Source organism: Bufo bufo, chromosome 3 (genome assembly GCF_905171765.1).
Source record: "Bufo bufo chromosome 3, aBufBuf1.1, whole genome shotgun sequence".
NCBI classification, from domain to species: Eukaryota; Metazoa; Chordata; class Amphibia; order Anura; family Bufonidae; genus Bufo; species Bufo bufo.
The window spans coordinates 561,799,758-562,088,115 of NC_053391.1; the positions used below are offsets into that span (position 1 = coordinate 561,799,758).

The window sequence follows — 288,358 nt, forward strand, 5'->3', positions numbered from 1 at the left end:
GTAAAAGCAGACTTTTTGTTCTGGGTTGAAAAAGCATTCCCAAATTTGCCATTCTGAAAATAACTAGTTTGTGGTATTTGAGGCCTACTTGAAATCTATCCCAAAAAGAAAATCTTACATTGAAGGTATTGATAGTGTGATTCAGAAAAACCTAAGACACACGCTAGCGTGCTGATAGAAGTGTCATTCTGTGATTAAACCTATAACTGTCACACAGCGCAAAAAAAAACCAGGTCTCACATCTCTATTCAACCAAATCTGCACAGTTTTAGCTGGTCAAGTTATTTGTAGTGACCGTAAAAGCAGACTTTTTGTTCTGGGTTGAAAAAGCATTCCCAAATTTGCCATTCTCAAAATTGTTGTGAACGGGAACAATGAGGAAAACATCTAATAAGGGACGCGGACGTGGACATGGTCGTGGTGGTGTTAGTGTACCCTCTGGTGCTGGGAGAGGACGTGGCCGTTCTGCCACAGCCACACGTCCTAGTGAACCACCTACCTCAGATCCCAGTAGCCAGCAGAATTTACAGCGATATTTGGTGGGGCCCAATGCCGTTCTAAGGATGGTAAGGCCTGAGCAGGTGCAGGCATTAGTCAATTGGGTGGCCGACAGTGGATCCAGCACGTTCACATTATCTCCCACCCAGTCTTCTGCAGAAAGCGCACAGATGGCGCATGAAAACCAAGCCCATCAGTCTGTCACATCACCCCCATGCATATCAGGGAAACTGTCTGAGCCTCAAGTTATGCAGCAGTCTCTTATGCTGTTTGAAGACTCTGCTGCCAGGGTTTCCCAAGGGCATCCACCTAGCCCTTCCCCAGGGGTGGAAGAGATAGAATGCACTAACGCACAACCACTTATTTTTCCTGGTGCCAGGTGCCAACTGCTGCATTTTTCCAGGTGCCAACTGCTGCGTCTTTCTGCAGTGTGCAGACTGAACAGGAGGTCAGGGGTCAAGACTGGGTGGAAGACGATGCAGGGGACGATGAGGTCCTAGACCCCACATGGAATGAAGGTCGTGCCACTGACTTTCACAGTTCGGAGGAAGAGGCAGTGGTGAGACCGAGCCAACAGCGTAGCAAAAGAGGGAGCAATGGGCAAAATCAGAACACCCGCCGCCAAGAGACTTCGCCTGCTACTGACCGCCGCCATCTGGGACCGAGCACCCCAAAGGCAGCTTCAAGGAGTTCCCTGGCATGGCACTTCTTCAAACAATGTGCTGACGACAAGACCCGAGTGGTTTGCACGCTGTGCCATCAGAGCCTGAAGCGAGGCATTAACGTTCTGAACCTTAGCACAACCTGCATGACCAGGCACCTGCATGCAAAGCATGAACTGCAGTGGAGTAAACACCTTAAAAACAAGGAAGTCACTCAGGCTCCCCCTGCTGCCTCTTCTGCTGCTGCCGCCTCGGCCTCTTCTGCTGCTGCCTCGGCCTCTTCTGCTGCTGCTGCTGCTGCCTCGGCCTCTTCCTCTGCCTCTGGAGGAACGTTGGCACCTGCCGCCCAGCAAACATGGGATGTACCACCAACACCACCACCTGCGTCACCAAGCATCTCAACCATGTCACACGGCAGCGTTCAGCTCTCCATCTCACAAACATTTGAGAGAAAGCGTAAATTCCCACCTAGCCACCCTCGATCCCTGGCCCTGAATGCCAGCATTTCTAAACTACTGGCCTATGAAATGCTGTCATTTAGGCTGGTGGACACACACAGCTTCAAACAGCTCATGTCACTTGCTGTCCCACAGTATGTTGTTCCCAGCCGCCACTACTTCTCCAAGAGAGCCGTGCCTTCCCTGCACAACCAAGTGTCCGATAAAATCAAGTGTGCACTGCGCAACGCCATCTGTGGCAAGGTCCACCTAACCACAGATACGTGGACCAGTAAGCACGGCCAGGGACACCCAGTGGTGGGTGACATGAAGCCTGATTCTCTGCTATGACATGAAGACAGATTCTGTGCTGACATCAAGCCAGATTCTCTGTTACGGGACCTCTCTCCTCTGACTGGGTGCCTGGGCCTAAATGTGTGACAGTGGCCTGTTCCAGTGGTGGGTGACGTGAAGCTTGATTCTCTGCTATGACATGAATACAGATTCTGCGCTGACATAAGGCCAGATTCTCTGTTACGGGACCTCTCTCCTCTGCCTGGGTGCCTGGGCCTAAATATGTGACAGTGGCCTGTTCCAGTGGTGGGTGACGTGAAGCCTGATTCTCTGCTATGACATGAATACAGATTCTGCGCTGACATAAGGCCAGATTCTCTGTTACGGGACCTCTCTCCTCTGCCTGGGTGCCTGGGCCTAAATATGTGACAGTGGCCTGTTCCAGTGGTGGGTGACGTGAAGCCTGATTCTCTGCTATGACATGAAGACTGATTCTGCGCTGACATAAGGCCAGATTCTCTGTTACGGGACCTCTCTCCTCTGCCTGGGTGCCTGGGCCTAAATGTGTGACAGTGGCCTGTTCCAGTGGTGGGTGACATGAAGCCTGATTCTCTGCTATGACATGAAGACAGATTCTGTGCTGACATCAAGCCAGATTCTCTGTTACGGGACCTCTCTCCTCTGACTGGGTGCCTGGGCCTAAATGTGTGACAGTGGCCTGTTCCAGTGGTGGGTGACGTGAAGCTTGATTCTCTGCTATGACATGAAGACAGATTCTGCACTGACATAAGGCCAGATTCTCTGTTACGGGACCGCTCTCCTCTGTCTGGGTGCCGGGGCCTAAATGTGTGACAGTGGCCTGTTCCAGTGGTGGGTGACGTGAAGCCTGATTCTCTGCTATGACATGAAGACAGATTCTGTGCTGACATGAAGCCAGATTCTCTGCTATGGCATGAAGAGACTGATTCTGTGCTGACATGAAGCCAGATTCTTTGCTATGGCATGAAGAGACTGATTCTCTGCTGACGTGAAACCAGATTCTCTGCTATGGGACCTCTGTCCAATTGATATTGGGTCATTTTTTTTTTTTTTAATTCATTTCCCTATCCACATTTGTTTGCAGGGGATTTACCTACATGTTGCTGCCTTTTGCAGCCCTCTAGCTCTTTCCTGGGCTGTTTTACAGCCTTTTTAGTGCCGAAAAGTTCAGGTCCCCATTGACTTCAATGGGGTTCGGGTTCGGGACGAAGTTCGGATCGTGTTCGGATCCCGAACCCGAACATTTCCGGGAAGTTCGGCCGAACTTCTTGAACCCGAACATCCAGGTGTTCGCTCAACTCTAGTCAAGATCACTCTGGACAACCGGTTTGCCAACACCTTTGCCAGGAGCTTAACATCCGCCATTAAAAGCGAAATTGGTCTAAAAGAATCTGGTAATTTTGGATCTTTTCCAGGTTTAGGAATAACTACAATTATAGCCTCCTGCATAGAATGTGGTAGCGAACCCGCCTCCAGTGAGTGTTCAAGTAACTTGAGCAATTCGGGGAGGAGCACTTTCAGGGTGCTGTTACAACTGGCCACAGCGACCATAATATCTTTCAGAGTGGGCTCCTCAGTAGCCTCGGGCCTAGGGCCTACTGTATCTTTAGCAGGGCATGCAGGAGTCATTAACGGCTGATCTGCTGCATCCAGGCAATCGCCATCTAGGGATCCGTCCTCCTGGTCAGAGGAGGTAAGTATATCGGCCCCCTTCTCGGCAGCCCAATCGCCCACTCTGCAATCTGTACGGGCATACTTGCTCAGTTTAGCTGCCGCACTCTGGCTCACCGCCTCCTGCAGCGCCGTCGCCTCCCCGCCATCGGCGCCATTTTGGCCCACCTCCGGTCTATGACTTCGGAACTTTACTCGATTTCCCCGGCATATTCAGGCTCACAAATTCACCACGGCACCCACCAGACACTTTTCTTCCACCAGGTAAGGTTTTTTCAAAGAATCAAGAAGTGCTACCGCTCGTTTAGAAAGGATTCTATCAGGAGCAGTGAGCGGTGCGTCTTACTCCATGCGCTCTCAGGCCTTGCCCCCGCTGGCATCTCTTTTTAACTTCAGATCATCAGACTCTTACTAATTACAGCACACACCCCTGTAGTGTCCATCATCAGACAGGGGAGGGAAGAAAAGAAACCCCAGAACTAGAGTGTCAGTGTGCCCCCCAAGTTGGGGGGCACACTCTAATTCTGGGGTTTCTTCCCTCCCCTGTCTGATGGTGGACACTAGAGGGTGTGTGCTGTAAATTTGTAATTAGTGAGAGTCTGATGATCTGAATTCTGAAGTTAAAAAGAGCTGCCTGCAGACCTGCAATAAGGAGGGCGCCCCTTGCTTCTCTTGGGGGCCCCACTCTGCAGGCAGCTCTTTTTAACTTCAGAATTTAGATTAAGTATCTCAGAAATCATAAGTTCTCACTTTCTCACTTTCTTAAATTCACTTTGACTTCTTACTTTTATTTAGAGTCACAGCAGGCACAGACTGGAGTGGCAGGACTGGAGACAGGAGCACCGAGCAGAGGACCGGTCCAGTACAGCGCAGGCAGGCACATGCTGGCAGCAGTAGCAGTGCGAGACTGAGGTTCCTCTCTCTCACTCAATCTCAGTCAGAGAGCGCGAATCTGACTGGCGCCAGTGCGGCCGACGGGACCACTCCCTCCCTAGTCCCTCCAGGCCTCCGGCTCCACAACAGGTACACCCCCGGCCCGGCCCCCTCCACCGTCTGAGTCCGCCTCCTCCCTCTAGTTACTAGGAGGAAATCTTTCCTTCCTGCGCTGGTGCCTGGCTCCGCCTCTGGGTGACATCACCACAGGTCCTCCACTCACTCACTCTTTAGTATCCCCTCCACACTAAACTCCGCCCCTATTGTAATTGATCACATGACTGTGACATCCTCGCAGGTCCTTCACACTACAACAGACCTCACAGAGTGGCCAACCCACAGGTACGCCCCCGTTCCGGCCCCCTCCACCGCCTACCTCATCTTCTGCTCGTGCGGCAGTGCGCCCCGGGCCCGCCTGCTCCAGTCCTGACCTGACTACTCCTTGGCTTCCCCCCAGCCAGGCCCGAGCCGCGGACCGCCCGCGCCCCGCACACTACACTGGGCGGGAGGTCCTGGCTGCCTGTGTGTGTTAATAAAAAAATAAATAAAAATGAATGCGGTCCGGACGGGCCCCCAGTGGCGTAGGGCCCCATAGCCACTGCTATGGTTGCTATGGCGATCCCTATGCCACTGTGCCCCAGACACCCCTGAGGTGTCACTATGTGTTGCTGCTCTCTGGTGGTGATGGTAAGGCATGGTGCACTCCAATGAGAAATATGTCCAGAGAGTCAGGGTCTGCAGTAAACCGTGCAGTGTGCTTGTTTACTGGAAGAACTCAAGTGCAAAACAATACAGGCAATGCACTGAGCTGGCTTCTCTACTCTCCTCCCTGGCAGATTATGGATCCATGCTGAGGAAAGGCCTGAGCTAGCTGTTCCTCTCTCAAAAGGCTGATATCCTGGCCAAAGGGCTGGTGGCCCAGAGTCATTGGGCAGGGTATCCCTGTCTCAGTGTCTTCTTCTGGTCACTTGTGCAGTCTGGCAGATTCTCAGCTACTAAACAATGTTCCCTATCTGCAGACCTCTAGGGGCTCTGAATTCTTTACTTTTAAAGTTTTTGACTGATGTAGAACCTTGTAGTGGGAGTGGGGTGGAGTGGAGAAACACAGCCTTACAGAAACAAAGTTGCAGTTCACGATTGCCGAAGACTTATATTGTGCCTCAATACAAGTCAATGAAAATTACTAAGCCATTTCCAGACGTAAAAAAACCATGTGACAGAGCTAAACCAGATGGTCAAAAGTTCACTGTGTCTGTTTTTTCCCTTCAAAACTCAGCTCTGCATGGTCCCTTATGGTAACTGTGGAAAATTACTAAAGTCTCAGTGAACAGGCTGGAAATTCCCAAAGTCTCTCAGTATTAGCTGGCTGTGCATTAACCCTTTCCATGGTGCAGTACAAATACAGTGCAAATAAACAGGATATATTACAATAAACATATAAAATGCAGTCCAACAATATAAAGCAGTATAAGTGTAAACGACAGCATAAATGATAGTGTAACTTAACCCTTCATAGTACAGTAAAATAGGGAGTTGATGGCTAAACAAAGCAGCAATAGGGCACTACACTGTCAGTCAAACAACCGTTCAGCTGATGGCTCTTGAAGGTGCTTTTAGAGTATACAATGTGAATACGCACCAGATTAATCATAATGGCTCATACGGGATGATAAATGTAGTGCATATTTTGAATCTCTATCTAGTTTACACCCTTTATTAGTTGGTCTACTTTGCACCACAATTTTGGTGCGTTTTCATTAGTAAATCTGCCTTGTTGCTTCAACTTTCTGGTTACTAAGAATCCGAAACTGTGCCAACGTTAATACATTCTGCAAATTGATCCTGGATCTAGTATTATTTTCCCATGTGCATTTATGTCAGGTCACAAGATAATTGAAGCTAAATGTATTTTTTTATATTTAAAGCCTTGGACGTTTTATCGAAAATATTCTTCCATAGACAGCTGTTTTGAGGTGTTTGCCCCTCATCTGTATGAAGTAGGATTTTAGCTGGCTGGGTGTGATGTCTTGGATGCAGTTTAGGCAGGCTCTCCTTAAAGAGACTTACTGGAAGTGCTCCATAGTATGGAAACTCATTGCCATTTCTCTATGGGAAAACAAAATGCAAAGAGGTATCTCCCAAGGATAGTGAACCATATCACTAGTGCCACCTTATTGAAGTAGTTCCCTATGAGTCCAAGTCCAACTTTTTAACAAGCTTTGGGATATGACAAGGGAAAATATCCAAGCCAAATATCCATCTGTAGACAGCTGTTTCGGGGGGCTTGCCCCTCTTTAATATGGAGTAGGATTCTGGCCAGCTGGGTGCAAAGCCTTTGATGCAGCTTAGGCTGGGCCCTCTGATTGGGAGAGGTTAGAGGAGAAAGAAAACCAGCCCAGGAGTCACCGATGATGCTGCTGCAATGGAATGCAGACACTTGTACATCAGTGAAGATGTGACAGGTCCTCTTTAAAGGGAACCTGTCATTAACTTTGTGCTGCCCATACTAACGGCAGTATATAGTCTACAGGTGAGTTGATTTCAGCCGTCTGTCATTTATAAGTTAAAAGTAAGTGGTTGCCAAGAACCAACATCACAATCATTGCAGACTGGGCCTGGAGAAGAGTCCTGGCCACCTGAGAAGAGTCCTGGTTATTCATGAAGTCCTGCTCTCCTGCCCACCTGCTGATGACTTGACAGTCTTCTACCTAGTTTTCTCTCTTTCTATCTAGGAGAGAACTGCCAATCATCCGCAGATGGGTGAGAGAGCAGGAGATTATGAATAACCATGACTCTTCTCAGGTAGATTGGACTCTTCTCAAGGCCTGGGCTGCAGGCCAGGATGATTATGATGTTGGTTTTCAGCAACCTCTTACTTTTAGCTCATGAGTGACACACCGCTGAAATCAGCATTTCTGTCACTATTTTATGCTGCCCTCAGTGAGGTCAGCATAAAGTTGATGACAGGTTCCTTTTAAGAGGAGCTAAATGTTTGCACTCTGCAGATATCACAGGGTAAACTAATTTATGTGTATCCACTATTAATCTGAATCTTCCCCCTGTCAGCTTCTCTGTGTGCCTCTATCTTCCAGTTTACACTTTGCAATAAAATCTACAAGGTAAATTAGAAGAAATTCCCTTAACAGCGTAGTACACTGAAAAATGACTTTGTTTGCATCATTAACCTGCCTCATTTAGAAAAGTGTTAAGCGCACACGGTTTGGGATGAGTAAAAATCCCTAATCATCATGGGAATTATAACGAAAAAGCGCAATAAATCAAGCTATCAGAAAATCATCTCTGCTCGGGCTCTTACATACCTCACAGAAACACTGGGCAGATAGCCATAAATCTTTGGGGAATATCTGTATATGCAGAAATGGTGAAATAAACTATGCACAAATCCTCTAACCAGGGCCGTCTTTAATATTGATCGGACCCTGGGCAAGAGGGAGAACACAAGTGCCGCTGCCGCATTCATGGGTCCATACTTTATCAACTAAGTAGCAGGACATGTAGGGTATACATGGGGGATGTCCCTGCACTTATTATTATTTCTGGGCGCCACTCCATTGCGCAGATGTGGCCCCCATTACATTCTCCCGCGTTGTATGCTAAGTAACAGCATTGGAACACCAGGGAGGAGACATCAGCTTCTCTGCTGGGCGTTCCTTCTGGCTGTAGCGCTGTCCAATCGCAGCGCAGAACGTCACAGCCAGGGAGAAGGTGAGTTTTTTTTATCCCTGGCTGTGATGTTCTGCGCTGCACAGGGAGAAGGAACGCCCACAGAGAAAAGCTCATGTCTCCTCCCTGGTGTTCCGATGCTGTTACTTAGCATACATCGCGGGAGAATGTAACGGTGGCCACAGCGGCGCAGCAGAGCGGAAATAATAGTAAGTGCAGGGACATCCCCCATGTATGCCCTACATGTCCTGCTACTTAATTAATAAAGTATGGACCGATGAAAGGTCCTCCAGTGGCCAGCGGGGCTCAAGAGGCAGTTGCCTTGGGCCCCCAGGAGCAACCGGGCCCGGGGCAGCTGCCCCTTTTGCCCTGCGTTAAAGACGGCCCTGCCTCTAATACACAAACAAGATAATCTGTGTTAAATGTACATGCCACAAATAATTACAAACGTAATAGTTGCATAGAAGATTGATAAGAGTCATATACGAAGACGCAGGAAGATACTAGTGAAATGTTCTATTATTACAATTCAATACAATTAGCTACCTGTCTCCAAGACTAGATGCTAATTCACTGAAATTGAGTTCAGTACAAGGAGTATTGTAAAATAGCCAAAAAGTCTATAACTGCACAATAACATTGCTGGGTTATTTATTAGTGTATAATCTCCTAGGAGAATGTCTCAATAGCCGGAGGTGTTAGGTAGATTGATTATGGCCATGTAGCATTCAAGGGCATTTTCTCTCCCCCTGAATCTCCATAATACAGCTCTATGGTGTGAGCAGTCAGAGGGTTTCAGACATTTCTGCATTTATTACTATCCATGAATCAGTTTCTAAAGCGTCATTACTAATGCTGGGTTTAAATGGAGGGCATTTATGGTGCAGTTTTAACTGTTGAGTGACAGATCCAGTTCCTACGAACGAACTTAAAGGGGTTATCCCACTTAGCAGTTTCATACTTACCTGCTGCCACCGCGCGTTCACTTCCTGGATTCTGGCTGGGGGCGGGCTTCATCTTGATTGAAGTCTTCTCCCGGCCGGGCCGCGCGCTGGACTGAACGCGCACGCTGCCGCGCATGCGCAATGTGACTTATTTCTGGCCAGTATAGTACAGAGCCGGCGTGCGCGTTCGCAGCTCTGTACTATTCTGGCCGGGAAGAAGTCACCGTCGCGCATGCGCGGCAGCGTGCGCGTTGAGGACAGCGAGTGGCCCGGCCGGGAGAAAAGAAGAAGTCTTCTGGGCAAGCGCGACCATCGGGATTTTGCGGAAGAGCGGTGGTCGTAACCAGGGGAGACCGAGTCACAACAATAAGGTAAGTGGGGATGAATTTTCTCCTAATCGGTGGGAATTTGTTAATAAAGTATATTTACAAAAATGATCACTGTCAAATCATTAACAGATTTAACAGTGATCATTATGATGGGATAACCCCTTTAAAGGGGTTGTGCAGCCAGTACAGCCAGGATAGGTCATCAATATCTGATCGGTGGGCGTCTGGCTCTTACTGTTTGAAGAGGAGGAGGCGCACATTTGAGCTCTGCTTCCTCTTCTAGATTATACTGCATGTTGTGTCACTTGCAGCGGTGGCACTGTGTAATTACAACTGCGCGTCCCATTAAAGTGAATGGATCAAGAACTTGTGTGTATATACTTGCACTATATATGTGTATGTTAAAAACAACACAGTGGTTATGCTGCCACCTAATGGCCAATTGTGTTATTGCTGTTGGATATTATGCTGTTGGGTGCACCATTTTTGGTCATATGATCAAATTATGTAGTTCAAGCCAAAGTGAGTAGCCATAGCTGAGAGATGAAGGAAAGATACCAAATACAGAAATGGCAGAGTAAATTAGAAGATACTGCCATTCTAGTGAGTAGCTAGCTGCAAATAGAGGTATGTAGCACTATGTATAAAAAAATTGATGAGCAGCACACAAATCCAAAAGCGGTGCAATTCCTTGAAGCAGACCAAGGACCTGATCCTATTAGATATATGTAAAAAAAAAAGGCCAAGGCAGCACTCAAATATCCGTGAAAAAAGGGTATTTTATTCATCCATGTGAAGACAGCAACGTTTCAGCTCACTCCATGGAGCCTTTGTCAAGCCATAATACATAGTGCAAAGTCAGGTGCTTATATAGCATACATAATTAACAAAAGTGATTACATAACTATACATCAATTTTTACAAAAACATTAATGAAAACAATAAATTTTGAATGTACATGATTACAATACAGTAAAAACAGATCATATAACATAAAGTGCTATGTGCCAAAAATACTAACCATAAATTCATCTGGTTACAGTGCATAACATCATTAATCAATATTACAATTCAGGTGTTCATAATCGTGCTAATTAAAAACAAATAATTCATCTATTATAGAATTCTCACATGTAGCTGGAGACGGCAGGATTCAGTCGGCGTCCAGAATTGAGTAATGCGCAGGCGTGGGAAACTCCTCATCCCGCGAGACTATCTATCACATAAGACACATAGCCGCCCACATCCAAGATGGCGACTCAGCACCAAACAGAGACTGGGCATGCTCGTTCCCAAGACAAGGCGGAAGCAGTCTGACACACACAAATCATGTGACTAAGTCACATGACCGCCATTCATAACAATGGACCAATTATGCTGCACCATTTCCTTAATAATAGCTCAAAAAAAGGGAGTCCAGCAGTGTAGAACGGGCAAATGACATACCGCCACTATCACCCATATTCACCTATTCCCCATATTCATACAATCATGGTTTTATCTCTAATGGTCCATAAATCATGGGCAGTCACAATTTGTCTCAAATGGTGTAGCGTCTCCGCCGGGAGTCACCCGAGCAGAGGCAGCGCACCTAGAGGGGAGCCACAGACATCACCGTAAAGCGACTCTGTGCCCCGGTCCCCATCATAAGAGAACCATCCATTCACATACAGACTGTATCATATCCTAGGCGACCGATGCACACAAATATGTGACCTGAAAAACCGGTCTACTATACTGTGCCAAAGGTCCCGTAGTCCAGGAAACATGTATGATACTGAGTCACATCCTGTCTGTGTCACCATGCGTCCAATACATATATAAAAAAATGTTAAAATTTTGCCACATATTAATAAGCGCCAGTGTGGTCCTGCTGTCTTCTAGCTTCCAAGGAGATGGTTCATTATAGAACAGATTGGTGGGGACCGGGGCACAGAGTCGCTTTACGGTGATGTCTGTGGCTCCCCTCTAGGTGCGATGTCTCTGCTCGGGTGACTCCCGGCGGAGACGCTACACCATTTGAGACAAATTGTGACTTGTGGACCATTAGAGATAAAACCATGATTATATGAATATGGGGAATAGGTGAATAAGGGTGATAGTGGCGGTATGCCATTTGCCCGTTCTACACTGCTGGACTCCCTTTTTTGAGCTATTATTAAAGGGATTCTGTCACCAGTTTTCAACCCTGTCAGCTAAACATATGCTGATGTTCAGGGCCTCATAACGATTCCTAATGTGGGCTTATAAATGTCATCTGTGGGCTTATTTAGCTAAAAAACAGCTTTTACTAACCTGTCAGTCAAACAAATAAGGTGCGGCGCATTGCCTATAGCACAGACCTGTCACTTACCAGTAGGAGGAGCGCCCGGCCGGTCACAGACATCGCAGCTCGCAGGTAAGTATAATGCTTCTATTTATTGCTAAGTAACCATGGCAGCCAAGACTGCAGTAGCGTCTTGGCTGCCATGGTAACCGATCGGAGCCCCAGCGATTAAACTGGGACTCCGATCGGAACTCTCCGCTGCCACCAATGATGGGGGGGGGGGGGTGAGTTTAATTAGGGGGGGGGGAGAGGGGAGGCCGCACTGGTCACATTTAATACTGGGAATCCGCACTGGCCACCAATGAATATAGAGGGAGGGGGGCCGCACTGGTCACATTTAATACTGGGAATCCGCACTGGCCACCAATGAATATAGAGGGAGGGGGGCCGCACTGGTCACATTTAATACTGTGGAGGGAGGGAGGGGGGCCGCACTGGCCACCAATGAATATAGAGGGAGGGGGGCCGCACTGGTCACATTTAATACTGGGGAGGGAGGGAGGGGGGGCCGCACTGGCCACCAATAAATATAGAGGGAGGGGGGCCGCACTGGTCACATTTAATACTGGGGAGGGAGGGAGGGGGGCCGCACTGGCCACCAATAAATATAGAGGGAGGGGGGCCGCACTGGTCACATTTAATACTGGGGAGGGAGGGAGGGGGGGCCGCACTGGCCACCAAGTTAAATACAGGGGGGGGGGAGGGGGGGTCTGCCCCCTGCTGCCTGGCAGCACCTGCCAGGCAGCAGGGGGCAGTCATGTACACAGTTCTCAGTATATTCTAACTTGAAGCGTCCCCATCACCATGGGAACGCCTCTGTGTTAGAATATACTGTCGGATCTGAGTTTCACGATCTAACTCAAATCCGATGGTATATTCTAACATAGAGGCATTTCCATGGTGATGGGGACGCTTTAAGTTAAAATATACCATCGGATTGGAGAAAACTCGGTTCTGATGGTATATTAATAGGGGACTCCTGACTTTACATTGAAAGTCAATAGGGGACGGATCCGTTTGAAATTGCACCATATTGTGTCAACGTCAAACGGATCCGTCCCCATTGACTTGCATTGTAAGTCTGGACGGATCCGTTTGGCTCCGCACGGCCAGGCGGACACAAAAATGCTGCAAGCTGCGTTCGGGTGTCCGCCTGCTGAGCGGAGCGGAGGCCAAACGGTGCCAAACTGATGCATTCTGAGCGGATCCGCATCCACTCAGAATGCATTGGGGCTGTACGGATCCATTCGGGGCCGCTTGTGAGAGCCTTCAAACGGAGCTCACAAGCGGAACCCCGAACGCAAGTGTGAAAGTAGCATTAGTCACATGATTTGTGTGTGTCAGACTGCTTCCGCCTTGTCTTGGGAACGAGCATGCCCAGTCTCTGTTTGGTGCTGAGTCGCCATCTTGGATGTGGGCGGCTATGTTTCTTATGTGATAGATAGTCTCGCGGGATGAGGAGTTTCCCACGCCTGCGCATTACTCAATTCCGGACGCCGACTGAGTCCTGCCGTCTCCAGCTACATGTGAGAATTCTATAATAGATGAATTATTTGTTTTTAATTAGCACGATTATGAACACCTGAATTGTAATATTGATTAATGATGTTATGCACTGTAACCAGATGAATTTATGGTTAGTATTTTTGGCACATAGCACTTTATGTTATATGATCTGTTTTTACTGTATTGTAATCATGTACACTCAAAATTTATTGTTTTTGTAAAAATTGATGTATAATTATGTAATCACTTTTGTTAATTATGTATGCTATATAAGCACCTGACTTTGCACTATGTATTATGGCTTGACAAAGGCTCCATGGAGTGAGCTGAAACGTTGCTGTCTTCACATGGATGAATAAAATACCCTTTATTCACAGATATTTGAGTGCTGCCTTGGCCTTTTTTTTACAGGTATGTAGCACTAGCTATAAGGGTGCCTCACCTCAGGGCCCAGAGCAAGCAAGTTGCAGCTGAGCACCACTGGGGAGTTAAAGCATGAGCATAGGGGCTGCATGGAGATGGCTAGCTCTCGCATCCTGTAAGCAGCCTCGGCCTGTAGAGAACTCCATTCCTGTAGAAAAGACCAGAGAGCCCCTGTGCATACAGTATGCAATTTCTGTGCATACTGTGCGCTTTACTGAGTGTGCTGCAAGGAAGAGTAATGTTATGGCCTGTTAGAGACTATGCAGATTGCAAGGTAAAGCGCCACATGGACAGATTTCTAGTTTAATTTTACCAAGGCTGTTATATAGATTATGGTTTCCATTCTGCGTGTTGTTGTATCGTCACTCACTGTCCCGCATATGATGTCTTCTTTTTGGGGGTAATGAAATTGTTCACCCTACTTCCAGTACTCACACATTAATAATGAGTATTGTGTGTGTACCCAGGCAAGGTCCAGGCTGTAATGGCTGTCTGTCACCCATTATGGCCCAGCGGTGCTCTCTCCAGCAGGCGCGATGCAGTGACATTGAGTGCTGGACTGAGTAGAAGAGCACATCCGCCCTCCTGTTCTCATCTGCTCATCCCAGCAAGAGCGAGTACGTCACTGCATAGTGCCTGCTTTGGAGAGCAGGACGTGCTCCGTTCATAGGTAGAATGGGGCTACGTGAGTTTTACTGTTTTTTATTGTATTTAACCCAACGGGGGCCTGCACTTATATAAAGGGGAGCACCACTGTGTGTGGGCATTGAGGGGGAGCACTATTGTAAGGGTTGACTAAGGGTGCATTACTACTTTGAGGGGGCTAAACTAATGTGGGGGAAATAACAGGGCTTTCTAATGTGTGGTGGCACTATAGGGCATAACTAATGTGTGGGGGCAGTAAGGGGGTATAACTGCTGTCTGAGGGCAGGAAGGGGGCATAACTGTGTGGTGCACTAATGCCATAACTACTGTGTGGGGACACTAAAGGGGCATTTTTACTGTGTGGAGGCACTAAGTGGGCATAACTACTGTGTGGTGGCACTAAGGGGTCATAACTACTGTGTGGAGGCAGTAAGTGGGCATAACTACTGTGTGGTGGCACTAAGGGGGTATAACTACTGTGTGGGGGCACTAAAGGGACATGACTACTGTGTGTGTGGGGGGGTTCAATGGCAAGTGTGGGTGGTCTTGACTAGCTGTGGAATGTGTGTTGTGGAGAATTTGCTCATGGGAAGGAAGCTTTAAGAAATGTGCCATGGGACCCAGCCTTTTCTAGTTATGCCCCTGGCATGGGGTATCATAAATAGGTGCTGTATACTCACAATGATGTTTATACATTATTTTCTGCAATGTGCTTGGCAGACAATATCAATGTAAGGGAATATGTCCTGCGGCAAATATATGGTTGAGACTTTGGAGAAAGAGGATGTTACTATTGTTTTCTCAGGTACAGTGTAAAGGCCCATGTACGCAGCTCCATGTTGCTGTAATATGGTACTGTACGGGATTGAGGTGGTCCCACAGATGCTCAATTGGGTTCAAGTCTGGGGTATTAGTGGGCAAGAGTATAATTGGAAGCCTTGGTCATGTTCTTCCAACCAATGTTGGACATATCTAACCGTGTGACATGTTGCATTGTCTTACAAGAAGATACCATCCGCCCCAGTGAAGACAATCAGCATGTATAGGTGTACGTAATCTGCAAGGGTGGATTCATATCCAAATCGGTAGAGAGTGCCTTCTTCATGGATGAGTGTGCCCAAATATGCTACAAAGACATTCCCCAGACCATAATGCTGCCGCCACCAGCTTGTTCTTCCAGCAATGGTTCCAGGGTATTTGTTTTCTGATGTTTCTCACCCAACACACCAACATACATTTGTTCGATGAAGAAGAAAACATGACTCATTGGAGATGGCAACCTTTTGCCAATCAGCAAAGGTCCAATTCTGATACTGCTGTATAAATTAAAGCCTTTTCTGACAATGCAACTTCATTAGCAGAGGTGCAGTAACCATCCCTCTGCTCCGGAGCTCCATATGCAGTAGGGTTTGCTGGACTGTTGTTTTAGACACACATCTGGGAGCTCCCTGGTCACTTATTCGCAATGGTGACATTTGTCCACTCACTATAGACTTTCACCACAGCAGGACGCGAACAGTTTACTAACTGTGCACTTTCAGAAATACTAACACTCTTTGCTTGAAAGCCAATAATCAGCCCTTTTTGCAATTCTGATAAATCACCCCTTTTACCCAATACAGCAGTGAGGGATATGTGTGCTGACAGCCTGTCCCATATGTGGACATAATTGTCAGTATCCTTCTGTTAAAGAAAGAAAAACCAACAATGGTCATTGAAACGGTTAAAAGTAATAATACATAAAAATTTTACTGAAAATCAGCTAATGAAAATAAGATTTTTGCTTTTAAATTGTGGTTCAACAAAATAATTTATAAAACAAAATAATGAAACTGCACTGGACAAAATGATGGTACCCTTAACTTAATATTTGCTGCACTACCTTTTGAAGCAATCACTGCAATCAAGCAATTTTTGTAACACTCAAAGGAACTTGAGGTCCACAGGTATTTTGGTCCACTCCTCGTGAGCAAACTGCTCCTGCTGTTTGAAGGGTGCCTTCTCCAGACTGCGTGTTTCAGTTCCTTCCATAGATGTTCAATAGGATTTAGATCAGGGCTCATAGAAGGCCACTTCAGAATGGTCTAATGATTTGCTCTTAGTAATTCTTGGATGTTTTTAGCTGTGTGTTTTGGGTCATTATCCTGTTGGAGGACCCATGACCTACAACTGGACATTGGACAGCACAGCACATTTCGCTCAAGAATGCTTTGAGATTTCATTGTATCCTGCACAGATTTAAGAAAACCTGTGCCAGATGTAGCAAAGCAGCCCCAAAACATTACCAAACCTCATAGGTACAAGTAGGTACAATATTATTTTACTTGTATGCTTCATTTTTGTGTCTGTGAACATGTGACTTACCAAAAAGCCCCAGTTTTGTCTCATTATTCCAAACAAAATTCTCCCAGATGCTTTGTGGCTTGTCAATATGCATTTTGTTAACTTCAAGTCTCCTTTTTTAATGATTTGCTTTTAACAGTGGTTTCCTCCTTGGACATCTTCCATTAAGTCCACTTTGGCTAAGACAGCGATGGATTGTGCGACCTGACACTGATGTACTTTGACCTTGGAGTTCACCTCTGATCTCTTTGGAAGTTGTTCTGGGCTCTTTGGTTACCATTCGTATTATCCGTCTCTCCAATGTGTCATCAATTTTCCTCTTGCGACCATGTCCAGGGAGGTTTAAACTTCTGAATAATAGGTGTAACTGTAGTAACAGGAACATCAAGCTTTTTGGAGATGGACTTATAGAATTTACTTTTAACATATGTGTCTATAATTTTCTTTCTAATCTCCTGAGACCAATTGCTTTGGCTTTCTTTGGTCCATGTTCAGGTGGCACACAACATGATACCAAACAGCACAGTGACTACTTTTCACCCTTTCCAGACTGACTGATTACAAGTTTGAAGACACAGTGTTGAGGAAGGGTTGAGACACATGCATATATATACATATATGCATGCAAACACGTGCATGCATGTATGATATATATGCATGCATTAATGGTCACTTATAGGGTGATGTGCGCGGATGTGCCAAGCATCTCCGCACATCTGCCCTTAGTGGCCCACAGGGGCTCATGGTGGCCCCTGTGGGAGAGCTGTGCCCCCTTATAATGTAGGGGCTGTGCCCCCTTATAATGTAGGGGCTGTGCCCCCTTATAATGTAGGGGCTGTGGCCCCTTATGATAGTGTAGGGGCTCTGCCCCCTTATAGTGTAAGGGCTGTGCCCCCTTATAGTGTAAGGGCTGTGCCCCCTTATACTGTGTCCCCTTACATCCCCCTTCATAACATATATGCCCCCTGATGTATGATCAATGTATACATGTGTATGGATGTGCCCCAAGCATCCATACACATGTATATTATAAATATATATATATATCCACCCCCACCCCATCTCCATGGGCTGAAACCAGGTGCATCGGTGTGAATGGGCCCCAAGCATTCACACCGTTGCAATCTGGCTAATTGCATCAGAATGACCGGACAAGGGTCCGGTCATCCTGATGGATACAAAGAGCTCAGATTTAACAGAATCTGAGGCCTTTGTTCTAATTATCTCCAGCGCCGCTGGAGATAATTATGCATGATAGAAGGGAGGGAGAAACCTCCCCTCCTTCCATTATGCACATTCCGAAAGCGCGATCAAAGGCTTCTCCCGCCTGTCTGCTAGAGGCGTGGCCCCGCTGTGCGCGTGCAAGGACGCGCGGGCTGGCGCGGTGATGTCATATCACCGCGCCGGCCCACGTGTCCTGACTGGTGGCGCGCGCGCACAGCGCATGCGCCGTGGCCCGGGAGTATAAAGCCCAGCAGCCCTGCACACAGGAGGAGACGGACCGGACCTCCAACCCCCCCTGAAGGAGAGCGCAACCGGCGCTCAGGAGAGCGGAGCGCCCGCCGGCTGGAGTAGAGCTGTCGAGCCGCCCCACCTGAGGAGGACCCCCCCCTGGACAACGAGCAAAGCGCTGAGTATCACTATCCCACCAACGATTCCTATTAACCCCTATTTGCCCATATCCCCTATGCCACCAACGATCCACATCCCCTATCCCTGTACCTCCTCCCATATCCCCTACATCACTTGCAGGGTATTAACCCTTGCATGGACCTCACCCCTACCTACCCACAAACCCCTACACGCCTGCTAACCCTTACACCCCTGGTAACCCCTTCACTGCCTGATATTAACCCTTACATGGTGGTGACCCTGATACTGTGCCCCCTGATTTCCCTTCCATTGATATCCCTGATTAACCCTGTGTTCCTTGGCCTGCAGGTATTAACCCCTGCAGTGCCACAATTGTGTGATTACCCTCGTCGTACTCCATAGGGATAGTAAATAGAATCAGGTGGGTGGGTTGTAATATGTGTGTGTGTGTGTATGTATTGTATAGTTAGTTTGTGGGTGGAATTCAGGAACTGTGTAGTGTAGTTTAGTGCTGTATTTATAGTACTGTATTGTTAGTGTATTGTTGGTAATAATAAATACTGTGTTTTATATATAACTATCTGTGTAATGTGTGGTTATTAGCGATAGTTAGTTTAGTAAGGCGCATGCAGCTAGCTTAGTGATTAGCGTAAAGTATAGTGAAAATATTGTATTATAAAGGTATAAATGGGCGGAGTCATCAATAGACGGCTCCTCCCATTTATGAATATTAATTATTGACATTTGCATAAATATTAGTGATTAATATTCCCCCTTTACACACAGTGATGCTAATTACAGGACATACCTTAGTTTGTACCTATGGTCAAATTATTCAGTTCAATTTAATCAATATTTCATCAATCTTTTCTAGGGATACCATCATTTTTGTCCAGCCCAGTTTGATTAGTTTTTTTAAAATGATTCTGTTGAACCACAATTCAAAAGCAATGTCTGACTTTTATTAGCTGACTTTCAGTAATTTTTTTAATTATTATTATTTTTGTCAGTTTCAAGTTATTTCAGTAACCATTGTGGCAGTGGCGTAGCTAAAGGCTCATGGGCCCTGATGCAAGAGTTCAGCTTGGGCCCCCTTCCCTCAATGATTTGTGGCCAGGGGCAGGGAAGAATATAGCTTTAGCGGTATCTGCGGCAAAAATTGAAACGGCAACACCTACTCCCCATGCCAAATTTTTGACCTAACCCTTTCTCTTCAGCCAGAGGAGTGACTTGACCAGCATGTACTTTGTATAATACCGGTGTCTTCTTAAGCGGCCCAAGGATCTTTAGACTCCCTCAGGCTCCTGGGCCCGGTAGCGACTGCTACCTCTGCACCTCCTATAGCTATACCCCTGGCCGAAGGTTGCTGAGCGCTATTGTAAGCCATCAATACTGATCATGGGGGTCTGAACTTTCCCACCAATCAGCACAGTGATGCTAAGGATGCTATGCAGTTCTGCAAGTCATGCACCCTGATTTTTGGTCACACAGACACAATAGAGGACATTTAGGCACCACGCCATCTAGGGGGTTACCAGGGCAGCAGAGTCGATGATATAATCACAATCCTAGTATAATTCACACCTCATAATCTTATCCTATACATTCAGCACAGTACTAAGATTTCACTGTCACAGCGCCATCTATTGGAATAATATAGTTGATCCTGTGTTAGCTGTTGGAATTGTGGACAAGCACAACGCCCTCTAGTGGCATGCTGCACCACGCCCACTGCTGCTCATTTAAATGAATCTGAATGTTAGTACAACGTTAAAATGAAAATTCAAATGGCCTTTCTTTTTCATTTGACTTTTAGCAGGGAAAATGCCTGCAAGAGATGAAATTGAAATCTCAATCTACCATTTTCAGCTTCTACTTGGTGTTTTCATTTGATTTATGATTTTGACATGAAAAACCCACTATAGGAAGAGGAGAATTAATTGACAAAGTGTAAATTTAAAATGAAAATGGCTATCTACTTTTACATTTATTTTTGACACTTATTACCCACACTGGACTTAGAAAAGAAAAATTCAAATAGAGGAATTGAATTTTCTTTTTCATTTTGGCATGCATTTTGCAGACACTAGATCATTGTATCTTAACCTGGGTTTGATCGAACCCCAGGGGTTCGGTGAGTCAGTCTCGCGGGTTCGGCCGCCGGCCCTGAGGGGCCGCTTTCATAGGTGGCTGTCACAAGACAGGAAAATATTTATTTCCTGTTACTTAGACTCCTTTTGCTCTTTGATCAGAAGAGCCGAGCGAGCGCAATGATTTTGCTTCCGCCAGCCGCCGGATGTGAGCGGCATATGAAGACATGACGTCATATCCGGCGGCTGCGCGGCGGCGGATCTAGTGACTGCACAGCATGGTGGCGGCGGCGGCATCCTGTCCCTCCTGCACACAGACACTGGCATCACTGAGCTAAGCTGACCTGTTGTACTACAGGTAAGAGTAAAGGGGCTTGGAGGACCTATTGTGTATTGTATTTAAGGGGTCAGCATTGTATTGGAGGGGCCAGCAGTGTATTGGGAGGTCTGGGAGGGTGGGGGTCAGCAGTGTATTGGGGTGGCTAGGAGGGGGGTCAGCAGTGTATTGGGGTGGCTAGGAGGGGGGTCAGCAGTGAATTAGGGAGGCTGGGAAGGGGGTCATCATTGTATTAGGGGGGCTGGGATTGTTTTGGGAGGGGGTCAGCAGTGTATTGAGGGACTGGGGGGTCAGCAGTGTATTGGGGTGGCTGGGAGGCTGGGGGTCAGTAGTATATTAGGAGGTTGGGAGGGGGGTCAGCAGTTTATTAGGGGGTGGGAGGGGATAAGCAGTGTATTAGGGGGGTGGGAGGGTGTTCAGCAGTGTATTGGGGGTGGTGGGGAGGGGGCAGCACTGTATTAGATAGTGGAGAGGGGGGGGCAGTAGTATATTAGGCGCAGTGACTTATGGGGCTGACATAGATTTTTTTTCCAGGGCTGCTTTGTATCCCCAGTCCGGCCCTGGAGGTCAAGACACACACCCAACTCGCCCCCGCTTGTCCATCATTGGCTGCAGGTGATCACGCAACATCGCTTGGCCTATCCCTTCATACTAACTATGTCGAGCAAAAAAAGAAAGTGGTCGGACGAATATGTACAATATGGATTCACATGTATAACGGAACGTGATGGGAGTCAGCGTCCTAACTGTATGATTTGCAATGCCAAGTTGAGCAATTTTAGTCTAGCTCAGGCAAAACTAAGAGAACACTTCCTTAAGCTGCATGCAGATGGAAAATACAAGAACACAAAGCTCGCTGAATTCAAGGTGAGGAGAGCCAGATTCGATGAAAAGGCTAGTCTGCCTGTTCTCGGCTTTGTACCCATCAACAAACCGATCCTCATAGCATCGTACGAAGTTGCTTACCTGATCGCAAAGCAGGGCAAACCCCACACCATTGGTGAAACACTCATAAAACCTATATGAAATGAAAATGTTAAAATGTTATTTTAATTATAATTTTAGGTTTTTCAATTCATTTCAGTTTTGGCAGGTTTTACCTCCCATATAGAGGATGCAGAGGACTAAAGTGCACAGAGGGACTGAAAGGGTGACAGTTTTGCATAGATGGACAACTACCAGTCTGAATGCTAGTGCTGCAATTTTTCTGTCATTTACAATTATCATTTACAATTTCTGAAGCTGCAGAGAAATGCTTCCTCAGCATCCTCTTCTTTACAGTCTTGTTCAAGTGTGAACAAGCCTTGGTGCTGTATGCCTGCTCTTTGCACATCTACCAGTTTATTGTCTTCTACGCCATGGAGTTGAGCACTTGCCTCCACTTACATGTATACATCGACCGTCCAAAAAGGGCGCAGATAGCTTAGTTTAGTTTCATCAGATTTGTCCATGATTTTTATGGAATCCTCCTAAAAGATGAAAATGAATCATACTAATAAGACGTCATTAGTATTCGTGCCTTTTTGTGATGCTGCTGATTGCCTTTACAATGATACAATGTGACATGAATGCACTAACAATTATTCTTTTCTATTAATGGACTATCTTTGCATCTTCATTGTGGATATCTATAGGCAGGAACTCTTGATATTGAGATATTCTGGTGCACATGTTGGTTCAGAAGACCTTTTTAGCTTACACTTGCTCTCTCAACTATTCTGTAGGTTGTATGAAGTCACTCCTTTGAAGCTCGTCTTCCCTTCCTCCTTCCAATACCAGCTCGGCTCCCCACATCCTCCTTTTCCCTCGCAGCGGGTTATTTCGCTGAGAGTCAGTTTTTTTTTTTTATGCTGTCTTTCTGATTAATTCCCTTGGTCAATAGAAGATTGGCTGCGTGAAACACACGGAGTTGTGCTGAGGCATCCCCATTCACTGCACTGCCGAGGGAGCGAAGACATACTCCACTTTAACTCCATAACAAAGAGGTGACCGCTTCCTGGCCACAATGATTGTCAGCGCTCAGCAGAACGTTGGGATGGAGCTGGTCAGTATATCTGAGGATTCCATTACTTACCTACATGTGGGATGACTAAAGACTTAAATGAATAGTGATTGTCTAGCTGCAGAATGGGGATAGATGTGTGGCTGATATTGCCAACTGCCTGTCTGGTGCCTTCACTTCTACACGGGGTGCACCTTTAGATGTACTAGTAACTTCAGTGTCTTCTAAATGACCATCAGGATCCTCAGCGTAATATATCTACTTGAGATTTATGAATCCCTTGCCTTGTGTTATTGATTATGCAGTCTACAAGTATAGCGTATACCCACCAGAACTAGAATAAGGGAACTCCACATCACATTGGCTTAGACTCACCCTCCTTTACCGGGGCAAACACCTCCTATTTTACTGCAGCCTTTCCCAGAACACCATACATACCAGTGCAAACCCATATATTGCATGTGCTATATACATTTACTTCCATGCATAACCAACAGGCTCTTAGTTCCTCTTTTTCTTTTATAGACAACCTGTAAGTTATCAGTATCCTGTTGCGGCATACTACTGTATAGGCAACTGTCAGACACAATCATGTCTATTATGTACGGCTTCTTGCAGCCAGATGGCAGGATGTCACGAAGATGCCTGAAATCTACTGGTGTCTGTTTCTATTCTGAAGATTAGTCATGGCAGGGCTACCCATCACGCTTTGTGCACGTTCCTTTTTATAGCGTCTGGATTTATGACTGTTCTTTTCTGCGATTGCAGTCGTAGCCAGACATTTGCAGCGCTGTGGAGAGATTATTCTGCATGGAGCTCGGTTTGCATGGTGTGAGATTCGGTTCATAGTCTGGAGCTCAGGGAATGCTCTGCCGTAGCTCACTACTCTGTTGTAAGGACATGCATGAGTATCCTTCAGTGAGATGATTTCTGTCCAGAGTGAAGTGACGACCATCATCGGTAGAGACAACCGCCGCTCTGGCTCCACTAATCAATCATGCAGAGATAAGATGAAAATTCTAATTCAAATCCACTGTTCCTGGAAACCGCTGGCAATTGGAAGTTCACCGACAGAATCATGATTATTATGAAATCAGTTAAATTACATTATTTTAGATCTGGAACATGTAACGAAATCCTCCTTATTATTCAGTCATTGACTATAAGGGCACTTGCACACGGCTGTAGTTACGGTCTGCATCCGATCCGCGTTTTTTGCAGATCGGACACAGACCGATTCATCTCAATGGGGCCGCAAATGGTGCGGACAGCACACCCGTGAACCTGCAAAAAAATGGAACTTGTCCTATTTTTGGCCATTTTGCAGACAAGAGTAGGACTTTTCTCAAGACGAGGAAAAAAAAAGGCGGCATGCTCACAGACAGGATCCGTGTTATGCAGATCAACGATTTGCGGACTGCAAAACACTTACGGCTGTGTGTATGAGCCCTTACATTGTTATTCAGCATGTTCACTATTTGAGAGTCCTAGGATACATCCTGTACCGCTACTTCCACACTTGAATAGTGACATTGCCATAAAGAAGTGTTTTTCTTTTGCATGCTATATACCTCTATATTAAAGTAGGAACCTAACTACATAAGATGTATGCTATGTAACCCTGCAGTTTACATAAAAACACAGCTTCCATTGCAATTATTTATTAGGAGGTCCTAAAGACCTCCTAAAAAGGTTCTGGTGGCAGAGGTAACCACTTTGGATCTTCATGCTTTTGTGGAGAACAATATGGTCACTTTCTATTAAAGGGAGTACCTTTGTTTGGCTTTTGCGAGTCTTTAAAGAAGACCTTTCACCTTGAAAAACATTGTGAACTAAGTATGCTGCCATGGAGAGCGGCGCCCAGGAATCTCCCTGCACTTACTATTACCCCTGGGCGCCGCTCCGTTCTCCCGTTATGCCCTCCGGTATCTTCACTCACTAAGTTATAGTAGGCGGTGTCTGCCCTTGTTCTGTGGGCGTCTCCTTCTCCTAGGCTGCAGTGGCCTAGCGCTGCAGCCTAAGAAAAGGAGACGCCCACAGAACAAGGGCAGACACCGCCTACTATAACTTAGTGAGTGAACATACCGGAGGACATAGCAGGAGAACGGAGCGGCGCCCAGGGGTAATAATAAGTGCAGTGAGATCCCTGGGCGCCGCAGCATACTTAGTTCACAATGTTTTTCAAGGTGAAAGGTCCTCTTTAAAGCATCAAAAACTAAGTTTAAAGTATATGGAAATGAAGAATTGCAAGTGCCCATGGGCGGTGTCTCTTACATAGTGTATCTTATATTCCTGTGTTATTTATTTTCAAAAGCATTTGGTGATATGAAAAAAACAAAAACTATTAGTGTGTTCTTTTTTTCACTTATTTTCAAATCTTTTCTATATATTAGTGGTACTAATAGTTGGGTATGGATATATAACAATGGTGGTTGTGTTAACTCACACACACCACCGTTACAATAGTGTCAAATGACAATGGCTGCTGTATACTGAGAGTAAATCGCTTATCATTAGCAACATTCTTTGTTGCCAATATAACTTGTTTCAATGTTCCATTTACTTTGTCTCAACTAGCTCTCCCAGGATCAGCTACCATTCGAAAATGGAACATTGAAACAAGTTATTATATTGGCAACAAAAAATGTTGCTAATGATAAGCGATTTACTCTGAGTATACAGCAGCCATTGTCATTTGACACTATTGTAGCGGTGGTGTGAGCAAGTTAACACAACCACCATTGTTATATATCCATACCCAACTATCAGTACTATCCATACCCAACTATCAGTACCACTATAGAAAAGATTTGAAAATAAGTAGGGGAAAAAAACACACTAATAGTTTTTTGTTTTTTTAATATCACCAAAGGCTTTTGAAAATACATAACACAGGAATATAAGATATGCTATATAAGAGACACCAATCCACTCTGTGTTTATTATAAATTAATATAATAAAGGTTAAGTTTTATAAAAGAAAGAGAATAAATAGGTCTAAAACAGAATTGGTATAGCTACTGGCTATAGATCGTGGCGTCTAATCAGGATCTGCTGCCGGCAAACAATCATTCAGCAAAGGGAAGAGTGATAGTATAATGATCGCTCCTCCCTATACTGAGGAGGAGATCGCTGCATGTAATTTACATAAAGATGTTTAAAGGGCATCTGTCAGCAGATTTGTACCTATGAAACTGGCTGATCTGTTACATGTGCACTTGGCAGCTGAAGACCTCTGTGTTGGTCCCATGTTCATATGTGCCCGCATTGCTGAGAAAAATGACACTTTAATGTATGCAAATGAGCCTCTAGGAGCAATGGGGGTGTTGCCGTTACTCCTAGAGGCTCTTTTACGTCCGACGCGCAATCTTCACTTTGATAGACAAGGCCTGCCAGTAAAAAAAAGTCACCTCTGATGGCTCTCCTGGCTGGCGCTACCTCCAGCTGCTGGGGGGAACCAGATCAGCTGTGCGGCCCACTCGGAGATCGGAGCCCTGGGCCAAGTATGAGGTGCATTGGGGCTCCAGAGTGTCAGGATGCTCAGCTGGCAGTTCTGCCCAGCATGCAGGGACGCCAGCGTGAGCTGTTCCCGGCACACTATATAAGGCCGGTGCCTGCATGTGCAGATGCCAGTGAATTTCTTGTCCTCTGGCTCCTACTGCTGTTCCAGTATTGTTATTGAATACTCCTCTGGCTTGTGGATTTCTGGACTGGTATTGTGACTACGATTTAGGCTTCTGGCAATTTGGTATTGTATTGATCTCCTGGTTCTTGACTTTTTGGCGTGTTGGGTTTCTCGTTTGCTCCTGGCGTTTTTTTTTGTACTTTGTTGTCCGACTAGCATTTGACCCTTTACCGTATACGACTACTCTCTGATTGTTTGTCTGTTTGTTTTTTCCTGTTTGTGTCTTGTCTTCACATATATTTCAGCATAGGAACTGTCACGATCAGTGTGGGGGGGGGGGGGGGGGGGGGGGGAGACGACTCCACACTGAACACAGGAGGGAAGGGGAACAGTAACTGGGCCTGGAAACTAGGGAAGAAACAGGTCACCTCCTAGAGAACCCTAATCCGGGTCCTAATGATCTATCAATATGAATAGACCTTGAAGGTAGGAATTTTTCATATGCAGGATACCTAGGCCTTTATATCCCTATAAGGCCCTGGAAAAGGTTAGGACCAGAGACAACCCATTTCTTCCCAGATGGACGAATGGAAGTCTCTGTCTCAGGCCCAGATACAAACAACAGCGAATATAACAAAACAAACGCGACACTTAACTTCTGTAGAGACGGACGAGCAGGAACACCAGAGACAAACTCACACCAGCTTAGCCAAACCCAAATGAAGCTGTTTACCGCATAGTCAGAAGGGTGGGGTCCGACTATAAAGGGTAGAAGTGATGACCACTGAGCAACAGCTGAGAAAAGGGAAGTGGTCATTAACCCTATCAACACTGAATCAAGAGAAATCAAGGGACCTTGACAGAAACTGCCGCCCAGTTGTGGGGTCACTGCCTAGGGTGACCATACAAGTAGGTAGGGATAGTGGGTCTGGGAAGCTTTAGGGCTCTACTATCCCTGCTTGTGTGTGATGGTAGTCGCTTTATCTTGACATCATCACACCTGGCCCTGTCAATGAAAGTGCAAAGGGCTCAGCAGTTGCAGAGAGAGCTGAGCCTTTAGAAGTAATAGCTATGCCCCCCCCCCCCTGCTCCTAGAGGCTCATTTGCATATATTAAAACATAATTTTTATCAGCAATGCGGGCACATGCAACAGGTCAGCGGGTTTTGTGGGTACAAATGTTCTGACAGATACCCTTTAACATCTATTTGCAAAACAGTTATGTGGGCACTGTTGTTTTAACAAATTTTGTAATACATACAGTACAGACCAAAAGTTTGGACACACCTTCTCATTCAAAGAGTTTTCTTTATTTTCATGACTGTGAAAATTGTAGATTCACACTGAAGGCATCAAAACTATGAATTAACACATGTGGAATTATATACATAACAAACAAGTGTGAAGCAACTGAAAATATGTCATATTCTAGGTTCTTCAAAGTAGCCACCTTTTGCTTTGATTAATGCTTTGCACACTCTTGGCATTCTCTTGATGAGCTTCAAGAGGTAGTCCCCTGAAATGGTTTTCACTTCACAGGTGTGCCCTGTCAGGTTTAATAAGTGGGATTTCTTGCCTTATAAATGGAATTGGGACCATCAGTTGCGTTGAGGAGAAGTCAGGTGGATACACAGCTGATAGTCCTACTGAATAGACTGTTAGCTGCTTTTTTCTTGCCATAATACAAATTCTAACAGTCTATTCAGTAGGACTATCAGCTGTGTATCCACCTGACTTCTCCTCAACGCAACTGATGGTCCCAATCCCATTTATAAGGCAAGAAATCCTACTTATTAAACCTGACAGGGCACACCTGTGAAGTGAAAACCATTTCAGGGGACTACCTCTTGAAGCTCATCAAGAGAATGCCAAGAGTGTGCAAAGCAGTAATCAAAGCAAAAGGTGGCTACTTTGAAGAACCTAGAATATGACATATTTTCAGTTGTTTCACACTTGTTTGTTATGTATATAATTCCACATGTGTTAATTCATAGTTTTGATGCCTTCATAGTCATGAAAATAAAGAAAACTCTTTGAATGAGAAGGTGTGTCCAAACTTTTGGTCTGTACTGTATATCTTGGAGAAAACTGCCTCTTTTTCCACTAATTTTTCTCCTCCTGCTCTGGTCATTCAATCTCAATTCACTGGCAAAATCTTCATTTTACTAGAGGCTGCTTGTGAAGGTGTGCTACAGATAGAGGGGCAGGATCTTCTCTCTGTGTGCTGTGTATGGGAGACATGATAGCAGCTAGTGTCTATCCAACAGCTAGCAATTAGAGATAGGGCCTGTAGAAGAGAAAACAAAATGAAAGATACAAGGTATATAATGACCAGATATAGTGTAACTTCTCATGTACACACAGAACACCTTATTCTAATAAGTGACCTGAAATGATAGCTACACTTTAAAGGGGTTATCCAATACCTATAATGACCCCCAGAATGCCCGGTCCCCTCCGATACTTACCCGGTCCCCGACACCCGCATCCCTGCACAGCCGACGCTGCATCTCCCTGTCGCACAGTTCAAAACATCTGGCAACGGGGGGAGCAGCCAATAGCAGGCCATGACGGTGATCAGCCTCCCTAGTGTCACCCGCGATGCTGGTGTCGGGAAGCAGGTAAGTAAGTTCTAGAGGAGGGGCCTGGGCATTCTGGGGGTCATTATAGGGATTGGATAACCCCTTTAATGAAGCTGACCATTGCAAATCCTGTTTGAAACCATACGAGAACTTGACAATTAAGGCTACTTTCACACTAGCGTTCGGGGCTCCGCTTGTGAACTCCGTTTGAAGGGGCTCACAAGCGGCCCCGAACGCATCCGTACTGCCCTAATGCATTCTGAGTGGATGCGGATCCGCTCAGAATGCATCAGTCTGGCAGCGTTCAGCCTCCGCTCTGCTCAGCAAGCGGACACCCGAACGCTGCTTGCAGCGTTCGGGTGTCCGCCTGGCCGTGCGGAGGCAAACGGATCCGTCCAGACTTACAATGTAAGTCAATGGGGACGGATTTGTTTGAATTTGACACTATATGGCTCAATTTTCAAACGGATCCGTCCCCCATTGACTTTCAATGTAAAGTCTGGACGGATCCGTCTGAAGCTAGTTTTTTCTACAATATAATGCAGACGGATCCGTTGTGAACGGATCCCAAGTCTGCATTATTTGAGCGGATCCGTCTGGGCAGACCCCAGACGGATCCGCTCTGAACACTAGTGTGAAAGTAGCCTAATAACACTGTGTGCACTTTATCAACTAGGGGGAAAGCTAAACATCTTTTTTAAATGCACTGAAGATGTGCTTTGCCTGATAAAGGAAGAGCTGAGTAAGGTATGGAACACAGACAGGATTTAGTAGTGATCAGTAACTCCAACAGTCCATGACAGGTTGTCAATACACAGCACATTTCTCTTAGCAGCAGCAGTAGTCACCTCCCAGGAGTCATCAGATGAAAGTATTCAATTACTGGCACACTGCTAATCTACCCATTTAATATGGGAGCGTGCATTATAATTTATCTGTCTATTTACTGTTTGTCTAACTATCTATCTATCTAAAATAACAAAAACTCTGCGGCACTTCCGTAAATGTGCATTTATTTACCCGGTATCATGCGACTTTTCAGTCCTCTCAGTGGGACTATTCTCAAGCAGTGGTAACCACTGCTTGAGAATAGTCCCACTGAGAGGACTGAAACGTCGCATTATACCGGGTAAATAGACGCACATTCACGGAAGTGCCACGGAGTTTCTTTATTTTTGTATTTTTGGGCTTGAGTGCTCGCCTTTCAGCCGCTGGCACTCCAGCATTTGCTTTTTTTCTGCAGCGGTGCTCCCTGATTTATTTATTTTTGTATCTACCTATCTATCTAATCTTAGGTGCCTTATCTTTTCCATGATCGTTATTTTTATTAAAGGGAGTCTGTCACCTATTCTGAGTGTTTTAGACCGCTCAAATCACATTATAAAACATTTGCCCCCCCATTAAAAGAGCACCTCTCTTGTCCCATGTAGAGATCCTTAAAAAAGTACTTTAGAAAGTTATGCAAATTAGCTGCCGCAAGCGCCCAGGGGCGGAGTTACGGCCGCAAGTGCCCAGGTTCCTCAGCTATGTGCCCAGATAACCGCTCCCCTTGCAGTCCTCTGGCCTACTCACCTCTCCTACTTCGTCCCTCTCCTCTCGCTTGGAGATCCTGCCTGAGCGCCGGCCACTGCCAGGCCTACGCATGTTCACTGCTTTGCCCACTGGGGGCAGAGGCACTCATCTTAATAGTGTGCTTGCGCAGGCCCGGTGGTGCTCCCGCAAGGCCAGAAGACTGCAAGGGGAGCGGTTATCTTGGCACATAGCTGAGGGGCCTGGGCACTTGAGGACATAGCTCTGCCCCTGGGCACTTAAGGACATAACTCTGCCCCTGGGCACTTGCAACAGCTAATTTGCATAACTTTATAAAGTACTTTTTTTTTAGCATCCCTACGTGGGACAGACACAAGAGAGGTACTATTTTAATGGGGGCAAACATTCTATAACACGATCTGAGAGGTCTAAAACACTCTGCTACATCTGATGCCACCAAACGTAAGGTAGCTATAGGACTGGCCAGGCATACCAAAATACAGAACTATAACCAGGCAAAGTATATTACTAGTTTACAAACAAGGTGATGTCTCACCCTATGGGGAAAAAAAGATCAGTGATTAAGATGACTTGAAATGAGGAGGCATCCTGAGACTGAAGCAAAAGTCAGAAGATTCCAGCTCCCATGTTACACTTGAAGTTATGCTTATTTATTTTAGATGGAGACAGAGAGGAGGCATCTGGAAAATGGCCTCAGTGGGATGGCTGTATCAAAAGAGGTGAAGTAGGAAAATGGAGTAAAGGGGCAAGAAAGAAGGGATAAAAAAGGCCAGGGCAGGACATAGGCCAAACAGTTAAAGGGTGTACATGACAATCTCATTCTAACAAAGCTAGAACCAGCCCTGTACCTCACCTGGATCAAGAGACTGAGCATCTAGGACCCGCCCTCTATGAGAGCTAATTTGCATATGCAAAGATCATTTTCTAACATTGCAGGATCGGTTCTGGCAGATGAAGGTATGGGTATAATATAAAGAGGCAGCTCTACCTGTCATTGTGCACAGTTTAAGGGCTCATTCACATGACCGTATGAATGAGTCCACATCCATTTTGCAATTTTGCATTCATTTCAATGGGGCCGCAAAAGATGCGGACAGCACACTGTCTGCATTCGTTGTTCAATTCCGCGTCAAAAAATCGGTTGTTCCATTCTTGCAAAAAATATAGAGCAGGTCCTATTATTGTCTGCAATTGCGGACAAGAATAGGCATTTCTACAAAGGGCCGCCCGTTCCACAAATTGCGAGGCGGCATCAGTGTTTTGCAGATGTGCAATTTGTGGACCGCAAAACACAGCGTGGTCGTGTGAATGCGCACTAAGGCCTCATGCACACGAACATATTTTGTTTCCGTGTCCGTTCGGTTTTGTTTTTGCGGATAGGATGTGGACCCATTCATTCCGCATCGGTCCGTCCGTTCTGTAGCCCCGCAAAGCAGATAGAACATGTCCTATTGTTGTCCGTTTTGCAGACAAGGATAGGCATTGTTACAATGGATCCACACAAAAAACGGATGCAACACGGATGCCAAACGGACGTCATCCGTATTTTTTTGCGGATCCGTGTTTTGCGGACTGCAAAACCCATACGGTCGTGTGAATGTAGCCATGAATTTGGTGCTGACGGACTCCCTTTAATGCGGACAACTTAAACTGTTGAGGTAGATGCTAAATTTATCTAAAACACAATAAATGGGTCAGTGCAAATAAGTTCCCTTTTTTTGCTATAATTTACAACAGAATTTTGTCTAATAAATCCCCCTATTGTATCTCTCTAAATATTGTGACTTAAGATCAGATCTTTTGAGGGTTCGGTGCTGTTTTCTTCAACCTGTGAAGGAAAAGCAAAGTAAAGCAAGAGAGAAGAAAAGAACGGAACATTAATTCTCTCCGCCAGCACCAGTGAACATTAGGGGACTGCATTCTACACATGTAGCTCCCTGGGAACTGCTCCAATACTTTTTATCATGGAAAGTGTGCAGCTTGCAGTCCATTTACTTTGTCATTTTACGAGTCTCTCGGGAAAGCAGTATGCAGCATGTATGCCAAAACAGTTTCTAGATTCCTGCTTTCCATGTAACCCCAGGAGCCCCATTGCTTTGCTTAGGACGTGGAAGTATCTTCTGATGTCTCATTAGTGTAGTCCGACCATGATCACTGCACATGGACAGAGTGCTTAATATTTGTAACGGTCATAGACAAGAACAAGTAGGGGGAGAGAACCTTACACAAAGGCCTCTTAACATATATTAAATCTATAAGATGTAGGGGCAGGCAGACTGTATGTGCCACTGCATAGGGACACAGCATCCTGCCATATTAAAGGCTGCTGGTAACTGAACGTAAGAGACTGAGCTAATGAGTTTCATAGTTCGTAATTACTGGTAAATTGCTGTAAATAAAGAAGGGAATACTCTTTAATAAGTGGGCTCCTCTATGAGTGGAGAGCAAGAGGGCCATATGCTCATGTAATATTCTTGTTGGGGGACCCTCTGCTGGCTATACCCACTCCTGATAAGATGCCAATATAAACCTGAGCAATGGGTTAAATTTTTGGTTATATTGCAGGTTAAAGACATACAGTAGAGGGAAATGTATTATTTGCAATGGTTTTGGTGTCTGTTTTAAAGGTAGTCTGTCACCAAAATATGAGGTTATACACCACTTACATGGCTCTCTAGCACACCTATCCATGATTCAAATGGTACCTTTGTAATTTTCTTCTGACTTTCACCAGCAGGAAAACTGGTTTAATCCATATGCAAATGAGGGCTTGCAAGTGCTCGGGGGCGGCGTTCAGTGTGTAGGAGCCGAGGCTGCTCTGCCTTCTTTTTACATTACTTCTCCCCAGCCTCCTCCTTGGCCCGCCCTGCAAGTCCCTTGCTTCATCCACAGGACCGGCCGATATCCAGCACGTGCGCAGTGCACCACTGGCCCGGGCATGCGCACTGTGATGCCCATTGTGGGCACGGAATCGCTACAAGTAGTGCGCATGCACCGGCCTCCAGTCCTCCTGTTTGCTTCTGGACCGCCCCCTAGTCACTGGTTTCACGGGGGTTTGCTGGCGCCCAGCATGTTTTATGCGCCTAAGTTATGTAGAGGAACTGGCCTCTACATAAATTAGACACATCCACCGCCTGCCTAAATCTACCCAGCTCCCTTCCCTAAAACAGGTGTAGAAAATGATAAATAAGATGGGTTTGCCCGTCCCCTTCCCCTCCCACACCATGCCCCCTTATTTTTAGAACTGGAGTACATGGTGTGGAAGGAGAAGTCGCAAAAAGATATACGGCAAAAAATGGTGAATATCTATTCATAAATGACACCCCAAATGTCTCATGTAGGCATCACTTGTGCCGTGGCGTAGCAGACTTGATATACTTAGTGTTGTATAATCCATCGTATATACCTGATATGTTAGTAACTAATGTAATATCTTAAAAACCCTCACAATCCTATAAAACTCTAAGAGTCTTATGTACAGTCGTGGCCAAAAGTTTTGAGAATTACATAAATATTGGAAATTGGAAAAGTTGCTGCTTAAGTTTTTATAATAGCAATTTGCATATACTCCAGAATGTTATGAAGAGTGATCAGATGAATTGCATAGTCCTTCTTTGCCATGAAAATTAACTTAATCCCAAAAAAACTTTCCACTGCATTTCATTGCTGTCATTAAAGGACCTGATGAGATAATTTCAGTAATTGTTTCAGTAATTGTTAACTCAGGTGAGAATGGTAAGAATGTTGACGAGCACAAGGCTGCAGATCATTATGTCAGGCTGATTGGGTTAAAATGGCAGACTTGACATGTTAAAAGGAAGGTGATGCTTGAAATCATTGTTTTTCCATTGTTAACCATGATGACCTTCAAAGAAACGCGTGCAGCCATCATTGTGTTGCATAAAAATGGCTTCACAGGCAAGGATATTGTGGCTACTAAGATTGGACCTCAATCAACAATTTATACGATCATCAAGAACTTCAAGGAAAGAGGTTCAATTCTTGTTAAGAAGGCTTCAGGGCGTCCAAGAAAGTCCATTAAGCGCCAGGATCGTCTCCTAAAGAGGATTCAGCTGCGGGATCGGAGTGCCACCAGTGCAGAGCTTGCTCAGGAATGGCAGCAGGCAGGTGTGAGCGCATCTGCACGCATAGTGAGGCGAAGACTTTTGGAAGATGGCCTGGTGTCAAGAAGGGCAGCAAAGAAGCAACTTCTCTCCAAAAAAAACATCAGGGACAGATTGATCTTCTGCAGAAAGTATGGTGAATGGACTGCTGAGGACTGGGGCAAAGTCATATTCTCCGATGAAGCCTCTTTCCGATTGTTTGGGGCATCTGGAAAAAGGCTTGTCCAAAGAAGAAAAGGTGAGCGCTACCATCAGTCCTGTGTCATGCCAACAGTAAAGCATCCTGAGACCATTTATGTGTGGGGTTGCTTCTCATCCAAGGGAGTGGGGTCACTCACAATTTTGCCAAAAAACACAGCCATGAATAAAGAATGGTACCAAAACACCCTCCAACAGCAACTTCTTCCAACAATCCAACAACAGTTTGGTGAAGAACAATGCATTTTCCAGCACGATGGAGCACCGTGCCATAAGGCAAAAGTGATAACTAAGTGGCTCGGGGACCAAAACGTTGACATTTTGGGTCCATGGCCTGGAAACTCCCCAGATCTTAATCCCATTGAGAACTTGTGGCCAATCCTCGAGAGGCGGGTGGACAAACAAAAACCCACTAATTCTGACAAACTCCAAGAAGTGATTATGAAAGAATGGGTTGCTATTAGTCAGGAATTGGCCCAGAAGTTGATTGAGAGCATTCCCAGTCAAATTGCAGAGGTCCTGAAAAAGAAGGGCCAACTCTGCAAATACTGACTCTGCATAAATGTCATGTAATTGTCGATAAAAGCCTTTGAAACGTATGAAGTGCGTGTAATTATATTTCACTACATCACAGAAACAACTGAAACAAAGATCTAAAAGCAGTTTAGCAGCAAACTTTGTGAAAACTAATATTTGTGTCATTCTCAAAACTTTTGGCCACGACTGTACTATAAAATGGTGAGGTTTTTATTTAAATTCATTCAGCACTCCTTTAACCACCTCCGGACCGCCTAACGCAGGATCGCGTTCCGGAGGTGGCAGCCCTGCGCAGAGTCACGCATATATGCGTCATCTCGCGATGGGCGAGATTTCCTGTGAACGCGCGCACACAGGCGCGCGCGCTCACAGGAACGGACGGTAAGAGAGTTGATCTCCAGCCTGCCAGCGGCGATCGTTCGCTGGCAGGCTGGAGATGTGTTTTTTTTAACCCCTAACAGGTATATTAGACGCTGTTTTGATAACAGCGTCTAATATACCTGCTACCTGGTCCTCTGGTGGTCCCATTTGTTTGGATCGACCACCAGAGGACACAGGTAGCTCAGTAAAGTCCCACCAAGCACCACTACACTACACTACACCCCCCCCCCCCGTCACTTATTAACCCCTTATTAGCCCCTGATCACCCCTGATCACCCCATATAGACTCCCTGATCACCCCCCTGTCATTGATCACCCCCCTGTCATTGATTACCCCCCTGTAAAGCTCCATTCAGATGTCCGCATGATTTTTACGGATCCACTGATAGATGGATCAGATCCGCAAAACGCATCCGGACGTCTGAATGAAGCCTTACAGGGGCGTGATCAATGACTGTGGTTATCACCCCATATAGACTCCCTGATCACCCCCCCTGTCATTGATTACACCCCTGTCATTGATCAACCCCCTGTAAAGCTCCATTCAGACGTCCGCATGATTTTTACGGATGCACTGATAGATGGATCCGATCCTCAAAACGCATCCGGACGTCTGAATGAAGCCTTACAGGGGCATGATCAATGACTGTGGTGATCACCCCATATAGACTCCCTGATCACCCCCCTGTAAAGCTCCATTCAGATGTCCGCATGATTTTTACGGATGCACTGATAGATGGATCCGATCCGCAAAACGCATCCGGACGTCTGAATGAAGCCTTACAGGGGCATGATCAATGACTGTGGTGATCACCCCATATAGACTCCCTGATCACCCCCCTGTAAAGCTCCATTCAGATGTCCGCATGATTTTTACGGATGCACTGATAGATGGATCCGATCCTCAAAACGCATCCGGACGTCTGAATGAAGCCTTACAGGGGCATGATCAATGACTGTGGTGATCACCCCATATAGACTCCCTGATCACCCCCCTGTAAAGCTCCATTCAGATGTCCGCATGATTTTTACGGATGCACTGATAGATGGATCCGATCCGCAAAACGCATCCGGACGTCTGAATGAAGCCTTACAGGGGCATGATCAATGACTGTGGTGATCACCCCATATAGACTCCCTGATCACCCCCCTGTCATTGATCACCCCCCCTGTAAAGCTCCATTCAGATGTCCGCATGATTTTTACGGATGCACTGATAGATGGATCCGATCCGCAAAACGCATCCGGACGTCTGAATGAAGCCTTACAGGGGCATGATCAATGACTGTGGTGATCACCCCATATAGACTCCCTGATCACCCCCCTGTCATTGATCACCCCCCTGTAAAGCTCCATTCAGATGTCCGCATGATTTTTACGGATGCACTGATAGATGGATCCGATCCGCAAAACGCATCCGGACGTCTGAATGAAGCCTTACAGGGGCATGATCAATGACTGTGGTGATCACCCCATATAGACTCCCTGATCACCCCCCTGTCATTGATTACCCCCCTGTAAAGCTCCATTCAGATGTCCGCATGATTTTTACGGATGCACTGATAGATGGATCGGATCCGCAAAACGCATCCGGACGTCTGAATGAAGCCTTACAGGGGCGTGATCAATGACTGTGGTGATCACCCCATATAGACTCCCTGATCACCCCCCTGTCATTGATCAACCCCCCTGTCATTGATCAACCCCCCTGTCATTGATCACCCCCCCTGTCATTGATCACCCCCCCTGTCATTGATCACCCCCTCTGTAAGGCTCCATTCAGATATTTTTTTGGCCCAAGTTAGCAGAATTTTTTTTTTTTTTTTTATTACAAAGTCTCATATTCCACTAACTTGTGTCAAAAAATAAAATCTCACATGAACTCACCATACCCCTCACGGAATCCAAATGCGTAAAATTTTTTAGACATTTATATTCCAGACTTCTTCTCACGCTTTAGGGCCCCTAGAATGCCAGGGCAGTATAAATACCCCACATGTGACCCCATTTCGGAAAGAAGACACCCCCAGGTATTCCGTGAGGGGCATATTGAGTCCATGAAAGATTGAATTTTTTGTCCCAAGTTAGCGGAACGGGAGACTTTGTGAGAAAAAAATTAAAAATATCAATTTCCGCTAACTTGTGCCAAAAAAAAAAAATTTCTATGAACTCGCCATGCCCCTCATTGAATACCTTGGGGTGTCTTCTTTCCAAAATGGGGTCACATGTGGGGTATTTATACTGCTCTGGCATTCTAGGGGCCCCAAAGCGTGAGAAGAAGTCTGGTATCCAAATGTCTAAAAATGCCCTCCTAAAAGGAATTTGGGCACCTTTGCGCATCTAGGCTGCAAAAAAGTGTCACACATCTGGTATCGCCGTACTCAGGAGAAGTTGGGGAATGTGTTTTGGGGTGTCATTTTACATATACCCATGCTGGGTGAGAGAAATATCTTGGTCAAATGCCAACTTTGTATAAAAAAATGGGAAAAGTTGTCTTTTGCCAAGATATTTCTCTCACCCAGCATGGGTATATGTAAAATGACACCCCAAAACACATTCCCCAACTTCTCCTGAATACGGCGATACCACATGTGTGACACTTTTTTGCAGCCTAGGTGGGCAAAGGGGCCCATATTCCAAAGAGCACCTTTAGGATTTCACAGGTCATTTACCTACTTACCACACATTAGGGCCCCTGGAAAATGCCAGGGCAGTATAACTACCCCACAAGTGACCCCATTTTGGAAAGAAGACACCCCAAGGTATTCCGTGAGGGGCATGGCGAGTTCCTAGAATTTTTTATTTTTTGTCACAAGTTAGTGGAAAATGCTTATTTTTTTTTTTTTTTTTTTTTTCATACAAAGTCTCATATTCCACTAACTTGTGACAAAAAATAAAAAGTTCCATGAACTCACTATGCCCATCAGCGAATACCTTGGGGTCTCTTCTTTCCAAAATGGGGTCACTTGTGGGGTAGTTATACTGCCCTGGCATTCTAGGGGCCCAAATGTGTGGTAAGGAGTTTGAAATCAAATTCTGTAAAAAATGACCTGTGAAATCCGAAAGGTGCTCTTTTGAATATGGGCCCCTTTGCCCACCTAGGCTGCAAAAAAGTGTCACACATCTGGTATCTCCGTAATCGGGAGAAGTTGGGGAATGTGTTTTGGGGTGTCATTTTACATATACCCATGCTGGGTGAGAGAAATATCTTGGCAAAAGACAACTTTTCCCATTTTTTTATACAAAGTTGGCATTTGACCAAGATATTTATCTCACCCAGCATGGGTATATGTAAAAAGACACCCCAAAACACATTCCTCAACTTCTCCTGAATACAGAGATACCAGATGTGTGACACTTTTTTGCAGCCTAGGTGGGAAAAGGGGCCCACATTCCAAAGAGCACCTTTCGGATTTCACAGGTCATTTACCTACTTACCACACATTTGGGCCCCTAGAATGCCAGGGCAGTATAACTACCCCACAAGTGACCCCATTTTGGAAAGAAGAGACCCCAAGGTATTCGCTGATGGGCATAGTGAGTTCATGGAAGTTTTTATTTTTTGTCACAAGTTTGTGGAATATGAGACTTTGTATGAAAAAAAAAATTAAAAAAAAAATCATCATTTTCCACTAACTTGTGACAAAAAATAAAAAATTCTAGGAACTCGCCATGCCCCTCACGGAATACCTTGGGGTGTCTTCTTTCCAAAATGGGGTCACTTGTGGGGTAGTTATACTGCCCTGGTATTCTAGGGGCCCAAATGTGTGGTAAGGAGTTTGAAATCAAATTCAGGAAAAAATGAGGAGTGAAATCCGAAAGGTGCTCTTTGGAATATGGGCCCCTTTGCCCACCTAGGCTGCAAAAAAGTGTCACACATCTGGTATCCCCGTACTCAGGAGAAGTTGAGGAATGTGTTTTGGGGTGTCTTTTTACATATACCCATGCTGGGTGAGATAAATATCTTGGTCAAATGACAACTTTGTATAAAAAAATGGGAAAAGTTGTCTTTTGCCAAGATATTTCTCTCACCCAGCATGGGTATATATAAAATGACACCCCAAAACACATTCCCCACCTTCTCCTGAGTACGGAGATACCAGATGTGTGACACTTTTTTGCAGCCTAGGTGGGCAAAGGGGCCCATATTCCAAAGAGCACCTTTCGGATTTCACAGGTCATTTTTTACAGAATTTGATTTCAAACTCCTTACCACACATTTGGGCCCCTAGAATGCCAGGGCAGTATAACTACCCCACAAGTGACCCCATTTTGGAAAGAAGAGACCCCAAGGTATTCGCTGATGGGCATAGTGAGTTCATAAAACTTTTTATTTTTTGTCACAAGTTAGTGGAATATGAGACTTTGTAAGAAAAAAAAAAAAAAAAAAAAATCATAATTTTCCGCTAACTTGTGACAAAAAATAAAAAGTTCTATGAACTCACTATGCCCATCAGCGAATACCTTAGGGTGTGTACTTTCAGAAATGGGGTCATTTGTGGGGTGTTTGTACTGTCTGGGCATTGTAGAACCTCAGGAAACATGACAGGTGCTCAGAAAGTCAGAGCTGCTTCAAAAAGCGGAAATTCACATTTTTGTACCATAGTTTGTAAACGCTATAACTTTTACCCAAACCATTTTTTTTTTACCCAAACATTTTTTTTTTATCAAAGACATGTAGAACTATAAATTTAGAGCAAAATTTCTATATGGATGTCGTTTTTTTTGCAAAATTTTACTACTGAAAGTGAAAAATGTCATTTTTTTGCAAAAAAATCGTTAAATTTCGATTAATAACAAAAAAAGTAAAAATGTCAGCAGCAATGAAATACCACCAAATGAAAGCTCTATTAGTGAGAAGAAAAGGAGGTAAAATTCATTTGGGTGGTAAGTTGCATGACCGAGCAATAAACGGTGAAAGTAGTGTAGGTCAGAAGTGTAAAAAGTGGCCTGGTCTTTCAGGGTGTTTAAGCACTGGGGGCTGAGGTGGTTAAATTAATGCAAATCCCAGACCCCAAAATGCATTCAGAACCTGAAATTAAAGAGGTTATCCAGGAAATGATAATGAATACCTATCCTCAGGATAGGTCATCATTATTACATCAGCGGGTGGTCCAGGTCCCGGCATCTCCGCCCATCAGCTGTTTCAGGGAGCCACTGCACTCACCTATGGTTGATGCAGGCTCCTGGCAGCTTTCCAAGGACAGCACCGTACATCGTATCGTGGCAGTGCTTGATATAGACTTGAATGGGGCTGAGCTGCAATTAGGCCATGTGACCGATGTACTGTGATGTCACTGGCCTAGGTAGAGGCTGCGGTGCTCAAGGCCTCTTCTAACAGCTGATCGGCGCAGCTCCCAGGTTTCACACCCCTGCAGATCTGATCCTGATGACCTATCCTGAGGATAAATATGTTTTCCTGGATAACCCTTTTAATTCACACCCTAGACCGCAAAAAAACTTAAATATTCAGGCCCCAAAGAGAATTCAGCCCCCAGGAGACAGCACTACCCTGAACATGCTCTGGAGGTCTGATGAAAGAACATACGTAGATCCTGCAGGATGGAGAAGAAAAGATGTAGCAGTTGGCAAGAAGACATCAAGGAATAATGGAAAATGGATGCGGTTGGGCATACTTGTTTCATAATCACCAACTGCAGTGATCTGGGTCTTGTAGGAAGGCGCAGGGGTCTGTCATTGACGGAAGGTACGTGTCACCGAGGTTCCTGGCCTCGGTGAGATAAGAACCAGTAATTTTGTGTGTCAGCGGCAGCTAGTGCTCGCTGACACTGTTGTACTTAGTATGGCTGTAAAGCCAATCCGGGCCGGTTCTTATTGGGAGCAGTCAAAGACCAGGGTGGGTTGCTGTTCCCCACGTCAAGGCCAGGTTTTGGGCTAGGGTTTAAAAACCCAGCCAGCAGCTCAGCTGTTAAAATCTCTGTGTTTTGGGAGCTGAGGAGACCCGCCACGCTGCCAGGCTGAGAGCCGCATGAGAGCAGCCTGCTGTGGACTGCCAGGTGATTTGTGGAATCTTGCTGTGTGAATTAACACCAAGACCCTGTAAAGTGTTGTTTTTCCTTTTCTGCTTGTTTTGGTGTGAATAAACACTGAACTTTTGTTTTTCAACCGTGGTCTTGCCTCTGTGTTGCGTCCGCTTACCCTGCCTACCAGAGCAAATCCCTACAGTCTAAAGAAATCTGCCTTTGCTAATTTTGGTGGAGGCCTTTGAGCCCCCATTGGGTGGTGGCCAGGCCCAGGCCATGCCCCAGATGCCCATCCCTATAATCCAGCCTTGGGTGAAGTGTGAGTCCTTCTTCATTCAAATAAATAGTTGTTACAGAAAATACTGTGTGACAACACCAGGGGTGAATTGTATCATTAGTGTACACCAGTTTGGGGCGGACTAGGAACTTAAAGTGGCCCTGGAAAAAATACAAAAAGTGGCCCCGTTTTGTAGTTAGGTCCAAATTGATGGAAGGCAGGGGCAGCAATGCCATATTGTAGCACATTATATCACTCCAATGCCAGCAGCACAAAATACATCCCCCAAAAACTTCCACTGGCCGGCCGTGAGGAGGGCCCAGGCGGCCCCCTGGGCATCGGCCCACCGGGAAATTTCCCTGTAAAGTCTATGGCCAATCCGCCCCTGTTTGGTGGCATACATACGTCAGAAATCTGTCACGGCGGACATGCACAGTATAAAAGATAACACACCAACCAGGCTCTGGATGAGAGACAGGGGAAGGGTCACCTCCTAGTTTATCCCTGACCTGTTTCCCTGCACTGCTCAGCCCACAGGCAGACCTTGAAGGTAGGTGTGCTGTGTCCTCCAGCCTGGACTGACAAAACCCTGAACTCCCTGAGATGGTGAAGTGGGGAGATCGGAGCAGCCTGCTCGCACAGAACCTGGATGGGATAGATGACACCAACAACCAAACAAGAAATGACACTTATCTTCTGAGAGCAGGAACTGACAGCCAACCTTCCCTCCAAACTTCCCAGACCAAAATGATCAGTATAATCTGCTCAGAGCACTTAGCTGGAGACCATTTAAACTAATGACTCCACCCAGTGCACCTGATGAGAGGCGGATCCAGCACGGCACCAAAACAAATACTAAACTCGTGCTGCTATCCTGGCCGACCTCCGCACATCGTCAGAGTGGGGCATGACAAAATCTAGTTGCAAATGCCGTTGTGTAGCAGACTTTTTCCCCCTTCTTTGCAACCCTCAACACTTTTACATATTGCGGACCAGTTGTTTAGGTGGAAGGGGGTGAGCTACAGGCAGGTTATCTATGGCCCAGCACATCTACTAATATGTGTGCAGTGACCCGGTGGTTCACTGCTAAATGGGGTTATGTGACTTTACTATGTATATTATGTCTAGTGTTGAGTGAAGCGAGCTTCGGATGCTTCATCCAAAGTCGCTTTGTTCAAAACTTCGGAATAATACTGTGCGGAGATTTGTCTTCGTACACTATTAGAATATATGGGCTCCGATAAGCCGAAGTTAGCTATTTAGTAGTTGATTTTTAAAGTGGAAAACCACTTTAAAACTTAAAACTGAACTCCGCTTCGGTTCCGAGGTAGTAATTAGAGCCGAAGCCGAGTTCGGTTTTAAGTTTTAAAGTGGTTACCAAAGTTATTCAACAAAGTCACGTGCGACTTCGTGAATAAATAACTTCGGCTTATCGGAGCCTGTGAGGAATATGGATTAATATTTACTGTCAGCCATGTCCTCACACCCACCACAAGCTCCACAGGGGGGCCCTGCTTCAAAGCTGCAGCCAGATAGCAGAAAACTCCTAGCAGGCCGCATTTGGTTACATTTCACACCTCCAGTCAGACAGCACGGCCCTGCAGGAAAACCCCCAGCAGTAGGTATCAGCCCTTGCCAGGATCAATGATACCTCCCAGACATGTTGGCACCTACATTTCATAAGGAATTATGAATCGCCCGGCCATCGCAGGCGCAAACCGGATACATATTTGTGTCCCAGTGGCCACGATGAACATGCCCATGGTCTTTGTTTGAGGGTGGGATGCCAGGGAAAGGAGATATCCATATCTCCCCTCAGAAACCAAAAAGCGGCACCATGTTTGGACTCTAGTTGTAGCCGGAACCCAGGCGGATCCGTTGGTCTGAGAACCATCTCCCTGTGACCTTCTGGACTGGAGCTATAAACCCTAAAGGGTTTTGTGGGTCATTTGCAGCCAGTCCAGCAGAGGGGGGGTGGACCCCTCCCAAAGGACGGGAGGGGAGGGGCCGCTACAGGTTAAAAGGCTTGTGCCAGCAAGCGGGCGGGACTTTCTCTGAAAGGGGGTCACATTGTGCAATGTGTTTGGAGGGACCTGCAACCAGCTGACATCACTGCCTCTGACGTGAATACAGCTAAGAACTCATCACTACCCAAAGGACTCATATCTGGTAAACTGACTTATTGTTCTGCTTAACCCTGTTGTACCTATATCACCTATATCTGTAACCTCAGACCACTGTATATATTCTCTGGGTATATTGTATCATCTAGTTTGCCCTTAAGGTGATTAAATATATAATTTAATCTTGTGCTATCTTGTATCTCGATCACGAATCCCCACGTCCGTGTTTCGGCCTAGTTATAAGCTACCGCGGGTTGGTTTCTCACCCTATATAATCCCATTATCGGACCGGGCTTATATGAAAACGAGAAGCTGGTGGCAGATACCCAGGCTGAGACAGTGCTGTTTTAACTGCGGCAGTGAAAAGGCTCTCAGCCTGTTGCTTCTCTGTACCCACGTGGACAGGAGGTGTCTGTGTAAACTGTACCAAGCTAACCTTACCTGCTCCTCTGGGGGGCGTAGCGTCACGCTGTGGTAACCTGTGACCATCGGACCAGGGGCTATTCATAGTATTCAGTATATTGGGCAGACTAGATGGGCAAAATGGTTCTTATCTGCCAACACATTCGATACCGCGTCTCGTGAGCTCAACGTAGGTGACGTCAAGCGGGCACGAGGTGTGGTATTCGTCACAGAGCCCATATATTCTAATACTGTACGTAGACGAATCTCTATACAGTATTATTGTGAAGTTTTGAATGAAGCATTTTCGGATAAAGCATCCAAAGATCGCTTTGCTCGAGTCAACACTAATTATGTCCCACAGGCTGTGTATGGGAGAAATTGTTCTTTTTTTTTGCCCAAGACTCAGTTGCTAGGGTGGGCTAGCCCCATCCCTCTAAGCTGGGGGCTGTATGATAGTGGGGAGTTGTTAGGGCAAAGACCCCAATGCCGGATGAGTAGTTCAAAATTAGAAAAATGTGTGTGCACTCACATAGAATAACTGATACACACGCTCAGTGCTATGTACCAGGTTTCTCTAAACTTTATTGAAAGAAAGCAGAGTTATAAAGCAAATTTCTGGATCATTTCCAACTGAAGATGTAGTTAAACATTTACATCATTAACTCATTAAAACCACAATGAGCATCTCTTGGCTATACATCCGGAGCGTCTCCCTAATACTAAGTGTGGGTGTTAATCATGTACCAGTCTTTCTATCAATTATAGAAATTCCTTTAGACCAGGTGCTGGGGGCTAGGAGTGACCTTGAGGTTATAGTAATCTTAGCAAAGAAGTTCAAAGTCTATAACATAAAATGGCAATATGAAGTGCAACATGGAGGCTCAGGACACATAATGAAGTCTCAACCCTTACAAAGTGTACAGCTAGCAGCTGATGTGTGAGCAGCAAGTGGCTAGCTGGTATGTGGGAGAGAAGCAACAGACAGGTTTATACCAACCCTGCAAGCTGAGAGTGACCAGAAAAGTGACTGTCAATCTGCGAGAAAGAAGCATTGAACTTCGAATTTGAGGGACAAAGGGACAGAGCATGGGCAAAACATCAGTTGCAAAGAAAACATTTTCATGTTCACAGAGTTGTCTTCTCTTTATCAGGAAATGGGTTCTTTCGGGGCCCCACCCCGTAATTGGCGTGGAATAGGCCTGGCAGTTCTGGTGATTTTTGTGGTGATGTCAGTTGTCCTGTTAGCAATATTCCTGCTTTCTCCAGGTAAGAAGCTGTTCTATTATATTTTAAACCAAATAGTTAAAGGGGTTGTGCAGGGGTTTTATATTGAAGACCGATAGGTCATCAATATCAACTCTGCTGGGGTCCAACACGTTGCCTCCTCTTCAAACAGCTGATCGGCGGGGGTGCCAGGTGTTTGACCCCCGACGATCTGATATTGTTGACTAGAGATGAGCGACTCGAATCCCACGAACTGGAATTCGATCTGAATTCCAGGAATTATTCGATTAGCCTAGAAGCCGAATTTCCTCGCTTCCTTTGCGTCAGCGAATCGATTAATCCTGAAATTCAAACATACCGCCTCCATTTGCGCGCGAAGGGCCGCCAGCCTCCATCTTGCTTGACGATCTCGGCCAAAATCCTGTGTGGTGCGAGATTACATCACCACGCCCGATGGCCGGACGCAATAAGTTTGATGTAATGTTTTTTTAATGTTAGTTTTACACTGTTTGTACACTCAGATGCCGCGATCATGTATGAACGCGGCACCTGAGGGATACAATGACGGGGGCTATCGCAGCTCCCTGTCATTGCACCCGCTACTTACAAAAAAAAATTATTCATCATGAAGCGAATTCTTTTGTGAAATTCGGTGAATCAGCCGAATCAAATTTTCAAGAAATTTGCTCATCTCTATTGATGACCTATCCTTAGGATAGATCATCAATAGAAAACCCCTGCATAACCCCTTTAATTTTTACTTGCATCGTCAAACAATTAAAACTAAAGGACGATATGCATAATCTAAAATCACGTAAGTAGAGAAAAAGCAGCATGTCTCATGCTCATAGGCTAAGCTCACAGTTGGAATCTCTAGGAAATATTTTTCGCAAATATTTACAAGTAAATTCCCTTTTTAAGGGCTCATGCACACGACTGTATGTATTTTGCTGTCCGCAGAAAACGGATCCGCAAAAAATACGGATGACGTCTGTGTGCATTCCGTATTTTGCAGAACGGAATAGCTGGCCCTTCATTGAACAGTACTATCTTTGTCTGTAATGCAGACAATAATAGGACATGTTCTATTTTTTGCGGAACGGAAATACAGACATACGGAAACGGAATGCACACCGAGTAATTCCGTTTTTTTTGCGGATCCATTGAAGTGAATGGTTGCGCATACGGTCCGCAAAAAAAATGGACCGGACACGGAAAGAAAATACGTTCGTGTGCATGAGTTCTAACCAGGAGCCTTGTAGGGCTAGCTCAGCTAAATGTAATGATACCTTTCACTTAGTGATTTGTTGCTATATTCTGGAGAAACATTACTTTAAAGGCCCCATTCACAACCTTACCAACATATCTTTGGTCTGCATCAGATCCGCATTCCGCATTTTGGCTGATCTGATGCGGATCCATTTATTTTAATGGGGCCACAAAAGATGCAGACAGCACATTTGGATGTCTGCTGGGCGGACAAGAATAGGCATCTCTAACATAGGGTAGAATTTACAGGACGCACACAGCTCGTATCTGTTGTGAGAAGGGCATAGTTTGGGAGAACCGATATCTGCCTTTGAAATGGTTAAACTGTGTGTGGTAAGCCTTGGGTGTGTCTCTGGGAACTGAGGGGTTAACCCAGACACAGGATAAGCAGGGTTGATAGTATGTTTTGTCTATGTTGGCCATGGCTAACATAGACAGATTAGTAAAATACGTACTGGGATCTGCTTATACTGGAGTGAGGTAGGCAGTGGGATGCTCACTCCACCCGGGCTTCGGTCCTGGGCTTCCATATCCCACAGCTGCGGGTCACATGGGTCATTAGGGCCTAATTTAAAGCTCAGTCTAGCCATACCTGGAGAAGATGAACTACAGAAGGTATTGCATGTGCCACCCAATACTTGCCATTTGTACCCGTGGGCCGGGTAGCCGGTCCCAAGTATAGTCAGGGATTGTCTTTTTTATTAGGTATTTGCTCAGCCGAGCAGGGTTTGTTTGTTTAAGCCTCTTTGTTAAGACTTTGCTGTTGTTTAAATATATGTGTGAGATAAAAACACTGAAATCAGACTTTATCCTGTGTCCCTGCTTCCTGCACAGCTAGCAAGTGTCTACCAGAGACACCCCCCCACACACACACACACTGTGTTTTGCGGATAAACAATTTGCAGACCGCAAAACGGATACGGTCGAGTGAATAGGGCCTTATGCATATGCACACGAGCAGTTAAAGCGTCACTGATCTTTATGCAAAATCTGCATTAATCAGTAGTACAGTGTGTGTACATGAGGACTAACACTATTCTGGCTACAGATTATTACTAGCTACAGATTAGAAGAAATGACCAGAGAACATCTTTAACACTATACCTTTACTTATCAGATATCCCAAGACAGCCTGAAAAGTTATGCCTGACATTATCTGACCTTGAGAATCCAGACTACCAGGTCCATGTACCCCAAATTTTCTGGGCAAGTGGTAAGTACAAGAAACAGGCCTTTTAAAGGTTACCTATACTGCTGAATAATATTTTCTAAATTTCCAAAATCAAAGTTTACATAAAATGTTGAGTATTTTAGTATCACTTTTTAATGACGTGATATGTCAAAGGTTTAAAAGTAATATCAGGAAGTATTACTTTACTGAGAGAGTAGTGGATGCATGGAATAGCCTTCCTGCAGAAGTGGCAGCTGCAAATACAGTGGAGGAGTTTAAGCATGCATGGGATAGGCATAAGGCCATCCTTCATACAGTCAGGTCCATAAATATTGGGACATCGACACAATTCTAACATTTTTGGCTCTAAATACCACCACAATGGATTTGAAATGAAACGAACAAGATGTGCTTTAACTGCAGACTGTCAGCTTTAATTTGAGGCATCCAAATCAGGTGAATGGTGTAGGAATTACAACAGTTTGCATGTGTCTCCCACTTGTTAAGGGACCAAAAGTAATGGGACAGAATAATAATCATAAATCAAACTTTCACTTTTTAATACTTGGTTGCAAATCCTTTGCAGTCAATTACAGCCCGAAGTCTGGAACGCATAGACATCACCAGACGCTGGGTTTCATCCCTGGTGATGCTCTGCCAGGCCTCTACTGCAACTGTCTTCAGTTCCTGCTTGTTCTTGGGGCATTTTCCCTTCCGTTTTGTCTTCAGCAAGTGAAATGCATGCTCAATCGGATTCAGGTCAGGTGATTGACTTGGCCATTGCATAACATTCCACTTCTTTCCCTTAAAAAACTCTTTGGTTGCTTTTGCAGTACGCTTTGGGTCATTGTCCATCTGCACTGTGAAGCGCCATCCAATGAGTTCTGAAGCATTTGGCTGAATATGAGCAGATAACATTGCCCGAAACACTTCAGAATTCATCCTGCTGCTTTTGTCACCAGTCACAACATCAATAAATACAAGAGAACCAGTTCCATTGGCAGCCATACATACCCACGCCATGACACTACCACCACCATGCTTCACTGATGAGGTGGTATGCTTAGGATCATGAGCAATTCCTTTCCTTCTCCATACTCTTCTCTTCCCATCACTCTGATACAAGTTGATCTTGGTCTCATCTGTCCATAGGATGTTGTTCCAGAACTGCGAAGGTTTTTTTAGATGTCGTTTGGCAAACTCTAATCTGGCCTTTCTGTTTTTGAGTCTCACCAATGGTTTACATCTTGTGGTGAACCCTCTGTATTCACGCTGGTGAAGTCTTCTCTTAATTGTTGACTTTGACACACATACACCTACCTCCTGGAGAGTGTTCTTGATCTGGACAACTGTTGTGAAGGGTATTTTCTTCACCAGGGAAAGAATTCTTCGGTCATCCACCACAGTTGTTTTCTGTGGTCTTTCAGGTCTTTTAGTATTGCTGAGCTCACTGGTGCGTTCCTTCTTTTTAAGAATGTTCCAAACAGTTGTTTTGGCCACGCCTAATGTTTTTTCTATCTCTTTGATGGGTTTGTTTTATTTTTTCAGCCTAATGATGGCTTGCTTTACTGATAGTGACAGCTCTTTGGATCTCATCTTGGGAGTTGACAGCAACAGATTCCAAATGCAAATAGCACACTGCTCATTGTAATTGTCATATCTGCTCATTGTAATTGGGATAATGAGGGAATAACACACACCTGGCCATGGAACAGCTGAGAAGCCAATTGTCCCATTACTTTTGGTTCCTTAACAAGTGGGAGGCACATATGCAAACTGTTGTAATTCCTACACCGTTCACCTCATTTGGATGTAAATACCCTCAAATTAAAGCTGACAGTCTGCAGTTAAAGCACATCTTGTTCGTTTCATTTCAAATCCATTGTGGTGGTGTATAGAGCCAAAAATGTTAGAATTGTGTCTATGTCCCAATATTTATGGACCTGACTGTATAAGATAGGGCCAGGGGCTATCAATAGTATTTAGTATATTGGGCAGACTAGATGGGCCAAATGGTTCTTATCTGCTATCTGCCGACACATTCTATGTTTCTATGTTACTAGTTATTTACACAGAAAAAGAGCTCAGGTGACAGATGTACACCTAATTTGTCGATGCACATAAATTTCATAAATTTGACCCCCCCCCCCCCCTCCCCATTTGTCTGATTCAGCCAACCATCTAATGTGTATGGAGTAGGGATGAGAAAATTGATTCTAACTAATCGATTGATCTCATTAGCAAGAGTTCTTCACCTGTGAAGTGTTGTCCCTACAGGTGAAGAAGCAGCCACCTGCCTGTTGATTGACAGGGCCAGACATCTTGCCCGGCCCTGACAATCTAGCGACTGCGCCGCTGTCCCAAGTGGCGGCACAAATGCAGATGTTCTGCTTCCACTAAGGGAGCAGCGATTGTACCCGGAAGTGTAGCAGAGCATGCACAGTCGCTGCTCCAGAAGCTAATGAGATGAATCGATTTGCTCATCCCTAGTATGGAGCCTCCCAACTCTACCCTGACAGCTGATATCAGGAGAAATAAGGATTGGATACATTGCATTTTGGACTGAGTCTTTTGTTCTCAAAAGATAAGCTGCTTCCAGAGGTATCTGGCATTGACTCTGTCCCCACTGCTCATTTACTATATATGCATGCTCAGCAAAGTGGTGTTATATTTTATACCAGAGCAATGATCAGAATTCTGATAAAGAACTTATATAAGATGCTCAAAATATTCAAAAGGTGGTCTTTGGGGTGCCATCCAAAAGTTATTACTCTATTATAATGTAGTTATCACATACTGCTGCACAACCAGGATCAGATAATCTGGCACCAGTGTTATACCCCAACTAAAGGAGTAGAACCCTATCACTATCATGTAGCAAAAGACAAGCATTTACATCAATGTCACAACAAAACAAAAAATATCACAATGCTATTCTCTTTTTTTTTCTTCTTTTTTTTACTTAGATTCGGAAATCATCCAAGAAACCAGAGATGGTAATTTAATTAGACAAAATTTAGAAACCAAAAAGACCACCATTCTACTGAGTAATATCACTGATGTAAGTATATTAATAATCCACCTACGAGGGGTGTTCAATAAGTTATTTACCTGAATATGAAAACAACATTTTATGAGAAAATTTTACTTACTATTTTTCAATGTAATCCCCTTTGACTTCAACACACTTATTCCACTTCACCTCCAGTGATCTGATGCCCTCAGAATAGGAGACTTCTTGCTGTTGCAGGAACCATCTTTGACTGCATTGTCATCAGGAAATCATTGCCCACGTGGAAATTTCTTCAGGTTCCGAAAGTAATCACTGGGAGCCAGGTCTGGACTGTAGGGTGTATGGTTAAGCTCCATGAAGCCGCATTCCCTGATAGCAGCTTGTGATTTGCGAGACTTGTGAGCTGGCACATTGTCATGAAGCAGCAACACACCTACTGGTAACTTCCAACTGCGTTTCTCTTTGCCTACGTAATGCCCTCATTGTTGAAGCATAGGTGTCTCCAGTAATTTTTGACTTGTGTGACATGAATTCTAGTAAGAAAACGCCTTCTTTATCCCCAAAAACTATTGCCATGATCTTTCCAGCTGACTGCTGCACACAAAATTTCTTTAGTGACCCCTTGTGCTTCCATTGCATGGATTCTTGGTGGGTCTCAGGATCATGATGGTGGACCCATGTTTCATCACCCATAATAATTTGAGAATAGAAGTCTCCTGGATTTTCTCTAAGCATGTCTAAATTCTCTTGGCTAAATTGCTGGTGACAAGTTGTTTGATCAGACGTTTTTTTTTTTTTTTCTGTCGTCACACATCCGTTTTAAGAACAATTGCAGTCTAGGGGGTTATTCACAGTGCAGTTTTTTTTTCACAGACAGTGAATAACGGATGACAAAAAATAGAACATGTTCTATTTTGTCCATTTTCACTGACCAACAGTCCCTATAAAATTTAATGGGACCATTTTAATGTCCGTTTCTTAGAAAGCCATCAGTAGAGAAAAAAAAACACATCTATTAAAAACAGAGAGTTTTGCTGTTTTTAACTGACATTATTGTTCACTATTGTGTGACTGTAGCCTTAGAAAACAATCTTATAGGCCCCTTTCCTGATCAGAGTTCCAGACTGTTTATTACACTGTGTCACAATTATTTGGCAAGTCAATATTTTGACTATCATCATTTTTATGCATATTTCCTAACTCCAAGCTGTATAAACTTATTGGATTGAAGCATATCAGTTGATGTGGCCTAAGGAGTTCAAGACCCTATATCAATCTGTGCATACTTATTAGGCAGCTTGTTTTCCTCTGGCAATGGACCAAAGAGATTTAACTGACTCTAAAAAATCTAAAATTGTTACAAGTCATTCAGAAGTATGCAGCACTCTTGAAATTACTAAGATATTGGGGTGTGATCACACAACTATAAAACATTCTCATCCAGTGCTGTCATATTCTACAACTGCAACCTCCCTATAGTGCCCAGAAGTACAAGGTGCTCAGTGCTCAGAGACATGGCCAAGGTAAGGAAGCCTGAAACCCAACCACCACTGAACAAGACCATAAGTTGAAATGTCAAAATTGGGCCAAGAAATATCTGAAGACAGATTTTTCAAAAGTTTTATGGACTAATGAGATGAGAGTGACCCTTAACAGACCAGATGGATGGGTCTGTGGCTGAATCAGTAAAGGGCACAGAGCTCCACTTCAACTCAGAAGCCAGCAAGGTGGAGGTGGGGTACTGCTATGGGCAGTTATTATTAAAGATGAGCTACTTGGACCTTTGTGTTGAAGATTACTCAAAATCAACTCCGAAACCTACTGCCAGTTTTAAGAAGACACTTTTTTCAAGCAGTGGTACAGAAACAAGTCTGCATCTTCCAAGAAAACCATGATTTTTATGCAGGACAATTCTCCATCTCATCAAAGTACTCCACTGCATGACTAGCCAGTAATGACTTGGCCCCCTTCCTCACCTGACCTAAACCCTACTGAGAACTTGTGGGCCCTTCTTAAAATGGGAGATTTTTGGTGAAAAAAGCCAACCTCTCTGAACAGTGTCTGGGAGGTTGTGGTCAACAGATTAAAAAACTGGCAGACTTCATGGATGGAAGGCTTATGAGTGTTACTGAAGGAAGAGGGGCTTTATTGGTCACTGATTTATTTTGGAAATATTAGAAATCTTTTTGTAAATTTTGAGTTGTTTATTATTCTCACTTTAACAGATGAATATAAACAAGTGAGATGGGAACATTTTCCTTTTTCATTTAGTAACATAATTTGCACACTAATAGTTGCCTAATAATTCTGCACACATAAATATTCTCCTAATAAAGCCAAAAACCTCACTTTTACTTTCTTAAATATTCAGGTTTGAATTTTATTAACATTTTGGATTGACCGACAGTACTGTAGTTGTTTAATAATAAATGTAATCCTCAGAAATACAACTCGCCCAATAATTGTGCACACAAGAGAGATTCATAAGAATAAATGGTCCAGAATGCAAGTAGTTACTAATGTTAGGAGAGGGTACAGGTCCTCTTTAAAACCATTCCTGTGTACTGTTATCAGTGAATGCCATCTATCTCTGTATACACAATTACTCAGAGAATGCTGTCACTGATAATACCTCCCCTGTGTATAACTGAAGTCAGAAATACACTGCACTTTGTGGTGACAGTTCTTCTTCAAGAGTCCTCAGTGAGAGCCCACATTGCAAGCCAGTGCAACAGTATTCTTTGGTATGGAGCATTTACTATCAATAATACAACATGTGTGAGCCACATTTGTTTCCTAATAAATTCTCACGGAAAAATTTAATTAGCATTCCCACAATTTTTTTTTTCTGACCTGTTAGAAAGGTGCATGATGTAATCTGTAGTGAAGGTCCTTTTCTCACCAGTGAATGTATTGATTATTTCTTCCATTCTGATCCTCAGCTGTGTCATGTGACCAACACTCTGGTCTCCAACTGACACAGAAAAGGAAGTCAGTTACTTCTCTATTCATTCCTATGAGACTGACATTGAGCCTCCCATAGGAATACATAGAGAAACTGACTTCCTGTTCACACATAAGATGCTGTGTTATTTGGAAAGTCTGATTGCTGGTCACATGACACAGGCGAGAAGCAGGGAGGGGAAAACTCACAAATACAGTCACTGGTAAGATTACCTGCACTACAGGTTACATCATGCAACTCTAAGGGCTCTTTCACACGAGTGGATGCCGTGCGGGTAACCCGCTGCGTGAAAGAGAGCCAAGCCGCGCTCTGGACAGCAGAGACACGGAGCATTAACAGGATTGATAATGCTCTGTGCCTCTCTGTGATCTTTTTACTACAAAATCACGGTGACAACTTTATCTCAATGTGATTTTGTAGTAAAAAGGTCACAGAGAGGCACAGAGCATTATCAATCATGTTACTGCTCCGTGTCTCTGCTGTCCAGAGCGCAGGTTGGCACTCTTTCACGAAGCGGATTACCCACAGTGCATCCGCTCGTGTGAAAGAGCCCTAACAGGTTAAAGAATAAACATTTTTGTGGGAGTGCTTCTTTAAAACATTAGGGGAACAGCAGCCAAAAGAAAAGAAAATCCATCCTAATGATATAGAAAGTCCTTGTAAGAAATACCTCCTTATAAATGAAATGGAGGCCCCATAAGCATAATTACCAATTTTGCAGTTAAGAAATTTGGGACAAATAGTCCCTGCTCCAGGAACACCCCTAAACCAGGAGGAACTGCTCATATATGGGCAGCGTTTACATAAGTCTGGCCCATTTTTGGCCTGGGACAGCCTGAATTTGCAGAGACTGCCTCTGAAAATCAGCGACAGTCCATGCAAATCCAGAACTGTTGGTAACTATGCATAAGACAGGAGATATAAAGATGATTTTCCTTTGATACACAATATACCCAGTATGTGAAACTACTTAAACCCAACAATTTACTGTGGTGGGCCCAAGAACCCCAGTCCAACACTGCCTTTAGATTTATTGCGGCACTTGGGAGTGGTGCAACCTAACAATTTAACCCTCTGACCAAAAAAGGCTGTGGACCCCTGCATTAAAGGGGTTTTCCTGGAGTTCTTTTTTACTGATTACCTATCCTCTGGATAGGTAATCAGTATCTGATCAGTGTGGGTCAGACACCCAGGACCCCCGTCGATCATTTGTTTGAGAAGGCAGCGGTGCTCACAGTAGCACTGTGGCCTTTTTGCAACTTTCCCTAGGCCATGTGATGTCACGCTCCATTAACGTGAATCGGCTGGGCTGTGATACCAAGCACAGCTGCTATACAATATACGGCACTGTGCTTGGTGAGCTGAGAGAAGGCTGTGGTGCTACTGCTAGCACTGGTGCCTTCTCAAACAGCTGATCAGCGAGGGTCCCGGGTGTCGGACCCCCACCGGTCAGATACTAGTGACATATCCAGAGGAATAGAAAACTCCTTTAATGCAGGGGGCCACAACCTTTTTTGGTCAGAGGGTTGAATTGTTAGGTTGTACCACTCCCAAGTGCCGCAAGAAATCCAAAGGCAGCATCAGACTCGGGTTCTTTAGGCCCACCAGAAGAAATTATTGTTGGGGCCCAAACCTTGTATTATCAATAAAGTCTAATAGGTCTTTAAGCAACTAAATAGACCTTAGTGACAGGTGATTGGCTTCAAAAACAGCCTAATGGATTTTTGTGTCCCGGACTTTCGGGGCCCAATATAGTATTAGAGCCTTGGCCCACCGGAGAATCCTCTGATACTTTGGTTGGCCAGTCCGACCCTGCCTAAAGGGGTTTTCCCATCTGACACATAATGACAGTTTACAACATAACTATATCATAAATTGGGTTCCAGTTCTGGAACTTCCATTTAACAAGAGAATGGGTTCCCCTGTTTTCCCATTTGGCACTCCAGGGAAAAAAGTTACCAGTTGCTGAGGTAGCAATGCATAAATTATGCTATCTCCATTTGTGTTTGTGAGAGTTGTGAAAACAGCCTAGCATTTGACATTTCTGTATTTCCCATGAAACATATGTATCACCTATGTGTAGTGATAAATGTATGGCCACTAAAGGCCCCACTTGTGTAACCAACATGACCAGGAAAACAAGGCTCCCAATCTCCTTTCGTGAGAACAAGCATGGTTCTTGTTCTGATGTCCTTGTGGGAAAACCCCTTTAAAGGCTCAGTCTATAAAACACAGTCAAGGTGGAATTTCAGAGATTAACTCATTTCTAGTCATTAATATAATATCCTAATATCTAGTATATTTTTTATTTTGGTAGATATCTCTGCAGATGACCAGTGCAAAGTTATCCCCAGATCTACAGAACTTACTTCTGATATCAAAAAGCCAAAAGGTAGGAACATCTTCTAGATGAGTTACGTTGTATGTGCAACTGTATGTACGGAAGCCCTGGTATAGTGGTGGTCATAAACTGATATCCAATGTATTCTTATTGGATTGTAAAAGTTTCAACTGACAAATGAACAAATATAAAATATTAAAAGGGTTGTCTCAAGACGACACACGCAATCCTTATGCAGCAAATATTTTATGTTGATATTTTTTTTCATAGGACGAATCACTCCTATCATAACATAATGCGGTACGATTCACCATAATTGTTGTCATTGATTGAAATGTGCAATAATCAATAGCAGATTTTTAGAAAACTAAAGTTGGCGAGACACATTGGATAAAATTTGCCAATTCTTTTGGGATAAGCCAATGATGTAACGTGTATTGGGGCCTTACCACCATCAAACATTGTGCGGTAGAGAAGGAAGAGATTTCAACATCCCTAAGCCTTTGATTCTGTCGGAGATGTTACCGGGGAAGGGGTTGGCTGTCTTAGTCCCCATTGATGTAAACATTCACACTCCAAACATGAGTACCAGTATATATGAAACGACTGTCAGCTGTCAAATATCCCGCCGACACTTATTGCAAGTGTCCAATTTAAGATTAGCAGCTCATTTTACCTACTTACACTAATTATTCTTACGGCCAGTCATTTTCGGATGCATCGTAATCAAATTTGTCTTAGTCTGGCTTTTTTGAAGTTCTTGAATAATGCAAAAGAACAGTAGCAAGACAAATGTTTCTCATCGACTGCTTTACCTCGTCTGCCAGACTCCGATTAAATGCATTACTGGATGGCGCTGAAACTTTTATGATTTATGAACTTGTGCTGAATCTGCAAGAAAGCTAATACTAGAGAAGCTGAAGTGTGATATATGAGCTCCCTGGACCATGTGTGGCAAAGACAGCCCAGAGGAGCTGGTAATATTCTTGTTTTAGCTGCTAATCAATTCCAATAACAAGTTCTTCTGTAGAAATGATTATGTGAAATGTATCATTGCTAAGTATGGAACAATTAAAGTGTATCTCAAATAATAAAACTTAATTAAACTCAAGAATTTTTGCTTTCTTCTAAGCCTAATTCCAGACAGTAGTAAAAAGGCTGCAGACTTTAGTTGATTAGTCACCCACGCTCCTTTATTTTAACGTATAATGCCCCTATATTCACATTCTTCTGCCTTCCCTCTCTAAATGGATTAGTATACAAGGAGAAAGCAATCCTAATGTAGATTTAGACAAACCAATAATCGTCCAGGTTATCGGTAATGTCTTGTGAAAGCTCGTTCCCGATAATTTGGCCATCTAAATGTGCCGCCGATGAACTAGCAAAACGCTTGTTCATCAGGTGATCCTGTCATTCATGCAGGCACACCAATTATCATTCCTGGGCAGCATATTGTGTGGTCTAAATAGAGATCTGCTGCCCAGAAACAATTATTCTGTATGGGGACGAGGGATCTGTGTATGTAAATGTAGCAGTCTCCTTCACTGAGCGAAAAGCTGGCATCATCAGCCCGTCTAAACCCACCTTTACAAGTCAGTGACATGACAGCCCACATGTACTGCAGGAGCTGGCAAAACAAATTAAAGAAGCACTCCAGCAAACTTATTTTGCCTATGTAGTGCAGCAAATGCTATTCTTAAAGTCTATGTACACCTTTTGGGGACAATTTTTATTTTATTTTATCTAAAAATCATTTTTTCAATTGGTCCTTATTAACAATATGGAATACTTTTTTGTGTACACAGCTGAGATTCTGTAGTAGCTACCTGTGGATTTTCTGTCTTTTCTGTCAGTTGGGGAGCTGACGGGCTCCTTATCTCTGCTCTCTGACATTATAAACTCTCATTATAGCTCAGTTCTTATCTTACTGATAGGAATGTGGCTTGAATAAGTGAAAATCGCAGCATGTTCTATATTGTGCGTTTTTCAGGCAACGCAGGCCCATAGAAGTGAATGGAGCTGCGTGAAAATCGCAAGCATCTGCAAGCAAGTGCGGATGCGGTGCGATTTTCACGCACGGTTGCTAGGAGAGGATCGGGATGGGGACCCGATCTCTATTATTTTCCCTTATAACAGGGTTATAAGGGAAAATAATAGCATTCTGAATACAGAATGCATAGTACAATAAGGCTGGAGGGGTTAAAAAAAAACCAACAATTATTTAACTCACCTTAATCCACTTGTTCGCGCAGCCGGCATCTCTTCTGTCTTCTTCTTTGAGGAATAGGACCTTTGATGATGTCACTACGCTATCACATGGTCCGTCACATGATCCATTACCATGGTAAAAGATCATGTGATGGACCATGTGATGAGCGCAGTGACTTCATCAAAGGTCCTATTCCTCAAAGATGAAGACAGAAGAGATGCCGGCTGCGCGAACAAGTGGATTAAGGTGAGTTAAATTTTTATTTTTATTTTTTTAACTGATTAGGCATATCCCCATGCATTCTGAATGTAGAGTAATCCGTTCAGGATGCATCAGGATTTTTGTTTTTTTTAACCCCTCCAGCCCTATTGTACAATGCATTCTGTATTCAGAATGCTATTATTTTCCCTTATAACCATGTTATAAGGGGAAATAATACAATCTACACAACCTTGAACCCAAAACTGATGCAATTGGGTACCTACTTGTGCGGGTTTGCCGCAACGCATCCGGACCTTATCTGGACACGCTCGTGTGAAACAGGCCTTATTCTTTTCCTGCACTGAGTTCCGTCCTATGGGCTCTATACCGGAAAAGAACTGATTAGGCATATCCCCATGCATTCTGAATGTAGAGTAATCCGTTCAGGATGCATGAGGATGTCTTCAGTTCAGTCGTTTTGACTGATCAGGCAAAAGATAAAACCGTAGCATGCTACGGTTTTATCTCCGGCGAAAAAAACTGAAGACATGCCTGAATGCCAGATCCAGCATTTTTTCCCATAGGAATGTATTAGTGCCGGATCCGGCATTTAAAATACCGGAATGCCGGATCGGTCCTTCTGGCCTGCGTATGCGCAGACCGGTAAAAATTTGAAAAAAGATACAAGACGGATCCGTCTGTCCGCATGACAAGCAGAGAGACAGATCCGTCCTTGCAATGCATTTGTGAGACTGATCCGCATCCGGATCAGTCTCACAAATGCTTTCAGTCAGCGGCAGATCGGCCGATCTGGCGGCCAGTTCCGACGACGGAACTGCCTGCCGGATCACACTGCCGCAAGTGTGAAAGTAGCCTTTAATGACCGGCACAAAGTGAAAGTGAAAGTACCAGTCGCACAGTTAGAAAAACAGTTAACCCTTTGTGACAGAATGGCTCAATGTTTTTTATTGCCAAGGCCAATTTTTTAATAGGATTTTTATCCTAAAATTAGTAAAATACAATCATAAAGAAAAATTGCCTCCGAAGGTATACATAGCTTTTAAAGAAAAATGTACAGGCCATTTATTGTGTACACCTGTTATTGGTTGATTTACCATTTGTGGGTTATCTGCCATCTTGATTCCTTCTTCCCCCCAAATTTGATTACCCTAATCAGCCTACATTTCCCATTATACCACTGGCTTTGCAGAGACGGAGAGGATGGAGCGTAGCAGGTGGTAAATCAATGACATGGAACTGTGTCCTCTAAGGGCCAGTTCACACTAAGTGTTTTGGTGCTGATTTTGGCATGTTTCTGCCTCAAAATCAGCTCTAAATACGTCCATGCATTTTTTGTGCATTTTCTTATTTTGGTGCAGATCTGCTTTAAAAACCTTAAGCAGAAAATTCAGCTTTGTTATGAAGTAAACACCCATCGGTAAAGAAATAAAATGCATTTAAAAAATATAGCAAAAACGCACAAGAAAGTTTTTAAGTCGTGTGAACTGGCCTTTACTCACACTGCAGAGTCTCAGTGTATCCTATGTGATGCATCTTCAACCTGTCTCCCCTGACTCCTGCTTGTGATAGGTTTCTCTGTCAGCTATTCCAAGCAGGAGGCAAGGGACAGAAATGTGAAGCTGCATCTGTTACAAATACACTGGTGATTCTGCAGAAAGCAAACACAGACAATATAGACAGACAATATTAATCAGGGATGTTTTCTAACTCATCAGCAAATCACTATATGGACTCATATATAATATCACTGTCCTCTTGGTCCCTTACATAAGACAGAAATGATAACCTATAGCAGAATTCTTTGTATGGAGAGACATAAGGTTGAACGCAGAAGGTCGAGCTCAGTGGGGAGAGGAGGGGTCTGAGAGCCACCAGAAGGAATACGATAGGGGGTGATGCACTCCTGTAGTTTACAAGAAGTCAGCCACACAGAAGAGACTGATACACAGGCTACCATGCTCTGGACTGGTGGTCAGACTAAGGCCTCATGCACACGGCCGTTGTTTTGGTCCGCATCCGAGCCGCCATTTTGGCGGCTCGGATTCGGACCCATTCACTTCAATGGGGCCGCAAAAGATGCGGAGAGCACTCTGTGTGCTGTCCGCATCCATTACTCTGTTCCATGGCCCCGCAAAAAAATATATAACATGTCCTATTCTTGTCCGCGCTTTGCGGACAAGAATAGGCAGTTATATGTAAAGGCTGTAGATGCATTTAACACTTAAGGGTGCTGCCAATCCCCAGCGGCCCCTTTAATTTACTATGTGCTGCGCTGCTCTCTCTGCATCCTCCTAAACTTGGTCAGATGATTCGAGCAAGTGTAGGAGGTGCTTCCTGCAGCATCCCTTCCCCCTGTTATTAACTTGCCACCGAAGCCCAGGCATCACATATTGTCACTCCGTTAGTCTCAGACCTGACATCAGTGACATTGCTCCTCCTCCTCCTCTACAGTCAGTCCTGAGGGCTGACCACTGGACTGCATCTGGATGTCTGTGTGGGCGGAGCTAAACATAGCTCCATCCCTTGTTCTTACCTTCTCTATTCCAAGATTTATTAGAATTAGTCAGGAAATGGAATCCAGAGGAAAAAAGAACAGCAGTTTGGTTTGAACTTGTCTGGGAGCAGCAACTCTATAAGCAGACTAAAAACGCGACTTTGCGAGCATTCGCGTGTTTAATTTCAAGTGTGTGTTTGTGTTGAGTTTGTGATTTAAGAGTAAGTGACTTTAGATTCAGGGACTTTTAGTAAGAAGCTTCATGGTGCCACACTTGCCACTACGCACACTTAAACCAACTCTCACCTTAAGCTTATAGCCTTACCAGTAACCTTTAATAGAAAATAATGATATAACCACTTTGCTTGGATAGAATAGGTTGCGGGTCTTTATTAAGGAGTCTTTATTAGGAGAAACATAGAAACATAGAATGTGTCGGCAGATAAGAACCATTTGGCCCATCTAGTCTGCCCAATATACTGAATACTATGGATAGCCCCTGGCCCTATCTTATATGAAGGATAGCCTTATGCCTATCCCATGCATGCTTAAACTCCTTCACTGTATTTGCAGCTACCACTTCTGCAGGAAGGCTATTCCATGCATCCACTACTCTCTCAGTAAAGTAATACTTCCTGATATTAATTTTAACCCCTTAAGGACCCATGACGTATCGGTACAGCATGGGTCCCGAGTCCTTAAGGACCCATGACGTACCAGTACGTCATGAGTTTAAAATAGGATTGCGGCGCCCCAGGGGTTAATCCGAATGGGATGCCGGCCTGCGGTTTGCTGCGCTTTTAGCCGATTCGGATCAAACTTTAAAATGCCCGAAATAAAGTTTTTTTTAACCCCCCCTGTACCCCTGAATGATATTATGTGGGCGGGTGGTGCAGGGGGGGTGTCGCAGGCGGTGCGGGAGGTGCGGGAGGCGGGCGGTGCGGCAGGCGGGATCGCGATCCCCCGCCCGCCTCCCCTTGAATAATCGTTGGTGGACAGTGGTTATACCAGGGTGTCAGCACATTGCTGACACCCTGGTATAAACGGCTGACATCGGTGATGCGATGTCAGCCGTTTAACCCTTTCCATACAGCAGTCCGTACGGACCGCTGTATGGAAAAGGTTAACAGCTCAGGGAGCACCCTCCCTCTCCCATCAGGGGGCTGCTGTGCCTTTGCAGCCCCCCGATGGGAGAGAGCCCCCAGACAGCCCCCCGAAAGCCCCGTCCTTACCCTTCCCCGTCTGCGCAGTTGTGGCTACAACTGAGCAGACTGGGAAGGTTCCCATGGCAACAGGACACCTTCTCAGGCATCCTGCTGTCCATGGTGCTGAACAGATCTATGCTAAAGGCATAGATCTGTTCAAAGTGTAAGTAAAATACAGTACAGTACCCTATATAGTGTACTGTACTGTATTATACAGACATCAAACTCACTGGATCTTCAAGAACCAAGTGGGTCTGGGTCAAAAAAAATGTAAAAAAAAGTTAAGATAAAAAAATAAATAAATTATCACTGAATAAAAAAAGAAAAAAAAAATACACTACACATATTAGGTATCGCCTCGTCCGTAACGACCTGATCTATAAAACGGTCATGTTACTTTCCCCGCACGGTGAACGCCATAAAAATAAAAAAATAAAAACTATGAGAAAATTGAAATTTTGCCCACCTTACTTCCCAAAAAAGGTAATAAAAGTGATTAAAAAAGTCGCATGTACCCGCAAAAATCATACCCTACCCAAGATAATCGCCCAAAAACTGAAAAAACTATGGCTCTTAGACTATGGAAACACTAAAACATGATTTTTTTTGTTTCAAAAATGAAATCATTGTGTAAAACTTAAATAAATAAAAAAAAGTATACATATTAGGTATTGACGCGTCCGTATCGACCGGCTCTATAAAAATATCACATGACCTAACCCCTCAGGTGACCACCGTAAAAAAAAAAAAAAAAAATGGTGTAAAAAAGCCATTTTTTGTCATCTTACATGACAAAAAGTGTAATAGCAAGCTATCAAAAAGTCATATGCACCCCAAAATAGTGACAATCAAACCGTCATCTCATCCCGCAAAAAATGAGACCCTACTTAAGATAATCGCCCAAAAACGGAAAAAACTATGGCTCTTAGACTATGGAGACATTAAAACATTTTTTTTGTTTTAAAAATGAAATCATTGTGTAAAACTTACATAAATAAAAAAAATTGTATGCATATTAGGTATCACCACATCCGTGACAACCTGTTCTATAAAATTACCACATGATCTAACCTGTCAGATGAATGTTGTAAATAACAAAAAATAAAAACGTGCCAAAAAATCTATTTCTTGTTACCTTGCCGCACAAAAAAGTGTAATAGAGCGCAACCAAAAATCATATGTACCCTAAACTAGTACCAACAAAACTGCCACCCTATCCCGTAGTTTCTAAAATGGGGTCACTTTTTTGGAGTTTCTACTCTAGGGGTGCATCAGGGGGGCTTCAAATGGGACATGGTGTCAAAAAAACCAGTCCAGCAAAATCTGCCTTCCAAAAACCGTATGGCATTCCTTTCCTTCTGCGCCCTGCCGTGTGCCCGTACAGCGGTTTACGACCACATATGGGGTGTTTCTGTAAACTACAGAATCAGGGCCATAAATAATGAGTTTTGTTTGGCTGTTAACCCTTGCTTTTTGTAAAAAAAAATATTAAAATGGAAAATCTGCCAAAAAAGTGAAATTTTGAAATTGTATCTCTATTTTGCATTAAATCTTGTGCAACACCTAAAGGGTTAACAAAGTTAGTAAAATCAGTTTTGAATACCTTGAGGGGTGTAGTTTCTTAGATGGGGTCATTTTTGGGCGGTTTCTATTATGTAAGCCTCGCAAAGTGACTTCAGACCTGTAGTGGTCCCTAAAAAGTGGGTTTTTGTAAATTTCTGAAGAATTTCAAGATTTGCTTCTAAACTTCTAAGCCTTGTAATATCCCCGAAAAATAAAATATCATTCCCAAAATGCTACAAACATGAAGTAGACATATGGGGAATGTAAAGTCATCCAAATTTTTGAGGGTATTACTAAGTATTACAGAAGTAGAGAAACTGAAACTTTGAAATTTGCAAATTTTTAAAAATTTTGGGTAAATATGGTATTTTTTTATGCAAAAAAATTTACTTTTTTGACCCAATTTTAGCAGTGTCATGAAGTACAATATGTGACGAAAAAACATTCTCAGAACGGCCTGGATAAGTCAAAGCGTTTTAAAGTTATCAGATTTGCAAAAAATGGCCAAGTCCTTAAGGTGAAATAGGGTTGAGTCCTTAAGGGGTTAAACCTTTGCCCCTCAAATTTAAAACTATGTCCTCTTGTAGCAGTTTTTCTTCTTTTAAATATTCTCTCCTCTTTTACCTTGTTGATTACCTTTATGTATTTAAAAGTTTCTATCATATCCCCTCTGTCTCGTCTTTCTTCCAAGCTATACATGTTAAGGTCCTTTAATCTTTCCTGGTAAGTTTTATCCTGCAATCCATGTACTAGTTTAGTAGCTCTTCTCTGAACTCTTTCCAAAGTATCAATATCTTTCTGGAGATATGGTCTCCAGTACTGCGCACAATACTCCAATTTCCAAACTCCAAAATGCGTAAAACCCCAAAGAATGCCAAAACTACAACTCAAAGCTGGATGTCTGAAATCCAGAGCACAACTGGACATCCTAAGACCTTTCAAAACCTGTTTTATAAATAAAATAAAAATATATAAATATATATTAAAGAAAAACGACACACACGCTAAACATTTGTGAACTGAAGAAAATCCCAAAAGTAAACACATCAACATTTCTAGCAGAACAAAAGAAACTGGAGGGATCTCCAGAGAACTCGGGAGTCCACAATTCTGCTGATCTGAAGTTCTAAATTGCCGTCCACCATGACAGGAGTGGGAGGTAAGGAGGACGGCTCAACAGGTTTGACACATTTCTTTAACAATGATTTATGAGATACGTTATGGATTTTCAATGCCTGAGGAAGTTCAAGACGGAAGGCTACAGAGTTAACAATAGTAGTGATCTTATATGGACCAATAAATCTTGGGCCCAACTTCCAAGAAGGTACCTTAAGTTTAATGTTTCTTGTAAACAACCACACAGAATCACCCAATCTCAGGTCCGGACCACTCATACGTCTCCTGTCAGCCGCACGCTTATACCTGCCCATCTTTTTCAGGTTATTTGGGATTTTACGCCAAATAGAAGACAAAGAGGAAAATTGTTCCTTCGCAGGAATGCAGGAATTTTGAGCACCAGAAAATGTACCAAACTGTGGATGGAACCCATATGCCCCAAAAAACGCGACTTATCAGTGCATTCCTGTCTACGGTTATTTATAGCAAACTCAGCTAACGACAAAAATGAAGAAAACTCTTCCTGATTTTCTGGGAAAAAAAATATCTCAAGTAAGTCTCCATAATCTGATTAGTGTGCTCCGTCTGTCCGTTTGCCTGAGGATGAAAAGCCGAAGAGAAGGACAATTGTACACCCAGACGAGTACAGAACGCTTTCCAGAATCTGGAAACAAACTGAGCCCCTCTATCAGACACCACATCAGAAGGAATGCCATGTAGTTTCACAATGTTGTCGACAAACACCTGTGCAAGAGTTTTAGCATTGGGTAGACTAGTTAATGCAATAAAGTGTGCCATTTTACTAAAACGATCGACAACCACCAGAATCACGTTTTTTCCCGAAGAATTCGGTAAATCCGTGATAAAATCCATGGACAAATGGGTCCAAGGTTTGGACGGGATGGGCAATGGAAGCAGAGATCCGGAAGGCCGAGTATGTGTCACCTTAGCACGTGCACAGGTACCACATGCTGACACATAGTCCTCAACACACTTACGCAACCCCGGCCACCAGAATCTGCTCCCAGGGTGTCCAGCAAGCACCGTACAGTGATGTTCCTCGAACACCTTGTGACGTAATTTGGAGGGAACAAACAATTTCCCCGGAGGACAAGAGTCCAGAGCATCCTCCTGTGCCTCCAACACCCTGGCCTCGAGATCAGGATAAACAACGGATATGACTACCCCTTCAGATAAAATGGGACTAGGGTCATTAGACTCCCCCCCTCCCCCCCCCCCAGGAAAGCTACGCTACAAAACATCCGCCTTGACTTTCTTAACCCCAGGGCGGTAAGTGACGATGAAGTTAAATCTGTTGAAAAACAATGACCTTCTGGCCTGCCTTGGGTTCAGTCGCTTAGCCGACTCCAGATAGGCCAGATTCTTGTGATCCGTAATTATCGTAATAGGATGAATTGCTCCTTCCAACCAATGCCGCCATTCCTCGAATGCCAACTTAATGGTCAGCAATTCCCTATTCCCCACATCATAATTCCTTTCAGCAGTTGAGAGGTTTTTTTAGAAAAATGCACATGGGCACCATTTACTGGGTGAAGGAACCTGCGACAAGATTGCTCCTAACCCCTACCTCGGACATGTCAACCTCAACAATACATGGCTGAGACACGTCCGGTTGCACCAGAATAGGTGCCAAAGCAAAACATTCTTTCACAGCAGAAAAGGCCTGTAATGCTGCACCAGACTAGATGGAAATATCAGCACCCTTCCTAGTCATGTCTGTTAAAGGTTTAACCACTGATGAATAGTTCAAGATAAATTTACGGTAGTAGTTGGTAAACCCCAAAAACCGCATAAGTGCTTTCAGATTTTCGGGTCGAACCCAGTCCATCATGGCACGGACCTTCTCAGGATCCATACAAAAACCTGAGGATGAGAGAAGATAACCCAGAAATTGCACTTCCTGTACAGCAAATACACACTTTTCCATCTTAGCATACAACTTATTCTGTCTTAGGATCTGTAACACCTGTCTCACATTATCCTGATGAGTCTCCATATTAGGCGAATAAATTTGTATGTCATCAAGGTATACAATGATAAACCTTCAAACCAGATGATGAAAGATGTCATTGACAAAGTGTTGAAAAACCGCAGGAGCATTGGTTAACCCAAAGGCCAGGTTTTCAAAATGACCCTCAGGGGTATTAAATGCGGTCTTCCACTCATCCTCCTCCTTGATCCTTACCAGATTATATGCCCCGCTCAGATACAATTTAGAGAACACCATGGCATCGAAAATCTGACTAACCAAATCCGGACTCAAAGGAAGGGGGTAAGGATAACGGACGGTAATACGATTGAGCTCACGGAAGTCCAGGAATGGTCTCAGGGTACCATAATTTTTCTTTACAAAGAAAAATCCAGCAGCCACTGGGGACTTGGATGGTCTAATATGTCCCTTTGCCAAACTCTCGGTAATATACTCTCGCATGGCCTTTCTTTTAGGTTCCGAAAGATTATACAACCGAGATTTGGACAATTTAGCTCCGGCAATAAGATTGACAGGACAGTCATACTCCCGGTGCGGAGGCAACTCCTGATTACCACTCTCAGAGAACACTTCAGAAATGAACGAGGGTACAGTTTTAGTGGAAACCATAGAGAACGATTCATTAAGACAGTTGTCCATGCAAAAATCGCTCCAATCGAGAATCTGTCTTGCTTGCCAGTCGATGTTAGGGTTATGTTTGCTTAACCATGGTAAGCCCAACACCAACGGAGCAGGCAGACCCTCCAACACATAACAGGAGATAGATTCCTGATGCAAATCACCCACTCTTAAATGAATGTCATTTACTACCTGCGACAGGCATTTTTGGGTGAGAGGTGCTGAGTCAATTGCAAAGACAGAAATACTTTTCTCTAATGCATTAGTAGTCAACCCGTGAATGTGTACAAACTGTCCATCAATCAAGTTACCTGCTGCCCCACTGTCGGTAAATGCTTCGATTTTTACAGTTTTGGACTCAAGCGCCACCTCAGCAGACAGGAGAAAACGGGTACTACCAGTAAAAGACAAAAGTAGGTTTTCTTGCTCCCCACTCAAACCACCAATAGTAATTTGGGGATTAAACGTTTTTTCCTTTTTGTTTACACCTTGATGCTGCAAGTATGGACAAATATTCACAAAATGTCCCTTCTTGCCACAACAAAAACAGACTCCTTTCACATTACCCACACTTTTGCCAGTAGTTACAGGAGTAGCTCCTACTAACTGCATAGGCTCCTCGCAAGGCGCAACCACCAGTATCTTTCCACCATAAGTTTCAAAGGAAGCAGTACACTTATTGGACAGTATGTCCTGAAGGTGAGGACCCGTAGATCTCTCCCTCAGGTGTCTATCAAGACGTACAGCAAGGGTCATAGCTGCTTCCAATGACTCAGGATTTTCATGAAAAGCCAATGCGTCCTGCAGTCTCTCAGAGAGACCCTGACAGAATTGGCTACGGAGAGCAGGATCGTTCCACTCTGTATCAGTAGCCCATTTCCTAAATTCAGAGCAATAGGTCCCGTAACTTGGTCTCGGCCTGAGAGATCCAATCAGGGTCATCATAGATAAGACCCAAGGCTCTAAAGAATTCATCTAACGACCGGAGGGACTGTGATCCGGTCGGCAGAGAAAAAGCCCAAGATTGGGCATCCTCTTTAAGCAATGAAAAAATCATACCTACACGTTGACACTCATACCCAGAAGAGTATGGATGCAGCCTAAAGTATAATTTACATGAATCCCTGAACCGTATGAAATTGTCACTACCCCGGAAAACCTGTCCGGGAGAGCCACCTTTGGTTCAGGGCAGGCCTAGAACTCACCACTATAACCAGCAGCCTGTGGACTCTGAATCTGCAAGACCATCGCACGGAGGTCTGCTACCTCTAAAGTCTGATTCTGCAACCAGTGCAGACATAGTATCCATAGCTGCACAGATCAAAACAAAAATGGCGGTATTGGCTCTGTATAATGTCACGGATGTAGTAGGGGAGAACACCAAAAGACAACAAGAAGGAAGGGGAAAGACACTAGGCCTCACCGCTAGGGAAGGAAAAGGGTCACCACCTATAAAACCCTGCTCCTGGCCCTAACTCCTATCCATATGGTCAACTCTCAATGGTAGAGATGCCCATACACAGGAACCTAGAAAATCCTGGTGACCATCGGATGCCCTAAAGGTAATGACAGGGCAGAAACAACCTGTTCCTTCCCTGGTGAAGGAACCAGCGTCTCGCTAAGGCCTAGTAAACAACCGGGGGGGGGGGGAATACAAAACACAACAAGTGGAACACTTAACCTCTGAGTATGATGGATGAACAGGACTTCAACAGCTCTTCCAAACCAAATGAAGCTATCCAGAGCAAGGAGTGATGGGTAAAGTAAAAAAAATAGGTATAGGTAAAGTTCACATGATCCACACCTAAACAGGAGGTGTGGACATACCAGCAACACACAAAGTGAAACCAAAAGAGGCTGTCAAATCACTAATGTGCAGATAATGTTTCAGACCTTCTAAAACCTGTGTGACAGCCTTTTAAAATGAGAACTTTAATGTGTTCTTCATTGTGTCCTGGGCTACAGAAATGCTTAGCCACATGAAAGTGTAGCTTCTTCTCTTTAATTGTGTGGCAGTGGGACCTCATCCTTGCAATGAGTTTCTGTCCTGTTTATCCAATGTAGAGGCCTCCAACAGGACATTTAGTGCAGAGAATCAGATAAACAACATTAGATGTAGAACATGTGAATGTCCCAGGGATCCTATAGTCCTGCTGTGTGTTGGGGATCCGGATCTTATCTGTTGTCATTATATGGGAACAGGTTTTGAATCTTATTATATTACATGGATGGGTTCCTTTTTCTATGGTACATGGCCTTGAACTTCATCTGATCAGAATATTTCTAAGATTTGGAGGTTGTCAGTAAGCTAGTAAGGGGGGATATGGGAAGATTGTTTTTAGTCGATCATCCTTACGTAGGACATGATGTAATTGTTTGGCAGTTTTCCTCAGTACCTCTAGTTGTGGGTTGTAGGTCACAACCAGAGGTACGCGCTTGTTCTATTTATTTTTATTGTATTCTTTTCCTTTTCAGAAGAAGGGACCCAAGCCTTCTTGAAGCAACAGAACATTGGATGAGAACCAGGGCAAATAGAATATTTTTGTTTACACCGGCAATTTGTTAACTATTTGCATACTGATTAATTAAATGCAAAACATAATCCTTTTTATAGTAGTCTGAGCCATGGGAACCTATGGTTTACAGACAAAACCTGATTTATCCTTACATCCTTTGTACCCCATTTAACTGAAGGATGGACCACAAGCTTCTGTCTGAATGTTTCATCGCAATGAAACCAGGCTAACCAACCAAAATTTTTATAAGGAGGGTTTTGCCTTTATTTAAAGTCCTGTCTAAAGCCCTCAGTATGGGAAGATAGAAGGAGGGAAATGAACATGTGGAGTCACTGTGGGTAGAAATACATGGAGCAAAAACAATAAAAAAATCTACTACGAAGGCAAATCGATGAGGCAGGAAATCATAACGAGGTTGTTATTATGGGGGACATCAACTACCCAGCTATAGACTGAGAAACTGAAACCTGTATATCTCGTAAAGGAAACAGGTTCTTGGCAATAACCAAAGACAATTACCTTCCCCAACTTGTTCAGGACCCGACCAGAGGGACGGCCATACTGGACTTAGTACTAACCAATAGACCTTACAGAGCAACAGATGTGCAGGTTGGGGGACACCTGGGAAATAGTGACTGTAAAATAATATCCTTCCAATTGTCATTTAAAAGAGTGTTTGTTCAGGGAGGCACAAAAACACCAAACTTCCAAAAAGCAAAATAGTTCAAGAGGGGCCTGGATGTATTTCTGGAGTGATATGATATTATAGGTTACAGTTATATAGTTATAGTTAGTATATTTCTGGAGAGGTCGTTGATCCAGCTGCTGCGGTTTTTGTCCGGCCGCCTCTCTGCATGTTTGCGATGCTGCAGCCGCATCTCCCGCCCGTCCCCATAATAGTGTGCAAGCGTTAGTACAGATCCGGCAAAGCTGCTCCCCTGTAGGAACAGCCAGCCAAACAAGCCTAACGCTATTGTGAAAGAAGCCTTAAGCCTCATTCACACGTCAGTGTTTTACGGACGTTTGCTGTACGTGTTCTCCACGGACACCACATGTCCCCATTCATTTTAATGTGTGTATTCAGACATCAGTGTTTTAGCACGATCTGTGGGTCCGTGTTTTCAGCATGGATGCATGCTCTATTATGTCAGTTTTTACGGATCCATCACGTCCATTATATGAAAACCATGAATGCAACACAGATGCCATCCATGTCGTATCCGTGTTTCACGGATCATTAAGAAGAGATGCTTTGAAAATTATTTTTCAGCTGTTCACTGTCAGTGAAACACGGATGCAACACGGACAGCAAAAAACGGACACACAGACCCAACATGGATCCTTCATGAACAGCTTCACGGATGCATCACTGACCACTTACTCACGGTATTGATCACGGACATGTGAATGAGGCTTAACTCGTAGTAAAATTGGTTCTGTGACCATTTCGATGCAGTAAGCTTGATTTGGCCACTATAGTAAACCCTTCAGAGGGCACAGTAAAAGGTTTTGAAGTGAGCGTTTGCCTGTCTTTGACCATGTGAAGGTGTGGTTTACATATTTAAGGGACCAGTAAGTGATCAACTAATGCAAAATTTGCATGCAGCGTGCATCACACATTGCTATTTTCTATATTTCATGTGGGCTGGTGAAGTTTGTGTGCCAGGGCTGCTTTTAACTCCGTCTGGCCCTGGTCAGACTGGTATCACATGATCGAGCTGCCCATAATGAAAGGGTTCAAAATGGATGAATGCAGCTGAGCTTAGCAGAAGCTAATTACACTTCTAGAATATTACTGCTGAGTTAGCATTATGTGCCCTAAAAAAATCTGCTGCAGTGCTTCTTTAACCTCTTCCGGACATCCGCCGCATATGTACGGTGGATGTGATGTTGGATTTTTAAAGATGGCGCAGGCTCAGGAGTGGAGCGAGCGTTATAGCTGCAGGGTGCCTGCTGATTCATACAGCAGGCACCAGTGGATAATGTTCACGATCGGGGGTAATGCCAATTGCGGACATTTAACCCCTCAGATGCCGGGGTCAAATGTTTCCACATTGTCTGAGAGGGCTAAAACCCGCAAGCTCACTTCTGGGTAAGGAATGCCTCCCCGGGGCGGAGATTGGGGAAGGTGTTCATACACAGTAATGAGCCTGAGTTTGTACTAGGCTTCCAGGCTCATTACTTGTATATTACAGTTCAGGCCAGCAGGTGGCAGCACTGAACTGTAATATACAGATTTTTGTATAGTAACATAGTAGTAACATAGTACATAAGGCCGAAAAAAGACATTTGTCCATCCAGTTCGGCCTGTTATCCTGCAAGTTGATCCAGAGGAAGGCAAAAAACCCTGTGAGGTAGAAGCCAATTTTCTCCACTTTAGGGGAATAAAAAATTCCTTCCCGACTCCAATCAGGCAATCAGAATAACTCCCTGGATCAACGACCCCTCTCTAGTAGCTATAGCCTGTAATATTATTAAGCTCCAGAAATACATCCAGGCCCCTCTTGAATTCCTTTATTGTACTCACCATCACCACCTCCTCAGGCAGAGAGTTCCATAGTCTCACTGCTCTTACCGTAAAGAATCCTCTTCTATGTTTGTGTACAAACCTTCTTTCCTCCAGACGCAGAGGATGTCCCCTCGTCACAGTCACAGTCCTGGGGATAAATAGCTGATGGGATAGATCTCTGTACTGACCCCTGATATATTTATACATATTAATTAGATCTCCCCTCAGTCGTCTTTTTTCTAAAGTGAATAACCCTAATTTTGATAATCTTTCAGGGTACTGTAGTTGCCCCATTCCAGTTATTACTTTAGTTGCCCTCCTCTGAACCATCCCTCTCCAGCTCTGCTATGTCTGCCTTGTTTACAGGAGCCCAGAACTGTACCCAGTACTCCATGTGTGGTCTGACTAGCGATTTGTAAAGTGGTAGGACTATGTTCATATCACGGGAATCTATGCCCCTTCTGATGCAACCCATTATCTTGTTAGCCTTGGCAGCAGCTGCCTGACACTGGTTTTTGCTGCTTAGTTTGCTGTTTATTAAAATTCCTAGATCCTTTTCCATGTCAGTGTTACCGAGTGTTTTACCATTTAGTATGTACGGGTGACTTGCATTTTTCCTTCCCATGTGCATAACTTTACATTTATCAGTGTTAAACCTCATCTGCCACTTATCTGCCCAAGCCTCCAATCTATCCAGATCCCTCTGTAGCAGTATACTGTCCTCATCAGTGTAAATTACTTTACACAGTTTAGTGTCATCTGCGAAAATTGATATTTTACTATGCAAGCCTTCTACAAGATCATTAATAAATATATTGAAGAGAATAGGGCCCAATACTGACCCCTGAGGTACCCCACTAGTGACAGTGACCCAATCTGAGTGTGTACCGTTAATAACCACCCTCTGTTTTCTATCACTCAGCCAGTTACTTACCCACATACAGATGTTTTCTCCCAGTCTAATATAGCATCTCTCAGAAAACCTTAAAACTGTTTACCCACAACAGATGTTAAACTTACCGGCCTATAGTTTCCAGGCTCTGTTTTTGGACCCTTTTTGAATATTGGCACCACATATGCCACGCGCCAATCCTGTGGGACATTCCCTGTCAGTATAGAGTCTGCAAATATCAGAAATAAGGGTCTGGCTATGACATTACTTAATTCCTTTAGGATACGGGGGTGTATAGAATAATGGAGCAAATTCGATTATTCTATATAAATTGCAATCTGATGATTGCAAGTTGGGGTCCAATTGGAGACCTAACGAAAAGTAAAAAAAGTAAAAGAAAGTTTTTTAAAAAAAAAAATAGATATATATAAATTCAAATCACCCCCTCCCCCCCCCCCCCCCCCCCCCCCCCCCAAAAAAAAAAAAAAAAAAAATAACAACATGGGTAGAGATGAGCAAATTTATAAAAAAATTCGATTCGGCTGATTCGCTAAATTTTACAAAAAAGCAAATTTTTTTAAGTAGCGGGTGCAATGACAGGGAGCTGCAATAGCACCGCCCCCATCATTGTACCCCTCAGATGCCGCGTTCATACATGATCACGACATCTAATTGTAAAATTAACAATAATTCAAACTTACAAATTCAAACTTACCGCCTCCATTTGCTCGCGACGGGCCGGCCGCCGCCATCTTGCTTGAAGATCTCGGCCGAAATCCCGTGCGGCGCGAAATTCCGTCATCACGCTGGCTGGCATGGTGACGTATGACGTCATCACGCCGGACGGGGTGATGATGTATTCTCGCGCCGCACAGGATTTCGGCCAAGATCTTCAAGCAAGATGGAGACTGGGGGCCTGTCGCGAGCAAATGGAGGAGGTAAGTTTGAATTTTTTTCGTTTTTTATACTATTTCAGGTTAAATTGATTCGCTGACAACAAGCATGAGGGAATTCGGTTTCTAGGCGAATCAAATTTATCCTGAAATTCGGATCGAATTCCACTTCGTGGGATTCAATTCTCTCATCTCTAATCATGGGCATTGGCGTGTGCGAAAACGTCCGTGCTATTAAGATATAGAAAACTTATCCCATACTGTGAATGGCATAACGGAAAAATAAAAATGACCTGTTCACTGTTTTTTGTAAAAACAAATCCTGTAAAACTGTGGCGGAATTCCACATTCCTTCTCTAGTTCTCAGGCCTAATTACCTGTTTCCCCTTCCCTCCTATGCTCGGTGTGGTGTTTCCCTCCCACATCGAAGCGTGACACTAGGTTGGACTTGTCCTCGGTGCACTTTACTGCTCTTTTGTATATGGATTAAAAGTGACAAAACAAATTGGTAAGTGAAAGGTGTGACATTATGATGTAGCCCTACAAAGCATCATGTCTGGTATAACAGTGAATTTCCTGGTGACAGACTCCTTTGCAGATTCTGGGGGTCATAGTTTACTTTAAACTTATTCAGGACTGAAGGACTACAGCAAAGAAAGCTATCTTAACCGTAAACTGTCTTTGCACATAGCAAACAAACTAATGCTACTTTCTTTTTGCCTGGCTAGTTATTTTTGGAAATAATGTCTATTACCAGAAGCTTACACTGGTCATTTTTTATGTATTGCAGATTGCAGGAGTGTCTTTCATCGCTTCATATACTGTATACAATATCAGGAGCAGGTGAGTGTGTTCGGGTATATTATAGGTTTTGAGGCATATTTATAGAAACGGGTCATTTTGCAGATAGTTTAATTGTTAAAAAAATATGGACCGAAAAATACTGGACACGAGGCCAATGCACATAAACATTGCACTGAAACGTGAAGATTTGGAGGAACTTCTATATGTTGGAGAACGCTCACAAATACCTGAAATGTTACAAAAATATCTCAGATAACTCAATAATGTCTAAGTTTTTGTTTCTAAATCCAATGTTGGAGCTAGAGGAGGAGAGTAGTTACCTGCATTACAGCAGTGGACTTCACCACCAGTCAAACCAAGCAAATGTAGGGGGTAAACAAGATATTGGGGGTCACTTATCAAAGGCCAGTGTTTTACGCTGGTCATTGATATCCCTTGCACTGCCGGAGGAAGCACTAGAGTAGATTTCAATTGTCATTTACACCAGGAAAGTAGCATAAATGATAGTGAATTTGCGATGGCCAATGGCCCTGCCCACGCCATGCCCCATACCCTGCCTTCCACCACTTGTCAGTGGCAAGCACGGCACATGCATTCGAAAAGTCGCAAAACACAGGTGTCTGACCACACAAACCGTAAGCTAGTGAAATGATAATAGCAGTAACATAGAATAACAATAAGGTATTACCATCATTTGCAGGGAACTATGGAATATCAGCCCACCTGGAAAAAACAATACCAATCTGCAATATGCCAACTGGGGACCACATGGGAGCCAACTGGTGAGTCAGCATTAAAATGGCTACCATTTCACTGTAACTGAATTCAGGGACAGCAGGCAATGAAGATAGCAGAGAGAGGTGCTGTGTTTTGGTCACAGAATTTGAAAATCGTGTTATTTATATCGCCTGTTTACAGTATATTGCACCATCATATTCCATAGCACTGTACAAAGATTGTTATCACTGATGAGATCCTCAATAGGAGATCAAAATCGTATTCCCCATCTCAAACAAGTCAATTCACCTATGACCTATTGTGTACTGTGGGAGAAAACTGGAAAACGTTGAAGAAACCAACAAAAAAAAATGGGGACAACATGCAAACTCCAAAATGTTAATGCAGAGCTTAGGGACGGACTGGGAATTTAAAGTGGCCCTGGAAAAAACACTAAAAGTGGCCCCGTTTTGTAATCGGGTCCAAAATGATGGAAGGCAGTGCCAACACAAGTAGGCAGGGCCAGTAGTACTATATTTTGGCACATTATGCCACCCCAACAGAGCCAAATACCACAGTCCATCACAAAATACCGCCCCCAGCAGCACAAAATGCAACCCCAAAAACTTCCACTGGCCAGCTGTGAGGAGAGCTCAGGTGGCTGTCTGGGCATCGGCCCACCGGCAGATTTCCCTGTAAGCTCTATGGCCAATCTGTCTCTGTCAGGGCATCAGTGCTGCAAGACAACATCGCTGGTCTACTATTGTGAATGGAGACTCATTAGTAGCTATACCACATTTAACTGAGCTACTACAGTATATACCATGGCATATATAGACTGTATTGGATGTATGTTGAATATATGTGCTTGCTGACAAAATGTAGTCAATGTATTAGTTATTAAAGTCTATTTACATATTGTCATACATAGAATGTGGAGGCTACATAGCAGATATCAAATTGGAGTCCCCATTATTGTACCTGGTTTGCAAGTATCAAGGTCCCTTAGGCAAGTTTCCCTTCCCTTTTGATTGCTAACAATATGGTAGGTTGGAGGTGTTAGGTCTGGGCCCCTACACTTCAAGGACCTTAAAGAAGCCACATAGTCTGCCTCTATGGTATGTATAATCTTGATTTTATAGTTTACATATATAATTATTCTATAACCTTTCTGGTTTCAGAGCTGAAATCTCCCAGTGTTCATTGCAGATCCAAGTTCTACACATAGCTTGCTTTGGTGATAAGAATTAGAGATGAGTGAATTTTTCAGAAATTCGGTTTGCCAATTTTTTGGGGGAAAATTCGGTTCGATAATAATAAAAAAAAAATTTGGTTCAATCCGAATTTATTTAATGCAAATTACGTTTAAAAAAAATGCTATTTCCTGGCTGCAGAGAGGCTTTATAGTGATGTAGAACACTGTGCCTTGTAGTAACACGCATAGGGAGTCTTCTTTGGTAGTGAAATAATACTGTGAGTCCATATAACATGCAGATGACAGGCGTCGCTCTTAGAATCACTGCACACTTCACTTATTTGGACAGTTACGGGGCCAAAACTGACCAAAGAACTCAAGTATGAACTCAGCCTTACAGGTGGATGTCAGCGCCAAGAAGAATCGCACTCCCTTTACACCGTCGTCAGCTGATTCCACATAGATGTCTACAGAACCTGTTCTATTAAACGCTTATACAAGTAGAGCCCCCCCGACAGAGTGGAGAGGGTGTCAGCAGTAAGTTTGTGTTGATGTCACTGATTATTTTGCCCTTCCTCTGATCCGTCAGAACAATAACCCACAAAAAACGGATCCAGTCTGTGGAGCATCCGCCTTCACTCGGTGAGCATTTGGTCAATAATCCATCAGAATTGCTAATGCCAAAAAAACAGGAGTGGATCCAAAACAGAGATGACACGTGAGTGTGTTTTGTACCCACTCCTGCTTTTGGCTACCAAATCACAAGCCAATTCTTTTTTTTTCTTTTTTTTTTTGAACGGGGGAGAAAAAAATACGTTTATTAAACAAACAGGACATTAACACACATAAAATACAACACAGAAGGAGGATACCTCGGGCGGTGAAAATTACTGCTCCATCAAGCCGATGACCTACTTCTGGGGGTTAACACCCCATCGGTTGGTGTTTGCATATCTTTGCGATAAATTATGTTCCTGTTCACTGACTGTAAACAGAGATCTTGACAGAAAAATGTATCAAACTCTGCCGCCAGTGTCACATAAAAATTTTTACTGCAAAAAGGGCTTTACCACATATAACTGCACCGCTGAACGGCAAGTAGGCCCTTAACTTTTAAACTACACAAGGCTTTTCAACATATAAGTGCAACGCTGAACAACAAATATATTTTTATTTTGCCTAAGGAGTCCTTTTGTTATGGCTTTGTACAGGGAGAAAGAATGTTCCACAATTCTGATGGAACTCCTGATCTTAAGAAACTGGACTTGGACTCCAAAGCAGAGTCCTGTCATGTCCTGTGCGCTGTGGAGATCGAATGCAGACGGAGCAGATAAAAACACATGAATGTTTTCAACTTACTGATGCTGCTTGATTTAATTGTGAATAGATCGTAAAGGTAAAGTCTGCTGATTTGTTGTCGTCAGTGTCTTCATTATGTTTACTGCAGGACCCACGAGGACGTAATTCGGTCCATACAGCAAAAGGAGGTCTACAATCACCCATCAATTTTCCCCAAAAAAGCCTGTTTCACATAAAAAATGTCACCACTACGTAATTCGGTCCATACCGCAAAAAGGGCTTCACCACATATAACTGCACCACTGAACGGCAAATAGGCCCTTATTTTTTCCACTTTTACACTACAATAGCCTTTTCAACATATAAGTGCAACACTGAACGGCTAATATATTTTTTTCTTTTGCCACTAATACACGGCAGACAGGGCTTCAGAATGTATAACTGCACCGCTGAACGGCAATTTTCTCAAACAAAGCCCGTTTCACATAACAAATTTCACCACTACGTAATTCGGCCCATACTGCAAAAGGAGGTGTACAATCACCCATACATTTTCCAAAAAAGCCAGTATCACATAAAAAATTTCACCACTAAGTAATTCAGAAAATACTGCAAAAGGAGGTGAACAATCAGCCATAAATTTTCCCAAAAAAAGCCTGTCACATAAAGAATTTCACCACTAAGTAATTCAGTCCATACCACAAAAGGAGGTGTGCAATCACCCATACATTTTCCAAAAAAAAGCCTGTGTCACATAAAGAATTTCACCTCTAAGTAATTCGGTCCATGCCACAAAAGAAGGTGTACAATCACCCATACATTTTCCAAAAAAAAGCCAGTGTCACATAAAAAATTTCACCACTAAGTAATTCGGTCCTTACCGCAAAAGGAGGTGTGCAATCACCCATACATTTTCCCCAAAAAAGCCTGTGTCACATAAGAAATTTCCCTGCAAAAAGGGCTTTACCACATATAACTGCACCGCTGAACGACAAGTAGGCCCTTAATTTTTTCAACCTTTACACTACACAAGGCTTTTCAACATATAAGTGCAACGCTGAACGACGAATATATTTTTCTTTTGCGTACGGAGTCCTTTTGTTATGGTTTGTACAGGGAGCAAGAATGTTGCGCACAATCCTGATCTTAAGAATCTGGACTTGGACTCCAAAGCAGAGGCTCTCCTGTCATGTCTTGTGTGCTGTGGAGATCGAATGCAGACAGAGCAGATAAAAACACATGAATGTTTTCAACTTACTGAAGCTGCTTGATTTAATTGTGAATAGATGGTAAAGGCAAAGTCTGCTGGTGTGTTGTCATCAGCGTCTTCATTATGTTTACTGCAGGACCCACGACGACGTAATTCGGTCCATACAGCAAAAGGAGGTCCACAATCACCCATCAATTTTCCCAAAAAAAAGACTGTTTAACATAAAAAATTTCACCACTACGTAATTCGGTCCATACCGCAAAAAGGTTTTCACCACATATAACTGCACTGCTGAACAGCAAATAGGCCCTTATTTTTTCCACTTTTACACAACAAAAAAGGCTTTTCAACAGATAAGTGCAACGCTGAACGGCGAATATATTTTTATTTTGCCACTAATATACGGCAAACAGGGCTTTACAATATATAACTGTACAGCACAAGGGCAAATAAGATGTACTGTAGAAATATTTCCTTGTAATAAACCCTGTTAATTGCTGTATCAAACAGCATTTGCAATAACAAGAACAGTTTGCTGGAATGACAGAGCTGCATAATGGCAAATTGGATCCCTAGTCAGTGCACCCAGGTGTAATAGGATTGTTCCTATTACCCAGTCTGTAACCTCCCCTACTGAACCCTGTTCTACACAAATGCTATGGAACGATTCTTCCCTATCCTTTCCCTGCACTTATAAATCGTTTTTTTCACCACAATCAAGTCTTTTCTATCACTGTCCCTAGTGCCTGCAGACGTCTCTCCCTGCACTAAGTACAGTGGTAAATGGCAGAATCTAAGATGGCTGTCGCTATTTATAGGGCTGTGGCATCACAGTACTGGCTGGCTGCATGCATGGCATTATAGGTGACCCCACCTTCCCAGAGTTCCTTTCTCCATGTCCTCACACGTGCAGCAGCCATTTTAGGAAAAAATGTAATTCGTTAGCACGAAGCGCGAGGAAATTCCGCTTCGGTGCAAATCTAATTTTTCCTGAAATTCGGATCGAATTCCACTTCGTCAGCTTCTATTTGCTCATCTCTAATAAGAATAATTATAATGTACCAGTTAGCCATACGGTCATTTCTTGTAAAAGATAACATTCTCTCAGCTGAGGGCTCATGCACACGACCGTATGCCCTCCGAGCATGGGTGTAGGGGACAGCATTTTTGCTCGCCGGGTATATTCTTATTCAGTAAACTGCGAGTTGTTTATATCGTTAAATTTTAAGTGTGTGTGTGTGTGTGAAAAATCTCACAACAAAAAAATATGCAAAAGGAACAGTTCTTTGTTTATCAGGTCACAGAAATTAACCAAACGTTTGGCATATATTTCAGTTATTCCACTTAAAACTAGTGGTAATAATACTTTAAGTAATGCACTTGGCCTGATTTCAACAAAACAAAAGATCTTGTATAAATACAATTAAATACTATAACTATAAATAGAACCAATATGCTCAAAAGATCTTGTATAAATACAATTAAATACTATAACTATAAATAGAACCAATATGCTCAAAAGATCTTGTATAAATACAATTAAATACTATAACTATATAAATAGAAACTATTTTCTAACTGCAGACAGAGCGAGACCCTCCAAGCACCACAACCACTGCAGCGTACTTCAGCTAACTAGGTGCAAGGTAGCTGTTCCTGTAAATGTGTGCCTGCCACTGCCAGCTCACACACTAAAGCTACAGGAGATGTGTGGTAAGTTTGCACACATTCACACAAGGCTGTTCCCTATCCAGCTCAGTACATGGTACTCTGAGCGGAACAGGGAACTGTGCTGTTTACACTGACAGACCAGTTCCTTCAAGTAGTGGAAGCTGAGGTGAATGGCGTGAGCATGCAGGCTTTCCCATATGATGTCAGTGAGCGGGAAGCTTAGGTGGAGGAATAAAAATTATATTTACAGGAACATTGCCCGAGCACCATAAGAACTAATGTAGGCTTTAATGGTTATAGTGCTGTATGAGAAGCATTAGATATGACTGGACATCATTAATCATGATGATCTCAGCGAGGGTGGATTGTGCTGCATCAATTAGACTGTCTTGGTGATGGAAAAGGGTGAGTTTATTTTATTAATAAATATATTTATTTGTAATGGTTTAGTAGTGTTTTTTTATGGAACAAATAAGTACCCTCCATAAAGTTTCCTTTAAGCCAAATCTAAAGAACGCAAGTTTTTTAAAATCCCAAAACTTTTTTGCGGCGATCACAACACATTGCAAATTCCTTTGCTATGGCTTCGATGTCTACTTCATCCATTATGTCTCTATGGATGTTGCATATAGCAACATGGTTCAAATGTTTCTGGGTCATTGTGGACCTCAACCAGGTTTTTAATCTACGTAGTGCACTAAAACTTCTCTCAGCTTCACAGGAAGAAGCAGGAATAGTTAATAGGATTCTGACAATTTTTTCTACTTGAGAGAAAAAGCATCTTTCTCTGGCAGGCATCTTTCGCAAAATATCTACAACCTCAGAGACTGAAGTGTACTTGTAAACACTTGATAAGGTGGTTATCTGGGCAGAGAGAAGATGATATTCAAACTCTGGATACTGGGGAAGAACTTCACTAGCTTGTCCTGTCAACAGATAATTCATATACAAGTAAGCCCTCTTGGTCAAAGCGCTGCATTAACTGTGTCGATATAATATCCATTATTTGGAAATACTAAGGACAATAGTATTCCTTCACAGTCTTTGCATGAAATTGTTCAGTTGGCCCATGTTGAAGACGTTTAGGAATATTAGGTTGCCTTGGTACAGTAACCTCTTTTAGCTGGTATTTTTCCACTAAATTAATAGTGGTAGCAAGAACTCTTTCAAAGGACGTGTCCCATCGTAACTTTTGTATAGCATCATGGGTCCGTTGTACACTTGCTAAAAGTCCTGATACGGTTTGTTCTCTGCCTTGCAAGGCTACATTCAGGCATTCTAAGATCTCCATGTTGCTAAGAGAGATTTGAAGACCTAGTAGAGTTTTCCCTTGCCTAAATTGTTGTAGTAGGCCACGTGCACGCGGATTTATATCTCCACTACTTCTGGTATTTGCAATTTCTTCAAGTGTTTCCAAAACCAGCTGGTAATTATCCAGAATTTTTTTCACAGGCTTGACTCTACCAGTCCAGCGTGTTGGGCACAATGGTTTAATATGCAAGACTTTAAGAGGCCCTTCAGTTTCATGATGCACAATTTCTGAAAGTGTAGTTCTGCATTTCATAGATTGCCCAAAGAGTTTGCCAAGATCTTGCACACATATAAGTGCATCTGCCATTATTGGACATTGATGTGCTGCGGCCTGCATAACTAAATTTGTGCAATGTGCACCGCAATGGACATAAATGGCAAGTGGATGTTCCTGCTTGATTAATGCCTGGGCACCATGATATTTACCAGCCATATTTGAAGATCCATCATATGTTTGCCCTCGCAACATTGACATACAAAGCCCATTAGGGCATAAAGCATCCTTGACAATCTGTGCGATTGCAGATCCACTTGTTTCATCAACTTGATATAAGCCTATGAAGTCCTCATGTGGGTACAAGTCTTCATCAACATAGCGGATACAGAAATTTTCTTGTTCTTGACCAGATATATCTTGTGTGCCATCAACAATAATTGCAAAGGCATTATTCCCAATCTGTTTCCGAATAAGGCGTAATATGGTGTGAGACAATAACTTCAAAATCTCATTTTGAATGTCGGGACTCATGTATTCTGCTTTGTGTAATATCCAATTTTTTAGATAAGACACATCATCTGCTCGTGCAAGCAAAAACTGTTTAAAATTGCCATCATTGTCTTCATGGCCACGAAGAGGGAGACTTTGTTTTGCCAACAGGGCTATTGTTTGTACTATATTGATGACACAGCCATGCATCATCCTGTTGCTGTTGAATTTGTAGTGAAAGCTGAGCATTAATCTTGCGAATCTTTATGATGCAATAGTTGCTTTATAGAATATGTATGAGCAGAATAACTCTGATGTTTTTTAAACTTTTCAATAGCTTTTTTCCAATTTTTAAAGCCTACAAACACAAATGCTGGCTCAGTGTTCTTTTCGAGTTGAGTCAGATTCAGGACGGCTGCTTTAGCACAGTAGAAACATAGTACCCCTTCAAGAGTAAAACTATAGTGCAGCCATGGAAAACTTTGAACCAGCACTCTTGAAAATGTAGAACACGCTTCTTTGCCTTTTGCGTTACAATGGTCTGAGCTGGAATTGTTTTGTAGTCTGGTTGATTTGGTACCACTGTCGTTCGTAATGTTTTCTCATCATCAGCTAGAAGAGAAATGCATTTTCCTTTTGTGTATGTTTTAGATTTACTATGAACATCTTCTACAGTTTTGATTGCAGGACCACAAGCATGGTCTTCCTCACCATCACTACTTGAGTCACTCATGAGGCCAACTGCTTCTAAAGACACTGTCAGCATATTCCTTTTCTGGCTCAACAAAATGATGCCTGACTAGTGATTCAGTGATCTATTTTTGTTGACATGCTTCTGAGCTTGATGAGGATGTATTTGCTTTACTAGGCTTTGTAAAAAAAACTTGTGGATATCCATTCTGACTTTTTTCACTCAAACTGACTTTTAAGCATAAAGCTAAGGTTCCAGAAAATACAAAATTTAAAGAAGAATGATAATACTGAATGATAACAAAAGATTTAGATTCCTAACCTGGGGGCAGTGGCGTGCCTAGGGTATTTGGCACCCGGGGCGGGTACTTTCTCTGCCCCCCCCCCCTCCCCGCTAAAAGAATAATCTCCCCTTAGATATAATTTACTTACAGTTCTGAAGACTCAGGGATGCTGGCTGGCTTGACCTCAGGGGTGCTGGCTGGCTTGGCCGGGCAGAAGGAGTGTGGGAGACTGTGAGGCCTTTTTCTCCAAGTTGCTCCGGATCAGTGCTCTGGGCAGCTGGGCTCCGGGCTGGAAGTGGGCACAATAAGAAAAAAATATTTTTCATTACACCTCAGGTCAGACCACCAATCAGACCCCAATGTTAATTAGACCTCAGCTAACAGCCCCAATAAGATCCCCAATGTTAATAAGACCTCAGATCAGACCTCAGCTCAGACCCCAATATGAATGACCCCCAATCAGACCTCAGATAAGAGCCCCATGCCTCATAGCAGCCCCCAGTGCCTCTCCAGCAGCCCCCAGTGCCTCTCCAGCAGCCCCCAGTGCCTCTCCAGCAGCCCCCAGTGCCTCTCATCAGCCCCCCAGCGCCTCTCATCAGCCAGTAATAACAGCCCCCCCAATCATGTGCCAGTAATAACAGCCCCCCAATCATGTGCCAGTAATAACAGCCCCCCCCAATCATGTGCCAGTAATAACAGCCCCCCAAATCATGTGCCAGTAATAACAGGGCCCCCCCATCATGTGCCAGTAATAATAGCCCCCCCCCCCAATCATGTGCCAGTAATAACAGCCCCCCCAATAATGTGCCAGTAATAACAGGGCCCCCCCATTATGTGCCAGTAATAACAGGGCCCCCCCATTATGTGCCAGTAATAACAGGGCCCCCCCCCCCCATTATGTTACAGTAATAACAGGGCCCGGCCCCCCCAATCATGTTCCAGTAATAACAGGGCCCGGCCCCCCCAATCATGTTCCAGTAAAAGTATTGTATATACAGTACAGACCAAAAGTTTGGACACACCTTCTCATTCAAAGAGTTTTCTTTATTTTCATGATTATGAAGGCATCAAAACTATGAATTAACACATGTGGAATTATATACATAACAAACAAGTGTGAAACAACTGAAAATATGTCATATTCTAGGTTCTTCAAAGTAGCCACCTTTTGCTTTGATTACTGCTTTGCACACTCTTGGCATTCTCTTGATGAGCTTCAAAAGGTAGTCCCCTGAAATGGTCTTCCAACAGTCTTGAAGGAGTTCCCAGAGATGCTTAGCACTTGTTGGCCCTTTTGCCTTCACTCTGCGGTTCATCTCACCCCAAACCATCTCAATTAGGTTCAGGTCCGGTGACTGTGGAGGCCAGGTCATCTGGCACAGCACCCCATCACTCTCCTTCATCATCAAATAGCCCTTACTTTCAAAGTTTTCCCAATTTTTCGGCTGACTGACTGACCGTCATTTCTTAAAGTAATGATGGCCACTCGTTTTTCTTTACTTAGCTGCTTTTTTCTTGCCATAATACAAATTCTATGGATATGTAGAGAGAATCTCTAAATCGCACATCCTCATACCTATGCTTCTGATATACAACTGTTTTCAATTATCAGCATTTCTTATGATAAAACATGGCTATACAGCGATGCTATCAATCATTTGCTGTGCACTATATAGAGGCAATTAGTATACAGTTTGATCAAAGCGCATAGGCCCACTTACCGCGACAAGGATGCCTCTTGTTTAAGTGGGAACCTACTCTAACCATGGCGCAGAGCCGTGCGGCGACCGACACGCCTCCACACCGCTCCAGCAGGCAATGGGATCCAGCAGCCGCACAGCGGCCCCACTGTACAGTGAGGCCACATGGGCCCCGGGTCCCATCACTCCACCAGCACGGCACAGAAGCAGAGACGGCCGCCGTCCAGCGCCGCATGTGAACTGGTGCAAATGGCTCACCTGTTCACAGCCTCTCAGGAACTCCAACTGAGATGTGGTAGGAATATATAAACCCTTTGCAGACTTCTGCTAATTAAAAAGCACCTGAGCCACATGGGGAGGAGTGCTGATTCAGGGGAGGGGGGAAAAGAAGTTTATAGCATAAATTGTATGGATATGTAGAGAGAATCTCTAAATCGCACATCCTCATACCTATGCTTCTGATATACAACTGTTTTCAATTATCAGCATTTCTTATGATAAAACATGGCTATACAGCGATGCTATCAATCATTTGCTGTGCACTATATAGAGGCAATTAGTATACAGTTTGATCAAAGCGCATAGGCCCACTTACCGCGACAAGGATGCCTCTTGTTTAAGTGGGAACCTACTCTAACCATGGCGCAGAGCCGTGCGGCGACCGACACGCCTCCACACCGCTCCAGCAGGCAATGGGATCCAGCAGCCGCACAGCGGCCCCACTGTACAGTGAGGCCACATGGGCCCCGGGTCCCATCACTCCACCAGCACGGCACAGAAGCAGAGACGGCCGCCGTCCAGCGCCGCATGTGAACTGGTGCAAATGGCTCACCTGTTCACAGCCTCTCAGGAACTCCAACTGAGATGTGGTAGGAATATATAAACCCTTTGCAGACTTCTGCTAATTAAAAAGCACCTGAGCCACATGGGGAGGAGTGCTGATTCAGGGGAGGGGGGAAAAGAAGTTTATAGCATAAATTGTATGGATATGTAGAGAGAATCTCTAAATCGCACATCCTCATACCTATGCTTCTGATATACAACTGTTTTCAATTATCAGCATTTCTTATGATAAAACATGGCTATACAGCGATGCTATCAATCATTTGCTGTGCACTATATAGAGGCAATTAGTATACAGTTTGATCAAAGCGCATAGGCCCACTTACCGCGACAAGGATGCCTCTTGTTTAAGTGGGAACCTACTCTAACCATGGCGCAGAGCCGTGCGGCGACCGACACGCCTCCACACCGCTCCAGCAGGCAATGGGATCCAGCAGCCGCACAGCGGCCCCACTGTACAGTGAGGCCACATGGGCCCCGGGTCCCATCACTCCACCAGCACGGCACAGAAGCAGAGACGGCCGCCGTCCAGCGCCGCATGTGAACTGGTGCAAATGGCTCACCTGTTGACAGCCTCTCAGGAACTCCAACTGAGATGTGGTAGGAATATATAAACCCTTTGCAGACTTCTGCTAATTAAAAAGCACCTGAGCCACATGGGGAGGAGTGCTGATTCAGGGGAGGGGGGAAAAGAAGTTTATAGCATAAATTGTATGGATATGTAGAGAGAATCTCTAAATCGCACATCCTCATACCTATGCTTCTGATATACAACTGTTTTCAATTATCAGCATTTCTTATGATAAAACATGGCTATACAGCGATGCTATCAATCATTTGCTGTGCACTATATAGAGGCAATTAGTATACAGTTTGATCAAAGCGCATAGGCCCACTTACCGCGACAAGGATGCCTCTTGTTTAAGTGGGAACCTACTCTAACCATGGCGCAGAGCCGTGCGGCGACCGACACGCCTCCACACCGCTCCAGCAGGCAATGGGATCCAGCAGCCGCACAGCGGCCCCACTGTACAGTGAGGCCACATGGGCCCCGGGTCCCATCACTCCACCAGCACGGCACAGAAGCAGAGACGGCCGCCGTCCAGCGCCGCATGTGAACTGGTGCAAATGGCTCACCTGTTCACAGCCTCTCAGGAACTCCAAATGAGATGTGGTAGGAATATATAAACCCTTTGCAGACTTCTGCTAATAAAAAGCACCTGAGCCACATGGGGAGGAGTGCTGATTCAGGGGAGGGGGGAAAAGAAGTTTATAGCATAAATTGTATGGATATGTAGAGAGAATCTCTAAATCGCACATCCTCATACCTATGCTTCTGATATACAACTGTTTTCAATTATCAGCATTTCTTATGATAAAACATGGCTATACAGCGATGCTATCAATCATTTGCTGTGCACTATATAGAGGCAATTAGTATACAGTTTGATCAAAGCGCATAGGCCCACTTACCGCGACAAGGATGCCTCTTGTTTAAGTGGGAACCTACTCTAACCATGGCGCAGAGCCGTGCGGCGACCGACACGCCTCCACACCGCTCCAGCAGGCAATGGGATCCAGCAGCCGCACAGCGGGCCCCACTGTACAGTGAGGCCACATGGGCCCCGGGTCCCATCACTCCACCAGCACGGCACAGAAGCAGAGACGGCCGCCGTCCAGCGCCGCATGTGAACTGGTGCAAATGGCTCACCTGTTCACAGCCTCTCAGGAACTCCAACTGAGATGTGGTAGGAATATATAAACCCTGTACAGTGGGGCCGCTGTGCGGCTGCTGGATCCCATTGCCTGCTGGAGCGGTGTGGAGGCGTGTCGTTCGCCGCACGGCTCTGCGCCATGGTTAGAGTAGGTTCCCACTTAAACAAGAGGCATCCTTGTCGCGGTAAGTGGGCCTATGCGCTTTGATCAAACTGTATACTAATTGCCTCTTTATAGTGCACAGCAAATGATTGATAGCATCGCTGTATAGCCATGTTTTATCATAAGAAATGCTGATAATTGAAAACAGTTGTATATCAGAAGCATAGGTATGAGGATGTGCGATTTAGAGATTCTCTCCACATATCCATACAATTTATGCTATAAACTTCTTTTTTCCCCCCTCCCCTGAATCAGCACTCCTCCCCATGTGGCTCAGGTGCTTTTTAATTAGCAGAAGTCTGCAAAGGGTTTATATATTCCTACCACATCTCAGTTGGAGTTCCTGAGAGGCTGTGAACAGGTGAGCCATTTGCACCAGTTCACATGCGGCGCTGGACGGCGGCCGTCTCTGCTTCTGTGCCGTGCTGGTGGAGTGATGGGACCCGGGGCCCATGTGGCCTCACTGTACAGTGGGGCCGCTGTGCGGCTGCTGGATCCCATTGCCTGCTGGAGCGGTGTGGAGGCGTGTCGGTCGCCGCACGGCTCTGCGCCATGGTTAGAGTAGGTTCCCACTTAAACAAGAGGCATCCTTGTCGCGGTAAGTGGGCCTATGCGCTTTGATCAAACTGTATACTAATTGCCTCTTTATAGTGCACAGCAAATGATTGATAGCATCGCTGTATAGCCATGTTTTATCATAAGAAATGCTGATAATTGAAAACAGTTGTATATCAGAAGCATAGGTATGAGGATGTGCGATTTAGAGATTCTCTCCACATATCCATAATACAAATTCTAACAGTCTATTCAGTAGGACTATCAGCTGTGTATCCACCTGACTTCTCCTAAACGCAACTGATGGTCCCAACCCCATTTATAAGGCAAGAAATCCCACTTATTAAAACGGACAGGGCACACCTGTGAAGTGAAAACCATTTCAGGGGACTACCTCTTGAAGCTCATCAAGAGAATGCCAAGAGTGTGCAAAGCAGTAATCAAAGCAAAAGGTGGCTACTTTGAAGAACCTAGAATATGACATATTTTCAGTTGTTTCACACTTGTTTGTTATGTATATAATTCCACATGTGTTAATTCATAGTTTTGATGCCTTCAGTGTGAATCTACAATTTTCATAGTCATGAAAATAAAGAAAACTCTTTGAATGAGAAGGTGTGTCCAAACTTTTGGTCTGTACTGTATTTATGATTCAGGAGGTGGGTAATCTAAAATGTAACATTTATTGATAATGCGAATAAAATATAGAATAATTCCTAGATAAAGTGTGCAATAACAAACCTTGGCTTTCTGCGCATCATTTAGCTGCAAAATACCATAGTCTCTCCATCTATAGAGACCGCCCCAGGAGATGTCCACCATCTGGTCAAACCTCCACTACTGGCAGACGAATCTTGTTCAGGCTGGTCTCTAGGGATTGAGTACTTATCTTATACTTATCCCTAGTGCTCTTTCCTCTATCTCCCCTGATGAACTGCTTGCTGTATATACACATTTGTTTGCAGGCAGTGAAACATGCGTGTAGGGAGTTTTTTCTCTAGATCCGTTTAGGGACATTTAGTTTTATCTTTCAGGGACAGGTTCCGGACGGGGTCGTCCTTGTAAGGACGAGTGCCCTGTGGTGAGGCTGCTACCTACATTTTAAAATCAGTTTATTTTTTGCTAGTCAGCCATAGGGCCTATACAGGGACCCTACACTCCTGTGTATCACTGCCTGACATTATCTTTTTCATTTTCTAACATTCATGAAGAAGCTGCCATAAGAGCATTGTCAAGGGTGAACGTTCCGTATCCTGTCTCGCGGAACCGGTAGGACAACTGGTTTCTGGTGCCGCCGTGCACTTTTCAAGTGTTTATATGTATTTTTCATTTGGGATGGACACTTGGCTGACAGCCAGTGTACATTCATTTTGTTCTATCCCAAGGTTTGTTATTGCACACTTTATCTAGGAATTATTCTATATTTTATTCGCATTATCAATAAATGTTAAATTTTAGATTACCCACCTCCTGAATCATGCCTTACCTTTGGTAATCTGGAGCGCGGACCTTCACCTTGGTTTGACCTCCCTAATCAGTCATTGTAGTTAAATTTTCTGTACTGTATTTAAAAAAAAATTAACACTTCCCCCTTTGGCAGCGTTGCGATTCAGGCCTCTTCTGGCCTGTGTCCCGCGCTGTACGGCTCAGGCGGCGCGATGACGTCATCTGATAGGCTGCCGGCCTAGTGCCGGCAGCCTATCAGAGGTACAGGAAAGGGACACATCTCTCCCCTGCTCCTCCGCACAGCCTTCTGTTTGTATCGCTGTCCTGAGGACGGCGATACAAACAGATCAGTGTGGAGATGAGCGATTCCACAATGAAAGCGCTCATCTCAGTGCCCCGCCACCGCACACATTGCCCCGCTGGGGGTTTTTCACCATACCTGTCCCCCCCGCATTATTTCCTGGGGGGGATCCGTCCCCCCGTCCCCCCCGCTTTCTACGCCCATGCCTCCGAGACATACGGTCCGTGAGAGGGCCATATGTCCTGGAGCGGCATACATCGTGCACACGGGAGTACACAGCATCATAGGTTACTATGATGCTGTGCACATCGGCCCGCCCGCCGGACTTTTGTTCTGCACTCATATGATATTATGAGTGCAAGACAATAGCCATGCAGGCGGCCCGATGCGCACAGCATCATAGTAACCTATGATGCTGTGCGCTCTCTCGTGCGCATGATGTATGCTGCTCCGGGACATATGGACCGTGTGTCTCAGAGGGCATACGGTCATGTGCATGAGCCCTAAGGCAGAGTGGCACACTTTGCCAATCAAGTGGCCTCAGCTCTAGCCAACCTCTCCTTAATCTATCCTCACCATGGTTTGCAGCCTAGTGTTGTTGGGCCACTGAATCAGTGTGTCATGCCTTGTCTGTGGGTTGTAGTCCCACTTCAGTTTTGTTGTCATTCTTGCACTCCTGATCCTAATCTTTACTCATGACTGACCCTGACAGTAGCCTTGTTCCTGGATTTCACTTCTGCCTTGCTATTCGGATTGTTTGCCTGGTATCTGTTGTTCTACTCCTGGCTCTGACACTTGTCTCTGTTCACGACTATGCTGCGTTAACTATATAAACCCATAGTGCAAAGTACTCTCTTGCGGGGTAAAGGCTGAGTTACGGGAGATTCCATAGATGCCACACCTCACGCTAGCCAGCACCAATTCACATCTCTGGTGAGAGACATCACACAGGGGCTAAATGGCAACATTTAGTCACTTGTCAATTGTGATGAAATACATTGAGATCATAGATGACTGTGCACCTGTCACGGCACGGTGTGGGTGGTAAACTCCACACTGAACACAAGAGGGAAGGAAAAAGGTACTAGGCCTGCATACTAGGGAAAGGGAAAGGGTAAGGGTCACCACCTAGTGAATCCCTAAACCAAGCCCTGACTACTATCAGTACGAACAAACCTCGATGGTAGGAATGTTCATACGCCGTAACCTAGAGCCCTGTCTGACCCTAAAGGGCCCTGGAGATAGTGTCAGGACAAAAGATGACCTGTTCCTTCCCAGCTGGGGAATACAACAAACTAGAAAATAGGAAAAGACACTTAACTCCGAAGTATGCGGACGGGCAGGAACTCAGTGGAGAACCAAACAAACAGAACTTCCAAAACCAGAAAGGAGCTATCAACCGCATAGCATGATGGGTGAGACCAGACTAAATAGAGGAGTTGGAATGACCACTTAAGCTACACCTGAGACAAGAGGTGTGGTCATAACCAGCAACAACTCAGAAACAAGTGAAACCAAAGAGGCTTTCAGATCACATCACGTGCAGCCAGTCTCTTAGATCTTCTGACCTTTGTCACGGGAGAGGCCGTGACAGCACCCATCACAAAAATCCAACTTTTGGGATATTTCAAGATTGTCTAAGATCTTTTACCAGTCGTCCTGTAGCTCCTGCCATAATGTTAAGAGATGTGTCTGTCGACAAGCTTGTTGACCATTCCCAACGGTAACTAGCAGAATTGTGAATGCAGCTCTGGATTATAAAAGAGGCTCTAATTCAAGAATAATATAACATTTTATTTATACTTAATGGTAGAAATACCCTATGATCTCGTTCCTGTTAATTGATGTGTTCATTTAGTGTAAGGGAATGAAAATCACACCATATTTCTGCTATTATTATTTTAATTACATACACGTGTCTGAATTATGTACACGTTTAGCTAAATTATGACTTCCTTTATTTAAAGGGGTTATCCTATGATTAATATAAAAAATGACATCATATAGTACTTGACGATCTCTCAAAATGCTAGTACCAGCCCTACACCTCACATGCTAGATTTATTTCAGGCTGGTAGCTGAGGGTGCGTGCCCTTTCTCAGGCCTGGTCTCCTTTATCGTGGGACCTTTTCTTCCTGTTGCAGCTCTCTACATGTCACAGCTTCTAACACGAGATACGGCTGGTTGGAGTTGTAGGATGAAATGGGCTTGTGCGGTGGACAGAGAAAAAGGGAAAAGAACAAACAGCAGGTGGCACCAGACAGATAGCTTCTATTGAATAACTGAATGGTTATAATAAATTTAGAATTACATGCAAATACAAAAGTATTCAGATCCAGTTATTGGTTGGAAAAATGAAAAACCCTTTACATTTATTACACAGAACTTTAGTATAACATAATAGAGTTGTTGACTTAGACATCGCCAATTAAAATTGCGCTGCTGTTGCTTTTATATACACATTATTTTATTGTTTGATTCCAGGTGTTCATCTTTGAAAATGATATTTTTTATCAAGACATGGCTTCTGGTCCAGCGCTCAGACTTTCTTCCTCTGGAGATCCAGAAAATGTGCTCAGTGGGATCTCTGACTGGACCTACGAAGGTCAGGTTCTATCTATGTTGACATCTAGTAAATTTCTAATCTGGAAGCATAATCCCTCTTACATTATAAAACTGGTAAAATAGCCTTTAACATGGGTCAATGGAGCAGGCAATTATTGGGAACAAACCATTTGTTTCCGATAATTGCCTGATTCTCAGAGGTGAGACCTGAATTACTACTGTGATCTCTCGTTCCCATACAGATTGTTTCTAGGCAGCAAATCACTGTATTATACACAGGATGATCTGCTGCCCGGAAAGTATGATTTTGGTGTCAGCTTCAACCATGCTTTCAATGAAAAAGGGTGATTGACTGCACATTTACACAGGCCAATTATCGGAACAAGCGTTCGTATGAACATGCATTATTAACCATTTCATAATTCCTGCTAGATAGGGATAAAAACTAGGGTGAAGCACTGAATGCGGGGTCAGTTTTTTCCCCAGACTAACGTAATACATATTTGAATATATATGATTATTATCATTACCCTAGTTATACTAACTGCTGTGAAGGTTGATGCGAATGGCTGTGGGACATTTATTCATCAGCTGAAATGCAGCAGGTTGCACACCGTAACCTTAAAGAGGTTTATGGGATTTTTTAACTGATTACCCATCCTCTGGATAGGTCATTAGTATCTGATCTGTGGGGGTCCAACACCTGGAAGCTGTTTGAGAAGGCATTGGCAATCACAGAAGTGCAGTGGCTTTCTTGCAGCTATCCCTAGGCCTTGTGATGTCATGTTAATCAGTCTAATGGCCTAGGCGCAGCTTAGCTGCATTCAAGTGAATGGGGCTGAGCTGTGATACCATGTACGGCACTGTGCTTAGTGAGCTGAGAGAAGGCCCCGGCCATACTGCGAGCGACCGTGCCTTCTCAAACAGCTGATCAGAAGGGGTCCTGGGTGTCAAACGTCCACAATAGGTCATCAGTTAAAAAACCTGGAAAACCCTTTTATCATAGTGTGTGTTTTTCCATAGTGTCCTCTATTGTCACTATCCATGATTTTCTATTAGTAAGAGGAAAATTTTAAAACATTTTTTGTCATACCTGTACTATGCATAGACTAGTAAAGAAGACATGGGGGAAGGTATGGATGATGTCTCCCCTTCCAACCTGATGAAAGTGCAGTTTTAAGGAATATTAACGCATCAGACTGCTTCTAGAACCATGCAACTCTTGCGCACCTGGAGCACACTGGCTGCTGTTTTCTACACCTGGTCCAAAGGGCAAGGCAGTGAGAGGCAAAATGAATGTATAGGGAAGAGGACCAAGAAATAATATGGCATACTTTTTTAGTCCAAGCTCACAAATCTTGTGAAACATGCATTTACTTCCTTTACATGTCTATAGTGCCATAGGTGTAGTGGACCTGCAGGATTCCTGAATGCCCAGTCACCAGTTATACAAAGCTCTCCTATAAGGGCTCATGCACACAGCTGTAGTTTTGGTCCGCATCTGATCCTTGTTTTTTGTGGATCGGATGTGGACTCGTTCATCTCAATGGAGCCACAAAAGATGTGGACAGCCCACCCATTCTGCGGCCCCGAAAAAAAAAAAAAAAAAAATGTCCTATTCTTGTCCATTTTGAAGGCAAGAATAGGACATTTCTGCAGGAGTAAAAAAAAAAAAAATGGTTGCATGCACTCTGCAGGTATCCGCGATTTGCGGACCACAAAACACTTAGGCTGGTTTCACAGGGCGTTGCGGATTGGGGCCGGATGCGTCCAGAGTGCGTTCAGTGAAACTCGCACTATTTTGCAAGCAAGTTCAGTCAGTTTTGTCTGCGGTTGCGTTTAGTTGTTCAGTTTTTTCCGCGCGGGTGCAATGCGTTTTGATGCGTTTTTCACGCGTGTGATAAAAAACTGAATGTTTACAAACAACATGTCTTAGCAACCATCAGTGAAAAACGCATCGCACCCGCACTTGCTTGCAGATGCAATGCGTTTTTCACGCAGCCCCATTCACTTCTATGGGGCCAGGGCTGCGTGAAAAACGCAGAATATAGAACATGCTGCGATTTTCACGCAACGCAGAACTGATGCGTGAAAAACAACGCTCATGTACACAGACCCATTGAAATGAATGGGTCAGGATTCAGTGCGGGTGCTATGCGTTCACGTCACGCATTGCACCCGCGCGGAAAACTCGCTCGTGTAAAAGGGACCTTAGGGCTCTTTCACAAGAGCGGATGCTGAGCGGGTAATCCACTGCGTGAAAGAGAGCCAAGCCCCGCTCTAGATAGCAGAGACACGGAGCAGTAACATTATTGATGATGCTCTGTGCCTCTCTGTGATCTTTTTACTACAAAATCACGGTGACAACGTTATCTCACTGTGATTTTGTAGTAAAAAGATCACAGAGAGGCACAGAGCATTATCCATCATGTTACTGCTCCGTGTCTCTGCTGTCCAGAGCACGGCTTGGCACTCTTTCACACAGCGGATTACCCGCACGGCATCCGCTCCTGTGAAAGAGCCCTTACAGTCATGTGCACGACCCCTAAAGTGAAGACTTCGAAATTAAGACAATCTAAAACACTGTCAAGGGTGGGCAGAAAGTCTGCAACGGAACAGTCACTGCTCCTGGATATGGACCGGGACTGAGCACATAGTAACATAATAAGTTTATAAGGCCGAAAAAAGACATCTGCCCATCCAGTTCGGCCTGTTATCCTGCAAGTTGTTCCAGAGGAAGGCAAATAAAAAACCCTGTGAGGTACACTGAACAAAAATATAAACGCAACACTTTCGGTTTTGCTCCCATTTTGCATGAGCTGAACTCAAAGATCTGAAACATTTTCTACATACACAAGACCCATTACTCTCAAATATTGTTCACAAATCTGTCTAAATCTGTGTTAGTGAGCACTTCTCCTTTGCCGAGATAATCCATCCTACCTCACAGGTGTGGCATATCAAGGTGCTGATTAGACAGCATGAATATTGCATAGGTGTGCCATAGACTGCCCACAATAAAATGCCACTCTGAAATGTGCACGGTTTTGCCTTACTGGGGGTGGGAGTTCTTATTATTTTATGTGGTCAAGTCCAATTAATATATTGACTGTTATGCTGGCTGCATTACCTAACATATTTGTTTGGGATTATTTTTGTTCATTGAATTAATTTTGGAGCCAAAAGCGCTTCACTTTTAGAGACTTTGTTCAGTAGGACATGGCACCACTTATGATGTGTTTGTGTTGCAGAGGAAGTTCTACATAGCTATGCTGCCCACTGGTGGTCTCCAGATGGTGCAAGACTTGCCTATCTCACCATCAACAACACACTTGTACCTAAGATGGAGCTGCCACACTTTGTTGGTGCTGACTATCCAATATGTGCACGATATGCCTATCCTAAGGTATGTACCTACTAGGATTGTTTTTCTGACAGGTTTGTTTCTGTTCTTTCAATTTCCGTTCCAAACATCCTCCAAGATATCATTTTCCGTGACAGGAGAAACAAATTATTAAAGGGGTTTTCTGAATTTTTCTAACTGATGACCTATCCTCCGTAAAGGAAATCAGTATCTGATCACTGGGGGACCGACACCTGTGTCACCCCAGCTATCAGCTGTTTGGGAAGGCATCAGGTCTCGCAGCTGACCAAGCACATCGCTGTACATTGTATAGTGGCTGTACTTGGCATTACAGCTCACTCCCATTCACTTGAATGGGGCTGAACTGCGCCTAGGCCATGTGACCGATGGACATGATGTTAACTTGACTGACAGCTGCAATTTACAAGACTGCATACAAGTCAATGTATTCTTTCACACTTTTGCGGTTGTGCAAGAGTTAAAATCAATAAGCAGTTCTTGTGCCTTTCAGTCAAATCTAGGCTTGATCATAACACTTGTCCTTGGAAGAATTACTAATCCGGTGAAGCTGAAGTCTGGCAAGGTGTGTGCAGCATGTTAATTACCCACCAAGTGATTATTAAGGCTGTCATTAGCATATAGATTTGCAAATAAACTTTACCGAAGCCATTTTGCACGTCTGGCTGTTATAAATGTCACTATCAGTTATCGATTTATGTAAAACACTGTCCTGCCCTTTACTTCAATGAGAAATAATTGCATTTTTGAGTCACCTGCTTTGCATTTTCCTCCGTACTTCTGCTGCTGCAGCAGAGAACATGCTAGGGGAGATTTATCAAACTGGTGTAAAGTAGAACTGGCTTAGTTGCCCATAGCAACCAATCAGATTCCATCTTTCATTTTGGACAGCTCCTTTGGAAAATGAAAGGTGGAATCTAATTGGTTGCTATGGGCAACTAAGCCAGTTCTACTTTACACCCGTTTGATAAATCTCACCCACTGTCTCAGGATACCAGCACTTCTCTCTTCCTTGTGCTGTACACAGTGGTACAATTATCACAATGTTAGAGAGGTTTCAGGGCAGGGGCGTTGCTAGGATCTCAAAAGATCCGGGGCCCAAGCCCCAATAAATATATGGCCACCACCCCCCCCCCCCCCCCCCCCCACACACCACATTTTGTTGTACTTGCTATACAGCAGCACATACATGTCACATCCAGGGTCTCCCAGGTGACGTCTCCTCCGATGTAGATCTTCTCTGTCATCATCTTCTCCATCTGGTCTGTACAACTTCTTTCAGCCGCGTCTCTGCAGAGTGTGGCACACAGACATCTTAGCGTCCTCACCCCAAAATACTATCCAGAAGAAATAATAGTGCCCCCATAGTGATAGTGCTCCTCATAGTCCCACCAATAGTAATTCCCTTCCAGAATGCCCCCATTAGTAATACTGCGCCCTACAGTACCCCCAACAGTGATAACGCTCCCAAAGATTGCCCCATTAGTAGAAGAGCCCTCCAGTATTAATAATACTCTCACAGAGCCCCCAGCATAAAAAAGGCCCCCTATTGTTTCCCCAGTAGTAAAAACAAAGCTCTACAGACCCCTCAGTAGTAATAAGGCCCCCATAGTGCTCTTAGTAGAAATAAGGCGGATCTATAAGTCCCTCCTATAGAGCCCCCAGTAGTAATAAGAACGCCTATAATGTCCCCTGGATTTGCTGTGCCTCCTGTAGTTATATTCCTCCCTCCACCATACAGTCCCATGTAAATAACATCATACCATCTCTCTTGTCCCCTCCAAAATACAGTCCTATGTAAAAAAAACATCACTCGCCTCCCTTCAGCCCCTTCAACATACAGTCCCATGTAAATAACACTATTTCCCTCCATCCGCTATAGAGTCCCATGTAAGTAACATCACACCATCTCTCCAGCCCCCTCCAATATACAGTCCCATGTAAATAACATCCCTCTCTATCTACAGCCCTCTCAAAAATACAGTCCCATGTAAATAACATCATCTCCTCCCCAGCCGCCTCCAACATGCAATCCCATGTAAATAACATAATCCCCTCCAACAGCCTCCTCCAACATACAGTCCCATGTAAATAACATAATCCCCTCCCACAGCCGCCTTGAACATACAGTCCCATGTAAATAACATCGCCCTGCCCCAGCCCCCTCCAACATTCAGTACCATGTAAGTAACATCACTCCCTCCCACAGCCATCATCAACATACAGTCCCATGTAAATAACATCACTCCCTCCCTCAGCCCCCTCCAACATACAGTCCCATGTAAATAACATAACTCCCTCTTACAGCCACTATCAACATACAGTCCCATGTAAATAACATGACCCCCTCCCCAGCCACCTCCAACACACGGTTCCATGTAAATAACTGGGAAATCCTAAAACATTTAATGTAAAAATGGCTTAATGTAGCTTAATGTACCATACCAAAAGTTTTTCACATTAAACTACCGTATTTTATTCCTTTTTGAAAACATTTAGCTTAATGTAAAAAGTGCTTAATGTACCATAATGAACCTAAACATCAATCAATTGCCTTGAAACTTTGCACAACCTAAGATCTCAGCTTCCCAAACCTATCCTGGAAGTTTCATGGATTTTGGTTACCCACAAGGCAAATGAGTGACATTAAGCTTGTTTTTTGGGGAGCTTAATGTGGCTTAACGTACAAAAAACAACTCAGATGTTAACCAATTTCCCCGAAACTTCCTATACTACAAGACTCTCTCTATGCCAACATATTCTGAAGATTTTGGGTCATTTGAGAAAACATACCAAAAGTTATTCACATTAAACTATTTTATTCCCATCCTAAAACATTTAATGTGAACAGCTTAATGTAAAAAGAGCTTAATGTACCATAATGTACTGTGGTGGGATACGCTCGGGATCGCCTTTGCTGGGGTCAAAGGACACTTGTCTGTTTCACACAATTCCAACCAGCCACCAAGGTATAAGTTTTAAGCTGGCCTGGAGCCAGGTTTATTGAGCAGGTTGCATAAATAAAATAAAACAACAAAAGAAAAGTTTTGCCTGTCCGTCACTTACTAAACATTAAAGATTCCTCTCCTATGTGAAGTAGCAGGTGAAAGACTCTCACCTGTGAGGTAATTAACAGACCCAGGAGGTCAGTCTCTCTCTCTCTCTCTCTGCCTGGGGACACAGAAAGCATGTCTGTGTGAGTGAGCAAAAATGTCACGGATGGTGTACAGGAAACAAGACAATACCATATAAACAATGTCTCTCTGGATCCACAACTAAGGAACAAAGGGAGACCCCTGCAGGAGACCTGCCGCTCTCCCTCACTGCTCAGCCTATGCGAACACCCCAAAGGTGGATGGCCGCATATCCACGTACCTCGGCTATCTATACCTGAAGACCCTACAATAGTGAAGGGACACGACCACCGGCTCCCTACACTGACACGGAGGGAGTCAGGGTCACCTGGATTCAGAAAAGACAAAAATCATAAATACATAAACAGCACTTATCTTGCAGACGACTGACGACTGGGAACTGGGAACAGCATGCACACACACTCCAGGAAGTTGTATCAGCCGCACACTACTGCATTATGGGGAGGAACTTAAAGGGTAGCAATCAGTCCAACTGCATGACAGCTGAGATAGACTAACGAGATGAGAAACTAAACCAAAACAAAGAAATTCAAGGAGGAGGATCTGAGAAGCTCCTGTGAGCGCTTCTCAGCTGTCTGGCTGTGATGTGACAGTACCCCTCCCTCTAGGAGTGGACTCCGGACACTCAGAGCCCACCTTCTCAGGATGGGACCTATGGAAAGCCCTGATGAGACGAGAGGCCTTAATATCCGTCACTGGGACCCACATCCTCTCCTCAGGACCATAACCCTCCCAATGAACGAGGTACTGGAGGGAACCGCGGACAAGACGAGAATCCACAATCCTAGAGACCTGAAATTCAAGATTTCCATCAACCATAATCGGAGGAGGAGGCAAAGGCGAGGGTACAATAGGTTGAACATAAGGTTTCAATATGGACTTATGAAAAACATTATGGATCTTCCAAGTCTGAGGAAGATCAAGACGGTAGGCAACAGGATTGATGACCGACAGGATCTTGTAAGGCCCAGTTAACCTAGGACCCAACTTCCAGGAGGGAACCTTCAATTTGATATTCTTGGTAGACAACCACACCAGATCAACAACATTCAGGTCCGGACCAGGCACACGTCTCTTATCCGCCACACGCTTATATCTCTCACTCATGCTCTTTAGATTATCCTGAATCTTTTGCCAAATAGATGACAAAGACGAGGAGAATCTGTCCTCATCAGGCAAACCAGAAGAGCCCTCTCCCGAGAAAGTCCCAAACTGCGGATGGAACCCATATGCACCAGAAAATGGTGACTTATCAGAGGACTCCTGACGACGGTTATTTAAAGCAAACTCAGCAAGGGACAAAAAAGAACACCAAACAGCGCAGATATGTCTCCAGATTCTGATTGACGCGCTCTGTCTGGCCATTCGACTGCGGATGGAAAGCAGAAGAGAATGACAACCGAACCCCCAAGCGAGAACAGAAAGCCTTCCAGAATCTGGAAACAAACTGCGTGCCCCTATCAGAGACTATGTCTGAAGGAATCCCATGCAATTTGACAATGTGGTCAATAAATGCCTGCGCCAGCGTCTTAGCATTGGGCAAACCAGGAAAAGGGATAAAATGCACCATTTTGCTAAAACGGTCCACCACCACCAGAATCACAGACTTCCCCGAGGAACGAGGCAAGTCCGTTATGAAGTCCATGGACAGATGTGTCCAAGGACGGGAAGGAATGGGCAAAGGAAGGAGAGGACCTGATGGCCGTGAATGAGGGACCTTGGCACGAGCGCAAGTCTCGCAAGCTGCCACAAAACCCTCAACCGACTTACGAAGGGCAGGCCACCAGAATCTCCGAGCGATGAGATCCAGTGTGGCTCTTGCCCCCGGGTGCCCAGCAAGGACCGTGTCGTGGTGTTCTTTAAAAATCTTGTGTCTCAAAGCGAGAGGCACAAACAACCTCCCAGGAGGACAAAGATCAGGAGCTTCTGACTGGGCTGCCTGCACCTCTGCCTCCAATTCAGGAAAAAGAGCAGAGACCACCACACCTTCAGCCAAAATGGGACCCGGGTCTTCAAAATTCCCACCTCCCGGAAAACAACGTGACAGGGCATCTGCCTTCACATTCTTAACCCCAGGGCGGAACGTAACAACAAAATTAAACCTTGAAAAGAACAAAGACCATCTGGCCTGTCTCGGGTTCAGACGCTTGGCTGACTCCAAGTAGGCCAGATTTTTATGGTCAGTAAACACGGTAATAGGGTGTCTGGCTCCCTCTAGCCAATGGCGCCATTCCTCAAAAGCCAACTTGATGGCCAACAATTCCCTATCTCCCACATCATAATTTCTCTCTGCGGAGGAGAGTTTCTTTGAGAAAAAGGCACACGGTTGCCATTTGGCAGGAGAGGAACCCTGAGACAAGACCGCATCCACCCCTGCCTCAGAAGCATCAACCTCAACTATGAAGGGTAACGAAATATCAGGTTGTACTAGGATGGGAGCGGAAGCAAAACTCTCCTTGATATTAGAAAAGGCCTTACGCGCCTCTACCGACCAGGAAGAAAAATTTACCCCCTTTCTGGTCATATCAGTGAGTGGTTTAACAACAGAGGAATAATTCAAAATAAATTTCCTGTAATAATTGGCAAAGCCCAAAAAACGCATCAGCGCCTTCTGATTCTCAGGAAGCTCCCACTCAAGCACAGCACGGACCTTCTCGGGGTCCATGCGAAAACCAGAAGCGGAGACAAGAAACCCCAGAAATTGGATTTCTGGAACCGCAAACACACATTTTTCCAGTTTCGCGTATAATTTATTCTCCCGCAGGATGAGCAAGACCTGACGTAAGTGTTCCTTATGAGTCTTGAAATCAGGAGAAAAAATCAAAATGTCATCCAAATACACGAATACAAATTTTCCCATTAAATGATAAAAAATGCTGTTGACGAAATGCTGAAAAACGGCTGGGGCATTCATCAAACCAAAAGGCATAACCAAATTCTCAAAATGGCCCTCAGGGGAATTGAAAGCCGTCTTCCATTCGTCTACTTCTCTGACCCTAACCAGGTTGTATGCCCCTCTTAGGTCTAATTTGGAAAAGACTTTAGCCCCAACAACCTGGTTAAACAGGTCCGGGATCAGAGGAAGCGGATAAGGATCACGAATAGTGATACTGTTCAGCTCCCTGAAATCCAGACAAGGTCTTAAAGAACCATCTTTTTTCTTAACAAAGAAAAAACCAGCGGCAACAGGTGACTTCGAGGGTCGTATGTGTCCTTTTCTCAGACTCTCAGAGATATAAGCCGCATAACGACCCTCTCAGGTTGGGAGAGATTGTATAAACGAGATTTAGGCAGCTTGGCGCCTGGGATGAGATTAATAGGGCAATCATACTCCCTGTGCGGAGGTAAACCCTGAACTCCACTCTCAGAGAAGACATCCAAAAATTCAGAGAGGAAAGGTGGTACAGTCTTAGTAGAAACCTCAGAAACAGATGTTATGAGGCAATTCTCTCTGCAAAAGTTACTCCAACCATTTATTTGCCTCGCTTGCCAATCAATGGTGGGGTTATGTTTAGTGAGCCAGGGTAGCCCCAACACTAGAGGAGTAGGCAAACCGCTAAGGACGAAACATGACACATCCTCAACATGAGCATCACTCACAATTAAACGGATATTGTGAACTATGCCCTTAAATGATTTCTGAGAAAGTGGAGCTGAATCAATAGCAAAAACAGGAATATCCTTTCCCAAAGTGCATACCTGGAAACCATGAGTTATTGCAAATTGATTATCAATGAGGTTGACAGCTGCTCCACTATCCACAAAAATCTCACAAAAAATGCTCTTGCTCTCTAGCGCCACCCTAGCAGGCAGGACAAAACGGGAACTACAAGCAAACGGAAAACCTTCAATTTCCGCCTCAACCCTGCCAATAGTAACAGACGGAACATTTTTAAAAGATTTTTTCCTTTATTACTCCCAGAAAACTGCCTGAATCTCCTAGAGGGACAAACATTTGCCAGATGATTTATACCTCCACAACAAAGACAAACCCTCCCCTGCGGGCTGAATCTTCTATTGTCAGAGGCAATCAACCCCAGCTGCATGGACTCCTGCTCAGAAGGGGCTGACAGCGACTGAGACCCCTGTGCACAGAATGAGACCGCTGCACTGTCCCGGGACTGAGTATGACAGGAAGGAGAGATCTCTCCTCTCTCTCTGACGCCTGTCAATACGAACAGCCTGAGACATAGCAGAATCCAAGGAGGTAGGTCTTTCATGAAAGGCAAATGCATCTTTCAATCCCTCTGAAAGACCATAGCAAAATTGACTTCGGAGTGCAGCATCATTCCAACCAGTATCAGCTGCCCATCTCCGAAATTCTGAACAGTATATCTCTGCGGATTGTTTACCCTGGCATAACAGACGTAGTCTAGACTCAGCCAGAGCAATACGATCCGGATCATCATATATCTGACCCAGGGCTAAAAAGAATTCATCCACTGAACGAAGGGGCCGTGCCCCCTCCGGCAGCGAAAAGGCCCAGGACTGAGCGTTACCCCTGAGCAGCGATATAATGATCCCCACCCTCCGTTCTTCATCACCAGAAGAATGGGGAAGAAGGCGAAAATGGAGTTTGCAAGCCTCTCTAAAACGCACAAAATTCTCACTACCCCCGGAGAACGTATCCGGGAGCGAGATCTTAGGCTCAGCACAAACTCCATGAACGCAAGCTGAACCGGTCACTTGAAACTGAGAAAAAGTCTTACGGAGATCAGCTACCTCCAAAGAAAGACCCTGAAAGCGTTCAGCCAAAAGTGAAACCGGATCCATGCTTGAGACGTTTTTGGCGGCTGATAATGTCACGGATGGTGTACAGGAAACAAGACAATACCATATAAACAATGTCTCTCTGGATCCACAACTAAGGAACAAAGGGAGACCCCTGCAATAGACCTGCCGCTCTCCCTCACTGCTCAGCCTATGCGAACACCCCAAAGGTGGATGGCCGCATATCCATGTACCTCGGCTATCTATACCTGAAGACCCTACAATAGTGAAGGGACACGACCACCGGCTCCCTACACTGACACGGAGGGAGTCGGGGTCACCTGGATCCAGAAAAGACAAAAATCATAAATACATAAACAGCACTTATCTTGCAGACGACTGACGACTGGGAACTGGGAACTGGGAACAGCATGCACACACACTCCAGGAAGTTGTATCAGCCGCACACTACTGCATTATGGGGAGGAACTTAAAGGGTAGCAATCAGTCCAACTGCATGACAGCTGAGATAGACTAACGAGATGAGAAACTAAACCAAAACAAAGAAATTCAAGGAGGAGGATCTGAGAAGCTCCTGTGAGCGCTTCTCAGCTGTCTGGCTGTGACAAAACTGTGAGTACTAGGTTGCTGAAGCCTTGTTTTGTGAGCTGGCTGGGAGAAGACCTCCAGCGGATAGATAGGAACCTTTAATGTTTAGTAAGTGCCGGACAGGCAAGACTTTTCTTTTGCAATACCAACCCGACTAAACACCTGGATCAGTTCTTTTGCGATGGTCTTTGATGAGGTATTGCGCAAAGGTATGGCCTTGGGGTAACGGGTAGCATAATCCATTATGACTAAGATATGCTGGTGACCCCGAGCTGACTTTATTAGGGGACCCACCAAATCCATCCCAATGCGCTCAAAGGGTATTTCAATAATCGGCAAGGGCACCAAAGGGCTGCAGAAATGGAGCATAGGGGCTGTAATCTGACACCGAGGGCAGGATTCACAATATGCTTTAATGTCTCCATGCATTCCAGGCCAGAAGAACCGCTCTAAAATCCTTTCAGTAGTTTTCTGGATCCCCAAATGGCCACCCATAATGTGTCCATGTGCCAGATCCAGAACAGTTCTCCGGTAGGGCTTTTGGACCACTAAGTGCTGTACCACCTACTCTCCCTTCTTGTCTATCTGATACAACAATTCGTTCTCTAGAGCCATGTAGGGAAAAGCCAACCTAGCACCAGACTCCACAGGATTCCCATTTATCACTTTTATATTCTCTCTGGCCCGTGTAAGGGTGGGGTCCTTCATTTTCTCACTTTGAAAGTCGTCTTTCCTAACGTCTAGGTCAGGCATACCGTGAAGTGTTACCCCTTAAGTCTCTGATGTGGACTCATCTAGGTCCCCTGCCATAACAGAGAATGGAAAAGAGGTGGAGCTATCTGCTGATACCTCAACTACATCCCCTAGTGGGGATTCCTCTAATAGTTCTGGGTCTATATCAGATGCTGTCAATATCTGCGGTGTACTTCTATTTGTTTCCAACTTGGATTCCCACAATTTCCAAAAATGTGGAAAATCTCTCCCAAGAATAACCTCATGCAGTAGTGCTGTGACTACTCCAACTTTATGACACACAGACCCATAGGGGGTGGTAATATAAGCAAGAGTAGTCGGATATTCACATGTATCCCCATGCACACAAGTCACAGTGAACGTGTCTGATTGACTGTCAGAGGGGGCTATAAGGCCTGCTTTCACCAGAGTTACTACACTCCCTGAGTCTAGCACCGCAGTCACACTCTTATTATCCACTTTTAATTCACACAAATGTTTTTCCACACTGTCTGAACCTGCCGCAGTACACACCACTTGCGCAAACATAGACATCCGTTTTTTCATAAAGGCAACATCACATTGCATAGGTTCAGTAGTCATAGGACAGTTCACTGCAATGTGTCCCAACCCATTACACCGAAAACATGTTATGGGACCTTTGTTTAGTCCAACATTATACCCCTTGGGCTTTCCTGAGCCCACAGTCTCATTATCTTCTTCACTTAAAGTCTTTACATTTCTCCCAGTTCCCTTAAGCCCCGGAACAGTCTTACCCGGAACCCTTGGACTCCGTGGGGTTGAGAGCTGAGAGTTATTTAGAAGATCCTCAGCCGCAGAGTATCGCTCCACCAGGTCAATAAGCTGGTCTGCTGTATTAGGGTCCCCGTGGCTCACCCACTTCCTTAGGGCTGGGGGTAGTGACCTCAGGAACTTGTCGAGGACCACCCACTGCACGACGTCAGGTGCTGATAACATCTCAGGTTGTAGCTATTTTCGGGTCAAATGGATGAGATCAAACATTTGCGAGCTTGGTGGTTTATCCATTTTATATGTCCACTGATGTACTCGTTGTGCTCTAACTGCTAGGGTAACACCTAGCCGAGCCAGGATCTCCGACTTAAGTTTATCATAGTCCTGGGCAGCCTCAGGTTCCAGATCAAAATAAGCTTTTTGCGCTTCACCTGCAAGAAACGGGGCTAGCAGCCCTGCCCACCGTGGCTTTGGCCACGCTTCCCGCACTGCTATCCTCTCAAATGTAGCCAGGTAAGCTTCCACATCATCCTCTGCTGTCATCTTTTGCAAAAAATGACCCACATGGAAAGTTGTCTGCTCTTTTCCTGGCTGTATCACTGGAAGACTTGCCACACGCTGCACTACTTTCTGCAAGATTTGGCAGTCTTTATTCGTGGCCTCTATCAGGGTGGTTAGCTGTGCAGACAGTAAGCGGTTTTCTTGTTGCTGGGTTGCATTTGTACGCTGTTGTTCTCTGGTTGCCTCCTGCTGGGCTGCCGCAGACTGAATCAGGGCCTTTACTACGTCATCCATTTTCAGACTTTTAACGTGTTGACGCATCCTCCACCACTTGTGGTGGGATACGCTCGGGATCGCTTTTGCTGGGGTCAAAGGACACTTGTCTGTTTCACACAATTCCAACCAGCCACTAAGGTATAAGTTTTAAGCTGGCCTGGAGCCTGGTTTATTGAGCAGGTTGCATAAATAAAAGAAAACAACCAAAGAAAAGTCTTGCCTGTCCTGCACTTACTAAACATTAAAGGTTCCTATCTATCCGCTGGAGGTCTTCTCCCAGCCAGCTCACAAAACAAGGCTTCAGCAACCTAGTACTCACCATTTGCTCACTCACACAGACATGCTTTCTGTGTCCCCAGGCAGAGAGAGACTGACCTCCTGGCTCTGTTATATCCCCACCCTCAGTGCTACTTCATTAATTACTTCACAGGTGAAAATCTTTCACCTGCTACTTCACATAGGAGAGGAATCTTGGGGAAACCTCCCTTCCACTACCAATCGAGCATTGGTGTTACAGTACATAAACCTCAATTAATTGCCTTCAAAATTTGCACAACCTAAGTTCTCTTATTGAGTGACGTTAGGCTCGCATAGCCCCTACTATATTTTGTGCAGCGGCTATTAGAAATGTAAAGGATTATTCACAAAGCTAGCCGCAAGATCAGCCATAGCTCCAGCTCAGGTCTTAGATGTGGTGACACATTGGGGATCCCAGCATGCATCTGTGGTTGCTGGGCCTCCAATGAGTCCCTGCACCTTGTGAGGAGGAGTAGGCTACCTCCAGGTACACCTGCATTTAATTTATCGACTGAATCAATATGCTTACATTTAGAAACTCATATAAATAGAGCTAGGATCACACTTTACAGAGCTGCCTTGACGGTGGCAGTGTGACTTCTACATATTTTTGGCCAGAGGTTTGTGTAACTAAAACCTCAGCTTTAAATGTATACTGTTAGACAGGGGAATTTGTTTTGTTGCAGGCCAGCTGGCAGGTGTGCTGGGGATTTTTTGTGTTTTCTTTTGTTGTAAGCCTTCCCATGTGCACCCTGCTACCAAGGCTGGTTATAAATGTATGCGGTTGCCATCTTTTTCCAGGTCTTAGTTCAGTCTCTCTCCAGGTTTGGTCTGAGGGTGGGAATGCTCAAGTGTAGGAAAAGCTTGACTAGTCCTGAAGCCTACAGGAGGCCTCACATGCTGATTGAGGAGGGTGACCAGAGAACCTGGATGTCTACTGAAAGTACATGGCACTGAAATGGATCTCAGGAGCAAGTCTGGTGTTTCTCCTACTGAAGATCTCATGCCTATCACTATTCAGCTGTTGCTCTAATACCCAGTGTCAGCCTGTGCTCCTATCTGAGTTGTTTTTTTTATACGTTAAGCCACTTTAAGCTCCCCAAAAAACAAGCTTAATGTCACTAATTTGCCTTGTGGGTAACCAAAATCCATGAAACTTCCAGGATAGGTTTGGGAAGCTGAGATCTTAGGTTGTGCAAAGTTTCAAGGCAATTGATTGAAGTTTAGGCACATTATGGTACATTAAGCTCTTTTTTACATTAAGCTAAATGTTTTCAAAAAGGAATAAAATAGTTTAATGTGAATAACTTTTGGTATGCTTTATCAGATGACCCCAAATCTTCAGAATGTGTTGGCATAGAGAGAGTCTAGTAGTATGAGAAGTTTGGGGGAAATTGGTTAACATATGAGTTATTTTTTGTACGTTAAGCCACATTAAGCTCCCCAAAAAACAAGCTTAATGTCGCTCATTTGCCTTGTGGGTAGCCAAAATCCATGAAACCTTCAGGATAGGTTTGGGGAGCTGGGAACTTAGGTTGTGCAAAGTTTCAAGGCAATTGATTGAGGTTTAGGCACATTATGGTACATTAAGCTACATTAAGCCATTTTCACATTAAATGTTTTAGGATGTCCCTAAATAACTTCCCTCCCTTCAGCCCTAACATACAGTCCCAGTTAAATAACCACAACTCCCAGCATTGCTCTGCCTCTCCCTTCACTTACCTCTTCTCATGTAGCAGACATCATCACAGCTTCTATCCCATGACTTGTCCTCTTTGTTGCAGTCCTCTCCTGCACTGATCACATGATGGTGACATCATCGCAGGTCCTTCTCAACTACTGCCTGTTTTACTGGTCATATGACCTGTGATGTCACCACAGGTCTTTCAGCTATTCCACTGCATTAGATTCAATTGTATTGCAGTCCTGAGGATGGCAATACAGTTGTATCTAGCAGGCAGGCAGGACATTTGGGGCCTGGGACAAAACATCAGGGGCCCAGGCCCCGAATGTTTTAATCTAGCAACGCCCCTGTTTCAGGGACTATGTGAAAAATATGCATGTAGTTGATTGAGGGCTTATCTCTGTTTAGGCTTCACTCCTGGTTTCAGCTCACAATCCCGCATGGAAATCAATGAGCAAACACTCATGTGTGAACTAGGCCTTATGGACAAAACATGCCCATTGAAGCCTGGGGTCCATGAAAAGCACTGTCAAAACATGTATGACATCTGTCAGTGTTTATTTTACTGACCTTTGGTAGAAGATGCTCTGGAAACCCCCTTTTCAGCCTAGCAGTGCACGCAGGGCTGGCATTGGGGGGGATGGGGGCAAACTGGACAATTGCCCAGGGCCCATTCCTAAAGGGAACCTCTTTTCCAACTGCTCCGCAGCCACTGCCAGGCCCGGACTGGCAATCTGGCTGACAGGCAGATGCCTAGTGGCCCGTGCTTTGGGTAACAGTGTCAGAACTCTGGCTGGATATATTGTGCAGGAACTGCAGGGGTTCCAGAGATGCCCACCCAGCAATGCACACAGTATTCGATGCATGCAGTTGACGCAGTGTTCCCAAGGTCCTGATGCTAGCATAAGGCCATTCTGTGAGGGGCTCAAAGCTGGCTCTGCCTTCCTCTTGCTGCTCTGCACTGCAATGCACTGCATGTGTGTCCTACTCATCTTCCTGCCACTGCAAGAAGGGAGATCTATACTACATACGGCCCAGGATGTTATATTATGTACTATAAGGGGCTGGGGGTGGTAAATACTGTGTGGGGCTGGTGTAGCGTACTATATACTGTGAGTTGCTGTGGGTGTTATATTATATACTGTAAGGGGTTGGGGCTATTATGATATATACTGTGTGGGGATGGTGTTGCGCATTGCAGTCATACTACAGTATATACTGTGTGGGGATGGGGATGTGTGGGGATGCGGAACACAGCATTCAATATGAACGCTGTTTGCAGGTGTTTTCTGTAACAGAAAACTGATTATTTCTGTTCCCTGTCACAGTACAGGACTGAGCGGCCAGTGTGACAGCCTGAGCCTGCCAATGGTACTGCTTGCATGAGTAAGCAATACCATTAAACACAACATGTAAATTAACAGGCTCTCGGCACAGTGACCATGCCAATAACCCATTAATTAAAATTATATTTTTATAAGGGGTTAATAGCAACCATTGCTCCAGGAGGCCAGTGTCAGGACCTGTGGTTGTTACTTAGTCATACCTGCACCCAGAACCCTACAATAACCCAATCATCCAGGGAGATAAGAAGACCTTAAGGGCTCATGCACATGAACGTATTTATTTTCCGTGTCCGTCCTGTTTTTTTGCGGGCCATATGCGGAACCATTCACTTCAATGGGGCTGCAAAAAAAAACAACAGAAATGACTCCATGTGCATTCCATTCCCGTATGTCCGCATGGCCGTTCCGCAAAAAAATAAAACATGTCCTATTATTGTCCACATTACAGACAAGGATAGGACAGTTCTATTAGGGGCCGGCTGTTCCGTTCCGCAAAATACAGAATGCAGACAGCCGGTATCTGTGTTTTGTGGATCCACAACTTGCGGACCGCAAAACAACAACAGTCGTGTGCATGAGCACTAAAGGGTTCGCCCATCTCAGACTTTGATGGCATATGCTCCAGAATGTGCCCCACCCGCGAAAGTGAAAGAGAATGCACCTGGCAAGCACAGCTATTCACCGCCTTGGGAGTTCTAAAAAATAGCTCCCTAACATTGGTTCACAAATACAAATCTATATTTTAAGGGGGAACTGTTATGTATGTAAATAGGCTCAACCACCAAAGCAATACAGTCACAGCTTAACCTGATCACAAAAACTAAAGGCCCTGTACATGAGCTGACACAGCAGCGAGTTATCAGCAACCAAATGTTCATTACCGATAATTGCCTGCTCGTTACAGGAGGTGAGAGTCACATTTAAATGCAGCAATCACTTCCACTGCATGGGGACGGGTAAGCGATCATCCCTATACACATACGTTGTTTGTGAGCAGCAGATCACTGTAGACAGTACAATCTGCTGGTCAGAAACGATGATTTAGGTGTCTGCACTAGTGATGTTGTCACCTTTAGACAGGGCAATTATCTGGAAGGGGCCATCCTAGGCCCACTCCTTCCCGATAATTCCCCCACCCCCAATAATTGGCCTGTGTAAAGGGGCCTTAACTTAGCAAGCTACACTGTTGGTAATAATATTTTGCCACCAGATCAGTATACAGTATATCCTATGTACAGTATGAACTAGATGATCCTTCAAAACCAACTTGGAGAACAGACTAAAGACAGTATCGCACCTCATTCCCATGAAGTTATACTTTAAAGGGGTTGTCCAGTTTCAGAGCTGAATCTCAGGTCCCATTGGATGATGGGTTAGTATAATTTCTACAGAGGGTCTGAGTAGAGATTAAGATAGGAATTCCTAACAGTTGTTACTTAAACCTAGTGTTTTCCTTTTAACACTGTTGTGTATTATCCTTCTGCGCTAGGAAGCTGGGAACCCTCGGGATCTTCGGCAATACCTGGAAATTTGCTGAGAACAGAGATGAAAAGTGCCATATTGCTGCAAATTTTTGTGGTGTACACTTTTCCCAGTACGCCAATTGTTCTAGATGGTATAGTTGATCTCCCCTGTTGGTCCGATGTTGAATTGAGGGGGGGGGGGGGGGAGTCTGTCTGCTTCCAGCATGTAGCTATTAACAGTCTGGCTGTAGCTAGTAAAATCTGACAAAGCACTTGTATATGTTTAAACCTATTGAAGCTAGTAAATATACCAAATAAACACATTTTTGGAGTTACTGGAATCATTGTTTTACAAAGGTTAGAAAGCAATGTGCAAATCTCAGTCCAGTATACTGCAATTTTAGGACAAGCCCACCATATATGAGCATAGGAGCCTATATCGTTGTTACATCTCCAACAGATGGGGCTGACATCTGGGAACATTTGATGTAGACATTGTGGTGTGTAATACCATTGAGTCAATATTTTATAGCTGTTTTCCTGCAGCTTGACACACCTGGACACCCTGGTGGTGCCAGATAGTTTGAAACTAATTTCTTGTTCTGTAAATTGGATCTTCCACTCTTGTTCCCAAGAGGAAATAAAGGGGTATTTTTTAGGGCTCATAAGACATAATAAAAAGTTGTATAATTTAGAGATCTTCTTTTAAGGTTCTCTACTTTGTAGTGCCAGTGTCTCAAAGACAGAGAGCTCTGTGGAAACTGGGGAAGCTACTTGTTGTTTTTTAATGAAATGTAGAACAAGGCCTATTTGAAAGGTAGATAGGCACGCTACTAATGGGTTTTCTCTTAGGCTCGTATAAGATGGAATATTATCATCAGGGCAAACTCTCACGGCTGTATGTGAGCAACAATAGTAATTCACAGTACAGAGCAACTGACTGAACCCAGAACTAGGGAGGATAAAGGGTGACCCCTGTCCGACCCTCAACGCTTTCCCTATTCTGCTAAAGCACATGCCCGGATCCAAATGGCGGAACGAGGCATGCCCACGTGCCTAAGACTAATGACCACTGTAACCCCTACAATAGTGGAAGGGGCACGGCCACCAGTGCCCTACTCAGTATATGGAGGGAACCGTGGCCACCTCAGATCCAGTCAGAAAACAAACAGGAATACAACAATGTCTGCAGACTTAGCTGAAGGTGTTATAGCCGCAGAGAAGATGGATCCAAGGACAGGCTGGCAATATCCGGAGTGCTAGCTGCAGCAGAACACAGGTCCAGTGAACTGATAGCTACAAGTGAAGAAACTAAAGCAAGAGCTACAACTGAAGTGAGAACTGTAATCCACATCCTATCATAGGAGGAGGGGTGATATAAGGAGAGGGAAATCAAACACATGAAGAACAGCTGTGGTGAAAGAAACCAAAAGTAAACAGAGTAGTGAGAACTCCTCCCAGCTCTAGTAGTGACATCATCACAGGGGTGGAGAAACAGAGCTGTGAGAACGTCCCAAAGCTCTGGTAGTGACAGTACCCCCCCCCCCCCTCTACGGTTGGACTCCGGACACCCAGGACCCACCTTCTCAGGATGAGCCCTATGAAATGCCCTGATGAGGCGAGTGGCTTTAATGTCCGACACCGGAACCCACATCCTCTCCTCAGGACCATAACCCTTCCAATGAACGAGGTACTGAAGAGAACCGCGGACAATGCGAGAGTCCACAATTCTGGAAACCTCAAACTCCAGATTGCCATCAACCAAAATCGGAGGAGGAGGCAAAGAGGAGGGTACCGTGGGCTGGACATATGGTTTTAAGAGAGATCTGTGAAATACATTATGTATCTTCCAAACCCGTGGAAGATCAAGACGGAAGGCAACAGGATTGATGACTGACAAGATTTTATAAGGCCCAATAAACTTGGGACCCAATTTCCAGGAGGGAACCTTCAACTTAATGTTTCTAGTAGACAACCACACCAGATCACCCACATTCAGGTCCGGACCAGGCACACGTCTCTTATCAGCCACACGCTTATACTTCTCACTCATTTTTTTAAGATTACTCTGAATCTTTTGCCAAATGGTAGACAAAGACGAGGAAAATCTCTCCTCCTCAGGTAAACCAGAAAGAGCCCCTCCCGAGAATGTCCCAAACTGCGGATGGAACCCATATGCACCAAAGAATGGTGACTTATCAGAAGATTCCTGACGACGGTTGTTCAGAGCAAACTCAGCAAGAGGGAGAAATGAACACCAATCCTCCTGGTTCTCTGCCACAAAACAGCGCAAATATGTCTCCAGATTCTGATTGAGGCGCTCAGTCTGACCATTCGACTGCGGATGAAAAGCAGAAGAGAAGGACAGCCGAACCCCCAGGCGAGAACAGAAAGCCTTCCAGAACCTGGACACAAACTGCGTGCCTCTATCGGAAACAATATCAGAGGGAATGCCGTGCAATTTAACAATATGGTCGACAAAAGCTTGCGCCAACGTTTTAGCATTGGGTAAACCAGGGAAAGGTACGAAATGAGCCATCTTGCTAAAACGGTCCACCACCACCAGGATCACCGACTTCCCCGAGGAACGAGGAAGATCCGTGATAAAGTCCATGGACAGGTGTGTCCAAGGACGGGAAGGAATGGGTAACGGGAGAAGGGAACCTGAAGGCCGTGAACGAGGGACCTTAGCTCGAGCGCACGTCTCACAAGCAGCCACAAAACCCTCCACCGACTTACGAAGAGCCGGCCACCAAAATCTCCGAGCAATGAGATCTACCGTGGCTCTACTCCCGGGGTGACCAGCAAGAACCGTATCATGATGCTCCTTAAAGAGTTTGTGACGTAGCTCAGGAGGCACGAACAACTTCCCAGAAGGACAACGGGCAGGTGTCTCAGTCTGGGCAGCCTGGACCTCGGCCTCCAAATCGGAATATAGAGCAGAAACAACTACCCCCTCCGCCAAAATGGGACCCGGGTCCTCGGAGTTTCCTCCTCCCGGAAAACAGCGAGAGAGAGCATCAGCCTTCACATTTTTTATCCCAGGTCGGAATGTAACAACAAAATTGAATCTGGAGAAGAACAGAGACCATCTGGCCTGTCTCGGATTCATACGCTTGGCCGACTCCAAGTATGCCAGATTCTTATGGTCGGTAAAAACGGTGATAGGGTGCCTGGCCCCCTCCAACCAATGGCGCCATTCCTCGAAAGCCAACTTGATGGCCAACAACTCCCTATCTCCCACATCATAGTTTCTCTCTGCCGGGGAGAGTTTTTTAGAGAAAAAGGCACAGGGTCGCCACTTGGCAAGGGAAGGGCCCTGGGACAAAACCGCACCCACACCCACCTCGGAAGCATCCACCTCAACAATAAAAGGTAAGGAAACATCGGGATGCACCAAGACGGGAGCAGACGCAAAATTCTCTTTAATCTTAGAAAAGGCTGTAAGCGCCTCCTCCGACCAAGAGGAAAAATCCGCCCCCTTTTTTGTCATGTCAGTGAGGGGTTTGACAACAGAGGAATAATTCAAAATGAACTTTCTGTAATAGTTCGCAAAACCCAGAAAGCGCATCAATGCCTTCTGATTCTCAGGAAGCTCCCACTCAAGTACAGCACGGACCTTCTCGGGATCCATGCGAAAACCAGAAGAGTGAGAACACAAGCAAAAATGGAGTTTGCATGCCTCTCTGAAACGAACAAAATTCTCACTGCCTCCGGAGAACGTCTCCGGAAGTGAGACCTTTGGCTCGCAACAGACTCCATGAGCCGGAGCAGGGCCCAATGCTTGAAGCTGGGTCATAGATTGACGGAGATCCGCTACTTCCAAAGAAAGACCATGCATGCGGTCAACCAGGTCAGAAAGCGGATCCATGTAAAAAAAGGACGGTTTTGGTGGATTATAATGTCACGGCTGTATGTGAGCAACAATAGTAATTCACAGTACAGAGCAACTGACTGGACCCAGAACTAGGGAGGATAAAGGGTGACCCCTGTCCGACCCTCAACGCTTTCCCTATTCTGCTAAAGCACATGCCCGGATCCAAATGGCGGAACGAGGCATGCCCACGTGCCTAAGACTAATGACCACTGTAACCCCTACAATAGTGGAAGGGGCACGGCCACCAGTGCCCTACTCAGTATATGGAGGGAACCGTGGCCACCTCAGATCCAGTCAGAAAACAAACAGGAATACAACAATGTCTGCAGACTTAGCTGAAGGTGTTATAGCCGCAGAGAAGATGGATCCAAGGACAGGCTGGCAATATCCGGAGTGCTAGCTGCAGCAGAACACAGGTCCAGTGAACTGATAGCTACAAGTGAAGAAACTAAAGCAAGAGCTACAACTGAAGTGAGAACTGTAATCCACATCCTATCATAGGAGGAGGGGTGATATAAGGAGAGGGAAATCAAACACATGAAGAACAGCTGTGGTGAAAGAAACCAAAAGTAAACAGAGTAGTGAGAACTCCTCCCAGCTCTAGTAGTGACATCATCACAGGGGTGGAGAAACAAAGCTGTGAGAACGTCCCAAAGCTCTGGTAGTGACACAAACAGACAAAATGGGGACATTCATGTTGCCCAAAAGGCCGGTGAGGATGCACAGAGTACATCTCGTATTTGCATAAGGGTCAGGTAATATGGTGCTAAGCTAGATAGGAACTTAGAATCAATCCAAATCCTCACTGTATAGTGGGTTAGTGCACTAGTAGTACAAAGCATTGTACGAACTAGAGAGCAGTCTAAAAATAAAAGGGATCGCAAAGTTTGACATGGCATCCTCCATGTCTATTCGCCCCGTGGGGGAACGAAGCCAGTCCAAACACCTAGTGCAAACAATCGCCTTATGATAAGGACTTTATATAGGTCAGCGATCCCCAGACCTCCTTTTCTGGGTTGTTGAATTAGATATTTATGGGGTAACCTGGGTTTCCTCCCTCCCTATAAGAAGGATGTAAAAACATCCTGTAGACATTTGAAAAATGCTCGTGGAATTGGGATTGGTAGAGCTTGTAAATAATACAGCACCTTAGGGAGCAAAATTGTTTTAAGGAGAGTCCTTCGGCCAAACTAGGAGACGAAGGGTATTTCCCAGGAACTTAGCAGCTCCTCGGGATCTTCGTCAATACCTGGAAATTTGCTGAGAACAGAGATGAAAAGTCAGGGGTAAGTTTTATTCCCAGAAACACTACTGACTGAGTGGTCCATTGAAAAGGAGTAGTTTGTTGTAATCTATCTTGTGATCGAGGAGCTAAAGAAACATTAGGAACAATTGATTTGGAGAAATTAACTGAGAAATTAGAAAGGGTGCCAAAGTCCTGGAGAAGCGCCATGATCGCCGGGAAAGCCTGGTCTGGGTTCGCAACAAAAAATAAGACATCAGTGAATGCGGCTAGTTCATGTGTTTTGGTTCTGACCAGGACTCCCTTCACCTCCTCCGACTGTCTAAAGGCTTGCAGAAGTGGTTCTATAACAAGAAAAAAAAGAAGCGATAACAGCTTCTTTTGTAGAGAGTAGGTAGGTGATTCCTTTAGGGCTGTTTGCAATTCTAAAAGAGAAAAGGGGTATTTTAGTTTTTGGGCCTGTTTTGGTTTCAAAGAAGTTAGATTTAATGTTTTAAGCCAGCTCTGAATTTCCTAGGTTTTGCTATCACGTTGAGAGGGCGTTAATGGCTCTTGTAGATTATATCATTTACTGTAATATTCACAAAACTGCTTCGCTATTAAATCTGTTTTACGATATTCCTGTAAACCGGGAGACTTCATAAGGGAGACAAAAGAGGCAGCTTTCCTCTTTTTTATTTGCGATAATAATATTTTCGATGCTTTATTACCATAGGCATAGTATTTATATTGGATAGTTAAAAACAGCTTAGCAGTGTGGGTATTTAACACGTTCTTCAATTCTGATCTCAGGGTATCCAGGCATGCCAAGGTATACGCAGCTAGAGATCTCTTGTGTTGTAATTCTAAGGCTGAAATCTGTAATGAAAGGTCCTGAATTCTCGCCTGTCGTTTTTTGACATGTGTCCCCAAAGCGATAAAATGATCTCTCATGACAGATTTATGAGCGTCCCATAACACTGAATCAGAGATGCCAGGGGATTCGTTTAACGAAAGTATTCTTCCAAGTGATCAGCTAGCTTAGTGATATGAGGTCCACTAATCAGAGTTTCATTTAATCACCATCCAAACTCAGATTTCTGCATATTTGTTATTACAATAGAGAAGAAAACCGGAGCATGATAAGATAAAAGTATACTTCCGATTTGTGAGGAGATGCAGTGCTGAAGGGAATGGATTGGGAAGAAAATATAATCCAGTCTTTGGTATGAGTGATGAGCAACTGAAAAATAAGTATAATCTTTTTCATTTGAGTGCATTGCTCGCCACGCGTCCACTAATCCTTGGGAAGCAAGATCATTTTTAAACTTGCGCAGGGATGACAAAGACATAGCTGAGGACCTGGTCGAACAGTCAAGACCTGGGACCAAAGCCACACTAAAGTTACCTCCCAGCATAATTGTGCCTTCCGCAAAATCTCCAAATCTGGCAATGGCATCACAGTTTGCTTGCGCAGTATTGGGTGCATAAATATTCCCAAAGGTGAACTAAGGGCCTATAGTACCCTTAATAAAGATATATCTGCCTTCCCCGTCAACCATAGTCGTATGAGGGACAAAAGGAGTCTTTCTATGAAAGGCTATACTAACCCCTTTCGATGCAGAATGGGGAGAGGGGTTATGAAACCATTGATTGTATAACTGGTGAGACAGCTTTAGTATATGAGAATCCTGTATTAAAACATCTACCTTTTTTTATGTAAAAAGTGGCAAATCTGGCTCCTTTTTGTTGGAGCATTTATCCTCTGACATTCTAATGCAGATCACTTTAGAGATTTGCTTGTGGAGAACATCATTACATATTCCAGTTAATGGCCATAAAATATCTTTGCTTTCTGTAATTTTTCTTCATGAGATGTTCTACTATGAACTCTCAATTGTCTTATCCTGTATATACAAGTATATACCACGAGCTAATGTGGGCACTAGAAGTGCTTATTAGGCTTACCACCTCCTGGCATTTCCTATCCAAAGCCCAAAAAAGTCAATTTTCTATCATCTTGGATGGAGAAAATTGCTAGGCACTATCCCTTGGGTCATTTTATGAACATTTCTTATAAAAAAAATATTAAGGTGAACAGGGCCGTCTTTAATATTGATTGGACCCTGGGCAAGAATTTACTTGGGCCCCTTGGGCCTTCCCACACCCTAACATGCAATCACGCCCTCCACGTTGTGCAACACTGGACTAGGAAGTCTGTCTGATGAGTGGCCACTAGAGGTGTTCAGGGCCGTCTTTGCCGCAGGGCAAAAGGGGCAGCTGCCCCGGGCCCAGTTGCTCCTGGGGGCCCAAGGGAGCTCCGTTTCCCGACTCCCATTCACTAGTACCAGGGGCGTCGCTAGGTTAAAACATTCGGGGCCTGGGCCCCGGATGTTTTGTCCCAGGCCCCGAATGTCCTGCCTGCCTGCTAGATACAACTGTATTGCCGTACACAGAACGGGAATACAATTGAATCTAATATACTGGGAAGAGGTGAAGGACCTGTGGTGACATCACAGGTCATGTGATCAGCAAAACAGGCTGTGATATGATGACCTGGGTGATGTCACCACCATGTGACCAGTGCAGGATTGGACCGGAGTGAAGAGGAGAAGGAGCCTAATGGTGATGTCTGTACATGAGGAGAGGTAAGTTAAGGGAGAGGCAGAGCAATGCTGGGAGTTGTAGTTATTTAACTAGGATGTATGTTAGGGCTGAAGGGAGGGATGTTATTGACATGGAACTGTGTGCTTGAGGTGGCTGGGGGAGGGAGTGATGTTATTTACATGGGACTGTATGTTGAAAGTGGATGGTGGGGGGGAATGATGTTTATGTACATGGGACTTAATGTTTAGGTTACATTTACACTTGCGTTTGGGGATCCGCTTGTGAGATCCATTTCAAGGCTCTCACAAGCAGCCCCAAATGCATCAGTTTAACCCCAATGCATTCTGAATAGATGCGGATCCATTCAGAATACATTCGTTCGGCTCCGTACGGCCCCCCGTTCTGTTTTGGAGGCGGACCCCAAAATGCTACAAGCAGCGTTTTTGTGTCCGCATGGCCTTGCGGAGCCAAACGGATCCGTCCTGACTTACAATGTAAGTAAATGGGGACGGATCCCTTTGCATTGACACAAAATAGTGCAATTGTAAACGGATCCGTCCCCCATTGACTTTCAATGTAAGTCAGGACGGATCCGTATTGGAACTTAGAAATTCAAATCGAATACAAACGAATCGGTCCTGAACGGATGCATTCGTTTGTATTATCGGTGCGGATCCGTCCTGTACAAGTACAGGACAGATCCGCACGAACCCAAGTGTGAAAGTAGCCTTAGGGGGTGATGTTTACATGGGATTGTGCGTTGGAGGCGGCTGGGGAGGAGGTGATGTTATTTACATGGGACTGTATGGTGGAGGGAGGATTATAACTGCAGGGGGCACTGCAGATCCAGGGGACATTATAGTCGTTCTTATTACTACTGGGGGCTCTATAGAAGGGTCTTATAGATCCGCCTTATTTCTACTAAGCGCACTATGGGGGCCTTATTACTACTGAGGGGTCTGTAGGGAGCTTTATTACCACTGGGGGGAACAATAGGGGGCCTTATTTCTACTGGGGGGCTCTGTGAGGGTATTATTAATATGGGAGGGCTCTTCTAATAATGGGGTCATTGTTGAGGAGCATTATCATTGTTGAGGGGCATTCTAGAAGGGAATTACTATTGGTGGGACTATGAGGAGCACTATTACTATGGGGGGCAGTAATGTTTCTTCAGGATAGTATTGGGGGGGACAGGGGCGTAACTAAAGGCTCATGGGCCCCGGTGCAAGACTTCACCTTGGGGCCCCCCTTCCCTCAGTGCTTTGTGTGTCTTATGTGGCACAAGGGTCTTTGGGCCCCTTCATGCTCCTGGGCCCGGTAGCGACTGCTACCTCTGCACCCCCTATAGCTACACCCCTGGGGGAAAGGGGGGCACAGCAAGCAGCAGGATAAAACTGTGGGGACTCCAGTTGGGGGATAATGATAGAATGTGAGGAAGCTAAGATGTCTGTGTGTCACACTCTGCAGACGAGGCGGCTGAGAGAAGTTGTCCAGACCGAGTGGAGAAGATGATGAGTGAGAAGATCTACAGAGAAGATTATGACAGAGAGGAGACGTCACCTGGAGGCCCTGGACGTGACAGGTAAGTGCTGCTGTATAGCAAGTACAGCAAAGTGCGGGGGAGGGGGGGCGGGATCCAGGGTGCCCAAGTAAATTCTTGCTCAGGGTCCAATTAATATTAAAGACGGCCCTGGAGGTGTTTCTTGGCAGTAATGTAAATACTGAATTCTGAAAAGGCAGTGTTTACATTAAAAAGCTTGCAGAGACATGCTTTAGACACCAGAACTACTACGTTTAGTTGTTGTGGTTCTGGTGACTGTAGTGTCCCTTAATATAGAGGGGAAAAAGAATCGGCACAAAAGTATCAAATAAAATGGCTGTATCATTATTCTAAAAATTAAAAAAGCAGAACTTCTGACAAAATATATAGTATTTTCCAGATTACGTTTTTTTTACAATGTGCAGATAGTACTGTACTACTAACCCCTCCATCCACCCCTCCCTCCCCCTTCTCCACCCCCCCTTCTCCAACCAACCAGCACCCTTACTCACATAAAACATATAATATATCCATTTTTCCCCCTCTATATATATTTGTTTGCCACTTTTTTTAATGATTTCGCCCCTGGGTCTGGGCTCTTATGAAGGATTTGCTTTTGCTGCCAGTGCCGTGCCCTCCTGCCCTCATACAGCCGGCCGCAGCCAGCCCCCCCGGAATGAAGCAGGAATAGTGTGCCAGGACATTATAAAAAAAATAGAAATACTACCTACTTGTTTCGCTCTGTACTAAGTTGTGGGCTGCGGCGGGCTTAAGTTAGGTGGCGCACAAACCGCAATCCCGATACCCTTCCAGTCCCAGCTGTGATCCTGCGAGACCTCGGGTATCGCGATGATAAGGAATAGAATTCAGCGCAGCCGCACTTCAAATACAGGGAGGGCCCGGGGCAGCTGACCCGCGTTAAAGACGGCCCTGAAGGTGAATAAACTTGCACTTTCCTTTTCAGTCGTTTTTAAACTTGACATACTGTAGATGTATGACCAGTATACACTTCTGGGATAAGCCATCAAAATCACTAACTCTTTCTCTTTTACAATCTGCATCTGCACAGGTTGCATGTGTGGTAGCGTAGGTCCACTCCTGACTTATTGGGCAAAAATGTATAAATGTATTTATGCACTTTACGGTGCCAGTTTAGATTTAACCATTTAGAACCTAGGGTCTCCCTAGAGGGTACATTTACTGTACATATGCTGTGTTTGTAACATGAAGCATGGTGTATGATTACCACTTTGGGGGTTACTTATTTGAGTAGGAGGTACTTACAGTGAGGAACAGAAGTATTTGAACACCCAGCGATTTAGCAAGTTCTCCCACTTAGAAATCATGGAGGGGTCTGAAATTCACATGGTAGGTGCATTCCCACTCTGAGAGACAGATTTTTTTAAAAATTCAGGAAATCACATTGTATGATTTTTAAAGAATGTACAGTACAGACCAAAAGTTTGGACACACCTTCTCATTCAAAGAGTTTTCTTTATTTTCTTTTTTCATGACTATGAAAATTGTAGATTCACACTGAAGGCATCAAAACTATGAATTAACACATGTGGAATTATATACGTAACAAACAAGTGTGAAACAACTGAAAATATGTCATATTCTAGGTTCTTCAAAGTAGCTACCTTTTGCTTTGATTACTGCTTTGCACACTCTTGGCATTCTCTTGATGAGCTTCAAGAGGTAGGCCCCTGAAATGGTTTTCACTTCACAGGTGTGCCCTGTCAGGTTTAATAAGTGGGATTTCTTGCCTTATAAATGGGGTTGGGACCATCAGTGGCGTTGAGGATCACAGCTGATAGTCCTACTGAATAGACTGTTAGAATTTGTATTATGGCAAGAAAAAAGCAGCTAAGTAAAGAAAAACGAGTGGCCATCATTACTTTAAGAAATGAAGGTCAGTCAGTCAGCCGAAAAATTGGGAAAACTTTTAAAGTAAGGGCTATTTGACCATGAAGGAGAGTGATGGGGTGCTGCGCCAGATGACCTGGCCTCCACAGTCACCGGACCTGAACCCAATCGAGATGGTTTGGGGTGAGCTGGACTGCAGAGTGAAGGCAAAAGGGCCAACAAGTGCTAAGCATCTCTGGGAACTCCTTCAAGACTGTTGGAAGACCATTTCAGGGGACTACATCTTGAAGCTCATCAAGAGAATGCCAAGAGTGTGCAAAGCAGTAATCAAAGCAAAAGGCAAAGCAATGGCTACTTTGAAGAACCTAGAATATGACATATTTTCAGTTGTTTCACACTTGTTTGTTATGTATATAATTCCACATGTGTTAATTCATAGTTTTGATGCCTTCATAGTCATGAAAATAAAGAAAACTCTTTGAATGAGAAGGTGTGTCCAAACTTTTGGTCTGTACTGTATTTGTCTTGCACTGCTGAACATAAGTATTTGAATACCTGAGAAAATCTGTGTTAATATTTGGTACAGAAGCCTTTGTTTGCAATTACAGAGGTCAAACGTTTCTTGTAGTTCTTGACCATTTTGTCCCACTCCTCCATACAGATCTCCTCGAGATCTGTCAGGTTTCGGGCCTGTCGCTGAGCAACACGGAGTTTCAGCTCCCTTCAAAGATGTTCTATTGGATTTAGGTCTGGAGACTGGCTAGGCCACCCCAGAACCTTGATATGCTTCTTATGGAGCCACTCCTTGGTTATCCTGGCTGTGTGCTTCGGGTCGTTGTCATGTTGGAAGACCTAGCCATGACCCATATTCAATGCTCTGACTTAGGGAAGGAGGTTGTTATCTCACAATAAATGGCCCCATTTATCCTCTCCTTAATACAGTGCAGTCATCCTGTCCCTTAGCAAAAAAGCACCCCCAAAGCATGATGTTACCACCCCCATGCTTCACAGTAGGGATGGTCTTCTTGGGATGCAACTCATCCTTTTTCCTCCAAACACGACAAGTGAAGTTTAGACCAAAAAGTTCTACTTTGGTCTCATCTGACCACATGACTTTCTTCCATGCCTCCTCTGGATCATCCAGATGGTTATTGGCAAACTTCAGATGGCCTGGACATGTGATGACTTGAGCAGGGAAACCTTCCGTGCAATGCATGATTTGAAACCATGACGGCGTAGTGTTCTACCGACAGTGACCTTTGAAACTGTGGTCCCAGCTCTCTTCATGTCATTGACCAGCTCTTCCCTTGTAGTTCTGGGCTGATTCCTCACCTTTCTTATCAGTGATACCCCATGAGGTGAGATCTTGCATGGAGCCCCAGTCCGAGGGAGACTAACAGTTGTCTTTAGCCTTTTCCATTTTCTAACAGTTGATCTATTTTCACCAAGCTGCTTGGGAATTGCCCCGTAGCCCTTTCCAGCCTTGTGGAGGTCCACAATTTTGTCTCTGGTGTCTTTTGACAGCTCTTTGGTCTTGCCCATGGTAGTAGTTGGAGACTGACTGACTGTGGGGTGGACAGGGGTCTTTAAAGAGCTCAGACAGGTGCTACTAAGTTAGATTAATGAGTGGAGTAGAGGTGGACTTTTTAAAGGCACAGTAACAGGTCTTTGAGAGCTAGAATTCTTGCTGTTTCTCAGGTGTTCAAATACTTATGTTCAGCAGTGCAAGACAAATAAATTCTTTAAAAATCATACAATGTGATCTCCTGAATTTTTTTTTTTTATTCTGTCTCTCAGAGTGGGAATGCACCTACAATGTGAATTTCAGACCCCTCCGTGATTGCTAAGTGGAAGAACTTGCAAAATTGCAGGGTGTTCAAATACTTCTGTTCCTCCCTGTATAAATATATATAGGTAGACATTCCTCATGCAGGCAGTATGGACCATCACTCCTTCTCCTATACCAAATAAAATGGGTAGAAAAAGAAAGGGTTACAAACACTGTCGGATTGGCCCACCAGAGTACCAGAGGATCTTCCAGTGGACCCAAGTTTTAACCTAAAAATGTACCCCTAATGTCTTTCTTTTTTTTATTTTATGTATTTTTATTGAGGTACAACAAAACAACAATATGCACAATTGTACAGGATAAAGTGAGCCAAGCAATAGATGGACATGTACTATAACTTCACATTTTATGGGCAATGTAAACCAGACAAGAACCCATAAAGGTTACATAAGAAACCTGCGTCTTGTCATAATCATTTCTCAGATAAGTATAGATGTGAAGAAACAAAAAGGATGAAAAAAAAAAGAAATTATCAGTGGTATTCTAGCATATGAGAGACTCTCATGAAAGAGTAGCTACGGTGATCTAATCTTGAGGAACTCATGGTCTAATCTAGGACCTATATAATTATCAAAACAAAGAAAGACGTGACAGTACAGACAATGACACATAAGGCGAGAGGGAGGGGTGGTATTCCATTTCCTCAGATTTCTCTCAGGTTTGCCTATTAGCACAATAGTTATCCCAGCCATCCCAAATAGCGTGAAATAGGTCTACTTTGTCCTGAAACTTTGCAGTCGTGTATTCCAAGGTTCGGATTTCTGACACCTTGGCATATAGATCAGAGATCTTTGGAGGGTCGGAGCGTTTCCAGAATCGGGGAATACGGCAGCGGGCAGCAGTAAGCACTTGTACTAAGAGTTTAAAGAGGACCTTTCACTAGATTAAAAAATCTAAACTAAGTATACAGACATGGAGAGCGGTGCCCAGGGATCTCCCTGCACTTACTATTATCCCTGGGCACCGGAAGTGTATGCCATTTGGTAAGAAGATCTCTAATTTCTTTATACTTATGTGGGGAAATTAGCCCTGTAGAGGTCAGTGTAACAGGGGGTAAGGGCCTCAGTTTTATGGGTGTTGATCTTATACCCCGAAAGACATCCAAATTCTTGCAAAATGGAGTGGAGGTTTGGGAGGGAGACATGAAGGTTAGTCAGCGTAAGGAGAACATCGTCCGCATATAGTCTTCGAGGCGCAGGCTGGTGTGTGTACGCAGGCGCGATCTAACGGCACGGCGGGGCGCAGGCGCAGAAGATTGGGCATGAACGATGCCCGGAGGATTGAACTGCGCAGGCGCAGGATCGGGACTGGGGAGAGTTCTAGCCGCCGCCCAGCGAAGTGAATAATGATGAGCTGGGCGGGGCTTAAGAACGGCAGTTGGGAAGGCTGGCTGGGCGCATTTTCACATGAAACGCCGCCCCTTGGGCAGATTGCTGACAGGAGAAGCAGGTTATAAAACTTTATATTTCGCTCTTTATAAGGTGGACAGGGGGGATACTTATATGCTTTTAAAAGACTGTATAAGACCTGTAATGAGATATATCTAACTATATATGCTGTTTTGGCCTGTCAGTGTCCCTTTAAACTCCTTATCCCTGACCATAATTCCGCTAATATCTGGGCAGGTCCTAATCTTAGCCGCAAGGGGTTCAATACACATTGCAAATAGTAAAGGGGATAAGGGACATCCCTGCCTTGTCCTATTGGTTATGCGTATTGGGCAAGACTCAGCGTGAGGGAGCTTGATTGTCGCTGTGGGGGAGGAGTATAAGCCTCGAATGGTCTGAACAAAAGGGCCAGAGAAACCATATTCTCTGAAGGTCGCAAACAAAAACAGCCAGCTTAATCGATCAAACTCTTTTTCATCGTCTAAGCTAAGGAGCAATGCCTCCTCCCCTGAGCGATTAACCACCTCCAACAATTAGATGTTCCGTCTCGTGTTGTCACTGCCCTGACGACATGGGACAAATCCTATCTGATTTTTATGGATCAGGGAAGGGAGAAAGGCGTTTAGACGAGAGGCTAGTATTTTAGTATAAATTTTGAGGTCCGAATTAAGTAGCGCAATGGGCCAATAGTTTTGACAGTCAAGATGGTCTTTCCCAGGCTTTCGAATCAGCGTGAGGTATGAGTGGGACATGGGGTAGGTACTGTGTCTCCCAAGTATATAACATTAATTTGTCAACCCAGCTTTGGGCTATCCTATGCAAGTAAGCTCTGACATCCACTATACGGTTTAGCGTACAGCGGGTAGGATGAGCAGACATTGTCTCCTCCAGAGCACGCAAACAGGATTTCAGGGATCGCACTGTGGCTATCGAGTCCTTCTTTAACCTTGAACCCATGGTGATACAGTAAATAAAAACCTGGACCCGGTAAAACCACAGTTTGGGACTCAGCGCCAATAATCTCTAGCCTGGACTCAGTGCCTGCCGATGTCCCAGCCAAGCTCCAATATTTCAGCCCTCTTGTGGTGGCTAAATAGAACAGCACCTCCTGGAGATTGCATTAAAATCCGGCACATCAGCGACCAGGTATCTGGCCATGAAGAGCCCATCCCCAGGATGGCATGGCTGGTCTCTACTGAGTTTGGAGCTACTACTCTCTCTGCCCATCCACAACCCCCAAGACATGGGATACAGGCACAGAGAAAATCAATGTTTGGTAACCACAGCCATGGAACTGTGGCCTGGGCACAGTGACCAGCAATATCCCAATCAACTTCCAGGGGCAAAGCTTTTGCATGCCGCTGTAAAATTAAGCACAATGAAAGTTCATGAAGCCACCATGTCTGATCGTTGAGCTGAGTGTCAAAAACAGTTTTTAGATTCCAAAGTACTTCCAAAGCCCTAGGAGCAAATTCATGACCTCCTTCAGCTAAAAATACCTGCCAGTAATTTCAAGCAGGCATAAATCAAAGTAAGAGTCACAAAGTAAGTGACTCTTGCTTTGATTTATGCCTGCTTTGAGCACAGCTGAAAAAGGCAATAATTACATAGTAGAAAAACATCACTGTTCTTTGGGGGTATTGATTTAGGTACGATATGATTGGGGCATCCAAAACGCCAGCAAAATATATGTTTTCACTTCAGGTATATCATTGACAACTTACACAAAGATAGATTAGATAGATAGATAAATACAGTAGATAGATAGATGCAAAATGGTAGCACAGGAATAAAGCAAAGAAAAAAAGAGTTGCAAGCCCAAGGGGACTAGACTATTACCAATGGCTTAGGGCTCGTTCACACGAACGTTTTTTGCGTTCCGTATACGGGCCGTTTATTGCGTTCCGTATACGGAATCATTCATTTCAATGGGTCCGCAAAAAAAACGGAATGTACTCCGTGAGCATTCCGTTTCCGTATGTCCGCAATTCCGTTCCGCTAGATTTCAAGTCTTGTCCTATTCTTGTCCGCAAATCACGGTTCGTGGCTCCATTTAAGTCAATGGGTCCGCAAAAAAAACTGAACACATACGGAAATGCATCCGTATGTCTTCCGTATCCGTTCCGTTTTTTGCGGAACCATCTATTTAAAATGTTATGCCCAGCCCAATTTTTTCTATGTAATTACTGTATACTGTATAGGCCATACGGAAAAAACGGAACCGAAACGGAAACACGACGGAAACAAAAAATGGAACAACTGATCCGGAAAAAACGGCCCGCAAAACACTGAAAAATCCATACGGTCAAGTGAAAGAGGCCTTAAGATGCAAAAAGTCAGCACGCTCAGGAATAATTTAAAATAATACTCAAGGTAGCACACTTAACCAAAGGGCTTTATTGCTCTTTTGTTGAGCTGAAATGTTGTGACCACAGGTGAATAAAATAACATTTTATTTTAAATTTTTTCTGAGTGTGCTGCCATTTTGCATCTTGAGATAGATAGATAGATAGATAGATAGATAGATATAGGGAGTACAGCCCGGAACTGTATGGAGATGAATGGAGCAGCACTGCACATGCTAGACTTGCTGCTTCATTGATTGTGGGGTCCCAAGGGGTAGGAGGTCCCTGTTCTCATGATTGATGAGCATCCCAGCGACTGGACCACCGTGGATCTGATAGTTATCTCATATCCTGTGGATAGGGTATAACTTACTACAACTGGAATACCTGCCTCTAATTTCATGTGGTCAGTATTTTCATCAGTCAAAACCAAAAGTGGGTCCAAAATACAGAAGAGGCACACGTCTTTCAACCATAGTTTTTTCTCTCTAGTTTCCACTCATGATTTTGGCTTACAAATACTGATGGGTTTGATCAAATACTGACAGTGCAAAAGTGGTCTTACAAATATGTTACATGTGATTCGTTATTGTTATCCAATTTGTTGGCTGTCCGTGATTTTTGTATAAGATGTCCAGAAAAAAAAAAAAAAAAGATCATGCTGGCAACCCAGTCTATGATACAGAATCTGCACTCCTTTGTAAAATGTGTAGTATAAAGATGCAGGAGTCCATACCCGCACATTAGTCTTTATAGCTATAATATGCTTCTGTTCTGCGCAGTGGCCATATATTCTTTTCAATACTTGCAGGCTGGACAACCCATTCCTCAAGTAAAGGTCTTTGTTGTGAATCTGCGCGGTCCGTCGCACACTGTGGAGATCTTTCGTCCTGATACTTTTGAGTTCAGGTAAACCAACACTTATTTGTCAAGGCATCATTTTATAGAAAACTTTAAAGGATATGTGTCCACAAAGAATGAAAGATAGAAGTAGCACTCCTCAGGACAGGCCATCAGTATCTGATCGGTCGGGGTCCAATACTCCCCACCTTCACCGACCAGCTCTTCTGTTGTAGCTCTGGTGTGAGAGTAGCCCGGTCCATCCGTGTTGAAGTCAGTGGGAACAGCACTGCAATAACCAGCTCCTTCAAGTTCCTAATCAACAGCAGAGTAGAAGTAAACTTCAATTAATGCAACCCTTTACTTCCTCCCTGCTTACAGAAATATTGAAAATGATATAACTATATAAACTATATAAAGAGAGTGCTATAGGTGTGCAGATAGAGCAAAAAGAACTTAAGTATCTTATACAGAGAATGACAAGCAAATTAAGTATCTTTACAGGGAACTTGCTACATAATAAAGTAGATGTAGTTCATTGTGGCTGAAAAAAGTCCCATTATGGCCTATCATATCACAAATCCAAGTACCTGATGGTCAGTATGCTAGAAGGCACATCTCCTACATGTGCCCATATTATTTATTTCGATGTGATGTTTGTTATGGAAGATAAAGAGGAAGACAAAGCTTTAATATTAAAGGAAGTTCTCCATGTTTTGCAAAAAATCTGGCGCGTTCTAACCCTGTGGAATAAAGATAGTTTTGTAAGTACTCACCCTTGCGTCTGGCTGCCGATGCCACTGTTTCTGCTGGGCTCAGAAGGACTGCAGTCTTAGGTTGCGAGTGGATGTATTCCTGAGTCTTCCTTTTCAGCTGCATATACTATATATTCAGCTGAACAGGAAGACTTTCAGTCAGGACCTGAGCGGAAGAGCCTGCAGCTTGTGTGAGTGCAGTGGAGATGGCGACATTGGTAGCCCAGTAGAGGGGAAAGTATTGACAAAACTATATTTCCTTCATATTTGAGGTGTTTCTGTAAAGCCTGGAGAATCCCATTAAAAATAAAAAGTAATCTCTCAAATGCTATAATAATCATATACTGATTATGTCCACTTAAAGGGTTTCTGTCACCTGAAAAATGGGTATTAAGCTGGCTGACACTAGCGATGTGCTAATGTCAGCTGAACATAACTATATTAGTGCCTTCTCACTGCCTGAAGCCTTTATTGAGAAAAACAAACTTTTATAATATGCTAATTAGCCTCTAGGAGCAGTTAGGGGGTTGCACCTGCTCCTAGAGGCTCCGTTTGCCCACCTCTTTTCACATCCCTTCCTCTCTTGATTGACAGGGCCAGGGCAGTGCTGCCCTGGCCCTGTCAATCAAGAGAAGAAGGGTGTGAAAAGAGGTGGGCAAACGGAGCCTCTAGGAGCAGGTGCAACACCCCCCCCCCCCTGCTTTTAGAGGCTAATTAGCATATTACAAAAGTTTGTTTTCTCAATAAAGGCTTCAGGCAGTGAGATGGCACTAATATAGTTATGTTCAGCTGACATCAGCATATCGCTAATGTCAGCCAGCTTAATACCCATTTTTCAGGTGACAGAAACCCTTTAAATTGTACTAAGACATATTAGTTATTGATATGGCAATGCTCCGTCCCCGCCACCGTCCCACTATCCGGGGAGGTCATGGGTACGCATTACTGACCCTGCTCATGCTGTCCAAAAGCTAAGTCCCGCTGGTCTTCTGCTGCCCTCTAGCAGAAGGGCCGGCTGCCAAAGTTCTGTGTACCCCGCTGGAGGCTGCAGCCGGCGTCTGGATGCCAGGTCTCTTCCCTGCTCCTACAGGGCGCACACACACACACACACACATACACAAATGCTCTGAGGATACTTAGAGCGCCATTTCCTAAGAAGAGGTGCCTAAAGAATAGGTTCTTTAGCTTGCTAGTTTCTGCAAAAGTGTGTTGTTGCGTGTGCCTGCCCATGTACCGACCTTTGCCTGTTTACTGTTTCTGCCCCTCCACTGCCTGTGTTTGATTACCGTATTGATCCTCTGCAGCCTGTCCTGACCTTGGCCTGTCACTGACTACAGTTGTACTTGATCCCTGAGTGCTCCGCACCGGTGTCTTTGACCCCTGTGGGTCAGCTGTCAGCCACACAGGGATTACTCCAAGAGGTAGCAGTGGCTCCTCTGCAGTGAAGTTCATATCTCTGTATAGGAGCTAAAGGATGGAAACCAGGGGACTATCAGGATAATGCCTTTAGAATTAGCCCAAAGTCAAACCTGTTGGTTTATGTGGTTTATGCAGTGGTCACCCACTGTCTGTGACAGGTATCTGTCAAATAAGCACTTGTTTGGCCAACCGCTATCTCTCCTGACCCTATGTACACATGTATGGTTTGTTCAGCCAAGCGCGAATGTGTTCTGCTAAAAGACTCATCTGTCAGCAGCTTATCTACCAGAAGAACAAAAGGATCGGCCAGTTGAAGTCCAACATGCCTGATCATTATCTCCCCATCAACCCCTGGGGAAGAGTTATGAGGGTTCCATACACATTAGATGGCCGTTTGGTCCCACTGAAAAAGTCTTGCTGTCTTTACATTCTGCTTTTAGCTCTGATTCTTTTTCTCATAGGGAGTACTATATTACCCTGGTAAAATGGGTAACGAATTCTCAACTTGCTGTGCAATGGATGAACCGCCCACAAAACCTATCTCTTCTCACAATCTGTGATACGACTACTGGCATCTGTGTGGAGGTAAGTACTTTTGTTTTGGCTTCCATAAATATTTATACTCCTTTATAATCCATAGGTAGGAGGGCAAAATGCAATATATCTGGCTGTCAGAAATCATGATCACTATTTAATTTATGATCACTAATCATTTATGATCACTAATGATCACTAATCATGATCACTATTTAATTTAATTTATTTAGCATAATATTACATATCCTGAAAAAAATCCTCATTCAGACTGGCTTATACTTATAAATCAAAGTAAGTTGAGGTCACAAGGCTACTTTCACACTTGTGTTTTAGTTTTCCTGTATTGAGATCCGTCATAGGGTCTCAATACCAGAAAAAAACTCTTCAGTTTTGTCCCCATTCATTGTCAATGGGGACAAAACTGAACTGAACGGAACGGAGTGCTCCAAAATGGATCCAGCAAAACGCTAGTGTGAAAGTAGCCAAAGAGTTTGTAATATAAAAGAAAGATGTAACAGAGTAAGGAAATGTTAAAGCAAGAATTAAATATGACAAAATAACATAACAGAAGCAGCTCTCGCTAGGAGTCGCCCCTTTTTCATTTCTGCAGAACACCACATAGAGTTGGCTTGTGCATTATTAGACCAGCAGCCTTAGAAGAAAACCAGGGATTTTTTATTCATCCAGAAACTCAGCACTTTCACAAGAGAGAGTAACTGCCTCACAAAATCTCCTGCCTGAGGCCACTGCCTCCCTAGGCCTCATTATAAGCTTATCACTGCTGTGCTGGATACACCGTACAGTTCTATTTCTGTGAAGGTCCTCATTTATCCAGGTCATGGTATATCTGTAAAGAATAAATCAAGGCAACTGGACTTACTGTTACGTTTTCAAGAAATCTACAGTAAGCCCAGTTGCCTTGATTTATTCTTTACAGACGTACAGTTCTATGTCCTATATACAAAAAATGTAAGAATGCGCTAAGAGTTTTACGAGCTTATTTGAGCACTTCTTTTCTTTGATAACTTACATTATACTAATAGCTACATTTAGATTGTTCCTGGAAAATTGCACTATCCAGGCACAATTGTTTGATTGGTTTATAATCAATATAATGATTGAGAAGGCACTGGCGCTCGCAGTAGCACTGTGGCCTTCTCTAAGCTTTTCCTATGCCATGTGACGTCACGTTTAGGCTTGAGCAAGTTGAGCTTCGAATCATAGATCCGAAGTCGATTGGTTCAAAAACTTCGTTATTAATGCTCTGTCTATACAGCATTAAAATGTATTGGCTCTGTGTAGGCACAAGACTTTGGTGAATTACTTTGATATTCCTATCTGCATCTTTAAAAACATTTTAAAATAGGAATTCAAAGTAGGCTTTGGTACTGGCTGGTACCTAGCTGCCAAAGTCGACTTCAGATTCCTATTTTAACAACTGGTATGGCAGGAAGTCCAGTCAGACAATCGCATGGTCTATTACAATACAGAGTTTATTATTAACCATGTTAGAAACTTCTTGCATTTTAGGGTCCATATTACAACAGCAAAACCCAAACGTTGCTTGGTTCTCCAGAAAAGCCTAGAAAATCAAATATTCTGATAATAAAAAAAACACATAAAATATGTCCTCATATTCATCATATTTCTCTAGCTATGTCTAAACTAAGAGGGGAAATGATTATGAATGCTTTACTAATGTCATGCTCATTATTTCATGTGATATCTCACACATATGCCTCCATTGAATTCATAATAACACTGAGAAATTATTTTCATTATCACCAGTGATCACTTACTGACATCAGCATGGCCATCTGCAGAACAACATCCGCTTGTCATCTCTAACACAGGAGAACAATGCAGCCTTGTCTATCACAGATCTCATAGCTCTCAAGAGATGCTTTACTCTCAGCAGAAGCATAAGTATCTCCAAATATTGCCACTGTAATCATCACGCTCATTCCCATCAGCACTTGTTCATGATAATAATGCTATTATTTATTGTATATTTAGAAGTACAGAACTTCCTCTGACATGTGGATCAGCAGTCAGGTAAAGTCATCGCAATCATCTCATAGTAACTTTTAATTATTGGGTTGTACAATCCCCTTAAAGTTAAATAAAGGTGAATAGAACTATGTTTTATCAGAGAAAAAAAAGACTTTTCTCCTGTTATGAAAACTGTCAGCTCACTGAAGGATCAAATTGTAGCTGGTCTTAGAAGTCTATAGAGAGGGCAGAAGGGGGGAGCTGCAGTGAGAGACACAAACACAGGTACAGAAGTTGCAGCAGGTAATAATAAGTACTATATTTCACCCCAAGTGCTTTATTCACATCAATACTGCCCAGTACGTCTTTATAATGTACTGTATGCTGCTTCTGAATGATTGTGAGTGAGTGACAGAGAGTTAGGAGTAAAATCACCATTTTTTTCTGTGTGCAGTCTACAGGGAGTGCAGAATTATTAGGCAAGTTGTATTTTTGAGGATTAATTTTATTATTGAACAACAACCATGTTCTCAATGAACCCAAAAAACTCATTAATATCAAAGCTGAATATTTTTGGAAGTAGTTTTTAGTTTGTTTTTAGTTTTAGCTATTTTAGGGGGATATCTGTGTGTGCAGGTGACTATTACTGTGCATAATTATTACGCAACTTAACAAAAAACAAATATATACCCATTTCAATTATTTATTTTTACCAGTGAAACCAATATAACATCTCAACATTCACAAATATACATTTCTGACATTCAAAAACAAAACAAAAACAAATCATTGACCAATATAGCCACTTTTCTTTGCAAGGACACTCAAAAGCCTGCCATCCATGGATTCTGTCAGTGTTTTGATCTGTTCACCATCAACATTGCGTGCAGCAGCAACCACAGCCTCCCAGACACTGTTCAGAGAGGTGTACTGTTTTCCCTCCTTGTAAATCTCACATTTGATGATGGACCACAGGTTCTCAATGGGGTTCAGATCAGGTGAACAAGGAGGCCATGGCATTAGATTTTCTTCTTTTATACCCTTTCTTGCCAGCCACGCTGTGGAGTACTTGGACGCGTGTGATGGAGCATTGTCCTGCATGAAAATCATGTTTTTCTTGAAGGATGCAGACTTCTTCCTGTACCACTGCTTGAAGAAGGTGTCTTCCAGAAACTGGCAGTAGGACTGGGAGTTGAGCTTGACTCCATCCTCAACCCGAAAAGGCCCCACAAGCTCATCTTTGATGATACCAGCCCAAACCAGTACTCCACCTCCACCTTGCTGGCGTCTGAGTCGGACTGGAGCTCTCTGCCCTTTACCAATCCAGCCACGGGCCCATCCATCTGGCCCATCAAAACTCACTCTCATTTTATCAGTCCATAAAACCTTAGAAAAATCAGTCTTGAGATATTTCTTGGCCCAGTCTGGACGTTTCAGCTTGTGTGTCTTGTTCAGTGGTGGTCGTCTTTCAGCCTTTCTTACCTTGGCCATGTCTCTGAGTATTGCACACCTTGTGCTTTTGGGCACTCCAGTGATGTTGCAGCTCTGAAATATGGCCAAACTGGTGGCAAGTGGCATCTTGGCAGCTGCACGCTTGACTTTTCTCAGTTCATGGGCAGTTATTTTGCACCTTGGTTTTTCCACACGCTTCTTGCGACCCTGTTGACTATTTTGAATGAAACGCTTGATTGTTCGATGATCACACTTCAGAAGCTTTGCAATTTTAAGAGTGCTGCATCCCTCTGCAAGATATCTCACTATTTTTGAATTTTCTGAGCCTGTCAAGTCCTTCTTTTGACCCATTTTGCCAAAGGAAAGGAAGTTGCCTAATAATTATGCACACCTAATATAGGGTGTTGATGTCATTAGACCACACCCCTTCTCATTACAGAGATGCACATCACCTAATATGCTTAATTGGTAGTAGGCTTTCGAGCCTATACAGCTTGGAGTAAGACAACATGCATAAAGAGGATGATGTGGTCAAAATACTAATTTGCCTAATAATTCTGCACGCAGTGTATAGGAGACAGGATAACAGCTAGTTTTTACCCAATAGCTGAGGGACAACTGATAATGAAAGATATAGGAGGCAGAGGGGGAAAATGCAGTAATATAATGGTCAGAAATTGGACATACATGAAGTTTATACTGAAAAGTCATCTGGGAATGTAAGTACACTTTAAGTTAAATGCGTGAATGAGAGGTGAGCTGCAGTAAGCCAGCAAGCTTTTTGCTTCCAGGTCTATCCACTGTCCATGTGTTGTTTACATATCGGTGGCTGCTGAAAACTGATAGGTGAGGGAGCTGTATTGGACCCCCACCAATCTGAAATTGATGACCTATTCTGAAGATAGGTCCATCAATCTCTAAACATGGGAAAATCCCTTTGAAGTCCCAAAATGGTTGGTAATCACAGGTTTGTTAATAACAGGTTAGGCAGTGATGTCACAAAATGCTCTGAGACCCACAGTTGCCAAAATGCGGCAGCGTTGTGTCCCATATAAGGATATATAGTTTGTAACCACATCATTAAACATGACCAGCAATGCAGAGAACGGCGTTAGAGAAAGAGGTGAGTATAGCATTGTTTCTTGCTTTACACCATTTGGGGACTTGTCTGAGATTTTTAATGATCTCAGACAACCCCCTTTAAGGTCCCAGAGTTGGTGTTGATGGGTAGTCTTTATGCCCTATGACATCCCAGTATTATCATCCTTCCATCACACAAAGACTGGCTCTTGCTGTAGCGGATTCAGCCTGTTCATGGAATACATGGTCAGCCATTCAGTTGCTGAAGGTAAAATGTATGACAGCTTCAATTGAAAATATGGGTCGTCTTCATGAGACAACCCCGTTAATATAAATTCTTTTATTCTATACGAGCAAATCTCTCTTTTCCACAGCACATATTGATGTGTCTAATCTACACTGAGCTAGGGAAACTCTTAATACATCCTCTTCCAAAGTGTTCCCCAAAGTAGCCAAATTCAGCAAAGATATTCCGTTATAAAACTGCTTTGTTTTTATGTAGATGAAAAACTGGCATGTTTCTAATAATTAATCCCCAAAGGCAAGCTGGTGTAGTGCTAGCAATATTATTATCCCTGTGGCACTATTTTAATTAGTTTAATGCTGCATCTGCTGCATTGAAAATCTGAGGATCAACCTTGATGTCCTACTTTTTGAAGGCAGAATTTATTTCACTACATCGTGTCTTCTTAGAATTACAACAGCCCTGTGTCTTCACATTACTCTAAGGCCTCGTGCACATGACCGTATCCATTTTGCGGATCCGCAAAATACAGATGCGATTTGCGTGCTGTCCATAATTTTTTTTAAACTTCAATGGGTCTGTGGTCAGCATTTTGCGGACACATTCTATCTTTTTGCAGAATGGACATATGGATTCAGAAAGCACATGGATGATCCGTTGGCTGCAAAATGGGGACCACTAACTAATTGAAGTCAATGGGTCTGCAAACAGTGGGAAGGTACACATGGACGGTATCCGTATTTTGCGGACTGCAGAATACATACGGTCATATGCATGAGGTCTGACACTCCATTCTTTTTGCAGGCTGCCCCGGTGCTTTCTGCAGATTTTACTTTTCTTCTGGTACCAGTGAATCAAGGAGGACAGGGGGAATATGTCCATATCACCATGTTCTCCACACAGGTAGTGATGATACAAAAATACAGTCATCATCAGGATGTTTCGAATCCTCCATTGTCTTAGCACCACGGACAGCATGAAACGCATCAGCCTCTAATGTACTCTTATCCTCACTGCAGCTAGGCGGGAAAGAAAACTCTTTACAAATGTTGACTTCTGGGGAATGGGATGTGACAAGGATAGTGACCTACAATACAGACAACAAAACAGTGTGAGTATTGATTTCTTGTGTAATTGTGGGGCGACTACAATACAGACAAGTCTATAGGATGCAGAATACCCTACTGTCTAGAATTTGCTTGCTGATGTCCAGTCCTCCCTCAACCATGTGGTAGCATTTTTATAGAATTGGAGAAATGCAAGCAGTCCCATATGTACAGCCATAATGTTGTGTATGATCCCTAATGATATTGTCCTGGTTTAGACAACTTGGTTTAATAGGCATGCTTACGGTAGATTATAGAATAGGAAATGGCATTTAGATGCCTCACCCCCACCTGTGAGAAGGAAACTCAATTAATTTATAATAAGGTTTTGTCTATTAGATTATAAAAGACCTTTATCTAATTTGCTTCAATTTGATTTTGTTCTTTTCATCTCTATTGTATATTAATATTAATACCAGTTATTTCCTGAGCACTGAAGACAAACCCAGAACAAGACATCTGTACAGGTAAGGAAAAGGAGCCTTAGTTTTTATGTGTCCTTCCCAGATTCCCCCCATCATGTGTTCCCTTACCTACCCTTACCAACCACACTGACCTCCATGTATACATGTGCAAGCTACAAATCCAATGACCTACAGAGGGGGTTTTACAAGGTCGGCTCCTTCATCTTCACCCATAAGCAATAACAGCACTGCTCTTGTGCATTAGATCCTAGGGTGTGTGCCCCAAAATGTTATAGCAGCAGGTGACATATGACTTCATAACTGTGGTCATCAGCATGTAGTAGCAGTGACAGCAGAAGTAGTTTGGATTTGGTACGTTTTGCAATGACTGTAATGAATTTTAATGGGATTATAGCAAAATCTTATTGTATGTTATACCAGTGGTTCATGCCTATTGCCCTCTCACCTCTCCTGGTGGGCACGGTCGCTCGAACACTCACCAGGTCATTGCTGTCAGCCCTGTACCTGTCAGTCTTCCTGGTTCCTTCTGGTAGGTATGGCCTCCAAAGAAGCATTGCCTTGCTCCTCTCGGATGTTGTGCTGCCTCTCCTCTTGCAGCTTGTAGGACATGTGTGGTGTCTCCAGCTCTTAAAGGGCCAGTGTGCATTAGTCTTTCCCAGTCAATGACTGGCCACCTTAGGGTATTTCAGGCACCTTTCTCTGCAATGCTTTTTGTCTTGTTTGCCTACTTGCCCATGTACTGATCTCTGCCTATTCCTCATTCTGACCCTATACTGTCCATCCTGACCATTGTACTGTTTACTGGATTGCTCATACTCTGCCCGCCTTGACCTTGGCTTGTTTCCTGATTACAGTTTACTTGATCCCTTGGAGCTCCACACTGGTGTCTCTTGAACCCGTGGATCAGCAACCACTGAACTGAGACTACTCCAGGAGGTTGCAGCCTGGTGGTTCCCCTGCAGTGGAGTCCACATCCCTGTATAGTGGTTAAAGGTTGAAGACCGGGGGACTGCCAGGATAATGCCCTTAGGAGTAGCCCCAAGCCAAATCCTCATTTAGTGGTACAGCATATCCACATCATGGTCCTTAAAAATGTATGTGGTTATAAGATGAATGGTATAGTAAAGCACTGTAAATTAAAGCACAGCTGGCTTCGGTTTCCTATTCAATGAAACTACATATACCTGCCCTGCAGACACCAAAAGGACAATCTTTAGGGCCCATGAAAGTCTATATGCTGGGAATAAACTTATACGCTACATAAGACAACATATTTAAAACTATATACTGTATTCAGCATTTTAGAAGTGTGTTTGCCACTCATTCAAAACGAAAGTAACAGTGGTTTAGATGTTAATGGCTGTGTGTTGAGTTATTTTGAGGGCACACCAAATTTACACTGTTATACAAGCTGTACACTGATTACTTTACATTGTGTCAAAGTGTCACATCTTCAGTGTTGTCCCATGAAAAGATATAATAAAAAATTTACAAAAATGTGAGGGGTGTACTCCCTTTTGTGAGATACTGTATAATAACAATGTGCAAGTTAACATTTCCATGAAGTACAAAGCACACCAATGTATAATGCTTATACAGAAGATAAAAGTAACACACCCTTTGCTTTCTTTAATGCAGTGTGGAAACATCGGGTTCTCTTAACCGCACATGTGTGACTTGTGACCTCATTCCAGGCTGCAATTTTGTGGATGTAGAATTTAGTCCTGGAGGCAGCTTCTTTATCCTCTTCTGTAAAGGTGACTACGAAGAACAACTAAGAACAATCCAGTGTATTCCTAGAGACCATGATTACATTTTCCATTATCATTTACCTCTTGTCAAAATACTGTACTATAGAATCGACCCATTGGAGCTATGAACATTAAAATACTGATATTGGAAATTCAAAATTCAATGCAATCCATCCTGTGAAGTGTTGGAAATTGTTTACATGTTCTGACCAAATGATAGAGCGTGCAATCATCAGGCCAAAATTGCACACTCGTTAGCCACATTTGCATGCGGCAGTCATCACTGCTTCATAGGGATGAACGATCTTTAATACGATTGTTCGTCCCCATACTGTTTAATTGTTTGTGTAGCTAGTTACTGATGGACATTGTGATCAGTCATCATATCATCTGATCAATATCCACCTGGAGGTCAGGATTAGTGCAGTAACCATGTAACTGGTTAAAGGGGTTGTCCCATCTAGGCCTTTCATGGCCGATATGGAAATAATCCACAGTAGGCCCCAACTAAGGGGGCCAAAGTTGTGGAAAAGGCCAAGAGGCTGGAGCTCTGCTGTTTCCATAACTCCAACAAAGTGCTGTGCTATACTGTTTGGGTACCTTCTATTCACTGCTATGGGAGTTACGGAAACAGAAAATTGCAAGTCGTACAGCCTTTTCTGTAACCCCATCTCCACAGGCTAACACTTACTGTGTGTTAATGCTATCTCACTTATGAAAATCTCAGAAGTAACAATCCATTTAAAGGCTGTTTTACACTGGCCAAAGAGCAGGCCAATTATCAGGAACAAACTTTCATATGAATGTTTGGTCCCTATAATTTCCCTATATAAAGGTGCTGCCAATCACCCAACAAATGAGCAAAACACTTGTTTGTCATGTGATTGCATCTTTTTATGTGGATCCCAAAACAGTTACTTGTTGTTACATTGCCCTATGTATAATATATATATATATATATATATTTTTTTTTTTGAGAACTACTATATATATATATATATATATATATATACAGGGAGTGCAGAATTATTAGGCAAGTTGTATTTTTGAGGATTAATTTTTTTATTGAACAACAACCATGTTCTCAATGAACCCAAAAAACTCATTAATATCAAAGCTGAATATTTTTGGAAGTAGTTTTTAGTTTGTTTTTAGTTTTAGCTATTTTAGGGGGATATCTGTGTGTGCAGGTGACTATTACTGTGCATAATTATTAGGCAACTTAACAAAAAACAAATATATACCCATTTCAATTATTTATTTTTACCAGTGAAACCAATATAACATCTCAACATTCACAAATATACATTTCTGACATTCAAAAACAAAACAAAAACAAATCAGTGACCAATATAGCCACCTTTCTTTGCAAGGACACTCAAAAGCCTGCCATCCATGGATTCTGTCAGTGTTTTGATCTGTTCACCATCAACATTGCGTGCAGCAGCAACCACAGCCTCCCAGACACTGTTCAGAGAGGTGTACTGTTTTCCCTCCTTGTAAATCTCACATTTGATGATGGACCACAGGTTCTCAATGGGGTTCAGATCAGGTGAACAAGGAGGCCATGTCATTAGATTTTCTTCTTTTATACCCTTTCTTGCCAGCCACGCTGTGGAGTACTTGGACGCGTGTGATGGAGCATTGTCCTGCATTAAAATCATGTTTTTCTTGAAGGATGCAGACTTCTTCCTGTACCACTGCTTGAAGAAGGTGTCTTCCAGAAACTGGCAGTAGGACTGGGAGTTGAGCTTGACTCCATCCTCAACCCGAAAAGGCCCCACAAGCTCATCTTTGATGATACCAGCCCAAACCAGTACTCCACCTCCACCTTGCTGGCGTCTGAGTCGGACTGGAGCTCTCTGCCCTTTACCAATCCAGCCACGGGCCCATCCATCTGGCCCATCAAGACTCACTCTCATTTCATCAGTCCATAAAACCTTAGAAAAATCAGTCTTGAGATATTTCTTGGCCCAGTCTGGACGTTTCAGCTTGTGTGTCTTGTTCAGTGGTGGTCGTCTTTCAGCCTTTCTTACCTTGGCCATGTCTCTGAGTATTGCACACCTTGTGCTTTTGGGCACTCCAGTGATGTTGCAGCTCTGAAATATGGCCAAACTGGTGGCAAGTGGCATCTTGGCAGCTGCACGCTTGACTTTTCTCAGTTCATGAGCAGTTATTTTGCGCCTTGGTTTTTCCACACGCTTCTTGCGACCCTGTTGACTATTTTGAATGAAACGCTTGATTGTTCGATGATCACGCTTCAGAAGCTTTGCAATTTTAAGAGTGCTGCATCCCTCTGCAAGATATCTCACTATTTTTGACTTTTCTGAGCCTGTCAAGTCCTTCTTTTGACCCATTTTGCCAAAGGAAAGGAAGTTGCCTAATAATTATGCACACCTGATATAGGGTGTTGATGTCATAAGACCACACCCCTTCTCATTACAGAGATGCACATCACCTAATATGCTTAATTGGTAGTAGGCTTTCGAGCCTATACAGCTTGGAGTAAGACAACATGCATAAAGAGGATGATGTGGTCAAAATACTCATTTGCCTAATAATTCTGCACTCCCTGTATATATATATATATATATATATATATATATATATATATATATATATATATATATATATAAATGTGTCATTATTTGTCCCAAAGGTCCTGGAGTTCCTCATATCTCTGTGCACCAAACCGACAACCCTAAAGGTAAGAGCCATAGACTGTCCTTAAGCCAGTTTAAAGTTATTTGCTTTGACAAGTAAAGATCTATAACCTTTTACTTTATTGCACATCCTAGACGAGTTCATTTTTGTAAAAATTCATTTTTCTACTCATTTTTGTAAAAAATAGTTACCGTAATTTGAAAAAAAGTGGTATATTGGTAACATTTTGTTTCCAATGACGAAAAACGGATCAAAATTGGTCAACTGAAAGGGCCATATAATTTCAAATACTGTACATACTGGGATGTTTTTCTAAATTGTACATTAGGCCTTATACACAGCATAAACAGGACAGGACAAACCTGTATTCAACCAGAATGAAAGTTGCCCCATTGATTACCAAACATAATACTGTATACAGTACTTTATAGCAGTGTCCAGATCTGTATTGGGTCCTGTCCAAAATGTCAGGTTTTTACAGCTAGGTTTGATGTTCCTGTCATTGCATTGTTTTTATTACAGCTGTCTGTTGTATAATGCTGGTGAATAGAAATGTATAAAATGCTCATCCGGACATTGCTTTTTGTAGAGGATATTGTGAATTACTTGCACCATGCTTTTCTATGACTGCAATAGGTGAAAACGGCAAAAAAAAATGAATGCACTCAGGTAGATATATGACTATTCCCTAGAATGTTTTTTTTAACAAAATACCCTCTCCTAGACTAAGCACACATTCATGTTGGAAGCTCCATCAAGAGCCTCCCTCACAGATGCAGAAGCACAGCATGCAGCACTATTCTTCCCTTCAAAACGAAGGACACCATGACAGTACTCTAATGGATCCTATTATAAGTCAGTGGGAACTGTCAACCACCATTGGTGTCCATCGTGAGACAATCCAGTACATTGTTGTGGTTTCCATTTAAAATGAAATCTGCAGTGAAGATGTGAACAGAGCCTTACACAGTGTTTTTTCTGTGCCATATCTGGTGTATTGGCTTCACTATGTGAGAAGGCTGGAACAATAAGTGATGAAATATCCATAGGACTCACACATGCATTTTATTGTCATTTTTTATGTTTTTTTTACCCACATCCAGGAGTGGATCCAAAAAGGAGAAAACAAAATAAAGGGAAGACTGATTTTCCTTTTTGTATCCACTCCTATGTTTTGGCTTAAAAATTGCATGTGTGATTCCCGCTTGATAATATACCATATTTGTATCCTTTCAGGGACGGATTGACCATAGACCTTACAGGGAAATTTCCCGATGGGCCGATGGTCGGGTACATAATAAGCTCTGTGGTAACGTTGTGAGAATCAGATACCCATGTAGCTGGCCATAGACCGCACATGCCCTTCCTGAATTCATATGCTGTGGCCCGAATCTCACCTCCTAAGCCCCTGCTCCATATCTTAATCAGAGACAACTGGAGGAGGAGGGCAGAAAATGGCATCTAATGATGGCCACAACAGAAGGACAGCTTTTGGGGCAGTATATTCTGCTGCTCCGTGGTATATGGTTCTGATGGGATGGTATTTTGCGCTATGGTTTTGCTGCTGCCGCCTACTTATGGTGCCCCACCTTCTGTCGATTTCGACCCCCCCCCCCCTCCCCCACACAAGATGGTGCCACTTTTAAGTTTTTTTCAGGGCTACATTAAGTTCCCAGTCCGCCCCTGTATCCTTTGTTAGACTTATCTTTCTTTACATACCCACTGAAATGAACATGTTTCAGCTCTTGGTTCAACATTATACATTTCACAGATTTTCATGTACTATCCAGTATGCCTGAGAACATTACACTGAGCTTTAGTTCATTTTTAATTTCATAGATTTTCAAATCCTGGAGGACAACCAGCAACTGAAAACTGTGCTTTTTGATAAGGAAATGCCAGAGACGCTATACAGATCTATCCATATTGATAACTATGGTAAGTAGGATGTTCTGTTAACAATAATTCAGACATGACATCACCAAAACTAAAAAACATGAAATGAAAAATAAAAGTAGGGTCCAACAGGAGATGCCCGATCTCAGATACTGAGCATCCTTGTGTGTATAGGCTGATGCCATATTGCCTAATGCAGTACAATTTAAATATATTACCATATCAGTAGTAACAAGCAACTGGACTTGTTATATTTTAGAAACTATAATTTCATTTTAATTGAGAAAGCCAGTCGGATGACTAGAGAAACATCTTCGAGAGAAAATACTACAAGTCCAGTTGCTCTGACTTATCACTACTGATAAACCATGACCTGGACGAATGAAACTCTTCACCAACAAAGTTCATTTAATTTCGAAATAATGATTATATCAAAAACTGCACAGTGTGAACAAGACAGGCATGATTGCCCTTTGTGACGGCATAGGAATGTTATCAGTAGGTAATCAATTCCTAGGTATTTCTTGCCAAGTCTGCATGCTATACATTTGGTGTAATTTTGTAGTTAGACACATTTCTTCCTTACAGGAGTCTTTCAGTCTTACAAAGTACTACATTTGTTAGGGGTCCTACCACTGAGACCCCCACCAATTACTGATAATCAAACCATAAAAAGCTAACAGGTAAATCTGGTTGTTAATACATTAAATATCCGAAGCATCTATTTGCACACACAACAATCAATACACGTGATCAGGCCTAAAACTCAAGAAACATTGATTGTAACAGTTCCCAATCTGATGAAAATTGTGTAATAACCTAGTAGACCGTGTAGATGATAATCCATAGGCAGTTAGTACGCATCCGTGAGACATTCAATTGATAGTTTCAGACATCAATATTCAAAACTATACACATAAAATTGATGGCTGGCCCAAGACAAATAGAGATCCATATCGAGTTGGACCACGTCGCTATCGCCATGGCAGCTGAACATCCACTGTACACGTGAGAGGTCCTTGTGACCAGCAGTTTTTTTGGTTTGGACTTTACCTATTTCAGCCTTTTAACCACTTAAGGACCACAGGTTTATACCCCCCTAAAGACCAGGCCCTTTTTTACAAATCGGCACTACACTACTTTCACCGTTTATTGCTCGGTCATGCAACTTACCACCCAAATGAATTTTACCTCCTTTTCTTCTCACTAATAGAGCTTTCATTTGGTGGTATTTCATTGCTGCTGACATTTTTACTTTTTTTTGTTATTAATCGAAATTTAACAATTTTTTTGCAAAAAAATGACATTTTTCACTTTCAGTTGTAAAATTTTGCAAAAAAAACGAGATCCATATAGAAATTTTGCTCTAAATTTATAGTTCTACATGTCTTTGATAAAAAAAAAATGTTTGGGTAAAAAAAAAATGGTTTGGGTAAAAGTTATAGCGTTTACAAACTATGGTACAAAAATGTGAATTTCCGCTTTTTGAAGCAGCTCTGACTTTCTGAGCACCTGTCATGTTTCCTGAGGTTCTACAATGCCCAGACAGTACAAACACCCCACAAATGACCCCATTTCTGAAAGTACACACCCTAAGGTATTCGCTGATGGGCATAGTGAGTTCATAGAACTTTTTATTTTTTTCACAAGTTAGCGGAAAATGATGATTTTTTTTTATTTTTATTTTTTTCCTACAAAGTTTCATATTCCACTAACTTGTGACAAAAAATAAAAACTTCTATGAACTCACTATGCCCATCACGAAATACCTTGGGGTCTCTTCTTTCCAAAATGGGGTCACTTGTGGGGTAGTTATACTGCCCTGGCATTCTAGGGGCCCAAATGTGTGGTAAGGAGTTTGAAATCAAATTCTGTAAAAAATGACCTGTGAAATCCGAAAGGTGCTCTTTGGAATGTGGGCCCCTTTGCCCACCTAGGCTGCAAAAAAGTGTCACACATCTGGTATCTACGTACTCAGGAGAAGTTGAGGAATGTGTTTTGGGGTGTCATTTTACATATACCCATGCTGGGTGAGATAAATATCTTGGTCAAATGCCAACTTTGTATAAAAAAATGGGAAAAGTTGTCTTTTGCCAAGATATTTCTCTCACCCAGCATGGGTATATGTAAAATGACACCCAAAAAAACACATTCCCCACCTTCTCCTGAGTACGGCAATACCAGATGTGTGACACTTTTTTGCAGCCTAGGTGGGCAAAGGGGCCCATATTCCAAAGAGCACCTTTCGGATTTCACAGGTCATTTTTTACAGAATTTGATTTCAAACTCCTTACCACACATTCGGGCCCCTAGAATGCCAGGGCAGTATAACTACCCCACAAGTGACCCCATTTTGGAAAGAAGACACCCCAAGGTATTCCGTGAGGGGCATGGCAAGTTCCTAGAATTTTTTATTTTTTGTCACAAGTTAGTGGAAAATGATGATTTTTTTTTTTTTTTTTTTTCTTCATACAAAGTCTCATATTCCACTAACTTGTGACAAAAAATAAAAACTTCCATGAACTCACTATGCCCATCAGCGAATACCTTGGGGTCTCTTCTTTCCAAAATGGGGTCACTTGTGGGGTAGTTATACTGCCCTGGCATTCTAGGGGCCCGAATGTGTGGTAAGGAGTTTGAAATCAAATTCTGTAAAAAATGACCTGTGAAATCCGAAAGGTGCTCTTTGGAATATGGGCCCCTTTGCCCACCTAGGCTGCAAAAAAGTGTCACACATCTGGTATCTCTGTATTCAGGAGAAGTTGAGGAATGTGTTTTGGGGTGTCTTTTTACATATACCCATGCTGGGTGAGATAAATATCTTGGTCAAATGCCAACTTTGTATAAAAAAATGGGAAAAGTTGTCTTTTGCCAAGATATTTCTCTCACCCAGCAGGGGTATATGTAAAATGACACCCCAAAACACATTCCCCACCTTCTCCTGAGTACGGGGATACCAGATGTGTGACACTTTTTTGCAGCCTAGGTGGGCAAAGGGGCCCATATTCCAAAGAGCACCTTTCGGATTTCACAGGTCATTTTTTACAGAATTTTATTTCAAACTCCTTACCACACATTTGGGCCCCTAGAATGCCAGGGCAGTATAACTACCCCACAAGTGACCCCATTTTGGAAAGAAGAGACCCCAAGGTATTCGCTGATGGGCATAGTGAGTTCATGGAAGTTTTTATTTTTTGTCACAAGTTAGTGGAATATGACACTTTGTATGAAAAAAAAAAAAAAAAAAAATTTGCATTTTCCACTAACTTGTGAAAAAAAATAAAAAAATCTAGGAACTTGCCATGCCCCTCACGGAATACCTTGGGGTGTCTTCTTTCCAAAATGGGGTCACTTGTGGGGTAGTTATACTGCCCTGGCATTTTCCAGGGGCCCTAATGTGTGGTAAGTAGGTAAATGACCTGTGAAATCCTAAAGGTGCTCTTTGGAATATGGGCCCCTTTGCCCACCTAGGCTGCAAAAAAGTGTCACACATGTGGTATCGCCGTATTCAGGAGAAGTTGGGGAATGTGTTTTGGGGTGTCATTTTACATATACCCTTGCTGGGTGAGAGAAATATCTTGGCAAAAGACAACTTTTCCCATTTTTTTATACAAAGTTGGCATTTGACCAAGATATTTCTCTCACCCAGCATGGGTATATGTAAAATGACACCCCAAAACACATTCCCCAACTTCTCCTGAGTACGGCGATACCAGATGTGTGACACTTTATTGCAGCCTAGATGCGCAAAGGTGCCCAAATTCCTTTTAGGAGGGCATTTTTAGACATTTGGATACCAGACTTCTTCTCACGCTTTGGGGCCCCTAGAATGCCAGGGCAGTATAAATACCCCACATGTGACCCCATTTTGGAAAGAAGACACCCCAAGGTATTCAATGAGGGGCATGGCGAGTTCATAGCAATTTTTTTTTTTTGGCACAAGTTAGCGGAAATTGATATTTTTAATTTTTTTCTCACAAAGTCTCCCGTTCCGCTAACTTGGGACAAAAATTTCAATCTTTCATGGACTCAATATGCCCCTCGCGGAATACCTGGGGGTGTCTTCTTTCCGAAATGGGGTCACATGTGGGGTATTTATACTGCCCTGGCATTCTAGGGGCCCTAAAGCGTGAGAAGAAGTCTGGAATATAAATGTCTAAAAATTTTTACGCATTTGGTTTCCGTGAGGGGTATGGTGAGTTCAAGTGAGATTTTATTTTTTGACACAAGTTAGTGGAATATGTGACTTTGTAAGAAAAAAAAAATAATAATTCCGCTAACTTGGGCCAAAAAAATGTCTGAATGGAGCCTTACAGAGGGGTGATCAATGACAGGGGGGGTGATCAATGACAGGGGGGGGTGATCAATGACAGGGGGGTGATCAGAGAGTCTATATGGGGTGATAACCACAGTCATTGATCACGCCCGTGTAAGGCTTCATTCAGACGTCCGTATGCGTTTTGCGGATCCGATCCATCTATCAGTGCATCCGTAAAAATCATGCGGACATCTGAATGGAGCTTTACAGGGGGGTAATCAATGACAGGGGGGTGATCAGGGAGTCTATATGGGGTGATCACCACAGTCATTGATCATGCCCCTGTAAGGCTTCATTCAGACGTCCGGATGCGTTTTGCGGATCCGATCCATCTATCAGTGGATCCGTAAAAATCATGCGGACGTCTGAATGGAGCTTTACAGGGGGGTAATCAATGACAGGGGGGTAATCAATGACAGGGGGGTGATCAGGGAGTCTATATGGGGTGATCACCACAGTCATTGATCACGCCCCTGTAAGGCTTCATTCAGACGTCCGGATGCGTTTTGCGGATCCGATCCATCTATCAGTGGATCCGTAAAAATCATGCGGACATCTGAATGGAGCTTTACAGGGGGGTGATCAATGACAGGGGTGTAATCAATGACAGGGGGGTGATCAGGGAGTCTATATGGGGTGATAACCACAGTCATTGATCACGCCCCTGTAAGGCTTCATTCAGACGTCCGGATGCGTTTTGCGGATCCGATCCATCTATCAGTGCATCCGTAAAAATCATGCGGACATCTGAATGGAGCTTTACAGGGGGGTGATCAATGACAGGGGTGTAATCAATGACAGGGGGGTGATCAGGGAGTCTATATGGGGTGATCACCACAATCATTGATCATGCCCCTGTAAGGCTTCATTCAGACGTCCGGATGCGTTTTGCGGATCCGATCCATCTATCAGTGCATCCGTAAAAATCATGCGGACATCTGAATGGAGCTTTACAGGGGGGTGATCAGGGAGTCTATATGGGGTGATCACCACAGTCATTGATCATGCCCCTGTAAGGCTTCATTCAGACGTCCGGATGCGTTTTGCGGATCCGATCCATCTATCAGTGGATCCGTAAAAATCATGCGGACGTCTGAATGGAGCTTTACAGGGGGGTAATCAATGACAGGGGGGTAATCAATGACAGGGGGGTGATCAGGGAGTCTATATGGGGTGATCACCACAGTCATTGATCACGCCCCTGTAAGGCTTCATTCAGACGTCCGGATGCATTTTGCGGATCCGATCCATCTATCAGTGGATCCGTAAAAATCATGCGGACGTCTGAATGGAGCTTTACAGGGGGGTGATCAATGACAGGGGGGTGATCAATGACAGGGGGGTGATCAGGGAGTCTATATGGGGTGATCAGGGGTGATCAGGGGCTAATAAGGGGTTAATAAGTGACGGGGGGGGGGTGTAGTGTAGTGTAGTGGTGCTTGGTGCTACTTTACTGAGCTACCTGTGTCCTCTGGTGGTCGATCCAAACAAAGGGGACCACCAGAGGACCAGGTAGCAGGTATATTAGACGCTGTTATCAAAACAGCGTCTAATATACCTGTTAGGGGTTAAAAAAACCACATCTCCAGCCTGCCAGCGAACGATCGCCGCTGGCAGGCTGGAGATCAACTCTCTTACCTTCCGTTCCTGTGAGCGCGCGCGCCTGTGTGCGCGCGTTCACAGGAAATCTCGGCTCACGCGAGATGACGCCTATTGGCGTTAGCGTAGCCTGGGGGAGCCGCCGCAATGACGCCTTTCGGCGTTACAGTTGCGGGAAGTGGTTAAAAAGACCCTCGGCAATGTTGTTGAGCACTGTAGGGATAGTCCATATACTTAAGGCCAGCAATTGAATACATGTACCGAGCTTATCGATATGTACTGGGCTTCATCTATATATATGTATTGAGCTGAGATATATACCGGGCTCTCAGGCTACATCTTTGTATTTGTCCTGAGCTATGAATCAAATATATGAACCCAGCTTAATTATGTACCGGGCTTAATTGAGCATACCTCAGGTAATCTGGCATTGTATACATCTATACCTGAGGGTTTCTCTATTTGTCTTGGGCCAGCTATCAATTTTATGTGTATAGTTTTGAGTATTGATGTCTGAAACTATCAATTGATTGTCTCACGGATGCGTGATAACTGCCTATGGATTATCATCTACACGGTCTACACAATTTTCATCAGATTGGGAACTGTTACAATCAATGTTTCTTGAGTTTTAGGCCTGATCACGTGTATTGATTGTTGTGTGTACAAATAGATGCTTCGGATATTTAATGTATTAACAACCAGATTTAACTGTATCGTTAGCTTTTTATGGTTTGATTATCAGTTTGCTACTGTGTAGTTTTTTCTGGACCAATTTGTTTAGTATGTTTCACTTTTTGCCCCATTTTTTCCCCCTGATGAACCAGTTACTGGGGAAACGCGTCGGGAATATTTAGGGCATTGGGAGGGTGAGATGGTGGGTGGCCTGTGGTCCCGTGCCTGCCCTATCAGGGTGTTCCTGTGGGTTGAGGCATTAGTTAGGGACATACAGTTGCAAGAAAAAGTATGTGAACCCGTTGGAATGATATGGATTTCTGCACAAATTGGTCATAAAATGTGCTCTGATCTTCATCTAAGTCACAACAATAGACAATCACAGTCTGCTTAAACTAATAACACACAAATAAATAAATAAATGTTACCATGTTTTTATTGAACACACCATGTAAACATTCACAGTGCAGGTGGAAAAAGTATGTGAACCCCTAGACTGATGACATCTCCAAGAGTTAATTGGAGTGAGGTGTCAGCCAACTGGAGTCCAATCAATGAGATGAGATTGGAGGTGTTGGTTATAGCTGCCCTGCCCTATAAAAAACACACACCAGTTTTGGGTTTGCTTTTCACAAGAAGCATTGCCTGATGTGAATGATGCCTCGCAAAAAAGAGCTCTCAGAAGACCTACGATTAAGAATTGTTGACTTGCATAAAGCTGGAAAGGGTTACAAAAGTATCTCCAAAAACCTTGCTTTTCATTAGTCCACGGTAAGACAAATTGTCTATAAATGGAGAAAGTTCAGCACTGCTGCTACTCTCCCTAGGAGTGGCCGTCCTGTAAAGATGACTGCAAAAGCACAGCTCAGACTACTCAATGAGGTGAAGAAGAATCCTAGAGTGTCAGCTAAAGACTTATAAAAGTCTCTGGCATATGCTAACATCCCTGTTAGCGAAACTAAGATACGTGAAACACTAAACAAGAATGGATTTCATGTGAGGATACCACAGAGGAAGCCACTGCTGTCCAAAAAAAACATTGCTGCACGTTTACAGTTTGCACAAGAGCACCTGGATGTTCCACAGCAGTACTGGCAAAATATTCTGTGGACAGATGAAACCAAAGTTGAGTTGTTTGGAAGAAACACACAACACTATGTGTGGAGAAAAAGAGGCACAGCACACCAACATCAAAACCTTATCCCAACTGTAAAGTATGGTGATGGGGGCATCATGGTTTGGGGCTGCTTTGCTGCATCAGGGCCTGGATGGATTGCTATCATCGAAGGAAAAATGAATTCCCAAGTTTATCAAGACATTTTGAAGGAGAACTTAAGGCCATCTGTCCACCAGCTGAACCTCAACAGAAGATGGGTGTTGCAACAGGACAACGACCCAAAGCATAGAAGTAAATCAACAACAGAATGGCTTAAACAGAAGAAAATACGCCTTCTGGAGTGGCCCAGTCAGAGTCCTGACCTCAACCCCGATTGAGATGCTGTGGCATGACCTCAAGAAAGCGATTCACACCAGACATCCCAAGTATATTGCTGAACTGAAACAGTTCTGTAAAGAGGAATGGTCATGAATTACTTCTGACCGTTGTGCACGTCTGATCTGCAACTACAGGAAACGTTTGGTTGAAGTTATTGCTGCCAAAGGAGGTTCAACCAGTTATTAAATCCAAGGGTTCACATACTTTTTCCACCTGCACTGTGAATGTTTACATGGTGTGTTCAATAAAAACATGGTAACATTTAATTCTTTGTGTGTTATTAATTTAAGCAGACTGTGATTGTCTATTGTTGTGACTTAGATGAAGATCAGATCACATTTTATGACCAATTTGTGCAGAAATCCATATCATTCCAACGGGTTCACATACTTTTTCTTGCAACTGTATTAGGGATTTTTCCCCCCCTTGCACACATTACCCGCCCTCCCCTCTGCATACATTTATATATGTCTGTGTTCTTTTGGTCCATCATGATCAATGTTTGTTACACTTTAGAGGTATATCAAGTGATTTAATATTAAAGGGGTTCTGCAGTTTGTTTAAACTGAGGATCTATCCTCTGGATAGATCATCAGCATCTGATCGGTGGGGGTCCGACACCCCGCTGATCAGCGGTTTTAGAAGGCAGCGGTGCTCGAGTATTGAACATTCTAGTTTGGTTTTTGTACATATTTGATATCTCCAATAAACTATAGGGCTCCTAGGAAATTATTGCACTCTGTATTCTAAATACCAATTATAACACTGTGACACAGTAAAGCGAATTGTATGTGGAGGCAGGTATTTTCCTCCCAGTGTGTGCTGCTGAACTAATTAGCAGTCAGGTAAGGTCAAACACCGGACTGGATCGCAGTCAGGGTTTTTGTTAACACCTAGCTGCCTTTAAAAGATGCAGAGGGGATCTCTGTATTGGGATCTGAGGCTGTGTCTGTGTGTGAGGCTTGTAGCCTGCAACCTGTCTGGGAGGACAAGGGAACGACATCCAGGACTGGGACTCTTTATGCGGTACCCGCAGCATGGTGTGAAGTGAACACCAGGACTTGACCTTCTTATGCGGTACCTGCAGCATGGTGTGAATGGAACACCAGGATTTAAATCAAGGTGACTTTGTTTATATTTTGTTAACCTGCCAAGTGTGAATAAACACTGAACTGTTTAAGTTAAAGGGGTTGTCCGGGATTGGGGACATTGTTGTAAGGGTACAACAAGCACATAAATATTACATACATTCCTGTCCTACCTTTGCCAGAGTTTTCTGATGCCCTGTATTTCTTTCATAAATTCTCAGCTGGAAGTTCAGATTTTCAAAGATTCAGTGACGTACCAGACTCCTTACTGGTGTGCTAAGCCTCTTCCTTCCGCTTAGCAAGGAGCCCGGTGACGTTACCAGCACACAGGATCGTTCTGCAGCTAGCAAGGAGGCTGTCAGTAGGAGGTAAATGTCAGCTAAACCACGCCCCTCTGTGACATCACCCGGCACAGAGGGCGTTAGTCTGGGAAGGAGGAGGCAGTATTTGGAGGAGGGAACTCGCCGCACTAAGGAATGCCCCCCTCTGCCGATGACGTCACCGGCCATAGAGGAGTGTTATTAGGAGGTTCTATTGGAGGTAGCAAACTATGTTATTTAGCATAGTGCCCGCCTCCCATGGTCATTTGCAATGAATGGGATGTGCTACAGTATGGGTGCTAACCACGCCTCCCATGTCCCTACATGCCAGTCCGATCGCTCCCTGCCACTATTGTCTTTTATGCACTGCTAGCAGAGAGCAGATACATGGAAGCAGGGAGGGATCCAGTTTGTAGGCTTAGAAAAAGGTGGTTTTAGGGGAGGAATACTGATGAGGAGTATGAGTGGCAGGAGGCGGAATACTGATTAGGGGGAGTGGAAAGGCTTGTGAGATCCAGCTGCAGAGTCACGCAGCCGTGTGGGACCCATAAGGCTGTGTGGCCGGAAAGGTATAATAAGAACAGATGAATGTTTCTATCAGGAGTCAAAAACATAGCCCAATTCTGTTCAATAGCGTGCATTACACGATAGAACGCGTGACATCACTTCCTGTTTCACATGGGAACATCCCAACCCCACTGCCCACATTTTCCTAAATATAATACATTTATCTTAAATGATATTTCATAGTTCGCCATAAACACACTCTGCACATGGCAGAGAAAAGCTGAGTACATATTGTTAAGGCCCAGACGCATCACGGAGAAGCAAAGGAAGAAGGACCGCCTCCTCAATGTGGTCACGTGAGGGAGCCCAGAGAGCGTGAAACGCTCGGCGCATGCCAGGACATATAATAGCTCTCGATACTGCAGCGCATCGCATAACAGGGCAGCTGACTGAAGATGACAAGCCCAAGGGGGGACATAAAGATAATTGCAATTATACAAATGAATAATTAAATACCAGGACCACGCAATGCTGTCCTTGTTACTATGATAGCTACAAACAATTATATAAAATAAATGAATAAATAAATAACAATAATGTGTAAAAACCCACTGTATTATAAATAATTAGTAATAAAATCAATAGTCAAAAGGTGAAAGAATGCAAAGTGCAAGTGCCACATAGTGGAAAAAAAAGCAAGTGCCAAATGTGAAAAAAGAATAATTAATCATACCTAACAAAAAGAAATATATATAATATGACAATAATACTATTGTAATACAATGCAAATTGTATAAAGTGATATCCCCATTATAATAAGTCACAATTAATACACATTATACGTGAAATATATATATAAAGAATATATACAGTTCCTTTTATTTTTTTATTTTTTTATGGATAGTCACACTGAGGCCCTGATATATCATGCCTTCACTCCATAATTCTGGCTTCAAAAAGTCCCAAAATAGGTATTGTGCGACTTTTTGGAAATGTTGGAACTTTTTACACCAATTTTGAAATGTGGGTGTTGTAAGTTTCACTCCAGAGTTATCATTGGCACTTTAAAAAGTCACACTTGCTCCAGTGACAGCAGGGCATCCCATAGAGAAGGCAGGAACCGTTCCTGGGTGTTCCTGCCTTCTGGATCGCTGTATTCATAGCACTAAAGGTGCACTGTGTATACAGATCAGGAGGCGATATGCCGCTTCCCGTTCCGGCCTTGACGGTCATGTGACTACCAGGACAGAGGGAGACTGTAGGAGCTGCCTGGTCTTTCTTAGATTTCGATCAAACCTGCCGTGAGTCTATATAACCTCTCTGGGGGCTATATTCCCCCTGTAACTGGAGTTAATATATCAGCCCCAGTTGCAGGATAAAATCACAGAAAATAATGCACTAACACAATAGATGCAAACATTATACAGTTGCAAGAAAAAGTATGTGAACCCTTTGGAATGATATTGTATTTCTGCACAAATTGGTTATATAATGTGATCTGATCTTCATCTAAGTCACAACAATAGACAATCGCAGTCTGCTTAAACTAATAACACACAAAGAATTAACTGTTACTATGTTTTTATTGAACACACCATGTAAACATTCACAGTGCAGGTGGAAAAAGTATGTGAACCCTTGGATTTAATAACTGGTTGAACCTCCTTTGGCAGCAATAACTTCAACCAAACATTTCCTGTAGTTGCAGATCAGACATGCACAACGGTCAGGAGTAATTCTTGACCATTCCTCTTTACAGAACGGTTTCAGTTCAGCAATATTCTTGGGATGTCTGGGGTGAATACCTTTCTTGAGGTCATGCCACAGCATCTCAATCGGGTTGAGGTCAGGACTCTGACTGGGCCACTCCAGAAGCCGTATTTTCTTCTGTTTAAGCCATTCTGTTGTTGATTTACTTCTGTGCTTTGGGTCATTGTCCTGTTGCAACACCCATCTTCTGTTGAGCTTCAGCTGGTGGACAGTGGCCTTAAGTTCTCTTGCAAAATGTCTTGATAAACTTGGGAATTCATTTTTCCTTCGATAGCAATCTGTCCAGGCACTGACGCAGCAAAGCAGCCCCAAACCATGATGCCCCCACCACCATACTTCACAGTTGGGATGAGGTTTTGATGTTGGTGTGCTGTGCCTCTTTTTCTCCACACATAGTGTTGTGTGTTTCTTCCAAACAACTCAACTTTGGTTTCATCTGTCCACAGAATATTTTGCCAGTACTGCTGTGGAACATCCAGGTGCTCTTGTGCAAACTGTAAACGTGCAGCAATGTTTTTTTTGGACAGCAGTGGCTTCCCCTGTGGTATCCTTCAATGAAATCCATTCTTGTTTCGTGTTTTACGTATCGTAGATTCACTAACAGGGATGTTAGCATATGCCAGAGACTTTTGTAAGTCTTTAGCTGACACTCTAGGATTCTTCTTCACCTCATTGAGCAGTCTGCGCTGTGCTCTTGCAGTCATCTTTACAGGACGGCCACTCCTAGGGAGAGTAGCAGCAGTGCTGAACTTTCTCCATTTATAGACAATTTGTCTTACCCTGGACTGATGAACAGCAAGGCTTTTGGAGATACTTTTTTAACCCTTTCCAGCTTTATGCAAGTCAACAATTCTTAATCGTAGGTCTTCTTTTGTGCGAGGCATCATTCGCATCAGGCAATGCTTCTTGTGAAAAGCAAACCCAGAACTGGTGTGTGTTTTTTTTATAGGGCAGGGCAGCTGTAACCAACACCTCCAATCTCATCTCATTGATTGGACTCCAGTTGGCTGACACCTCACTCCAATTAGCTCTTGGAGATGTCATTAGTCTAGGGGTTCACATACTTTTTCCACCTGCACTGTGAATGTTTACATGGTGTGTTCAATAAAAACATGGTAACATTTAATTCTTTGTGTGTTATTAGTTTAAGCAGACTGTGATTGTCTATTGTTGTGACTTAGATGAAGATCAGATAACATTTTATGACCAATTTGTGCAGAAATCCATATCATTCCAAAGGGTTCACATACTTTTTCTTGCAACTGCATAAAAAAAAGAGAGAGAAAGAAACATATGTCAATAATAGCCCGTGGCCCTGGTACGTAGAGTTTATAAACTTGAAACAGTCCCCCATATGAAGATCTCCCTTCAATAATGGATATTTCTTGACTCCTAGCATATAGAACTAAAAGGAAAAGGAAAACAGATTAGAAATAACAATATAAAAAGAACAAGAACCACAGCAAATACATAGTGGGACTAACATCCTATTAAAATCAATAAAACATATTTTAGGGCCCTTTCACACTTGCAGCAGGACGGATCCGACATGCTGTTCGCTATTTCGCCGTGCCGCCGCTCCATCCCCATTGACTATAATGGGGATGGGGGCGGAGCTCCGGCGCAGCACGGCGGTGCACGGCGAAAGCCGCCGGACTAAAAAGTCCTGCATGTCCGACTATAATGATGATATAATGTGCCCTTTGGGTTAGTTTCTGGTAAATTTTGTTTAGTAAATCTCCTTAACTATGCCAAAGATTAAAGGAGGCCATACACTTCAGATAGCTGTCAGCCGACTGCTGGTCCTCCATTCCTCCTGACCTTTCCATACACATGTACTCTTGCCTTGGCCAAGTATGCATGAGTTCTCAATAGGGAGAGGAGAATAAGCCGCTGCCAGACACCCTTAGTGGTGGCTTATCTCCTTTGAGAACAAAAGGAACCAGCATGTTGAAATCCAACATGTCTGACCCTTCTTTCTGCTTTTGGCAAAAGTCAGGACTCCCCCATAAACATTGGATGGTCCTGCCGAAATTGGTGGGTTTAGCTGATATTTATCTAATGTGTGTAAATGCCTTAAAGGGTTGTTCCACAATAAATATTCTGCAGTTTTCAGACCAGCACCTGGATCTGAACAGTTTTGTAATTGCATGTAAAAGTTTAGCATAGCCACTGAGTTTTTCAATACAATCTGTATAGTGCCACCTGATGTTTGTTTGTTTTTTCTTATTTCTCTGTCCACCTCACTGAGGAGGACGCACATGCTCACTTCCGTCCTTCAGCTGCCTCCTGAGCTGTGATAGGGAGAGATTTGCAGCAGAAATGACATGCCCCCTAAACTGCCAAATTCACATACATTTAGCAGAGCATTTGCAGCAATGAATAGGCAGAAATCCATGTGAGGTACAGGGCTGCTTCTAGCTTTGTTAGAAAGAGATTGTTGTGTACTACACGATGTCTGATTTGTATTTTTTACATTAACCATGGCATAACCATGGCATTTAATTTTCCATTATTAAATGGTTTCTTTTCTACTTTCCAGATCTGACTGTTCGTCTGACTGTCCCATCAGGATACCAAGATTCGGAATACCCCTTGCTTCTCTGGCTGTAAGTAACCTTGGTAATCACTAATTTGTCTTAAAGAGGACCTTTCACCGCTCCTCACAGGTCTGTTTTAATAGCTTCATGCATTCCCCATGTAATAACAATTCAGGAGCATCTATCCTTATGGCTCTATGTTCTGCCATTCCTTTATTATTCCTGCTAGAAGTTATGAATGAATTGCTATTAGCCTTCAGTGAGGGTACAGAGGGGAGGTAACCAGTTGGGGGTGTGTACCTGCACAGTCTCACTCTAACCAATCAGTGCTGCCATTGTCAGACTGTACAGGTACACACCCCCAACTGGTTACCTCCCCTCTGTACCCTTACTGAAGGCTAATAGCAATTCATTCATAACTTCTAGCAGGAATAATAAAGGAATGGCAGAACATACAGCCATAAGAATAGATGCTCCAAAAATTTTATTACATGGGGAATGCATGAAACTAGTAAAACAAGCATGTCAAGAGTAGTGAAAGGTCCTCTTTAAGGCCTATTTATAAGCCTCATGAAGCTGGCGATTGTTGGGAAAGAAGCGTTTCTTCCCGATAATCTCCTGCTCGTACATCATGGAGGTGACCGATGCATACTAATGAGGAGCGATCTCCTCCATAGTATGGGGAGGAGTGGTCGCTAATGCCTTTGCTTGTCCCCATCCAGAATCATTATTTGTGGGCAGCAGATCACTATTTAGATGGCGCAATCTGTTGCCCACAAATCAGAATTACCCAAAGAATCTGTTACCGAAAGGACAAATGTTTAAATGGGCCGATTATCATTAACGAGTGTTCGTACAAACGCTCTTTAGTGATTATTGTTGCCTTACAATTATAGAAGCTTTTATATTTGCCTTTCATTACGTCTTGCCTTTGTGGAGCCCAATAGAGAACCTGGCACACAGCTCATATGGGGCACATAGTTTTTGGTATTTTCTTATACGTTACCATATATACTGCAGTAATTGTCATAATAACCAATTTCAAGAAGACCACGACAATACTGAGAATGTAAATTCAGAACTGAATCTATAATATGCACGTGAGCAGTGTAGCATTCTCGCAGTTTTAAAAAACTTGCCCAAGACTACGTGTCTTTATAAACTGATTTGTTAATAAAAAATCAAAAAAATCAACTGTATATAAGGAATAATCATCTTTATTTCCAAATTATAACAAGGCACATTTCCCCCCTTGTAGACCAGAAGCTCCAGGGGCCCAGCAGGTCACAGAGGAGTTCTCACTCGGATGGGAGTCTGTACTTGTGAGCTCATTCCATATCATTGTTGCCCATTTTGATGGCCGGGGATCCAAAAATCAAGGACTGAATTTGCTTCATGAAATTGACCGGAAACTTGGTTCTGCTGATGCTAAAGAATATATATCTGTGGTGCAGTATGTCTGCTTTATAATGTCACTATTTGAGATAACACCACCATAGGATATTACCTGCTAATATCATCGCCTATAGATTTTACCCTTTGCAGCAGGTGAAAATTAGATAAATCAAAAGTCCATGATGTGAGAATCTGCATCATGACCTTGAATGTGCCGATTTTGTAAAACCCCATTGACATGCATTGTATGGTGTTTGCTGCATACTTTTGGTGCAGAAATCTGCAGCAAATAAACTATGTGTAAACATGGCTTTAAGGAGATCAGACACGACTGAGGCCACACCAGCACATGGGGCCTCTGCGGTTCTGTATTACAGAGCTTTGGGCACTCTGTGCACCGTCATATGGTACTGCACTATATTCTCCTCTAGAAGCAATACTCAAAGGGGAGTGTACAGTATGGACCCACAGGTCTCCAAAGGTGGCATTTTATGAACTCGTACTACACAGATCGATAATACGCCATGTGCATGACGTCATTATATAAAAAAATTCATGCTGAGGACCTGCTCGCGGTTTAGCCCCACTGAATGAGCTAAACAGCAAGCGGACACCTCCAGGGTTTCCAGCAGCACCCGTGCAAACAACACTACGAGACATGACAAAGTCACAACTATAAACCGCGACCACATTAATTGCAGCGCGGCCTACCATTCAAAACAGTTGGGGGCAGATTCAGAGCAGACGCCAGTGGCTTCCACGCCAAATTCCAAGGGTGGTGTCACATACAGTTTTTGTGGAAGTTTCTAGAGTCAAAACCAGGAGTGGATCCAGCAGGAAGGAGAGGTAAAAGTCCTTTATATTTCTCATTCCATTCCAACCCATTTCTGGTTTTGGCTCAGAAAACCGATGCAAACACTCCACAAAAAACCTGTGTGACAGCACTTTAAGGCCTCATGCACACGGCTGTTGTTTGGGTCCGCATCCGAGCCGCCGTTTTGACGGCTCGGATGAGGACCCATTCACTTCAATGGGGCCGCAAAAGATGCGGACAGCACTCCGTGTGCTGTCCGCATCCGTGGCTCCGTTCCGCGGCCGCACTTCGCGGACAAGAATAGGCATTTATATTGCCGGCGCCCGTTCCGTTCCGCAAATTGCGTAAGGCAACACGGGGGTGGCTTCCGTTTTTTGCAGATCCGCGGTTTGCGGACCGCAAAACACACCACGGTCGTGTGCATGAGGCCTAAGACAGATATTCAATATAGTGATGGTCTTAGGACAAGGTGATCACTACAGGAGAATAGTTCAGATGGTCACCTTCATTCACTCTTGGCTTAATTATGTACTCATTTTTCTGCAGGCAACTGAAACAGCTGCCATTTGTAGACCGGCATCGCATTGGAGTTTATGGGAAAGTAAGTAAATCTTGTCTGTTGTAGAATATACTTAAAAAATGCATCATGTCACAGTTTTTCTGCCGTGAAAAATCACATTTACTACAACTGTGAAACTCTAAAATGTGTGTTTTTTTCTGGGGTCTCCACTTGGCAGTTCAGGTATGGCTTTGAGCCGCACCAGAACAACATATGCGAACCCTATGTAAAGATGAAGGAGATGTTAGGGCTTGATAGATGCATAGGAACAGTATTCTTTATAGTATTTAACTCATAACCACATACCAGGGATACATGCTTCACCTCACTGAAATATTAACCACTTGTCGATATTTGATGTACATTTACGTAGCCACGGATCCATATCAGGGGCCGGCTACGTAATATAGCCCCCATAATGTCCCCCAGCAGTAGTAATGTCCCCCAGAGAACCTCCCAGCAGTAGTAATGTCCCCCAGAGAACCTCCCAGCAGTAATAATGTCCCCCAGCAGTAATAATTTCCAACATAATGGCCCCCAACAGTAGTAATGTCCCCAGAGAAGCTCCCAGCAGTAGTAATGTCCCCCAGAAAGATTCCGAGCAGTAATAATGTCCCCCATAATGGCCCCCAGCAGTAGTAATGTCCCCCAGAGAAGCTCCCAGCAGTAGTAATGTCCCCCAGAGAACCTCCCAGCAGTAGTAATGTCCCCCAGAGAGACTCTGAGCAGTAATAATGTCCCCCATAATGCCCCCAGCAGTAGTAATGTCCCCCAGAGAGACTCCGAGCAGTAATAATGTCCCCCATAATGGCCCCCAGCAGTAGTAATGTCCCCCAGAGAGACTCCGAGCAGTAATAATGTCCCCCATAATGGCCCCCAGCAGTAGTAATGTCCCCCAGAGAAGCTCCCAGCAGTAGTAATGTCCCCCAGTGAAGCTCCCAGCAGTAGTAATGTCCCCCAGAGGGGCCCCAGCATTAATAATGTGCAGGGCATTTTTTTATGATTCGCCTCAATCATCAGCTGTTGAGGAGACACTGCCTGATATTGGCAGCCCCTTTTATATGGGGTAGTGCTCTCTAGTAACCAGTCTGTACAGTAAACTGTCAGCTTATCTTATCTGTAGATGCTGTGCAGCTGAATGTTATCTACTGATATGTGCTGATCTTATCTTACTATCTCCACTTATCTCCAGTTCACAGAGCATCCAGAGACATTCTTTTCCTGTGATACTAGCTTGTTCTATATTCTTGTATTCACAGCTTGAACAAATTCCTGTTCAGGGAATTCTATAGTAGAATATGGTCAGCAGATTATGTATTCACAGTAATTCCATAATTCTAAAATATAACTTTTAATATTTATATATAAAATAGTCAATGAATCCCTCTAAATAATAATTAATCAAAAAACATAGAGTGAAAATAAGAAAAAATAAATAAATTGAAAACTAGGGTCAGAGTGGTATAATGGCCAAAGATTAGTTGTAGATTAGTAGATGTTAGAAAAGCCTATTTAGGGAGGTATAGCCCTATAATTGACCCTGAAGTAATAGCCCTACCTAGTACGGAATGGCCGCCCCGATAGGGGCGATCCCGTTTCTCGTGCCTCCTGGTGTCCCTAATTGACCCTATAGGGATGGATACCTAGATAAGGAGGGACCCTAATGAAACACCTGGGCTAAATTACACCAAAAATAATAAATGTATATAGGTAGCAAAAACCGGTGACAGACTACACCCAAATATGAAAAGAAATATATAAAGTTACAAAAGTGAAATGTCCAAAGTGGTCCCTACGCGTTTCGCCTGGTTGGTGTCAGGCTCATCAGGGGACATATTAGACGAAGAATACCTATCACCATAGAACAATACAAATATTATTGTATATATATATAAAAGATTTTATTTCCTTTTTATTTATATTTCCTCCGTTTGAGGGTACATAAAAAGATATTAGAATTAAAGATAAGCCACTACTTACACTAAGACTGATCAATAAAGTCAAAAAAATAAAATAAAAATGATCAGATCAATTACCAGCAGCAGGAGATGATACATTAATTTGTGAGCAAGAGGGAATAACGATATTGATATAAATATAAACCCCCAGCTCATTCATCCATCTCGTGCTTAGGGCTGTAATCAGACTCAATTACACCACATCATATATTTAGGTGTATGCTAATCTGTCTGTTGTATTGGGACTATGCCTCTATATATTCAGATCACCAAACAATTATGCCAATAGCAGAGATCAATCAAGCGATATAAATAATTCTCTTAGTGAAATGGCACAGCTATTAACATAGCTATAGATAGTAGCTATCACATCAAACGGTATATGTATATATACCACCACCATTCAGTATATACTGTGGGCTAATAACAGCTCACTAGTATCGATAGTACTTGCATGCCCATATTTGGCTGGGTAGATAGAAGGTGATGTCCGCAGCTCCTGGTGTTTATAGCGGTGATAGCTTGAGGGAGAGACCTGTGGTGATGGCGTCCGGCAGGTAAGCGGCGAGGTGTTATCAGCGTTCCTACCTTTTAAACCCTAACTTCCGGGTATCGGGTCACATGAGTGACCACGTAATTGTAATGAAAGAGAGCGTCGAACGTACGACGTCAGCCGCCTATAGCCACGCCTCGTTTGAAGGAGAGAAGGGCAGGGTCTGACGTAGGACGCACCCAAAGTAACCACTGCAGGTCTAATCTTAAACCGTGACTTCCGGATCGCAAGGAGAGTCACGTGATCGTAATGTTGGGCAGCGTCCGACGTCATGTTAAGATACACAAACTTCAATAGGGGGTAGATCTAATAGGTCATACGCACATCAATAACGCTGTGCCGGTCATTATAACTGGCACAAAGGGGCCAGACATTTAATTATTAGGTCAGGCCAACCATAGAATCTCATGGCCGTTTCAAAAAAACACAGAATTAATAACTACTAAATAGACCACATTAAATATGTGGTATTAGTAGATGAGTCCCAATAGAGGTTGATAACAGCCATATTAATCATGGCATTATATAGTAGTGGCCCATATAGACTTTATCAGACAGTACCCATCCAGATATATTCAGTCTATGACATCATAATTATATATACCCATATTTTATTTTCATTATTAGAGAGTAATTGACAGAATAGAGATGTGTTTTCATATATGGGTTCCTTGATGCAGGGGTGGATCCCTCCCCCAATATTTGATAGAAATTATGTTACCCAGGATATGATGATCCTGTAAGATAGATGAGACGCCTTAAATAAAACACGCAAAATCTATAGATTCATTTAACCCAGATGGAATGACAGTATTGAGCCTGTGAATCCACCTTGATTCTTTTTGTTTCAACAGTTTATCGCGGTCCCCACCTCTTTTGGACGTTTTTATGACTTCAATCATTGAGAAGTGTAAAGTTTTGACAGATCCTGCATGTCTACTCCAAATATGCCTTGATACGGGTTTATCCCGTTTATTACGGATATCCCCGATGTGTTCTAGGATCCGTTTTTTAAAAATCCTTTTGGTCTTGCCTATATATTTAAGTCCACAGTCACATTGAGCCATATATATTACCCCAGATGTATTGCAGTTGGCAAAATTCCGGGCATGGAAGACTTGATGTCCCGCACTATCAGAGAAGGTTTTTCCTGGTGTGATAAATGCACAAGCTTTGCACTTACCGCACTTGAATGTGCCCATCTGTCTATTGGACAACCATGTATTTTTGTCTGGGGGCTCAAAGTGACTGTGTACTACCGTGTCGCCAACATTGCGCCCACGTCTATAGGTGATGGATGGATTCTCGGATAGTACCTGTGTTAGATCAGGATCTGTCTTTAACAGTGCCCAATAACGGTTTAGGATATCCCGAACCTGGTGGGATTCTGAATCGAAGGTGCCAATAATTCTTATTGGATCAAGGGAGTTTGTTGTCTTCATTTTTGGGCGTAATAGGGCAGTACGATCCTTTGATTCAGCCCAATCCCATGCTTGGTATAGGCACGGGCTTGGATAGCCCCTCTCTTTGAACCGGTCATAGAGTTTGGATGCTTCATGTGTGAAGCTTTTGTTATCTGAACAGTTTCTCCGGACTCTCAAGAACTGACCCTTGGGGATGCCCCTTTTAAGTGGGATGGGGTGAAAGCTCTCCCATCGTAAGAGGCTGTTAGTAGAAGTTTTTTTCCTAAAAAGGGTCGTCTTAATGTTGTTGTGTTCATCTCTTTCTAAGCATACATCCAAAAAATTGATTGTATTTTGGTGTATTTCAGAGGTGAAAAAAAGTCCAATATGGTTTGAATTTAATGTATCCATAAATTGTTGGAATTCATTGATTGTCCCAGACCATAAAAGAAAAATATCGTCTATGTATCTGGACCAGAGTGTGATAAATCTGGTCCAAGATACCATAGATTCAGTAAAGACAACTGTGTCCTCCCACCAGCCCAGGAGTAGGTTGGCATACGTTGGTGCACACGGGCTCCCCATCGCAGTACCCCTGAGCTGGTGGTAGAAGCGGTTCTCAAAGATAAAATAATTGTGTGTTAAAATGAAATTGAGGAGCTGGAGGGTAAATTGATTGTGTTGGTGTAAGTCCACAGATCTGGAGTCCAGAAAAAATTTAACTGCTGACAGGCCCTTGTTATGAGGGATAGAGGTATATAGAGCCTCTACATCTATAGAGGCAAACCAACTCTCAGGTTCTATGGTAACACCCTCAACTCTTTGCAGTAGATCAGTCGTGTCTTGTAAATAGGAGGGGAGTGTGGATACAAAGGGACGAAGAATTTTGTCAATATATACACCGGCATGATGGGTCAGACTATCGATCCCAGAGACTATGGGACGTCCCTTTAAGGGATTAATACCCTTGTGTATCTTTGGGAGTCCATAGAAAGTCGCTGTTTTAGGGAATGTTGGTAATAGATATTCAAATTCTTTACGATCAATACATTTGTTATCCAGACCTTCTTGTAATATCTGAATCAATTCCCTCTGGAATCTGTCAGTAGGATCCACCGTCAGGACTATATAGCTGTTTTTATCTAAGACCAGGGAGAGGCACATATCTCTATATTGTTGTACTGAGAGGACAACAATATTTCCCCCCTTGTCCGATGATTTGATAATGATGTCCCTATTTGAGCTCAAATTCTGTAATGCAGTCATTTCTCCCGTCGTGTAGTTTCTTGCAGATGTGGTATAAACTATTTTTTCAAGATCACGTGTGACAGATTTTAGGAAAATGTCAATATTTGCGTCATTTAATGTTTTGGGTGGCATCTTGACACTCCTATTTCTCAAGGTAGTGAAGGGGCCCTGACCCTTAGGTCTTTCCCCTTCCTCTAGAAGGTATACTAGGGTGTCAATGCCCTCAAGATCACCCAATTCAACGCCCAATTCCTGACATCTCTTTTTATCTGATGAGACAAACAGTTTATGCCAGCGTAATCTCCTGGCAAAAAGTTGTACGTCTTTAATCCAGTTAAAGCAGTTAAATCTTGTAGTTGGCACATAAGTGAGTCCCTTCTTTAAAATGGACATCTCTTCCACCGACAAGATTTTCCCTGATAAATTTAGGATTAAGGTGTCATTTGTAGAGGACCAGTCTATTTTTTGTTGACTCTATGTTTTTTGATTAATTATTATTTAGAGGGATTCATTGACTATTTTATATATAAATATTAAAAGTTATATTTTAGAATTATGGAATTACTTGTTCTATATTCTTGACTGATATTACAGCTGTCTTTACCTTTAATTTACACTTGGTGTTTTACTGTGGTTTTTGCTATGAAAAAACTGTCTGATGTTACCTTATAGTGAAGGAGATTAATTAGTGATGCTCAGTCACCTATATCTGAAAGCAAAGCATTGTTCAGATAGGCTACATTCTACATGCCTGGAGAGTAGGCTTCTAGGATAGGATGTATGTACACACACAGTTTGGTGCTGTTAAATTGGGTAAACTAGCATTGGCCAAAGTCACGTGACTGATTAGCTGCGGATCTGCTGTCGTAGATTTATGTGCGTCAAATACGCAAAGTAGATGAGAATTTCAATTCTCATTCAAACGCTGGGTAAAAAAATGCAGCAGAAAAGCTGCAGTATTGTAGATTTGTAGCATGTCAGTTTATACAGCAGAATTCTCTTGCTGATTTCACCCTTTCCAATGAAGAGGTTGAAAACTGTTTTATTTTCCGCAACAAAACCCACATGTAATACATGTGGTTTTGTTGCAGCTTTTCGTGTGCTTTTTGCTGCGGAAACGTGGAAAAAAAACTGCAGTGGATTTTTCCAATGGATTTTCAATCACTTGTCAACTTACCCTAAGTAAGGCCTTATGCACACGACCATATATATTTTGCGGTCCGCAAAAAATACAGATGACGTCCGTGTGCATTCTGTATTTTGCGGAACGGAACAGCTGGCCCCTAACAGAACAGTCCTATCCTTGTACGTAATGCGGACAATAATAGGACATGTTCTATTTTTTTGCGGAACGTAAATACGGACATACGGAAACGGAATGCACATGGAGTAACTTCCTTTTTTTTTTTGTAGACCCATTGAAATGAATGGTTCCATATACGGTCCGCAAAAAAAACCGGAACGGACACAGAAAGAAAATACGTTCGTGTGCATGAGGCCTAAAGGATCTGATATGGGCCTGATACATAGTTTACACTAGACCATGAACTGAGTAACTGCAGCATTTACACTAGACTATGGCTGACTGACCGCAGTGTTTACACTAGACTATGGCTGACTGACCGCAGTGTTTACACTAGACTATGGCTGACTGACCGCAGTGTTTACACTAGACTATGGCTGACTGACCGCAGTGTTTACACTAGACTATGGCTGACTGACCGCAGTGTTTACACTAGACTATGGACTGACTGACCGCAGTGTTTACACTAGACTATGGACTGACTGACCGACCACAGTGTTAACACTAAACTGTGGACTGACTGACCGACCACAGTGTTAACACTAAACTGTGGACTGACTGACCGACCGCAGTGTTTACACTAGAGTATGGACTGATCGCAGTGTTTACACTAGACTATGGCTGACTGACCGCAGTGTTTACACTAGACTATGGACTGACTGCAGAGTTTACACTAGACTATGGACTGACTGCAGAGTTTACACTAGACTATGGACTGACTGCAGTGTTTACACTAAACTATGGACTGACTGCAGTGTTTATACTAGACTATTGACTGAGCGACTGCAGCATTTACACTAGACTATGGACTGTGCAGCATTTACACTACACTTTGGACTGACTGACTGCAGTGTTAACACTAAACTATGGACTGACTGCAGTGTTTACACTAAACTATGGACTGACTGACCGCAGCGTTTATACTAGACTATGGACTGAGTGACTGCAGCATTTACACTAGACTATAGACTGACTGCAGCATTTACACTACACTTTGGACTGAGTGACCGCAATGTTTACACTAGACAATAGACTGACTGACCGTATCATTTACACCAGACTATGGACTGACGGACTGCAGCATTTACACCAGACTTTGCACTGACTGACTTTGACTGACTGCATTTACACGAGATTCTGGACTGGCCACCAAGTTGGACAAAGAGCAGCTGTGACAGGTAGACATTAGTGGAATGTGGCAGTAGACAGGCATGCAGCTCGCGTAAAAGCCTCATTCCCCCAGCCACGTTAAAAATTTTAATTATGGGGGGGGTCCCACCAGATGTTTTGCCAAGGGGTCTCCACTAAACTTAATCTGGCCATGTCTGTTCAGGACATTAAAATACTTCCTGCCTGTGCATCTAGATGTCAAATAATAATTTCATTGTGTTACAGCTGAGTTGTTGCTAGATCAATATCCATTGATTACTTCCCCCTCCGGTTATAATACAAGTCCTTGTTCTTTGCTGGTCTTGACTTGAGTACTTCATTACATTATTTACACGGTAGAAACAGGAAAGATCATCAATGCAGTTCTTTTTTCTCCTCTTTGAATTCAGGGAAATATTCGTTTTTGGTGTAGATGATTCTAGTTGTGGATTATGATTTACAAAAAAATAGTAGTATTCACTAGGTATATGTAGGCACAGTAAAGTCACCGCTGTGAGACAAATCCCCACACACAAGTTATTTTTAATTAGATACATTCATAGAAGCTAATCAGACAGGCGGAGGTGGCCCCCAGATCATCTCGATAAATAACACACAGAACATAAAAACATACATTACTTTTAAACATACCTTAGTTTCAACAAAGATATAGGATGCTACACTGTTAAAGGGGTTGTCCAGGGTTTTTATATTGATGACCTATCTATCCTCAGTGAAGTTTTGAAAAATTTGATTCTGCAACTTTGCCAAAATTAGCTAAGAAATTTGATTAGTTACAAATTAATTCGCTATTAATCACTATAAATCATAGTAGTAGGTATACCCAGGCCACTCTATCTTAGGGTACGGCCACACGGAGCGGCCATGCTGCGGGCGGACTGCGGCCACGCTGTGGTGAAGAACCGCGTGGCCAATTAGCCTGCAGCTGCCTTACATTTCATAATGAAGACTGTACTGTATAGTCAGTCTTCATTGTTAATGGCCACACGGCAACGTTTAAACAGGGGCTGTTGCTGGTATGGGCTTTGGCTGGTTAGGTGGGGGACAATATGCATATTATTGCTGTTCTGGCCTACAGTCTCCTGCAGGTTATGTGACAGTAAACACAGAATATTAATCAGCTCTGGCATACCCACTTCTCCAACCCCATTGCTCTCCTGCCCTACAGATTGGAGCCCTTCTTCTGCTATCTGCTTTTCCTCCTTTTCCACATCATCTAATATTGATGAGAATTTGTCATTAGGAACATCCAACTCTGATCAGCAGGGTCCGACTCCTGGCACCTCCGGTGATCATCTGCTTGAAGAGAATGTGGCGCTCCATGGGAGCGCTGCTTCCTCTTAATTACACTACCTATCATCTCCCCTACAGCGACAGTGTAGTGTAATTACAATTACTCGCTCCATTCAAGTGGAGCGAGATGACAGGTCGTGTAATGAAGAGGAAGCAGCGCTCGCATGGAGTGCCACCTCCTCGTCAAACAGCTGACCAGCGGGGATGCCGAGCGTCAGAGCCCCGTCAGTCTAGACAGTGTCCAGGTAAACATTGAAGAGGACGCAGTGCTAGCACAAGCATGATGGCCTTTTCAAAAACCTGATCAGTAGGGGTGTCGGGAGTTGAACTGCGGCCAATCTGGTATTGAATGTCATGACACTGCACAACCGTGAAGGGCATGTAGCACTAAACAAGCAATATATAACCAAGAAAGGAGTACCCCTTTAATGACCTGTTTTTCATCACTCTTCAATATCAGCGTAGGGAAGAAGTATGGAGGGAATTATAGGCAGAATTGTCATTCAAGATTACAGGCATGTATAATATAGCCTGAAACCTGTCAGGATCCCAGTCAGACCATCAGATTTAGGGCTCGTTCACACGGCCGTGCCGTTTTTTGCAGTCCGCAAAACACGGATGGCGCCCGTGTGCCTTCCGCAATTTGCGGAACGGAACAGGAGGCCTACTGTAGATATGCCTATTCTTGTAGGACAGGACTCAAAATTTTTGAGGGCCACGGAACGGAGCAACGGATGCGGACAGCACACAGAGTGCTGTCCGCATCTTTTGCGGACCCATTGAAATGAATGGTTCCGTATACGGACCGTATGCGGAACGCAGAAAACGGCCCGTATAAGGAGCCTTACAGGGGCTCTCCAGGCTTTTAATACTGATGACCTATCCTTAGGATAGGTCATCAATATCAGATCGGCGGGGGTCCGACACCCGGCATCCCACGCCGATCAGCTGTATGAAGGGAAGGCGCGTGCAGTGTGCGTTTGCCGTCTCCCGTCTCTTCCTGCTCGCTGTAGGAATGTTCAGTAGGCACATTAAATTAATTTTATTTCTTTAAAAAAATTTTAGGCTTATGGTGGCTTTTTGGCTATCAAGCTGCTGTCACTGCCTGAAGAGCTGTTTGCTTGTGGAGTAGCAGTTGCTCCCATCACAAGTTTCCACCTACACTGTGAGTATATATTGAGTAACAATCACAGACATAGCACTTTTACTGTATTGGCTTTTTTGCATGTGATTGTACAGCTAAATACTGTACATTCCTACTACACAGATCTGTTGTCAAAACAGGCTACAATGTTAAAGGGATTTTCCAGGGGAATCATTTTTTTAAAAAATGGAGCAGAATGGCTTCAAAATACCAAATAAGCATTACTCACCAAATAAGCATCACTCTGCTTCGTTCCCCACTGCCCTCCACTTCCTGGTACAAGCTTGACACACAGGAAATGTCTTGGACTACCAGCTTATCCAATCACTGCCCAGAGCGGTGACCTGCCTCAGCCAGTGATTGGCAGTCAAATTAATTTCCTGTGTGCTGAGCTCAGAACCAGGAAGTGGAGAGCAGTGGGGAATGTAACCATATCAGAACGGAGGATCGGTGAGGGTGAATAATGCCTATTTGCTATTTTAACCTACTGTGCATAATATATATTTAATGTGCCATACCATATCACAAAACTGCTGTTGTGGGAACATGTCCCTTCCTGAAATGTGTCAAAACATTTTTTTTTCATGCCGATAGAGCACTTCTCTTGTCTAGGGGCTGCATCTGGTATCTTAGCCCTATTCACCTTAATTCTAGTATCAGACACAACCCAGTTAGTTATCAATAAAGGTGTTTTATCTTTCTGTGCCAATTGCTACTGGAGTGCAATATTGATGAAATTAAAAGAAAAACAGCCCAAAATGTAAAAAAATATTCTATGAATATTGAGCTAAAAAAATACCCAATTCTCACTGACGTGTTCCTTTAATTATGAAGTATTAGTCCTCATGCACACGACCGTTGTGTGTTTTGCGGTCCGCAAATTGCGGATCCGCAAAACACGGATGTAGTCTGTGTGCGTTCCGCAATTTGCTGAAAGGCACAGGCAGCCATTGATATAACTGTCTATTCTTGTCTGCAAAACGGACAATAATAGGACAGGTTATATTTTTTTGCGTACCACGAAACGGAGCAACAGAGTGCTGTCCGCATCTTTTGCGGCCCCATTGAAGTAAATGGGTCCGCACCCAAGCAGCAAAAACTGAGGCTCGGGTGCAGACCAAAGCAACGGTCGTGTGCATGAGGCCTTAAGTTGCTGTTATGGCACAATTACACACATTGATTTTCATTGTTTAAAGGGTCACTAAGTTTAAAAAAACTTTTGATATATCATAGGTCATGCATATCGTGCGCTCTCCTTGCTGCAGAAGGCGGACTCCGTAGAGTCCATCGGCTCGTCTCAATCCCGTCCTCTGCAACGTGGAGAGAGAGCACGATATACAAACTCTTCCTTCTCGGAGAGCATGATATGCGAGCAGTTCTCTCCCTTCATTCTAGCAATCAGTAGGGGTCTCAGAGCTCAGAACCCCACCGATCAAAACTTTTGATGTGTCTCTATGGCATATCAAAGATTTTATCAAAACTCAGTGACCCTTTACAACTATAAGTGCTAGGATCTGTTTTTAATGTAAAACATTTATGCAATTTCAATATGAAAAGTTAGAGAACAACCATTTACATTTAATTTGACAAACAGTAATAATATTTATTATGTATGCACTGCTAATTTTCATGTGAATAAATTAATATCACTGTTAGATCAAGCAAAACAGGATTTTTCAGTTTGAATCGTGGCTAGATATTGTTGTCATGTACTTGTTATGGAGCCCCCTGCTGTTCTTTTTGATTACCTCCACAAACCTTCACTCAAGACTACTTTCACACTGGCATTTTGGCTTTCCTTTTTGTGAGATCCGTTCAGGGCTCTCACATGCGATCCAAAACGGATCAGTTTTGCCCTAATGCATTCTGAATGGAAAAGGATCTGCTCAGAATACATCAGTTTGCCTCCTTTCAGTCTCCATTCCGCTCTGGAAGCCGACACCAAAACACTGCCTGCAGCGTTTTGCTGTCCACTTGACGAAACTGAGCCAAACTGATCCGTCCTGGCACACAATGCAAGTCAACGGGGACGGATTCGTTATCTCTGACACAATCTGGCACAATAGAAAATGGATCCGTCTCCCATGGTCTCTCAATGGAGTTCCTGACGGATCCGTCTTGGCTATGTTACAGATAATACAAACGGATTCGTTCATTACGGATGCATGCGGTTGTATTGTAATGGATCAGTTTTTGCAGATCCATGGCAGCCCAAAACGCGAGTGTGAAAGTAGCCTAAGATGTTCAGTGCTGGTGATGACATACTCAGTAGTTCAGCCCCACTGTCTGGACCTTCTTGTGCAGAAGTGACAGACTAATTTATGCTTTTGTGCAGGTTAGCAAATAACAATCAGCGCACTAAATGTGAATTCTTCTCACCAGCATTGTACACATTAGGTGGACGTTCTGAGAGGAAATAAAAAATATATATAATCTACACACAAGACAATCATTTAAGATGATTCAAGTCTTTCTACCAATCACATGTATTACTTACCTACGGGATAGGTGAAAAATGTTTGATCACTGAGACATCCACTGATCACTAGAACGAGGTCCTGAGCCTAAGGCCCCTTTCACACGGGCGAGTTTTCCGGGTGGGTGCAATGCGTGAGTTGAACGCATTGCACCCGCACTGAATCCGGACCCGTTCATTTCTATGGGGCTGTGCACATGTGTAGTGTTGAGCGAACTTCTGTTTTAAGTTCGGCGTCTAAAGTTCGGCTTCCGGTTAGCGGAGGACCCCGATATGGATTCCGAATTCCGTTGCGGTCCGTGGTAGCGGAATCAATAATCGGCCATTATTGATTCCGCTACCACGGACCACAACGGAATTCGGAATCCATATCGGGATTCTTCGCTAACCGGAAGCCGAACTTTAGACGCCGAACTTAAAACAGAAGTTTGCTCAACACTACACATGAGCAGTGATTTTCACACATCACTTGTGCGTTGCGTGAAAATTGCAGCATGCTCCTCTTTGTGCGTTTTTCACGTAACGCAGGCCCCATAGAAATGAATGGGGTTGCGTGAAAATCGCAAGCAAGTGTGGATGCGGTGCGATTTTCACGCACGATTGCTAGGTGACGATTGGGATGGAGACCCGATCATTATTATTTTCCCTTATAACATGGTTAGTACAATAGGGCTGGAGGGGTTAAAAAAAAAATAATAATAATTTAACTCGCCTTAATCCACTTGTTCGCGCAGCCGGCATCTCTTCTGTCTTCTTTTGTGAGCAATAGGACCTTTGATGACGTCACTGCGTTCATCACATGGTCCGTCACGTGATCAATCACCATAGTGATGGATCATGTGACGGACCATGTGATGAGCGTAGTGACGTCATCAAAGGTCCTATTCCTCACAGAACAAGACAGAAGAGATGCCGGCTGCGCGAACAAGTGGATTAAGGTGAGTTAAATTATTTTAAAAAAATTTTTAACCCCTCCAGCCCTATTGTACTATGCATTCTGTATTTAGAATGCTATTATTTTCCCTTATAACCATGTTATAAGGGGAAATAATACAATCTACACTACAACTAACCCAAACCTGAACTTCTGTGAAGAAGTTCGGGTCTGGGTACCACAGTCAGTTTTTTATCACGCGCGTGCAAAACACATTGCACCCGCGCAATAAAAACTGAACATCGGAACGCAATCGCAGTCAAAACTGACTGCAATTGCGTTCCTACTCGCGCGGGTTTGCCGCAACGCATCCGGACCTTATCCGGACACGCTCGTGTGAAAGAGGCCTTAAAGGGGTTATCCAAGACTATTAAATGTAGCCCATATGCCTGGCTCCCCGCGCCGGTCCTGGTCCCCGCACGCCGCTGCTGCTTCTCCCTGTGCGCGGATGAAAACATCCGGTGTCGGCAGGTGGGGGCGGACCTTCCTAGCATCGTGGATGAAACTAGGGAGGCTCGTCCCTGTCACCGCCTGCCATTGGCTGCTCCCCCGACACCCGATGTTTTCATCTGCGCATGGGGAGAAGCAGCAGCGGCAGAGCGGGGAGCCAGGTAAGTATATTCATTGTGAGGGGCCCGGTCATATGGGGGACATTTAATAGTCTTGGATAACCCCTTTAAACTAGTGGCAATTGAGCATGTGATGTGCTACTCCAGTTGTACTGTATGGTTTTACAGAAATACTTGTAATTCAAATAACTATAAATTAATGATAATATTATTTTATTTTTATGATCCAGCGGCAATTCTTTCAGAGCGTTACCTTGGGATGCCATCTCAAGAGGGTTCAGCATACATGGTATGTTTTCTGATATTAAGTGTATTATGTGAACTTGTGTGAAAATCAAATAAATATTAAGAAAAACCCCGATACTATTAAAATATAAAAAAAACTTACAGCCCATACAGTGAATGGTGTAATGTGAAAAAACGGTCGATTTGCTATTTTTTTTCATCACTTTAACTTAAATTTTTTTTTTAATAAAAAGTGATCAAAAAGTCATACACACCCCAGAACAGAAATACTAAAAGCTACAGATAGTCTTTCAAAAAATGAGCCCTCACACAGCTCCGCAGACATAACTATAAAAACGTTATGGGGGTCAGAATATTGCGATGAAAAGAAAAAATGTTTTTTTCAAAAAAAAATTTTGGCAGTATTAAAATGCAAGAAAAACTATACAAATGTGGTATTGCTGTAATCATACTGACCTGGAGAATTAACAGCACAAGTCAGTTTTACTGCATAGTGAACACTGTAAATACAAAACCCATAAAACTGTGGCAGAATTGCATTTTTTTTCCCCCAATTTCATCCCATTTGGATTTTTTTTCCAGCTTTCCACTTCATTTTATGCAACCGTAAAATGGTGTAATTAGAAATTACAACTTGTCCCACAAAAAATAAGCCCTCATAAGGTTATGTGAAGGTAAAAATAAAAAAGTTATGGCCCAGGAAGGCAGGGAGTAAAAAATGAAAATGATATACTGAAAATCGCTCAGTCAGGAAAGGGTTAATTAGAAAAAATATCCTCTTCAACACAGCATTTAATAACTAGCCTAGTGTCTGAAATATTCATTTCAGCTCCCTGGAAAAAAAAGACACATTAAAGCGAGCAGGTATCAGTCATCTATTCTTGTATCTATTTCGCTAGGTGGCCTCAGTGTTGAATAACATCCAGAGGCTACGGGACCAACGATTTCTACTGGTCCATGGCACTGCAGATGGTGAGACACCCGCCATGGAATGAACAGGTGCATGTTGGTTCACTTCATTTGAAATGCATTATAATACATAGCATGTGTTTCTTGTAGACCAGGAATGAACAGAAATTGGGGATGCCTATTAACTAGTACAGAAACCCATCAGCAAGTCCAGTATAAACAAAGCATTGCTATCAATCTGGCTACTGCGGGTTCCTGCACATGTATCCTTCCAGGAAATAACCCCTCTGGTATGCATGATGGATGGCAAAAGCCTGCGAGAAAGACTAATTTAGAAAGCTCAACAGTAAGCAACATTGTATAATGAATGCATGTGTAGTCTGGGAAAGAGAAGCACTGGGACAATATGGCGGGTCACATAGTAGCTACCCCTTTAATTTATATGTTGTTCATATTTCATCAACTGGGGGCCTTCACTTATATTAGGGTGAGTACTACTGTGTGAGGCATTAAAGGGGAGCACTACTTGGCATGTGTGGGTGGTCTTCACTTGCCATGGGAGGGGGGTTTCGAGGAAGTTGCTCGGGAATGTGAGGGGATTCAAAAATTTGCTGTGAGGCCCATCCTTTTCTCGTTGCACCCGTGAAGTCAGGATTTACTTTACGTTCTATGTCATAAATTCTAATAATGTCTCTTAGTTCTCTACTGTGCCCCCGTCCATAACCAACGTGTTATCCTGTAATGATGGAAACCTAGAAGGAAGCTCTTCACGTGTTCTGGATGCAGCTGCATGTTCTGACTCTAACATTCATCTCACTGCACAGAGAGAATTTGCTCCCCAGCCTCTACTGCCTCTGGGCACCCTATTGTTAAAAGACTTGTTCACTAAATAATTTATTGGTTTCCATTATGTGCCATTTCAATTACAGTATTAGTGTGTCCCCAGTTCTTAAAAAAGTCTGTAAAGATGTCTAATAAAAAAAGACGGTTGGGAATCGAGAAAGGGGTTGTCTCAGTTCAGCAAATGGCATTTATCATGTAAAGAAAGTTAATACAAGGCACTTACTAATGTATTGTGATTGTCAGGGGCGCACCTTTAATGAGGCAAGGTGAGGCGGCCGCCTCAGTCGGGGCCATCTAGGGGAAGGAGGGGGGCGGCGATGTGAAACAGTAGTTTACAGAGGTGGTGGCCTGGCCGGCAATGTAGAAGGACGTGTGAGCTTGAGCTCCCGGCAGCGCTAGCAGAATCCTTCATCATCCTGTGGCTGAGGTGAATTAAAACAGCCAAGCACCACTAATATCTGCTGAGGAACTCCTCTGGACCCCAGGCCAGTATGATCCGTTTGGCCAGAAAAGAGAAGGAAGCGGTGGGACCGACTCCTGCAAAGCAGCATGGTGCGGCCGTGTCTTCTAAAGCGGCGGAGGTTGTTGCGCGCCTGGAACATTTCGCTTGAGTCCCCCAAACAAAAGAGGACACTGTACATGAGGGCACTCTATCTGGAGCGATGTCTGAACATGCGGCAGCTTCGGCCGATCACTCGGTGGAGCGAGGTGCTTGCTCCCTAGATGGCGGATCCCACGTGGAGGAGCTGGAGGCAAGTGAGGGGGTCCTGCTGCTTAATCTGGCTCACTGCAAAATGCTGGTGTACAACCCTCTACCCCCTCTATCCCCACTTTGCCACTACTGGCCGATCCTTCTATCAAGGACATATATGCGGCCGTGCACCAATGTAGTGCAGCTCTAATGACCCTTAACACATCTATTGGGTCCCTCCAAGAAAATGTGTCCTTTATTAGGCAAGATATAAGGAAAGTTAATGAAAGAATTACTGTGGTGGAGGGGCGAGTAAGCCAACTGGAAGACCAAGTCTCCCCTATGAAGCGTGATCTGGCTAAAGTAATACACAACGTCACTCTCCTGATTAGTAAAACGGAGGACTTGGAAAACAGGTCACAACTAAATAACCTTCGCATCTTGGGGGTCCCTGAAAAAGCTGAAGGGCCCCACGCTGTCCAATTCTTTGAGGATTGGTTTAGGAAGATATTTGGGAAAGACTCTCTATTTCCCTTTTTTGCCATAGAGAGGGCGCACAGAGTGCCGTTTCGCCCACCACCACCGGGCGGCCCTCCCAGACCAATGCTTATGAGGATTCTCCACTTTCAGGATAGAGATACCATTCTCCGTAAAGCAAGAGAGCACCAGGATTTATCTGTGGCTGGACATAAAATTTCTATCTTTCCTGACTTTTCAGCGGAGGTGCAGAGACGCCGAGCACGTTTTCTGGATGTTAAAAGACAACTATATTCACAGAATATACAGTACGCCATGTTGTATCCCTCAAAGCTCTGTGTAGTGTTTAAAGGGAAAACCCACTTCTTTGAATCTCCGGAGGACGCTAACCGGTGGATTGAACAAATGAAATCCTATTCATCCGGAAGTTATGACAACGACTGATAGGAAAGTGGACATTGCCGTAACTGGGTCTTCACTGAGGGAAAACCTGGAGGACTCTGGGGATGGGCGGATAAGTATAATGTTCCATATTTGTTGAGAGTTCATGTTTATACTACCGCCATAATGCTCCAGAGTAGTAATTTGGTGCCACCTTCTGGCAATGACTTTAATAGCCATACTTGTGCTGTCCATTTATTTAGTTGATATGCCACGAGTTACCTGTACCAAAATGCGGATCTGTTTTTACCTTCTATGCTGCGGGCTACAGGAATCTTTCCTGTGCCTCATGTTCTGTTCTGGGACCATTACAAGTTCTTTATGTTGGGGATACTATGTTTATTGTTCACTTAGGCTCAGAGCCTGCAGAGAGATGATGCACGTAATTATTCTTTCAGTACCTGATATATGTCTTATTTTGATGCTTAGATCTTCTTTCCTTTTATGTCTCCCATGGAACGATGGCGGATAAAACTCACATTATAGTATGGAATGTTAGAGGCCTGTGAGATCCTACTAAACGCCAAACGTTTTTTACGGCCGTTCAAAAGTATCAGCCAGCCATAATGTGTCTCACTGAGACTCACTTGTCTAAACAATCCAAAGGGTTGCTCCAGAAACCATGGATCTCACAGGCCTTTCACTCCACCTTTTCTACACACGCTAGGGGGGTTAGTGTCCTAATTCATAGAGCTATCCCCTTTGAATGTCACTCTAGTAAAATTGACATGGAAGGTCGATATGTCTGCCTGCACTGTTCTATATTTGGGGTACAATTTTTCCTAATTGCCATGTACATCCCGCCGCCATACTCCTGCAGCGCCATAAGGGAGGTAATGTCATGGGTATCTCAGGGACCGCAGGTGCCAATCCTAATGCTGGGTGATTTCAACAAATATTTAGATCCTTCTATGGATACATTTCCGTTACCTCCTAACCTAACAAATACTGGTGAGACTTCATTGGCAAAGCTACTCAGAGAACTCGACCTGCATGACTTGTGGAGAATCAGATTCCCCCAGGAACGGCAGTACTCCTGTTTTTCTGCGTCTCATGGGTCCCTATCCAGAATAGACCTATCCATTGGGTCTCTAGAAGCACTGTCCTATACCTCTGTTATAGAATACCTACCGCGCTGCCTCTCTGATCATTCACCCATTCACATAGAATTGAGATTCGGGAACGATAGAGGGCGCTGTGGTTCGGTGCTCTGGAAGCTCAATCCCTTCTGGATACAATTATTAAACGAGAAAGACCCCCTGACGAACCAAATAATAGAATTTTTCAATCTCAATAAAGGATCAGCAGCTATAGGGACTATATGGGACGCTATGAAAGCATATGTAAGAGGCCTTTACATCCAGAAAATTAATAGACGCAAAATTAAAACTAGGTAACTTACTAAAGCTATACAACAGGAAGTAACAAGGAGTGAGCAATTGTATATCAGTACACCCTCCCAGCAATCTGAAACAGTATGGAAAAAAGCACAATCTAAACTTACTGACCACTTACTACATATAGCAGACAATAAACGTTTTTCATCAAACAAAAATACTTTGAGGCGGCGGAGAGTACGGGTAGTTTATTGGCCAGAGTCGTCCGATCACAGGAGGGTGCGTTCAGAATAGTAGCAATTAAAACCATGGATGGGACACTATCGGAGGAAAATTCAGTAATCCTTGATACATTCCATAAATATTATGAGGAATTATATTCTTCTAAAATTACCATGAGAAGAGATGATATAAAGGAGTATCTTGGGCGGATATCAACCCCTAAATTGTCCCTAGATTCTGCTGCATACCTGGATGAACCCCTTACTTTGGAGAAACTTGAAGTATCCCTGAGCTCCTTTCCTAATGAAAAGGCCCCAGGTTCGGATGGGTTGCCCGGGGAATTTTTTAAACGGTATAGAGACTGTCTTGTCGCACATCTTTTAGAGACCTTTAATGATGCGCTGCGAATTGGGACATTACCTACATCTATGAGGGAGGCGATAGTGGTGGTTATTCCAAAGCCCAATAAGGACCCAATAAGACCTGACTCATATAGACCCATTTCACTCCTATCAAATGATGTAAAGCTTCTAGCCAAAGTATTGGCCAATCGGCTTAATAAAGTAATCACTCCCTTAAAACATAAGGATCAGGCTGGCTTCATGCCAGACAGAAGCACGGCCAATAATCTTCGTCGTTTGTTCCTGAACATCCAGAGACCATTAAATACCGGGGGTTGCCGTGCAATAATTTCCTTAGACGCTGCCAAAGCTTTCGACAGCATAGAATGGGAATACCTATGGGAAGTTTTGGAAGTCATGGGCTTTGGACGGGGATTTGTCTCTTGGATAAAATTGCTGTATAACTCCCCGCTAGCAAGGATTAGGGCAAACAGGATACTTTCCAATCAATTTCCATTACATAGGGGCACACGACAAGGCTTCCCCTTATCTCCACTGCTATTTGCAATAGCAATTGAGCCTCTAGCTTGTCTTTTACGCACCTCCCCAGACTGGAAGGGATTTCCAATAGGGCCCCGGGATGAAAGAGTCTCGTTATACGCAGACGATTTATTAGTATATGTAGGAGACTTACAGGAGTCTATAGACCCCATAATGCACGAAATTACCGATTTTGGGAAATACTCTGGATTAAGAATAAACTGGGACAAATCCACAATTCTCCCATTGGATCCTACCTCAACACAAATGGACCTCACTCGTATACCCCTGCAACTGACCACTCAATTCAAATACTTAGGGGTGATAATAACACCGATACCAGCTGAATATATAAAACTGAATCTAGAGCCATTGATTGCTAAATTTGTAGTCAAAACTAATGTTTGGTGCAAACTACCCCTTACGGTAATTGGCCGTTGTAACCTACTTAAAATTATATTCATGCCACAACTATTATATATATTACACAACTCGCCGGTATGGATCCCACAAAGGATCTTCTATAAGATCCAAGGGATCTTTAGATCACTATGGAAAAAGAAACAACCGAGAATTCGCATAGAAACACTCCAAAAAAGTAAGGAGGAGGGCGGCCTATCTCTTCCCTACCGATGGTCCTATTATATAGCTGCACAATTACAACACATTAAAGGGTGGATTAGTACAACTAATTTAGACCTCTCAGCTGATATTGTGGCCCACACTATGAAACAAAAAGCGCCTATTGCCGCGTTGGAAATAAATAGGCATCACCCTCTTGGTAAAAAAAACTACCCACGCTTTCCCTTTTAGCCAAGGTTTGGGCAAAATTTAAAGAATTTATGAATCTCACTGAATTCAATGACACTACACCAATATGGCGAAACCCCCAACTACCAGAAATATTCAGGCTGGAAGGTTTTTCCCCATGGGAGGAGAGGGGCATACTCTTTTTGGACCAAATTCGATCGCATGGAGTGTTTAAATCTTTTACTCAACTCCAGGAAGAGTTTGGCCTACCCAAACTGGCGTTCTTCCAATTCCTTCATTATTAAGACATGCATACCAAACGCAATTTCCAAGGAACATAGTAATTGCTGCCTCTCCTCCTGTGGTGAAACAATTACTAGAAGCTAGAGTTGCCAAGGGCTGATATCCCAATTATATAAATACATTCTTGACACCACTACCCCCTCAACCCCTTTAGTTGTAAAGGGGAAGTGGGAAGAGGATGTTGGGACAATATCTCAAGACCAATGGAATGACATCCTGGCTTTAACTCCTAGTCTTACTTTGAATGAGTCTCAGAGACTATCTCAGTTATACCTGCTACACAGAGTGTATAGAACCCCCAAACTTCTATTCAAAATAGGCGTGCGACCGGACTCCACATGCCCTAGATGTGGTGCAACGGAAGCGACACTGCTTCACATGGTATGGAACTGGTGAAAGCTGGGAAAATATTGGGAAGAGATACGGGAAATCATAGCTATAGCAACTCAGATACGATTGCCCAATGATCCCAGAATCTGTGTGTTGGGTATACTGGATCCCACTGGATTAAATGATAAATTATCCTTATGTATCCACAGAATGTTGTTCCAAGCGAGGGTTCTAATCACTAAGCACTGGATAAGAGATAGGCCTCCCAACAAGCAGGAATACATAAATAGGATGAATACAATCTTACGTCTTGAAAGAGGGGTCTATGTCAAGAGAAAATGTCCAAACAAATTCTGGTTAATATGGCAAGGCTGGTTAGAATCTGGGAGTTTGGCTTCACTAGCACTGACTAAGGACTGCATGAGAGGACAACTGTCCTTAATGGGACATTTATCTTAAGTTTACGCTGCATATTAATGAGGATCGTGTGCTCAATTTTCTGTTAACTTAGGTGGTTATGACCGCCTTTGGGAGATGTTTAAATAAACTACAATGAAGGTGGGGTGGTGTAGTCATCTCTCTGCAAGATAATATTAGGGAGGGGGGAGGGGGGAGTTGGGTGATAGTTAAATTTGTTATTTAACAAAATTTTTGTATTGCTCTGTATTATCATTGCATTAGATTTTTGTCCATGTAAATGACTGGCTGGATCCTGATCATTGTGTGCAATGTGGATTTTATTTAAAATCAATAAAAATGATTTTGATTAAAAAAAAAAGTAACAGTAGTTTACAGTGACAGCGCAGTACTCTATGCGCTGTCACTGTGGTGTAAGAACAGCCTCCCTCAGTCTCAATACATGCCGCAAAGACCGTTGAGGAGAGGGCAGCACGTCCCTGCTTTCTCCTCACAGCTACCAGCCTTTCCATCAAGATGGCCACCACTGAACCACCAATGTTCCTGTGCTGACCCAGACTGATCCCTTATGCTACCAGGCTTGGATTTGGGGAAGTATAATCATACCCTCCCCTTTCTGTCATAGCAATTGTTATGTTTATTGGCCTATCCTGCTGCAATTTCGATTTTATTGAAAGCCATACTTCGATTAAATGGTGTGTGGTAGAATTTTAAAAGGGTCTCAGTAGTAGCAGCACTGTGGACATTTGGTATGTGATACAGATGCTTTATATTTGGTCCCAAATATGTGGGAATTGTCTTTCTTTATGGCCTTTAGATTTAAAGACAGAGTGGGGATGGTGATTCTTATTAAAACTTAACTTTTAATTCATTTGATAGAAAAGGGTCCCTAGATATTCTTATTTGATAACAAAAAAGTGCACAATAACACAAAAGATAGTGAATAACGGTGCATGGCGGCACCTAAGATAACCGGTAGTCCTATCGTTCTCCTGGAGTCCTCCGGTTTTTGTAGATATTCAGTAGATGTGGTGTTACTGAGGGCAGTCAGAGCCGGACGGGGGTATTAGTGGGTTCTAGGTCCCTAGACAGCCCTAAGATGTGGGTGCTAGCGTGACACTAGCGTCCTATTCACGGAGCACCCATTCTAATAAGAACGACCCCGTCCGGAACCTTGCCCTTTTGCTACTTGGCCCTATTGTGCCCTAGTGCAGCTAATCCCTACATGCATGTTTCGTGTCAAAACTCATCAGGGGAATATTGAGCACATACAGAGGGGCAATACAATAACATATGGTGTTGGTACACGTGAATCAGTGATCAACACACACAGTTATCAGGTGTGACAAAGAAGACACATTGATACATTACAGGTGGTAGCCCCTGTTCCAGGCTCCACACACGTATCGGGGCTCAGTACGTACCTAAAGATGAGAAGGCAGTGTTGAATGGGCGGCCTAGTGATAATAGGGTCCCTATTCATGAGCGCAGTGATGTGTCCTAAAGCTGTGATATCGCCTACTTGAGGGGAATCGCCCGCTCGTATTTAAACAAACTTTGGCCTCAGAACGAGGCTTGGAGCGCAGCGCGGTGACGTCAGTGGGGCGGTCAGCGTCACTGCGCATGCGCCGTTCATGCTGAAGATAGACAGCACTTGTAGGATGCGAGATGACGCGGTCAGTTGCGAACGCGTCATTGCAGATGGCCGTGGGTTGTGTCATCAGCCCAGGACACATTGCATCCAGCGGCCATTGTTTAATAGGTTGCCTAGTAACCGGGACAGTTTGTGGCAACCATCATTATAGCACGGTCTATAGCAAAAACGGTGCATATTATAATGGCATTTCTGGCAGTAAGATGAAAATGAAATTATTCTGGTCAGTACAGTCCTTACACAGATGCATGGCCTAGCATTGGCTTACACAGAAAGTATATTTTTCATATTAAGATGAATGAACCTGTCCGATATAAAAGACAGGAATTAATGTCCATCATTGTCTTTTGCTATGGTTGTCAGATGAAGCAACCAAAGCAGAATTGTTTATTTAGATCATGGGATCATTGTCTTGCGCTATGGTTGTCAGATGAAGCAACCAAAGCAGAGTTGTTCATTTAGACCATGGGGGGCTACAGTACGCAGGGTATGGATCCAACGGGCTTCATGTTGTAGAAGTATACGGTCCCAGTCCCCTCCCCTCAAGGGGGGGGTGACCACCTCAATACCCATGATCTTAATGCTCTGCCAGTCCCCATGATGGTAGTCCTGTACATGACGAGATACAGCTGTATCTCTTTTGTTGGTAATGTCTCCCAGGTGTTCACCAATGTGTCTGCACAATTCTCTCTTTGTTTTGCCTATGTATTCCATAGGGCATTCGCAAGTGATTCTGTAGATAACACCCTTAGTGCGACAGTTTACAAAGTCTTTAATTGAAAAAGATCTTTGAAGGTTGACACTGATAAATGATTTTCCTGTTTGGATAGTACTGCATGCAATGCAGCCACTGCACCTGAAACAGCCCAAGGGTCTTCGATCAAGCCAGGAACAGCCTTTTACGGTTGGATTGTGGTGGCTGTGCACCAACAGATCCTTAAGGCTGTTTCCCTTCCTGAAGGTGATCTGTGGGTAGTCAAAGATCCTATCCTTGATGTCTGGGTCCATTAATAATATGGACCAATGCTTTTGTAAGATGTTTCTTACTTGACTGGCAGCCTCATCAAAGGTACCAATTACCCGGATTTTCTGTTTAGTATCTGGGGGTTTGGTTCTGGGTACCAGTAGTTCGGTTTGTGTTGATGATAGAGCCGTTTTATATGCTGACCTTAGTGTTGAGTCAGGGTATCCTCTGGAGAGAAATCTACTCCTGAGGATACCGGCTTGTTTCAGATTTGTCAGAGCAGTTGCGTCTTAGACGCAAATACTGGCCACGTGGTATTCCTCTCTTTAGAGGTAAGGGGTGGCTACTGCTCCAGTGTAGGACAGAATTTGTTTATGTCGGTTTACGGTATATCGTAGTAGCCAATTCGTCCGAACTCTTTCTCTGGATCAAAATGTCCAGAAAGGGTAGAGTGTTTTTATTTGTCTCGTATGTGAACTGTAATCCCATATCATTATCATTCAGTTTACCAACAATAGTTGTGAAAGCCGATACGGACGCATTCCAAATGACGAATATGTCATCAATGTACCGGTCCCACAACACGATGGACCCAGTCAATGATGACATTGCGTCACTGAAGACATTATTGGCCTCCCACCAGCCCAGGAGAAAATTTGCGTAGGATGGTGCACACGAACATCCCATCGTGGTGCCCCTGAGCTGATGGTACCATCTGCCATCAAAAAGAAAAAAGTTATGTGTTAGGATATATCTCAGACATTTGAGAACAAATTGGTTGTGTTCACCAAACTGTTGACTCCTCATGCTTAGGTAGTAATTGACCACTTTGAGGCCTGGACGAGGGATGGACGAGTATAGGGCCTCTACATCTATACTCGCAAGAGTAGACTGTTGGTCTAATGTAATACCGTCTATTCTTTTAAGAAGATCCATACTGTCACGTGTATACGAAGGCAGAGAGGTAACAAAAGGTAAGAGAATGCGGTCAATATATTTGCCTAAGTTTTGACTTACCGTATTTTTCGCCCTATAAGACGTACCGGCCCAGAAGACACACCTAGGTTTTTGAGGAGGAAAATAAGAAAAAATATATTTTGAACCAAAAGGTGTGCTTTTGGTGGGTTTTGAACTAATGGTGGTCTGTGGATGACACTATTATGGGGGATCTATTGAGGACACTGTTATGGGGGATCTGTGGGTGACACTGTTATGGGGGATCTGTGGGTGACACTGTTATGGGGGATCTGTGGGTGACACTGTTATGGGGGATCTGTGGGTGACACTGTTATGGGGGATCTCTGGGTGGCTCTTATTTCGGTCTCTGGATGGCACTGTTATGGGGATCTGTGGATGACACTGTTATGGGGGGGATCTGTGGATGACACATATATAGCATCTTATGCTATGTGTCATCCACAGATCCCCCCCCCCCCATAATAGTGTACCTGCAGTGTGAATGACTCCCAATACAGGGGGTGAGGGTCGCATCTGGTTTTATAATGACAGGGGGCCCGTGCAGTAACTGTATTCTACTACACGGGCCCTGCTCACTATAATCTTATCTATAATTGTAGGCATTGTTAATATATAAAATATATATAAAAGTGTATATATATATATATATATATATATATATATATATATATATATATATATATAAAATTTCAGGGTAATCAGCACCTGTATACCGTACTTACAAGTGCTCGTAGCAGAGAGGAGAGAGGAGGCAGGCCGGGAGGACGGGCGCTGGCACCGTGAGTTACTACGTCATGCGCCCATGCCGCCTGCTTCATTCATAAAGTGGGCGGCGCAGGCGCGTGACGTAGCGACTCACGCTGCCAGCGCCCGTCCTGCCTCCTCCCTGCTACGAGCGCTTGTAAGTATACAGGCGCTGATTACCCTGAACTATTTTAACAATGCCTACAAATATAGATAAGATTATATACAGTGAGCGGGGCCCCTGTAGAATACAGTCACTGCACGAGCCCCGCTGTCATTATAAAAGCAGATGCCGGCGCCCAGCCCCTCCTCCCTCCCACCTGTTCCCCCCCCCCCCCCCCCCCGCGGCGTATCATTGAAAATTCGGAAAAATGCAGCATTCGCCCCATAAGACGCACTGCTATTTTTCCCCCACTTTTGGGGGGGGGGGGGAAGTGCCTCTTATAGGGCGAAAAATACGGTATGCTCCCTATTCCTGATATTATAGGTCGTCCTTTTAGAGGGTTCGTGCCTTTATGAATTTTAGGGAGGCTATAAAAGGTGGCTGTCACTGGGAATTTTGGATATAAAAAATCTAATTCCGTCTCTGAGATGATCCTGCTCAGTTTGGCCTCCATTAGGATGTCGTGTAACTCAGCCAGAAAAGGAGCTGTTGGATTAGAGATAAGTATGCCGTAGTTCTGTTTGTCCTTTAGGAGTTGTAGGCACATTCTGCATTAGTCCTCCGTATCCATGATTACGGTGTTGCCCCCTTTATCCGAGGGTTTGATCGTAACTGTGTTATTTTTCAGGCATGAGATGATTCTTTGCTCTCTACTAGAGAGATTACGTGGTAGGCCTGAGGCTGATAGTTCGCACAGGTCTGTAGTCACCAATTGGAGAAACACGTCCAAACATGAGATATCTTCTAATGGGGGCATTTTTTTTACTTAATCAATTTAGTCATCAATTAACATATAGCTTCTTTCTAGTTGGCCTTTAGATTTACCATTATTATTTGGTATTACTACAAGAATATAATCTGATTTGCACACATATTATTGCCTTCATTTCTGTATTGTTTGTTTTTGGAGTCTTTTTGTTATATGTGGTCCCCTGATGAACTGACCCCAGAGAACGGTCCAGAGATACGCGTCGGGACAAAGTTTGCATTCCTGGGATATATGGTATGTGCTCCTTTTTTTTCCACTGGTGATCAAAACCTGGACGCCACTGGTTTACTTGGGAGCATATATGTATTATGTGCGATTATTTTTGTTGTAACTTTATTATTTTCTGATACATGCATTGACTTATAACATTACTATTAAACTGTAGTCCTACTAGGTCTCTTCTCGGGTGGGGTTCTATCCCTTGTCAGGGACATATAGGGCCTATTAGGAGGTTCCTGACACAGGATCGCACCTATCAGGGAAGCCATTCCGTTTTGCTAGGCAGGGCACTTCCGCATCCATGCTTCCGTTTCCGCAAAAAAATAGAACATGTCCTATTCTTGTCCGCAATTGCGGACAAGATTAGGCATTTTCTATTATAGTGCCGGCGATGTGCGGTCCGCAAATTGTGGAACGCACATTGCCAGTGTCCGTGTTTTGCGGATCCGCAGAACACTTACGGACGTGTGAATGGACCCTAAAGGTTACGTTTTACACTGGTGAAGGTACTCTGTCGTTACATTATAATTAAGTTACACTAGTGACTACCTGACATCTGATGTCTATATCTATCTGAACTGTGAAAAACTGCACAGAGTACAGCCAGCGCTCTTGTCCACATCCACAGAGCAGCTTCTGTACTGGCGCAGGGCAGTGAATGATAACCCCTGACCCCGCATGAACTTCCTGACTGGTCACAGGCTATAATTCACTGCCTGTGTCTGCAAGCTGTGAAGATCGTGAGGAATTATATATGTGTGTATGTAATGTAAATGCACTGTATACAGTAAATGTGTGTTTATGTACTGTATATGTGTATATTGTATACACACGGCCATTGCTGCTAGATTGCGGGGTGGTCGTAACCCCTGGATACAAACAATGTATAATGTGAAGAAAAAATTAATCCAGCCAGCAAAGTAGGCAATATGGACAATCACAATACATTAGTATTAGTGGCTTGTATTAACTTTCTCTACATGATAAATGTAAAGGGGTTGCCTGAGTTCAGAGCTGAACCCGGACATATCCGCTTCTTCAGCCAGGCAGCCCCCCTAATATGAGCATCACAGCATTTCATGCTCTGATGCTCTCTCTTGCCCTGTGCTGTATCGTGCAGGGCAAGTGCTGTTTGTTTACATTTTTAGGGTTCATTCATTCACATGTCCGTAAGTGTTTTGCGGATCCGGAAAAACACTGACACAGGCCATGTGCACATGACCTCCACTATAATAGAAAATGCCTATTCTTGTCTGCTATTGTGGACAAGAATAGGACATGTTCTATATTTTTGCGGAGCCGCGGACTGGAAGTTCGGGGCCGCGGAACAGACGTGCGGATGCGGACAGTACAGTGTGCTGTCTGCATCTTTTCCAGCTCCATTGAAAATAAATGGATCCGCACCCGTTTCCGCATAATTGCGGAACGGATCCGGACCATTCACCATGCATACGGACGTCTGAATGGAGTCTTACACTGCTAGGCGGAGGCTTCCACCTAGCAGTGTTGCCGGTGACATCACGGGCTTTAGCGCTGCCCTAGCCGTTTTTCAGACTATGGCAGTGCTAAAGCCTGCCCATTAGTGCCGGTGACGTCACCGGGAACACTGCCAGGCGGAAGCCTCCGCCTATCAGAGTTTTGGTACATCACCGGATCAGCAGAAAAAGCCAAGGGACAACATGAAATGCTCCAATGATCATGTCAGAGGGGCTCTGACCCCAGACAACCCCTTTAAGGCTTTCCATATTTATTGTTGTCAGGCAGATCCCTGGCCTATAGTAAACAGTAATCAAACCAGACAGTAAGGCTACTTTCACGCTGGCGTTTTGGTTTACATTTGTGAGATCCGTTCAGGGCTCTCACAAGCGGTCCAGTTTTGCACTAATGCATTCTGAATAGAAAAGGATCCGTTCAGAATGCATCAGTTTCCCTCCGTTTTGCCTCCATTACGCTCTGGAGGCGGACACCAAAACGCTGCTTGCAGCGTTTTGGTGTCCGCCTGACGATGCGGAGGCAAACAGATCCGTCCTGATACACAATGTAAGTCAATGGGGACGGATCAGTTTTCACTGACACAATGCAAATCGGATCCGCCCCCCCCCCCCCCCCCTATTGACTTTCAATGGTGTTTAAGACGGATCAGTTTTGGCAATGTTAAAGATAATACAAACGGATCCGTTCTGAACAGATGCATGCGATTGTATTATCGGTGCAGATCCGTCTGTGCAGATCCATGACGGATCCGCACCAAACGTGAGTGGGAAAGTAGCCTAACATAAATGTTCTATTTGGCCAAAAATGCATATTAAAAAGGGGTTATATAACAGCTATTTCAACCCACTAAAGCCACTTTCACACAGTTAGTGTTTGGTAAGTGTTTGATCAGCGATTTCCATCAGTTAGGCTACATTCACACGAATGATCTGCAAAACGCAGATGTCGCCCCATGTCTGTTCTACAATTTGCAGGCCGCACATTCCGCGCTATCATAGAAAATGCCTATTCTTGTCTGCAATAGCTGACAAGAATAGCACATGTTCTATTTTTTTTGCTGGGCCGTGGAACGGAACTACAGATGCGGACAGCAAAATTGCGGAACGGAAGCAGACTCATTCATACGGTCGTGTGAATGTAGCCTTATTGTGAGCCAAAACCAGGTAGGGGTCAATAACGCAGAACATCAAAATCAAGTTGAACCATGGCACTCAAACGTGAAATAAAATTTTCTTTATTCCATCCAAAATAAATTTAACATGGAGCCATTGTCCAACGTTTCGGTCTATCCTAGATCTTGATCACGGCATATACAACATATATAGACATCATAAGTGATGGCAAAATATTACATACAAAATAAGAAATAAAACTGTTGAAAATGCATCATTGGTCTTGTTCCATTTCCATTGTCGTCACAAGTAATTCTTCTCAGATGTAATGCAATTTTACAATGACCAGGAATACTGGGAATATAATAGAAAGACATATATATGTCTATATGAACATACAAATATGTATTATATACAGTAAGAGTCCCATGTGAATAGAGCAAGACACCATAGTCCGAGGTAAATATACAGTACAGACCAAAAGTTTGGACACACCTTCTCATTCAAAGAGTTTTCTTTATTTTCATGACTATGAAAATTGTAGATTCACACTGAAGGCATCAAAACTATGAATTAACACATGTGGAATTATATATATAACAAACAAGTGTGAAACAACAGAAAATATGTCATATTCTAGGTTCTTCAAAGTAGCCACCTTTTGCTTTGATTACTGCTTTGCACACTCTTGGCATTCTCTTGATGAGCTTCAAGAGGTAGTCCCCTGAAATGGTTTTTACTTCGCAGGTGTGCCCTGTCAGGTTTAATAAGTGGGATTTCTTGCCTTATAAATGGGGTTGGGACCATCAGTTACGTTGAGGAGAAGTCAGGTGGATACACAGCTGATAGTCCTACTGAATAGACTGTTAGAATTTGTATTATGGCAAGAAAAAAGCAGCTAAGTAAAGAAAAACGAGTGGCCATCATTACTTTAAGAAATGAAGGTCAGTCAGCCGAAAAATTGGGAAAACTTTAAAAGTAAGGGCTATTTGACCATGAAGGAGAGTGATGGGGTGCTGCGCCAGATGACGTGGCCTCCACAGTCACCGGACCTGAACCCAATCGAGATGGTTTGGGGTGAGCTGGACCGCAGAGTGAAGGCAAAAGGGCCAACAAGTGCTAAGCATCTCTGGGAACTCCTTCAAGACTGTTGGAAGACCATTTCAGGGGACTACCTCTTAAAGCTCATCAAGAGAATGCCAAGAGTGTGGAAAGCAGTAATCAAAGCAAAAGGTGGCTACTTTGAAGAACCTAGAATATGACATATTTTCAGTTGTTTCACACTTGTTTGTTATGTATATAATTCCACATGTGTTAATTCATAGTTTTGATGCCTTCATAGTCATGCAAATAAAGAAAACTCTTTGAATGAGAAGGTGTGTCCAAACTTTTGGTCTGTACTGTATAATATAATGGTCAATAGGTACAAAGAATCTCAGGTAGAATGAGACTGCAGTCTGGGATATAAATTGTGTCTAAGTCTCTACTATGAATGTGGAGTATAGTCAAGTAAGCATTTAGACCATATCCCAGATGGCAAATAACATAAGAACAAAATAATATAGCGTTGGTGATCAGTGGGAGCTTACATTAAGTGCGGCTGCCAGCGGGGCACTTTGGAGGATGGTGTACCGGCACTGTGGTGTGTGCCACATGTTTTAAAGGTGGCTGGGCGGACAGAGTCTGATGTCACTTTCAGTCTGTCTGGCTCAGCACATGCGCAATAAGTATGTTGAGGGCACAAAGTTACTGGCAAGACCGGTAAAGAGGTACAAGATTCCCGTCTGGCTAGCGCGCAAAGTGCTGGCAAATGTCAAAACATCATGGTACATTGATGTGAAAGTAGAAATAAGTGTTTCATTGTGTATAGACTGCCTGTGGTGTCTAGTATATCCAGCAGGGGACTAATACAAAACTACTACATAGTTAGTATACAGATTACAGACAAAAGTAAACATAACAACAATTTGGAAATAGCAAAATTACTAAATAAAAAGATAAAAAATAGAAAATTTAGAAGAATCTAGTAAAATCTACGAGATGTTAGACACGGAACATCGATAGGTGTACTGAGTTAGTAAGAAGTTGAACATGTGTAGAAAGCTTTACTGTTCAAGGTCTTACCCGAATGTGGATGGATTATGCGATTGCCATTAATAACATTTGTGCACATGTAAGACAGGGGTAAGTACCTGTTTTAGCAGGTGCTAAAGTTGTCTGTTTCAGAGAAGGTGTAAGTGGACCAATGACGGCTTTAACCAATCTATCTTTGAGATTTCATATAGACTTACAGTCAGGTCCATAAATATTGGGACATCAACACAATTCTAAAATTTTTGGCTCTATACGCCACCACTATGGATTTGAAATAAAAAAACAAGATGTGCTTCAACTGCAGACTGTCAGCTTTAATTTGAGGGTATTTACATCCAAATCAGGTAAACGGTCTAGGAATGACAGTTTGTATATGTGCCTCCCACTTGTTAACCGCTTTACGTCCGCCCATAGGATATAAACGTCCTATGGGTGGACGTCTATTTCTGAAAGCACGTTTTAGAACGTCCTTTCAGAAATAGCAGCTGCACGCTAATCGTGCAGCTGCTGATCGGGTTGCCCGCTGTCAGTGACAGCAGGGCAGCCCTAAGATAAGGCAGGGACAGTGCCCAGGTGTCCCTGCCTTCCGGATCGCTGCAGACACAGCGCTCACCGAGCGCTGTGTCTGCAGAGAAGGAAGCGCTGTGCGCTTCCTGTTCCGGCCCGGCGGTCATGTGACCGCCGTGACCGGAGTGTGCAGGAGCTGTGTGAGGTCTCTCAGAGACCTCGATCAGCCCTACTCTGAGGCTGTACAGTGCTGGATTTCTGCTGTACAGCCTCTCTAGGGGTGTATTTGTCCTGTAACTGGGGCTACTATGTCAGCCCCAGTTACAGGAGAAATCAACAGTGAAAAAAAAAAAAAAAGTGAAGCAAATGTCCCCCAGAGGTCTTGTATGACCTTATGGGGGACGAAAAGTGTAAAATAAAAAAAATATAAATAAAAGGTTGAAAATAAAAAAATAAAAAAAAAGTTTCACATGTAAAAAAAAAAAAGTCCCCAAGTAAAAAATGAAAAAAAAAAAGTTAAAAATAGAAAAAATAAAAAAAGTATACATATTAGGTATTGCCGCGTCCGTAAAAACCAGCTCTATAAAAATATCACATGACCTAACCCCTCGGGTGAACACCGTAAAAAAAAAAACTGTATCAAAACAAGCAATTTTTGTCACCTTGCATCACAAAAGGTGCAACACCAAGTGATCAAAAACGCGTATGTCCCACAAAATAGTACCAATAAAACCGTCACCTCATCCCGCAAAAAAAGCACCTACATAAGAAAATCTCTCAAAAAATAAAAAAAATATAGCTCTTAGAACATGGAGACACTAAAACATCTTTTTTTTGTTTCAAAAATGCTATTATTGTGTTAAAGTGAAACAAATAAAAAAAAGTATACATATTAGGTATTGCCGCGTCCGTAAAAACCAGCTCTATAAAAATATCACATGACCTAACCCCTCGGGTGAACACCGTAAAAAAAAAAAAAAAACCTGTCAAAACAAGCAATTTTTGTCACCTTGCATCACAAAAGGTGCAACACCAAGTGATCAAAAACGCGTATGTCCCACAAAATAGTACCAATAAAACCGTCACCTCATCCCGCAAAAGATGAGCCCCTACATAAGAAAATCTCTCAAAAAATAAAAAAACTATAGCTCTCAGAACATGGACACATTAAAACATAATTTTTTTGTTTCAAAAATGCTATTATTGTGTAAAACTTTAATAAATGAGAAAAAGTATACATATTAGGTATCGCCACGTCCGTAACAATCTGCTCTATAAAAATGTCACTTGACTGAACCCCTCAGGTGAACGCTGTAAAAATAAATAAATAGAAACTGTGCTAAAACAACCAATTTTTTGGTCTACTTGCCCCATAAAGTGTTATAATAAATGATCAAAAAATCATATATACCCAAAAATAGTACTAATAAAACGGGCACCTTATCCCCTAGTTTCCAAAATGGGAGTTTCTACTGTAAGGGTGCTTTAGGGGGCTTCAAATGGGACATGGCATCTAAAAACCATGTGGAGTTCCTTTTCTTCTGCGCCCTGCCTGTGCCCATACAGCAGTTTATGACCACATGTGGGGTGTTTCTGTAAACCGCAGAATCTGGGTAATAAATATTGAGTTTTGTTTGGCTGTTAACCATCGATGTGTTAAAGAAAAAAATTGATTAAAATGGAAAATCTGCCAAAAAAGTGAAATTTAAAAATTTGATCTCCATTTTCCTTTATTTCTGCTTGAGGGGTGTAGTTTCTACAATGGGGTCATTTATGGGGGTATCCACTATGTAGGCCCCACAAAGTGACTTCAGACCTGAACTGGTCCTTAAAAAGTGGGTTTTGGCAATTTTCTTAAAAATTTGAAGAATTGCTTCTAAACTTCTAAGCCTTCTAACGTCCTAAAAAAATAAAATGACATTTCCAAAATGATGCCAACATAAAGTAGACATATAGGGAATGTTAAATAATAAATATTTTATGAGGTATCACTTTCTGTTTTAAAAGCAGAGAAATTGAAATTTAGAAAATTGCGAATTTTTCTAATTTTTGGGTAAATTTGGGATTTTTTCATAAATAAAGGTGAAATATTTTGATTCAAATTTATGACTATCATGAAGTACAATGTGTCACGAGAAAACAATCTCTGAATGACTTGGATAAATAAAGGCGTTCCAAAGTTATTACCACATAAAGTGAGATATGTCAGTTTTGCAAAATTTGGCCTGGTCAGGAAGGGGGCAAATGGCCCAGATGGCAGGTGGTTAAGGAACCAAAAGTAATGGGACAGAGTAATAATCATAAATAAAACTTTCACTTTTAAATACTTGGTTGCAAATCCTTTGCAGTCAATTACAGTCTGAAGTCTGGAATGCATAGACATCACCAGACGCTGGGTTTCATCCCGGGTGATGCTCTGCCAGGCCTCTACTGCACCTGTCTTCAGTTCCTGCTTGTTCTTGGGGCATTTTCCCTTCAGTTTTGTCTTCAGCAAGTGAAATGCATGCTCAATTGGATTCAGGTCAGGTGATTGACTTGGCCATTGCATAACATTCCACTTCTTTCCCTTAAAAAACTCTTTGGTTGCTTTTGCAGTATGATTTGGGTCATTGTCCCTCTGCACTGTGAAGCACTGTCCAATGAAGCATTTGGCTGAATATGAGCAGATAATATTGCCTGAAACACTTTAGAATTCATCCTGCTGCTTTTGTCAGCAGTCACATCATCAATAAATACAAGAGAACCAGTTCCATTGGCAGCCATACATGCCCACGCCATGACACTACCACCACCATGCTTCACTGATGAGGTGGTATGCTTAGGATCATGAGCAGTTCCTTTCCTTCTCCATACTCTTCTCTTCCCATAACTCTAGTACAAGTTGATCTTGGTCTCATCTGTCCATAGGATGTTGTTCCAGAACTGTGAAGGCTTTTTTAGATGTTTGGCAAACTCTGATTTGGCCTTCCTGTATTTGAGGCTCACCAATGGTTTACATCTTGTGGTGAACCCTCTGTATTCACTCTGGTGAAGTCTTCTCTTCATTGTTGACTTTGACACACATACACCTACCTCCTGGAGAGTGTTCTTGATCTGGCCAACTGTTGTGAAGGGTGTTTTCTTCGCCAGGGAAAGAATTCTTCAGTCATCCACCACAGTTGTTTTCCGTGGTCTTCCGGGTCTTTTGGTGTTGCTGAGCTCACCGGTGTGTTCCTTCTTTTTAAGAATGTTCCAAAACGTTGTTTTGGCCATGCCTAATGTTTTTGCTATCTCTCTGATGGGTTTGTTGTGTTTTTCAGCCTAATGATGGCTTGCTTCACTGATAGTGACAGCTCTTTGGATCTCATCTTGAGATTTGACCGCAACAGATTCCAAATGCATGTGCACAAATGTTATTAAAGGCAATCGCATAATCCATCCACATTCGGGTAAGACCTGTTACAGTAAAGCTTTCTACACATGTTCAACTTCTTACTAACTCAGTACACCTATCGATGTTCCGTGTCTAACATCTCATAGGTTTTACTAGATTCTTCAAAATTTTCTATTTTTTATCTTTTATTTTGTAATTTTGTTACAAGTTGTAGTTTCCTTTCCGTCATGGGATGCGGAGCAAGATGGATACGGCGTGACCCCCAATGCAAGTCAATGGGGACGGATCTGTTTTCTCTGCCACAATCGAAGACGGATCTGTCCCCCACTGACTTTAAATGGAGTTCATGACAGATCTGTCTTGGCAATGTTAAAGATATTATAACTGGATCCGTTCATAACGGATGCAGATGGTTGTATTATCAGCAACGGAAGCGTTTTTGCTGAACCCTGTCGGATCCAGCAAAAACGCTAGTGTGAAAGAAGCCTAAGGTACACAAATCTGGTTTGTAAAAAAAAACATAAAAGCTGCATCATGAAATCATTTCTTACCTGTATGGATTGTCTAAGGCACATAGAAGAATGACTGAAGCAAGCCTATGGCACAGTATAGGAGGGAGTCCAATGCCCAAGAGCCGCAGCTTGTCTGCAGAAACTAATAATAATGTGATGATATGTCTGTGAGGAATCCAAACTGTTTGCATTGACGGGATTCTGCATTATGACCTTTTGTATAAGATTGCCTGAATATGCTGGATTTGCATTGCATTTTGCTCCAGTACTGCATGCCTACTCTTGTCATTGAGCTAAAGAGTCATTTCTGAATATGAATCGAGTATAAGATTAATATTTATTTTCATGATAAATAAAAAAACATTGACGTGTTATTTTCAGTCCAGGTTCGAGGTACCTTGATAACTTGAATGCTACATTTAAAAATAGTTACCTTAAATAGAGCTGCATACAGCCAGATCTGTCCAATCTTCAAAATGTATTTCTGTCTATAACTTTGTACTACTAAATATAACATGCAATGTATGAAACAGGCATCGTATTAAAAGCCGGCTACATGCACACGACAGTGAAAAAAATTAATTTGATTGGCAGTTATTTCTAGACCCACCCTTCTGAAAACACCCACAGGATGGTAGGCCCCCAGCTAAAATATCTATCTAAATATATGTCCCCCATAGTGTAGGATTTTTTAATTTATTTTTTGCTGCCCCTAGCTAAGATTATGTCCCCCATAGTGTAGGATTTTTTTTTTACCGCCCCCAGTTTTAATAATGCTTCCAATGTAGGCCCCCATATTAAATAATGTCCCCATAGTGTAGGAATTTTTTTTTACCGCCCCCAGCTTTAATAATGCCCCCAATGTAGGACCCCATCTTAAATAATGTCCCCCATAGTATAGATTTTTTTTTTTTTATGTCCCCAGCTTTAATAATGCCTCCAACGTAGGGCCCCATCTTAAATAATTTCCCCCATGGTTTAAATAATGCTCCCATAGTGGCCCACAGCTGTTCACCTTCTCCACTTTCTTGCGCTGCAGCAGCCTCTTCTCTCTTCACTGAATAGGACCTGCGATGTGCGCGATGACATCACTGAGCGCTCACATGTGGTTACGTCCCCATGCATATCGCAGGTCCTTCGGCAGGTCCTGCTCAATGAAGAGAGAAGAGACTGCCGCAGCGTGAGCAAGTGGATGAGGTGAGTTTTTTTTTTTTTACCTCTAAATGGCCATATAGATAAAGTGTACCAGTTTTTAAAGGCCTTTAGATGGGTGCACTCCTGTCAATCGGCCGTTAAAAACGGTCCCATTGAGTTCAATGGGGTCTGTCTGGCCGTGGAAACGGCCAAAAATAGGACATGTCCTATTTTTGGACGGATGCTATTCACTGGCCGTTAAAAGAACAGCCATGTGAATAGCCCTATAGACTTTCATTAGTGCTAAAAATGGCCGTGTGACGTCCGTTACTTAAATGGCTGTCACACAGTCATTATTCACTGTCATGTGCATGAGGCCTAAAGTAATCAGGCAAAGTATGAAACACTTAATATTTCACACAGCTCCTAGGCATTTTATGTAATGCCTAAAGGCAAACCGGCAAAGTATAAAATACTCTCTTGCAGAGGTCGTCGTTGGCAAAACTGGCAAAGTATAAAATACTACCTTCCAGATGTTGTCGCACAGTGACAGCGCCATAAAATCACCCCCATACAGCAACAGCATCATAACACAAGTGAGGAAAAAAACTGGTCTCTTTTTCAGTATGAAAATTCTGTTTTTCCACTTTTTTTACTACAATAAGTGTAATTGCTTCTATGCAAGAACAAGCGCCAAACTATGAAGTTCTCTTGAAATTCAAAATACCATTCTAGCCTTATTTGTTGCAACAAATGAAGACAATATTGGTCTATTTCTCTTGTTTCTCATTAAAAAAGTTTTGTTCTTCAGCTATTTTATAATGTGTAGTTTATTGAGAACATTTTGTTAAGACTGTAGATAGGGACAGACAAGGAGCCCAAAGATTAGAACCTAGCCCGCTTTCCCTACCTGCTTGCAGTACAAGCCCTAGATAGTTAGCTTTAGGGACCATTGACCAGTTGCTGCCTATTTAAGTGCAGAGACAGACAAACAACAAAGACAGACACAAATGGGTCAGAACCAGAGAAGCTATGAAGTACAACACAAGAGTCATACAGTGGTCAGAAGACAAGCTGAGATCAGAACCAGACTACGCAGTACCAAATGAGAGACAGAAAATGGTCAGAAGACCAGCCGGGGTCAGAGGAATGAGCAATCCAATAAGCAGGTAACAAGTAACCAGGAACACAGCTAGTGAGTCAGAGACTATGACTGGCATTGACGTATGGCCAGGAAGGGGTTTAAATAGAGCATCAAGTCCCAGGACCAGAACTTGATAGGTCATGACTCTGCCCTCCTTTAGTCAGAACACTAGCAAACAGGAATAGTGCAGCTGAGCAATCAGCCCACTGCTAATCTCCTCCAGCATACACCCGCTGTGGGGAGAAACATAGCATTGCTCAGGATGCCTATGCTTAGCAGTGGGCCTCTCCCGACACAGCTGTGCCGAGGCTGAGGATCACTCTGCTGGAGCCCGGACAATATGTTACACATTTGCATTTCTTTTGTGCAAGAAGAAATGCCAAACTAAGAAGTGCTCTTGTGTGAGAAAGACCATTAAGTGTAATTCAAAATGCCCTTCTAGTCTTCCTTGTTGCAACAAGTGAAGACAATACTGGTTTCTTGCTTGTTTTTTTCAGTAAGAAAGTTCTGAAAGTTATTTTGCCTTTTATTCTTTCATGTTCATATCAATAAAGGCTTAACAAATAATACTTGTTAACATTTCATACTTTGCCTAAAGAGTACTCGTCATTCTATATATTGCCTAGGCATTATGCCTTGGCAAAGTATATAAATGACTGAAATAACACAGACATTTCATACTGCCCGGGCACTTTATACAATGCCTGCATTTCATACATTGCCTGTAACATATAGTATACACACTGTATACACACACAATGTAACCCCCAATTTGGGTAACTGACAACACACTTGTTACTCCTTGGCCGTTAGTAATCTATGCATGGAAAGGCTTGTGTTTAATTCTAATTTAATAGCAATGTGATAGCTCAGGGTTATTGGTTTTTAATGAAAAGTGACCTCTGGGTTGGAATTATTAATACATTTAATTTTCATTGGTGTAAACTGTTTTTGTTCTTCTCTGGTTGGGATGCATCTTCTCTATATGGTTCATTAACTGTCTGTCTGTTTCCTTCCTTATTTGCGTATAATTTCTGCAATCAAAAGCCAATGTGCACTTCCAACATACAGCTGAACTTCTAAGCCGTCTAATCCACTCTGGATCTAATGTCACAAGCAGGGTAAGTCTACACATTTAGGCCTATTGAAGCATAAAGAAACTAAGACACATATGTCTTACCACTAGAACATGCTAAACACTAGTGCAAATACAGATTTTTACATGATCTATAAACACTGGTGTGTTGCATATCCATGTTCTTCATAGAAGAGAAAATGCTTATATTAAATTGCTATTAGGTTGGCTTCACATTAGGGATCGACCGATATTGATTTTTTAGGGCCGATACCGATACCGATAATTAGTGAACTTTCAGGCCGATAGCCGATAATTTATACCGATATTCTGGGAATTTTCATTTTTGAGAAAAAAAAAAATTCCTACACAAATCTGCTGAAAATTAATATGTTTATTGTTAATGTGTATTTTTTGGTTTATTGTTAATGTGTATTTTTTTTTTTATAAATCTTTTTCATTTATACTTAATATTTTTGTATTTTTTTTTTTTACTAACTTTTAGCCCCCTTAGGGACTAGAACCCTTGTCCTATTCCCCCTGATAGATCTCTATCAGGGTGAATAGGAGCTCACACTGTCCCTGCTGCTCTGTGCTTTGTGCACACAGCAGCATGGAGCTTATCATGGCAGCCAGGGCTTCAATAGCGTCCTGGCTGCCATGGTAACCGATCGGAGCCCCAGGCTTACACTGCTGGGGCTCCGATCGGAGGAGGAGGGGATCCTGTGGCCACTGCCACCAATGAGTAATACTGGGTGGGGGGGGGGGGGGGGGGGAGGGGCGCACTGCGCCACCAATGTTTTTACTATTGGCCGGGATTGGGGTGGGGGGCGCACTGCGCCACCAATGATTAATACTGGGGGGCTTGGGGGGGGCGCACTGCGCCACCAATGAAGAGGAGTCTTTCATTCATTCATATACAGGAGGCGGGAGCTGGCTGCAGAATCCCATAGCCGGCTCCCGACCTCTATGAGCGGTGGCTGCGATCCGCGGCACCTGAGGAGTTAACTACCGCGGACCGCAGCTAGTACCGCTCATAGAGGTCGGGAGCCGGCTATGTGATTCTGAAGCCAGCTCCCGCCTCCTGTATATGAATGAATGAAAGACTCCTCTTCATTGGTGGCGCAGCAGCCACAGCCCCTCCCCTCCTCTTGTCTTCTCTCCTGTCATTGGCGGCAGCGGCAGCAGCAGCATCACAGGGGGGAGGAGACACTGCTTCCTTCTCCCCTGTGCTGCGGAGGGAACACAGAGAGCGCTGAGAGCAGCGCGTTCTATGTTCCCAATACGTTATCGGTATATCGGCAAAATAGATGCCGATACCGATAACGTTCAAAATCCTCAATATCGGCCGATAATATCGGCCAAACCGATAATCGGTCGATCCCTACTTCACATTGCCATGATTTGGCTGCAACACCTGCAGCAATCAGACCACTATGGCAATCTAAAGGTGGTCATACACATTACAAAGAAGTTGGTTGATGGTTGAACATCTGGTGATTGTTTCACAGACACGACCATAGACATTTAGCCCTTGTTGGCCTTTACAGTTGTTTAAACTGGTCCTACATGTTCAATGAAATTGGGACAATGGACGAAAGACCTTTCTGGAAACATTCTTTCAAAGAAAGATCTTTCATCCAACTACTGCACAAAAATACTGAACATGGTTGGCTTCTTTTCAGAAGATAATGGTGTATCATTGGTTGGCTAAAACAATTGTTCTTTGCTAATTTTCAACCGACAAACGTTTGTTTTGGTTGAAATCATCCATTTTTTTCAACTTTAGATGAATGTGTATTAACCCTTAAGATGGGTTCAGTAGAACCAAAGATTGGCTGCCACTGTATTCCAGCCATTTTCCGACTGGACTTTCTGGGGCCCACAAGAGAAGATGATCTTGGGGGGCTCCCTCATCTATAAAAAATATGTTATGTCCACTTTTACTTGTACGTAATATTTAGGTCTTATGCACATGACCATATTTTCAGTCCGCATCCGATCTACATTTTTTGCGGATTGAATCTGGACCCATTCATTTCTACACAATGCCATGCCGCAAATTATACAACATGTTCTATTGTCCGCTTTGTGTACAAGAATAGTCATTTCTACAATGGGGCAGTGTGCGGCCTGCTGAGGAACACTGGAGACCAGTAGCTGTTCCCGCTCGCTACGCCCCTGCCATTCACTACAATGGACTACAGAACTATGTGTCTTCACATTTGCCCTGCTGTTTTTGTAACTCCCACTGGAGTGAATGGAAGATACAGTACACTAACAGCATAGCAGAACAAGCTACTTACAACACACAGCACATCTCATCAATAGAGTTTAAAGGGAACCTGTCACCTCCAAAAACCATCCCAAGCCGCCAACAGTACCTGACAGTAGCGAGCAGCGTGTTTCCGACGATAACTTTCTTCCTGAAGGCCTAAAGCTCAGAAAACATTCTTTTATCCCCTGCCTGGCGCGCTTCTCTAGTCATGCTTGAAGTCAAGGGGGCAGCAGCCTCCTTGCTTCAAGTCAAGATAACCATTCCCCCTTCCCTGCCCCTTCGCTGTGACTGACAGCCGGTAGTTCAGCTGGCTTTGCCGAACTCTCTGCATAAGCGCTGTCAGTCACAGCGAAGGGGCAGGGAAGGGGGAATGGTTATCTTGACTTGAAGCCATGGGCGTCTGCAGGGGGGGCCCTGGAAATCTGTGAACTGAGTTCTGCCTCTGCTCTGCAGCTGCTACACTGCGCAGTGCCGCAGAGTGAGGAGCGGTATCTATCAGGAGCATGCACGCGCCCTGATGAATCACCAGGGCATCCGCTGGGCAGTACTGTCTATGGTCAATTCATCCTTCACAAGGACCCTGACTGCCACCTGCTTGGCTATCAGTAAGTGAGAGTCAGTCAGTGTCACAGTGTGACTACTGAGTCACTCCCTGACCCTGAGTGTTAGGTGTGGGGTGAGTCACTGAAAGCCAAGCAGCAGGCAGTGAAGTGCCATGAGAGCCAGGCCAAGCAGGTGGCAGTCAGGGTGCTGGTGAAGGATGACCATAGACAGTACTGCCCAGAGGATGCCATCTCTGCTGTCCATATACCAGGCAGTATTGCCCCTTCAATCATATACCGCCTGCCCGCCTGGTCAGGGTGACCAGGCAGGCAGGCGGTATATGAAGGGGTAATACTGGTGGTAGGCCTGGTATTCTGCAGACCATCTGCTTGTAAGTTACATATGACAAAAGCCTGGAAGCGTTCAGGTACAGAACACAACATTTCATTTGTTGGCGACAAAATGCAAATTAACATATTGCTGAATGCTGAGACTATAACAAAGGGGTGCAAAAATAATATCAAATTAATAGACATTCAAGTAAAATAAGAAGAATTGGTCTTTCCTTTTGTGGTGGCTTCCTATTTTAAAGTTTAGTCCCTGTACACAAACGGGGTTCCGTTACACCCTCTTATATCTGCAGTTAGGCTTCATACACGTGCCCGTTTCAATGTCAATAAAATTATGCCCCCCCCCCACCTGGAAAAATTTCTGCGGACGCCCATGCTTGAAGCAAGGAGGCCGCTGCCCCCTTGACTTCAAGCATGACTAGAAAATAGCGAGGGCAGGGGATAAAAGAACGATTTCTGAGCTTTAGCCGCATCGGCCTTCAGGAAGAAAATTATCGTCGGAAACACGCTGCTGGCTACTGTCAGGTACTGCTGGCGGCTTGGGATGTTTTTTGGAGGTGACAGGTTCCCTTTAATAGATAATTTCTGAAAAATCACCCCATAAGAAATAGACCCAAATGACAAACGGTTGGCTCCAAAATCAGCTCCAAATGGGGTTGTCTTCTGCTGGATCATTGGGGCCCATTCCTGTATCAAAGCCAGGGCCCATTGTGGGGTGCCCTGCTATCCTTGGAGGGCCAGTCCAACCCTTTTCACAGTCATATGAACCCAGCCTAGTTGCTATAACAAGCAATTCTGTCTAACATGTAAGGGCTATGTATACCTTCACAACAGTTTCTATTATTCCATTGCATCTAAAGTGTATATTTAAAGGTGTTGTCCCATCTCGCCGTTTCCACAGCAAGATGTAACTAAGTGCTGGCCCTTGGTGGCCAGGCTTATGGAAATAGCCGAGAGGGCCATTGCTCTTCTGTTTTTGTAACTCCCATTGTAGTGAATGGAAGATACACTAACAGCGTAGCAGAACAGGCTACTCAACTTCTGTAACTCCCAGAGTTACAGACGCAGCGTAGCTTGTTCTGTTATGTTGCTTGTGTAGATCCCATTCATCAGAGGTGTAGACAGACTCATTATTGAGTCTGTCTAGGATTACATAAAGAGACAGAAGGATCTGAACAAGCCTACAGTCACAGAAAATCTGTGGTTAGTTCTCCAAGATGTCTGGAACAACCTCCCTGCAGAGTTCCTTCAAAAACGGTGTGCAAGTGTATCTAGAAGAATTTATGTTGTTTTGAAGGCACAGACGGGTCACACCATATTATTGATGGGATTTAGATTTTTCTTTTGTTCATTTACTTGCATTTTGATAACTGATCAAAATAAACTATTAACACTATTTTGAAAGCATTCTAACTTAGCATTTTTCCCCAAACCTGCCTAAACATGTTACCTACCTGTAGTTCTGTATTTCTAATGTTTGGTTTACAGAGATACAATGAACCTACTGCACTTTGCCTTGCATCTATACTGTATATCATTCTGCTGTAGTTACTGGTCACTCTTGTCCACTTTTGATGTGTGAATCCTCAACATATGACCTGTTATTTTATCTTTTTTCCAGATTTATCCTGATGAGGGCCATTTCTTCCTGTCAAAGGGCAGCCAGGAGCACCTGAGCCTGTCAATAGTGACCTACCTGCAGAGCTGCTTTCAGAGTGGAGGCATCAGACAGAGAGAGGAGTAAGTGAGGACCCAGTGAGGCACACATAGAGCACAAGGTGTCGATACTACACAAGAAACCAGAATGAACATTGATGGGCGTATCTGCTGGAAACAATGGAAGACAAATAATCTTAACATTTATGAATGAACTTGTGACTCGACTACTGGCAGTGATTACCATTACCTCTCAGATGATTTCTAATTAAATCACTTACAAATTAATACAGAGACTAACATCTTGAGCAGCTAACTTTACATAAAGCATCACATGGTGAATATCATTCATACAACCTTTCAAGTTGGCTATACACATAAGAAAGCCATTCAGCCTATATCTATGTCCCCTGACCTCCCTCCATAAAAATGTAAGCTCAGCTCATTAGGCATGCTTGTTTATTAAAATGGGGAGACACTTCTTGCAGTGGCCTATCTCCAAGAAGAACAATATCCAACATGCACAATCCTGTTTTTCTCCAAGAATGTGACATTGCGTGGACCCTATAAGCAGTCGATTGTCAATGGACTCAACCAACACAAGTAAGAACAGCCTTACAATCCCGGGTCAACAGTACAAACCTTGCCTAGCTGGGAGCTCCACCGTTCTGAGGACCATGCTTATTCCAGCTTCATGGTGGGAACCTCCTGAAGGTGGGCAACCGCCTGCAGCACCCCTGTGTCTCCTCTGCTTGGACGAATGCCTGCCATCAAGGGTCCTCAAATGCAATGTCATGGACTCTGCTCCTGCCTACTCTGAAGCCTAAGGACACACTGGTGACTGCTTCAAAGTATTCACTGTGATTTGTTCTAAACCCCCGTTATTAGCTGTATTAATCAGTTGTGCTGTTCTATACCTATAGAGAGCAGCAAAGTTCCCAATGTGTATGATATCTGGATGCTTTAATGGATATTTTCTTCTTTTTTGTACATATGTAATTCTGCATGTACAGCATACAGTCCATAAACGATACATTTAATTTACACAGAGGAAACCTGTAATAAACTAAAGCCATACCTTGTACAAAGACCTATACCCTGTTGTAACTTGCTAATGTTGCAGCCACTTACCATAGTTGTCAATAGTTAGAAAGCTATACTTATTTAAAGATGCCTTGTGATCAAAGAAAATAATGTATACTGCACAATCAATATGTAAAAGATGTACAAAATAGTACAGGTGAGTTGGAATAAGTTCAACATTAAGACAATTGGAGGAGATGAAAATGTTTCAGAATCCAATTTGCACCAGAAAACAGGCATATGTGATTTGCAACATATTTATTAAGTGTTTTAAAGAGTAACTAAACTTTTCAGTAAAATTTTAATATGATGTCCCTAATGCCCAAATAATAGTTTTTCTAATATAATTTATTTATGGATTTTGTATTTTTATTACAGTTTTCCCTCCCTAAAGTGCACCATTCCCTGTGCGCTTAAAACTGACATTTCTGTACACCGCTGACAGTTCAGTGGTATATGGAGTACGGACTGTGAAGTTTATGAACGGGGCCGCAGCAGCAGTGCGTACGGGCAGGAGCGCATATTGCTGCTCCAGCCCATGCCCCCCAGAAGTTTACTACTCCTGGCATAGCACATGGGTACCCTGTAACCATGTGCTATGCCAGAATTAGCTGAGCAGAGCAGGCTCCTGCTTCTGCCTGTTCCGCTAAGCTAAGAGCTGACATGCAGTTCTCTTAGCTAAGCGGAGCAGGCAGAAGCAGAACCCGCTCCGCTCAGATGATTCTTACATAGCACATGGGTACAGGGTACCCATGTGCTATGCCAGGAGTTAGTGAACCTCCTGGGGGCACAAGCAGGAGCAGCAATATGCGCTCCTGCCCGTACGTACTGCTGCTGTGGCCCCATTCATAAAGTGCCTACAGCCCGTACTCCGTACACCGCTGAGCAGTCAGCGGTGTACAGTAATGTCAATTTTAAACGCACAGGGAATGGTGCACTTTAGGTAGGGAAAAGTCTAATAAAAATACAAAATCCATTAATAAAGTATATTAGAAAAACTATTATTAGGGCATTAGGGACATCATATTAAAATTTTACTCAAAAGTTTAGTTACTCTTTAAATGTTTCTACTGTTTCTACAAGCCAAAAATTGCGCCCCCCGCCTCTAGGCACACACTTTTTAACAGATAATGTAGTAGATGTCACCTGCAGTCCTATGTAATACCACAGATAACACGGTGATAACTCTCTGAGTACAGATCATGTAGTAGATGTCACCTGCAGTCCTATGTAACACCACAGATAACACAGTGATAACTCTCTGAGTACAGATCATGTAGTAGATGTCACCTGCAGTCCTATGTAACACCACAGATAACAGTGATAACTCTCTGAGTACAGATAATGTGGTAGATGGGTGTGAGGCCCCAGAATTCAGAACACACACAGTGTGACCTGAAGTCTGGGGCCAGGATGCGGCAGGGTGGGGCAAATTCTCAATCTCCTCCCCCAACCCTACCGTGAAACAGATATGTGCATGGACATTATTATATACAGTAGAATACAGCACCATACCTGTTACATCCAGTGACGTCTCCTGTGATGTAGACTTTCCTCAATGTCTTCATTCAGCGATAAGACCGCCATGATACCTTCTTTCAGCTGCGTCTCGCCTCTGCAGAGTTACACAGATTTTTTTTTTAGGTTCCTCACTTTACTATCATCCTCTCCTTCCTGGCGTCTCAACACTGTCATCCACTGTCATTTTACTTTGAACTGGCAACAAAGTAGCAAAAGTACTGATATGGTCAAGAAACAGAAATCGCAACTACTACAATGCGCACATTCAGATTCTTAGGAGCATAATCAGTGTTACAACTGCTATTACAACAGCAATGTTGTATGGGGGAATACTACCGAGTGGGGAGTGTTAACGTTAAATAAATAAATGCCCCAAAAATATTCCCATACATTCATGTCAGTTACGAGGATGAATATTATTGCAACAAACCAATTAGGCAATAAGGACATGGGGGGGATTCATTAACCCTTGTACAATTAGCATGATACCCAAGGGAAAAGTGTGTTCATATTGACAAGGCGCATATCGTGGACCGTACATAACCCGCATGGCCTATATTGTCTCAAATGAAACACACATAAGAGATATGATCATTCAGGACGTACTGTACGAAGCCTAAAGGTCCATTGCGCCTCCTTTTGAAGTAACTTTTTATCAAAATCTCCCCCTCTTGGGGATCTCCTGAACCCCTCTATGCCTTGAAACCTTACTGCCTCTGTGCTGCTGTTATGACTAGTGGCCACATGCCGTGCAATCGGGGTGTCAGAACCTTTGCGAATGTCATTTAGATGCTCCCCTATGCGCCTGTGAAATTCCCGGAACGTTTTTCCTACATACTGTTTATCACATATGCATGTGGCCAAGTATACAATTCCTCTTGTTCTGCAGTTGATAAATGACCTGATTATACACCTCTTTTGGGTGGTGGTACTGATGAAGCTGTTACCTAACGCAATTGCACTGATGCCACACAGTTCCCACATTAGAATGTCCCAGTGACCTTTGAACTTAACCAGGTAGTTGTTGTTGGAGACTGCAAGAAACTGTGGACCAATCTGCCTTTCAGGTTACGTCCACGTCGGTAGGTGATCACCGGTCTCTCCTCAATAAGAGGTCCCACATCAGGGTCTGATCTTAAAATCCCCCAATACCGTGTAAGAATTTCCCGCACGGTCTCATACGCATCGTCAAAGGTAGCAATAGTGCAGACCTGTGTATTTTCAGAGGTGTATATCTTTGGCTCGAGTAGGGTATCCCTACTTTCCGCCAGAGAGTGTTGATGTGCTTTGGCCAAGACGTGCTGTGGATATCCCCTCGCTGTGAATCTATTCTACAGATCTCTCGCCGCCACACCGTATATTGGAACAGTTGCAGCGTAGTCTCAGATATTGCCCTTTCGGGATGCCTTTCTTAAGGGGCGTTGGATGGCAATTGTTTCACTGTAATAGGCTATTCGTGGCGGTCTCCTTGCGAAAAAGCCGGGTTCCCAACCCACCCCCTTGATCCCTGAAAATAGTGAGATCAAGAAAGTTGATGTGGTTCTTCTGGATCTCTGATTTGAAATAAAGGCCCATTTTGTTCTTGTTCAGATCCTCTACAAAACTGTTGAATTCCACAACACTGCCTGACCAGAAAATAAGCGCATCATCGATGTAATGTAGCCATAGATTAATACAATTGGCCCACTTATTAACATCCTCCGAAAAGACCACCTCTTGTTACCACCAACCCAGGTATACAGTACAGACCAAAAGTTTGGACACACCTTCTCATTCAAAGAGTTTTCTTTATTTTCATGACTATGAAAATTGTAGATTCACACTGAAGGCATCAAAACTATGAATTAACACATGTGGAATTATATACATAACAAACAAGTGTGAAACAACTGAAAATATGTCCTATTCTAGGTTCTTCAAAGTAGCCATCTTTTGCTTTGATTACTGCTTTGCACACTCTTGGCATTCTCTTGATGAGCTTCAAGAGGTAGTCCCCTGAAATGGTTTTCACTTCACAGGTGTGCCCTGTCAGGTTTAATAAGTGGGATTTCTTGCCTTATAAATAGGGTTGGGACCATCAGTTGCGTTGAGGAGAAGTCAGGTGGATACACAGCTGATAGTCCTACTGAATAGACTGTTAGAATTTGTATTATGGCAAGAAAAAAGCAGCTAAGTAAAGAAAAACGAGTGGCCATCATTACTTTAAGAAATGAAGGTCAGTCAGCCGAAAAATTGGGAAAACTTTGAAAGTAAGGGCTATTTGACCATGAAGGAGAGTGATGGGGTGCTGCGCCAGATGACCTGGCCTCCACAGTCACCGGACCTGAACCCAATCGAGATGGTTTGGGGTGAGCTGGACCGCAGAGTGAAGGCAAAAGGGCCAACAAGTGCTAAGCATCTCTGGGAACGCCTTCAAGACTGTTGGAAGCACATTTCAGGTGACTACCTCTTGAAGCTCATCAAGAGAATGCCAAGAGTGTGCAAAGCAGTAATCAAAGCAAAAGGTGGCTACTTTGAAGAACCTAGAATATGACATATTTTCAGTTGTTTCACACTTGTTTGTTATGTATATAATTCCACATGTGTTAATTCATAGTTTTGATGCCTTCATAGTCATGAAAATGAAGAAAACTCTTTGAATGAGAAGGTGTGTCCAAACTTTTGGTCTGTACTGTAGGTTGTGTGGGGGTTTGCTCTGGTAGGCAGATGGTAGCGGTGGCAGTATAGAGGCTCAGGAGACAGGCTTTGTGTCCAAACCGTGCTCTTTTATTCACTTTAGTGCATCACATCAAAACTGTGCAATTTACACAACAGCAATGTCCATAAACCCCACCTCCCACAAAGGATCCCCAAACACTGCAGGCGTCTTGGTGCCTATTCACACAGTCTCTCACATCAGTGGTCAGTTCTACACCTTGTCATGGGGCGGGTTTGTCCAAGTTCGTGCAAGTTAGACAGGCCACGTGTCGCCCTGGACAAGGGATTGGCTCCGGCCACAGGATCCCTTTCTTTTGGTCTTTCGCTGAGCCTGCAGCAATTGGGCAGTTCTTGTTAGACGAGCGGACTACAGCGCTCAGCCCGACCGAGCGATCAGCCTCCCATACAGCTTCCTGCAGTGAGACAGGAGACCACACTTCATCAGCCGCCCCACAGTCAGTGAGCCTCAAACCTATATCCACAGCCCTGGGTGTAGCAGGCAGACCACACCCAGCAAGCATAGTGAAGGATTAACTCCTTCCCTACCCAACTAAGGCCAGAGATAACCAACCTGCCAGGATCAGTGTAGACTGACACCAACAACTGAAACCCGTCCACCCTGCTCTTACTCTACCAGGGCCATGACCCCCGGTGGTACATATCTTCCATCCACTACCACTCCAGACATTCTCTTACAGTTGGCAAAAGTAGGGGCACATGAAGAACATTTTATCGGTGGCACGTTGCAGTAACCTAATAAGCCAGTAATGAAGGTTTTGGAACCGCGCTGCTTGAGACTATGTCCCCCGGTCAACAGTGAATAACACAGGGCACCAGCCCCTCTCCTCTTCACCCAAAGGATCCGATCTTCCACAGACCTCCTCCTCTACAGGGTTAAAGAAGATTGGCAGAATAGTGAAGCACCCTTTAGCAAGTTGTTTTTAAAAGGTTTTATTCTACTCACAAGAGTCGGTAGACAAAAAGCATATAGCACAATCAAATCGTCACGTTCCGGCAGGATGCCAAAGGTATCCCGAAAGGGCAATATCTGAGACTACTCCGCAACTGTTCCAATATACGGTGTGGCAGCGAGAGATCTGCAAAATAGATTCACAGAGAGGGGATATCCACAGCACGTCTTGGCCAAAGCACATCAACACTCTCTGGCGGCTAGTAGGGATACCCTACTCGAGCCAAAGATATAATACACCTCTGAAAATATACTGGTCTGCATTATTGCTACCTTTGACGATGCGTATGAGACCGTGCGGGAAATTCTTACACGGTATTGGGGGATTTTAAGATCAGATCGCTGATCAATGAATTCCAGTGTGGTGCTGTAATGTCACCATTGCAAAAAGTCAGTTCATGACATTTCTTCCTTCCTAGATATTCCACTGATGATTATTATTGCAAAGTGGAAGCATTTAGGAACCACAGCAACAAAGTGGAGACCACGCAAATTTATAGAGCGGGATAACTAAATTTCAAGGCACATATGGGGGTCATTTATCCCTGCGCTAGATGAGGCTCAATATCAGTAGTAAAATCGACTTTAAAAAAAAAAGGCTGTCTGAAACAGTATTTTTTAGACTAAAAACAGGCACACTTTAGCAAATGTGCCCCATTGGCTTTCCTCCAGGAAGTCCACAATCTAAAAACTTGCCGTTCAAACCAGACTCCTGCTTTATTGCCTCTGTATACAGCGCATCATTGGACATGTATGAGGATGAGTTTCAGGGAGATCTTGGAAGTAAATACGAAAGCAGAAAATTCCTATTAACCACCTACTGGGAAAAGTAGTTAACTGTTCTGCTGGAGCTGTGTTCGGGCAGAAAGTGGATGGGGGAGGGCTGCTTTAGATGCTGATATCTCCTGACATTCCAGGCTTCCATACAAGACCAAAATGACAGCATTATTCCAAGCAACAGAGAAGATATTACTGTTAGAAATCGAGTCAGGAATAATTGCGGGTAAAACCTGCTTTCACTTTCAGCTGCATTCACAGCATCCCGATTTCTATCAATAATATCTTCCCCTGTACTGAACATATTGCTGTCATTCAGTATTGTCTTAAAGCTTGGAATGTCAGTTTTCATACGATACAAACGCCTTATCTCTAGCTGGTACCAAACGAGAGATATGAGCAGCTAAAGCAGCTCCCCCTGTCAATGTGTAAGAGAATGAGATAGCAGCTGCAGAGCTGACAGGCTGCAGGAGGAAAGGAAAAATAGTAAACTATATAGACTTGTGACATCATCATTGTAATGACCCACATAATAAAATGATGTTATTTTTACCACACAGTGAACGCCGTAAATAAATTCAACAAAATATTGCAAAAATTGCTGTTTTTTAATCTTTCCCCCTAAAAATAAAATAATAAAAGTTATTTAATACAAAATATATACCCCAAAATGGCTGCTTATGACTTCCCACAAAGGGGGAAAATATTATTGGTCCTTAAGGCTAAAATTAATGATGTCACTAAGGGGTTAAAAATGCAATAGTGTACCCTGAGTTGTGCGCCAACAAGATTTACTGCAGACACACATTAAAAGTCTACAAAAAAAAAGTGACATTTTTGGGAGGGTTTTTCCAATTTTAACGTGACTGTTAGCAGGTTAAAGGGGTTGTCTCACTTTAACAAATAGCATTTATCATGTAGAAAAAATTAAAGGGGTTGTCCGAGTTATGAAAAAAAAATATATATAGCACTGTAAATCTGATGGGCAGCAATATACAGTCAGGTCCATAAATATTGGGACATCAACACAATTCTAACATTTTTGGCTCTATACCCCACCAGAATGGATTTGAAATGAAACAAACAAGATGTGCTTTAATTGCAGACTGTCAGCTTTAATTTGAGGGTATTTACATCCAAATCATGTGAACGGTGTAGGAATTACAACAGTTTGCATATGTGCCTCCCACTTGTTAAGGGACCAAAAGTAATGGGACAATTGACTTCTCAGATGTTCCATGGCCAGGTGTGTGTTATTCCCCCATTATCTCAATTACAATGTGCAGATAAAAGGTCCAGAGTTCATTTCAAGTGTGCTATTTGTATTTGGAATATGTTGCTGTAAACTCTCAAGATGAGATCCAAAGAGCTGTCACTATCAGTGAAGCAAGCCATCATTAGGCTGAAAAAGCAAAACAAACCCATCAGAGAGATAGCAAAAACATTAGCCGTGGCCAAAACAACTTAAAAAGAAGGAACGCACCGGTGAGCTCAGCAACACCAAAAAACCCGGAAGACCACGGAAAACAACTGTGGTGGATGACCGAAGAATTCTTTCCCTGGTGAAGAAAACACCCTTCACAACAGTTGGCCAGATCAAGAACACTCTCCAGGAGGTAGGTGTATGTGTGTCAAAGTCAACAATCAAGAGAAGACTTCACCAGAGTGAATACAGAGGGTTCACCACAAGATGTAAACCATTGATGAGCCTCAAAAACAGGAAGGCCAGATTAGAGTTTGTCAAACGACATCTAAAAATGCCTTCACAGTTCTGGAACAACATCCTATGGACAGATGAGACCAAGATCAACTTGTACCAGAGTGATGGGAAGAGAAGAGTATGGAGAAGGAAAGGAACTGCTCATGATCCTAAGCATACCACCTCATCAGTGAAGCATGGTGGTGGTAGTGTCATGGCGTGGGCATGTATGGCTGCCAATGGAACTGGTTCTCTTGTATTTATTGATGATGTGACTGCTGACAAAAGCAGCAGGATGAATTCTAAAGTGTTTCAGGCAATATTATCTGCTCATATTCAGCCAAATGCTTCAGAACTCATTGGACGGCGCTTCACAGTGTAGATGGACAATGACCCAAAGCATACTGCAAAAGCAACCAAAGAGTTTTTTAAGGGAAAGAAGTAGAATCTTTTGCAATAGCCAAGTCAATCACCTGACCTGAATCCGATTGAGCATGCATTTAACTTGCTGAAGACAAAACTAAAGGGAAAATGCCCCAAGAACAAGCAGGAACTGAAGACAGTTGCAGTAGAGGCCTGGCAGAACAGCACCAGGGATGAAACCCAGCGTCTGGTAATATCTATGCGTTCCAGACTTCAGGCTGTAATTGACTGCAAAGGATTTGCAACCAAGTATTAAAAAGTTAAAGTTTGATTTATGATTATTATTCTGTCCCATTACTTTTGGTTCCTTAACAAGTGGGAGGCACATATGCAAACTGTTGTAATTCCTACACCGTTCACCTGATTTGGATGTAAATAACCTCAAATTAAAGCTGACAGTCTGCAGTTAAAGCATATTTTGTTTGTTTAATTTCAAATCCATTGTGGTGGTGTATAGAACCAAAAATGTTACAATTGTGTCACTGTCCCAATATTTATGGACCTGACTGTATAACTGAGCTAAGCAAGTTTTAGGCAAAAAAATTATATTTCCTCCTTTCTCTGGTTCTCTTCTGGCCCTTTGTTTACCTGCAATAACAAGAATCTCTGCCCCTCCTCCTGTTCTGCTAAGGGAGTGAATAAAAGTGCTGCCCTGCGTGACATGTTTGCCTGCTGGGATACTCAGCAACATGTTTTATATGTAGGACAACAAGTCCCAGCTATACAATGACACTGCTGATACACACAAGATCTTCACCCTACCTGTTCTTGTGAAGAACTCCTCTAGTCTATGAGCATCTTTGCCCAGCATTTGTCTGCTCACTGCCTGCAGCTACTCAGTAAAGCCTTCAGCCCTGAGTCTGTGCTCCTGAAGGGGTTAATCTTTCCTGAAGTATCCAGTGGAAGGGAGACACAGGGCAGACAGTAGCAGCAACAGATGGCAGAGCAGGGAGGCATGGCCAGCACAGTGACTTCTCCTGTACAGACACATATCTGCTATCTCAGGCTTGTGTGCAAAACATCATCAGAGCAGGGAGAGAAGCTGACATCACAGGTCATGTGACCCTCAGTGAAATCTGAGAAAGGAGCAACTACAGATGCAGTAAGTGCATGGTAAAGCTGTTACATTTGATTAGTTAGAAACATACAAAGAACAAAAAAATAACTTGGACAACCCCTTTAAAGTGCCTTGCGCACTTCTTAATATATTGTGATTGTCCATATTGTCTCGTTTGCTGGCTGGATTCATTTTTCCATCACATTATACACTGCTCATTTTCATGGTTATGACCACCCTGCAATCCAGCCATGGTGGCCATAACCATGGAAACAAGTCATATAATGAATCAGTACCTATAAATTACACAGAGCCCTATGTATTCAAGAAACACCACTACAATCTTGGCAAATCTATAAAAAAAAAATGTTGAAAACCAGAAGGGTTCCCCAGGCTACAGATATTGATAACCTATTCTCGGTATAAAGCTACATCCACACGACCGTATGTGTTTTGCGGTCCGCAAAACACTGATCCGCAAAAATGCGGATGACGTCCTTTTGGCATCTGTATTGCATCCGGGGTTTTTTGAGGATCCATTGTAACAATGCCTATACTTGTCCGCAAAACGGACAAGAATAGGACATGCTCTATATTTTTGGTGGGGCTACAGAACGGACATACGGATGCGGACAGCACATGGTGTGTGCTGTACGTATCTTTTGCGGACACATTGAAATGAATGGGTCCTCATCCAATCTGCAAAAAAAAACGGAACGGACACGGAAACAAAATACGTTTATGTGACTGTAGCCCAAGTCATTAATATATTAGTTAGGGTTCGACACCCTGCACCCCCACTAATCAGATATTTCAGATAGCTACTGCACTGGAAAATACACCGTGTACGGAGCAGGAAGCAGACATATCTGTATACTATGTTTTGTCCATGTCACTGCAGTTCAGCTCTCATTTAAGTGAATGAGAGCTGAGCTTTAGTAAGGCTACTTTCACACTAGCGGCAGTCTTCTTCTGGCCGCCTCTCGGCATGTTTGCTGTGCTGCCGCCAGAACTCCGGCCCTCCCCCATTATAGTCAATGGGGCCAGAGCGACCCTCTGATGGCACGCGTGCACTTGCGGCAGCACAGATCTGGCAGGCTGTTCACCTGCCATAATAGCCTGCGCCACCCGTAAGCAAGGTACGCCACCGCGAAGGGCGCACTCTTGCTGGAGGTGCCGGCTCGCGGCGCTGCCTCCTAGCTAATTTATTCACTTCACTTGCCTCTGTGTAATCTCGCACAGGGGCACTGACAGAGGCATCGTCGAACGAAGTGCGCATCCGCCGTCTTCCAGCGCACTTCGCTCGACGATGCCTCTGCTAGTGCGAGATTACACAGAGGCAAGTGAAGTGAATAAATTAGCTAGGAGGCGGCGCAGGGCGGGGATCTGTGGATGACATTTATGAGGATCTGTGGATGACATGGTATGTAGCTGGAGGGAGAAAACGTGGCCTTACCACAAGGAAGAGTACAGTCTGTATAAATAGGTGGGCGACAAAAAGGGGCAGGTCAAAGGGCGTGGTCAAGGGGGTGGCAAAATCAGCTTTTGCCTGGGGTGGCAAAAATCCTTGCACCAGTCCTGCCTGCCGCTAGTGTGAAACTAGCCTTAGACAGCGTTCAAACCTTAGTTTTGAAGAATCCAGCGGCACAAATGCATGCCATGGTTATTGTCTGCCAGAACCCATCATTTATGACGGAAATTGGCCGGATCACCGCTGGACCTCACTGCAGTCAATGGGGATCTGGCAACCTTGCATCCTGCATAATCCAGCAGGCTGCTGTGTGCCTGAACAGCCTGCCAGATCTGGTAGACGGAGATTTGAACGCAACCTACTTTGGCATCAGAAACTATAGTGCACTGATCTGATATTGATGACCTGTCCTGAGCATCAATATCTGTAGACTGGAGAAACTCTTTAATTATACTTCTTTAGCGCATCATCCCTTCCCCAAAATGTATTCATGCAGAAGATAATTCCACCCCAACCAGTACTTTTGAAAGTATAACCTGACCCACAGAACTCCAGCTGTGACACTACAACTCCCAACATCCCCTGTTCAGCTCTATGAGCACAGCACAGTCAGCCACGCAGGCCTGCATGCTGGGGGTCACAAGAAATGGACTGCCAGGGATTGCTAACTCTGACCTAGAAGATGCATTACAGCCCCCCAGAGCCAGCGAACCCCCCCCCGACCTTCAGTGCAGGTTTTTTAGCATGACGCCCCACCCCCTTCGTGGTCAGTTGGTCACATGATCCCTGTACATCTCCAGGAGCCCTAGCCTGCAGACATATGAGAAGCACAGTCTTTCCCCTAGTATCTTGGAAGTTCCGTGCTGACGTCATCAAACGGCGACATTTGCCAGCGCTGGGACCTGTAAACTGCTGATAGCAACAAGAAAGAGGCGATAGGTCGGGAGGGAAGTACTGCTGGAGCGTGTGCCCCCTGATAACCGCATCCTGTGTATCTCAGCTCATTCATCCTGACGCCTGGTCATGAGCACGCAGGTAACGCTCCTGTAATAGGCTCCATTTCAGACTATGTAGAGCTGCAAACCGCAGCTGCCTCCCCAACCCCCAAATAGCGCTGCCTAATGGTGCACAGTGTGACCATGGCAGATAATAGCTGGTCACTGCGTTTTTATGTACATTAAAATCACAGTCACAAGTGACTCGAAGTGTTAACAAACCTTTTTTGTGTCGGAGGTACATGCAAGGCTTTGGTGGAGGTCCCAGTGCTGAGACCCCCACCGTTGGAGCAGGACCCACTCACACTTGCGTTGTTAATTCCAGTATTCAGATCCAGCATCCGCTCTGTTAGGATGCGGTTGTGTGAAATCAAATTGGAAAAAACGTATCCATCACTGAATACATTGAAAGTTATTGGGTGATGGGTCAGTTTTTTTAGGTTCCTAAAAAAACTGATTTGTCACTATTGACTTAGGGCTCATGCACACGACCGTATGTATTTTGCGGTCTGCAGAAAATATGGATGACGTCCGTGTGCATTCTGTATTTTGCAGAGCGGAACAGCTGGCCACTAATAGAACGGTACTATCCTTGTCCGTAATGCGGACAATAATAGGGTATGTTCTATTTTTTTGCGATACGGAAACAGAATGCACACGGAGTACCTTCCGTTTTTTTTTTTGTGGACCCATTGAAATTAATGGTTCCGTATACGGTCCGCAAAAAAAACGGAACGAACACAGAAAGAAAATACGTTTGTGTGCATGAGTAACAATTTTTTTCTGTTACTATGACCGGACACCATACCGCAGCTTGCAGTGGTTTTGTGTCCGGTCACAAAACGGAATGCTGATGGAACGGAAGACATCCTGATGCATCCTGAACGGATCTCTTTCCATTCAGAATGCATGAGGACTAAATAGAACCGTTTTTTCCGGTTATATGAACCTCTGACGGATCTCAATACTGGAAAACAACAACGCAAGTGTGAAACAGGCCTAAGTGTCTGGCGCCTGCAGAGAGTAGAGGAAGCACAGTCTGTGTGAGCTCTTCTTTCTCCATGTTTTAGTGATCAGTTGGGGTCTCTGCACTTGGACCCCCACTAATCTAAACTTTTGATGTCACTGTGACATCAAAAATTTGGTAAAAGTACAGGTACACTTTAAAGGGGTTCTCCGGGAATTAAGAAAATGAAAATGCTTAAATATTACTTCATTATAAATATATTCCAAAATACCTTATATTAGTTATAAATGGATCGTTTTGTCTGAAGAGCAATCATTAGGAAAAACAAAATGGCCGCCGTCCTATTAGTACACACAGAACCTGTCCTAATCATAGGGGAGGACAAGTTACTTCACAACACTGCCTCATCCTCCTCTCTGCACTGCTTGTCGGGGATTATGATCATGAATACAGTTTAATATGATCTTCAGCTGAATCTCTGTAGGACTGGAGCAGATGTGGCTAATGAGCAGCAGCTCTTGTGTGCAGTCTCCATTACCACAGCCCCATATTACAACAGTCCGTCCTCTCCATGTCTCCTCATGAACTCCATTCCTACAGAGATTCAGCTGAAGGCCTCATGCACACGACCGTAGTTATGGTCCGCATCCGAGCTGCAGTTTTTGCGGCTCGGATGCGGACCCATTCACTTCAATGGGGCCGCAAAAGATGTGCTGTCCGCATCCGTTGCTCCGTTCCGAGGCCCCGCAAAAAAAATATAGCATGTCCTTTTCTTGTCCATTTTGCGGACAAGAATAGGCATGTCTACAATGGGCCTTCCGTTCCGCAAATTGCGGAAGGCACACGGGTGGCTTCCGTTTTTTGCGGACCGCAAAAAACGGCACGGTCGTGTGCACGAGGCCGAAGATCTTCTCATCTGTATTCAGGATCATAATCCCTGACAGGTAGAGTAGAGAGAAGGAGGATGAGGCAGCTCTTTACCTCAGTGTTGTGAAGTAACTTGTCCTCCTGTGTGATTAGGACAGATTTTATGTGTACTAATAGGACGGCGGCCATTTTATTTCTCCTAATCATTGCTCCCCAGACAAAACGAGCCATTATAACTAATGAAAGGTATTTGAGAATATCTTTATAATAAAGTAATATTTACATACTTTCATTTTCTAAATTCCTGGAGAACCCCTTTAAAGGGGTTATCCCATCTTAGACAATGGGGGCATAACGCTAGGATATGCCCCCATTGTCTGATAGGTGCGGGCCCCACCTCTGGGACCCGCACCTTCAAGGAGAACGGAGCGGAGAATGTTGAGGAGGGCGCACTGCGTATGCGCAGCCACCCTCCCTTCATTTCGATGGAGCTCTGGCTCGGCTATTTCCGTCGGCCCCATAGAAATGAATGGGAGCCATGGCCGCGCATGCGCTCCCATTCACTTTAATGGGAGAGGCGGGGAGCTGAGCCTGGTGGTGGATGGACCTTGGGAAATCCTGGGTCCCCCAGCCACAACTCTCCCCGGCTCCGTTCTCCTTGTAGGTGTGGGTCCCAGAGGTGGGACCCGCACCTACATCAGACAATGGGGGCTTATCCTAGCGATATGCCCCCATTGTCTAGGATGGGATAACCCCTTTAAGAGAACAGCTGCACATGAGTAAAATGCTGCAGATTTATGCAAAAACAAAACAAACCTACAGCGATTCTGCTGGAAATCCGCAGCAGATAAAAATCCTACTCCAGATGATGTCGTTTTTTTTATTGTTGTGGATTCCATTGTAGAAATGTTTCTGATTAGACACAGATTTTACTGGGTCAGTTCTGCAATAAAACATCCACGCCATAAATTGACATGCTGCAGATTTAGGCTGGGTTCAGACCTGAGCGTCTTTGATATGCGCGTTTAACGCGCGTTTTTGACGCGCGTTTTTGACGAGCGTTTTTTGCAATAGTAAACGCGCGTTTGACGCGCGTTTGTGTGATTGACTGCAATGTCCTATGGCCACAAACGCGCGTCAAAACGCCCCAAAGAAGCTTAAAGGGACTCTGTCACCACTTTCTAACCCCCCCTTTTAAAAGTATTGTTATCTCCATGGCGCCCCTGTGATTACAAAGGTGTTGTTAGAAGATAAATTCGCCGTCTCCTTTTGATAAAAAGAGCTTTTATCTAACCTGTCAATCTTCTTGATAAGGTGCCCAGGGCGTTTCTGTTGGTCTCAAGCTGCCGCCCGCCGCCGCCGCCGTTGGTGCCCAGCTCCTCCCCTGATGCTTTCAGCGCCGCCTGAATGTAATGAAATCCGCCTCCGGCTCTCGCTCAGTGCCCCCTCCTCCTTTTCAAAGATCCCGCGCGTGCGCACAGGCCTGTGCCTGATGCGCCCGTGCGGACATTTACAATCAGCCTCATTGAGCGAAGTGCGCATGCGCGCACTTCGCTCAACCTCCTCATCAGACGAGCACTGCAGCCAGCCACTCAGAGCCTGCGGCTCTATACAGCGCTTGGCAGGCTCTGAGTGGCTGGCTGCAGTGCTCGTCTGATGATGAGGTTGAGCGAAGTGCGCGCATGCGCACTTCGCTCAATGAGGCTGATTGTAAATGTCCGCACGGGCGCATCAGGCACAGGCCTGTGCGCACGCGCGGGATCTTTGAAAAGGAGGAGGGGGCACTGAGCGAGAGCCGGAGGCGGATTTCATTACATTCAGGCGGCGCTGAAAGCATCAGGGGAGGAGCTGGGCACCAACGGCGGCGGCGGCGGGCGGCAGCTTGAGACCAACAGAAACGCCCTGGGCACCTTATCAAGAAGATTGACAGGTTAGATAAAAGCTCTTTTTATCAAAAGGAGACGGCGAATTTATCTTCTAACAACACCTTTGTAATCACAGGGGCGCCATGGAGATAACAATACTTTTAAAAGGGGGGGTTAGAAAGTGGTGACAGAGTCCCTTTAAGTACTTGTTTGAGCGTAGGGCGTTTTACAGCGCGTTTTTCAGCGCTGTAAAACGCTCAAGTGAGAACCAGGGCCATAGGGAAGCATTGGTTTTCATGTGTTGAGCGTTTTACAGCGCGTTTGAACGAGCTGTAAAACGCTCAAGTGTGAACCCAGCCTAAGGGTACGTCCACACAGGATTTAAAATGCAGGGAGAAGACTGCAGTGAATCCACCGATGTGGACTTCACCCTCTCTACTGCAAAGGGCTAAATCTGCGGTGGAGATCGGCAGTATAAAATGACATGCTGCAGATTTCAAATCCACAATGCAGGTCAGTTTACCCTGGATTTTTTTTTTTTTACACAGTCCTAAATTTTGCTGGTACTGTACAACGTTGCAGATTCGCCAGATGAAAAACGGTGGATCTGCTGTGTATCCTCTAAATGTGCGCAGAGCTTGTTGCCTACTAATGCTTCCTTTTATCTTTCTACAGTATAGTATCCTGCATAAGCAAGAGCAAGGTAAGAAACAAATAATCTACACGGTGTTGATGTAGAGTCCTGACTGACCGCAGTCCCTGTCCTCAGTGGAGCCCAGAGTATTGGACACACCATTTCTCCAGAATGGTCCATGGTCATGATCTAGTACAGGAATCGGCAACCTTCGGCACTCCAGCTTCTGTGAAACTACAACTCCCAGAATGCACACTTACTCCGCTGTTCTTGTAACTCCTATAGAAGTGAAATGGGGATTCTGGGAGTTGTAGTTTCAGAACAGCTGGAGTGCCGGAGGTTGCTCATCCCTGACCTAGTAGCTCCATCTCTAGCTGATATTTTCAGTTTTCATCAAAAGATGCAGTCAGACAGGTCGGTCCAGGTGGTGCAACTGCGCCATTTAGGCAAGGGGGGCCCATACCACTTTAATAGGGCACCAAGGTTCAACATTTCTGATTGACTCTGATCCATCCGATGAAGGACTGACTGTAGAGTCCTAGCAAGGTAGGACAATGATGAGCCCGTCACTTGATAAATTAGCTGTGAAAGGGGTTGTGCAGTGCTTAGGCTCCTCCATTAGGAGGCAGAACAACGGAAATTGCAGAAGTATTGGATAGGGCGCATAGCTGAACAGACTCCATTGACTACAGTGGAACCCATTCAGTTTCTGCTCGGAATCCTATTTTTATTTTATTAATTTTTTTACTGCCTGGGCTTTTTCGCGCTCTTTTTTTTTTTTTGCGGAATCTTCAACAAAAATGTGTACTCGGCCTTAGATATTAATGACCCTGGCACCCCTGGAGGACAAGGCTCTGACATGATCAGTGACATGATCTCAGCAGATCAGCGGGGGTGTCAGACCCCCCCCCCCCCCCCCCAATCTGACGTTGATGACCTCTCCCGAGGATAGAATAAAGAAGATTGTGCCCCTCGTCTTCTCTCTTTGTAAGTGTATTCCAGTTCACACATAAAACAAGGCAACATTTCGGCTTAAGCCAAGCCTTTCTCAAGCTGAAACGTTGCCTTGTTTTATGTGTGGACTGGAATAAACTTGCAAAAAAAGACGCTGCTCACGATCTTCTTTATTCTTTACAGTTTGGAGCGGAGATGAGCCTGGCCGCTGGTGACCGTGCATCTTGCTAAAAATTGGGACATTGGTGCTGTCTTCAAATAGTTTTTACCGTCCTGAGGATAGGTCATCAATATCTAAGCACTCCATTACTCCTTTAAGTGCCACAGGGGTCCTCTACTGTCCATGTCCACCCCTGCTCTGCAGCCATACGCTTTTGTTAATACTTGTGCTATCACATTAATACATCTTTTATATGTTTTTGCAGCCCATACTGATGCCATATGGTCTGTAGCATGGGGGAAGAATAAAAATGACGGAACAGAAACTGTAATTAGTGGTTCCCTAGATGATTTGGTGAAAATTTGGAAATGGTAAGTTGATAAGATTTGTATCCAACAGAAAATGTAAAGAGGACTGCCTAACATCTTCTATCTGAATGAATCGGGGCTTTTTGTTTTTCTGAGAGCCATAACTTTTGTTGCCCCCACATATAAACGTTGGGGGGGAAAAATAGATACAAAAACATAGTATACTACGCTTTTAAATTCTGCAGAGTCCAGCCAAAAAAAGCATGCGTTAAACAGATACATATTTTTAATTTTACAAAGCCACTGCATGGTATGTGTCTGAGGTATCCGTTATGCCCCTTAAGGACCCATGACGTACATGTACGTCATATCTGGACGGGACCTAAAGACCCATGACGTACATGTACTTCATGAGGTCTGCGGAGCTCTGGGGGAAGATTGGGGTGGAATCGCGGCACCATGGCTGCTCTTACCGGCAAGCAGCCATGCCAGGTAAGGGCAGCATAGTGCAGATCCGCCCCCCTGCAACTCCAAGCGCTGCGATTGGCCGATCAATGAGACCGGCACATCGCAGGTCAGGGGACGGTGGCCGGTGCTGAACTGGTCAGGTGAGGCAGGGGACACAAGTGTTTTGGGTCCCCTGCCAGCGCCAGCCAATGGCAGCGCTATAGCTGCACAGGAAGAGGCTGAACTTTCCTGCATGCAGCCATTCTAGCTCGTGACTGCATGCAGGGAGGTTCTGTGCCTTTTTGTGCTGCTGTGGCTTGCTGTGACTTGTGGTGTACCACCACTGCATATTTAACCCCTTTTGCTGCTGGAAAGAACAACATCTGGAATAGCTGCACAGATTTTATATATTTTTTCATTTGCAGCTGTTCCAGATCCCTCCGTCTCCCCCATTCTTTTTTTACGGACGCCATTTGGTCTGTGCACTTTTTTTGGTCTTTTTTTTTTTTTTATAAATTTTTATTTTTTTTACCATTTTTCAGTTCTGCATCACTTTTTCTGCGTGCGAGCTGTGACCGCCAAGTGCTTTTCAGTGCGTACCTGCCTGATCAGCACCTGGGATTATTAGATTTTTTTTTGCCAATTTTTCATTTATTTATTTTTTGTTAAAAAATAACTGGTAGTTAGGGCTTTCAGGGCTCCAGATGGCGACCAAAATGGTCGCCAATGCGACTTAGAATTTACAAATGGCGACAAGACTTTTTAGTCTTGTCGCCATTTGCGACTAGACCCGCCGCCGCAGCTCTGCAGTTGAATACAGCGGCGGGCACAAGAGACGACAGTTCTCTGCCCCGCCGCCGATGTTCTTCTCAGCAGTGCAGTGCCGCTGCCGCCAATAAGAAGAGAGACCGGAGGAGGAGCGGAGGGGCTGTGGGCACTGCGCCACCAATGAAGATAACTGACCTGTTAATACAAATACAGGAGGATGGATCCAGCATTCCGGTATTTTAAATGCCGGATCTGGCACTAATACATTCCTATGGGGAAAAATCCGGCATTCAGGCAAGTCTTCAGTTTTTTTCCGCCAGAGATAAAACTGTAGCCGGAGATAAACAATAAATAAACATATTACATAGCGCTGCGTCCGAAAAGTCCACAAACTATTAAATTATAAAAAATAACAGAAATAAATAAATAAAAACCATGCGATTCGCCATTTTTTAGTCACCTTGTCACCCCAAAAAATAAGATAGGACTGAGTCTGCCAGTGAGGGTGAAGAGGATGCCACTTTCCTCTACCCCCCTCATCATCACCCGCTGATGAGGGACCTTTTGAAGGCGCCCCAGGGTAGCAGAGGAGGCAGCCCCCCAGAGTGAGCCCACATGGACCCCACCCCCTGACGATTATCAGCCCCAAATTCCTGAGTTTGTGGGCAACTCAGGAATTCTGATAGATTGTGCGGGCTTCACTGAGCTAGATTTTTTCAAAATATTCTTCTTTTTTGTAAATTTAATAGTGGCCCCAACCAATTTGTACGCCCAACAATTCATTGCTCAGAACCCTAGTTCGCCATACACTAGACCCCTAGGTTGGACCCCAGTAGATGTAGCAGAGATTATGAAGTTTTGGGGACTCGTGCTGCATATGGGCGTAATAAAAAAAACAACCGTTGGAGTTCTGACATTTTCTACCAGACTCCAATTTTACAGTCCGACCATGACCTGGAAGCGATTTGAATTAATCAGAGAATTCCTACACTACAATGACAATTCACAGTGCCCACCCCAAAACGACCCAACTTTTTACAGACTGTTCAAAGTTAGGCCTGTCATTGACCACTTCAGTAACAAGTTTGCTGAGGTGTACAACCCAGAGAAAAATGTCAGTGTAGATGAGTCCCTATTATTGTTCAAAGGGAGGGTTAGATTCCGCCAATACCTGCCTAGCAAACGGGCAAGGTATGGCATAAAAATATACAAACTCTGTGAGAGTTGCTCCGGGTACAACCACAAGTTCCCAGGAGTTGGTGGGAAGATCGTGTGGGAATTACTGCATCCACTGCTGGATAAGGGTTACCACCTCTATGTGGATAACTATTATACCAGTATCCCCCTATTCGGGTCCCTAACTGCCAGGGGTACTGTGGCTTGCGGCACAGTGCGCAAAAATCAGAGAGGCCTCCCTAGATCCCTGGTAGGAACCACTGAGAATGGGCGAACGTAGGGCTCTCCGCAATGAGAATATGCTGGTGGTTAAGTACAAGGACAAGAGGGACGTCCTTGTACTGACCACCATTCGCACTAGCGCCAGATCCCCTGCCGCTGTACGAGGTGAAAAAGGAGAAAAAAAAGAGAGAAACGAGGTTATCCAAAATCTTTTGAGGGATCAACTAGATACCCCCGAAGAAGTGGAAAAGGGCACCAACAGGACTATGACCACGTTATGTGAAGGATGTAAAACAACAGGGTGGAAGTAGGCTGCTCCAATTAATGTCAACGGAGTTTAACACTGTCAAATGAAGTGAATAGAAAAAAAAACTTTACCAGTGAAGTGATTAGGTCCAAACCAGTTGGACAAGACAACACCGATAAGCGGGAAGGAGAAGAAGAGAGCAAAACTTCCAATCTAATACCAGATGTAGTAAAAGATGAATATATTATATAGTGGTAAGTGGATAAATAAATACCCTTCCATATAAGGAAATAAAAGGATGAATATAATATTATAGATTGTGGATGGTAACGGTAACACAATAAAATCTATGAATCAGTCCATTTCTGGTCACATTGATTTTATTGTGTTACCATCCACAATCTATAATATTATATTCATCCTTTTATTTCCTTTATATGGATGGGTATTTATTTATCCACTTACCACTATATAATATATAATATATTCATCTTTTGCTGTATGAGGTACCACTGTCAACAAGCCAGACTGCATCCTTGATTACAACAGGCACATGGGAGGGGTGGATCTTGCAGATCAACTTATGAGGCCGTACACATGGCAACGTGCAATGCGTACATCCTATTTCAATCTTCAGGCCACAGAGGAACTTTCCTTCAGTTCCAAGAGGTGGTTATCGAGGCCCTAATTTATCAATCCCAGGCAGGGGAGGGTCCCAGTACTTCTGGAAGTCATGGTGCCCGAGTTGCACCAGGGCAGCAATTTCCAGGTCAAGTAACATAGTACATAAGGCCGAAAAAAAGACATTTGTCCATCCAGTTTGGCATGTTAACCTGCAAGTTGATCCAGAGGAAGGCAAAAAAAAAACAAAAAAAAAAAACTGTCCTCCAGACAGCAAGGAAGGGAAGGACCCAAAAAAGATTCAGGGTGTGTTACAAAAGAGGGATAAGGAAAAACACCATTTACCAATGCGAAACCTGGCCTGTGCATACAGGACTGCTTCAGAATCTACCGTTCTTCCATGGAATATTAATTTAATTTCATCCTTTATGCTCCCTGTAATATTTCCACTTTATATCTGATTTACTCCACCTCGCTTGCATATCCACTTTCCAACAACCACTACATATTCTTTTCTGTGAGATACCTGTTTGCTATAAAGTACCCTTTCCACCACTTAAAATGTTCGTACGGGGGTGATCTTTCTGAAATGGGGTCACTTCTTGGGGTTTTTCATTTCTGGGGACCTCAGGAAATTTTTTAAATACAACATGGCAGCTAAAATCCATGTCTGCCAATTCAGGCCTGCAAAAACCCTATTTTGCACTTTGCCTCTAGAGGCCTGCTCTGCACCAATACAGCAGGCTACGAGCACATATGGGGTGTTCGCAAAATGGGGAGAAAATGGAGAACATATACTTGGGGGTATTTTCTCCTTTAACCCCTTGTGAAAGTGAAAAAATTGGGGTCTGCTAGTAATTTTTCATTTTTACAAATGTGTGCTTTGAAATGCTTCTCAAGTAATTCTGCCTTCTGTGAGACTCCTGTTTGCTAAAAAGTACCCTTTCTACCACTTACAATGTTCGGCGTTACTTTATCCAAAATGGGGTCACTTCCTGGGGTTTTTTATTTCTGGGGACCCCAGGATTTGATTAAATGCGACATGGCAGCTAAAATTCATGTCTGCCAATTCAGGTCAGCAATATCCATATTTAACTGTTTGACTCTAGAGCCCTGCCATGCGCCCATACATCATTTTTTGAGCACATATGGGGTGTTGGCGTATTCGGGGGGGAAATGGGGAACAAAATGTGGGGTGCATTTTGTCCTGTTACCCCTTGAGAAAGTGAAAAATGTGGGTGTAAAGCAACTTTTTCTGGAAATTCTTTTAAATTTTTTTTTTTTTTAGAGCCAAGTGTTTCTTAATTCTGTGAAACGCCTGATGGGTCAAAGTGCTCACTACACACCTTGAAATATTCCTTGAGGGATGTAGTTTCCGGAATAGGGTCACTTTTTGGGGTGTTTCCACTGTAGGGCCACCTCATGGTGTCTTCATATGCGACATAGCTCCCAATTACCATTCCAGCTAAATACTCTCTCCTAATCGCCATATGGTGCTCCTTCCACTATGAAGCCTGCTGTGCGCACATACATCAGTTTTTGAGCACACATGGGGTGTTTCTGTAAACTCCAGATTCAGGGTAATAGATTTTGAGTTTTGTTTGGCTGTTAACCCTTGATGTGGTGCAGAAAAAAATAGATTAAAATTTTAAATCTGCCAAAAAAAATTGAAATTTAGAAATTCCATTCCCATTTTCATTTAATTCTTGTGGGGCACCTAAAGGGTTAACCAAGTTAGTAAAAATCTGTTTTGAATAGCTTGAGGGGTGTATGGGTGGTTTCTAATATGTAAGCCCCAGAAAGTGACTTCATACCTGAACTGGTCCTGATAAAATTAGGGTTTGGAAATGTTCTTAAAAATTTAAAGAATTGCTTCTAAACTTCTAAGCCTTCTAACGTCCCCAAAAAATAAAATGTCATTTTCAAAATGATCCAAACATGAAGTAGATATATGGGGAATGTAAAGTAATAACTTGTGGCAAAACCAACCTCGCCACTGGGTTTTGGAGGGCCCGGGTTGCCAGCCTCTTGGATTATGGCCCATACTAACTTTGAAGGAGAAGACAGACCGGCCGCACAGCTTAAATCTGTGGAACTGTTTTGGGCAGGAAAGCCATGCTTGCGGCCGGCCAAATGTGACTTCCATGGAATTCGGGAACCCCTGCTCGGATCTGGGTGATTTTTGGATATGTTGTTCACCCAGATCAGAGCTATCCATGAATGTATACATTATGGGGATATGTGGGGTTTTGGGGGGTTTTCTGTGTTTTGGGAAAAATGTGTGTTTTCTGTCTGTGAGTGATTAAGTTAGCCCATTACGTTTGGTAATTGTATTTTGTCGATTGCGTCTCAGACAATGCCAGTGTGTTAGTTAATTGCGTCACAGACAATGCTCATTGTATTTTGTTGATTGCGTTACAGACAGAGGGAAGGGGATTTTGTGTACAATTGCTGGGAAGGTTTCAATATTGTAAATGCATGTGATTGGCTAAAATATAAACTGTCACAGTCTTTTACAAGGGCCCCAGGGGGAGTGTCCCTTGCTAGGAGACCTGCATAAAAGGCTGGAAAATAACCCATTAATAAGTTCCTGTTTTACCCTTTATCATGTTGAGGCTGGTGTTTGGGTAACTGATCGACACTGGGGGATTGCTATACGCTGAAGATTTGCTATACTCCCCTGGCTATAGCTACTAGCTCTTGTAAGAGCTGTTCCTGCTCTCCGGATTTAGGAGAGGTTCACCCACTGGAGCCTGGAGCCTTGTCGTAGGTCCAGGGTGGGTAAGAGACGGTGAGACCTCAACCAAGCTTCGGCAGTTCGTGGGGTCTGCAGCGCTTACGGTGTCAAGTGGAGTGCTTGGAGACCTCGGGAAGCACTAGGAGCATCCATTCGACGGAGGTACCCGGTCGGGGTGCTAGGAGATCCGTTACATTGGTGGCAAGCAGTGGGATGGCGTCCTAGTGAGAGGAGAAGCAGCTCGGAGACACCGTTCGTGGATTTACAAAATTGAGGGCAACGCTAGTATCCGTACAGCGCCCCTGGCTACAGCAATATGGATACCGTTGGTTCCATGAGGAAGATCACCCGGATTACAGGGATGCCAAACGGAAAGGCGTATGGCACCAGGCCCTGGAAGACGTGCAGCGTCGGAGGGGTGAGAGTCTTCCCAGTGAGGAGCAGAGATTACGAATGCGATTGGCACTGCGACTACCTCTACTGGGAGAGCAACCTTTGACGGAGTGGGTGTCAGAGCTTGAGACACTGGTATGGCAGGAAACCTGGCTGGATGACTCTTACCAAGCACTATGGTGGGACACAGTACGACAGTCTCCATGGATGGAGGAGTACGCCAAGCCCGAGGGTGAGGAATATAATGGCCCTGGTTTATTGTGGGAGTCTTTTGAAGACATTGACTTTGGGAGCACAGAAGAGTCTAGATTTTGGGACATTACTGACTACAGGGGGGACTTGCACAATTGGCCTACAACTAGTGGGGTGAGGGCAGATCTGACCTTTCTGGTCCAAAGGGAGTGGGAGCTGGAGCAAGATTATCAACAGTTGTTTCGCTCCATTCAAGCCCAGCGCAAGATACAAGACAGTTGGATACCGGCCTACCCCTGGCAAGTCGCAGCTGAGGTATCCCCTACTTCCTCACCACTGACCCCTCTCCAGCAGAAGAGCTGGCATCAGAGCAGAGCGCCGCTGGACTCTGCCCTCCTCTATCCTCTTCTCCAGAGGCTGACTCCACACCGGCTTCCCCAGCGGAAGAGCTGGCATCTGGGCAGGACACAGTTGGCCTCTGCCCTCCTCTATCCTCTTCTCCAGAGGCTGACTCCACACCGGCTTCCCCAGCGGAAGAGCTGGCATCTGGGCAGAGTGCAGTTGGCTTCTGCCCTCCCCTATCCTCTTCTCCAGAGCCGGACTTCGCACAGGCTACCCCAGCGGAAGAGCTGGCATCTGGGCAGAGCACAGTCAGCCTCTGCCCACCAAGTACCTACAGCTCCAAGCTAGAGAACCACAAGGAATCTAGGAGTAGCAGATGCCCACTCAACAGCTGGGGACATACAGAACAGAGTCAGGCCCCAAAATTCAACAGGTCCAGTATTGGGTTGTGGGTGGACTGCCAGACTAACTCAGGTACCGACCGGCGTGAGGTCAGGTATCTGGTTAGTCTTCCCTGGGAGGGGGAGATGCATGTAACGGATCTCCTAGCACCCCGACCGGGTACCTCCATCGAATGGATGCTCTTAGTGCTTCCCGAGGTCTCCAAGCACTCCATTTGACACCGTAAGCGCTGCAGACCCCACGAACCGCCGAAGCTTGGTTGAGGTCTCACCGTCTCCTACCCACCCTGGACCTACGACAAGGCTCCAGTGGGTGAACCTCTCCTAAATCCGGAGAGCAGGAACAGCTCTTTCAAGAGCTAGTAGCTATAGCCAGGGGAGTATAGCAAATCTTCAGCGTATAGCAATCCCCCAGTGTCGATCAGTTACCCAAACACCAGCCTCAACATGATAAAGGGTAAAACAGGAACTCTTTAATGGGTTATTTTCCAGCCTTTTATGCAGGTCTCCTAGCAATGGACACTCCCCCTGGGGCCCTTGTAAAAGACTGTGACAGTTTATATTTTAGCCAATCACATGCATTTACAATATTGAAACCTTCCCAGCAATTGTACACAAAATTCCCTTCCCTCTGTCTGTAACGCAATCAACAAAATACAATGAGCATTGTCTGTGACGCAATTAACTAACACACTGGCATTGTCTGAGACGCAATCGACAAAATACAATTACCAAACGTAATGGGCTAACTTAATCACTCAGACAGAAAACACACATTTTTACCAAAACACAGAAAACACCCCAAAACCCCACATATTCCCATAATGTATACATCCATGGATAGCTCTGATCTGGGTGAACAATATATCCAAAAATCACCCAGATCCGAGCAGGGGTTCCCGAATTCCATGGAAGTCACATTTGGCCGGCCGCAAGCCTGGCTTTCCTGCCCAAAACAGTTCCACAGATTTAAGCTGTGCGGCCGGTCTGTCTAATCCTTCAAAGTTAGCATGGGCCATAATCCAAGAGGCTGGCAAACAGGCCCCTCCAAAACCCAATGGCGAGGTTGGTTTCGCCACATAACTATTTTTGGAGGTATTACTATCTATTCTAAAAGTAGTCCAACTTGAGGGGTTAACCCCTTCACGACATGTGACATAAGATGACACCTACTCCAGAGCAGAGCGGTCGCCATAGCAACCGGGTGCCTGCTGTTTCACACAGCAGACACTGGGGCCTAATGTCTGTGATTGGTGATAATGCAAACATTTGACCCCTCAGTCTGAGAGGCTTAAAAAACGATTCAGGCCAGCAGATGGCAGCACTGAATTGTAATATACCAATCTTTGTATATGATAATGGATATAATTCTATTACTTAACATAAAAATTGCAATTGAATGATTGCATGTTGGGGTCTACTTGGGGGCCTAAAAGTGTAAAAAAAAAAAAAAAAAGTTTATAAAAATTCAAATCGCCCCCTAAAATCTAAAAATTTACATCATAGGCATTGTCACATCCGAAACCACCCGTACTATTAAAGTGTAAAAAAAAGTTATCCCATACAGTAAATGGCCTAATGGGGAAGAAAAAAATCCATATGGCCGATTCGTCATATTTTTATCACTTCACCTTCCCTAAAAATATTGAATAAAAAGTGATCAAAAAGTCCCCTCTCCCCCCAATAAATGGTATCAATAAAAACTACAGATTCTCCTGCAAAAAATGAGCCCGCACACAGGTTTATAGATGTAAATCTAAAAAAAAAAAAGCTATGGTCGTCAGAATACAGGAATGAACGAAAAAATTACCGTATTTTTCGCTTAAAAGACGTCCCATAAGACGTTTTAGAGGAGGACGATAAGAAAAAAATATTTTTAATTAGACCTCAGGTCAGAACACCAATTAGAACCCAATGTTAATCAGACCTCAGCTAACAGCCCCAATCAGACCTTAGATAAGAGCCCCATGCCTTTCATCAGCCCCCATTGCCTCTCATATTAGCCCCATTGCCTCTCATATTAGCCCCCATTGTCTCAGATCAGCCTCCAGCAACCTCATATTGCCTCAGGTCACCCCCCAGCAGCCCCATATTGCCTCGGATCACCTCCCCAGCAGCCCCATATTGCCTCGGATCACCTCCCCAGCAGCCCCATATTGCCTCGGATCACCTCCCCAGCAGCCCCATATTGCCTCATGCTTTATAAAATAAAAAACCCACTTACCTCTCCTGCTCCTGGCCGCCACCGCTGCTCCTTACCTCCCGCAATCTTTTTTCTCCTGCTGTCGGCTCTGCTGTGAACTGACGCGCACTGCGGGAAATGTCTTATGGAGCGAAAAATATGGTAGTTTTTTTTATTAAAACACAAGAAAAACTATATAAATGCGGTATTGCCATAATCGTATTGATCTGGAGAATGAATAGCACAAGTCAGCTTTACCGCATAGTGAGTAGTGTAAAAACAAAACATGTAAAAATGTTTTGGAATTTTTTTCCAGCTTCCTACTATATCCTGTACAATATTAAATGGTGTCACAACTTGTCCTGCAAAAAAACAAGTCCTTATGCGGCTATGTGAATGGAAAAATAAAAAAGCTATGGCTCCAAGAGTAAAAATGAAAACGCAAAAACAGAAAATTGCTCCGTCAGCAAGGGGTTAATAGCTTGTTATTATTATTTAGTGGGTGGCGCCATTATTCCCAATAGAGATTACACGTAACAGACTGGTACATAGGGGTAGAGGAACTTGCACGCAAGAGCTTACAATCTACAAGGGAAAGGGAAGGACACAGTAGGTGAAGGGTAAAAGCTGCTCACATGGCGGTGTGGTGGCAGCATGCTTATTGTAGGTGGTAGACTTCCCTGAAAAAGTGGGTTTTCAGTTACTTTTGAAGGTTTGTATGTTGGGGGAGAGTCATATGTTCTGAGGTAGTGAGTTCCATAGTATGAGGATCGGAGATTACACATGGGAATGTATCTAGAAAGCAGGATGGCCTTATATGTAGTTGTTAGTATCCTGAATAGGGTTGTCTCGATACCATGCGAAAAGAATAAATCAAAAAAGCCGCGTGCATTCCGCAGCCCGTAATGGAACCGTCCTACACTATTTTTTGGGGGGACAAGGTGACTAAAAAATGGTAAATAGCATGTTTTTATTTATTATTTTTCTGTTACGACATTCACCGTATAGGAAATATTTTTTTGGACGTGGCAATACCTTTTTTTGGACACGGCAATCGGGGGCTAGAACCCTTGACCTATTCACCCTAATAGAGATCTATTAGGGTGAATAGGATTTTACACTCTCCCTGCTGCCCTGGGCTTTGTGCACACAGCAGCGGGAAGCTTAGCATGGCAGGCAAGGCTACAGTCCCAGGATTACACTGCTGGGGCTTCGATCGGAAGCTGCCATTGCTACCAATGAATATACTATATACTGAGGAGGGGACCCTGTGGCCACTGCGTCACCAATGAATATAAATGGGGATGAGCAAATCGACTTCGGATGAAACATCCGAAGTCGATTCGCATAAAACTTCGTCCTAATACTATAAGGAGCAGGAGCTTCGTACAGTATTAGAATGTATTGACTCCGATGACCCGAAGTTATTGCTTCATGAAGTCTCGTGAGACTTTGCGCAATAACTTCATAAATTGATTTGTACTGTAAAAAACCACTTCCCGAACTCTTGTTTGGTTCCAAGTAGGGGGGAGGCCACTGCGCCACCAATGAATATAATTAATACTGGGGGAGGGGCTGTTAACACTGCATCACCAATGCATATAATTAACCCGTAAATATAAATTTAAGCGGTGGGTGCTGGCTGTATCACACAGCCGGCACCCGGTCTCAATGACAGGGCGCACCTGAGGTGTTAATTGTCGTGGTTCGGCGGATCACCATGCCCTGTAATTGAGACCAGGTGCTTGCTGTTCGATACCCGGTGCAACCCTAATCCTGAACTGAATTTTCTGGGCAATGGAGAGTGGTGAGTAATACCAGCACTAGGAGCACTTGAGGGGAAGTTATATGGTGTTTTTCTTGTCCTCTGCAGGGCTGATGAGCATCTAGAATTACAATGGACACTTGAAGGCCACCAGCTAGGGGTGGTGTCTGTGGATGTGAGTCCCAATGGTAACATTGCAGCCTCTAGTTCTTTAGATGCTCACATTCGACTCTGGGACCTTGAGTCTGGCAAGCAAATCCGTTCCATTGATGCCGGACCGGGTATGAACACTGCTATTTCTCTATAAGATATAGTTCACATAGTAGCATTTATTCTATGTAGAAGATGTAGATTCTGTTCCATGCACAGATCAAGTGACTGTCTGTTCTATATCCCTCTAGTGGATGCTTGGTCTGTTGCATTTTCACCGGACTCGCAGCATTTGGCAACTGGAAGTCATGTAGGAAAAGTGAACATCTTTGGTGTAGAGACTGGAAAGAAAGAATACTCCCTGGACACCAGAGGGAAATTTATCCTTAGTATTGCTTATGTGAGTTTTCTCCTTCAATAACATTAAACATAGGCCTAGATTTACTGATGTATCTGTACCAAAAAGTGGTGCAAAATAGAGCAATTTGGCGCATCTAGGGCTTTTACATTTTTTTAATATGCTCGGAAAGGGTGGGGCTTAGTGAAAAGTGGGTAGGACTGTATAATAAAGAGGTGTGGCCTAAGATACACCAAAAGTTCACCGTAATTCTGACATAAAAATTAGGGATCGACCGATTATCGGTTTGGCCGATATTGAGGATTTTGAACGTTATCGGCATCTATTTTGCCGATATACCGATAACGTATTGGGAACACAGAACGCACTGCTCTCAGCGCTCTCTGTGTTCCCTCCGCAGCACAGGGGAGAAGGAAGCAGTGTCTCCCTCCCCCTGTGCTGCTGCTGCCACTGCCGCCAATGAGAGGAGAGAACATAAGAGGAGGGGAGGGGCTGTGGCCAGCGCTCCACCAATGAAGATAAGCCTTTCATTCATTTACAGGAGGCGGGAGCTGGCTGCAGCCGGCTCCAGACCTCTATGAACTGTAGCTGCGATCTGCGGTAGTTAACTCCTCAGGTGCCGCGGACCGCAGCTATCGCTCATAGAGGTCGGGAGCCGGCTATGTCATTCTGCAGCCAGCTCCCGCCTCCTGTTTATGAATGAATGAGAGACTTATCTTCATTGGTGGCGCAGTGCGCCCCCCACCCCCATCCCGGCCAATAGTAAAAACATTGGTGGCGCAGTGCGCCCCTGCCCCCACCCACCCGGTATTACTCATTGGTGGCAGTGGCCACAGGGTCCCCTCTCCCCTGCTCCTCCGATCGGAGCCCCAGCAGTGTAATCCTGGGGCTCCGATCGGTTACCATGGCAGCCAGGACGCTATTGAAGCCCTGGCTGCCATAGTCAGCTCCCTGCTGCTGTGTGCACAAAGCACAGGGCAGCAGGGACAGTGTGAGCTCCTATTCACCCTGATAGAGATCTATCAGGGGGAATAGGACAAGGGTTCTAGTCCCTAAGGGGGCTAAAAGTTAGTAAAAAAAAACCCACTAAAATATTAAGTATAAATGAAAAAGATTTATAAAAAAAAATACACATTAACAATAAACAAAAAAATACACATTAACAATAAACATATTAATTTTCAGCAGATTTGTATAGGAATTTATTTTTTTCTCAAAAGTGAAAATTCCCAGAATATCGGTATGAATTATCGGCTATCGGCCTGAAAGTTCACAAATTATCGGTATCGGTATCGGCCCTAAAAAATCAATATCGGTCGATCCCTAATAAAAATCTGTCTCAATGTAAGCCAACCAATAGTTGGTATAGAGTCAGAGAAAAGTGTCTATCCCTGTATCAGATTTATCGTCCACCCTGAGCAGGTCTAGACACCCTGTAAGCTCACACCATCTACAGGCATAGTCAATTTGGGCCATAGACTGTCTGAGAAATGTGCATTATTTTATTTTGATTCTCATTTTTTCCCTAACTACAGAGCCCAGATGGAAAGTATTTGGCTAGCGGTGCCATAGATGGGATTATCAATATCTTTGATATTGCTACTGGGAAACTGCTCCACACGTTGGAAGGTATTCTCATTATAAATTTAAGGAACACTAAACAGAAAGTTCACAAAAAAATATTTTCAAAAAATCTATTAATTTCTTCTTTCTTTTAAACCTATTTGCCTCATACCACTATTATAACAGAGAATGATGTAAATATATCTTCTTTTTGTGTCGGAGGTGATCAGCCATGTCACAGTCCTCCTTACTGTCCATTGTCTGCCTCCCCCTTCTGTCTTGTTTACAGTAGGGCACAAATATGGCTTTGCCTCAATGGAACAAGATAAGTGGCAGATTTACCCTGTACTCTGCAGGATCTCTACAAGTCTGTTTCAGACTTACTAGTGGGACAAGATTATCTCTTGTTTACTTTTATTATTCATTAGGTTTAGTTTTCCTTTTAAGGTTTAATTTGAATTCATTTACTAACTAATATGAGGTGGTAACCTTCGTCAACCATGTAATGCCCAGCTAGCGGCCTCATGGCAGCCGTTATATCTGGTGCGGTCTGCTCCCCAGCAGAAGGCAGTTGGATATGGTGCAACTACCTTCCCCATTTTAATGATTGGGCAGGAGAACTCCTTTACAGCCCTATATCACTAAGGGCCTATTCACACAACCGTATATTTGAGTCCGCATCCGTCCCGCAATTTTGAGGAACGAATGCAGACCCATTCATTTTAATGGGGCCGCAAAAGATGCGGACAGCACACCGTGTGCTGTCCGCATTCGTACTTCCTTCCGTTTCGTGGCTCTTCAAAAAAGATACAACATGTTATATTTTTGTCCGCAATTGCGACAAGAATAGGCATTTCTATCATAGGGCTGGCCATGCCGCAATTTTCGGACCAGAGAAACTGATACGGTCATCTGAATGAGCCCTAAAACTAAAAGGAGTTGAAGCAGTCAGTTCTTCATTGCTGGCTATTCTCAATCATTGAGAATATCATGAGTCTCATGTCCTCAGAAAATGATTAATTAGCTTGACAGGACTGAACCCGTGCAGACACAGTATTATACACGTATTTTCATAGAGATAGTAGGGACAGGCAATCACTAGCTGATCAGTAGGGGTCCGACTCCCCGCACCCCACCATTAAGCTATTTGGTGTAGTTTAATGCTTGAAGTCTGTGATGGAGTTACACAGCCCCGTCAACCTTGTAGTGGACTTCCATGGGAGCAGCACTGTAGTAGTATGCTCCCACCACTAGAAGTCAATAGGAGCAGAGCTGTAGTAGTGTTCTCCCACCACTAGAAGTCAATAGGAGCAGAGCTGTAGTAGTGTGCTCCCTCCACTAGAAGTCAATAGGAGCAGAGCTGTAGTAGTGTTCTCCCACCACTAGAAGTCAATAGGAGCAGAGCTGTAGTAGTGTGCTCCCTCCACGAGAAGTCAATAGGAGCAGAGCTGTAGTAGTGTGCTCCCTCCACGAGAAGTCAATAGGAGCAGAGCTGTAGTAGTGTGCTCCCTCCACTAGAAGTCAATAGGAGCAGCGCTGTAGTAGTGTGCTCCCTCCACGAGAAGTCAATAGGAGCAGCTCTGTAGTAGTGTGCTCCCTCCACGAGAAGTCAATAGGAGCAGAGCTGTAGTAGTGTGCTCCCTCCACGAGAAGTCAATAGGAGCAGAGCTGTAGTAGTGTGCTCCCTCCACGAGAAGTCAATAGGAGCAGAGCTGTAGTAGTGTGCTCCCTCCACGAGAAGTCAATAGGAGCAGAGCTGTAGTAGTGTGCTCCCTCCACTAGAAGTCAATAGGAGCAGCGCTGTAGTAGTGTGCTCCCTCCACGAGAAGTCAATAGAAGCAGCGCTGTAGTAGTGTGCTCCCTCCACGAGAAGTCAACAGGAGCAGCGCTGTAGTAGTGTGCTCCCTCCACGAGAAGTCAACAGGAGCAGCGCTGTAGTAGTGTGCTCCCTCCACGAGAAGTCAACAGGAGCAGCGCTGTAGTAGTGTGCTCCCTCCACTAGAAGTCAATAGGAGCAGAGCTGTAGTAGTGTGCTCCCTCCACGAGAAGTCAATAGAAGCAGTGCTGTAGTAGTGTGCTCCCTCCACTAGAAGTCAATAGGAGCAGAGCTGTAGTAGTGTGCTCCCTCCACGAGAAGTCAATAGGAGCAGAGCTGTAGTAGTGTGCTCCCTCCACGAGAAGTCAATAGGAGCAGAGCTGTAGTAGTGTGCTCCCTCCACTAGAAGTCAATAGGAGCAGCGCTGTAGTAGTGTGCTCCCTCCACTAGAAGTCAATAGGAGCAGCGCTGTAGTAGTGTGCTCCCTCCACGAGAAGTCAATAGGAGCAGAGCTGTAGTAGTGTGCTCCCTCCACTAGAAGTCAATAGGAGCAGAGCTGTAGTAGTGTGCTCCCTCCACTAGAAGTCAATAGGAGCAGAGCTGTAGTAGTGTGCTCCCTCCACTAAATGTCAATAGGAGCAGAGCTGTAGTAGTGTGCTCCCTCCACTATATGTCAATGGAAGCAGCGCTGTAGTAGTGTGCTCCCTCCACTAAATGTCAATGGAAGCAGCGATCTAGTTGGAAGCTACCGCAGGCCCAGTGACGTCACGACTAGTATTAACTGGCCTGGGCGGGGCTAAGCTCCATTTAAGTGAACAGAGCTTAGCCCAGGCCAGTTGATACTAGTCGTGACGTCACTGGGCCTGCAGTAAACAGTGAGAAGGCCGCTGCGCTCCTGGAGTCGGTCTGATCGGTCGGACCCCCGCCGATCAGATGCTGATGATCTATCCAGAGGATAGATCATCAGTTTAAACAAACTGCAGAACCCCTTTAATGGTGTTGTGTAGCTTCTGGTGACAGAGCTACACTGAGCAGCTAATTGGTAGGAGTGTGGGTTGTTGGACTCCCAGTGATAAGCTAGTGATCGTCTATCTTTAGGATAGACCATCACTTAATGAAGGCTGGACAACTCCATTGTCTAAATGAGAGACAAACAGTTAAACTTGTGATCTGTAAACCAACTTCAAATATGGCACAGTGATTGTATATTTTGGCTGTGGGTTTCTGCACTTTTAGCTCAAGTGATCAAATTAATTTTTTATTCCAAATCCCATTGTAGACACTCTGTCATTTTGATAGTTGCTAGGTTTTCTGCAACCACTGCCTAATCCAAAAAAAACAAAAAAAAACGGCAGGGGTCCAGGGTATTGGAGCCCTGCCAATTAGATATTCATGAATCCTGAACAACCACTTTAAATAAGCTTTTTATTTAAACAGATACAGAATATTTCACATTAGGAAGAAAATGCTACATTTTGGACCTGAGATGGTCTTGGTTTGAACCATACTAGGTTCTCCAGGTGTTTTCTGTGTTGTTCTGATGCTAATGTGACATCAGTGGATCAGAGTGATACAGACAGCACCTTCATAAGGTGAAATTTATACCATTCTCTTCTATGATAAGTTGAGAAATGGTCCAGTGTCCATAAAACTTGGATTCTTTATTAAATGTGGATAAAATCCATCACAGGAAAATGATCATTGATTTGAGAAGATATGCCTCAATAGTGACATTTCTTGCACACTGTGTACTCCTGCCAGGGGCTGGTGTAGACTTGAGCTACAACTAAAGTCAGTTTCTGGCTCAAGTTAGTAAATCCGGTGGGAAGTGCTAAGCCCCACCCCTCCTGCTTAGCCTTTCCTTCTTTTCTCGCCGTTTCAGAAGAGTGTTGAAGCTTAAAAAGTTGTAAATTATGGGGCAAATAGAGAGTGCACCATAACATACAACTTTTTTACGTCACAATAGTGAAGTAAACGTTTTCATAAATGCCCCCTTTATCTTTTTCCTAATTCTGGAATCTTTGAGCTTCTATTGCGTTTTCTCTATAGAAATGTAGAGTACGATGATATATTAAAGTGTCTGTTTTTATTCTCCTCCTCCCCAGGACATGCTATGCCTATCAGATCATTAACTTTCTCCCCGGATTCTCAGCTGCTGGTTACAGGCTCTGATGATGGATATATTAAGATCTATGATGTGTGAGTTGTTGCCTTTTATAAACTGTGTTTTATTGCTATTCGAATTGTGTGTAGTATATTGAGGATGTCGGTGATGATGCTGTCTATTCCTGTGTCTGTGAAGCTTTATTTTTGGAGGTGCTGTATGCGTTATGGAATTGCACAACTAATAATCCCTCAATCCTTCAATTTTATAAGTCAGAATCAATGATGTAAAACAAAGTGTTATATTTCTTTCACCAGACAACACGCCAGTTTGGCTGGAACGCTCAGTGGTCATGGCTCCTGGGTGCTGAATGTGGCTTTCTCTCCTGATGATGCTCACTTTGTCTCTAGGTAGGAAGCATGGGTGGAATGTTTCTCTGTAGACAACACATCAGTGGAAGGGATCTGTGGTTGGTATGAAATACTCATGCATCCTATCATCTCTCTTTAGTTCCTCTGACAAAAGTGTAAAAGTTTGGGACGTTGCCAGCAGAACATGTGTACATACCTTCTTTGACCACCAAGAACAGGTAACGCAGAGGCCTTTGTTTTCATACTTCTTAAACTGGAGTTACTGGGGTACATTTAATAAAAGTACACAAGAATTCTGGCAGATGTGCCGTGTTTTAGACACTCCTTTTACCACCTTGTTTGACAAAGGCTGTGGCTTAGTGGGAAAATGTGGGTTGGACCAGAAAGGGGACATGGCTTAAGATGTGATGGGCGCCAAAAATCTGAAGTAAAGTATGCCAAAGGTGGTATAAAGTAAAACATATATCTAGCAACGCGCTAAATTTATCATACAGCCTGTGATAAAGTTGGAACATCTTTAGACTACCTTACTCTAAAGACCTTTCTACGTGGGCTGAAGATCAGGTGGACGAAGATTCCCAAGAACATTCATTCCCGGTCATTGCCATATGTAACCATGCCCAGTAATGGTCTATTTGCTCTTTTTTTATGTTATAGCATCTTTTATGCAGGCATAAAAATCATTGGTTGTTGGCAACACACCGCCTCATGAAACTGTGTCCGAATGATCGCATTAAAGGTACTTTCCCCATATTGATGACTTTTCCTCAGGATAGGTCATCAATATCAGATTGGCCGAGGTCCGACTCCTGGCACCCCCACGATCAGCTATTTGAAAAGAACTCGGTGCTCTTGTGAGTGCTGCATTCTCTTTAGCGCTTACCGTCGACATCGTAGCAGTGACCAGTGTAATTGCAGCTCCTCCGTCCCATTCAAGTAAATGGAAAGGAGGAGCTGTAATTATGCCGCGATGTCGACAGTGAGCAGGTAAACGGTGAAGAGGATGCAGCACTCGCAGGAGTACTGCGTTCTCTTCAAACAGCTGATCGTGGGGGTGTTGTGAGTTGGACCCCAGACGATCTTATATTGATGATCATCAATATGGGGAAAGCAGAAAGCCCCTTTAACAATAGTTTGGTCACATACAGTACTGACGATTGCTTCATGTAAATGGAGCTTGACAAGCACTAATAGATTTCTATATCCTTTAACGAGGACCTTTCACTGGTCCTAACATTACAATATTATTACCTGACAGTGTAGGACATGATGAGTAGATGTCAGTGCACTTTTTCTTTTTCACATTGGCTGCTCCGTTCCCCCGCTGTGCCCCCCGTTCACTTTTGCCGCCCTGTATGCTAAACAGCAGCATTGGTACAGGGAAGACGAGACGGACGGGTTATTCAATGGGTGTCTCCTTCTCCCTGGCTGTGAGCTGCAGGCAGCATGTTACAGAGCAGGAGGAGCAGAGCAGATTGATATATGGTTTTGTGGGGAAAGATCCAGTAAAACTTGTAATTTATACATCTAAATATCTCCTCTTTCTGACTTCCATTGTACACAGGGGGAGGTGTTATCAGTGATTAATAGCATTCTATGTATATTTGTGTACACATTGATAGCTGTCAGCCGCTGATAAATGGGGGTGGTCTTAACTATAGAAAGCGCAAAGGTTTCAATATATAAATTACAAGTTTTACTGAGTCTTTTTCCACAGAAATATATCAGTCTGCTCAGCTCCTCCTGCTCTATAACATGCTGCCTGCAGATTGCACTGCATTTTGTGGTGATGGGTCCTCTTTAAAGAGGTAGACTAGTTTAAATTACTAGCTACACATCTGCTGGTAACACATGTGTGCAGCTAGTAATAAACCTTATTAAACTATCAACACCAGTGTCCTACAGTTTACTATGAATAATTCATGTTTACATCCAGGACCCCGACCTGTGCGCCATCGTTGCACTTGGAACATGGCCAGTAATGGAGAGTTCCGTCAATTAGTGGCCTCCATTTTCTTATATTTGGGACGGACAGTGCATGCGTTGCTTCCCCAGTGTAAATGAATAGAGGGGCTGATAGATAGACCCCTCCATCAGCGGCCATGTTCCCAGGGTAGCATCGGCACACAGGTGATCGGACCTGCATGCAAACATGAATTTTTCATATTAAACCATCTGACATCCACACCAATGGGTAATAATGCTTATTACTAGCTGCATACATCTATGCTTTGCTAACCAACCCCTTTAAATATGCTTACTGTGGACCATTGATTCTTGCCAAATTATGTCCATCTTTATAAGCAGATTCTAGTATTTAACAAAACATGGCTAATCCGTTTTTTTCCCTTAGGTTTGGGGTGTACAGTACAATAGGAATGGATCAAAAATTGCCTCCGCTGGAGACGACCAGGAAATTCACATTTATGACTGTCCCATTTAGAACCTGTGATCTCGCCTTCATGAGAGCAGGGACTGACCTCTACCATTCCAACGTAACTGTTCCTAATATAGACTGTCATTGGATCAGACCATCGGAAGCCTATTTATTTGGATGAAATATCATGATGCTGCATTACATGAACCAGCTTGTAACAGAAGTGGCTTTTGGAAATAAATGGCTGTTTTTTTTATATTATTATTTTCCAATTTTTGGTGGTTCAGTAAGATAAAAAAATTTAAGGTGTCCATTCTTTTAACTTTTTTTTTTTTTTGTAATAATTATTACATAACATCAGGGTACGCAGAGCCTAAAACATTATCACTGAGAAATAGGATATACAGAATCCAAAACAGAGTCACTAAACAATGTCACTTACAAAAGAGATCTAATGACCTCTAAACAGTGTCCCATATTAATGAAGAAACATTTCAGCATATCAATAGAGCACCAATAGAGTCAAAAGTTAGCTTAAAAATCAAGTGAAAAAAGAAAAAACATGAATTGGAAGATCATTCTCCCCCCCCACACCTGAATAGTCGTGCAATTGCTCATCCAATTACCCAGGGGGCATCCTTTTCAGGGATCTCTTTGCCCATTTCTGATAACAATATCCTGTAGGAGAAACCTACCCAGTCTCCCCCCTCATCTGCTCCAGCAGATACCACTCTGTTTCTGAGTCTGACTCATATAATATATATAATATAATATATATATATATATATATATATATATATATATATATATCAAACTTCTTCATTTCTGAAAAAGCCTCTGTATGTCTATCTTTGGATCGCATTGTATCTGAGCGCTCAATATGCAACAATTATTTTAGGTGTTCCACAATAGTGGATATTGTAGGTATCTCCGTTTGCAGCCACCTCTGCAATATACATCTTTTGGTCACCATGCAGATCGAGTGGAACAGACGGGGCAGAGACCTCCCGATCCCTCCCCCTCCTCAAAATAAAATAGAAAAAGTTGGCAAAGTAATTCTACCCTCTGCCCCCATATCTCTCGAACCGTCCTCGCCACCCCCTCTCAGAGCTGCTTGCTCTTCGGACATGTCCAGAGCCCATGATTATAGGTCGGTGAAACTTTTGCCACATTTAGGGCAAATTGTTATACGGTCAGGTCTATCTGAATGTGGGGGTATATTAATTACAAATTATACACAGAGCCATCTTTGGTTTTAAGTATCCCTCCAAGCTTCATTTAGAATATGACATCTTTCCGCCTCCATCGTTTTTGTATTTTCTGACCTATATTACCATCTCCTCTTTGTTCTGCCCAATTTTTGAATTCCCACTGCCTTTCACTTTGGGTTCTTTCCTTTTGCATTCTATTATAAATAGAAGAGACTGACACCTTACCCCTCCCTGTTTCAGAATTTTATCTAGGATGTTTTGGTTAACTTCTTTGTGCACTACTACTAGATTCAGTGTTATAGCTGCTTTAACCTGGGCCCCTGGAAGGGGGGTAAAGTAAATTTAGCTATGAGCTCCTCACCACAGAGCCATCTGGGTTCCGAGTCATGAAGCCGATGTCTGTGTGATCCCTTTAGATTTCCACTCTGCAAAGAGGCTATTGGTATGTCCCTGCATGAACTCCGGATTATTCCACAGCGGAAGATGTTTAGATATTCTATAAGACAACCAGTACTGTCTCCTCAGTATTCTCCACGTTGGTGTCCATTGTTTGATAGTGTGTATGTTTAGAAATTGGCATGATGACTAATCACTGTATTTTCTATATTCTTTAATTGCAATTCAGAATAAGCCCTGATGGCTGGAGGAGACATGTACAGGCTTCATTTCGTACACAAGCTTATTGGTATTGGATTAAGGACATACAGTCAACAGAATATAATGTGTTACTATAGTAAAAGGGGATATTCCATGAAAAGTATTACTATGTAATGAATAGAACATTTTAAAAGAAGTAGTATTGCAATAGACATGCAATAAAATATTTTTTATGTACATGACATTTTCCTCTCGTAGCGACTGTTTTGTATCTTCTGGTCACCTTCTCCTGCAGAGGTGGACTAATGGGCTCAGTAGCTCTCTCCTCCTCCGCGTCCTGTAATGATATCATAGTGAAGCGGCCCAGACATCTTTCATTCATCCCTAACTACTGAATTCATAGAAATGAATAGCTATATCTCCCTAAACAGTGTGAAAGAAAATTGTGGGGCGTTACCATATGTATCTATACTATACATATACAGTTGTGTTCAAAATAATAGCGTGTTTAAAAAAGTAAATAAAGCTCAAAATCGTTCTAATAGCTTTTATTTCCATACACACAAATGCATTGGGAACACTACACATTATATTCCAAATCAAAACATGAAGAAAAATTATATCAAATTTGTGTTGTTCCTCTTTGAAGAAAAGTGAATATTGGACTGTTCAAAAAAATAGCAGTGTTTGTATTCTTCTTTACAAACTCAAACATTCACTATATAAATTGAAAAATGTTTGAACATTTTGCTTTCCTTTGAATCACTTAACTAATATTTAGTTGTATAACCACTGTTTCTGAGAACTGCTGTACATCTGTGTTGCATGGAGTCAACCAACTTCTGGCCCCTGTGAACAGGTATTCCAGCCCAGGATGATTGGACTACATTCCACAGTTCTTCTCTATTTCTTGGTTTTGCCTCAGAAACAGCATTTTTGATGTCACCCCACAAGTTTTCTCTTGGATTAAGATCCGGGGATTGGGCTGACCAATCTTGTTGGTCTGGAACCAAGATGTTGCACGTTTACTGGTGTGTTTGGGGTCGTTGTCTTGTTGAAACACCCATTTCAAAGGCATTTGCTCTTCAGCATAAGACAGCATGACCTCTTCAAGTATTCTGATGTATTCAAACTGATCCATGATCCCTGGTATGTGATAAATAGGCCCAACACCTTAATATGAGAAACATCCCCATATCATTATGCTTGTGCCACCATGCTTCACTGTCTTCACAGTGCACGGTGGCTTGAATTCAGTGTTTGGGGGTCGTCTGACAAACTGTCTCCGGCCACTAGACCCAAAAAGAGCAAACAATCTTACTTTTATCAGTCCACAAAATGTCTCTTTAGGCCAGTCAATGTGCTCTTTGGCAAATTGTAACCTCTTCAGCACATGTCTTTTTTTCAACAGTAGGACTTTGCGGTGGCTTCTTGCAGATAGCTTGGTTTCACATACGTGTCTTCTAATTGAAACAGTACTCACAGGTAACTTTAGACCTTCTTTGATCTTCCTGGAGCTGATTGTTGGCTGAGTCCTTGCAATTTTGGCTATTTTTCTATCCATGCGAATGGTAGTTTTTCGCTTTCTTCCACGTCTTTCAGGTTTTGGTTGCCATTTTAAAGCATTTGCGATAATTTTAGCTGAGCAGCCTAACATTTTCTGCACTTCTTTATGTTTTCCCCTCTCCAATCAACTTTATTTTCCCAATTTCACAGAAATAAACAAACTTTAAATAGGGGAACAACTACCTCAACAAGGTGTAACCTCGAACATCACATTCAATTGACAGGCAAAATAATAGGATTACATATAGATAATATGTCTGCAAATGCAAAGGTTGTTAATGTAATTCACATCAGTCATAAAGCAGAATTGTCAAAAAGTCGAATTGTTTCTTTAAAACCTGTCTCCATTCACGCATACATTCATACTGGCAGTGACCTGGAAACTCAAAACTCCTCCAGCCCCATTACACAGTGACCGAGTTTTCCCAAATTTTTCCGGTATGCCCCTATCTTCATAAGTTAGCTTGTATACTGATAGTGTGGCATTAATAAGCTGGATCCAATTAGACAATGTTGGTTTTTTTGGGGGGGGCTTCCAGTTTAGCAAAATTGACTTTCTCGCAAAAACATCAGCAACCTATAAAGGATTTTGGTATGTTTAGTTGGAATAATATAGTTGACAAGACCTAGTAGACTAACTTCAGGTGTTATAACTGCTGGGAGCCCCAGACGAGCATCAAGATAGTCATATGCCTGCGTCCAGAATTCAGCAATGACCGGACACTCCCATACCATGTGCAATAGGGTCCCCCTGCCATTATCACATCTTGTACACGTATCTGAAGCAAGTTTATGCATGCATATCAATCTCACTCTGTGTAACCATTTCGTCTGAATCAGCTGATCCCATGCACAAATCACCGTCCCCCTCCAGGAGGCCGACAGCTCTTTCTTATAATCATCTTCCAATGCAGGAATATCAGCCCTCCACTTAAGAAAAGCCCTTGTCATCGGCGAAGGCCGGGAGGATAGAAGGAAAGCGTAAAAAGACGACACCATTTTAGCATGGTTTGCCTGTCTGGCAATTTTCTCTACTGCACTCGAAGGACCAGCCCCAAACTGGGATTCGCAAGCATGTCTCAGTTGAAAAAATCTAAAAAGAGATGCTTGTGGTAAGTTGTATTCCGTTTGCAAGGTTGAGAATGTTTTTAAAAAAACATCTTCATACACTTGAGTAAGGTATCCCGGAAATTTTCAGCCCTGGAAGTGATTAGACCCTCTCCTAAAGGGGTGATTGGGACCGCAGGATCCTTCAGAAAGAAACTGAATGGATCTATAGGTTCCGTTCACAGTCACCGGGAGGGTTGAATGAAAAATTAACATGCTCTTATTTCCTGTGATTCATCTAGTTCTTTGGTCCAATGGGGTTGCTCCAATTATCCATAACCTTCATCCTCTATAATTGATAGAATAAGATATCGACACATGAAGTGTCAATTCACTATTGTAGGGCGAGCTCTATATCAGAGTACCCATTTATGCATCTAATGTATCCTTTTTATGGTTAGGACAGCATGGCGTCCATAGCACACCTAAAAGATTAATGTATCTAACGTTGCCCCCAGTAACTTGAATTCCACAAGTGTATGTGTCCTTAAGTGATGATTGGGACACTAAGTTGGCACCAAGAGGGTTAACATACGGTCCGCCTGAGGCCCCAGCCTGTTACCCTGAACAGGTGGGGCGAGATGTGGAATGTTTCCTTGCAGTATGGAACGTATTTGTTCGTCGTGACATGCGCTGCTTGGACTGCAGGAATGGAACGCACGTCCATGTGTATTGACGTCACGCGTTCCGGGAGGCGGGTGTAATGGTGAAACGCACTGCCATCACTAAGCCGTGGTGGAACGCACAGCCATCTTGACACGCCCTGAGCGCGTCGTCAGACGTGCGCTTCGGCGCATTAATGATGCGCACGTCCTTCTCTGTATCCATGATTGGATTCATGTGGAACGCACGGCCATCTTGCAAATGAGCGTGCGTTTCAATCGCAAGGCATGCATGCACATCTTCCTGTTTGATGTAGACATTAATCCACTGTTCCAACATATTTTGGGACCCCATATAGCACACGATTTGTGTATGTGGGGGCTGTTGAAATCATAATCTAATCTTAGTAGGATATGGGCTAATTAACACGGGTAATGGCCAGGTCACATGACAGGACTCACAGCCCAGGATTGGCTAATGACTTCCGGGACCGCCCCCCCCTCTGGGGTTTACAAGTAAGTGTGTATGAATGGACTAGTTGGAGCCACATCTTATTTTGCCCCCTGGAGCCCCTCAAGCCATGCACCACTGGTCTGTGAGTGGAATTTGAAGTTCATCGCCAGATAAGTATCATACTGGTATTTAGTCTATCTAAACTTAGTAACTACACGTATATTGTGTTTCTCTTATAGATAAGTGCTGGTTTGGGGGTGCCCCAGTTTTTGTTTTGTTTTTGGTTTTGTACTGTATTTGCTGTGTATCAGTGACACACATGATATTTTTGGTACTTGAGTCCCCTGACGAACCTTTAGAATTATAAGGGGAAACGCGTCGGGATGAGTAATGTAATACCAAGTTTTGATCGGGACTGTAAATCTGTACTGTTCTCATGATTTTTAAGTGTCTATCGTATTTAGTGTATATGAAGACCCATGTATATGTATGGAGTAAATTCACCTTTAGCAAGGGCGTTATAGGGAAAGGCAGTCGAGGCACGTGGACAGAGTGCTCCTACCATCCAGGTGCATCTCTGGGCTGAGGATATTTTGAGGGACACCTTAGGGACAGACATTAGGGATTCTCACGTGTTGCCCCGCACCTCTATTCTTCAGCATTAGCTATCTGCCTGGTCCTTAACAGCTCTATTTTGTGTTTGTCCATGTATTCATTGGTCCCCTGTAAGGGATCTATATTTAATGATCTTTACTGAAAGTTACGTTTTAGGTAGTTGTTTTCAGTGATAGTGGTCTTGATTCTGCAACTACCCTTCAATTATTTTTCTTTGACGAGAATAATTTGTTTCCATGGCTGGTTTTCTATCAGGCACATTGTTCACAGAGGATCTTATAAAAGAAGCACGAGATATTTTTTCGGATAAGGAGCTACCCGGCCTTTCAAACTCACTGACTTGCAAACTTACGTTCACTGATCTATATGATGAATACAAAAATAACATCAAATCATGGTGGGAGATTAAATCTATAGAAAGTTACCTGGAACATAAAATCATCCCGAGAGGGTTACGTATACGCTCACCTGGACTACTGATACAGTGGGAACAGGAACTAACCAATAGCTCCCTTAAGTTAATGAGCATACTCCTGGCTGAGGAACGGATATATTTTGAGAAATCCTCAGAAAAACTAAAATGCCTTGTTGAGTCAGCTGTGTCTTTCAAAACTGACCCTGAGTTCAACAGGAGGGAATCCTCTCTACAGACGGCAGTAGAAAGATTTCAGAGACAAATAAACGAAAGAAAGCACAGACAATTCAACAAGGATTTTAGAGAGTTCAAGGAAAATAGGGCATACCAATTTGACAATAAGCCCCAGCTTCCCTCTGAAACAGACATCTCCTCCTCGGAACAGGAGCTGTCTGATTCTGAGCTCTCTTATACCAGGGGGAGGAATAACTATAGACGAGGTCAGAGAGGAGGGGGCAGAGGACGTTACAACAACAGAAGATGGCCGAGATCAAATGGCCAAAGGCGGAGAGGTGGCGATTATCCATCACCCTCTTCCTCCTCTATTCCCAACCCTGTACCATCCACTCAGGGGAATTTTTTAGCCAGGGGCAGCGCATACCAACTCCCGAGACCGTACCTAGCCAGGGTGGTTGCAGAGGAGAATGATCAGTTACAAATCATTAATCTATCCTCACGTATCCTCAATGAAGCTGAAGAGACTCTTCTCAAGAAGGGACTATCCTTCGTCCCCACAACGAGGTTCAACCCCTTTGTATGGATCAAGGATCTTCACTTTTTTTTCAAGAAAATTGAAATGGCATAAGTTCATGAAGAACAACAATAGAATTACCTGTGAACAACTCTGTTTGCAAGAAAGTGAGTTTGCGGATTTTAGAGTAATTTTTGATTTACTTGAAGAAGGTTCAAGTATACCGGGCCAGGGTCCATTCACGGACCTTCGCCCCAAAAGTAAGAAACTACCCCCTTCCCCCTATGAACTACGACCATATAGATATCTTCCTTCAAATGGTTACCGAAGATCTAGAGAAATTATCCCTTTCTACACCTTATTTCCATAATCTCTCTGGTCCTGAAACCAAGGCCCTTCTGAGCCTGGAGAAGGACACCTCAATAGTGATTAAGCCGGCCGATAAAGGTGGTAACCTCGTAATTATGGGACATCTACAATATAAGCAGATGTGTGAACGGTTGTTAAATGACAAACAATGCTACCGGGTGCTGCCATAAGACCCCACCGACATCCTCATGAGGGAGCTTACATCTATATTGAATGATGGATTATCTAAGAAAGTCATTAATGACACTGAATATCGCTTTCTGCTACCGAGCACACCCCAGACAGCCACCTTTTATGGATTACCCAAAATCCATAAGGGCGTTTCACTGTTGAAGGGGCGCCCCATAGTGTCTGGGGTGGGCTCGATCACCCAGAATAGCGGTATTTACATTGATCAAGTGCTAAAGGGCTTTGTTTCTGCTCTCCCGTCCTACACAAGGGATACCATGGACTTTTTGCGGAAAATAGAGACCATTAACATTGAAACATCGTGCTCACTTGCGAGCATAGATGTTGAATCCCTTTATAGCTCCATACCTCATGTCAAGGGTCTGATGGCGGCCTCCGAGTTTCTTAAAACTAGGGCAGTTTGTCACAGTTCACACAATGCATTTGTGGTGACCCTCCTGGATTTCGTTTTGACCCACAATTTTTTCTTGTTCGATGCACAGTTCTTCCACCAGCTCAGGGGGACCACAATGGGCAGCCCATGTGCCCCGACCTATGCGAATCTCCTCCTGGGCTGGTGGGAAGATAGAGTGGTCTTCCCTGATGTACATACCTGGTGGGGTGACAAGATTGTCTTCTGGACACGTTATATAGATAATGTTTTTATTATTTGGAATGGTGGTGCTGATGAGTTTGAACTGTTCGTTAAAACTCTGAACACAAATGAGCTGGGACTCTCCTTCACTTTTGAATTCCATCCAGAGATCCTCACCTTTCTTGACATCAGGGTCACTAAAGTCGGGGACAGACTTGTCACCTCTACCTTCAGGAAGACCACTGCTACAAATAGTCTACTCCACTGGGTCAGCCATCACCCCACGAATTTGAAAAGAGGTATTCCCAGTGGTCAGTATCTTAGAATGAGGAGAAATTGTTTGGATCCAGAAAGTTTCCATAATGAATCAAGGAAACTGCAAAACCGTTTTAGTAAGAGAGGTTATCCACACATGTTTTGAGAGGTGCCTTTCAAAATGCAGCCACCTGTGAACGTAATTCCCTCTTGGTACCGAGGGAATCTCGAAGTAAAGACAGAGATATTGTCAGAATTATCTCAACCTTTGATATAAGGAGCAAGGAGATCAGGGAGATTATAAGTAAATATTGGCCGATTCTCTTGATGGACTCTGGAGTGTCGGATGTACTTCCCTCCCGCCCGAGTATCATCTTTAGACGGGTTAGGTGTCTCCGTGACCGCCTAGTTCATAGCTACTACTCGCGACCAGCCCCAGTGGGCACGTGGCTGGATCGAAAACCACTAGGTATATTCCGGTGCGGGTCTTGTATGGCATGTGGCCATGTGAAAAACACTAAAGTTAACATCTGTTCGGTCAATAATAAGAACTACGACATAAGAGATTTTATTAATTGTAGAAGTAAGGGGGTGGTATACCTCACCCAGTGTACTTGTCCCGGGGACTATGTGGGAAAAACCTATAGGGAATTTCGGAGACGTATTTTAGAACACATTAATGACATCAAAAAGAAAAAGGACACCCCTATAGCGAACCATATGTGGGAATTTCATAGTGGTGATCCAAAATCCCTGAAATTTTCAGCCCTGGAAGTGATTAGACCCTCTCCTAGGAATGAAACCGAATGGATCTATAGGTTCCATTCGCAGTCACCGGGAGGGTTGAATGAAAAATTAACATTCTCTTGTTTCCTTTGATTTATCTAGTTCTCTGGTCCAATGGGGTTGCTCCAATTATCCATAACCTTCATCCTCTATAATTGATAGAATAGGATATCGACACGAAGTGTCAATTCACTATTGTAGGGCGAGCTCTATATCAGAGTACCCATTTATGCATCTAATGTATCCTTTATATGGTTAGGACAGCAAAAATACATACATCGAGGTATAATAAAGTGTAAGTACTACAACGTGCAATAAAACATTAATTTCATTTTACATAGTAAATAGTGAAGTCCACCTACTTGCCCAAGAAAGCATGACTGTAAGCTTATGCTCTTATTTCTTGTTTTAATTAATTTTAATTTGAAATGAAACCTGCTGTGTATGCGCACCAACTTGGCACAAGGAACAGACAAAATAACTACCCCCTCTCCCCCTGTGCAGTGTCCTCCGTGTTGGTCAATATACCTATAGTTGACATCAACCTACCTATGTAACCCAAAATAGGGCCCAACATTGACATACTATCTCGCACCCAGAGCCTCATCATATCTTGTGAAGCCAGACCAGATTGTGTAACCCAGCACTCCCATTGTTTCCTAAATTTCTTGATAGCCCCTCTCTTTTTGTATATACCCCTTTCCAACCCAACCAAAGCGTTAACGGACCCCACCCATTCTTGTTTATTCGGGCCGATGGGCTGGATCCAATGTTTTGCAATCAAACGTCTTGCTCAATAAAGTGTCTTAGCAATTGCTAGCTTGCACCCTTCATCTATTCCTAGCTCCTGAACATATCCTAATACACTGATCACTGGTTCCCTTGGGGTAATAATACTATATGTATTATCTATGGCATCAAAGACATCTGTCCAAAATACACTTAGCTCCCTACAGAGCCACATCATGTGAATAAGATCTGCGTCCTCCTCTATGCATCTAGGGCATTTCGCATCAGGACGAATGCCCATTTTACATAGCACTGAGGGTGTTCTATACACCCTGTGCAATAAGAAAAGCTGCGAGCGTCGCTGAGCCTCGCTGATGGACAGTTTTTGTGTGTTCCCAAGGATGTCTTACCCCTTGGCATCGTTAAGAACTCATGTCTTTTTCCCATTTTTCTTTAAGACCGTTTATCGGGTCTCCCAGGCATTTTCCCTTGAGAAAGCTGTATGCAAAAGAAATGAGCTTATAAGACCCCGAGGCCCGCACCACATGGTCAAATAAAGCTGTTTTGGCAATAGTCATGGGAAATAACTTCTCTTGGCATTGTGCCGCATGCCTCAACTGTAAGAACGCATAGAACATAGGCCTGTACACGCCAAATTCCTGCTGAAGTTGCTGGTAGGATTTGAGGACCCCCTCATCAAATATCTGAGAAACATACTTAATTTCTTTCCTCGCCAAGTCCTCAGAGCCCTCCAGCATAGATATCTCCCTCAGTTGAGAGTTGTGCCACAGAGGGGTATATTTGGTACATCCCTTAATTTCTAGCAAGTCTCTAACAGTCCACCACACTTTGTGCATGAGTTGCAGCGTAGGGATAACAGGTAAGCGTGATTTAAATGCATGTGCCTCCAACGCCCCTAAGGGAGTGTGGTGGCCTGCCAGAACCTCGATCATGCCTCTCCTAGAGTCTTGTATGCCTTCTCGTCCCCATCCCTGCATATGCTGGAGCTGTGCAGCCAAAAAGTATGACCACGGGTGCGGCAGGGCTACTCCACCCTCATCTTTGGCCAGCTACAATTTGATTCTAGCCACTCCCCTCTTCCACAACAGATCTCTGAACACTCCCTCTATTCTTTTAAAGAAGTGTCGGGGGATCCATATTGGAGAGTTCTGCAGGATGTACAACAGCTAAGGCATCACTATCATCTTTATCAAGTTCACCCTTCCTATCAAGGAAATCGGGAGTTTACACCACACTTCGATTTTAGGCTTCAGCTTGTCTAAAAGAGGTATTAAGTTGAGACCAATATATTTTTTGACATCCCTCATGACCCATATTCCTAAATATTTAAATTTATGCACCCACGGAATTGTTATTGTGGCTAAACTGGCCGGGGCCTCACGGGGAGTCAATGGGAGTAATGCAGATTTGGACCAGTTGATAGACAAACCCGAGAAAACCCCAAATCTGTTGATGATACTCATTACTGAGGGCAGACATTCCGTTATTTTATCCACAAATAATAAAAGATCATCTGTGTAAAGGGCCACCTTCTCCTCCAGTCCCCCATGCTTAAATCCCTGGACTCTATTGGAGCCTCTTAAAATGGCCGCCAAAGGTTCTATTGCAACCACGAACAGCAACGGGGATAACGGGCACCCCTGCCTGGTACTGCTCCCGAGACGAAAGCTACTGGATAACTCGTTGTTGACTCTGATTCTAGCAACCGGGGAGGAGTACAAAAGCTGGACCCATCCTGTGAAGATGGGTCCAAATCCCATTATATTAAGTACTGCCCATAAATACCTCCACTCCACACTATCAAATGCTTTGGCAGCATCAAGGGAGAGGACCGCCTTATCTTCCACATCCCTTGTTGTGGCCTGCAGGTTTAGGAAGAGTCTTCTCAAGTTGATCGCCGTGGACATTGCGGGCATGAAGCCAGACTGATCTGGATGCACTACTGTCCCCACTACCCGGGATAATCTTATCGCTAAGGCTTTTGCTAATATCTTTATATCAGATGTGAGGAGAGAGATGGGGCGGTAAGACTCAGGTAATGTGTGGTCTTTATCTGGCTTGGGCAGCACCACAATAGTAGCTTCATACATAGAGGTAGGTAAACTTCCCGTTGCTAGGGCCTGGTCAAATACTTTGAGAAGATTTGGTAGCAGCTCCCCACCAAATTCCTTGTAAATTTCAATACGTAGCCCATCAGGGCCAGGGGCCTTATCATTTGGCATCGCACTTACTGCCCTTTGTAATTCCTCCACCGTAAAGGGAGACTCCTGCCCCTCTCTCTCCTCCGCCAACAAGGTAGGCAACTCCACTCCCCCCCAAGTAAGCCTCCAGATCCCTGTCAGAGTACGTAGCTCTACTTTTATATAGTGAATCATAAAATCCCTTAAACACCTCAAGAATCTCATGAGGATCGCTCACCATCCTACCTTCCGAATTCCTGAGGGTTGACACATATGCGGACTCTTGTTGGGCCTTGGCTATCATTGCTAACATGTGACCCGCCTTTTCCCCCTCCTCAAAGTATTGTTGTTTCAAAAAGAGCCTCTTATTGTTGGCCTGCTCCAACACGTGTGTATTGAGTGCCTCCTGTACCGCTTTCCAAGCTCTCAGCGATAACTGCTTCTGCACTGGATACTTGATTCTGCAATTCCAGACCCAGCACCCGCGTGCGCGTTTTGACTACGCTTATGCCTTTGCTAAGTACACCCCTCAGATATGCTTTCATTGAGTCCCAGACTGTATTCACAGAAGCTGACCCCACATTAAATTGATGGTACTCATGTATCTGCTTTTTGATCTGGCCAAGGTCCATGACCCTAAGCCAGAAAGGATTCAGGCGCCACAAATTGAGGCTCCTCAACCCTGTACCCCCCAGATTCAAAGAAACCTGCAGCGGCGAATGGTCAGACAAGGTTCTACAGTGGAATTTCGCCTCTCCTACCAGACATGCAGCTTTTGTGTTACCTAATGCCAGGTCTATTCTGGTCAGAGAGGAGTATGTAGCAGATGCACATGAATTTTTCTTTAATACTGTGTTCTTCAGCCTCCAAATATCGGACAAGCCAAGTTCAGTAATTAGCCTGCCAAAAGCAGTTATGGTGCATAAGGGGAGTGGAGCCCTCACCGGATGCTTGTCAACAGCTAAATCAGGATAAGCGTTAAAGTCCCCCATAATTAACAGCGGTATATGCGGACAGTCTGCTACAAACTGCATCACCGTACTCAGCCTAGAGTGTGAGAAAGGAGGTGGAAAGTACACAAGGATAATAACACAATCTACATTTAGTAAAAGACAGTGCACCGCGACATAACAACCCTCCCTGTTCACCTGTGACCTGATGGGAACAAACGGTACATTTTTGTGGATCGATAGGTTCACTCCCCTAGAGTAAGAGGAATATACCGAGTGATATTCCCAACCCACCCATGGCTTATGAAGCCAGCTGGTAGTGTCAGAGGTCATATGCGTTTCCTGGAGACCCACCAGTGCGGGCGGCAATTTTTTGCAGATACTCAAATAAGGCAAAACGCTTGGTGACATCACGGGCTCCCCTGACGTTCCACGATATAATATCTATGTTCCCCATTTTACATTTTCTAAGAACATATAGCACTTCTTACTACCCACAAGGGTCCGCGTTATTATCAAATAACTGCCAACCAACTGTATTTCCCAGGGACGTATTAAGAACACTGCACAGAGGTACTGACCCCCCTCCCCAAAACTTTTGAAGACAACTTCAGCTCTCCGAGGAGAGACGGGGCTGTGAATTGGCACCCAGCCCGGAATAATAACAGCAAACATTAACAATATTAACTTTTGCATTTGTGACATAGTTAACTTCATACTGATATGCCTGTATCGCGACTCGTAGGAGATAGACACGACCCTAGCGGGAGGCAGTGCGCCCCAAATTGAGTGCAGCTGAGAGCTACTACTCATCTCCCCCGCCATAACCGTGCCCTCCCCCCGAACTCGTCCCATAGAGACAATCAGGCAGTATAACCCATCCTATATAATAGCTGCCATTTGTAACCATCATAAATATGCTGAACGACAATTAAACATAGTAACATATACAGAACCTGCTTATAAGAATTCCTACGGCAACCAATTGCTAAGCACTCCCCACCCCCCTTACTCTGGGCTTCATATAATTACCCCCCTCCACTGATGCTGGGTTCACACCAGAGCGTACTGAACGTACGCTCTGTATGCGCGATTGTACGGGCGTTTACAATCGCGCCGCGGAGACAAGCGAACACCTATTGTCACGCGTTCCCGGAAGTCTATGTACAGGAACACGCGACACTAGGCCCCAAAGAAGCTCCTGAACTTCTTGGGGCGTCGGGCGTTTTACAGCGCGATCGTACGCGCTGTAAAACGCCCAGGTGAGAACTATGCCGATAGGGAAGCATTGGTTTCTCCTTGTTGAGCGTTTTACAGCGCGTAGGAACGCGCTGTAAAACGCTCAGGTCTGAACCGGCTATTATACTTATTAGGGGCAGGGAATGTGCCAAATAGCAGAGACAGTCTCCCTCCATTCCTTTAACTACGGAGAAAGTCATTCGACTGGAGGCGCGGAGTTCACCCTCGGATCCATTGAGTCCATCCATTGCGACGCAGCTTTCGGCGTGTCGAACACGTGGACTATTCCTTCCGCTACCACCCGCAGCTTGGACGGATAAATCATGGAGTATTGTAGTAGACCATCCCTCAGGCGTCGCTTTACTTCTACGAACTTCGCTCTTTTCCGCTGTACCTCCGCAGAAAAATCAGGAAATTTAAGCACCTTCCTGCCATCAATTACCAGATCCTCATGATTTCGTGCTGAGCGCAGGATGGTATCCCTATCCTTGAAGTGCAGCAGCTTGATGAGAACTGGCCTTGGAGGGGCGCCCGGTGGTGGGGAGCGGAACGGCACCCTATGGGCTCGCTCAATGGCAAACATTTTAGATAGTGATTCTGTGCCAAACTTCACGGTTCAGCCACTGCTCAAAAAAGGCCACAGCATTGCTTCCTTCAACTTTCTCCGGTATGCCCAGCAGGCGCAGATTATTCCTGCGTAGCCTGTTCTCCAGGTCATCAGCTTTGTGAAGCAGGTATGAGACGTCTTGAGTAACTTTACCCAGGTCTTTCTGTATAGTGGGTATGGTGTCTTCCAGGTGGCCTACCCGGTTCTCCACTTCTTTGATCCTCTCAGACACTTTCTTGAGGTCGTTTCTGATAAAAGACATACTTTCTTGTAAATGTCTATTTGAGTATTGAGAGCGACTAGCGCTGTACTGCAGTTTGTGACCGCATTGAAGACATCTGTTATTGTAGGCACAGATTGAACTTGTGCAGGGCCTGCCTCGACCTCCTCCCCTTCAGCCGCCATATGAATGGATCGCCCAGCAGCAGCTATTCGGCCATTCACTTCACTCAAGCCACCCACAGCCTGGGCAGCAGGGACAGACCCCTCTTCGGTGCCTTGACCTCCCCTTACTTCATTGCTGGTGAGTGGAGCAGATCCAGGAGCCACCCTGGCATATTGTTCACGGCGCGCCGCCACTTCCGTAGCTTTAAGCCCAGCGCCCGCGCCATCTTGCTTCGCGCGCGGTGCAGGCCCACTTTCTTTACACTCCTTCTCCTTTCTCCCTTGGCGCGTCATGACTGGGAGTAACGGCTCGCTCAGCCTCCGGTGAGTATATTCTCCTTGCAGTAAGGCTTTAACAGCAGCAAAGGTGATGGATGCAGAAGGATTACAGGAGACTCGTCCGGGAGAGCGCGATTCAGCGTCCTCTCACATGCCGCGCTAGGCCTCGCCCCACCAAGCAGCATAATTTAGTTATGTTTCTATACTATATCGCGACACATCTGGAAGTGCCAGGCCACCTCTCTCATTAGTAGCTTTCAAAGTATCCCTAGCTATGCGAGGAATGGAATTATTCCATAAAAATGGCGTTAGTAAGCGGTCTAGGGTCTGAAAATGAGATTTCTGCAAAGTTAAAGGGGTCGCTCTATATATGTACAGTAGCTTAGGAAGAAGAATCTTTTTAAATATATTAATGCGACCTATCAGTGACAGTGGTAGCGCCTCCCAAGCTTTCAGTTTTTGCAAAATGTATTTAACTACCGGGTTTATGTTCAAATCTATAAACTGGGTGACATCTTTATGTATGACTATCCCCAGGTATGTGAAGTTACTCACCACCTGAAGTGATGACCTGGGTGAGACACTCTGAGGGGAAAACTCATCAACCAAATATAATGTCGATTTGGCCCAATTGACCCGTTGTCCTGAAAATGTTCCATATAAATCCACTATCTCTAATAAGGCTTCCAGAGAATGGCCTACATCTCCCAAGTATATCAGCATATCATCTGCATAAAGCAGATATACCTGCAATGTCCCAGCCTTGTATTCTATTACTGCCTGCTATATAAACCGATAGCGGTTCCATTACTAAAGCAAACAGAAGTGGTGACAAAGGACACCCCTGTCTGGTGCCTCTTTTCAGCGCAAATGACTTAGACAAATATCCATTGACTTACCCTAGTCGTCGGTTGTAAATATAGCAAATGCAACCACTGGAGGAAATTCTTGGGAACCCCCATTTTCTTTAGGACTTCCCACATAAATCTCCATTCCACTAATCGAACGCCTTCTCGTTATCCAACGAGGCAATCGCTCTGCTGCCTGCATTATCATGTGTGATTTGTAGGTTTGTAAAAAGGCGTCTCAGGTTTATGTCTGTCGTTTTCCCGGGCATGAAACCGGATTGATCCATGCCTACTACCGATGAAATGACTGACGCCAATCTACTAGCCAGCACCTTAGCCAATAGCTTAGCGTCTGAATTTATTAACGATATGGGCCTATATGAGCCACACTGATCCGGAGGCTTCCCCGCTTTGTGTATGACCTCTATAGTAGCTTCATGGAATGATGTTGGCAGGGCCCCACCCTCCAGAGCATACATAAATAGTTTGCTGAGCCTCTGACTCACTTCCTCAATCTGGAAATTGTACCAATCCACAGGGAAGCCATCCGGACCAGGAGTCTTTCCTTTTGCCATAGATAATATCGCATGCTGGATTTCCTGCGGGACTATGTGGCCATCTAATAATTGCTTCTCTGAATGCGGTAGCTCCGTCACTAGGATAGTATCCAGAAAAATATTGCTATTTCCTCTGTAGTTTTAGAGGAATATAAGGAGGAGTAATAACTAGCAAATTGGTCACATGTAGTAAAGAGTACACCCTGCCCATCCCTAATAGCTGGTACTACTGTTAGTGGGACTTCTGTTTTAGCCAGATACGCCAAAGTTCTCCCACTCTTATCCCCTTCAGAAAATATGTTTTGCTTCTGAACCATGAGGCGTTTCAGTGTGAATTCAGTTAAGTATAAATTGTATTGTCTTTGAGCTAGAAACCAAAGTGATTGATGCTCTGGCGTGGGGTCATCTATATATGCTTTTTCTGTAATATCTAACTTTCCCTCTAATTTTACCCGCAAAGAGAGCAGTTCCGTCCTGTGTGTTGCTATCGCTGCTATTAGTACACCTCTCAAGACAGCCTTACTTGTGTCCCATACCACCAGTGGATTGGAGGAGCCCTCATTGACTTCCCAATATGTTGAAATAGCTTCCCTACACGCCACTCCCACAGGAAAGACGTCCAACCACTTTGGATTCAACCGCCAAGTAGAACGCGGCCTACTGCTCGGCAATGTAAGGATTATCTGCTACTAGGGGGCATGATCTGAAATACCCCTCAGCAGATACTCTGCAGCTTTCACCCATAAAAGCCCCTCCTGATTTGTAAAGGCCAGATCTATACGGGACAATGCATTAACAGAGGTCGAGGGACATGAGTATTGCTTTGTGTTAGGGTATAAGTTCCTCCACATCTCCGTCAAGTGATGTGCTTGCGCCCAATATAGTAAAGCGGGGTTATGTCTGGGAAAAGGTCTAAGTCTATCAAGATTACTATCTAGCGTGGCATTAAAATCTCCCAATATGAACAAGGGAGCCACAGGTAGAACAACTACTCTGGCCATGATTTGGTCAACCACTTCCCTCTCAAACGGTGGGGGTACATAAATACCTACTATTAAGACTTCACAGCCTCTAATGTTAGTCTGCAGCAGTACATATTTCCCTGCCGGATCAATGTGCACGGCCATCAGCTGAAACGGAAGAGTCTTACTGACCAGTATGGAAACTCCTCAAGTCGCATGATAAACAGATCCCACCCATGGTCTTTTAACCGCCAACACTTTTTGACCCCGGAGATGAGTTTCCTGAAAAATAAGAACATCTGGGTTATACTTCTTAATGTATTTAAACACTAGCGCTCTTTTAACTTTGTCATTCAGTCCCCGGACATTCCAAGAAATTAGCTTACATATAGCCATTGTTGCTTAAGAGATATATCCCCTTCTCCTCCAGATCCTTCAGCGTCACTGCCCCATTCACACACACACACATTCCAACGTAGAACATCCCATTCTGCACCCACCCTGCCCAGACATCCCCAACTCGTCTAAGCTTCTATATCCCTAACCTACCAATCCTTTTAGTGTAAACTAAGGAAGACACAGTCTGCCTAAAAAATACTTAGACATAGTATAAGACCTAAGTCCCTCAAAACTATTCAAAATAGAGTGATAACTCTGAACTGAGATTAACCCCTGTCAGTACCAAAACTTCCTGGCATTACTATACTATCCTGCTGTCTGCGTGTAGGATCATATCTATCCCGCAACAGCTGAGGTGTGTCGCCTAAGGACCAGATTGATATAAACAGAGCTTCATTAGTAGAGCAAAACATTTGCAGCGGTTCTCTGCGATTTCATAGTCCTTCAGTTTATCTCGGACGCTGTCGATCAACCCAGTCAGCCGTGTCCTCTGGAGTCTGGAAGAATCTGGCTCTGTCACCCTCTTGGATTCTCAGCTTGGCCGGTTATATCATTGCGTACTTGATTCCCAGCTCCCGTAGACGAGTCCTGGCATTTGAAAACTGTCGCCGTTGCTTCTGCACCTCTGCTGTAAAATCAGGGTAGAAGGATAACTTCGCATTTTCAATTTGAATGTCCTTCTTTTGTCTGGGTGGCCGCCAGAATAGCATCCTGATCCCTGTAGTTTAATATCTTCATTATGAAAGGCCTGGGAGCAGCCCCTGATGGTAATGGTCTTGTAGGGATCCTATGGGCTCTCTCCACCACAAAACTGGATGACAACTCAATCGGGCACAGTATAGTGTGAATCAATTGCTCAGCGTATGCCTCTGGAGCGGAACCTTCCACCCTTTCGGGTAGTCCTGAATAATTCTGACATTATTTCTTCTATTGTGGTTCTCCGCATCCTCCACTCTGGCAAGCAAGATTTTCACCTGTTGTTGCAGGTTTCTGGTTGTTTCAGATGTGGTATTTGCAGAGTCCCTCCACATCACCCAGGCGGCGTTCCACCTCTTTAGTGCGGTCTCTCACTTTATCCATATCATGTTGTAGACAATTAATGTCGCTTTGTAAGTGATCAATCTTTGTTGTTAGAGCCGCCTGACATGCAGCAATGGCAGTCATTATCTTGTCAGTTTGGAGCTCAGCACCACTCTGGTTTATGTCCATCTCAGTCTGGCTCATATTATCAACCACTTCTTTGGCTGGTGTGGAGCTCGCAGATGTCACGGTTTTGCGGCCCATAGGTGAGATTGATAAGTGGCTTCTGCTGTTCGCAGGTGTAGAGTTGGCGACTCTTTAGGCTTCAGATAAATTATTGCAGCCGTCACCAGTGATGGTTTCACTGAAGGAGGGGGTATGGACAACAGTATAGTCCTTTATCTTTACTTGCGAGGCAGTTTCAGGAGACATTGTTCCCCTTAATGTAGATTGCCTTCACAGCCAGACTTCTGTTGCGGCTTCTCAGTCTATATCACCATGGGGTGCCCAACACGTTGACTGGGCTCCAGGCCCCTTACTTCACCACCCTCCAGAGGCAATTGTAGGTAGCCCCTTCACTCTCCTACCTTAAGGGGTTAACTTCCTCCCCCCTTACTTGTATACCGCCACGTGCTGAGGGGTGACGCAGGGAGAGCGATGTCTTCCTTCACAGGCGACTCTTCAGCTGCACAGCAAAAGCACTCGCAGCCTGCCACCACCGAAGCGATTCAGGTTCCTGGACAGCTTTCACCGATGGGACATTTGTTTCCCTCCGTATCCGCGCCAGCAATAGCGCTCAGCAGCCTCCTTCTCTCTTCCCAAAATGGCCACCCTCCGTGCTAGGTAAGCAGCAGTCTTCCTCCACGCCAGCCACTGGAGCTATAGGGATACCGCCAAGCACCTGAAATACTGCACCGGGTGATTCTGTATGTGTCCACAGCGCTACTACACCCTTTCAGGGTGTTTAAACACGCAGGCAAAGCAGGATTTAGTCAGGATGGCAGGGGAGCTCATACAGCGTGCGTCTTCACTCCATGCCCAGCAGACCACGCCCCCCTCCAATCAACTTTTTAATAAAGGTACGCTGTTCTTCTGAACAATGTCTGGAACAACCTATTTTCCTCACAATTTCAGATAGAAATGCACTGTAACCAGCATGTACAACATTTGCTGCCTTCCTTCCTTAAATAAGGGCAATAATTGCCACCTGTTTTTCAAAGAAAGAATGACCTCACTCATTGAACTCCACACTGCCCCTTTCAATAAGTGATTAAATTACAGAGAATCAGCAGCATGCATGTCATGACTGTTGGGTTTCTATTACCCTACTACACCTGCTAGTAAATTATTTGCCATGTAATGATCAGGTTAGTGATGTCTGACTGCTATTATTTTGAACACAACTGTAGCTATATGTGAGGGACTATTTTCTATGCAAAGGAGGAATAGCTTGATGAGCTAATTGACTTGCTTCCTGGGAGATGCAGGTTCTTGATGAGCTGCTGCCCACCCACAGAAAGGCAAAAAAGTCCTCCAAATATGTAAGTAAAAACTGGACCGGGGTCGCATGTGAGTGATTAGCTGCAGATTTTCATGCAGCAATTGGCAATGTTGTACAGTACCACCAAAGTGGATGAGAATTTCAGAATTCTCAGAATTCTTAAAGTTATCCCCTATCCACAGGACTTGTACCAACAGGAATACTCCTTTAACTGTTCATCCCCAGCACAGCTTGGGCAGAAGGGGAAGGGCTGCTTTAGCTGCTCATATCTCTGGATTGGTATCAGCTAGAGACATAGGCCTTGTATTGTTTTGAAAGTTGGCATTATCACAACATCAGCAGGAAATATCGCTGTTAGAAATCGAGTCAGGAATGAACGTGGTAAAATCTGCTTTCACTTTCAGCTGCATTAATTGTATACCGGTTTCTAACAGCGATATCTTCCCATGTAGTGAAGCTAATATCTTCCCATGTAGTGTTTCTGCCTGGAGCGCTGCTCAACGCAGGATTACAGCTCCTACACTGTAGTAAAAACAGGATGGGTTCCCAGCTGTCTTATCCCTTCTGAAGCTTTTTCTTACTGTTTTTTTATATATATATACTGCTTACAGCTAATCAGCAGGGTTCCCGGGTGTCAGACCCCCGCCGATCAGATGTTGACGATCTATCCAGAGGATAAATCATCAGTAATAAAGAGCTGCAGAACCCCTTTAAACCTAACCCTTTGTCTAGAAAAGCTACTCGGTTTTCCTACTCCACCCTCCTTCTGGAGGTAGATTGCAACTTTTTTTACAACTCATTAATATGGCTATCCAAGCCCACTTTTCCACCCACGAGTGCAACCACGCCCACTTTTCCACCCACGGGGAGGGGACCCTGTGGCCACTGCCACCAATGGGGTGGGGGAGTCTGCTGCGCCGCCAATTATTATAATACTGAGGAGAGGGGGCGCACTGCGCCACCAACTAATATAATTAACCCATCACACAGCCGACACCCCCAATGACAGGGATCCCGCCGAACCCTGTCAATTAACCACCCAGGTGCCGGGTGTTAGCTCTGTGATGCGGCCGGCACCCGCCGTCCACATTTGTATTAAGAGGTTATTTTCATTGGTGGTTCAGTGGCCACAGGCCCTCCCCTCCTCCTCAGAGCTATTTTCATTGGTGGCCAGCGGCAGCTGGGTCACAGTGGAGAGGGAGAAACTCCCTTCTTCTCCACTGTGCCGGCTGGCAGGCATGCTGCTGTAATGTGCGCCTGACGTTTTAAAGGCAGTCAGTACTCTTAAGTGCGACTGCCCCTATGATGTCACTAAAATACCGCTTCAAAGTATATCACATGTTCAGACAGCACTCTAGTGATGATTTCAAAGTGAAATATTTTTTTAAGCCAGACAGGTTAGTGCACATCAGTATAGCACGTTTTGGGCCTATATCATTTGAAGCCCTTCATCAAGCAATGCGTGTAGTTGCACTCCTAAACACTGGCCATTGCACTAACCAGTCTGGCTGAATAAATATTTCACTTTGCAATGATCACTGGAGTGCTGTCTAAATGTGTGATATACATTGAAGAAGTCTGATCCTAAGGTGGAGAAGGGATCTAAAAGGGACGTGCACCCAGGAAAAGCCATAAAATTGATGAATGCTGTGGCCCCCCTTGCTAGGTCATTAAAATACCACAATTAAGAAACTGCAATATCGCCATTTCTTAATACCACTGTATATCATTAATACTGGTATATTGCCCAACACTAGAAAGAACTGATTTCTTTTTGGAATCATTCTTGATTTTTTGATATTTATCATCCACCCCAGATCTTCTAGATTCTTTATCACTATCTAGACACTTTTGGAATGAAGCAGCTAGAATAAAATAATCATCCAAATATGGAACAAATGTGATGTCGTCTAACCTTATGTAGGATGCCATCTCTGTAATCACCTTGGTAAAAACCCTTGGCACCACTGAAAGACTGAAGGTTAGGGCCTGGAGTTGAAGATGTTTTAGCTGACCCATTTAAAACAACTGCTACTCTTAGGAATTTTTGATGACCTGGGTAGATAGGAAAACATAGAAACATAGAATGTGTCGGCAGATAAGAACCATTTGGCCCATCTAGTCTGCCCAATATACTGAATAATGTGAATAGCTCAGTATTACTCTCTCAGTAAAGTAATACTTCATGATATTACTTTTAAACCTTTGCCCCTCTAATTTCAAACTATGTCCTCTTGTAGCAGTTGTTCTTCTTTTAAATATTCTCTCCTCTTTTACCTTGTTGATTCCCTTTATGTATTTAAAAGTTTCTATCATATCCCCTCTGTCTCGTCTTTCTCCCAAGCTATGCATGTTAAGGTCCTTTAACCTTTCCTGGTATCAATATCCTTCTGGAGATATGGTCTCCAGCACTGCGCACAATACTCCAAATAAAGTCTCACTAGTGCTCTGTAGAGTGGCATGAGCACCTCCCTCTTTCTACTGGTAATGTCTCTCCCTATACACCCAAGCATTCTGCTAGCATTTCCTGCTGCTCTATGACATTGTCTGCCTACCTTTTAAGTCTTCTGAAATAATGACCCCTAAATCCCTTTCCTCAGATACTGAGGTTAGGACTGTATCACTGATTTTATATTCTGCTCTTGGGTTTTGACGCTCCAGGTGCATTATCTTGCACTTATCAACATTAAATTTTAATTGCCAGATTTTTTTCATTCCTCTAGTTTTTTTAAATCCTTTTCCATTTGGTGTATCCCTCCAGGAACATCAACCCTGTTACAAATCTTTCTGTCATCAGCAAAAAGACACATCTTACCATCGAGGTCTTCTGCAATTTTGCTGATTAAGATATTAAACAATATGGGTCCCAGAACAGATCCCTGAGGTACCCCACTGGTAACAAGACCATGGTCTGAATATACTCCATTGACTACAACCCTCTGTTGTCTGTCCCTCAGCCACTGCCTAATCCATTCAACAATATGGGAGTCCAAGCACAAAGACTGCAATTTATTGATAAGCCTTCTATGTGGGACAGTATCAAAAGCCTTACTAAAGTCTAGATAAGCGATGTCTACACCTCCACCATCTATTATTTTAGTCACCCAATCAAAAAAAATCAATAAGATTAGTTTGACATGATATCCTTGAAGTAAACCCATGCTGTTTTTCATCTTTCAATCCATGGGATTTTAGATGTTCCACAATCCTCTCCTTAAGTATGGTTTCCAGTAATTTCCCCACTATTGATGTCAGGCTTACTGGCCTATAGTTGCCCGATTCCACCCTACTGCCTTTCTTGTGAATGGGCACAACATTTGCTAATTCCAATCTTTTGGGACGACTCCTGTTACCAGTGATTGGTAATACCTTTGGATGTATCCCATCAGGCCCCTGTGACTTATTTGTATTAATTTTAGACAGCTGACTTAGAACCTCTTCCTCTGTAAAGACACATGCATCAAAAGATTCATTAGTCTTCCTCCCTAACTGAGGTCCCTTTCCTTCATTTCCTTTGTAAAAACTGAACAGAAGTATTCATTGAGGCAGTCAGCTAGTTCTTTATCTTCTTCCATATACCTTCCTTCTTTTGTTTTTAATTTGGTCATTCCTTGTTTTAGATTCCTTTTTTCATTTATGTATCTGAAGAATGTCTTATCACCTTTTTTCACTGACTGAGCTAATTTCTCTTCTGCCTGTGCTTTAGAAGCTCTTATAACTTGCTTGGCCTCTCTCTGCCTAATCTTATAAATTTCCCTGTCATCCTCGTTTTGTTTTGTTTTTCTAATTACTAAATGCTATCTTTTTGTTTTTAATGATTTTGGCCACTTCTGCTGAGTACCACAGTGGTCTCTTCCTTTTTTTGCTTTTACTGACAAGCCTAATGCAATTATATGTTGCCTTCAATAGTGCCACTTTTAAGTAGTCCCATTTCTCTTGGACTCCATTGAAACTGTTCCAATCTCATAGGGACTCTTATACCACTAATCTAATTTTAGAAAAGTGAGTTTTTCTTTTGTTTTTGTGTGGTGTGACTCAGTCACTGTACTTATAGTAAACCACACTAACTGGTGATCACTAGATCCCAAGCTTTCCCCTACAGTTATATCAGATACCAAATTCCCATTTGTGAATACTAAATCTAAAATGGCCTCCTTCCAGGTTGGCCCCTCAACTACTTGCTGTAGAGATAACCCCAGTAGGGAATTTAGAATATCTGTACTCCTGGCAGAACTAGCTATTTTGTTTTTCCAGTTTACAACAGGAAGATTAAAGTCTCCCATAATGATAACTTCCCCTTTCAATGTCATTTTAGCTATTTCCTCAACTAGTAGATCATCTAATTCTTTGACTTGGCCAGGTGGTCTATGAATCACACCTACACGAGAAACCTTATGATTATCAAGCTGCAACGTAACCCAAACTGACTCAAAATTGGTCTCGCTAACTTGTATTAGATTAGATTTTATGCTATATTTCACATACAGGGCCACCCCTCCCCCTTTCATGTCTTATCTGTCTTTCTTATATAGAGAGAACCCTTGTATTGTTATATCCCAGTCATTACTCTCATTGAACCAGAGTCTTGTCTACAAATGCTCGCAGTTTAGGGAATAAGATCAATGAACTTGAGTCTATAATAGCATCTGAGAATATAAATTTATTTGCTGTTACTGAGACGTAACAGCCACTAAATTTATATTCTCAGATGCCATTATAGACTCAAGGTTATTGATCTTATTCCCTAAACTGCGAGCATTTGTAGACAAGACTCTGAGCTTGTCATTTCTTAACCTATGTGCTACTGGCATCTTCTGGCATTGTTCCGGGGGGAAGTCGGACTGCTGGATTATCACTCTTTTGCCCCCCTTTCCTAGTTTAAATCCTCCTTAGCAAAAACTTTGAACTGTTTACTGAGGAGATTTGTTACCTTGAAAGAAAGATGCAAACCATCTTTCTTATACAGTTCTTTTCCATTCCAACTAGAGCCAACATGAGACACAAAGCCAAACCCTTGGTTCAGACACCATTCACCAAGCCATGCATTGAATTCCTTAATGCACATCTGCCTGTCATGCTGAAGGTTATGCACAGGCAAAACTGCAGAGAATGAAACAGTCGACAGTAGGAAGTGACAGTAGGCATCCTTCAGGTCTTACACTGCCATAAAACAATTTGGGAAGAGTAGTAGAAGGGTTGATTTTATTGTCTCATACATAGTTACATAGTTAATATGGTTGAAAAAAGACATAAGTCCATCAAGTTCAACCAAGGGATAGGGACGCGAATCCCAGAAGGAAGTGAGACTCAGATTTCTACACATTTTCATAAGCATTAATGTAATTTACTTTTAAGAATTCATATAAACTCTTTTTAAAACTGACCACTGTTCCTGCTGTGACCACTTCCGGAAGTATCTATTCCACAGATTCACAGTTCTTACAGTAAAGAAGCTTTGACGCTTCTGGAGACTGAACTTTTTCCTCTCCAATCGGAGGCAGTGCCCCCTTGTTTTTGGAGGGCATTTTACATGGAACAGTTTTTCACCATATTTTTTGTATGGCCCATTTATATATTTGTATAGGTTAATCCTGTCCCCCCTTAGACATTTCTTCTCAAGACTAAATAAATTCAATTCTTTTAATCTTTCTTCATAACTAAGACCCTCAATGTCCCTTATCAGTTTAGTCACTCTCCTCTGTACTTTTTCCAGCTGGAGTCTGTCCTTTCTATGGACTGGTGCCCATAACTGAACTGCATATTTTAGATGAGGCCACACTAACGCTTTGTAAAGAGGTAGTATTACATCCCTGCCCCACGAGTCCATGCCTCATTTAATACATGACAATATCCTGGTGACCTTAGAAGCAGCTGATTGACATTGTATGCTGTTATTCAATCTATGATCTACAAGGACACCCAAATCCTTCTCTAAAAGTGACTCTCCCAGTGTTACATCCCCTAGGACATATGAAGTACAGAGATTATTACTACCAAGATGCATAACTTTACATTTATCCACATTGAACCTAATTTGCCAAGTTGATGCCCAATCACTCAGAGTGTTCAAGTCAGCTTGTAGTTTATGGGCATCTTCCATAGACTGTACAGTACTACATAGCTTAGTGTCATCTGCACAAATAGAAATGGTGCTATTAATCCTGTCCTCAATATCATTAATAAATAAATTAAATAATAGAGGACCCAGCACTGAACCTTGGGTTACACCACTTATAACCCGGGACCATTCTGAATAGGAATCATTGTCCACAACTCTCTGGACACGGTCCTTCAGCCAGTTTTCAATCCAATTACAAACTATACTTTCCAAGCCTATAGACCTTACTTTACCTATTAAACGTCTATGAGGGACAGTATCAAAAGCCTTTGCAAATCCAGAAACACTACATCCACAGCCGCCCCTCTGTCCAGGCTACTACTCACCTCCTCATAAAAACAAATCAGGTTAGTCTGACAACTTCTGTCCTTGGTAAACCCATGTTGGTTATCACTTATAATATTATTTACAGTCACATACTCCTGTATATAGTCCCTTAAAGAGTCCTTCAAACATTTTTCCCACAACAGAAGTTAGGCCTCATGCACACGACCGTATTTTGTTTCCGTGTCCGATCCGTTTTTTTTGCGGATAGGATGCAGACCCATTCATTTCAATGGGTCCACAAAAAACGCGGACAGCACACCGTGTGCTGTCCGCATCAGTATGTCCGTTCCGTTGCTCCGCAAAAAAAATAGTGCATGTCCTATTTTTTTCTAGTTTGCGGAAAAGGATAGGCATTATTACAATGGATCCGCAAAAAAAACGGATCCGCAAAAAAAAGGATGCCAAACGGAACGTCATCTGTTTTTTTGCGGATCCGCAATTTGCGGACCGCAAAACACATACGGTCGTGTGCATGTAGCCTTAAACTAACTATAATTACCTGTGGAAGACCTAGATCCTTTTTTTAATATGGGCGCCACATTTGCCTTCCGCCAATCACTTGGCACTGTACCAGTACCTAGAGAATCTTTAAAAAATATAAACTGGGGCACAGCAATGACTGAACTGAGCTCTCTTGGGTGTAATCCATCTGGACCCGGAGCCTTGATCACATTTACCTTATTTAACTTATCTTGGACCATATCTACAGTTAGCCAATTGAGTATATTACTGGATGTACTAACAGCCCCAGCACCACAGATATCAGCTCCTATCTCTTCTTTTGTATATACACAGCTGAAAAAAAACATTTAGTAACTCTGCCTTTTCCTTATCTTCAGTGACTAACCCACCTTTACCATTATTTAGGGGTCCTAACTGCTCAGACCTTGGTTTTTTAGCATTTATATATTTAAATAATTTTTCGGAATTAGTTTTGCTCTCTTTTGCCACCTGCTGTTTGTTTTGTATTTTTACTAATTTTATATCCTTTTTACAGATTTTATTAAGCCCTTTGTAAACTTCAAACGCTATAGCTGATCCCTCAGATTTGTATGTTTTAAATGCCCTTTTATGGGGGCTTTTATTGCCCTTTTTACAGTAGCTGTAAGCCATGGGGGGTTTAATTTTAGCCGTTTATACTTGTTACCTAAAGGAAATATTTTTTAGTGCAATTACTCAATGTGGATTTAACTCCTTCAGGACACTTCATTTTTCACCTTAAGGACCAGGCCATTTTTTGAAAATCTGACATGTGTCACTTTATAACTTTAAAACGCTTTTACTTATCCAAGCCATTCTGAGATTGTTTTCTCATCACATATTGTACTTCATGACAGTGGTAAATTTGAGTAAAAATATTTCATTTTTATTTATAAAAAAATACAAAATTTACCCAAAAATTTAAAAAATTAGCAATTTTCAAAATTTATATCTCTCTGCTTTTAAAACAGATAGTGATAACTCCTAAATAGTTATTACTTTACATTTCTCATATGTCTACTTTATGTTTGGATCATTTTTAAATAACATTTTCTTTTTTTGGGACATTAGAAGGCCTAGAAGTTTAGAAGCAAATCTTGAAATTTTTATAAACTGGGGCACAGCAATGACTTTTTTAAGGACCATTTCAGGTCTGAAGACACTTTGCGAGGCTTACATAATAGAAACCACCTATAAATGGCCCCATTTTAGAAATTACACCCCTCAAGGTATTCAAAACTGATTTTACAAACTTTGTAAACCTTTTAGGTGTTCCACAAGAATTAAAGGAAAATGTAGATGAAATTTCAGAATTTCACTTTTTTGGCAGATTTTCTATTTTAATAAATTTTTCCCCAGAAACAAAGCAAGGGTTAACAGCCAAACAAAACTCAATATTTATTACCGTGATTCTGTAGTTTACAGAAACACCCCATATGTGGTCGTAAACTGCTGTACGGGCACACGGTAGGGCGCAGAAGGAAAGGAACGCCATATGGTTTTTGGAGGGCAGATTTCACTGGGTTAATTTTAAGTTGCCATGTCACATTTGAAGACCCCCTGATGCACCACTAGAGTAGAAACTCCAAAAAAGTGACCCCAGTTTGAAAAATACACCCTCAAGGTATTCAAAACTGATTTTAAAACTTTGGTAACCATTTAGGTGTTTCACAAGAATTAAAGGAAAATGTAGATGAAATTTCAGAATTTCACATTTTTGGCAGATTTTCCATTTTAATCAATTTCCTCCAGCAATAAAGCAAGGGTTAACAGCCAAACAAAACTCAATATTTATTACTCTGGTTCTGTAGTTTACAGAAACACCCAACATGTGGTTGTAAACTACTGTACGGGCACACGGCAGGGCGCAGAAGCAAAGGAACGCCATATGGTTTTTGGAGGGCAGATTTCACTGGGATAATTTTAAGTTGCCATGTCACATTTGAAGACCCGATGATGCACCCCTAGAGTAGAAACTCCAAAAAAATGACCCCATTTTGGAAACTATGGGATAAGGTGGCAGTTTGTTGGTACTATTTTAGGGTACATATGATTTTTGGTTGCTCTATATTACACTTTTTGTGAGGCAAGGTAAAAAATAGCTGTTTTGGCACCTTTTTAATTTTTGTTATTTACAATGTTCATCTGACAGATTAGATCATGTGCTATTTTTATAGAGGAGGTTGTTACGGACGCGACAATACCAAAATAGTGTCTCCATATTCTAAAAGCCATATTTTTTTTTAATTTTTGGGCGACTGTCTTATGTAGAGGCTAATTTTTTTCAGTCTGAGATGAAGGTTTGATTGGTACATATGACTTTTTGATAGCTTGGTATTACACTTTTTGTGATGTAAGGTGACAAAAAAATTGCTTTTTTGACGCACTTTTTATTTTATGTTTTTTATGGTGTTCACCTGAGGCATTAGTTCATGTGATATTTTTGTACAGCAGATTCTTACGGACGTGGCGATACCTAATATGTATACTTTTATTTATTTATTTATTTAAGTTTTACACAATAACAGCATATTTGAAACAAAAAAAATCATGTTTTAGTGTCTCTATATTCTGAGAGCAATAGTTTTTTTTTGTACGCTTGTCTTAGATAGGGTCTCATTTTTTGCGGGATGAGATGACGGTTTGATTGGTATGCTTTTGGGGTGCGTATGACTTTTTGATCGCTTGGTATTACACTTTTTGTGATGTAAGGTGACAAAAAATTGCTTTTTTGACACTTTTTTTACGGTGTTCATCTGAGGGGGTTAGATCATGTGATATTTTTATAGAGCAGGTCTTTATGGACATGGAAATACCTAATATGTCTACTTTCTTTTATTTATTTAACTTTTACACAATAATATCATTTTTGAAACAAAAAAAAATAATGTTTTAGTGTCTCCATAGTCTGAGAGCCATATTTATTTTTATTTTTTGGGCGATTGTCTTAGGTAGGCTATCATTCTTGCAGGATGAGATGACGGTTTGATTGGCACTATTTTGGGGTGCATATGACTTTTTGATCACTTGCTATTACACTTTAGTGATGTAAGGTGATAAAAAATACCCTTTTTGAAGCTTTTTTTTTTTTACGGTGTTCACCTGAGGGATTAGGTCATGTGATACTTTTATAGAGCAGGTTGTTACAGACGCGGCAATACCTAATATGTCTAATTTTTTATTTATTTTTACATTTAACACAATAAAAGCATTTTTGAAACAAAAAAAAACATGTTTTAGTTTCTCCATAGTCTGAGAGGCATATTTTTTTTTATCCTTGGGGCGATTGTCTTAGGTAGCGGATCTTTTCTTGCGGGAAGAAATGATGGTTTGATTGGTACTATTTTGGGGTACATATGTCTTTTTTATCGCTTGGAATTACACTTTTTATGATGTAAGGTGACAAAAAAATTGCATTTTTTGCTCCGTTTTTATTTTTTACAGCGTTCACCTGAGGTGGTAGATTATGTGACATTTTTAAAATTCTGTTTCTTTGCTCTGCCTGACAGAGTTTGCTTCTTATAGTTTAGGGGGAATATAATTATATTGTGGTCACTATTACCTAGTGTTTCTTGAACAGTAACATTTCCAACAATGCATCATTAGAAATTACCAGATCCAACAGAGCATTGCCCCTAGTGGGAGGTTCTACAAACTGGCTCATAAAGTGGTCCTGCAGCAAGTCCTCCATCTTGAATTTTGGAATATCAAAAATCTGTTGAGATCCTTCAAATTTATGATTGTCCTGAATGAACCCTCTGGTTTTAGGACCAGAAAAAGAGGAGAATAATATCCCTTTTCTCTTTCCTGTACTGGAACAGGGATAAGGGCCAGTTTTGCAATTAAATCCAATACTACTTTTTCCATATCTATTCTCTTGATCAGCAGGAGCCCCATCCGTCAGAAGGCATCGATCAGACACCTATACTTTGGATAGCAGAGAAGTTGTCTTCATGGACAATCTCTTTAATAGTGAGACATTGATGGGAATGAGTGAACTTCCTACGCACAATCTAATAGACAAGAGGGGGCAGTATTATTATTTTAAGATAATGGTGAAACCCCCTCGCACGCAGGGCTCTTGAGTAGTTGCACAGGTTGGACATTATGTTATATCAGTGGTAGGTAACCTCCGAAACTCCAACTGTTGTGAAACTACAACTCCCAGCATGTATTGGTCTGCTCTTCTCAGAACTCCCCTGTAAGTGAATGGGACATACTGGGAATTGTAGTTTCACAACAGCTGGATTGTCGAAGGCTGCAGATCACTGTGTCGTATCTTGGCAGAAAAATATACAGGTGGTGGTCTTCTACTATACTTCACATGGAGATGATTAAAGGGGTCGGTCACTTTTTTTTTTTGTATAATCTTTATTTTCAGAATATTTAACAAATATTACCATTGACCAACATGACAATAGCAAGTAGGAATATGAACAATCCAAGAAACTGGAAGTACCCAAAAGTCTGTGGTGATCATACATTACCATATCAATACTAGTAATAGTAGAAGTAATGACAGTAATAGTAGTAGTAGTAATGACAGCAATAGTAGTGATGACATCTGTCACATGTTTAAACAAGTGAGAAATAATACAGGCATGAAAAACATGAATAACATGAATACCAATATGAATATAGCCACCTACCATGCCGCACTACATGACTCAAGATCAGATCTATTCACTCGTAATCAATCGCTAGTATAAATTTTATACCATTCAGACCAATTCTCCCATGTCTGAAGAAACCTATCGTGAGACAAGGTTTCCCAACTAGTTAGTACTTCTAATTGGTAAATCTCACAGACTTTATTTACCCATTCTCTCAGGCTAGGTATCTCTTTAGATAGCCAGTATTTCGGAATGAGTAACTTAGCTGCAGCAATAAGTTGTGCAGGTAGTGAATTTCTATTCAGTTTAAAATTGCTATCTGGTAAGTTTAGGAGCGCCACTAATGGCGTGATGGGGGAGCTAGTTCTGCATATTTTTTGTACCTCTTTCGAAATTAGATCCCAGAATTCCGTGATCTTCGGACACGACCACCACACATGATACATTGTTCCTTTAGCCCCACCACATCTCCAGCAGTCTGAGGTTATTGATGGGGTTATTGTATGCAATCTATCAGGTGTTTTATACCACCCTGTGACTATTTTAAAGGAGTTTTCTTGAATTTTAATACACCGTGAATAACCGTGTGAATGGGCCATAACTTTGTTTATGGTCTCTTTGTCCATTTGCTGGCCCATCTCCTTTTCCCATCTCTCAATATAAAGTGGTTTCGTATCAGAATCTATGTCCAGTATTTTATTATAGAGTCGAGAAACGGAGCCTTTAACGTGCGTTGTTTGGTTCCAGATTGCATCATACCAGGTCGGTCACTTTTTGACGCAACCTCTACAATGCATAAACAAGTGGGTGCTGGGAAACCTGCTGTCCATGGACTCCATGTGCAAACAGTGGCCACTAGCAGAAGCCACGTCTACAGCAATCAAGATGGCAGAGGTCACGTCGTTAACCTGTTTGCTTGGCTGTGTTCTCTTCTGTCCCGGCTCAGACAGCATTCAGCGCATGAGCAGATACAGGGGTCATGCTATGTGACTGCACATGTGCTGAATGCTTTCAACTGCCATTTTCATTGCCATGGATGTGATGCTGGAGTCAACTGTTTACACACAGAATCCATGCGAAGGGCCAAGAACTGGTTAGCAGCACTAAGAGATGAGGGAGGGATGGATTTCCTATGTCAGCGCCCTGCAGTGTACGACATAAAGGGGTCGCCTTTTCAATCCACTGAAAATAAATGGCGGCATGCTCCAATGAGTGCCATATAACCAATGTATTCTCTATGTAATATGGACCCCACAGAGCACTGCCATACAGCGACACAATGAGGGCCTACATGACAGTAGCAGGGACTCTGTGCCCGGATTCATCCAGACTGGAGTTTCCTACGTCCATCTTGAACTTCTGGGCGCCGAAGTGAGATGCACCAGATATATGAAGAGGCAGATGATTCTTAATAAATTAGACACATCTCATGCCCTCCGTGCGCCAGAAACTGAATTCTATCTCCTAAGTACAGAGTGTGCCACAATTGTGACTTTTTACCGCAACTATTGTACACACATACACTTTATTATGTGGTTTCCCTGCAGACAAAGCTGGAAGGGGATCCAAAAATATAAAAAAAAAAAAGAAATATATATAAGGAAGTGAAAAATAAGAGACTAATAATCTAGAGAACATAACAACCATTGTAGATACTGAGCAGTTGGTAGGAAGCAACATGGCAGCCAGGCTGTGGTGATGTCACAGTGCAGTGATCTAGAACAGGCTCCTCTGTATGACATCTCAATGTACAGGAACCTAAAAGACACCTCTGCACCTCGGTGTAAACTTCACTTTGGCTCCGGAAGAGAGAAGTAGATATTGCTTCTAGTGTTTGCTTCCTATTATTTTATCCTTTGATTTTAATCTCAAGGCCCCATAACATCGGGCCCACTTGAGGACATTTTCCTCACTTAGAGAGGTCCATCTCTGGAAACCAGAAATGGGATCCAGGGAACTACGACAGCTGAACGCTGATAACGACGCCTGGCTCTTCCGCCCCGAGAACGAGGGTGACACTCTGAAGAAGAGTTAGGCAATCTTTGCTTTCATTATCTGTACTGGAGACAACGATTCTTAACTCCACCGGGACACATGGGTGCAACTATGTCATCTGGTGATAACTGAGATATTTTAAGGGGTTTGGAGAGGCCTGCATACCAGAATTCTGGCTTTAAAAATATAAAAAATAGGGATTTGAGACTTTTTGGAGTTTACATTTTTTGAGACATTTTGCATTTTTTACTCCACTCACTCAAGTTATGTAAAGTGGGTGACATGGTTAGCCTGTCTAGCTGATTTAAGCCACAATCATCAATGGATTAAACAGTCCCAAAAATGTCTGTCTTGCTCCGGTAAAAGGAAATTGCAGACAGTGGAGGAACATCTCAAGACTGAAATGTTAGACTTAAAGGAAATGTGTCATCACCTATTGTTTAAATCACGTTTTTATGTTTAACATTATTTTACATTTTCCATGTCACTATTTATATTTAAATGAAAACCATAAAAGTAGGCGCCACTTCTTGGTCTGTACAGATCACTTTACTGCGCTTACCTGCTTATCTATACACAGAGGTGATATCACAAAAAGGGTTGTCAAAGCTTATCTATTCTTTCCCTGTAAAATGACCTCAGCTCAGGTCACAGAGCATTCCTAGAAAACTCTACCTTAGAAGTCAATGAGATCCCCTCCTGACCCCTCTATGGCCTGTAGAACTCTATGGCCCCTTTCACACGAGCGAGTTTTCCATGCAATTTGTGATGTGAACGCATAGCACCCGCCCTAAATCCTGACCCATTCATTTCAATGGGTCTGTGTACATTTTTTCACGCATCAGTTCTGCGTTGCATGAAAAACGCAGCATGTTCTATATTCAGCGTTTTTCAGCCCTGGCCCCATAAAAGTGAATGGGACTTCAGTGAAAAATGCATTGCATCCGGAAGCAAGTGTGGATGCAATGCGTTTTTCACTGATCGTTGCTAGGAGATGTTGTTTGTAAACCTTCCGTTTTTTATCACGCGCGTGAAAAATGCATCAAAACTGAACGCAATCGCAGACAAAACTGACTGAACTTGCTTGCAAAATGGTGCGAGTTTCACTGAACGCACCTTGAATGCATCCGGACCTAATCCATCACGCTTGTGTGAATGAGGCCTATGTCAATCATATACTGGAAATACTTCCATTCTTCTTCATTTCTTTGCTCTTTTAGGTCAGACTATTCTTCGAGAGCGATTAAGATCAGCTCAGAGAACACCTGGGAGGGACACACAACATCTGAATGTTTCCGAGGTCAGAGGTCCTCCACGGCAATTACCATCTGCCAGGGAGAGAAGCCGCTCTCCAATAAGACCTGCACCAGCCCAAGACCCCCGACCATCTGGGGTGAGCAGCCAGGAGAGTGCTGGGTCCACCACTGCTGAATTCCACCATCCTCAGCCTATACCACCGAGCCGAAGGACCAGGGAGATACTGCCACCCAGGGGGTCTCCCATACACTCTGCAGAACGCCTCTATAACATCTTAATACAGCTGCAGAGGATGGGCACCATGAGACCTCAGGCCATACCACCGCCAGAGCCCCCAACACCGGCTCCACTGGGTGTTCCCCACCAGCCTCCACCGAGCTGCAGGGCCCAGCAATTGGAGACCTCCCTGCAAGGACCCACAGTCTTGCGTCATCTGCCTGACTGAGTTACACCAAGGGCGAGCAGGCAACATTCCTGCCCTGCGGTCATATGTACCACCAGGCCTGCATTGCCCAGTGGCTCCAGAGCAAGCACCGCTGTCCCCTGTGCCCCAGGGACTGCTTTTAGTGGAGCAAAAGCATCAACATATCCATCTTCTGTCATTAATACCAAGACAGAAGAAAACTGCACGGTGCTCCAAGGGGGCGTGGAAACTGCTGTAAGAGTGTTTGGAGTTTGCCCAGGTAAGTGACTTTTACATGCAGCAAAAATTCCATCATTTTCCCACCAAATCCAATTGTAGATTAAAGACATTTTCCTCCATAAATATTTCCTACTGTAATAGAAAAGATCTACAGATGTCCTAACACAGAGCGTTATAACCATGCAGCCAAAAAGACCTCAAAAATAAATTAAAGGGGTATTATGGAGCCATGAATGTCTGAGAAGAAATAAAGGATTTTATTCTATTACTTTTCGCTCCTGGTCTGACGATTCTGGGGCCCAGCTGCACTCCACTTTCTGCTTGTGGACTTGACACACCATACACTAGCTGCAGCAATGACTCCAATCATCCAATGACTGGCAGAACAGCATTTCCATCTTTTTGCTGCTATGTCGAGAACACAAGCAGGAAGTGGATTGCAGTGGGGTCTGGGCACCACCAATTAGGCGAGGTAAGTAACATCCTTGATTGTTTTCTAAGATTGCTAGCCCATCAGACCAGCTTTTCACCCCGTCAGAATACCTTTTAAGCTCTGCTACATCTGTTCATATTCATATATATATATTTGCTTTTCAGAACCCAAACTATGGGAAGACTCGATCTTGGTCACCATCCAACTTCAAGCACATAAACACCAATGAAAGGATCAATACGGGTGCAGAACCACACAGACTACAATTACCACCATGAGACAGGACTTCCAGCTAAACCTCCTGAGTAGAACCTGACTCAGTATCTGTAGCTCCTGATCTGCAAAAATTCTCCTCTTCATCGTCTCAAAAAAAGACTTGTCGACTGCATCAGTGGAGAGAGCTGCCAGGCTGCCTTATATCTACCTACCACTTACCTGAAGAACATCACCTACAAGTGGATTCCTCCAGGCCTTGGGACCGGATATTGCTTCCTGCAACTGGTACCTGATAACGGGTATCCCTTCTGCAGATTCCAAATTCCTACTCAATCCATCAGCACCTGCCATGGGAACTTTCTGAAGGACTGTAAGAGACCACATAACATCTCTGGTCCACCCCCCACTGGACTCTACTTCTTGCAGAATAAATATTGCTGGTGACTTATCATACTTCTGCTCTTCCTATCTTATTGATTAGTGAATCTCTTTTTTCTAACTCCATCAGGTGAAGGACACACTTTCGCCCTCTGCGTCTAGAAGGCCTACAAGACTTATCTGATCTGCAAGGATTCCTCCGGGCCTTGGGACCTAATATTGCTTCCTGCAAATGGTACCTGATAACAGGTATCCTTTCTCCAGATTCCAAATTTCTACCCGATCCATCAGCACCTGCCATGGGAACTTTCTGAAGGACTGTAAGAGACCACGTAACATCTCTGGTCCACCTCCACTGGACTCTACTTCTTGCTGAATAAATATTGCTGGTGACTTATCATACTTCTGCTCTTCCATTCTTATTGATTAGTTAATCTCTTTTTTCTATCTCCATCAGGTGGAGGACACACTTTCGCCCTCTGCGTCTAGAAGGCCGCCAAGACTTATCTGATCAACAAGGATTCCTCCAGGCCTTGGGACCTGATATTGCTTCCTGCAACTGGTACCTGATAACGGATATCCCTTCTCCAGATTCCAAATTCCTACTCGATCCATCAGCACCTGCCATGGGAACTTTCTGAAGGACTGTAAGAGACCACATAACATCTCTGGTCCACCTCCACTGGACTCTACTTCTTGCTGAATAAATATTGCTGGTGACTTATCATACTTCTGCTCTTCCATTCTTATTGATTAGTGAATTTCTTTTTTCTATCTCCATCAGGTGGAGGACACACTTTCGCCCTCTGCGTCTAGAAGGCTGCCAAGACTTATCTGATCAACAAGGATTCCTCCAGGCCTTGGGACCTGATATTGCTTCCTGCAACTGGTACCTGATAACGGGTATCCCTTCTCCAGATTCCAAATTCCTACTCGATCCATCAGCACCTGCCATGGGAACTTTCTGAAGGACTGTAAGAGACCATGTAACATCTCTGGTCCACCTCCACTGGACTCTACTTCTTGCTGAATAAATATTGCTGATGACTTATCATACTTCTGCTCTTCCATTCTTATTGATTAGTGAATCTCTTTTTTCTATCTCCATCAGGTGGAGGACACACTTTCGCCCTCTGCGTCTAGAAGGCCGCCAAGACTTATCTGATCAACAAGGATTCCTCCAGGCCTTGGGACCTGATATTGCTTCCTGCAACTGGTACCTGATAACGGGTATCCCTTCTCCAGATTCCAAATTCCTACTCGATCCATCAGCACCTGCCATGGGAACTTTCTGAAGGACTGTAAGAGAACACATAACATCTCTGGTCCACCTCCACTGGACTCTATTTTTTGCTGAATAAATATTGCTGGTGACTTATCATACTTCTGCTCTTCCATTCTTATTGATTAGTGAATCTCTTTTTTCTATCTCCATCAGGTGAAGGACACACTTTCGCCCTCTGCGTCTAGAAGGCCTACAAGACTTATCTGATCTGCAAGGATTCTTCCGGGCCTTGGGACCTAATATTGCTTCCTGCAACTGGTACCTGATAACAGGTATCCTTTCTCCAGATTCCAAATTTCTACTCGATCCATCAGCACCTGCCATGGGAACTTTCTGAAGGACTGTAAGAGACCACGTAACATCTCTGGTCCACCTCCACTGGACTCTACTTCTTGCTGAATAAATATTGCTGGTGACTTATCATACTTCTGCTCATCCATTCTTATTGATTAGTGAATCTCTTTTTTCTATCTCCATCAGGTGGAGGACACACTTTCGCCCTCTGCGTCTAGAAGGCTGCCAAGACTTATCTGATCAACAAGGATTCCTCCAGGCCTTGGGACCTGATATTGCTTCCTGCAACTGGTACCTGATAACGGGTATCCCTTCTCCAGATTCCAAATTCCTACTCGATCCATCAGCACCTGCCATGGGAACTTTCTGAAGGACTGTAAGAGACCACATAACATCTCTGGTCCACCTCCACTGGACTCTACTTCTTGATGAATAAATATTGCTGGTGACTTATCATACTTCTGCTCTTCCATTCTTATTGATTAGTGAATTTATTTTTTCTATCTCCATCAGGTGGAGGACACACTTTCGCCCTCTGCGTCTAGAAGGCCGCCAAGACTTATCTGATTAACAAGCATTCCTCCAGGCCTTGGGACCTGATATTGCTTCCTGCAACTGGTACCTGATAACGGGTATCCCTTCTCCAGATTCCAAATTCCTACTCGATCCATCAGCACCTGCCATGGGAACTTTCTGAAGGACTGTAAGAGACCACATAACATCTCTGGTCCACCTCCACTGGACTCTACTTCTTGCTGAATAAATATTGCTGGTGACTTATCATACTTCTGCTCTTCCATTCTTATTGATTAGTGAATTTCTTTTTTCTATCTCCATCAGGTGGAGGACACACTTTCGCCCTCTGCGTCTAGAAGGCCGCCAAGACTTATCTGATCAACAAGGATTCCTCCAGGCCTTGGGACCTGATATTGCTTCCTGCAACTGGTACCTGATAACGGGTATCCCTTCTCCAGATTCCAAATTCCTACTCGATCCATCAGCACCTGCCATGGGAACTTTCTGAAGGACTGTAAGAGACCATGTAACATCTCTGGTCCACCTCCACTGGACTCTACTTCTTGCTGAATAAATATTGCTGATGACTTATCATACTTCTGCTCTTCCATTCTTATTGATTAGTGAATCTCTTTTTTCTATCTCCATCAGGTGAAGGACACACTTTCGCCCTCTGCGTCTAGAAGGCCTACAAGACTTATCTGATCTGCAAGGATTCTTCCGGGCCTTGGGACCTAATATTGCTTCCTGCAACTGGTACCTGATAACAGGTATCCTTTCTCCAGATTCCAAATTTCTACTCGATCCATCAGCACCTGCCATGGGAACTTTCTGAAGGACTGTAAGAGACCACGTAACATCTCTGGTCCACCTCCACTGGACTCTACTTCTTGCTGAATAAATATTGCTGGTGACTTATCATACTTCTGCTCTTCCATTCTTATTGATTAGTGAATCTCTTTTTTCTATCTCCATCAGGTGGAGGACACACTTTCGCCCTCTGCGTCTAGAAGGCTGCCAAGACTTATCTGATCAACAAGGATTCCTCCAGGCCTTGGGACCTGATATTGCTTCCTGCAACTGGTACCTGATAACGGGTATCCCTTCTCCAGATTCCAAATTCCTACTCGATCCATCAGCACCTGCCATGGGAACTTTCTGAAGGACTGTAAGAGACCACATAACATCTCTGGTCCACCTCCTCTGGACTCTACTTCTTGATGAATAAATATTGCTGGTGACTTATCATACTTCTGCTCTTCCATTCTTATTGATTAGTGAATTTATTTTTTCTATCTCCATCAGGTGGAGGACACACTTTCGCCCTCTGCGTCTAGAAGGCCGCCAAGACTTATCTGATTAACAAGCATTCCTCCAGGCCTTGGGACCTGATATTGCTTCCTGCAACTGGTACCTGATAACGGGTATCCCTTCTCCAGATTCCAAATTCCTACTCGATCCATCAGCACCTGCCATGGGAACTTTCTGAAGGACTGTAAGAGACCACATAACATCTCTGGTCCACCTCCACTGGACTCTACTTCTTGCTGAATAAATATTGCTGGTGACTTATCATACTTCTGCTCTTCCATTCTTATTGATTAGTGAATTTCTTTTTTCTATCTCCATCAGGTGGAGGACACACTTTCGCCCTCTGCGTCTAGAAGGCCGCCAAGACTTATCTGATCAACAAGGATTTCTCCAGGCCTTGGGACCTGATATTGCTTCCTGCAACTGGTACCTGATAACGGGTATCCCTTCTCCAGATTCCAAATTCCTACTCGATCCATCAGCACCTGCCATGGGAACTTTCTGAAGGACTGTAAGAGACCATGTAACATCTCTGGTCCACCTCCACTGGACTCTACTTCTTGCTGAATAAATATTGCTGATGACTTTTCATACTTCTGCTCTTCCATTCTTATTGATTAGTGAATCTCTTTTTTCTATCTCCATCAGGTGGAGGACACACTTTTGCCCTCTGCGTCTAGAAGGCCGCCAAGACTTATCTGATCAACAAGGATTCCTCCAGGCCTTGGGACCTGATATTGCTTCCTGCAACTGGTACCTGATAACGGGTATCCCTTCTCCAGATTCCAAATTCCTACTCGATCCATCAGCACCTGCCATGGGAACTTTCTGAAGGACTGTAAGAGAACACATAACATCTCTGGTTCACCTCCACTGGACTCTATTTTTTGCTGAATAAATATTGCTGGTGACTTATCATACTTCTGCTCTTCCATTCTTATTGATTAGTGAATCTCTTTTTTCTATCTCCATCAGGTGAAGGACACACTTTCGCCCTCTGCGTCTAGAAGGCCTACAAGACTTATCTGATCTGCAAGGATTCTTCCGGGCCTTGGGACCTAATATTGCTTCCTGCAACTGGTACCTGATAACAGGTATCCTTTCTCCAGATTCCAAATTTCTACTGGATCCATCAGCACCTGCCATGGGAACTTTCTGAAGGACTGTAAGAGACCACGTAACATCTCTGGTCCACCTCCACTGGACTCTACTTCTTGCTGAATAAATATTGCTGGTGACTTATCATACTT

At 43.7% G+C, this 288,358-nt stretch overlaps 3 protein-coding genes across 4 annotated transcripts; all 3 read left to right on the forward strand.

Annotated features, from left to right (window-relative positions):
- Nucleotides 1-45,721: 45,721 nt before the first annotated feature.
- Nucleotides 45,722-135,003, forward strand: LOC120993667 (inactive dipeptidyl peptidase 10-like). Its single transcript, XM_040422149.1, has 11 exons — nt 45,722-45,808; nt 48,153-48,248; nt 51,173-51,267; nt 56,502-56,576; nt 75,564-75,616; nt 76,278-76,359; nt 93,868-93,988; nt 97,200-97,354; nt 130,365-130,462; nt 133,029-133,152; nt 134,893-135,003. Exons 1-11 carry the CDS (start codon nt 45,769-45,771, stop codon nt 134,893-134,895), a joined length of 942 nt encoding a protein of 313 aa, XP_040278083.1. The 5' UTR covers nt 45,722-45,768; the 3' UTR covers nt 134,896-135,003.
- A 25-nt stretch (nt 135,004-135,028) lies between these two features.
- Nucleotides 135,029-208,524, forward strand: LOC120993666 (inactive dipeptidyl peptidase 10-like). 2 transcript variants are annotated; one of them, XM_040422147.1, is made up of 15 exons: nt 135,029-135,159; nt 138,677-138,775; nt 138,892-138,983; nt 139,398-139,445; nt 141,042-141,160; nt 143,814-143,861; nt 145,658-145,756; nt 160,029-160,095; nt 161,285-161,479; nt 162,782-162,836; nt 172,788-172,887; nt 177,076-177,134; nt 177,991-178,090; nt 202,601-202,674; nt 207,421-208,524. In XM_040422147.1, the coding sequence occupies exons 1-13, from the start codon at nt 135,142-135,144 to the stop codon at nt 178,084-178,086; spliced, it is 1,095 nt and encodes a 364-aa protein (XP_040278081.1). In that variant the 5' UTR covers nt 135,029-135,141; the 3' UTR covers nt 178,087-178,090; nt 202,601-202,674; nt 207,421-208,524. The 2 variants fall into 2 exon arrangements, with proteins under 2 accessions (XP_040278081.1, XP_040278082.1); XM_040422148.1 differs by lacking the exons at nt 202,601-202,674; nt 207,421-208,524 and having other exon boundaries at nt 177,091-177,134; nt 177,991-178,055.
- Nucleotides 208,525-219,969: 11,445 nt separating this feature from the next.
- On the forward strand, nt 219,970-246,368 carry WDR61 (WD repeat domain 61). The gene is made up of 10 exons (XM_040425551.1): nt 219,970-220,188; nt 224,523-224,550; nt 225,861-225,966; nt 237,505-237,677; nt 237,798-237,946; nt 239,440-239,533; nt 243,389-243,482; nt 243,705-243,797; nt 243,898-243,976; nt 246,112-246,368. Exons 1-10 carry the CDS (start codon nt 220,177-220,179, stop codon nt 246,199-246,201), a joined length of 918 nt encoding a protein of 305 aa, XP_040281485.1. The 5' UTR covers nt 219,970-220,176; the 3' UTR covers nt 246,202-246,368.
- The last annotated feature ends 41,990 nt before the right edge of the window (nt 246,369-288,358 follow it).

What these genes read in the sequence shown, in the direction of transcription:
- LOC120993667 (XM_040422149.1), top strand. Translation starts at nt 45,769, where the DNA reads ATGTCAGTTGTCCTGTTAGCAATATTCCTGCTTTCTCCAG. An exon ending in AATATTCCTGCTTTCTCCAG is followed by an intron (nt 45,809 to 48,152) that starts GTAAGAAGCTGT and finishes TTTACTTATCAG; the next exon opens with ATATCCCAAGACAGCCTGAA. An exon ending in TGATATCAAAAAGCCAAAAG is followed by an intron (nt 56,577 to 75,563) that starts GTAGGAACATCT and finishes TATGTATTGCAG; the next exon opens with ATTGCAGGAGTGTCTTTCAT.
- LOC120993666 (XM_040422147.1), top strand. An exon ending in TATCCATATTGATAACTATG is followed by an intron (nt 145,757 to 160,028) that starts GTAAGTAGGATG and finishes TCTACTTTCCAG; the next exon opens with ATCTGACTGTTCGTCTGACT. An exon ending in GCATTGGAGTTTATGGGAAA is followed by an intron (nt 162,837 to 172,787) that starts GTAAGTAAATCT and finishes AAAAAATTTTAG; the next exon opens with GCTTATGGTGGCTTTTTGGC.
- WDR61 (XM_040425551.1), top strand. An exon ending in TTCCATTGATGCCGGACCGG is followed by an intron (nt 237,678 to 237,797) that starts GTATGAACACTG and finishes ATATCCCTCTAG; the next exon opens with TGGATGCTTGGTCTGTTGCA. An exon ending in ACTGCTCCACACGTTGGAAG is followed by an intron (nt 239,534 to 243,388) that starts GTATTCTCATTA and finishes CCTCCTCCCCAG; the next exon opens with GACATGCTATGCCTATCAGA.